General features: G+C 36.8%; 10 protein-coding genes across 17 annotated transcripts; 7 read left to right on the top strand and 3 right to left on the bottom strand.

Annotated features, from left to right (window-relative positions):
- The first annotated feature begins 5,581 nt into the window (after positions 1 to 5,581).
- On the top strand, positions 5,582 to 9,693 carry LOC130641612 (ATP-dependent DNA helicase PIF5-like). Its single transcript, XM_057448486.1, has 4 exons — positions 5,582 to 8,477; positions 8,592 to 8,697; positions 8,925 to 9,009; positions 9,086 to 9,693. Exon 1 carries the CDS (start codon positions 5,965 to 5,967, stop codon positions 7,501 to 7,503), a length of 1,539 nt encoding a protein of 512 aa, XP_057304469.1. The 5' UTR covers positions 5,582 to 5,964; the 3' UTR covers positions 7,504 to 8,477; positions 8,592 to 8,697; positions 8,925 to 9,009; positions 9,086 to 9,693.
- A 1,767-nt stretch (positions 9,694 to 11,460) lies between these two features.
- LOC130641613 (uncharacterized) lies at positions 11,461 to 13,737 on the top strand. Its single transcript, XM_057448488.1, has 2 exons — positions 11,461 to 11,680; positions 11,857 to 13,737. Exon 2 carries the CDS (start codon positions 11,898 to 11,900, stop codon positions 12,450 to 12,452), a length of 555 nt encoding a protein of 184 aa, XP_057304471.1. The 5' UTR covers positions 11,461 to 11,680; positions 11,857 to 11,897; the 3' UTR covers positions 12,453 to 13,737.
- Positions 13,738 to 60,287: 46,550 nt separating this feature from the next.
- On the bottom strand, positions 60,288 to 63,879 carry LOC130641610 (uncharacterized). Its single transcript, XM_057448484.1, has 2 exons — positions 63,051 to 63,879; positions 60,288 to 62,979 (listed from the first exon to the last, which is right to left on the bottom strand). The coding sequence occupies exons 1-2, from the start codon at positions 63,320 to 63,322 to the stop codon at positions 61,839 to 61,841; spliced, it is 1,413 nt and encodes a 470-aa protein (XP_057304467.1). The 5' UTR covers positions 63,323 to 63,879; the 3' UTR covers positions 60,288 to 61,838.
- LOC130641611 (uncharacterized) lies at positions 60,424 to 61,067 on the top strand. The gene is made up of 2 exons (XM_057448485.1): positions 60,424 to 60,556; positions 60,700 to 61,067. The coding sequence occupies exons 1-2, from the start codon at positions 60,517 to 60,519 to the stop codon at positions 61,065 to 61,067; spliced, it is 408 nt and encodes a 135-aa protein (XP_057304468.1). The 5' UTR covers positions 60,424 to 60,516.
- A 22-nt stretch (positions 63,880 to 63,901) lies between the features above and the next one.
- On the top strand, positions 63,902 to 174,202 carry LOC130641608 (liprin-beta-1-like). Of its 8 annotated transcripts, none has more exons than XM_057448478.1 (19): positions 63,902 to 64,503; positions 89,707 to 89,928; positions 109,409 to 109,498; positions 113,624 to 113,693; positions 117,671 to 117,715; positions 125,869 to 125,978; positions 127,591 to 127,666; positions 128,948 to 129,085; positions 129,319 to 129,356; positions 149,985 to 150,028; positions 150,348 to 150,555; positions 153,722 to 153,868; positions 154,072 to 154,145; positions 154,221 to 154,266; positions 154,437 to 154,562; positions 156,172 to 156,360; positions 156,468 to 156,677; positions 156,928 to 156,981; positions 173,702 to 174,202. In XM_057448478.1, the coding sequence occupies exons 1-19, from the start codon at positions 64,189 to 64,191 to the stop codon at positions 173,726 to 173,728; spliced, it is 2,229 nt and encodes a 742-aa protein (XP_057304461.1). In that variant the 5' UTR covers positions 63,902 to 64,188; the 3' UTR covers positions 173,729 to 174,202. The 8 variants fall into 8 exon arrangements, with proteins under 8 accessions (XP_057304461.1, XP_057304459.1, XP_057304460.1 ...); XM_057448476.1 differs by having other exon boundaries at positions 113,624 to 113,732; XM_057448477.1 differs by lacking the exon at positions 173,702 to 174,202 and adding an exon at positions 157,991 to 173,101 and having other exon boundaries at positions 113,624 to 113,732.
- Positions 174,203 to 192,392: 18,190 nt separating this feature from the next.
- Positions 192,393 to 193,025, top strand: LOC130642285 (uncharacterized). The gene has a single exon (XM_057449375.1). The coding sequence runs from the start codon at positions 192,393 to 192,395 to the stop codon at positions 193,023 to 193,025; it is 633 nt and encodes a 210-aa protein (XP_057305358.1).
- Positions 193,026 to 212,113: 19,088 nt separating this feature from the next.
- Positions 212,114 to 215,896, bottom strand: LOC130642284 (uncharacterized). Its single transcript, XM_057449373.1, has 4 exons — positions 214,540 to 215,896; positions 213,691 to 213,810; positions 212,723 to 213,180; positions 212,114 to 212,131 (listed from the first exon to the last, which is right to left on the bottom strand). Exons 1-4 carry the CDS (start codon positions 215,894 to 215,896, stop codon positions 212,114 to 212,116), a joined length of 1,953 nt encoding a protein of 650 aa, XP_057305356.1.
- A 3,156-nt stretch (positions 215,897 to 219,052) lies between these two features.
- LOC130641606 (uncharacterized) lies at positions 219,053 to 223,266 on the bottom strand. Its single transcript, XM_057448473.1, has 3 exons — positions 222,910 to 223,266; positions 222,619 to 222,728; positions 219,053 to 222,545 (listed from the first exon to the last, which is right to left on the bottom strand). Exons 1-3 carry the CDS (start codon positions 222,928 to 222,930, stop codon positions 221,942 to 221,944), a joined length of 735 nt encoding a protein of 244 aa, XP_057304456.1. The 5' UTR covers positions 222,931 to 223,266; the 3' UTR covers positions 219,053 to 221,941.
- A 1,397-nt stretch (positions 223,267 to 224,663) lies between these two features.
- Positions 224,664 to 229,160, top strand: LOC130641607 (translocon-associated protein subunit gamma-like). Its single transcript, XM_057448475.1, has 3 exons — positions 224,664 to 224,899; positions 228,111 to 228,274; positions 228,824 to 229,160. The coding sequence occupies exons 1-3, from the start codon at positions 224,773 to 224,775 to the stop codon at positions 229,085 to 229,087; spliced, it is 555 nt and encodes a 184-aa protein (XP_057304458.1). The 5' UTR covers positions 224,664 to 224,772; the 3' UTR covers positions 229,088 to 229,160.
- Positions 229,161 to 256,035: 26,875 nt separating this feature from the next.
- LOC130642283 (uncharacterized) lies at positions 256,036 to 256,820 on the top strand. Its single transcript, XM_057449372.1, has 3 exons — positions 256,036 to 256,117; positions 256,233 to 256,673; positions 256,723 to 256,820. The coding sequence occupies exons 1-3, from the start codon at positions 256,036 to 256,038 to the stop codon at positions 256,818 to 256,820; spliced, it is 621 nt and encodes a 206-aa protein (XP_057305355.1).
- Positions 256,821 to 283,127: the final 26,307 nt, after the last annotated feature.

Here is a 283,127-nt window from a genome sequence, read left to right as displayed (position 1 = left end):
TACCGAATACTACAAGGTATTACAGTGTATTACTGAATACTACAAGGTATTACAGTGTATTACTGAATACTACAAAGTATTACAGTATACTACCGAATATTACAAGGTATTACAGTGTACTACAAGGTATTACAGTGTATAACCGAATACTACAAGGTATTACAGTGTATTACTGAATACTACAAGGTATTACAGTGTATTACCGAATACTACAAGGTATTACAGTGTATTACTGAATACTACAAGGTATTACAGTGTGTTACCGAATACTACAAGGTATTACAGTATATTACCGAATACTACAAAGTATTACAGTGTATTACTATATACTACAAGGTATTACAGTGTATTACTGTATACTACACAATATTACAGTATATTACTAAGTACTACAGTGTATTACTGAATACTACAAGGTATTACAGTGTATTACCGAATACTACAAGGTATTACAGTGTATTACTGAATACTACAAAGTATTACAGTGTATTACTGAATACTACAAGGTATTACAGTGTATTACTGAATACTACAAGGTATTACAGTGTATTACCGAATACTACAAGGTATTACAGTGTATTACTGAATACTACAAGGCATTACAGTATATTACCGAATACTACAAGGTATTACAGTGTATTACTGAATACTACAAGGTATTACAGTGTGTTACTAAATACTACAAGGCATTACAGTATATTAACGAATACTACAAGGTATTACAGTATATTACCGAATACTACAAAGTATTACAGTATATTACTGAATACTACAAGGCATTACAGTATATTACCGAATACTACAAGGTATTACAGTGTATTACCGAATACTACAAGGCATTACAGTATATTACCGAATACTACAAGGTATTACAGTATATTACCGAATACTACAAAGTATTACAGTATATTACTGAATACTACAAGGCATTACAGTATATTACCGAATACTACAAGGTATTACAGTGTATTACTGAATACTACAAGGTATTACAGTGTATTACCGAATACTACAAGGTATTACAGTGTATTACTGAATACTACAAGGTATTACAGTATATTACCGAATACTACAAAGTATTACAGTATATTACTGAATACTACAAGGTATTACAGTGTATTTCTGAATATACTACAAAGTAATACAGTGTAAAATACGGGATATTACTATGTACTACACTGTATTACTGTATATTACAAAGATATTATGCTAGGCACTAGTATGTATACTAGGCAGTATTATGTGTTAACAACATTACGACGTTGATAAATTGCTTAACGTTGTGTGTCGGATGTCGTTGGAAGAATACGACAATGTCGGATACGACATATTCACAGACTAAATGGATCCTTCCATGAAGTGCTTCCCAGCATGACAACTGTAATAGGAACTTCTTATTTGAAATTTACTTGAGAATTTTTGATCATTCATTGTATTTTTATTTGAAATATTTTTTTGTTTTGTTTCCTGATAGTAGATTGTTACTGCAATTTGTTGATATGTGCATCAAAATTGCTATTGCTTTGCTGTGGAGATGTGGAAACTAATCCAGGACATACTTTTTTCATCAAGTCTGTTATTGGTTCATTTAATTGGTGAATTGGTAATTGGTTTGGTGAAACTGCTGGTGTACAGTGTATGTGCAATTCCCTATCAGCTATTTGTTGGTCAACCATAAAAAAAATTTCAATTTGGAAGGGATTTGACTTGGACAGCATTTTAGAATATGGAAATACTAATTTCAAAAAGTTAGGGTTGAATCGGCCAATAGAGTTCCAAGAGTTACCTTCAGTATTAGAGATTGCAAGTGTCAATGTTGATATCACCTACCTTGCCAGATTTTCAGTGTTGTTAAGTGATGATGATTCTTTTGAAGCTCATGATAATGCCTCCATGCACAATCGGTAATGGATTAATTTTCAGTACATGTGGTTATAGCTCAGCGATTATATGGGATAAAAATTTCATTTATCTATTTGATCCTCATAGTAGAGATCAAGAAGGCCAATGCTGCCAAAACGGTTTTTCAGTTCTTTTGAAGTTTAAAAGTTTTTGTCAGGTACATAAGTTTATAAGTGACTTTTATAGAGATAATTCCAATGATTTCAGAAATACCCAATGTGATATCCAGTATGTGCAAATCTTGATTAACGGAAATGTGGTGAAAGAGGTAAAGATTTTTCTCGAAAGGTTTCGTGGAAATCTACGAAAGCGTAAATGTATTGAGCTCTCTGAAAGTGCTTTTGATAGAACATCCCCAAGTTATGCATCTATGTTGAAGAAAAAGCGAGTTAAATATCAAAATAAAATAGGCACCCAAGAGCATGATGCCATGTTGAAACAGCAACGAGATAAATATCAAAGCGAAATGGGCACCCAAGAGCACAAAGCCAAATTGAAACAGAAGCGAGATTCACAACGAGATAAATATCAAAGCAAAATAGGTAGTCCTGAACATCTGAAAAAGTTAAAGCGAAATTGTGATTTCTATCAAATACAAAAATCTCAGGAAATGCGCACGTTGAAAAGAATTGAAAATTTTAAAAAGGCTATAAAAGAAGGACCAGTATTTAAATGTATTGTATGCAATCGTTGTCTTTATAGAAAATCTGTAGTTGTCTTTTATAATGATAATTACAAAATTGACACAACTGACCTTGTATGTTATGTTTCAAGCAGTGATGGGAGTGCTTATATTTGTTTGACTTGCCATAAGAAGTTGCTGAAATCTGAAATTCCTGCACAGGCTGTTTGTAACAAGTTAGACATGTTTGATTCTCCTGATGAATTAGAAACACTTAATAGGTTGGAAAAGACCATTATTGCTAGACGAATATTGTTCAAAAAGATAACAATTATGCCGAAAGGTCAATCTCCCAAGCTAAAAGGAACTATTTGCAATGTCCCTATTAATTGTCAAACTATTGTTAGTACACTTCCACATGAAGCTGACAGTAACGGTATAGTTATGATTAAATTGAAGCGTAAACTTTCATTTTGTGGACATGTATATTTTGAAGCTGTCAACCCACAGTCTGTGAAATTGGCTTTGCTTTACTTGAAACAGAACAACCCATTGTATTCTGATATAACCATTGATGAAAGCTTGATTCCGTCTTCACTGGTAGATTTACGTGACCCTGTAGAAACAGAATGTACTTCAGAAAGCAATGATCATGAACTTGAAGAAGTTGAAAATCCACTAAATGCTCATAGGTTTAATGCAAATGAAAGTATGATGTTGTCAAATGTACCACAAGCTGAGGATATTAGCATAGCAAAAGGAGAAGGTGAAATACCATTTTCAATGATGAATGATCAATTTTGTGAGGAATTAGCTCATCCTTATCTTTTCCCAACTGGTAAGTTTGGCTACAAAGTGGAACGTGATATCAAGCTTAGTCCAACAAAGTATTTTAATCAGTGGCTGTTGAATTATAAACAAAAATTTGCCTCAAACTCTGATTACATTTTTTATGTGTTGTCCACTCTGCAACAACTCAATATGAGTAGTCAAATCAATATTGCTGTGAAAAAGGTTAAGACAGATTCTCTCACAGCTGGTATGTTGTCCAAAAATTTCTCTGAAACAGTGCAGTCTTGTATTGCTGAAGATAAAGGTTTTCAATTTATGAGTCCTATCAAAGGTACCCCAGCATATTGGAAGCGATTTCTCTCGGAAGTTCTAGCAATGGTTAAGCAACTCGGTCTCCCAACATTTTTTATGACATTGAGCTGTGCCGATTTAAGATGGAATGAATTGATTTCTATCATAGCAAAATTGAATAGTGAGAATCTGACTGATGAGGAAATAATCAACCTAACATACTTTGAAATAAGGGGAGAGCAATTGCTCTAGCTCACGCAAAGGCTCGCCCAATTCTGAGAAATGAGAAACTAGCTGAGCCATTAATTGCTCCCCCAATTTTAAAAAAAGTTTTCCTGCTGAGCAACATTAATTCATCTCACATAGAAATCAATGTTATCTTTCTTATTATTTACAGTAAAAAAGAACTAAAATACATAAAAAAGATAACACAACATAAAGAAAACAGACTTTGTGATAAAATATGGGTTTATAATCTTATTTTATTTATTCTAATTGCTCGCCCAGTTTAAATTATTGTACCCTTGGGGGAGCGATTTATAGCTCTGGTGTTATTTTCTTATTGATAGGCCTGAAAGATGAATCCTGTTCTACTTGCCAGGCATTTTCAGTATCGTGTTGAGCTTTTTTTTTAAGGAAATTGTAGTTGATGGACCTCTTGGTAAGGTTAAATACTGTGCAATTCGTGTAGAGTTTCAGATTCGTGGAAGTCCTCATATTCATTCCTTTTTTGTGGGTGTTGAATGCTCCTGTTTTGACCGAAAACAATATTGATAAATACATACAATTCGTAGATGCAATTATTAAAGCATATGTACCAGATCGTGAACATGAACGTGAATTATTTGACTTAGTAACAACTTATCAGGTGCACTCTCATTCTAAATCTTGTTGAAAGTATACAAATGAAACATGTCGGTATCATTTTGGTCGTTTTTTTTCCGAAAGGACTATTGTTGCTTTGCCACTGTCAAAAGATATAGATCCAGATGAACGTAGTGAAATTTTGAAGAATAAGGAAGTCATATTAAATAAGGTTAAAGACTATATTGACACAAAGTTGAATCCAAAAAAGAAAAATATTTTGAATCCCAATCAAGAGAATTTCGAGATTACTCCAACAATATCAGAAATATTAGATGAACTTGATATTCCAGAAAGTGAATATTATAATGCTTTGAGTATTTTTAATGATAACGACTTTCAACTTTATTTGAAGAGGCCGCCTGATTTGTGTTTCATAAATAATTACTTTGATGAAGGTCTTCTAGCATGGGAAGCAAATATTGATATTCAACCTGTCTTCAACCACTACAAGGCTGTGACATATATGTGTGCATATTTCTCAAAATGTGAAGATGAGACTTCTCAGGCCATGAAACAAGCAGTGAAAGAAGCTTTCAATTCAAATAAATCCTATACTGAGCAAATGAAATTGATTGCAAAGGTTTTCACTACAAAAAGGGAATGTTCTGTTCAAGAAGCTGTATATTTAATAATGCCAGAACTTTGGCTCAGGAAAACATTTCCAAAAGTTGTATTTGCCAACACCAACCTCCCAGAAAAGCGCTATAGAATGTGTCGCAGTAAACATGAAATTGATGAACTTCCTGAAGATAGTACTGACATATTTAAAAGAAATATGCTAGATCGGTATGTCGATAGACCCAACCCAACATTTGCAAAAGGAAAATATGCCATTCTTGTTCAAATTTTGCTACGCACAATTTCTTGCAAATTATTACCTTGCTGGAAGGTTTGATGATGAAAATGATAGCCAGCCAACTGTATTACGTGATGACAACATAGAAAGGAACCATATAACAAATTGGTTCCCTGCAATATTGCCATTAATATCATCCAATGAAAAATTGAAGTGTCGTAAAGTTAAACAACTGTTACGATTATATACACCAAATAAACATAAATACCCTGAGTTATATGCACATCATTTGCTATGTTATACTATCCATTTCGAAATGAATGTGACTTGAAATCTGCTTCTGGTAGTTATGTTGAAAAACTCAACGAACCTGGTGTATTATCAATCATAAATGAACATAAGCAAACATTTGAGCCATTTAGTGATCTAATTGACACTGCCTTATCAAACTTGCGTACAGACTTGCTTACAAATCAAGATGCTTTTACTGCTCATGAAAATGATGAAGTTCAAGATGAAATGATTGAAACAATAGATGAGATTGTGGATGATGAAAATGTTGTTGCAGATGCAGTACTTTTTGACAGTGAAATCAATGTTTCAACAAATAGTTCAGAATTCCTGAGCGATGCAGAATTGAATCCCATGATTTCATCCTTGAATTACAAACAAAGACAATTGTTCGATTTAGTATATGACTGGGCTTGCAGGTATAAAAAAAATCTTATCGGCAATAAGAAAAGTAGAAGTTACACCATTGTATATTTTTTTGACTGGCGCTGGTGGCTGCGGAAAGTCACATCTAATTAAAACCATATATCAAGCAATGTCCAAGGTACTTTCATATAAATCTAAGAACCTGAACAAACCCAAAGTTTTTCTTGTGGCTCCTACTGGTGTTGCTGCAATTAATATCAATGGTACTACTATTCATACAGCTTTTGGAATACCTGTTGGTCATTTTGGAAAGAATTTGCCACGTTTAAATGACAAAAGGAGGAGTACTTTACGGAACAAACTTAGTGAGCTGAAGGCCATTATTGTTGATGAAATTTCTATGGTATCAAACTTGCAGTTATTTTATATTCATCTACGTTTAATTGAAATATTTGCATGTCGTGATGAGATTCCATTTGCCGGCATTACAGTGATAGCATGTGGTGATTTATATCAACTGCCACCTGTTCAACAACGACCTGTGTATGCTGATTATAAAAGTGACTGGCTCAACTTGGTGCATCTATGGAAGCTTTTCGAATTTGCTGAGCTTACAGAGGTAATGAGACAAAAAGGTGATAATGTATTAATAGATTTATTAAATAATGTGAGAATTGGCAAACTTGATAAAAAAGACGAGGAATTATTGAAGAATAGAGTAGTTTCTCCAAATGATTCTGATTATCCTGCAAATGCACTCCATATCTTTGCAGAAAATGCTCCTGCCAAAGTACACAACAATATTATGCTAGAGTCTGTTGATGCATTCTGTTTTACTATACAATCCATTGATCAACTTCCAAAAAATGTTGCGAAAGGCATTATTGAAAAAGCATTGAATCGCAATCAAAGTGAAACCGGGGGTCTTGCTACTGAATTAAAAATCAAAGTTGGTGCAAGAGTAATGCTTACAGTCAATATTGATATTGCTGACAGACTGATCAATGGCCAAATAGGTACTGTCAAGCATGTAAAAGCAGACAATGCAAACAAAGTTTCGAAGATATACGTGTTATTTGATGACCCCAAGGCAGGCAAGGAGGCCATATTTAAAAGCAATTGTTCAAATAGATGGGTACCAATCGAGAGAGCAGAAGCAAATATCAAACTGAAAACCAGCAAAGATACATCACCTGTAATCAAACGTACTCAGTTCCCACTAATGCTATCCTGGGCATGCACTGTACACAAAGTTAAAGGTTTAACACTGGATAAAGTTGTTATTAGCTTTGATTTGGAGAAGCAGCGTTCATTTAATAATGGCCAGATGTATGTTGCACTTAGCAGAGTTACATCTTTGAATGGTATGTGTTTGACAGGAAAATTTTCTAGGTCTGCTATCAAATGCAATTCTCGTGCTACGTTAGAGTATGATAGACTACGAAATGAGTGTGTTTTTCAGCAGATTCAAAAATTTTCTGCCCCATCACATGATGTATTGACTATAGCACTGTTGAACACAAGATCGTTTTCTCGGCATGCTGTTGACATATCTTTCGATGCTTACATTGTATGATATAATATGCCTAACAGAAACACAATTAAATCCTGGCCAAGATACTGAAAGTATCGATAATTATTTGGTGAATTTCAGTCCACTTCATAATTGTAACACTGACAAGTTTCAAAGCATTTCACTTTTTTTCAGAAGAAGCATACATGTACAAAATCATCAGTTTGGTCAAGGTGTTACAATGTTTTCGTTTACTAAGACATCATTTTCAGCTGAGACTTTTAATGCATTGGTTATCTATCGAAAATGTAATGATGCCTTAGAACGTTTTTATGATGCCCTATCTCGCGCAGTTCAAAATACCAGTGTACATTTCATTCTTGGAGATTTCAATATCAATGCACAGGCTCAACCACAAAGATTATCAGATGTTATGTATGATTTCACTCAAATTTTTACCGAACCTACCCATTTAGCTGGAGCCACTCTTGATCATGTTTATATAAAGAACAGTGTTGTGTTATCATATGATGTGAAATGTTTTGTAAAATGTGTACACTTTTTTGATCATGATGCTGTCAGCTTTAGTATAGCAAAGAAGCTTTAAAGCCTGGTTGCCCACCACATAAACATTGTTGCCTTTATCTCAGTTTCATCTCAGCAGAAGTAAAACTTAGCCCATCCATCGTCCAACTAAAATCGAATATATTTTCATCGTTAGGCAATGATGATATGTTTTATATTTTTTCAATTTTTCCAGGTTTAATGTTTGTATATATTCATTGTATATTTTTCTTTGTACATGCTATAGCTTTGTAATTTTATTTATGACTATATCTGTATAGTACGTGACTTTGTACTGAGAAAAAGTAAATGAATCGATTTTTCAGTCAGTCTGCAATAAGAATGTAAAATTTTTTATAGGCACTAGGAATATATGTTGGTATTGTTAAAGGCTGTGGAATGTCAAAGAGACTAATCGAGAAATGCATCGACTCTGTTGTTTAGAAGTGTTAATTAAGGGTGATGAATATCTGGTGAGTGGTATTCTTTTCACTTTATACACACGTCAAAACGTCAATAATCGGGTGAAAGCGCGGAAAGTAAAGTACATACTGTTATAACTCTTCTATCTCATCTCATTTTTTCAGAAATGAACATTATCACGCAAAAAATAGTGACATCAAGAAATCAAACTAAGTCCACGAACCAGAACTTCATACGAAACTCTTCAATTCAATTGGGAATGAACAGACAGTAAGTTTAATTTCGTGTTTCATTTTTCGGAACTCCTTACTTTTAAAAAATGTATCACTTTCAAGGATATAAGAAATCTAAAAATTGGGCTCTTGAGACGCAAACACGCAAGATAAACGATGTCTATTTTTGATTCATATGCGGTTGTTCTATAAGTAGGCTATCACACTCGAAATTTATGGAAGTACTGCAATGTGATTCGTTCCACGATTTGTCTCTCTTTATAGCTTTTTGGAGCATCAATGTAGCTGACAAAATGCATTACTACGTATTGATTTGGAACGAATACGAAATTCAAAAAGAACATTGTTGGTAAGAAATTTTTGCAGATATCGTTTATAACTTTGTTATGGTTTCTGAATAACGTGCAAACTTCAATCGTTTTTAGATGGAGCAATCGCCTAGAAGTACGAATTTCGATACATTTCGATACAACTGATAGCTCGTAATGTTCATTCGCAACGTATAGAAGTGCGAATTTCGATACAACTGATAGCTCGTAATGTTCATTCGCAACGTATAGAAGTGAGAATTTCGATACAACTGATAGCTCGTAATGTTCATTCGCAACGTAAACAAGTGCGAATTTCGATAAAACTAATAACTCGTAATGTTCCTTCACAACGTATAGAAGTGGCATTTCGATACAACTGATAGCTCGTAATGTTCATTCGCAACGTATAGAGTTGCGAACTTCGATACAACTGATAGCTCGTAATGTTCATTCGCAACGTATATAAGTGCGAATTTCTGTACAACTGATAGCTCGTAATGTTCGTTCGCAACGCATAGAAGAAGTACGAACTTCGATACGATTGATAGGTCGTAATACTATTTCATCCCTAATCTCAGCTCGAAAAAAACACAACAACTTCTTTCACGAAATGTTCAGTAGAAGATAAAGATGATGCTTCCGGAATTAAAAAATCGACCCGTGGAGACCATTGACTTTGTTTTACATTTGTGAATATATAGTATACATACACTTCATTTGAACTGGGTCGTTTTGAGTAACTGATTGCCCCTTGCAAATTGCTTTGCCAATTGCGAGAGAACCTAAACGATTTTATATTAACAAGTGTGAATAATTACAGGAAAAACCTAAGAATATGAAAGTCTTTTGCCCGCAAACGTGGGAATAAACTTTCGCAGGTGACGTCTTTTGATAATTTCGCGGGAATAAATTTTCGCGTGTAACGCATTTCAAAGAATTTTCTCGGCAGAAAAATGGCAAATGTTTTACATTTCTCACTACTTAGTGCGTTATTTGCAACGTAAACAAAACAGCTCTGACACCGGTCTAAGAAGGCGCAGATCACCCTAGTCAGTTCAACCACGGATCAACTCTAATATAAGGTGCGTCATTCTCCTAACTAGACATGTTTGAAAGTTCCTGTACCCCTCACTTGTCTTTCTACATATACATTGCTTCTACATAGTATCGAGAAAAAAAGAGTTTAGAAAACAAGTTTTCGTACAATTTCCTGATCAGCAAAAAACAGTTTTTTTAGTTATTACAGTTTCCTCATTTTCTATACCCTTCATCAATCTAATTAGCATAAAATTTAGAAAACCTACTGTGAGATAAATTTCTTTCTGACGAGGAATTTTCCATTTACAGGCAAAAAACACAGTTTCTATTCCCTGGGTCGTTTGTTTTTATCACGTGAGCTCCTCCTTGTGTTCGTAGTCAATTTGTATTCAAGGAGGTATATTCAACACTATATTTGTTTTGATAGTGAAAAGTAGTATAAAGTTGAATTGTGGCTGTTCGCACGAATTCCACTAGGCGAATATTTCGCCTAGTGGAATTCCACCTTTAGCAAGTAGTTCCGAATTTTTCCAGCTGCCACGTTTCATTCTTTATTTTGCCGAAATGCATCCTGGTTGAAAGGTTCTTGAATTTGATTGGTTGGTGTTTTTCTAATTGTGTTGGGTTTTTTAAAAGCTTCACGCACGCACATGTTCTACAGAAGTGAAGTGCGAAAATGGCTCAAAGAAAAGGTAGTCTTTTTTATCAGTCAGTTGCCGATATGATTTTTGATTTGATTTTTTAAGGTTAATTCCTTCTGCTTGGATTTAATAAATTTTAAATTTCATTTTTAGGTCAAGGTAGTTCAATAAACAATGGTGGGGGGAATCTTATAAAAAAGGTGAGATATTTTTGCTTTTGGTCACTGCTTTTTCGAAGGATACATCACTTTTCCCTGCTATGGCTATAACGTTTTAACCTCGAATGTTCAGTATTTTATTGTCTTTTTCCCTTTTCTCTCTCAATGTCCCAAAAGGTACAATATTGATTGGTATAAAGTTCTTGTTTCACAAGAAATTTTGACAGAAATTTTTTCTACAAAAAATAAACACGAGAAGATTTCTCATTTTGATACAGTTCTATTCATACAAGTTCACTTATATATTTTATTAAATTTTATCTACATGAATAATGGTGAATGAATAGAAGTTTCTCTTTTTTACAAATAAGAAAAACCTTGTCACTGTTTTCTCTTTTTTCAAGGAACATTTTGCAAAGTTCTAGCCAGCTACCACTTTTAGTAAAATTTCATTTTAAATTTCAAATTAGATGAGAGCTTGACAGCTTACGTTCATGCGGTGTCACCAATTAAGAAAAGCAGAAATGGCAAAGTCAAGTACTTTAATCTAAAGTTGCAGACAGTCTCCAGCACGTATGATTCAGTGGTGTACAATAAAGATGTAAAGTCGACGTTAGATGAAGCTCAACAATCGGTTGGTCGGTGATTTTCGATTAAGTTGCAGAATTTCAAAAGGAAAGCAAATTTCAAAAATAATGCTGCAACCGACATTCAAATAAGCAGAGGAACGAAAATTCAAGTTCTTGAAAAAGCATCTTTTCCTCACTGCAAGCTTTCGAAATCTATTTCACCAAAACTTAAAATTAAAGACATCAAGTTGAATTCGTATGATCGGCAAGAAGTTACTGTCATAGGATACATTGACAAAAAAGGTAAATTAAATTTACATGCGAGTAAGCTGTGCCTCATTTTGCCTGCTCGACAACTGAACAAGTGAAGACCACACCCACACAAAGTTGCATGAAAATTGTATCAATTAAGAACACAACCTCTTCTCCTTCTCCCCCACTTGAAAATCCATTTTCAGCGTATTATTATTGGTATATAGATTGCTACGAAACAAACTTCAGAGAAGGATCTTTACGGAAGATGGAAGTGTACTTATTCGACGAATCCGATGTAATTCTATTGACCTTATGGAATGACTTCATAGATAGTGTCAAAACTGGACCATACAAAATTTCCAATGCAATCGTTCGTGTATTACATGATGATGACAAGGTGCTCGCTACGGGTCCGGAAACAATATTCGAAGTAACAACAAAAAAATTCATTTTGAAACCTGCGCCAAAGTTATATCGCCAAGCAAAGTTTCCTCTTGCTGATGTTGCGATTGTCAACCGACAACTCAAATGTCACAAGTGTGGTAAGGACGTTAATCACCTTACTCCCGACTGCGAATTTGTAAAGTGCGTATGCGGTGTTATTTCACGTTCTTCGCAACTGAAGGTGAACCGCATAGCTAAGGTCACTACCCAGGATAATAAGGAGGAAATTACAATATTCCAACCACAGCTCTTCGAGTATGCGCTAAAGTACAAGCTTGCTGGAAATAACGAGGAAGCTTTGACAATTGCTCTTTTAAAAGATTCCGAGACATCCTTCATAATTGACAGACATGATATCTGTATTTGTTTTTTGTAAACTTTTCCATATGTTGACAGGGTGTTGAAAAAAACTACCCAAGAACGAACACATTTTCAATTTTTGTTATTTTTATAGTTACTTTGGTATATTATTTGTAACCTACTGTTCTGCCCAATCTTAGGACGCTGCCCAATCTTTAGACATAAAATTGCCCAGTCTTAAGACTGGCCGGCCAGTTTAAAGACTGGGCAGGGTGTCACAAGATTGGGCAAAAGACCATGTTAGGCCCATACTTGGCGCTTTTTAGATTTTAAAGAAGGGATGTATGTTCTGCCCAGATTGCGAAAACGGCCTGTTCACAACCGGGACAGCCGGATTATGTATGCATGGTCCGAATATGTTTTTTCCCCCTGGTTATCAGCGTTCATAACCCGCTTGATTATGAACGCTAATATAAATGGCTGGGATTTTCTTCAAACTTTGTAAATTAAACATTCTCTGGAAGATAGCACACCCCTAAAAACTAGACATGGTGAAAGAAAAAAGTGTGGACGTAATTCTTAGTATAAACTACTCTTGTAAATACATTTCAACTATATACTTTAAAGTAACTAAATTTCACGGAACCTAAATTATTCTTTTTGCAGAAATTATTTTGGCGAATCCCAAAATTTCGTTTCATTTAAGAACAACAACAACTTTGCCACCAGGGCTATTTGCTTGTCAGAAGTGATGACGAATGATATAAAGCAGTCAGCCCCGATTGTATTTGTTTTATAAGTCTCGAATAATATTTAACTGTCATACATAAGCCGGCCTTTCCCGATTATGTTCGTTCTATAATAAGTGAGAAATAATATTAGACTGTCGTATATAAACTGGCCCGGCCTGATTATGTTGCCCTGATTATGTATTTTCTGCCCTGTTCTTAACCGGGGCAAGCTGCAAGTCCCAACGAACATTCTCAGGCACATTAAAACATATTTTGGGTACTGTTGAATTGACCTGGCCAAATTTTGGACACAGTAGAGTGAAAATCATAGCTAGCTAGGTAGCTGGTAGAGCACGTGTTATACATTTAGCATTTATATACAGCTTGTAGTAGTGGCTAAATTTTAAAAATAAAATGTTTATATTTATGAAGAATCAGAAAAATTGTATTCAACCATATTATTAGTTAGCTAGCTGTTAATTTCATCGGATGAGATGTTTAACTAGCTAGCGAGCTGTAGCCAGCTAGCTAATATCATAGTCTATAGAAGAAAAACCTTATTAGACTATGCTAATATGGTTGAGTAGTTTTAATTTTTTATACATAAAATACATGGTATATATAAATTGTCAGCCTTTTGATTTTCCAAGAAAAGTTTCAATTTAAAGTTCCTATTAAGAGGTAAATTCTAAAATTTATTGTTCTGTTTGTCTTCCACAATTGTTCTAAGATTGGGCATGTACGTCCATAAATTGGGCAGTCCAGTCTTAAGACTGGTCACCCATTTGTCACTGTCAGAGGATTGGCCTGGCCAGTCTTAAGACGGGGTGCGTTCCAAGATTGGGCAGAACACTACCATTGTATGTTCTATTAAAAAATAGTGCGTAGCGACTTCATAGAACAGTGTCAAATCTGGTCATACCAAATTTCAAATTTTGATCGTTCGTGTATTTGTATTTCTCTTTTATTAACTTTATATTATTTGCAAGCTACCATTTTACTTCAGTATATTATTTCCAAGCTACCATTTTATGTTTAAACAAGAAGCCCTGGGGGCTCTAAGAATTTCCGCTCGCTACCAAAATATTTATGAAAACCAGCTAATTCGTTGTGTTATTGTGCTAAACATTTGAGGAGGTTTGGTGCATGAACCTCTGAAGATAAAGCACACAAGTGACATTATATCTTACAACAAACGCAAACAAAACGAAACGTGTCATAATAAACTCACATTTTAAAATAAATTGCTAACAAAAAATACAGCCTAACATTCATGGTAAGTCTTGCGATTGAAACGTTTATGGTCTTAAACGGCATTTAGTTGACAAAAAATCAAAATTTTGCTGTGACCATCATTTTCAGCATACTTTTTTTATTAACTGTGCAAATTTTTGTCGAAAATAAAGCAGTTTTAATTTTTGGTTAAATTTTGGCCTAAAATGACATTTAGGTGACAAAAATCAAACTTTTGCACCATCATCATTTTCAGCATACTTTATTTGTTAACTGTGCCAGATTTAGCCGAAAATAAAACGGTTTTAATTTTTGGATCAATTTTGGCCTAAAATGGCATTTAGGTGACAAAAATCAAAATTTCGATGTCACCATTATGTTCACCATACTTTTTTTGTTAACTTTGCCAATTTTTGTTGAAAATGAAGTAGTTTTAATTTTTGGACCAATTTTGTCCTAAAATGACATTTAAGGTGGCAAAAAATCAAAATTATTATGTCACCATTATGTTCAGCATACTTTTTTGTTAACTGTGCCAAATTTTGTTGAAAACAAATACTAATTTTGTCCTTAAACATCATTTAGATGAGTTCCCAGTAGTTGGGGAGCTTGGGTGCGAAGTTTACATCTGTGACGGAGGAACATGTAATCCCAGGGTCGATTTTTTCTCAAAAAATGCTCCAAAAGAAAAAAACGACGGTTTTAAAGAATTTCCTACGCCTTCGGGCGCGGAAATTCAAAAATAGTATGCAGGTCATGCACAAAAAAAAATCTTGTTGATTATTTTTTTCTGAAAATTTTGTCACGGTAAGGGGCTGTTTATATGAGCCCGTTTGGCGGGTTGGCTCGCTTACCGAGATCTCACTCTTTCCCTATTTTCCTTATACTTTATTTCATTTGTTTATGTTCAACCAGGCTGGCTCGGTAGGCGGGATCTCATTTCTCACAACCGAACCTCCTCCCCCCCTGTAAGCGAGATGAACTTTTTCTCATATAAACACTTCATTCAGCTCACTTGCTGGGCCAGAAATTTCATGCCTACGTAATCAATTTCTTCTGTTATTAATATTTCAGTTATAGTTTCTGTATTGTTTAATATTTTTATTGTTCTAAGATTATCAGAGCCCGCTTACCGAGACAGGTTTTTTCACCACAATTTAAAAACCAGCCCGGCAAGTGAGTCAGCTTATTTACCGAGCCATCCCGCCTCCATATAAACAGACCCTTAAGAGAACATTTGGTAATAAGAGTCGAATTTACTACATTGAAAACAACCTTGAACCCAGGGTAATTTTTTCCTGAAAATTGCTTCATAAGTGTGAATCAGAGGCTTAACACATTGGTACTCAAATATTTCGTTGATTTCAAATCAGCTGAGCACAAGGACGAAAATAGGTAGCTTTTAGACTTTTAGATTCACCCTCTGATTTGTTTACCAGACTAGTTTGCGGAAATATTTTTTAAATCGGTTGTTTTGTAAGCTGCGCTGGTTGAGCCAAACTCAAACAAATTTTTGAGCACAATGTTGAATTCTAGTTTTAAGCCCGTGGATTCAATCCTCTTTGTCACTATATTTGGGAGTTTGAAACATTGAGTGTCTTGTGGTTGTACAACAGTAGATTTTAAGTTGATTATTCGGCATTTTTTTGTTTGTTTGTTTTTTCATGTATTTTTTATTACATAGTTCACTCAACCTCGATCCCAGGACGTGTTGACAAAAAAAGCCTACTTCCTTCAGGTAAGAAGTCATGAGAACGAGATTGGTAGTTCTCTGACAAACGATAATAAACCTTCAGATAAGTGGGCGGGGATCACGACAGAAAATGTCCAAATTGGGAAAAAATTTTAAAGTTATCAATGAACAAATTTTTTTTTGATCTGAAGGTCCATATCTCCCACTACTGCTTTCTTTTTCATGTTATTTGTGATCAGTTCATATGGCCGGGAAAAACAAATACCCCTATGAATAGAATATTGTTCAAGTGGAGTATGCTTTGTGGAAACCAGTATATATCGCGAGGGTGGAAAATTGAAACATTCTGATTGGTTACAGTGTGTAAAAATTATGGGTACTGGGGACAAAGTTGAATGATATCTCTATATCGAACGACCAACGTCATCATCCACCTTGCATTATAACTTTCGAAGTGAGCGCACATTTTTTCACACACTCCACCTAAATATTTTCACACCCTAATACAGAACGACAGCTGTTGTTTTTGAACATCTGAGCTTGAAGCATGTTGCAAACAACAATACAAAAGATTTACAAAAAATTGATGCTAACCACAACCAATGTTGAGAAATCCGAACGCTAGAAGACAAAACATTTTTCTGCCGTCATTTACTGACCACATTCACCGATTGACTGCTTCTATTATATTGCAGTTTTTCTACCCGATTCTCGATTCTCAACAACTTGAGAATTCTGTACAGAAAATTTAACAAGACATAATAGACCCAGAGGAACGCAGTAAAGTCCGGGTCTATCAGTAGGCTATGTTCGAAATGGAGTCAAACAAAAGCAATGCATGCTATTCAGTTTATATCACATAGCCTAAAACTGCTATATGTGATTTGTGTGAGTGTTCAAACCGCTCCGGTTTCTTGTTGCTTTTCACTCACACCTTGTGTGGGTGAGAACGCAACGAAAGGAACAACAAATGTCAATAACGCGCTATATTAACCAAAAGTTTTTGTTTATGCATTGTTTTTTTGCGTATAGCAGCGTTTTTTTGTTGTTTTCTTATTATCGTGTAGCTTTATATAGTGTACCCAAAATAATGAAACCAGTAGAATTTATTCTATTCGAATTTCGAGAAATCTCGCATCAAATGAGGGTGTTCATTGTCTTGAAATGATTGTTTTGATTTACTGTATGTTGACAATGTTATAATGTTCGAAATTGACTCGTGTTGTGTGCTCTCCAGCCATATCTCAGTTATCGAAAAATAGTCACAACTTTTAATATGATTCAATTTATTTTCATCTCTTTCTCTAAGTTTGTGCCTTAATATTTTATACCAAATTTTATTATTGTATATTTTATATTTTAATAAATACATTTAAATTATTTACCATCATAGTGTTGTGTGAGTGTTCAAACCGCTTCAGTTCTTGTTGTTTTTACATGAGACATTAGAAATTCGATTGACAATATTTTATGTTAAAACTTGGACACCATGTGTATGTGTACAAATTAAAACAACATTTTACGACGTTTCGAGTGTCATACACCCATTTTCAAGTAAAATAAAAATTATACAACAGGTCTATATAAACAAGAACGTTGCCATAGATACAAGATATAAACATAATCAATACAATATTTAAGTATAAAGTATGTGTACAATACGAATGTGTGATCAAACCGGACGGTTTTCTTGTTATTATTAGAATATGAAAATGTGAACACAAAACTAGAAAAGGTTTGAAATTAACAAAACTCTAAAATTCGAGCAGAAAAGTTAAATTTTGTATACATGTAGCTGTGAACCTAAAGGCCGTTTCACATTACAGCAATATATAGAAAAATATTGACAGCAATATATTTATGAATAATGATATCAATTGAAAATTATTGAATTCATTATATTGGAAAATATTTCGAATTATTGCAAATTGTCTCTTTAAATGTCTCTTTAAATGTCCATTTAAATTTTGTTGTAATTCAAAATGTCTGAGGAACAGAGAAAAGCGGTTGCTGCGATTATTATTGCTACAACTTTACTTCCGACAAACTTTTCCAAACCTAAGGTTACGCGTAGAATTTGGGTGAAGGAGTGGATGAAAAGACGAAAATCGATCGGTGTTTACGATAACTTAGTGCAAGAACTACGTTTGTATGACGATGAGAGTTTCCGCAAATACCTGCGAATGAGCCCAGACATATATGAGGTGAATATAATTTTTAACTTGATATTCATGTGAAATAATTCTGAGTTTGATCTAAAACAATCCTTTTGTTTAGCTTTTACTTGAGAAAGTCAGAAGTAAATTAACGAAGAAGACAACGCATTTACGGAAACCTTTGGAGCCGGAGTTGAAGCTGACAATAACTTTGCGCTTTCTCGCTACTGGGGAGAATTTTACTAGCTTACATCATCACTATTCTGTTGGTATTTCAACCTTTTCTTCCTCGCTTCTGAGGTTTCGCAGAAGTTTCATCTTCTGGATTTTGAAATACGGGGCTGAGTGAAGGTTGAAGTTGCTGTGGCACGCTCTGACCGAATATTTGTGTGTTTTGGCTCAAGATTGACGAGGTTGGTTTTGGTGAGCTCTGAGTGAAGACATGTGCGGCATGTTGCTGTTGCGTCGTAGCTTGAGGAAATAGTATTTGATCATTCGTAGCAAAATCGTGTGGCTGACTTTCAAAATAATAAATGTTATTTTGCTCCATCTTTTATCTTCGATCGTATGTTTCATTTACTGTTTATTTCAGACAGACAAATTTCGAATACTTTGCTGATTCGATTTTTCTATTGTTCGGAGAACAATTGAGTCTTCTCACAACAAAAGAATTTCCCTTGCAATATTTTTTAATTCAAACCGTGTTTGAATTAAAAAGTCTTGACAAGTATTGAAAGCGATTGCGTAATGTTTTTTCGAACGTGTCTCAAAAGTTGGTTTCACATTATGTCAATTAATTGAGGCAATATTTTTCAATAGTTATCAATAATTTCCAATATATTGGATTCAATATATTTCTGTAATGTGAAACGGCCTTAAAAAGACTTTTTACATGCTTTTAAAATGGCTAATACACCTTTCCCCAATTTCATAAATTATAATAATTATGACGTCATCCAAAATTTTATAATGGTTCTGTGCTCTTTAAATAAGGATATTCAGATAGAATATCAGATTATCATGACAAAACTGAAGTTTTTAGAGCAATATAATATTCTGGTTAGATTTTATTTGGATTTGAAAAAAATAATTATTTTGAAAACGAGGCTATTCTTGGAAAGCTCGGCTATATGAAGGGTTTGAAAGTAACTTTCAGCTCGCAGTTGTTGCACTTAACAAACAGACAAATTTACGAAATTAGGTAATTTGTTCTACCTTTTGCTAAGTAACATAGAGATAAAAATCATTTTTAAGATCGACCTCTTTAATTGAGTTTGGCATAATTAGGAAATTCGGGAAAGATCTATTACCCAGTCTTATATTTGTATAAGTAGTAGGTTGACTTAGCTCTTTTTTTTTTCAAAATTACCTTTTATTTTTAACTTACTTTTCTGCGATTTTAATTTTTCTTTCTTTTATTTTGTTTCTAAAACAAAAAGATTTTTTTAAAACAAAGGCGGCCGTTGTTATTGTAACAATAGCAGTTCCGCTTTCAGACGTACTGTCTTTTTTTTTGTTCCGTGTAGTATAAACATGTATAAACATAAACGGAAAGAGGAGTTATGACAAGAACACACTTAAAAAAATAATCTACTTATAGAAACGCGGGACTGTATACGTAGATACTAAGAATAGGAACATCCAGTAATCCTGATGAGGCAGCAGCGACGTCCTCAAAGTGTTGATTTTAATACACAACACTTTATGACCTTAGTCAACAAAATATGGTAAATAAAAGGGCACCTAGTTTCCAGGGCTTATGCGCTTACTAACTACCTAAAGTTGCTTTTACGAGACCTAAAAATACATTTTGCATAAAATTAAAATTTCTTGTCCAGGTGTCCAGATTAATAATTAATATTTTGCCGTGAGCAGACGTATGTCGAAGTGGAGAATAATTTTGTTAAATTAAGTAATTTATTTGTCATCTGCATTGTTTTTGGTATTAATACTTTATAATAGTACTGCTGTTATGCCTTGGTATTGTTTTGTTATTGGTTTTGGTATTGTTTTGCAGTAATCTGTTACTACATAAAACTCGTGAAATTTGTTTGGTTTTTATAATACACACACGTCGTTTTTACAAGAGTCCTGATAGAAACCGGTCGCAGAAAAATGTTCCTGTTTAAAAATAATTTTTTGTTATCGACAGTGTTATTGTTATTTATTATAACGACATACGATCATCAAGGGATCGGTAAAATTGAAATAAATAAAGCGTCGACAACAGAAGTCAAAGGTAAAATAAAAAGATCTAAGAGCCGTGTATTGTATTATCATAATACAAGTGCAACCTTTAACATCATTTTCAAGGCTGGCGATATTGAAAAAAATCCAGGGCCTGGCTTACACCTTCAAGCCAACTTAACAGACCTGTAGTTACTGCACCTAGAAATCGTAACGTACCATCGAAATGTACAGTATGCGAGAAAGGAGTTGGTACAAGTAGAAAGCGATTACTTTGTACCCATTGTATTTTAATATATATATTTTATTAAAAATAAAATGTAAAAGCTTTTCGGCTTACGCCATCATCAGTACATAAAATTTGTACCCATTGTTATAGATATACTGATGCCACTTGTTTGAACCTTTCAAAATCAGAACAAACTGTAAAAACGGTTGAAAATTGGACATTGAGTGATTGCACCATTACACTTTTACCCTTTCACAACTCAAGACATCTCGATACATCAACATCTGACGAAGTTGTCAAACCTACTCCTATAAAAAGCAAAAATGTAGAAAAAATTTAAGAAAACTCCTAATACACTTCAATCGCCCATCTTAACGCTCAGTCACTCATGTCTACTTTCAACGCATTCTCTATCATGGTAAATGAATATAAATTTGATATTGTAGCTGTAATCGAAACTTGTCTTAGAGACGACACGCTCCAACAAAATTATGTTAAATTACCAGGTTACAACACTGTATTTAAAACCCGCATAGGGAAGAAAGTTGGAGGAGGAGGGTTTTATCTCAAAGAAACTCTAAGTTTCAAAGTCAGAAACGATTTCAACAAGGATCATGACTCACTTGAATTATTATTCGTAGAAGTACGGGGAAAAAATAAGAACTCCCCTGTTTCTATCTGTGTGGCCTATTAACTCAGCTCCAACGAAAAGGAAAAACTAGAATGGTTAAAAAAATTTGATAGCAGAGGTATATACAAAGTGGCAAAGTGTCTTTATTCTGACAGGCGACTTTAACATCGATTCGCTCGCAGAAAGTAGAAAATCTACCAAACGGTAACGGGACATATTACAAACATTCTCCTTACACTAACACGTGTCAATACCAGCAAGAAAACAAAAATCAACAATTGATCACATCAGCAGCAATACCAACAAAATTATCCATCGTGACGTAATTAACACTGACGAGATTTCCGACCACGATACTCCGTCCGTTTTTATAAACATCAAAAAAGAACGATTTAAAAGCACGCTCCGACGAAAAGAATGAAGTTTACACATCCTCCAGCACCATGGATGAAGGATCCAGAGATCACCGTTGCGAAAAACAAACTAAAAATTCTACGAACCACATCACGTAAGCTGAACCACTCTAATGAAAGCTCGCGCAAAGTGCATCAAACTGCAAGAAATTCATACAATAAAACAATCCAATCAAAAAAAAGCAACCTTTTTACGAAAAGCCCTTAGTTCAAAAAATTGTAAGGAAGTATGGAAAACGGTTCAACAAATTCTTAACCCTCAAAAAAAAACGCATAAAACATGATCCTGAAAATCTAAACCGTTACTTTGTTGAATTAGCATCGAAGCTTACGAACAAAGATGACACTGCCTTTGACCAGACACAATTAACATCCACGCTACCAGAAAAGAACAATAACAACGCTTTCACAATAAGACATGCCACGCTTAATGAAGTTAAAAAAATTATATCAGAATTAAGAAATGATTGTTCAAGTGGTTTTGGCAATGTGCCAGACAAGTTTATTAAGCCGGTTGTCGAAGAAATAACATCAGCAATTCTACACATAATAAATTCATCAATCGAAAAAGAGTATGTTCTGTCCCTAAGATAGACCATCCGGTAAATGAGAAAGATTTTAGACTCTTTAAAAATAAAAATTAAAATCTTTATGAGCTACCTCACTAAGCAGTATGTACAAGTTGATGATCGAAAATCGCCAAGTCTCCCAGTACACTTTGGAGTTCCCCAAGGAAGTATCATGGGACCTGTTTTGTTCAACATCTATGTGTCAAATCTACCATCATGTATTCAAGCTGGCTCAATCCAATATGCAGATGATACCACCTTATATAAATCGACTCCAATTTCAGGTTCTAAGGCTGCAACGCAATCACATTATGCTCATGGTCAGAACATAACGGACTTATACTTAATAATGACAAACTAAAAAGTATCGTCTTCATGTCCCGCGTCGATATCAATATGATACGGTACTATGTGTAGCCGAAAAAAGCGATCCCCACGAACATGGAAAAAAGGGTATGCATAGGCATTATAGGATCCGATGCCAACGTAGACAACTCGGTGCAAGAATAAGCACCTTAAGGGTGCTGTATCCCGAGATGACCGTGAAAAAACCTGAATGTGATGATCTCAATGCTGTACATGCTTGGTGTCGATTCAGAGATGATTCTTGGTACCGATAATTGTTACCTCATCCATTTCACATTGTCCGACGATGATACGCGGGAGCTATTCGAAGGTATGTTTGACATCGATATGTCGTAGGCGGACGCTTTTTAATACTACCCGTGGGTAGTATTAAAAATTATGGGTCCAATGGGGCATCTCCCATGGGCCCTATCACCACTCTTTAACATGATCTGGAGGCACTTCGATATCATCGGGAATAAGCATCTACTCTTCCGAGACGAAGCTTCTTTCAGGACCATCTTTCAAATAATATAGCATGCGATAACAATGCGATCCAGCCTATACATTTTCTTACTCCACCAAGCATCGGTTGCGCTTCTCTTTTGATCACCATGCTCTTCGCCGGGCTGTAGAAGATGCAAGTATAGCCCATCCTCGGGTAGAGGCTTTTCCCCGGGATATTCCTCGCTTTTTGCGAGTGGTACATCATCCAGTTTTATCGCTTTATTGGGTTTCATATCAATCATAGAAGTCTTGATATTATTTAAATTTTTCACAATAGTGTACAGATGATTCATCCATGTACTGCCAACCTCCTCAGAAACCAACTCCTGTGCATCTTGTGGCTTAAATAGTCTCTCTGCAAGGATCTTGTTGTACGATTCGACGAAAGCCGTGAATGTATGGTGATACTTCGTGGTAGCCCTCTTGATCTCAACACTCTTACCTTCCAGGAGCTTCGTTACATCTGATTTGAACTCAGAGCCATTATCGCACTGAAAGGTTTTTTGGGTAGTGTAAGGGCGCCGCTTTATAGATATCTTTGATCATGTCGGCGACTTCGCTAGCCTTCTTGGTACGCAGGGGTCTTGCTACCTTATATCTTGAGGCTACATCGATGCCTGTTAATATGTATTTGTAGGTGCTTCCATATAGCTTGTCATGCGGCATGTACAACAGATCAAATTGATGCATCTCATTCGGTGTTGTGATGGTGAAGTGTGGATAATCGATACGTTTTGGACCTCGAATGTGTCGTAGCCATAAGAGTTGCCTGGATAGCCAATGTATTACTAGCTTTTTCGATAGGCCACTCTCCTTCGTAAGGAGTTTGACGACTTTGCGGAAGGTCCACAAATGTTCCGGGGTATAGTAAATTTGGCTTAATTTTTCGGCCTCCTCCTCTGTAACGATATGTGATGATTTTTCTGACATGTCTTTTAATATATGTCAGAAAGCGCATGTTGTTACAAAAATTTGTAAGCTACGAAGCCTTGCAGGGACAATGAGCCAGCAACGAACATGAGTTCCCCATCTTGTTGGGTTTTTGAATGGGTGTAAAAATCCTTCAATTGCGGAGCCTTTTTGTCTGAGACGATATAAAATTGATACATAGAACCATCAAGCTCCTTAAGACTCTTTCCTGCTTTTATTTGTTTCTCCCGCTGGGTACTAAACCAGTCGAGTGTTTTTCTGTCTATCCCTAATCCATTGGGCCTGGGCTGTATTGAGCTTTTCAACGGCCTCATCGTAACGCCTGCGCTCCGCCTCAACATGCGCCGAGAGCTTGCTGAATAGATAATTAGTCCCGCTGAATGCAAGGGCATTTATAGCCGCACCAGCCACTATCACTGCTATAGTAGCCATTTTACTAATACTCCACCTTATCCAATATACCATCCAAAATATTAAGCTGGACGTCCTGTAAGAGGTACACAAAACATTTAAAATCGCCTACTCCATCGGCTTCTTTGGTGATATGTAGGATGATCCCATTACTTACCCGCTGTAGTGGTCCACCACTACCATGCAGCACGTAATCAGGGGAGCTCCGAAAGTCTACAAACAGGGCATACCTTTCATTAAAAAACAGCCCGATACTCACGTTCGAGTTCCAGTGCCTGCCAAAGATATTAACGATTTTTTCGAGATGGTCCTTGGGTAACATTGCGTGAGAGTAAAGTTCATTAGGTTCCCCCTCGACAGTGACGCTATTCTTCTCGATTTTAAGGTTGTAAAACGTTTCGTTAACACCAGCATAAGCTTTCACTTTTCCCGGGTCTAAAAACAGTAGCAGGACACCTTTGAAGGACTTGGAGGGACTATCGATTTGGAGGTTGTAACTGATATGGGCTTTCTTCATAGTAAGTACCTTCATTCTAAGCACCCTTTCATAGGGCAGGGTAAGTCTCGAATATCGGGACATCATCGCATTTGCCAAGCCGTCATTGGTAATCTTATCAAATTCTAGTCTGATATTACTAATTTTATACGCAGAGTCAGTCGGCTTGGCTCCAGCGCTCCCCACGGCTGCCGTCCCTGCATCCTTGATGACGTCGCTATAGGGCGCGAAGTTTATAATGAATTGCAATCTGTCGTACAGGCCTGCTGGATATAGAGGTAGGTCCCTCGTCAGCTCAAACATCTTTCCGATGGGTATACAGAAGGTGTTACCATAGGCTTTAACGATGGCCTTTTTTTCATCTGTTCCCACATGACCAATTGCCTTGACTTGTATGGCCCTGATGCTCCCATCATTAGGGTTAATACCCTCAAGAATGTTATTATTGCACTCAAACTTGGACAGCCAGAGATCCCTATACAATGCCAGGATATTATAATCGGAGATATTTTGAACCTCCTTATTGTTTAGAGTAATGCGTAGGTTCCTCACCAGACTTTTCCTTATATTGCTGACGATGGTTCTTGTTGTATTGGTTCCAGTCAGCGTCAGATCAAATAGGAGCCTAAGGCTACCCAGGATAATGACATCATTTTGAGGCATGTTGGGTATGTCAACGTACAGATCTTCTTTCTGACAATGGTTGAGGGGGTATGAGAAATTTGGACCCGTTGCCGGCGCACCTTCATACCTAATAGCTGCTTGCTCTCTGCATAGGGGTCCATCAGTATACCGTATGCGTTCATGGTTATTTATTATATAGGATGAAAATATTGTAAATAAATGGATAATCCGGTATTCACGCCAGAGGAGGATATTGGTAAGCATGATGATAAAGGCGACAAGGAGGATACCCAGCAATCAAGGCAATTACCCGGAACATCGGGGACTTCAACGCCGGGACAGCAGCAGGGAGGTGCGCGTAGACGATTGGGGTTGGGCCTGGAGGCGCAAAGGACCGAGCTATTTCATTCGAAAATTGATAGCCTGTACACGAATCTTAGGGATGGGCTGGGTATGACGCCCAATGCAATCCATTACGACAGGTTCCGAATTGGGGAGGGTGGTGAACATATATTAAAGAGGGTTTTGACAGGGAAGAGATCACTACCGGAAGTAGTGACGTGACAGGATGATAATTTTCCAACTATGAAACAGCTCCAGAGTAGGCTGGGTAGTGCGCGCATGAAGGCAATAGGTTTTGATAAATATCAGACACCCAACAAAGGTAGTAGGACAGAGGCCCAGAATCGTATCAGTGATGTTAATGTCCTTATAAATTGGGATGAGGATGATGGGGGGGGACCCCTTTGATAAGGCCTGACGTGATGGAGATGGAGACAATTGATAGTATTCAAAAATTTGCTCAAGACGTTGAAGGCTATATAGATACCTCATTTGCAGGCATTGACAATGATGCCCCCAAGGTTGATATGAAATCATTAAAAGTCGAAATTGAGACCGTTCAGAAGAATATCAAGGAGGTTACGGATGAACTTATAAAATATGATCGCGATATTAGGACGAAGGAGGGTAAATTGAAAGAAATCAAGAAGAAGGCCGGGAGATATTGATCAATTGAGGAAGGATAAAAATGTTGCACTCGGTAAGCATGGTCTAATTTCCTCCGAAGTTTTTAAGCATCCGGGGAATATTAAGTCTGAGTTGATGAAAATCGCCAGGGATGACATGCCTTTGCTTGAAAAACTTAAAACACTCTTCCGTGAGCAGGGGATAACCATAGCCAGCATCGTCTCTGCTGTAGGTCTAATAATTTCCACCATTATCCTTGCCGTTACAGGAGGAGAGGGTGCGGCAGCAGGTGCTGCAGGGGGGGACCGCAGGGGGTGGTGAAAAAGGGTTTGTGCAAAAGCAACTTGAGAGGCTTTGGAGTTTCCTGAAATGCCTAGCAGGTAAAGCAGGTGCCGCATTGCCGGGTATTATAGGTACAGCGGTCTCTTTCCTTCTAAGAGTAGCGTCAACCATCGTTACATACGCGGGAAAACATTTGTATATGACCATTGCGGGGGCCGCCGAGCTTGTCGTGTTATACATTAAATAGCCCTATTTTCGTAACCCTATATAGGCAAGGATTATACCTACCCCTATGGTGATTATTGAGACCTTGGTATCCTTGTGTTGATTTTGTGGGAGTTGTTCGGGTATGGGAGACGATGTTGTGGGGCCAGGAGGTATGGATGGTATAGCCTGTATGGCATGATCAGGTATATGGGGTGTGGTGTGCTTTGGAGGTATAGGATGCGTGTCATGCTTTGAGGTATGTATAGGTGTTTTAGCAGTATGCTTGAGGGGTGTGGCAGACGCATGCCGCACAATAGGCCTGTTATTAAGGGAAAGCCTTATACCAATCATCGCACTGGCGAGTGCTATGAGGATGTTGTTATTATATCCTAGAATTTTACCCATACGCAGGTTCATGTTGGAGGGTAACATGTACACATGGTGCATTACAGCAAAATTTACGGGCGTTCGGGCATATTGCAGTGGAACTCCGTAATGTCATGGCTTACATTCTCCTGACCTTGAACCATGGGTTCAAATTTCTCTACCAGAATTTGCCTTACTGTATAATTGTCTGCATTGGACCAGATGAGAGATGCTTTGGTACCCGCCAAATATTCCAATAGTCCAACGCTTGCCCTTTCCAATTCACATTAACAGGGTCATCAAGGTAGGTTGTTGGGACCTTTATGGCGTATTTGGTAAAATCCGGGAATACCACGGAAATATGGGAGTCTTTGCTCACGTATAGGTCCTGATGCTCCAAATTTATAACACCAAGTGGCCATTCACCCCTGTTACTTTTATACTTTGCAGAGTGATTGTATTGGTAGATGTTCACTTCTTAAAAGAAAAGGAGATGAAACAACTCTATATCACCGACATAAACCTACCATATTTGAAGACTACCTGGGACAGGACACCCGTATTGATCTAAAATCGATAAGCATTCGACCTGGATGGTTGAACCTATATAGCAACAACGATATCACTATACGGAAAGTGGGGCCTGACCAGAGGGTTACCCGTATTGAGATTATGAATGGTTTGTATAGGATCGAGGATATCGCAACAATTGTCAACAGCCAGGCAGAAGATAAGATCAAACTGTTTGTATTGAAAAATGCATATTGTAGACTCCGTGTCAGTGACGGGTATACGGTGGTGATCGGTAGGCAATTGCAGGAGCTTTTGGGATTAACCTATGATCCCGCAAAAAAAAATATTATACAAAAGGTGACTACGACACCATATATAGAACCGATATATATCAAAAATTAAGACTTATTTGTCCACAATTGGATGAAGACGACTGCCTATTAGATGGCAAAAGATCTAAGGTTCTGGCCCTACTTCCCACTAAAGAATTGAACACTTGGGGAGACATGCTGACCTGGACCTTTGATACCCCTGTATACTTCCCCTAAAAGGGTCTACTGACCGTCTTGAGTTTATGCTGACAGATGTCTACCATCATGAGAAAAACGTCACGTTTTTTGACATCACAATACATTTGTTGATAGAATAAATTGCTGATATAAGTAAACTATATCCGAGCTTACCGAGTGCACCTGCACAAAGCTCTGATCAGGATGAGGGACAGGTTTTTAGACTGAAAAAAATTGAGGAGATTGAACAATATTTTCGAGATGAAATAAAAGAGCGGAATAGACTTGGGAAGAAGTTCAAAATGCATAATGGATGGGTGCGCCTTTGTGACCATGGACTACTTGGCGTAACTGTGATTACGTCAGGGCTTGGCATTGGGGCTATGGTGTCGGGCCTGGGTGTCCCATTGGCCTGTGCAATGGGAGGACTCGCGATTGCTGCTGGAATAGGGCAAACCGGTCTTCGGAACGCCTCCAAACGGTTGCATGTAAAATCCAAAAAACATGAGGGGATAAGGCTGCTTGCTGAGGCGAAGCTCAATTCCATCGTTGACCCAATCAGTAATGCTACGGAGAATGGGATTATTAACGACTATGAGTATAGTCTGATCTCCCGTGAAAAGGAAAGGTATATGCTTTTGAAGGAGCAAATGCGGCAACGGTTTAATTGAATTGTAAATAGCATCAACGAACAGGAAAGAGCCCAATTGGTTGCCAAGGGTAGGGAAGAAGGGAGATAGGACGTTTTAAAAAAACTTCAATCTGTGCAGTATGTAAGCGGTACTTAGAGTGCCCACCTGAGTATAGACCTTAATTTTAGGGAAATAGAGGGTATAACAACTGTCGTCGGCGAATACACCCGGTCGGGTACACTAGGAGGAGGGAAGAACAGGCATGATGTATTTGTTATGCCCGAGAAAGCCTAATATTTTATAGGTCTAATGGACCTATAAAATATATGTTTTTTCTAATCCTCACTTAGCAACCGTTCCTTTTTAAAGTCCTTGTACTGACATTCCGTAATATGAACCTGTGGATAGTGGTTTTTATCTAGTACATATACCGATAAAATACCTAGGATGGCACTGACCTGGCAGGGCTCATCGTAGGGTAGTGGCATACCCTGGAACTTGGTAGTAATTGTGTCCTTGTAATATTGAGCATTTACATAACGATCCTTTTTTTACAGGCTCTGTCGTCAATTTTTTAAAGATTAACTCTTCGATCTTTTGCCATACCTGGCGGCACTTCTCAACCCAATCGGGGTATTCCTCAAAATCGAGGCTCATTGTTGGTACTGCATTGGCGTTATACCCTGTCACTCCATGTGCGGACCAGACTTTCACCCTCAGGGCAATCACGAGATCTTGTATATGATACTCTACCATATATTGTTTGTCCTTACCTCCATTAGCAGGCCTGGCTTCTGATACAGTCTGGTATTCTACATTGATATCATCGATTTTTGTAAACGTGGTAGCAAAATTGTAGAATAGTTTTGGATTGACAAGCTCGTTCTCAAATTTGAGCATTCTGTTTATTGTATATTTTGAATGACTGCAGAGAATTGCATGTCATTGTACATGCACAGCGGCCACCATTATATGTGATATATTCGTGATAGCAGTACCAGCATAACATTTTACCACCTACCGCGAACCTCCGACCACAGGTACATTTGTCATATACATCGAGTACCCTTTCACAGTGTTTTCATTGTTCATTCATTTATTAAGATATCAAGCTAATTAGTAAGAAGTCTTTACACTATACATTGAACAGGCTGTAATGTTCTGTACTCATCCATACACCAGTAGAAACGATATTTTGGACAAGTATTCTCTCGCGAAAGGACATATTATCAGTCCTAAAGCATGCCAATCAAGAAAAGACTTTAAAAATTAAGCAAACACTTGTTTTGGATACACATCCAAACCGCATTTTGGACAAATACACTCTCGCGAAAAATACGTTAAAATTTTTAAGGCAGACCAATCTGACGACAGACGTTATAGTATACACTGAACAAGAAGTAGTGCTTTACCCATTGATTCATCTATAGAAACAATCTCTTGGACAATTACAATCTCAATGGCATGTTTGATGTCGTAAAGCAGACCAATCAAAGAAAATGGTTGCAACCTCAACGGTTATTTTTTTAGTATAGGATCATTGAGGTTGGATACATATCTATACACCAATAAAAAAATATGTTCCCGCAAAATAACATGTATCATGCTATTGTGGAGATTATAACACAGGTCAGTCTAAAAGCAGACGTTATAATAGATGCTAAACAGCAGTTACTATTCTATACCTATCCTTACAACACCCAAAACAATATTATAGACAAATACCATCTCGTAAAATGACATATTAAAAGTCTCAAAGCATGCCGATCTTAGGGAAGTCGTCAAACAATACATTGAACAGACAGCAGTGTGCTATACCCATTCATACTTCATTAGACATTGTGGTAGAATGAACCGGACATCATCTCTCAAGATTGCTTTCCCGCTCATTCTCAAGCAGAAAGAATAAGGAAATGCTCAGAACTTTTTTGAAGAGGAAACAAACCTTTTGACACAAATTTTTTTTATCCCTGACAAATATCTTTATTTTGGTAAGGGTGTGACATCTTTTTGTTCGATTGGGTAGCTATGTCCATGCGCATTATATCTTTAGAGAAAGTAAATTTTAATATTGTTTTCTTTGTTATGTTATTTATAAAAAGAAAGAAAACAGCAGATCATACAAGCGTTTTTACTTACATCAAGCCAACGCAACGGAAGCCAACGCACGTAAAAGGGCTACACCTTGGACTAGCTCTGTTATTTTTCTCTTTTAACTGCGGCATGTTGGTATGCTGAAGCCCCAGCCCTCTAGTGGCGCCGCCCCTGAAACTAGCGAGCTGAGCGCAAGCAATACCCATTTGAGATTTAAGTATGCGTAAAAAATAGCCAACGCAGCTTCCATCTTTGGTCGAAGATTTTAAAGCAAAAAAGATCTGTCAGTTTAATATTTTTCTTTTTATTTATCACCTCTAAAACGCATTATAAACATCTTTGATTTCCTAAAGAAATTTGTAGAGAAGCGCGCGCAAGTTGATTGTGCGTTAAAAGCAAAAAAAAGCACGAAATTGTATCAATGTAACTTGCCGGCTAAATTGAGTTAAAAGTTATCTTATGTATCAGTATATTCCATCAAAATTAGCCACACGTTTTCACAATTCGTTGAAAATAATGCTTCTTAAAAGATTTTATCACTATGAAATATATTCTCGGGGTAAGCAAATAATAACTTGCTTTGAAACAAAACTTTCAAGTCAAGTTTTCAAAAACATTAACAACAGATATCGCCCTCGCCTGTGTAACGAGGACTTGATCAAGTTGCTTTATTAGTTGTATTATGCTCTTGTTTAGCCGTCAAGTAAAATCAAGAATGACATACCTTATCAGAGAAATTACCAAAGGAACAAAATTAACGACTACGAAATTAACACGAAAGAAATTAAAACAATGAAAACATATATTATTTCTTCTGAACTATTTTTTATGGTGTTTACATATTTTAAATTTTAGTTCACACCATAATTATTGAATTTCCGCGCCCGAAGGCGTAGGAAATTCTTTAAAACCGTCGTTTTTTTCTTTTGGAGCATTTTTTGAGAAAAAATCGACCATGGGATTACACTTCCTCCGTCACAGATGTGAACTTCGTACCCAAGCTCCCTAACTACTGGGAACTCATCTAAATGACGTTTCAGGACAAAATTAGTTTTTGTTTTCGACAAAATTTGGCACAGTTAACAAAAAAAGTATGCTGAACATAATGGTGACATAATAATTTTGATTTTTTGCCACCTTAAATGTCATTTTAGGACAAAATTGGTCCAAAAATTAAAACTATTTCGTTTCCAACAAAAATTGGCAAAGTTAACAAAAAAAGTATGCTGAACATAATGGTGACATCGAAATTTTGATTTTTGTCACCTAAATGCCATTTTAGGCCAAAATTGATCCAAAAATTAAAACCACTTCATTTTTGGCTAAATCTGGCAGAGTTAACAAATAAAGTATGCTGAATATGATGGTGACATCAAAATTTTGGTTTTTTGCCATCTTAAATGTCATTTTAGGCCAAAGTTGGTCCAAAAATTAAAACCACTTCATTTTCGGCTAAATCTGGCACAGTTAACAAATAACGTATGCTGAAAATGATGATGGTACAAAAGTTTGATTTTTTGTCACCTAAATGTCATTTTAGGCTAAAATTTAACAAAAAAATAAAACTGCTTTATTTTCGACAAAAATTAGCACAGTTAATAAAAAAAGTATGCTGAAAATGATGGTCACAGCAAAATTTTTTGTCAACTAAATGCCATTTAAGACCATAAACGTTTCAATCGCAAGACTTTCAACCATGAATTATAGGCTGTATTTTTTGTTAGCAATTTATTTTAACACGTTTCGTTTTGTTTGCGTTTGTTGTAAGATATAATGTCACTTGTGTGCTTTATCTTCAGAGGTTCATGCACCAAACCTCCTCGAATGTTTGGCACAGTAACACAACGAATTAGCAGGTTTTCATCAAATATTTTGGTAGCGGGCGGAAATTCTTAGAGCCCCCAGGGCTTCTTGTTTCAAAGTTAAGTTTGGTTTTCACAATTGAGATAACTCAGTTCCGTAACTACAATTTTAATATTGGATGGCCTTTTACAAAATATGATAAACACTAGAAATTTTAGGGGTGCTGGCACTTTTTAAAAGATTTACATCATATTTCGACTTTTTATAATGTGCTGCCAGCCCCCTTAAAACATTCAGCGATTTTTATAATAATGATGATGCCGTTCCAACCTTTGAGATGATTGATCTGAGAGGTAAATCGGCAACGTCGTCTGTTTTAAGCTTGTGTACTTTGGCGGTACCATACAGGTTGCCAGGGGCTGAGCCAGTGGGATATACGCTCGCGGTGGAGAGCGGTCATACACAAGTGACAAAGGATTCCTTTTAAAACCATTACCCCGTGGAAGAATCCATGGGGTCGCCCGTCCTTTATATATCGCATTTCGTGTTTTCGGAACAGGACGCGTCTTTAGTGGCAGACAGACAGACGACGACTATTATTAAAGAGAAGAAGGACAACAGAAGCATTCCTTCACTTCTTACAGAATTTAAATGCTTGTAACCGGATTTTTAACATGTCCACAACAGATTGTGCGTTTTTAACAGCTTTTGTAATTAAGATGCATCGAACCCGTTGATGAAATTTCTGCTTCGTTGCTTAAATGGTGGTAAAGTTGAACGATCCAGGAAGCGTGCACTGGTTTTAAATCTAACAACTTTGAGGAAATCTTTACATCCGCAGGATCAATGCCTTGTTTCAACTGAATTACCACTTGATTTGAAAACTTTTCATTGTACAAACTTTGTAGTATTTGTTTCCACCTGTATATTAGCTGATTGAAGTTTTAATAAGAAATAACAAAAATCCAAAATAGACAAAATTTTCGTCGAACAAAATTTTTTTGCGGTTTAAAATGACGAAAATTTCAGGTGTCCGGCGAAAAATTTTGTCAGACGAAAATTTTATCCGACAAAGTTTTCGTCCGATAAGGTAAAAACACAAAAAACAGCCCGTCATTATCCCGTCCAGCTAAAAAATTGCTCAGTAATTTTATTTTTCGGAATAAATCTTCATAACAGCAATAAAAGGTGTAGCTACCTACCTGCTTTTGGCATAAGAATTATTAATTAACGATTTTGTTGTAGCTGGCTAAACTATATTGAACATGCTTTTAGACTTAATACGCTTTTCAAGAACACAGAATACACTCTGTCAAAAGGCTAGGTTAAGCCACAAGTAACTGTGTTACCCGGCGTTGAACACCCGGATAAGTGATTAATAAGAACCATCAATTGCGCCACACATTCAGATAAAGCGCTTTAGTACAGTTATATAGTATGTAGTAAATCAAATGAAGTGCACACAACTTTATGGTGTGTCCAGTGTAATATATTTTTCAACAAATAACTTTCTACAACTTAAAGCTAAAATAAAAACACAGATTACAATTTGTTGTTACCCCGTCATAGCAAAAACGGCTGGCCAACCTTTTTTATTTTTCGGATAATGTTCCCGGTGAGTGTTTAAAAAAGTTTAAACTGACCATTTAGTACAGGTAAATAATGTGACACATCCATACAGATGTAATACCAAAGTACCATGTCGCACATGAGCATTATTATTATTATTATTATTATTATTATTATTATTATTATTATTATTATTATTATTATTATTATTATTATTATTATTATTATTATTATTATTATTATTATTATTATTATTATTATTATTATTATTATTATTATTATTATTATTATTATTATTATTATTATTATTATTATTATTATTATTATTATTATTATTATTATTCCGAATATTTATACAGGATATAGCCACTTCAGTGTTTGAAACACTGTTATCAATGTGGGTCCTGGTTCGGAATGTATACATTAAGTATACACCGGCATTACCTACCCAATTTTCCTCACATGGCATGGGTTGACCCGTAGCTGTAGTAAAGACACTTGCTAAACATGCCCGCGCTGTGGACCGAACCACGGACCTTGTGATTGCGAAGCAATAGGCGTAGCACTATTTTTCAAAAAACTTTATCGCAACTTTGGTTAAAAAAAATCCCGGAAACCCCTGTTGTTATCATGTTCAGTTAAAAAAAAATACTCAGCAATTTTATTTTGCACCATAAGTTTTTATAACAGTAATAAAATGGTAGCTGCCTAACTTCATTCAGCATGAGAATTAAGAATTGTGTTGCAGCCAAACTGCATTTGGCCACTTTCACTTTTTGGCCAGAAGTAGCTAAGGAGCTAGCTAGATAAACACAACTTTAACATAAAAATAAATAATACTGGCTAGGATATAAAGCTGTTATACTAAACTGAATAGTGATAACTAAGGCTAGCTAGCTAGGTGGATGTAGAATGCTCCTTAAAAATCTTCGTTCCTAGCCAAAAATCAAAAAATTGTTGCGTTTGAGATTTGTACTTAGCTAAAACACGTGAGAATATGTTTATCTTAACATGTAAAAATATGTAAAAAACAAAAATAAAAACATTTTAGAAGACAAAAACAGAATAACCATCAATGCCACAGCTTTTAAAATGGCCGTAGCTCAGATTGCTTTATCTTTCCTTCGTTGGTAAAAATCAGGTTCTGCGGGGTTTTCCCAAAATTTTCTGAAAAAAGCCGCGCACAACCATTTTGAATACACAAAATACGGCTATTATTAAGGAGAACATGGACAACAGAAGCGATAACCATTAAAATACGTAAGCCAACACTAAATACACAAGAGGAATCAGTGTCATTGAGGCTTTTTAACTAACTATGCATAGATTTCCATAGATTGTAATGGCAATATAATGTGTGTTACAGGTATGTTATATGTGTTTGAGAATGTATTTACAGTCTCTGTGGATAAGGACGTAAAAAAATTGTTGGAAAAAAACTTCATAAAAGACTGTAATGTTTGCATGATCCTTCTCTAAAGTGACTCTGTTCATTTAGGTGCAGTGATGTGTTGTATGAAGAAAAAAGTGCCAGCTTGTATAAGAATCGTGTTTTACAGTGTAAATTTAGCTGAATATTTATACAAGATACAAGGCTTTAAAAAAGTGCGTGGATTAAGTTTTTTTAAAAAATTTAAAATATTTAGATAAACCTTACACTAAATGTACATGATACTGCATACATAATTTGTGTAATATTTATTATTATTGGTTTTTGTTATTAGTGTTTTGATTGACAAAGCAACAACCTGCAGCTTTTAATAATTAAATATGTGGTCTTGATTACTTTTGGATATCCCATGATAAGGAAAATACTTTTGTGACGGTTTTTTCATGTGGTAGTTTAAATTAAAAAGAATGTTTATCATTCATTTATTTTTTATGTTAAAAAATAATTATTTGAGAAAACTTTTTGGAAAATCTTTGTAAAACATTCACATAACTATTTAAGTAATTTTGTTAAGATAAATGCTGTAATGCCAAAAAGGAAATACTGGGTTAGGCAGCCAATGGTAGGTTTTTATTAACTTTGATGTGAGATTTGAAATTTAATTTGAGGTTTGATTTGAAAAAAAAATAATATGAAAGTAATGTTTGTAGTGGGTTGCACGCACTATTACTTTCAGGTAAAAAATCTAAAAATCAACGTGACAGAAAGTAATAAATTGGCTATAACAATTTCATTGCTATGTTGTGCTTTTTTTTGTTTATAGAGAACAGACAAAAAATATTGCCGACAGAAACGATGGTGAAAACGTGAACAAAGAATCCTTACAACAAGTGAAGGTTAGTCCGAACATATTAACTGTTTTCATGTTAGAGAAATGCTCGAATGTTCGTCATTATCAATCTCAAGAAACCCTTTCGTATTAACGAATAAGATTTGTTCTATTTTTATTTATCTTATCTTTAGTGAAGAAACTCAAAGTCGCGATGACCTAGATTCACATCAAGCATGACGAATTCATGGTGGTTCTGTCAAATTTAAAATATGAAATTATTGATAGATAGACAATTTGTCAACCAGGCCATAGTTTTTGCAATCTTAAAGTTAAAGTCCAATAGACAAGAATTAATAATTAGGGCCTACAAAATGTTTTCCTATTCGATTTCCTTTTGGATAATTAATATTTTGTGTGGTAGTGTACAACGTTATATATATGTAATATTTTTTTGCATATTGGAAAAAGCTTCCAAAAGGGAACAAATCCATAGTTCAGCTTGTTTTGATTAACCACACAAAAAGCTTAGGGATAAATTTCCCGTATTTAAAAGCAATCCATACACATTGTTTCAGTAAAATCGAAAAAAACACGTTTGGGGAGATAATTTACCCGCATTAAGAAGCAATCCATACAAGCAATCCATGAAATTCAGTTCCTTTAGTAAATTCGGTCTTTAAAAAAAATATTTAGGGAGATAACTTACCCGTATTAAGAAGCAATCCATACATATAAAATTCAGTTGTTTTAGTAAATTCGATTTTTGAAAACAAAATTGGGGACACAATTTACCCGTATTAAGAAGCAATCCATACACATTAAATTCGGTTTTTTTAGGAAATTCGATCTTTGAAAAAAAAACATTTAGGAGACAATTTACCCGTATTAGAAAGCAAACCATACATATAAGATTAGCCTGATTAAACAACTTTGACCTTTTGCAAAGAAAACGTAAGAAAGAAATTAATCCATGCAGATGCGATTAGCTCAATTTTGTAAATTAAGCATTTACAAAACTAAGGAGAAAATTAGCCCGATTTTAGACAAAAAGCAATCTATACACATAAAAGCAGCTTACAATTGTAAACTAGGCGATTGCAAAACAGAGAGAGAATTCCCAGATCAAGAAGGCATCCATGCACACGAAGTTAGACCGCTTGAAACACGTTTTAGATCGATTTCTCTAATTGAACAAGTAATCTATGACACACCAGATTACCTTAAATTTGTAAGTTGGGCATTTTCAAAAAACAGTACTCTAAGGGTTAAAAAGAGATTTTCCACTCGTTTGCCTTGTTTCGTTGAATTTAGGGTCTGAAAACAAATTTTTAGAAGAAAAAATTCCGAATCGAATATAAGATCATGATATCATTCGTAATGCGCACTCTGTTTGTCTTGTTTCGTTGAATTTAGAGACTGAAAACAAATTTTTAGAAGAAAAAGATCTGAATCGAATACTAGACCATATTATCATTCGTAATGGGCACTTTGTTTAGACCAAAAATTTTTCGTTGATGTTTTTAACTTAAAATATAAGTTAGTTTATTTAGATTTTGACCTGAGCTGTGGCATACGGAAATTTAATACATACAGTTTATATTTTTACTCAATGGTGTTAGAATTTACGAAAAAATAATTTTTTGAGGAAACTAAATTTATTCACTTCGAATTCAACTGAGGAAGGCGAGTAGAAACAAAGACAGAAGTTCGTAGAGAGGCGTATATTTTAAATTCTATGTAAAATTGCCAAATACTTGCCGTTGATTTAATCAGTTTTCGTTCCCCAGACACGCAATTCTGTGTCGTTTTCTGAAACTACATTCTTTCGATTTGTTCCATTGGTGAATGAAAAATTGCAGATAGAACACGAAATATGTTTGGCTCATCAATCTAACTGAACTTTTTATCTGATGGATGAAGCTATTCACAAATCGACGTAACCACGCTCGCGAAACCAAGAATGGAATTTAAGTAAAATACAATGGTACACTTATGAGTGTACCCGTGAAAAACATGAAAAAGCGCGTGTGTTGGTAGAATCCTGATTTTCTGTTCTTGACGTATTCGCTTAAAATGCACGCATGATCATAGAACATATCTAATAAGGCCTCTTATAGATGTATGTAAAAAGAAGCAGATGCTTCTTTTCGGCCTTCACCACTAGGTATGACGTGAAATCCACATCAGTGGCCATGTATTGGGTAGAACCAAAAGAACACAAATTTCATGTCTTGCTTGCTCACTTGTAGAAATGACTTTTGACAAATTTTAATAGGGACATCGTCGTATTTGCTTGAGTTGCTGGAGTCGGCAGAAAATTTCCTAATTTGACGAATTTGTTTCCCATAATTTAAAGAATAAAAAACAAAGTCCAAACTCAGCTGGATTGTAAGAACCTTCAAATGGAGATAACTGCTCTGGTTGTATTTTAAAGGAATGAATTGTTTTCACAAAAGATGTGGGGTACAAAGGTAAATTAATCACATCGTTGCGTGGAAGACAACTTATAGAGTGTTCTGAAGACTTAATAATTACATCTGTAACCTTTTGATAGAATTGTTGCTGGTAACAAAATTCCAGTACAGACGAGCGAGTCCCCCTACCTACTTGACATGCAAATTCAAAATCTATAATAATATTTACTGCACGGAATGGTATAAGAGTATCAACACAAGAATCGTTGGACAACTGTTTAAAAAGGGACGCTATTGCCTTTTTTCATTTATGTTGGTATTATCAGATATCATGCGGCAGTAAAGATCGACGGACATCGATGGCAAATGTGTGCGTAATTGTTCCTAATGGAAACATAATGCATCGTCACCTATTCGATTTTTTTCTGAGATCTCCCCTAAAACATTTTTTCGTACGTGCAATAAGCTACGATTAGGACGATATAATTCCCTATTATTGTCACTTTTTGATGTTATAAAGCAACTGCCAAGCCTTCTAAAAGGAATAGGAATAACTTCGTCTGCTTGCGGGATTTCTATTGGTTCTACAAATGCATTCTTGAACCCCATTCCATTCTACCTACCGTCACAGGAAAGCACGTTAGGCTTCCCATCACATTCTACGCATGTTTTCCGGAAATCAATATCCATGTGAGACACCCAACCCAACCACTATGCTATGAATAATGCAACCGACATGAATTTTTCATTTAGAACACGACGACGATATCGAGCTTCAATTTTTATAACACCGCCGAAAGTAATTTTTTCGTTATTCACGGACTCTGTAAGCTCCCAACCTATTTCATAACCAGCGCAAATTTTAGAGGATCAACAATACAAACAACATATTTACCTTAACATGTAAAAATATATAAAAAACAAAAAGCTTTCAGAAGACAAAAACAGACTTATCAACGTCAACGTTACACAACTTTAAAAACGGCCGTAATAACTCTGCTTTACACATCCCTTTGTCGTGGCCGCAAAATCTCGGATTGGTTTTTCAAACAAATGAGGCGTTGCAATTGACTGATACACGCGGGAGAATAAAAATATATCGGTAAATATATATCGCATTTAATATTTTGTGCAGATGTAAGAATTTCGTGTTTCCTTAACAGGACGCGCTTTTCGCGGACAAACAGGCAAAATACCGCTATCATTAAAAAGACTAGTCGATAAAACCCGTGGAAAATTCAACTTAGGCAGAGGAAAGGTCATCACTGTTAAGTCCATATACATATAAAAAATTTTTTTAGAATTTTTGTCACCCGCGTAGCATGTGAAGAGCTTGAAACTTAGATCAAAATAATGTACATGAACATGTACATTTTAGGAGAAAAGTAAAGGGGATATATTATACCTTTAAATATTTTGACGTCAGCAAGGCCCCGTGAAACACTATTTCTTTTTCAGTAATTTGCTTACACGTTGCCTCTACTGTATAATGTTCGAAATGCCTATTGGTTTTTCGGTCAGTTGATCATAAAGTTGATCTTGTTAACTCACCATATGATTTTTTAACAAGAGCTCTAACAAATATATCACCTGCAACATGTGTTTTTACTGAAACAATTTTCCTGCTTGTCAACATAGGATTAGCTTAATGTTGCTGACTTAAACTACCTTTTTTTTCTATAAAAGTAGTCTTTAAATATAGATGCCGTGACTATTGGATACAACTCCTCTTTGGGACACAAGGGAGCTGAAATGGGAGGGATAAGATTGGGATCTAATGTTGTACCAAAACTAAAATTTCTTTCTCGTTTAACTCTCAATTTTTCCGCCAGTGATGGGTATAATTTGAATTGTGCACTTGTATTGTACTTTCTGTGGACAGGCGACGTTCCATAAGCCATTCTATTCTATACATACTTTGTTTTCCATTATTACAAAAACGATTTGTAAACAGCAAATAACTATAATATAATGACTTGAAATTGTGTACCAACGCTAGCTAAGTGTTTACCCTTTGCGAGAATTCTAAATCTTTTTCCCTAAAAGCCACTTCGCTCGGGCCCAGACCTGCGCGATATGAAACTCTGTAATGTAATTACTTTGATGTTTGCAGTTTCACGCGGAGGCTTATATTCAAGATGGCGATCGGATTTGCATGGAATTAGCTTAGTTGCTCTTGTTTGTTTTACCTTAGTACTCTCTAATCCGGTTTCTTAAATACTAATTCTATACCCAAGTATTTTGAGATAAGTTGTGGGAAGCAAGCCTTAAATGATTTACAGAGATCGATGTTAATTTTTTTTTAATTGTATAAACTTTTTTTTAATTTTGCAGCAATGATATATTAATTGTTGTTTTAGGTGAATGAATAATATGATTCCAGACAGATATAAAAGTAACCTTTTTTTTTTTTTACAATTTAATCACATCCCTGTTTTAAATAGAATAAGAAATCTTACACATCGCCTTATGGAAAAATCATTTAGGCAGAAGAAAAATAGAGAAGATTTGACATTTGAATATTTGATGACGTCAGCAGTGACGCTTTCATATAAATAAAAATTATTTTTATAAATTTGTTAATTCGCCGCATTTTGTGTAGAGTTTAAAATTCTGATGAAAATATTGTATAGGGTTATATGACTTTAACGAATGGTTAAGGTGATAACCCTTTAAAATTTTGCTTCAAACACTGATCAAGATCATGCATATGATCAGTTTTGACAAACGGTTGAAGATACATTGGTGTGGCAGGGTATTTCTTCATAATCGTTTAAAGGAAACGAAATTATTCAGAATAATGTCATACAGTGAATGATATCATGTACGATGTGTGTCATTAGAGGGCATTTCTCAAGAATATGGATTTTATTGGTGCACCCAACCTCACTGCTTGTATAGTTTAAAGTGAAAAGTCTTACCTTTGGTCTGCTTTAGGACTATTGATATGTCATTTCGCAGGAGAGTATTTAGCCCAATCATTATTTCTATTGGTGTATGGATGTGTATCCACCTTTAACCCTATTCGGTCCGGGGGGGGGCGGATTCCGCCCCCCCTGACGGTTTTTTTTTAATAACTCCTGATCGCTTTGTTATATGGCTATGATACTTACTGAGTTTTAACATTTATCTATTAGACACCTGCATGTAAATTTTTTAGGTCCCATACCTTTCAGAGGCTTTGATATTGGCCATTACTCGAAACCACCCCTAAAAATCTCTATGAAATCCTTATAATGGAGAAAATATAATAACTCCTGTTAGGATTATCCTTAGAACTTGAAACTTGCAACACAACTTTTTTTCATTAAGAAGAATCATTTTGAATAATTTGAACACGTGACTAATCCGATTTCCCGATTTTGTCGGATTTTACCCGAAAATCGAAAAAAAACGGATTTACGGGCAATTTTTGGCAATTTTTTATCCGATCCATGTAAAAACCGGAAGATATGTTAAATAACTTTTATTTAGCTTTTAGAAACTTCAAACAGAATGTAAAAATTCGCTCTAGAACAAAAGTAATTATATTTTAAGCAGATAGTGGCATTTTTAAAAATTTTTAAGCTTTTGATGACGTCACAGAAAATGTGCTGACGCAAGCAATTTTTTTTGGCGCCATTTTGTTCCTTTTATGACGTACTATAAGTGTGCCAAGTTTGATTCAATTTAAACAATCCTATAAAAAGTTATTGAGGGGGGGCGGAATCCGCCCCCCCCCGGTCATAGTATGTTCGAAAAACCCCGGACAGAATAGGGTTAATGCTTGTTCAATTACATTAAAGAGACGTTCTATTGATTTGTTTGGTTTAGAACTTTTGATGTGTTATTTCACAGGAAAGTATTTAGCCATATTATTTCTATTGGTGTAGGGATGTGTACCCAACCTCAATAGTTGTTTATTTTACAGTGTAAGTCACAGTGTTTATTTTAGACCGTGCAGAAATGTAAATTTGAGAATTCCAAAAATTAGTTTTTTGGTGTTACAGGCTCAGTTTTTAAAATTTCTAATACACCTTTTTCAAAATGAAAAATCGTTCTGCAAAATGCACCACAAAAAATACCGGGAAACAAATTTCGAGTTCGAAACTTTAAATTGCTATATGTAAACAAACAAAAGTGAATGTTTAAAATGTCAAAAAAAGTAATTTACTTGAGCTTGAGATCAAATCATTGGACGATTTTAAATTATACAGTACGAATGCACTTAAACAGTACTTGGCTATTAGAAAGAAGTTTTTAAATGGTTCATTCGATACTTTGGTAGCAAGGTATGCGGTACTTACAAGCTAGCTAGCTATATTCTCGTTTCTTTTCTTGTGCTAGCTTTTTATGATTACACTTTTCATTTCTCTTCTTTCAGGGCATTTTCTGCTTATGAGGAAGGTGTTCCTGTTGATTCTGAAGTGGAACATCGGGAACGTTTGTTACTGAAAGAGTATACAGAAAAGTTTCAGTCTCTCTCTCTTTGGAAGATCCCTTGACAATAAAACTGGGTTGGAAGGAGAAAATGAAGGATTAGCTTATTGGCCAAAGTTATATTTCATGGACATATCTAGGTATTTCCTAAATGTCATTTCACGAGATAATTTGTGGCAAAGGTTAGAGTGTGAATACAAAGAAGAAAGGGCTTACAGATATTATTCCAATGGGTTTGTTGGTGAGATATTTATCAACATGCTGCAACCAGAGTGCAAAGATTGTATCATTAAAACGAAGTGTCTACCATCGCAAAGAGTTAATTCAAAACAGTATGAAGTTTGGTGTATCATTGAAAAAGACCACTTGATGTTTAAAAAAAATAGGGAATATGTACTCCAAATTTTCAAGAGCTTCCTTGGATTAGATATTCCAATATTGCGATAATTGCAATTTTATTTACTGCAGGTTTGTATTCAAGGTGTTCTTTTTAATGGATTATTCCATTGAAATATGACGTTTTATTTTAAACAAAAAAGCCTCTACGAAGACACCATTTAAACTGCGAAACAACCCTCGGAAGCTGTAATTATTTGTAGAATAATCACGAACTTGAAATGGATTACTGAGAAGATAATTTAAAGAGCAAGCATGGATTAGATATTCTGCACGGTGTTTTTCAAATTACACCCAGAATAGGAGACAGATTTTTTGTAACATGATCAGTTCCTTTTACAAAATAAGTCAAACTAAATACAACATGTTTATGCAACTTTATAATAGGAACAAAATAAACTAAAGCAGTTTAAGGAGCATTGTGAAAAGACTAATTCCATTAACAATAATTCCCCCATTTTGTTATATTGACAACTTCTGTCCTGAGATTTCAGTTTTTATTTTGCTATATGAAGATGCCTCAGTATGTCATTTTTGCCAAATTACGTCTTTGAGACACTTTGAAAACGCCACCGAGACGCGAATTCCATAACTAAGAGCGTTCAAGGATTGAAAGGATTCCAATAAAAAATTAGCAACCTCAGTTGTAATCTTACAATGGTATCTAATTTGAGTAGATGTTTTCTGATCGATGGTTTAAAAAATATTTCTCCTCTTTAAGAGAAGAATACTTTGTTCTAGAAGGCTCCTTTAATTGATGCTACTCCGCTTCAGTGTTATAGTTGGAAGTCCGATAAAAGTTGATGGATAGTGATTTTTCCTTCCATATGCTATAAAATTTAGGAGGTTGTCAGGAGTCGATGGGCATAGAACACTACCGCCCGTTCAATAAAAAACGTCTCTTTGTTTAGCCTGCAATAGGGCCGTTAATATGTCTTTTTGCAAAAGTCTAGTTGAGCCTTATTGTCCTTATAACCTCCTGCCAAGTCTTTCTCGGTCTGCCTCTGGGCTTCGCCCCAGGAACTATCAAGTCTCTAGACTTTCTTACCCAATTATCCTCCTCCATTCTTTCCAAGTGCCCCAGCCAATTCAATCTTCTTATCTGGATAACATCTTTAATTCTACGGAGACTTAGCCTGCTTCTTAGCTCATCTGAACTCTTTCTGTCTCTCAGACTGGCGTTACACATCCACCTAATCATTCTCATATGATTCCTTTCTAAACGGTAAAGATCTTCCTGCTTCACTGCCCATGTCTCACTACCGTACAACATAACACTTCTTACACAGGCCTCATATAACCTACCTTTTACCTCAATTGACAGGACTCCGCTAGTCAACAAAGGAAGTAACTCTCTGAACTTTTTCCAAGCAGAACCTATCCTGCAAGTAACACTTCTTCCAACACCCCCTTCACTGCCCAACATATCACCTAAGTAACAGAAGTTCTCAACTATCTCTAACGAGCCACTGTTGTACATCATTAAAGCTGGAAATACTTCATTCTCTATAATCTCACCTTTGCAACGCTTGCATACAAACTGAATGTCAGCTCTTAACCTTCCACTAATACTACTACTGCACTTCTTATGTACCCAATGCTTGCAAGTCTGACAAAAAATTGAGTTACTACCAACCCCTTTCCTGCAAACTCCAGAAGGCCACTTTCCAACTACAAGGTCACACTTGTAATCAATGCTACTAATCATGACTTTAGACTTTGCTGTGTTTACCTTTAGCCCTTTTTCTTCTAGTCCTTTCTTCCACTTCTCAATCTTTTCAACTAATTCTTCCATCGACTCTGCTATGAGAACCAAATCATCTGCATACAATAACTCCCATGGACAACCTGTTCTGATCTCCATCGACAGCGCTTCTAAGACTAGAATAAACAACAAAGGACTAAGTACAGAACCCTGATGTACACCAACATTTACACTAAATTCATCACTAAGTGAATCGTTAATCCTGACACGACTTCTAGCATTGCTGTACATAGACTGTACCATCGTAACTAGCCACTCATCCACACCTAATTTTCTCATAGCCCGCCAAATAACTTTACGTGGCACTCTATCAAAAGCTTTCTCTAAATCTACAAAGGCAAAAGAGAGATTCTTTCTCTTTTCTAAATACTTTTCCTGAAGCTGTCTGAGTAAAAATATTGCATCTGTAGTGCCACGCCCTGGAACAAAACCAAATTGCATCTTATCTATATCAATTCTTTCTCTAAGTAACTTATCAATCACTCTTTCAATAACTTTCATTACTTGATCAACCAACTTCAAACCTCTATAGTTACCCCTTTCTATTGCATCACCCTTGCCCTTGAAACAATTCACTATTACACTCGACTGCCACTCACTCGGAATAGCACCATCCTTTATAATCTGGTTAGCAAGACTTGTAATAAGCTTAACTCCAATATAACCAGATGCTTTTACCATCTCTGCAACAATACCTGATACTCCTGCAGCCTTGCCAATCTTCAATTTCCTAATAGCCTCCACTACACATTCTGTTTTAATCTGCAAAGCTGGCCCTTCTACGACATCATCATCAGACAAATTATCCTCGTCCCAATCAAACTCAGTGTTAAGCAACCTCTGATAATGATTCTTCCAAGCTACCCTTTTCTACTCCTCTGTGCTAGCCAAAACACCTTCATCATTACGTATACACTTCTCACCTACAATATCTTGATTAGTCTTCTTCATTTGCTTTGCTATCTTGAATACCTCATTGCGCTGTTCTTCCCTTCTTAACACATCTGCAAATCTGTTTCTCTCTGCTTCTGATGTTGCCTTATACACTGCTGTACGAGCGCGACGCTTAGCTTCTAAGTAAATATTTTTACTACCACCTGACTTCCACTCTTTCCAAAGTTTCCTCTTTTCCTTTATACACTGGTCAACCTCATTATTCCACCACCAGGTCTGTCTATGTCTAGCTGGTCCTTTCGTCCACCCACAGGTATCATCAGAAGCTTCTAGAAGACAATTCTTCAAAGTAGTCCAAGTACTTTCAACATTGTCACTATTAAAAGCTAAGCCAAATCTACTATTCTCCAGAAAATCTCTGGACTGGACGGAAAGCGATCAAACTGAAAACTCTGGCCTCTCAAAAAAGAGAGTTATACATTGGTTATCTCGACAGCTCTTGTGGCTTAGGCATATCAAAGGCCCCAAGCGCATTAATTATCCCCATTTCACTATTACTAAACCCAATGAGATGCATCAATTTCACTTACTCTATATGCCCCATGATAAAGTGTATGGAAACACGTACAAATACATACTCACAGGTATTGATGTGGCGTCGGGGTATAAGGTAGCGAGATCCCTACGTACCAAGAAAGCCAGTGAAGTAGCGGAGATGCTCAAGGATATATACAAAGCCGGACCTCTACGATATCCGAGCATATTCCAATGTGATAATGGCTCTGAATTCAAATCAGAAGTTACGAAGCTGTTAGAAGCCAAAAGTGTCGAGATAAAGCGGGCAACTACCAAATATCACCACACGTTCACGGCTTTTGTTGAAAGCTACAACAAGGTGCTTGCGGAGAGATTGTTCAAGCCTCAAGATGCACAAGAGCTACTCACTGACGAACAGAGTACCACATGGGTGAAATACCTATATAATATTGTAAAAATTATGAATAATACCAAGACTACCATGATCGATATGAAACCAAGCAAGGCTATTAAACTCGATGAAGTCCCACTCGCGAAAAGCGAGGAGTATCCCGATGAAAAGCCTCTACCTGATGATTGCTTATATCTGTATCTGCTGCAACCAGGCGAGGAGCATAGAGATCAAAAAAGGCGCGCGACTGACGCCTTTTGGAGCAAAAAGACGTACAGACTCGACCGTATCGTAACTGGTACGAGGCTGCTATACTATCTTGATGGAGGGCCTGATCGGAGTTTCGTATCAGAGGAATTGATGCTAGTACCCGAGGATATTGGAATACCCCCTAATCATGTAAAAGAATGGTAATATTTCTCGATTTTTTTGTGTGTTCATAACACACAAAACATATACATATTATGACATATCGATATCATACAACCCTTCGAATAACTCGCGCGTGGCGTCATCTGGTAAACTAAAATAATTTCGCCATGAATTCTCTATCCCAAGATTATCATCACTAAACCTATTCCATGTATGTACGGCATTGGGATCGTCACATATTGGATGTCTCTCGATCATATCAGGATACATCTTCCGTAGGGTGCGGAGTTGATCATTTAATGCTCTACGTTGGCAACGAATTATATAGTGGGGATGTTGGCCTTTTTTCCCACATTCATTAGGGTTATTTTTGTCTATCACGCAAAATACATTATCATAGGGATAACCTGGAGGCACATATCTATCACGAAGCCCCGCATTTTCCAATGTTCGGAGATCGAGCTGATGTTCTCTCTCAAGAAGATCCTCCTGAAGGTTTGCGATAGTTACGTCCCTATCCTTTAGGTCATCGCTGAGTATTGCAAGGGCAATATCTCTCTCTTCGATGGCTTGACGGTGTAGTTGCTCACGGTTTTTCAGAAACATTGTATTACAGCAGTATTTTCTGAACCTTCTCGCTTTGGGCTGCTGACTTCCAAACACCAACTCGTACATACCCTCTTCATTTATGTAGAGATCATATTTTTGTGAATCCAATGGCCATTTCACCGGTTCCACGGGCCACGGGGGAACCACTCAGTTGCCACTTGTGAGCGTGATTTTCCCGACTACAGTGGTTGCGGATGGTATCGTAGGTGTCCTTCCTATATTCTAATGCCTGGACTACTTCCTTCGCCCTAATCCAAGGGCGGCCGTTGATAGTTACGGTATGTAGCTGGATATTATTAAATTCAACAAGACAAGACATTTTATTTGATTTACATTACCCCAATCAGGATGAGAGATGTCATTAGGACAGTTGACATGAATATGAAAAAATATTTGGTATTCCTTTCCCTTTCCAGTGCATGCCTTAGATCCTCCTGAAGGACCTCTATGCTCCACTCTAAATGTGGGATCCTATCCATTTCTTCATGGCAAGCAGCAAGCTGATTTTCTAATATTCTGATGTATGCCATTTATTCAAGAATTTTCCAATTCCTTGGCTGCTCGAGTCGAATATACATACTTGGATTTTTTCAACTGGTTTTTGATGGGCTCCCCATCCTCGATAAGGTTGCTCTCGTTATCGATCTGTATGAGGTCCGATCTCTCATAGGGATACCATGTAAATAGCATTTTTTCTGCCTCCTCAGGTTCTTGGGGATCGCCGTATAACTTTGTGTTAGCAACCACAACGAGTGTTTCCTGTGCCTCCCGCTAATAGCCAATTCCAATAGTGGTTGTCGTCCCTTATCCAGCGATTCATCGGCGATCATATCGTTGACGATGAACAGAGTGTCCTCCCCTGCCAGCAGAGACGACAGTTTCTCGATCCATTCAAATAACTGATCTTGTGGCTCTATCATGAAAACAAAGCCATCCTTCCAAAGCGATGGTCTATCGAGATATGTCCTTTTGAATCGAATTGTTGGACAAAGGATAATGATATTTTGAAAATTGTAGCTATACTCGTTCTCCAGAAGGTCGAGAACACGCTGGGTCTTCCCGCAGCCCGTCGGTCCGGTGAAAATTGTAGTGCATGGATCTATAACAACATTCATGTTTGTTATTAACAAGTATGAACCTGTGGGCGCCTATTCTGTGATAAAGCGGTTACCCTTTTGATTTTTATTATGGCATCATTGATCGTTTATATCAGCCTTGTTTAATGGCATAGTCATCGAATAGGATCGCTCCTGTCATATATCCTGCCAATTTAACACCGTCCTCTAGATCCATTTTCGCACCTGGTCGAGAAACACCCAATGCTTTTTTAGCAAGCAGCGCTAGTAGGATAGTATATGACACTAGTCTCACGGACTCCCATAAAGAATCTACAACCTCTTTCTGATATTCTTTGCTGCTCATGCTTTAATATATTATTTGTAGGTCCCTTAGTTAAAGTTTAATTATGTCAAGGATTAATGAAGAAAATATATTGGAACAGTCGGAAATACCCATTGTCTTAGAAAAAGACTCAAGAAGAAGTGAAGAGAAGTCAGAAAGTGACGAAGCATTTATAGACAGAATGTATGACGAAACGAAGGTTAAAGCGCAGCGCTATGATAAATGAGAAAGCAAATTTACTTTTACGGATCGCTTTGTTTTGGAAGAGCTGTTTATTACGTATCGTGAAAGAATAAAATTTCTCGAGGAGGAACTTAGATACAAAAACAACCTAATAAATCGCATTCTAAGTCTTTCAAGAGAAATCACTGTTTAGTGACGAGCATGTTTTGCCTTCACAGGTTGAAAACGCTAATTTTATCAAAAAAATTCCATTGTATGAAATGTAATCCCAGAGGAATCATCAAAACCACTTGGACATAATAATGTAAATGATTTTATTGCTAAAGGTTTACATAAACCTATTATTGATTCTGAGTTACAAAAAATAAAAGAGCCACTTGGTAAATCTAAACATGAAAAAGAAACACTTTTTGATCAATCACACGAAATTGCCAGTAATAAAGATATATCGAACAGCGTTAATGTCAATAACAAAAGAGTAATATCTATTGTTGGTGATTCTATATTGAAGGATCTTAAAGGTCACGACTTAACGACGTCTGAAAATGAAGTTCTCGTAAAATCGTTTTCTGGTGCAACAGTTTCATGTATGCATCACTACATCAAACCGACCATGGCTTATAAACCTGACGTACTTGTCTTGCACTGTGGAACAAATAACTTTAAGAAATCCAAGGATCCAAATAAGATAGCTGACGATATAATTGGTTTAGCATTAGCGGCTGCTAGCATGGATGATCAAACGTCTGTCGTAGTTTCTTCGATAGTACCCAGGGGAGATAAGTATAAAAATATGGTATTCAAAGTAAACGAGATTGTATCAAAAAAGTGCGCGGAAAGAAATATTGGTTATATTCCTCATTCCAACTTTGATGAATCACACCTAAATCGCAGTAAACTGCATCTTAATAGAAAAGGTACATTTGTTCTCCAAGAAAATTTTAAATCATTTTTGACCTGTTGACTCTATAGCCATTCTACTAGTCAAACGATTGATGGACTTGATAATAATAATGATCTGCAAAAAGTTCGTATGTTGTATAAAAATAATATTCTAATCTCGTATCTGAATATCAATTCTATTAGGAATAAGTTGATATCGTTACAATGTATTGTTCTAGACCATGTTGATATTCTATGTGTTGCAGAAACTAAATTAGGCTCGTCATTCCCAGAGGCTCAATTTGCGGCCTCTTCATTTAAACAACCTTATAGGTTGGATGTTACAGATAAAAGTGGAGGTCTAATGGTTTATATAAGGCAGGATATTCCTTCGCGGCAATTAAAATGTCCTGTTCTGTCTAAAGATATTCAATGTATTCCTTTTGAATTGCGACTAAGGAACAGAACATTTCTTGTTATTTCTATATATCGTAACCCAAAACAAGGTCTCAATTATTTTCTTGATGAGATTATTAACGTAGTGGATTATTTTTCAACATTTTACGAAAGTTTTGTAATTCTAGGAGATTTTAACGAAGTTTTTACACACAATGATATGTCGAAATTTATGGAACATTTAAATTTATCTAGTTTAATAAAAACACCTACGTGTTTTAAATCGGATGATGGAAGATGCATTGATCTCATTCTCACAAATAAAAATAGATGCTTTCAAAAGAGCGGCTCTTTTGAAACTGGAATCAGTGATCATCATCATCTGATTTTCACATTTTTTAAATCGTCTCTTATAAAATGTTCACCTAAATATATAAGATATAGAACTTTCAGAAATTTTCATCGCACAAATTTTGAGTATGACCTCTCATCTGAGTTATTAGCGATTGATCAATCTAATTTTAATGCTTTTCACAACGTCTTCACAGACGTTCTAAATAGACATGCACCGGCAAAAATTCGAGTAGTAAGAGGTAATCAAAAGCCTCACATCACTAGAAATATAAGGAAGGCCATCATGAAACGCTCTTACTACAAAAATAAAGCTAATAAATCAAGTGACTCTAAATATATAAAGCTTTATAAAAAACAAAGAAACATTATTGTAAATATGAACAGAGCAGCAAAGAGATCATATTTTCATTCCCACGAGACCAATTCCAAAGACTTTTGGAGCTTTTGTAAACCTTTTTTTTCGAACAAATCTCGCGGTAGTGAAAACATTTCTTTGTTAGATGATGTTAAAAATGAATTCATCTCTGATGAAGGTGAAGTAGCGACAATGTTTAATAAATATTTCATAGATTTAATAAGGAAACTTGATTTAAAACCCTGGAAATCCAAAGTGGCCTCTTCAGTATCTCTAAATGAACTTAATTCTATCCTTCTCCATTATGCTGATCACCCTAGTGTTTTAAAGATCCGTTCAAAAACGAAGAGAAACTTCTCCTTTTTACCTGTTAATCCTGAGGAAGTTCATAAAGTGATACTGAGCCTAAATGCAAAAAAGGCAGTCAGTGGCCCAATTCCAACGAGAATAATTCAGATAGTTGCAGACAAAATTTGCTTGCCACTTACAAGCTGCATAAATTCTTGCATCACTGACGGTATATTTCCATCAGTACTGAAACTATCTGAAGTTATTCCCGTTTTCAAAAAGGGTGACAACTCTCGGAAAGAAAATTACCGACCAATTAGTATTTTAAATAGTTTTTCTAAAATTTTGGAGCGGCTTCTATTTAATCAGATTTCTAGCTATTTTCAACCAATATTTTCATCATTATTATGTGGTTTTAGAAGTAAATATAGCACCCAAAATGCTCTATTTCGCCTAATTGGTAAATGGCATCAGTGCTTAGATAAGTCTGGGGTGGTGGGAACTGTCTTAATGGACTTGTCAAAAGCATTTGATTCCATAGATCATGGCCTTTTAATCTCAAAATTGGCAAAATTTCAAAGTTCAAATTTTCAAAGAACCAAAATCTGCAGTTCTTTTAGTGAGTGGCTCTCAATTGTTTTCGGCGTTCCACAAGGTTCTATTCTCGGTCCACTTCTGTTTAATATATTTATAAATGACTTATTATTATTTATTAAAAAAACTGATATTTGCAACTTTGCTGATGATAATACAATCTACACTTGTGGATCTCAATTAAATGAAGTCATTGCTGACCTTCAGCATGACTTAAATAACGTTTTAGCCTGGTTTGAAAACAACCAATTGGTTGCTAATCCAGCAAAGTTTTAGGTTGTCCACACAGTGATACTTTATCGCTAAGAATAAAACAATAATTTCCTAGTCGCATCGGAATCTGTAAAATTATTAGGCATTACTATTGATAGATGTCTCACTTTTAATGAGAACATCTCTAATCTATGTAAAAAAGGAAAGAGCAATGTCAGATGTCTTTACAGAATAAGACGATTTATTAGTTTTGAACAATCAAAGTTATTGCTTAATTCTTATATTTTATCAGTATTTACCTATTGTCCCATTATATGGATGTATTGCAGTGCTGTGCAGTATAAATTAATCATTTCAACACACAAACGTGCATTGAGAGCTGTAACAAAAGACTATCATTCCAGTTATCAGGACTTGTTGGTAAATTGTATCTGTGTGCAAATTCACGAACTGAATTTACGTATAATCTGCATAGAGATTTATAAAACATTAACAGACGAAAATCCGTCATTTATGCAGTCTTTTTACGCTACAAGACGTATCAGTTACAAATTGCGCAGCAAAAATAGTCTACTTTTACCATCCACAAGTTCAACACGCTTTGGTACTAGATTTTTTTTGTTTCGAAGTTGTTTGTTATGGAACTCTTTGCCTGACAGAGTGAAGAGTTCTCTCTCCATCAAGAGTTTTAAAAAGAAACTTATCTCACTTAATCTTTCAGATCTCTGCACATGTAGGCTGCATAAGTCGGCTATTCTCGTCTCTTATTTTTAATGTTTGGTACATCTTTGTGTTTATTTATTTTTTACTTTAGTTGGTGTAAATTAGTATTTACCATTTACTATGCAAAACCAATTTTAAATAAATGAAATAATAATAAATAAATAGGGCTCATCGCATATGAAAAATATCAATATCTGCCTTAGGCTTCTGCCTCACGCTTGGTTGCTGAACCACTGGTGCATGTGTTTCGGCAATCTGCTGGGTAACCGCGGTTTTACGAGTAAAATATATGACACCTCCGATACAGGCGATTATTGCGATAAGGCCTCCAGCGCCATATATATATATATCCACTTCCCATGGAGTTGGAGGTACCTGTAGTAGGTTCTTGACCATCCTGCGAAGTACTTTTTCCCACGTTCTTCATCAACTCAGCCTTGTTCTTCCTATTCCACTCGGCCAACTTCTTGCCAGCAGCAACACGACCTTCATTCTTCTTATTAGTGATTACTTGATTAGGTTCTTCACTCATTTGTTATAGGTAATAACACCTTTAACAAATCACTTTCTTTTTACATTAAGAACAAGGGATAGCCCCTGTTCCTCAAGGATCCCCATAGTCTCTTTTATCCCCGTGATTAAAGCCTCGGGAGTATTTAAATCTCTCTCAAAATATGTCATGAACTCCCTAATTGTCATTGGTTCTTTCTTGGGTGGAGCTTTCCCAAGCCTCCTCTCCCTCATCAGTGCAGCTAGTCTGTAACCTTGCGCAACCCTTCCCGGGTGTTGTTTTTTTTACTTCAACAATTTTTTCAACGGTCTCGGTTTGTTGTTTTTGCTGGTTTATAATAATACTACACGCGCTACTCATCTTTTTGTTGCTCTCCATTAACCTTCTCATAAACACCTTGGACATTGAGACCCGCCGCAACACATACAAATCTGATATAGGACAATAGCTGACTGTTGTTCCAACCATTATCCACGTACTGACATAGCGTATCTCGTATTTACCATCATCGTCACCATTAAAGCGGATCGCTATTTTATAATCGGAAGAATCAAATGATATAATCTCCGGATTAGAATTTTGCACCTTGGTGCGTAATATTATTTGACCCAGCTTGGGAATAACATGCCTCAATGTAAAATACACGCTTGCTATACACTCACCATCGCTGGAGTCAATTGTAACGTCTCCAATATCCACATTTGAAATGCTCAATCCAATATACCCAGCATAGGGCAAGACGTGTCTATATACATTTGCCTTAGCCTGGTATCTCTCTCTTCTCTTCAATGGACTGTGAGAGCTTCGTATGATTAAGGGTATGAACAGCCACCAACAGCGGCGCTAAAAATTTACCAAACGCGGAATAGACGAGGATTCCCAAATCAGCCATGCTCTCCCTGATAATTGGATCGTTTTCTAAATCATGCCGTAGGGCCTCGGGACTATCGAGATGTACAAGGTTGCCGATGGCTTTGGTATACATACTTATCGCATGGGTACTAAGAGCCAAGGCAGTCTTCTCACCTTTTTCCTGTAGTTTGCGTTCAGTAAAATCATTATAAAATTTATCAATGACCTCAAGTGAAGCTTTGGCGTCCAGGAACGCCTCTGTACATTTTTTAGGCAGTAAGTGTGCTTTACCTTGACGTATCGCATCCTTCAAAGCCTGGCGCTTGCATATAGGTTTTTGATCAACGGCCTCTGGTGTATCTTCAAATATTTCTGCTAATGAAGACATTTCTTTTATTATACGATGGTATCGATAGAGGAAGGCAAGTATCAATGTGTATGGAAGTAGAATCGCGATCAGTAGTAATAACTCCATTTATTCAAATCATGTGTAAAGGTGGTGTCTCACAACACCCTTAGATAAAGCGCGCTAAATTACTCTGATATGGATCGATGGCCTTTCGATTGATTTTCATAATCCTAGTTAGAATAAGTTGATGCATATATGCACGGAAATCACATTCTTTACAAAAACCCTGCTGTTTTTTATGGAGGCATTTATTGCGCTCCTGTGATGCCCTGTCCATATCCAGGCATTTATTGCACCTTTTCGTCCATTGCCCATTACGCTGCATTCTAAAATTATTCAAAAATAAAGGTTTTTTACATTTTGCACAGGGCTTTGCATTCATATTTTTGTTGTTGTATATACTATCAGTATATACAATTGGGACAATAGTCATCATTTATAAATCTAAAGGTTTTGTATGTATACGATCCTCTAGCACTACCCTCTTATCGTAAAACGCTGATAGACCCAGCTTGTTTTGCTGATATGTGACCATGCCCTTATTATAAATCCGGAAACCCACATTTTTTGCAGTATCCAGCTTTCCATTTAATGCTCCCATATATCTCGACCATGTTATCTCATTCTGTCTTTTGCACATTCCTTTACACGAGAATTTCGTGCCATTTTTAACTTCGACGAAATAGCACTTGGCTGTCAGCGCTATCATTCTGGATCCGATGAATTCTTCTTTGAACAACCCTCCGGTGCGACTCGAATGCTTGTCGGTAACGAGCCAGTTTTTAACATCCTTATCATACTGCTTGAGTAGCTCCGAGCGAACAACATCACGTACATTATCTCCAGTGATTGTAAAATACGCGGAGTCCGTATCCATGTAAATATACTCGTAATTTTGTCGATCTACGTATTTGTCTAAAAAATCATAATAGAATTCAAGGACACGCAATTTAGCTAGCTGATACACAAGGATTCCACATTGATACGCCTTATTTATGGAAACACCTTGTTTAAGCCGCCTTACTTCGTATGCCTCTCCAATCTCTTCCAAATCCTCCAAATATGGGCTTCTCATTGCAGCATCTACTACATTCTCATCTCGCGTAAATGTAGTATTCGCATGCCTTGCCAGGTCCTTGATCATCTTCCTGTAGAAGGAGTTCCCTTTCAATTTTGCAGTATCGCCCACGATGCGCTTATTAGGGTCTTTATCAGCTTGGCGCCGCGCATCCGCGATTTCTTCCGGGAACCACGCAATAGGTTTACCCCTTGAGTACTTGAGTAGCTGTAAGCAGGCCGTGACTACTAACCCACGCTCCAGATACCACTTGAGCAAGTCTGTACACAGCAGGGTCTTCTCGGCTCTCATCACTCCCAGCATCTTCCTAGTATCCGAAATACGTTTTCGCTTAGTCTTATTCAAATACTCGTACATATGCTGAGGGATTTGATTGTCAGGGATATCACGGACCACAAATAACGGGGACATTTCACTGAATTTGTCGTACAACTCGGTAGGGACTTCAATATCAACCTGGCAAAAACCAAAGAGTGATCCATCTAGAATTCTCTGCATTAGAACATCTAGTTCTCCAGCAGGATCTGCCATTTTTATCAGCTTCTCCTTACCACAAGGGAAATCTTGGAGTAGTGTGCTCGGGTAGAGCATGTTTGCATCATACCCGAGTATAGTCTTGCACTTGTTTGGCTCAGTATAAATATGTGAGCGAATACCCATCACATCACTCTCATGATATCGGTAGAATACGATCGCTGGGCCACCTACCATTCCCGTTTGCATTATTTGTACATAGTGTACAAGATTTTTGAACCTGTTTACAATCCTCGCATCGGGCCTTGGTACAAAGGGCCTCACATTTATGTTTACACGGATCACCCGGTGCATAAAGCTGTATATCAGGGTTCACCCGCAAGGATTTGTTCAGTACATACCGCATAGACACACCCGGAATGCTCACGGCATCTTTCAAAATGTCAATTTCATCCTCGTAGTACGTGTTGCGGGTCTTGTCTACAGCCTCGATAAATGGTATTACATCCGCCATGTTATACTCGGCTAACCAATCAAGCATCGTGACGCATCCCCTTTTAAAAAACTCATCCCTAAAAGTTTGGTAACCCTCTTGTGAGAGGGTGTTTTTACCACTGAGAGTGCTATGAAAGGCATCATGATTGACTGGGCCCACATGATTCAACTTTTCGTAGCAGGACAACCACTCGTACGGAAACACTAATTTTTTGAGATCACAATCCAATGAGATGCACCATCTTTCATAACTCAAGCCTGCCTCCAGAAAATTTTTTATATCGATGAATTTAAAGCTCGAAGTGGTGAGAAACATGTAATCATTATCCTTTTTCGTCATTTTTATATTATCATCATTCGCAATTCGTTCGACAAAATACGGCTTTATCATGTTGATATCGTACTTGCCACTATTGAAACCTATCACCGTCACTTGATTTACCTATTCGTGCCAAGCATTTTGGGTTTGTTCTGGGAGCATATCGAAATCATCCGGCTTGGAATATATACGTTCGAATTCTTGGGCAATACGGATCTGTCTCTACTCCAATTGCTCAACGAATTTCCGCACCAAAACCTTTGGGTCTTCATTCATAATGAATGTAGGATGTCCTTGGAGACTATCGTGGATTGCTACGCTTACCGGAATGTGGTTAGAAATACATGTTAAATCAGGCGTGGGCTGCTGGTTCAATGGTGCTAAGAGAGCCTCAAAATCAAAAACGATGAAATGGGGATATGGTCGAAATTCTTTCTTGAATAACCTCTTAACCTTTGGAGGGTTTTTACACTCCCATGTACTAACCAGGTTGCAGCCCTTCATTTCACATTCATTCATAAAAGACTCGATTTCACCCATACTTGATATTGACTTTGAGCTCTTTGTCTTGTGGTAATTGGCCACATCGCCACCGCCTCGATAAATCTCACAGCTGAAACTGTATATCACCTTCACTACGTGTGGTGTGATTTTTCGCATGATGGCCTCCGTCAATGGTTGGTTAAGGTTATTATTAAATCGCCATGTTTTTATGTGGTTTCTTCTTCAAACATTTCCGCGTCATCGTTAAGAATATTCTGAATATCCTCGATTACCTCTGGGTTCGTGGCCTGCTTCGATTCTTTCCCGAACATGTGTTTAAGGTCCTCAATTCTTTGGTATTCATCTTCAATGGTGACTCGTTGAACCTCATTGTGGAGAGTTAGTGCTCCTGAAAATTGATCCCTGACCCTGTTATAATAGTAACTAACGGTATCCCGAACGCTCCTTAGTTGCTTAGCGAGAGTTTCACGAGTTGGCGCTACTGGTGCTGATACTGTATCATATAGTTTACTGATTGCATTTTTGAACCAACTCATTGCTTTATTATATACAGATTTTCTTTTCAACCAGAAAATTTTGTTTGGTCAAGGATTGAATAATTGGGGAATTTCCCTTACTCATATTATGTATGATTTAGTGTATGACGTCATATGTTGTTTATATCATTTAATATTATTATGTGTTTGGTTATTGGCATTTATATTCTGTATTATTATGATGTCACGTATGCGTTGATGACGTCGTATGATTTCGTTTTTTACTTGTTTTTTGGGATGAGGTTGTGGTGGAAATGGTGAAAGCAGGTTTTTGTGATTAAAAAGTGTAGGAGGAATAAAACTGCTTATATTCACTCCCTACTACTACTCAGATTTCCCTGATTCAATTTGCGCATGATGACGTCACAGTCTGTCATACTCCGTTGAAGGTTTTGCGCATGCGCGGATGTTTGTCGGATGATGTCAGGTTATTTCGGATTTAGCGGATTTTCCGAATTTAGTTGGCGCCTGCGCAGATGGGGGTCAGTTGGAGAGATATTTTAGAGAAGTCAGGTGTCCAAGGAGTGTTTTTTAGTGATATATTTATACTGTTAACAGTTTGATTGAGGTGTGCCAGAACGAATAAATTGTAATTTTTATTTGGGTAAATTTCCTAAACCTGGGTCCCCGAATCCGTTTTGGAATAGACGGGTGATGTCATCAAAAAACCTTCAAACCCTAATATCTCTGCAACCGTTTGTCAAAAGTTCATGATCCTATGCATTTTCTTGATCAGCGTTTCAAGATCTATACGATGAAGGCAACATGTATACAAATTTCTAATTTTTTTAGATTTTGAGGGGTCATTGCTGACGTCAGGAAACAATAATAATAACAATAAATATTTTTTTGTCCTTACCAATATATAAAATAGTTTTGAACAAGCTACGAAATAGATGATTTACTTACTTACTTTGTCAGCTTTGATTCAAAAGGACTGGCCTGTGTGTCCAAAAAAGGTGGAGCAGCTAGCTAGGTATAGTAAAGCAAAATATCATTCTTTCTGTGATCTATTTATTAATATCAAAATACTTGAGTCATCTATTTTATAATCAGAAAGATAAAACGGTTGACTGAGGATGATCCAACATTACATTAACAATTAAGTCCATGCTCTGAAAAAAGACTCATAGACGTATTTCAATGTTTACGTTTTACGGCACTTTTGCGCATGCGCAAACTTGCGAAAAAATTGACAGACAAAACATTGAGGGCGCCCAGTGTCATTTGTTAGAGATCATTGAAGAGAAGAGACGTTTTTGTACTGTTTGGATATATTTATTTTTTAAATACTTTAAAAAACTGTTATTTTCATAACAATGCCTGATAGTTGTTGCGTACCTAATTGTACAAATCGTCGGAAGACGATTTTACAAAATTCCTAACAAGAAGCATCCTGTGTTGAGGGAGAGATGGCTGACTGCAATTGGCCGAATTGAATGGTCAGAAGAGTTAATGAAGAATGCCAAAGTGTGTCATTTACATTTTTTGTCTGGTAAGTGACTTTGTTCACTCATTTTTAAAAGTTATTTTGTAAAGTAGTGTGAGCCACATTGTGTTTTGTGTCCCCTCACCCACATGAACTTTTTCTCTGGAATTTTTAAAATTTTATAGATTTTTTATTGTTTGCTTTTTTAGGAAAAAAGTCCAAAGATTCTTCTCATCCAGACTGGGTACCCTCAGTATTCGAACGTTGTGGAAAACGAGTGAGTGAGAAAAGAAAGCTTGAAAAGCAACATAGACATTCTCGACTCACAAAACGAAGGAAATTAACATCTGAACTAGTAGCTGAAAGTGAATCTGACAATGATTTTAAACTCCCAGAAGATCAAGGTCCTTCCATGTCAGAATTATGTCAGAAAGTACAAGAACTTGAGGAGAAAGTTAAATGCTTAGAAAAGGATTTAAAAAATGAGGTGGATGAAAAACAGAACATTTCAAACAAATACACTGGATTGAATAGCGAATATGCAAATAGATTAAATGAAATTCATGGACTTAGATAGATAGATAAAACACTTTCATTGAATAAATTTTGTTATAAGTCATTGAAACAATCTCCTGAAATGTTTTATTTTTATACTGGCTTAAACAAAGGAAGATTTAATTGGGTGGTCAATATTGTAAAACATAAAATTAAGCCAGCAACAAAATTGTTGACACAAAAAGATCATGTCCTTATAGTCCTCATGAAATTAAAACTTGGACTTCTTAATAGGGACATTGCATATAGATTTAAAGTTCGACCACCTGTGATTTCTCGTATTTATCGACAGTTGTTACCACTACTAGCAAAGTCATTATTGTTTACACTGATATGGCCTGAAAAACAAGCTTTAAGAAAAAATTTGCCAAAATGTTTTAGATGTTATAAAAGCTGTTGCTGTATAATTGACTGCACAGAAATTTTTATTCAGCGACCATTAAACTTGAATGCCAGGGCACAGACTTGGTCCAATTACAAAAATACCAATACAATAAAATATTTGATAGCTTGTTCTCCATCCGGTTCTGTCAGTTTTTTATCTTAAGGATGGGGTGGAAGAGTATCAGATAAAGAAATAACGATCAAAAGTGGCTTTCTAGACTTAGTAGAGTATGGTGTTATGGTTTTGGCAGATAGAGGTTTTCTTATTGAACAAGAATTAGCCACAAGGGGAGCACTTTTGAAGATACCTGAATTTACTAGGGGAAAAGACTAAATGTCTGCTGCAGATGTTGATCGATCGAGGCAAATTGCAAATGTTTGAATACATATTGAGAGAGTGATTGGACGATTAAGAAAATTCTAAAAGCTTCAGTAATAGTGATTGGCAAAACTTATCATTTCTTTCAACTCTTAGCAAAAATGTATCCTCTGCACGTTTGCCTTGTGAAAAAACGAAAAAGTCACAATATTTTGTATCAGTTACAAGCATTTGATGTTGCACTTGGAAGTAGTAGGCGTGATTTTGTTTAAATTCTCCAGTTGAATTAATTGGACAGAGCTTATTCTGTCTCCAATTTTTAAGGCTTTTTTTGAATTTATAAGGACATTTGATTTCTACCAAGCCTAAACTGTGGCAGTCACATTGAACTATGCCATCAGGGCTGGCACCAAGATATGGAAAATCTGTATTAATGTGTAAACCAGTTGTTTTGACTTGAAAGTTAGTGTGTATTTGCTCCAATTTCTTTGTATAAACATCCCGAGCTCTTGTTTCCATTCTCTTTCCGTATCTTGTAGCAACAACATCGACTTGATCCTTGTATTGCATGACTGTGTCCACTAATGTTTTTGTCCGTTCTAAATCACATGTGAAGGCAGATTTTGAAACTGATGCTGTTATACGCCCAGCCCTGTGCAACATCCATTTGTTACTGATACTTTGAAGTGCTGTTACTTTTTTCAAATTATCATATTGATTTTGAAAACACGACTTTGTATATTTTTCATAGTTTTTAACTGCAATATTTTTTACCTCTGCATCAGTTTTATTAATTGCTGTTGGCTCATAAATAAATGTAAGAGGTTCAGGAAGACTGTTTTGTTCATTTTTGTTTGCACTATCTGTGTCACTGTTTAGGTTTTGATCATCGTCAAGCCATAAACTGATGCTTTTAAAGATAACTGCATCTGGAGCAATCTGCCTTAATTCATCAAGATGTTCTTGATCCTTTCCAGTAATAAATTTTATTGGATCGGGTGATACAAAACCTTTTATTGTGTCTCCAAAAGGATCATCAACTTTTGGAAGTGTCTCTGTCTTTTTTGGTCTTCTAAAGTCAATTTTACTTAAGGGTGCAGGATGAGCTCTTTTTCTTGCCTTTTTCCAAGAGCATAAAACACTAGTACATGCTGTTTTGTTAAGCTCTAATGTAGCACATGCCACTAATTTAAATAATAATGCAGCAACATGACTGCAAGCCGAACCAAGTCTAAAAAAATATTGCCATTATTTATAATATTCGTTTGATCACTATAATAAAAATACGATAAATAAACTTACCCTGCAACACAAGTACAATTTGCCGAATGTATCCAACCGGTTTTATGCATTATAATCCAAGTGTCATATAATTTTTGCGTTTTCCCCTGCCTTTGACTTGGTAACACAGACGATTTTATATAACAGAAATCTACTTCTTTTAAGTGGTGACAATACACTTCTTGTACGTGCCCTGATAGAAAAGTTGTAAGCTTCCAAGGATTTGTGTGCTTTAAGCGACTCGTGTGTGAACTTGCTAGGAGTGTGAACCAAATACACATACAGATCAACATAAGTTATATCTGGAAGTAGTAAAACGTCATCGCTCCAATCGCTAGTCTGCAGCCAGTAAGGATCTGCAAGCATAGTCCCATCTGCGAGTGTAAGTTTTCCTGTATAGTGGGATTTATCTGCATTTGAAAGATTTTGAAAATAGTCAGCATTTTTCGACATGTTGAAATATAAATAAACGCACGTGCCTTCTAAATGTTTGTTTTTATCAGGAAAGAGGAAGTGCTTCACACAATGGGTACATTTTTGGCTACGTTTATATGTTGGTTTATTTAAACTGTTATGTCTTATCGGAAACGTACGTAGTCTGTGGCTCGGCTTAACTTTGTTGTATATAGTCACCCAAAGCTTAAAAAATATGATTGACAGCTGTTCTCGCTTTCATGAACATGATATTCAAATACTAACAGAAGGGATGTATAATAAACGAGTAAATACCCCACGGGCAAGGACTTTTTTGTTGAGCAAGCAGACATTATAGGATGGCAACAGGGGCTTCGATCGATAAGCGAAACGACTTTCCTTTTTCAGTTTTTTGAGTAATTATAGTAATATTTTATGCTATTTTCGCATGTTGTTTACCATTTCTGCTGCCATCTTTTGCCTGTCGAAATGCGCAGAAGTCTGGGAGCCACTCATATCGCGTCATAGTGAAATACGTCTATACTCTTACTATCAAGCTACCATTATGGACTCTTCTATCTACCATTATGAATTATTTAATTCCGTACAAATAACCAAACAAATGTAACTCTAAAAACCATCAGCAGAAACCCAAGGGGGTGCCGAATAATTCAGGGGTGCCGAATATTTCACTACAAATGTGGATTTAACCTTTTTTCCACTTTTACCAGGAACACTATCAAAAATGTCGGCAGTTGGAAGTGATGCTGCTTTTATGTTAGAAAGGGCTCTGGAGGAAATGGATGATATTTTCAAAGATAATGGGGAACCTACAACTTTCGTTCAAAGTACCCCAGAAACTAAAAAGAGGAAAGGCAAAACTTTATTAGAAGTTAAAAAGTTACTTGATGACATCGAGTTTACTTTGTCTAGCCAAGTTTTAGATGTACAAGAAGAAGAGTTAAATATAGAGGAGAAAAGGTTATTAACAGAGCACTTTAAATCACTTAGTTTTTTATCCTCCTTATTTCAAGAATGTACTAAACCATACAATGCAAACGTAAGTATTTTATATATTAGCTATATATATATATATTTCATACACATGTTCTTGTCCCGGCATTTTGATGTCAGTTTATATTTTTTTCTTTTGTTTAATAATTTGTTTGAAGTTTCTTTAAGTATAATTAATATCAAGAGTGTCTTGGCTGAGCCTAGCTGGACTGATAGCCTTGACACAAGTCTTCAGCTGTCTGAGGTTAAAATAATTAACTCCTATAGCTATATACGGAGGTGTGGCACCCGAGGGCCAAAATATGCTGATATCAGCAGCAAATATCTGAAAATCATAAGGCAGAACCACATTTTTTTTCAAAATTGCCCAGAGTTTCTCGACGTTGTCTGTCATTTTGGCTAGCACTGAAACTTGTGACTGAGACGTGGTTGGAAGCTCAGGGATTGTGGCTTGAAACTAAAGACATGCAAAGAAATGCCATGAGTAGTGCAAGGGAAAGAAGAGGAATTCTTAAGTAATTTTTTTCATTGGATTTATAAGAATTTGAGGTACCCCACAATGAGAAGTAAAGAACAGAACCCTTTCTGATGTCTGATGATGAGGGATTGTCACATCTGGATAATATTTATTTTGTGATTTTAAGCTACCTAGCCAGTACTATGCCAGCACTCCAGGGCACATTTGTTATTAAATAATTAAGTGATAAAGTACAAGAGCTAAATATATTACTTTAATGTAGCTAATTGCACGAAAGATTTTTCAAGACATTCTGTCATTTTAAATAAAAATAGCTAGGTAGTTATTTGGACCTCCCATAACAGTGAACATTCAAGACTTGAGTATATAGCTAGTTAGGTATGCAAGACATTGCATGTTGGTAAACATGTTTCCAGGACAAACTGAAACCTATATTTCATAAATAAATTTCTGCATATATAAATAATTTTGTAGATTTTCAGTTTTCTTTTATGAAATAACAAAATTTGGGAAAGTATAGCCAGAAGTAATATTCGCTTGAAGTGGGAAGATCTAAAGTCTTCAGGTTAATGGAGCGCTTATAGCATTAAGGGTATAATATCTTTTTCATAAACCAACATTCACAGGACTTATGATAAAGATAAAGCCTATTGTTACTTCTGCAAAGCAAATACAGTTGTTTAGCATTTTTCATTTTGCATAAAAAGTTCCTGTGGATATTCAAAAATTAATTGTGAGCTGCACCAGACTGGGCGTTTAGTGCAAAGTAAACGTATTACCAAGGTGACCAAATAAGATGGTCAAAATGTGCAACTGCTGTATGTGGACGCAACGGACCAATACATTTTCAACTTGAACTTTCCGTTCATGAGTTAATACGTGAGGTAATTGCCAAGCGCTCTCCTCCTACTTTTTACCCTACATATCTAAAAATTTAATATAGATAACTTCAGGGGAGAAGCGCTGTCAAGGAGAAAGAAATGGCTACCGCAAAGACAGGAAGAGACAAGTTTCTGATGTTTAGCTAGCTGTTTGCATTTGGATTAATTCTAGTTGGAAATTTCATTTATGGTGGCTTTTTCAGATTATTATAAACCAGGCCATTTCTTGAATAAAACTATGCCAGAGCTACAAAAAGCACCCGTTAAAAAAATTACGAGTGCTATGGTGTGTGAAAAATCGCACTCGTAAGCAAAATTTACAAGTGCGATGTGAAAATCTGCAAGTGTGATTGTGTAACTTTTCTTTTGTTTACCACAACGTTATATGTTATTTAAAGCTGTATAGAAATGAGGTTTAAGTCTTGCAAGAAATATATGATTAAAAGAAATACAAAAGGAAAATTTTAAGTTGTGCACTCTCATTGTGTATGAATAAAACAATTCTTTTTTAATATTTATTTTTGAAGGGCATAAAGATGAATATTCACGTCATACTCTTCTTGTGTACGAACAATTATATTTGTGGGCCACCAAGAAGGTGTTTTCTTCAGCCACCTGGTGGTGAAAATATAAAAATACATTTCAATTATTGCACAACATATTTTTTTCTGCTATTCAAAAAAATGTTGTGAAATTGCTTTAACTTTTTATTGCTTGCTAATGTTATGAGATCTCTCTGAAACACAATGCTGGAGATCATTTTTCTTTTGTGTTGAATGTAATACTAATCTATTTATATCTTTGCAATCACATTGAGCACATTGAAATGATTTGCTTTTGGTAATAGAGCAATATAGCAGATATCATTTTTAGGTTTAATTAACATGTATTTCACAACCTAGTGCCCAGGACTTAATTATTAATTCCTGTTGAAAATATTGATAAATGTTAAAATAAATAGATAAATAGTATAGATGATAATTTTCTTTTTTTATGTTCGCTACCTTCAAGCAACAGGTGGCCACAGAGAATATCAAAGATAAATATAAAATACAATTAATTAGACACACGCAACTATCTCCTTTTTATTGCCGCCATTCATTTTATCATGCACACTGTGATTGCTGAGATATAAATAGATAACAAAATTCTATAAACATTAGAAAAGATTGTTCCTTACATCGCTGTTACAGACAACCTGTGATAAATATTATGTTGTTTATTTTTATGCTAAAAAAATACATAAAAAAAACAAATTTTTACTTTAGGTTTGATAGCCCTTTTCATCATTCTATAATATTTTAGAAAAATTTACGAGTGCGATAAAAAGCACTTGTAAATTTTTTTACCAGTGTGCGGTCGAGTGCGCGTGCGATCGCACTCGTCTCAAGGAATGGCCTGATAAACATAGTATTGTTCATTATAAAAAGTAGAGCTAGTAGCTATCTATGATTAATGATGGGGGTAGCTTTTTACTTTTAGGGTAGCTACCCACCCTAGCTACAAGATATATATTTTATGTCAATGTTGTGTCTCTTGAACCTGTGTTAAGGTATATACAACAACTTAAATGTTAGGTGCCTGATCATGTAGCTAGCTATAACCTAGCATTTGTTTTGCAGAACTTTAAAGTGAATATCATCAAACTGGCTGTGCTCAGTTTTAATAAACAATATTCAACTCAAGTGTAACTAATTCTTAAACAATAATGCCTCCCTTTCTTCATATTGTCTGGCACACTAAAGCTCTAAAGGCATGGGCAGAGAAGTCTAGCTATGTATTTTGAACCAAACACAAAAAGTATTTTAAATATACCGTCGCCAATGTATGGTGCCAATGTGCATAAACTTCGAACCCAAGTACAAATATGAATACTCTGTAAACAAACCATTTCAGATCTGCATTTTAGTAAGATTTGTTGTAGAATCAACCAAACTATCATGTCATATACAGGGATGTTCTTTTGCAGATTGTAAAATGGTTCGTTTATGCATTTGCCAGTAGCATAGCCCGGGCTTTATGCATCTTTTCAAGTTTTTTGAATTTCGATCATTATTGCATTGAACATTCTTTAAATATTACCACATCTGACGTGCGAGTTGCACTATACGACTAGTTTATCGAAATTGGCCTAACAAACATTTACAAATCAAAAATACAGTTTTTTGCTATTTCCTGACACCTAAACCAAAGTCACTGCTCAAAAACTACCAATGATTACCCACACAATAAATAAACACAATAAAGTCAGCTCTCTTTCTATAAATATCAAAGGTCAGCTCTCTTTCTATAAATATCAAAGGTCAGCTCTCTTTCTATAAATATCAAAGGCTTTTCTGCAAAGTATATAACTCCTGCAACTCACTGTTATCAAAAACTTTAACCTTCAAAAACTGATAAACATCATCTATATAACTTAAGTAAATTTTAACTCAGAATAAATCTTAGACATTGATGCACAATCGCAAAGGCTGCACTTTGTTTCATTTAGTCTAAACTTCATACCACATTTTAAACAAGAATTTTCATTGGTCTCAAGAATGTACTTTGTTGATCTTTTTCTGTATTTTTTTGCATTATAACCATTTTCTCTCAAATAAATTAGTTCAATGTACTCATGCCTAAAGATTCTTGGCCAACGACATTGGTATGTGGTGTTTTTGCTGTACTTTTGAATTTTTTGATGCTTTTGTTCTCGACCTTCCATGGTGTTTACTCCAAGGCCGAGAGAATACAATTCATATGTTTTGGCTGCATAAAATGGCACACAGTTGCACAAGGTCCATAAACTTGGACTAATGGAAGTTTCATACAAGCATGAAGTTTTGAAAAGCTTACGACATGCTTCCTTTAGCTCCTCGACACAATCTTTATCAAATGTCTCAATCCTAATAGACAGAGATACTGCTTTTCTTAGGTACACAGATTCCAAATGTATGCGTAATAATTTTAACCTAAGTTTGTCGTTTGTTATGTTTCGTAAAACAAGTAATACAATTTAGGAAAATGTCCTAAATACAAAAGACTTTCCTTTCCTCAAAATCTGAAGGTGAATTCTTTATCATCATGTTTTGAACTCTCATTGAACCACATCCGAATCTTTTTCGATAAAAGGTTACAGTTCATGTTGGAGCGGATAAACGCAACAAATTTAAAAAACAGGCTTTCCTCTGGGATATCTTTAAAGGCTTTATACTTTCCTAACTTTGATTCTGCTACAGAGATTTTGAATATTTTCATGAAGACAGCTTTGACAACATTGTTCTTAATATGAAGTGGTTCTGGTTTAGCACAATCTACGTACTTACCAAGGAGAGGTATCTCTTCTTGTTTACTATTCAAAGTTTTTGCAATGTATCCAGTAATGTGTTTTCTTGTTGTACTTTTTGCTAATGACTTTGCAGCTAATTCGGTTTTCTTTAGATTAACAGCTTTTGCATCACTCAACCGCTTGGAATAACTAAAAGGTTTCCAGTGATTATCAGTATGATTCCCATATGTATACTTGAAATTTGTCGCGTTTTCTTGATTGACATTGCCAAAAGAACAAAAATAATATGCTGCATTACTTAGCTCGCCACATAGAAAAGCAAGCATTTTCATATCATTTAGTAGCAACACAAAATTCAACTTTATGTATTTGGTCTTTAACAGGCAGTTCAAATACTTTGCTCTCGAGAAATTGCAAATCAGTCAACAGTTTTGAAATAAATTTACGAACAATCAAGAAGGTTTCATCGACATCAGCTCGAAATATCATAAAGGACTCTGAGCTACTTGCAATTTTTTTTCCTACATTTACAAAAGAAACGAGAAACGACATACCACATATTGGTGTTGCATCTCCTCCTAGGGCGGATGCAAAAACAAATGACTCAGGGTCCTTTTTTGGTAATGCAGCAAATGACAGTAGCTTATCAGACCTTTGACAATTCACAAATAAATAGAATTTTGCAAGTCTCAAAGTGTATTCATCACATGATCGATAACACCCCTGCCCAACATCCTCGATGTCAAGTTCTTCTGTCAGTGATGGACTGATATCATGCAGTGTACCAATATCAATATTATTGATTGTTGTTGCTAAAAGACCATATGCAATGTAGATTTCCTATTTGCCTTCTGAACTGATTGATATTTGACTTTTCCCTCACATTGTGCGAATAGAAAACATTTAAGGAGCGCCGGATGTTTTCCTGAGAAGAAGAATATTCCTTGGACCATTCCCCAACTGACTTTTTTAATTTTTGACTTTCCACTAAGTACTATGTCTATTACTTTTTTTGTTGGAAATTTTCGAGTCATGGTCTCATAAATTCCAAACAAAATAAAATCATCAGTATCATTCTTCGCCCCATGAATTGCTGCACAAGCCGCAATTGTTTCTTTTGATCGGGTAACTTTGGCTCGTTTTGGGATTGAGGATGATGATGGATTCAATAAACGTTTTTGGGAAGTTTTTTCAGTAAGACTAATTGTAAACTGTCTATTTTGAGATACTTGTTGGCTTTTTACCTGTGGTTTTACCTCTAGTCTTTTCTTCTGAAGCTTCAATTGTTTCTCATTAATTTTCTTTTTAATCTCAATAAGTTCAATCTCAGCACATTTAAGTTTTTTCTGTGATTCCTCGCGTGCTGTTTTAGTTTCTAATAAGTTCAAGTCCAGCTTACTTAGAATCTTTCTATCACTATGCAGTTTTGAAACTAACTTGTTTCTTTTTTGTTTTGCCTTTGTGCTATTCTTGGGTGGCATCATAAACAAAAGATAATAAATAATAACGACAATCAAAAGCTACATTCAATCCCGTATCAGTTCAAAACTTTAAAATGGAGATCAATGTTCAATGTATGCTTCTTACAATTAAACTTCATTACCACCGGTCATTCATTGCTAGCCACAATTTCCCCTTTAGATCCTTTAGTTCAAATCTCGAACTTTCCACTAGTCACTTTATTCAGGTGAAATTTTAATGCACCAAAATGGCTAAATCTGATTTTGACTGAATGTGTTTTCCCAGACTTATCTTTTACAGTCGAAAACTCAACGCCATACTGAATTTTGTAGTCTCTCACAGCACGAAATGAATGAATATTTTCAACCACTGATATTTGCCACAGGTTTCGGTATTTTTGCTTTGTCGTTATTCGTCTGTTGATTGTCTTCAATGTATCACCAAAATGCCATTCTAGCAGTTCGGCTACAAATATTTCCTTTTTTTTAGCGATTCATACGAGTCGAAATCCATTTTGATCAACTGGCATTATTTTTATGTACTTGTTATATACATATCAATTCTAAAAATATAAAAAAATAAATCATATATAGCTTACAAACAAATACCCCCAAAAACAGTTATCCGTAAGAACATATGAGCCTGAAATCCATTTCAAAAAAAGAATAATGTGCCTCAGGGCCATCCATAAGGTACGTGCGCTCAAAATATGCAAAATTCAGAAATTTTTAAAGCGTTGAAGTCGGAGAAAGCTCACCGTTTCCCTCGTTTGTTTACATTTCTTTACTGCCATTTCTGCGTGCGCATGTAAAAATGATTACGTCATTGATTCTATGCGCACGCACTATAGTTTATCAGAACTGTGAGAGGTGTAATTCAACGACGTCATTATATCCACATCATAATTCTTCTTAACACCCCTCTTAAAATATGGATGCTTCTAATCTGGGACAGCGAAAAGTCACTTTGAGTGAGTGGCAAACTTTAAAAATACCTTGGAAAAGACGTAGCTAGTTAGCTAGCTAGCTTTATACCTACATTATTTATTTTTTCCAAGCATACGTACACTTTGTCAATGACCCCACACCCTGTACGCACTTGTACGTTTTTGGCGAAAAAGGAGAAATTACGAATTTTGGAGCCCAAGATAATCCACCAAAAAAATAATTTTGGTCTTAATCTTATATTAAGATGTCTAAAACAATCACTGTTCAGAGGTTAAAAAGTTTTTTCTCCATTTCCATCCTATAAAGACCTTCCTATACCCATTTTGTTGACTGCACTTCAAATATAACAAAATAGGTAAGGTCAAATAAATGCAGCTAGGACATAAACCATGAACAACCAACACACATGTGACCACTCGTTGGAATGCTAAGGCTTCGCTGTTTCTAATCATCTTGAATCTAAAGAAAGCTAACGTCTAAAATGCTGACCAGGAGCCCCTCAAAATTGTTAAAATTGGACGTTTGGAGCTAGCCGACAGCTACAGAAAATAGGGTCATTTGCTGACCGCGCATCTCAGCTGCATAATTGCACATTTCTTGCACGGCTTATTCCCGCCGTGTACAGATGCAGGTGGACAAAAAAATAACTTTCTAACCACTTTGTATTTATACGGCATAGAATTTAGAGTATGTATTTAGCACTGTGCTTTAGAAGCACATTCCCACTTTCTCTGAGCTGGATAAAGTATTTGGTCCTAAACACATTTTATCTGTTTGAATTATTTTTAATCCTGAGAATCACTTAGAATGTTTTCTGTACACATGGGTTGTCAAAATTGATATGCTGTCAAAAAAAGTTTATCGGCGTCTCCAAAAATGGCCAAAATTAAGAACTCAGAACTATGATAGTAGTAAAAAAATTTTTGGGTTCATTTCATCAAACTGGTATAAAACATGTAATACTAAGTTTCAAGTCATTATTTAAATTTTTACTGAAGTAATAGGACTTTTACTTAGTATAGTTTTAGCATAGTTTTTCATACCGCTGACACCAAAATGACTGCAGGGATTAATCAGTTTGAAATTATTTTATAATATTTTAATAACATACTTTTTCTCTTGATGTGTTTTTATTTTCCTGCAAAAGTTGTTGCATAGCTTATGTATTAACATTAGGATAAGAACTAAAAAGTTACTGCTTTTAAACCATAAAAATACCTAATGAATGACAAAATCGCAAAAGTTTATCTTCAAATTTTTAAGTTTTGTTAATGTAAAAGTAATCCACATGAAAAAAGTTTCTGATGCCTTTTATGAAGAAATCTTCCATATTAGCCATATGGGGTAACTTGATGAACAATGCATTTTCTTGCAGGTGTTCTCAAATATGTGTAGTATAATCTTAAAAAATGTGATGTAATTTTCCTATTTAAGTTTTGACTTTTAACCCAGCTAAAAAGCTCAGCCTTGTCCTTTCATGCTAAGTCTAACTAGCTATAGCGAAAAAGTTTAATATTCAAACTTGACCTATATTACTGAGTATTAAGTAATAAATGCTAGTTTAATCCTAAATGTAACTATAGTAGCTAAACTACCTGTAAGAACAACATCGAGGGTGTTCTCTTTTGTAAACAAACCCATTCGTATTTTTGTAATAAGTACCAAGTTTTATATGTTCATTTCTTGCGCTTATGAGTGTAACCAAAGTGCCCTGTACGTAAGTCCTAAAAATTTATGTCATTGGCTCACTTTTTACGAATGACACCACGTAAAGAAGGAAACCATGCTTTGCTATTTCCCATAACCTATACCGAGATTTGGTTGTGATATATATCAGAATTAATTGTCTTTAAGTTATTTCACATGCATTTATATGTTTGAATATATTCTGAGGACGCGCAGACTTTGTCGTTGACTGTTTTTATCCCGCCCGCTTACATGTAACAGATGGATGGATATTTTTGAACATTTGACATATTTTGTTAATTTATTTAGATACAAGTAGAAATTTAAATTCTGTTGTGTTCACTTATAAAAAGGACAGCAGATAAACATACATCACACAAACTTCATTATTGGACTTTCCAACCAGCTCTGTTATATCTATTAAATACATAATAGGAGCAACTTTGCTGCATTCTATTTATGCCTATTTTGTTTTGTCTTAACAAGCTAGTAAGCTTCTTCATCGCAGGACGAAAGAACCCAACGGAACTAAATTCAATAGGTTAAAGTACGACGCTGAAGTTCTTATCAATCACTGTATGCATTTGTACTTTCTGCTTTTATATTTATGTGACTACACCAAATTGGTCTCGAAACAAATCGTCAACTTGATAATATGATAGGTGTTCTCCTTCGCTAAGACAATGTCTAGTCTAACAGATCAGTCTTTTTCAGGAATATTTGAGTAGGTGCGCGATGATTCGCACGTGTAAATCAAGTAATGCGTGCGATGTAAAACGCACATGCAAAGAATGTTACGCATGCGTTACAGGCTCCGAGGTTATTTTTGTTGCCCATTCATTTTGCGGTAGAAAAGTGGGGGACGTTTTAAATCGTGAACCCCAAACATGATGATCGAGTAGACACTGGTATAGCGACTCTCTCAATCTTAACTTCCTTTTCTACACCTCCGAAATAGTATGCATGACTATACTGTCATTTTTATAAATTATTATTAAAAAAATATCATTATCCATGTGGCTTAAATAAAACTTTAAAATTCATTCGGAATTCAGAAGGTTCAGCTACACCTAACAAAATCTTTACAGAAAAAAAATTATACCGCATGTGGGTTTCGTTATTACAGGCATAAAGAAAAAATCCATTAAATTTGGACCTGCTATGGTTTCCAATTGTTTTGTCAAAAAAGGAAATTATCTACAATTAAATCCATGATAAAATGTCTATTCCGCCTGTAAGTGCAGTTTTGCAGACTTGCTTCATCCGTGCTCTGTGGGCGTTCACCTCCGCATTAGTTAAGAACCGCATGGCTGCATTTCTTGGTAAGACCTGGTTACCAACGGCGAAGGGGCCAGGCAAAAGAGATTTATCCTACGTAGTTCTCTTAACTAAGTCAGGAGTCGGTGAATCAGCTAGGATGGTCAGGTTGGCTATGAATAGGCTTGCTCGTGGATTAAAAGGACCAGGACTATTCAATAATTTCTGAGATGTAAAAGTGTCCGATCAATACGGACGAGTCTCCAAAAATTATTTTGAGGGCTGCCATCTTACGCTACAAAATGGATTTTATAGGTTGATTTTGAGAACTCAATATTTATTTTTTAGGTGTGCGATCGCCTTAGATATTTTTTTTTCAATTGCTGCTTTTCGTTCTTAAACTTTTAAAATGTGATCTAACAAAGCTTTTTATCGCCGTTCTTTGTTCTTAAATTTTTAAAATGCTATCTAAACAAGCATTTCTATTACCGCTTTTCGTTCTTAAACTTTTAAAATGCGATCTGAAAAAACTTTTCTATCGCCGTTTTTCATTCTTAAATTGTTAAAATGCAATCTAAAAAAGAAAGATTATCCCAAGCTGTATATCCTAGATTGTTATGCATAAGTTAAAAAAATATAACACAAAGGAAGTATAATTATATTTAAACATCCGCGATCATTGTTGAATACACTCTTATTTTTAAAATAGTTCTATTATAAGAAAATGTTAATGACCTCGATAGCTTCGAGAATGATATTGAGACAGGTGCATCGCGAAGCCCTCTCGATACAATTTGAAAGTAAAAAATGTCTATCGTGGATTGAGAATACCTTTGCGATACGCGAAGCGCGATGTTAAACTGTATGGTCGGTGAAGTTATTGTCACATTAGATACTTATATATAAAATTTTTCATTATACTTGTGTAAACTTTGCTCATGACAGAATTGGCAGAAGTTCTGTGGGTTAGTATCCTTGCCTTTCTTATAAGCCAGTACAGTTACCCTGTTTTTCCAGGTTGCAGGTAATATTTTTTTTTCCAGCAGTGCACGATTATCTTGGTCAACATAGTTCTAACGATTGGACCCCTCTTCAAAATTTTATGCTTATGTGGTTGTTTGGGCAAGGAGACGCACTGGACTTCATATGTTGTTCAAAATAAAACCTCTCCAATTTCTGTCTTGTGTATGTGTAATCTTCAGAAGTGGAGGTGATCTCTATCGGCGAAAGTAAAAACTTGGACCGAGCGGGATTTGAACCAGCGACCATGGGGTTAGCGCCCCACTGCTCTGCCAACTGAGCTATCGATCCGATAGTGAGACGAGTTTGCAATTGCCTTTTCTCTCTGTGTGTATGTATATGTATATATTATTCAGAAGTGGAGGTGATCTCTATCGACAAAAGTGTAAACTTGGACCGAGCAGGATTTGAACCAGCTACATTTAATAAATGATTGGTGACGTTTGGTATAAAACTATTTAATCACTCTCCTCTTTTATAATTTTTCAGTATTACGTTTTTACTCTCCTTCTTACTTGTTTTAGCAATTGTATAGCACTTATAGCATTTTATTGAGTCTAATGTTACTTCATTTTAAAACATTTTAACAGATTTTTAACAAATCTTGTATGGATATCATTTTCTGGTGAAGTCTGTTGTAGGCGAACAAAAATTTAAGATTTATTTTATTAAAATAAACATTTTTACTCGTTGCCTCTGCAGTTGTTCAAAATATATATCGGCTAACAAAGCTTCATCAGTTGTAAAAGTTTTATTCCTGTGGGTATAAATAGCTTTGAGGAGTAGCATTTGTTTGTTGTGTTATGTTGTGTTATTATTTATTTTTATCAAGTGTAGTGACATTTTCTTCAACTTTCATTTTTTTTATCTTTATTCTTTTCCACTGTTATTTTATTGCTAACGATAGGACAGACAAACTACTCTTTTCTTTATATTTGCAGAATGCTTTGGTCCCTTTAATTAGGCTCTCAAAGAACTTGTGCACTCTAACGTTTTCTTCCGCTTATCTTTTATAGTGTAACTGTTGTAGCGGCATCTTCTTAAACAAATGTTGCACTATTAGCCTCCTCACATATATGCACTTTTACACTATAACAGGAAGTTGTTTGAGAATGGTCCGTGGGTGATTAGACTCCACATTAACATACGTCTTACTATTTGGTTTGTGGTATAGAAAATATTTTCTGGAATTCAAATCAAGTGAAACCTCCAGGAAGTTAGTTAGTATAGATTGTTATTGATAAAAAAGCTAAATCCGTGCTGTATCAACGCATTATTTAGAAGCAATCAACAAAAAGGTATTAAAAGCAACCAATGGCGTAACACATCTTCTGTCATTGACTGGTTTATTAATATTGAAAATAGGCTGAAATGTTGACTTATCAAGTTTGCTATAGCCAAATTTTACCCGTCTATATCAGAAAAGCTGTTAAACAAAGCAATTCAATTTGCACAATCAGTAACGAAATGGAATTATCGAAACTGATATGGAGACTGAAAGATATGTTCAAACCATATCAACTGCCATGGAATATCGCTGCAAGAGCATTTCCATACAAATGCGGAACACTGAGATGTGATCTTGTCCTGTTCCGCCTGTCAGAGAAAACCCTTATAATTAGATCTGAACACAAGAGACTCTTGAATAAACGAACTGAGCTTTTATCAAAATGCTGACATAGAAACAAGTTTATAATGGAAAATATTAAAAAGTTAACATATTTCTATTTCCTGCGGTAAAAAACTAGATGTTTTTAACAATTTTCTAAAGTTTTGTTTTAATTGTAACCTGATGATTGTACAAGATACATGAAACTTAAAGCTCATAACTTGGGATCTGCGTGTCGGTTTGCAATCAAATTTTGTGAGTAAAAATACAGGGCTTATACAAGCTTACCGACAAAATTTGATTGCTAACCAAGTTGCAGATCCCGAGTTATTGAGTTGTCAGCAAAAAAATAAGTGGTCTGGGACGAGCAAGCGAGTGTCATTTTGGCAAAAAAATTTATGCTGATCAATTAACCTTTATAATATCTATGCATTGATAAAGTTTGAATGCACACCCCTTAACAGGTCTAGAATTACTGATGATAGAAAATGTCCAAATTTGCTATTACTGAAATATGACATCATAATTCATGCAGCATAATTAAATCTGAAATTCTTTAAATGTGAATATCTTGAGAACGAAAAGAGCTTTTTAAAAAATTTAAAAAGACTTGTTAGCTAACTTTTTAAGCTCTATAATATAAGTCCAACATCAATTTTATACCTCGGGTTCCCTTTAAAGTTGTTAAGAAGTAATATTCCTTCATCATCATCATCATCATCATTCTCGGCTTAACGTCCGTTTTCCATGCTAGCATGGGTTGGACGGGGTATATTAATGACCCTCTTCCAATCTGATCTAGACTGTGTTAGATCTAAACTCAACTTCCTCTCTATCAAGTCTGTCCTTATAACCTCCTGCCAAGTCTTTCTCGGTCTACCTCTGGGCTTTGCCCCAGGAACTATCAAGTCTCTACACTTTCTTACCCAATTATCCTCCTCCATTCTTTCCAAGTGCCCCAGCCAATTCAATCTTCTTATCTGGACAACATCTTTAATTCTACAGAGACTTAGCCTGCTTCTTAGCTCATCTGAACTCTTTCTGTCTCTCAGACTGGCATTACACATCCACCTAACCATTCTCATATCATTCCTTTCTAAACGGTCAAGATCTTCCTGCTTCACTGCCCATGTCTCACTACCGTACAACATAACACTTCTTACACAGGCCTCATACAACCTACCTTTTACCTCAATTGACAGGACTCTGCTAGTCAATAAAGGAAGTAACTCTCTAAACTTTTTCCAAGCAGAACCTATCCTGCAAGTAACACTTCTTCCAACACCCCCTTCACTGCCCAACATATCACCTAAGTAACAGAAGTTCTTAACTATCTCTAACGAGCCACTGTTGTACATCATTAAAGCTGGAAATACTTCATTCTCTATAATCTCACCTTTGCAACGCTTGCATACAAACTGTATGCCAGCCCTTAACCTTCCACTAATACTACTGCACTTCTTATGTACCCAATGCTTGCAAGTCTGACAAAAAATTGAGTTACTACCAACCCCTTTCCTGCAAACTCCACAAGGCCACTTTCCAACTACAAGGTCACACTTGGCTGCAATGCTACTTATCATGACTTTAGACTTTGCTGTGTTTACCTTCAGCCCTTTCTCTTCTAGTCCTTTCTTCCACTTCTCAAACTTTTCAACTAATTCTTCCATCGACTCTGCTATGAGAACCAAATCATCTGCATACAATAACTCCCATGGGCAACCTGTTCTGAACTCCATCGACAGCGCTTCTAAGACTAGAATAAACAACAAAGGACTAAGTACAGAACCCTGATGTACACCAACATTTACACTAAATTCATCACTAAGTCAATCGTTAATCCTGACACGACTTCTAGCATTGCTGTACATAGACTGAACCATCGTAACTAGCCACTCATCCACACCTAATTTTCTCATAGCCCACCAAATAACTTTACGTGGCACTCTATCAAAAGCTTTCTCTAAATCTACAAAGGCAAAATAGAGATTCTTTCTCTTTCCTAAATACTTTTCCTGAAGCTGTCTGAGTAAAAATATTGCATCTGTAGTGCCACGCCCTGGAACAAAACCAAATTGCATCTTATCTATATCAATTCTTTCTCTAAGTAACTTATCAATCACTCTTTCAATAACTTTCATTACTTGATCAACCAACTTCAAACCTCTATAGTTACCCCTTTCTAATGCATCACCCTTGCCCTTGAAACAATTCACTATTACACTCGACTGCCACTCACTCGGAATAGCACCATCCTTTATAATCTGGTTAGCAAGACTTGTAATAAGCTCAACTCCAATATATCCAGATGCTTTTACCATCTCTGCTACAATACCTGATACTCCTGCAGCCTTGCCAATCTTCATTTTCCTAATAGCCTCCACTACCCATTCTGTCTTGATCTGCATGGCTGGCCCTTCTACGACATCATCATCAGACAAATTATCCTCGTCCCAATCAAACTCAGTGTTAAGCAACCTCTGATAATGATTCTTCCAAGCTACCCTTCTCTCCTCCTCTGTGCTAGCTAAAATACTCTCATCATTACGTACACACTTCTCACCTACAATATCTTGATTAGTCTTCTTCATTTGCTTTGCTATCTTGAATACCTCATTGCGCTGGTCTTCCCTTCTTAACACATCTGCAAATCTGTTTCTCTCTGCTTCTGATTTTGCCTTATACACTGCTGTACGAGCCCGACGCTTAGCTTCTAAGTAAATATTTTTACTACCACCTGACTTCCACTCTTTCCAAAGTTTCCTCTTTTCCTTTATACACTGGTCAACCTCATTATTCCACCACCAGGTCTGTCTATGTCTAGCTGGTCCTTTCGTCCACCCACAGGTATCATCAGAAGCTTCTAGAAGACAATTCTTCAAAGTAGTCCAAGTACTTTCAACATTGTCACTATCACATTGACTATTGTAGGCTAACTGCTGAACTTTTGCACTAAATTGTCTTGCTACAATCTCTTCCTTCAGCTTCCAGACTTTTCGACGGGGCCTGTACTTTCCCTTGGCTTCTCTGACACTCTTCAAGATAATATCACAAACCAGCAACCTATGCTGGGAAACACACTCTTCCCCCGATATAACTTTCACGTCCTTCACCACTTTCTTGTCTGACTTTCTAACCAAAAAGTAATCTATCTGTGTCTTACAACCACCTGACTCATATGTTATCAGCCTACTCTGTCTCTTACTGAATGATGTGTTGCAAACCACCATGTCCGTTGCCATTCCAAACTCAAGCAATCTCTCCCCTTCCTTATTTCTGCTTCCAAATCCATAGCCTCCATGCACACCTCTATAACCTTCAGATGACTTCCCAACATGACCATTAAAGTCGCCGCCCACCATGACAAGTTCAGTGTCTCCAACCTTTGATGTGACTGCTATTAACTCATCATAAAACTTATCTTTATCTTCCTCACTGAGTCCACACTGTGGAGCATAAACTGACAGAAAAGTGATAATCCTATTACCTATCAAAAACTTTATCACTATAATACGACTATTAACACGCATAACATCTATTACTTTTTCTACCCACTTCTCTGCAACGAATATGCCAACTCCTCCATATCCATCACTATTACCAATCCAAAAAAGCTTATACCTTGCCCTCCTACCTTCCACAAATCTCACTGAAGCTCCTCTCCACCTAACTTCCTGAACACAACACATATCAACAGATCTACGTTCTAACATTTCAACTACTTCACCTGCTCTACCTCTCAGAGTACCAACATTTACACTAGCCATCCTCAACCTAGTGTTATCTACCTTGTTTAACAAATATATTAATGGCCTCTCACAAGAAAGTGTCTGGCGTTAGACTAGTGGGTTATAAGTCCCAAATTTTGGAGTAAATATATATAGTTAGTTTCTCTGACGAATCGGAAAATTTAGGATAAATCCTAATTCGAAAATAGGTGCTTAATAATGGCTACTGAAAACGCTGGATTACACCCTGACATTACAGTATATACTGTAAAAAGGTTTCTTAATCATCATGAATCGCGTATCATGCATAACACAATCGATACGCTATATCTATCACGTTAAGCCCACCATGTGTCCCTGATGGCCAGTCCCAATGTATCGTAATGTGTTGAATGTGAGTAAACATCTTTTTGTAGCATTTTGTAGCATAAAGAATGACATGTGCTTTTTAGCAGCTGTGGAATTTGTGGAGAGAAATTTTTTTTTTTTTAATTTGGTCTGATGACTTACTTTCATAAACCAGAATTCTCTATTTCTTGCTTATTCATTGTGTCAATAAAAATATATGTGAACATGCTAATTCTTTTGATTTGTGTTTCTTTAAGTTTATTTTCAGAACATTAAAAAATGGTTCGTATTATAGAGATTGTTTTATAATCTCTGTATATGATATGCATAGTTATCTTCAGGAAGTAAAGATCTCTTGGCTTAACTGCATAGTTATTTTAAAAAAGTAAAGATTTTTTGGCGTAAAAATAAACAACATAGATTTATTACGAATCATCTGTAACAACGATGTTTAGAATGATGTACCATTGTTAAAAAAAAGTAGGAACATAAAAAAGTGAAGAAAAAAAGGATTGTGTTTTCAACATTTAATTGCAGATACCATTCTTTTTAAATATTTTAGCACCACTTAATGAATGAAATCCTGGGTACTATGCTGTGAAATACATGCCAATAATACCTGTCACACTGCTCTATTATCAGAAGCAAGTCGTTTTAAAATACTCAATGTGATTGCAAAGATATAAATAGATTAGAATAACACTTAGACTTAGACAAAAGAAAGATATATTCTCCAGGATTGTGTTCTCAAAAAAAGAATTTAACAATGGATTTGGATTATTGTACAGGGCACTTTGATTACACTCACATGCACAAGGAATGTACACATAAATTTGGTACTTGAACAGAAATACCACTGGAAATGTTTACAAAAGAAACAACCTCCACGTTGTTTGGTGTTGTTGTATAGGTAGCTTAGCTACCCTATAACTACATTTATGATTAAAGTAGCATTTGTTAGTTAAAACTAAGTAAAAAGGGACAAATTGGAAAATTAAATTTTTTCACCATAGCTAGCTAGTCTAAGTATGAAAGGACAAGGCTGAGATTTTAGCTAGGTCGAAAGCAAAACTTATTAAGAGGAAATTACATTACAGTTTTTGGCCTTATATTATTGAATTATTATTATTGAAATTATTTACCCAGGATGACCTTCAGTTCCTATTGGTACTGCTATCAACGAGAGTCCTGCGAAGTGGGTCCTAGTGCATTTAAAGCTCCCGAAAGCCGTGCAAGCCCAGCAATCGTTTAACAAGACAACCGCCTAAGATATCAATCCTATTCTCATGCTGAACGCTAAGTAGTAAGAATAGATTCGCACTTTTACAGTCTCCGGCATGACTCAGCTGGGGGTTTAAATCTAAGACTTCCCGAACTGGAAGCGAATGCTCCATCACAAGGCTACCAATTTGTGTCAATAAGGAACACTTGTGGGAAATTTCATTGTTTATCAAGTTACTCCATATGGGTAATTTGGAAGATTTCTTTATAAAAGAACATCAGTAAAATCTTTATTAGTTTTATTTTAGCATTATTAAAAATTAAAAAAATTCCAGGTAAACTTCAGAGATTAATTGAAATAATGATTTGAAACTTGATATTATATATTTTTAGACCAGTTTGATGAAATGAAGCCAAATAATTTTTTCAGAACTATCATAGTTCCTGAGTTCCTGAATTTAACCATTCAGAGACGCTGAAACTGTTCTTAACCTGTACAGAAAACATTAAAAGTGATTTTCAGGATTAAAATAGACAGAGAGATAAAATGTGTCCTAGGTTCAGAACCAAATACTTTATCCAGCGCAGAGAAAGTGGGAATGTGCTTCTAAAGCACAGTGCCAAATATTCAATCTAAATTTTAAGCCGTATATATAAATGCAAAGTTCTGAGAAAGTAATTTTGTGTCCACCTTAATCTGCAACACGGTTTACTTGCACTAATCGATCAACCTGGTGCAACTCAATTAATTTTTGAATATTCACAGGAACTTATTCTACAAAATAAAGAAATGCTAAACAACTGTATTTTCTTTGCAGAAGTGCGAAGTTCAGTTGTGTCGCTTTTACTGATAGCCAATATGAGGAACAATGTTAAGGAACAATGTTGGTAACCCTGGTAAATTTTTAAAAAATGTGGTTCTGCCTTATGAATTTCAGATTTTTGCTGCTAATATCAACAAATTTCAACCCTTGAGTGCCACCCCAGCGCTTAAATGACGGCGGATCAACGGTCACTGACCGCAGAATTTTGTTAATTGACCGTCAGGATCACGTTACGAGCGGTCAGACTGACCGGCGATCGATTCCTTGCTTCGCAAAAAAATATTTATCTACTATTCAGAATAGATAATAATCTAAATATCTCGCTTCACATTTATTTACTATTGATTCATACACATTTTTTCATATAGACAATGGAGCAGCATTTTCAATCACGCACCAAAAACACTTTAGTCACTTCAATAATGCGCACCTGGAATGTCTGTAATGTTTGTATAAAGTAATTATTTACTATACTAAAAATCAAAGAAAAAAATGAGTTAAAGTTCGGAATTTGAATGAAAAACATGCGCATTTAAAAATGAATTATTTTTAGAAATTTAATACGTTACATTGCGTAATAACACCTGTTGTTCTTTTCGAATGTTTCTGGCTTTTTATGTTTCGAGATGAATTCATTGGGTTGTATATTGCAGAAGTCGCCAGTGGCATGCTTCGAAAATGCTTGTCACGGGCACAGCTTAACATGAAGCAAAACTGTACAGAAGAGTCTTCGCAGAACATCTCTTCTCACAAAGCCAAGGGCAGGGCTGACTTATTGCCTGCTGTGTCGTGTGGGAGACAGAACTTCTGGACTTCTTTTTAATATGATATACATTTTTTTTTCGATTATTATTACTAAACATATTTGATTTCTCTTTCCCCTTTTAAAAAGATTTTTTTAAACTTTATTCAACATGTTTTTTTTTTGGTATTACATTACGAGAATATTCGTCCGAAAGCTGTATTAAGGTACAGGACACCTAACCTCTCCCATGTTCTGGTTATATTTAACTTGCAGGGGTGCGCACTGACTTGTGGCATGGTTCCAAATGGTCTTCCGTCTTTTGTTCGAGTCTCAGTGTAATGCACCAGCCAAGCATAAGAGTGTCAGCATGAAGGAAAGGGGCCGACTTTAATGTTCTCTATACCTTACGTTCTTCATAAAAACACCGACCGTTTTTGATCGTGGCATTCATTGACATTTCACAACAAAATAACGCCAGCAATTTTTTTGCCGACGCAACTGTGGTATCTTCGTGTTTTACGTCGGCAGTGCCGAATGCAACACTAACATGTGCAACTAATTATCGTTCATTATGTATTCACTTGACGAAGTACACCAACGTGAAGGTAGGTCAATGGGACTTGTATTTCATCAGGGAGGCATAAGAATAATCTAAAACATCAAAGTGGAATAAATATCCAATTTCGTGATTAAAACTGTTTCGCAAGGAATATATTTTTGACCACCGAAAAATTCAATTTAACCAGCCATTTTGGATCTCCGACGGTCAGTATGACCAGCAGTGATCAAATATTTATTTTAAGAGCTGCACCCTCTACATAGATAGAAAAAATTTGTCCTTATATAGATTATATATGCTTGGAATTTGAAACTTGTGTACAACATAACTTTATATATTCATAAAGAGGAATTATTTTAGAAAGTTTTGACACGTTATTCCGATTTATTAGATTTTTCATGTGGAAATAAAAATGCGAATAAATTGGGTTTTTTGGCTATTTTTAGCATTTTATCATGAGAAGTTTTCTTTCTCTTCTTCGCTGTTTGAGGACAATGGATTTTCGTTCATCCCAATTTTACCTAAGGATACTGGTGAGAAATTTTTGGTTGCCCCCATTTGGTCGTTAGGGTAACAATATTAAAATGATTTTTTTCAAAAAAAATCGATGAAAATCATTTACAATTCGTTTTAATTCATATCAAAATCACTTTATTGCATTGAAAATTGTTTTCAAATCATTTCACATTGTTTTTTAAAAAAATTAAAAAAATTAAAACAATTCGTTTCAACACTTTATTAAATAAGTTTCAATTCAAATCAATAAGAGGCATGGGACAAGTAAACGAGTGTCATTTAGCAATAATGAATTCACCTTTAGATTATCTATGCATTGATAAAGTTTAAATACACATCCCTTAACAGATCTAAAATTACTGATGACAGAAAATGTCAAAATTTGCTATTGCCTAAATATGACATCATAATTTATGCAGCATAATTAAAACCGAAATTCTTTAAATGTGAATATCTTGAGAATGAAAAGAGCTTTTTAAAAAATTCAAAAAGACTTCTTAACTAACTTTTTTAGCTCTATATTATATTTAAGTTATAATATAAAGTTATAATTATAATTTTATACCTCAGGTTTCCTTGAACCAGCCCTTAAAATTTGGGTCGGCCGTAATTGTCGACGTAAAATACGAAAATAATGTAGTTGCGTTGGGAATAACAATTGTGGTATTGTTTGAGCTGCTCCCACTCATTGCGATCGAAGAATAATTACACTCAATTTTTATTAAGTTGGCCATAATCACTCAAGCTACAGAAATACTGTGGTGAAATTCGATCCGTAATAATAATCGAAAAATTGTATACCCTATTAAAAAGAAGTCCAGAAGTTCTCTTTCTCACACGACACAGCAGACAATAAGTCAGCCCTGTCCTCGGTTTTGTGGGGAGAGATGTTCTGCGAAGACTCTAACAATTAAGTCTCCTGTCCAGTTTTGATTTATGTTGAACTGTGCCTGTGACAAGCATTTTTGAAGCATGTCACCAGCGACTTCTGGGATATACAACTTAATGATGTCCTGACCTAATAAGTTCATCTCGAAAAATAAAAAGCCAGTTGGCAGTGAACTATTAACTAAACAAAGTTCACCGTCGGGAAGGTATGTCAATGGGACTTGTACTCCACTTCCATTTGTCATTGTCTTAGGAGATCAATACATCGAATTAATGAGAGGTCTAGCCCCAATAAAAGGTGAATGACAAGATTTTGCCAGCTGAAAAATTTCATCACAAAAAAATATTGCCGACACAATGCCAGTGCAAATCAGTTGAAATGTATCTCACTTCACCAGTTTTGTTGCCGACGTAAAAAAATTCTAATTTTAAGTGCTGTTGAACACATGTTTATCACACATTGGCAATTTCTAAAGAAATTTAAATATAAAAACTATCAAATTATGTAAATATCTGCATTCTTCGTCACAAAAATAACAAAAGAAGATCGTAGAAGGCAAAAAGATTGCTCTAGATCATTTAATAATAGAAACGGGATCGTAGAAAGTGAAAAGATACCTGTAGATTGTTTAAAAACCATCAAATTGGGATTGTCGAAGGCGAAAATATCGCTGTATATCGTTTAGATCAAAACAATAAATACGTAATTTTGCTAGTGCTTTCAAAGAACTAAATGTTGAAGTGAAAAAGGAAGGATTACAAATAGTTTAAATTCATCACATTTTTAATTGTTTTTTACTTGCTTTGGGAAAGCAATTTGTTTCAGAGTTTATTTCATAATTCATTTCAAATATAGTTTTTAGATTCGTTTTAAAATAGATTTTGAATCGTTTCCCATTCGCTTCCACTTTGTATCATTTTTGAACCATATCGTTTCAATTCGTCTAAAATGGCTTATAAAATACTGATAGAAAAAAAGAAAACTGATTTTCACAACTTCTTGTTGACCTTCCGTTTTACTACTAGTATCCGTCCTTATATGGCAAACTTGTCTCTAGCGTGCATTATTTTTCCAACAGCTTTTAAAGGATATCAAGATTTAGCTTCGGACTGGCTTGGGAGAAGTATTATCTGTATCAAACTATTAGTGCTGGTCATATTTGGTAAAATATGGCAGCATGTGAAAAGTGTAAAAAATGAGAAAAAAAATTAAAAAAATACTGTTACAAGAAAGTTGTTGAAATATATATGTGCAACATTGATACTTTTGCTAACAAAAAATCAGTCACACTAATTAGAGCTTAGGGTATCTATGCTGTAACGTCAAGATCATTACCCCCATATTTTGTTGCCTGCAAAGATATAATTTTTATTTGGCTGTCAGAAAGTTCAAACAGAATGTTCAAATTTATTTTAGAACTATAAGTTATTAGATTTTAGGCAGATAATTTCGGACAAATTTTAGCTTCTAATGTTGTAGCAGAAAAAGTGCTGACACCAACAAAAAGTTTATGTTACCATTTTGTTTCTTTTATGCACTTTAACTGTGCCATATACGATTTTTTAGAAAACCTGTCGAAAGATATTGTTTAGTTTAAAAAAACCTCCAACCGGTGTACCAAGTTTATCATCAGTTATAAATACACTTAATACATGTTTTTTTTAAAAGAATAATTAAAAGGAATGGTTCACTAAAAAATTCAACTCATTAAAAATGTGATATTTTAAAAGAGCATATCAGATTTGTCATGTGTTTATATTTTTTTTATGAAATTCTTATTATTCATCAAGTTCCTGTCCTTTAAAAATGTTATTTAAAAAGCTCATTAAATATTCTGACGTATGCAGAGAACCCTCTAGCAAAAGAATGCTATACAAATAGAGAGGAGTTTCGTAGTAAAAGTTGATTCGTAGTAGTTTTGGTTGTGTATCTGTGCAAGTATCAAAGTTCTTTCTAAAATGTGATGCTCTCTAGGAAAATCGACCACTTCTCTTTTCGTATTAAAAAATACAAGATACGAAATTTTCGTATTAAAAAATATGGATTTCGTATTTTAAGATACGGGTATTTTTAGAAATACAAAATACGAATTTTGCGTACTTTTGAAAATACGAAATACGTTTTTTTTAAAAAATACACGTATTATTAAATACGAATTCTGTATTTTTTGAAAATAGGAAATACGGTTTTTTAAAAAATACACATAAAATACAAATTCCGTATTTTTAAAAATAGGAAATACGGAATTCTATTGTTTTAAAAATACGAATTAAAAATAGAAGAGGTCGATTTTCCTAGAGAGCATCACAAATATTTTTTTTTCTTAAATTTTAAAGACTAAAATTTCTATAAGTAGAGGCAAAACTAGACTGAATTTGCTTTCTTATTAAAGGGCTCAAATATTAAGAACAGCAATGGTTCAGGTCAGATTTTACTGGTTCTTATGAAAATAGTATGTAATGTGTTTGATTGCTGGTTTTTTTTGCTCTATTTTCAAATTAATCTTTTTTTTTTCTTGTCCGGCAGTATTTGTGAATCCTTGTTAAATAAATGTGTAAGGTTATTACGAACATCTTTTTAAAAAAGAACCAACTTTCTAATAGTAAGGTTATTATCTTTTAAATGTAACAACATCCAAGTAAGGTGATTTCTTTTTGCATTAACCAACACCCTATTAAGCAACAAATCTGCAAGAGTTTACTAAAAAATTAGGAAACAACAAAGCTGAACATTTGGACGAAATTTAGATCAAATTTAATAAAAAGTGTGCTAAAATGTCCAAAAATGTCTTAACATTTAATTTATAATTTGGGTAGCAATCCTGCATTATATCTACATCTATATCATCATCAATCATGCTATGGTGAATTAAGTTGATGGATGGTGTGGTGGAGATCATATCTTCTATTATTTCAAAAGGATGTTTGTACAGAAATAAATTTTTAACATAGAATATTTTAAGAAATAATATTATACTTTTAATATGTACTAAAAACTGAGAAATTCCATTCCAAAGTCGCCCCAATATATGAAAAAGTGTTAAAGGAATGTGGACATGATGTTAAACTTACATGTAAAACATTTAAAAAAGAAATTTTAAACTCTGGAGAAAATAACAAACGAAAACATAATAAAATATGGTTCAACTCCCCTTACAATATAAACGAGTCTACAAAGATTGGAAAATTGTTCTTTCTCCTCAATCTCCTCAAAGACAAACACTTTCCAAAACAACATAAACTCCACAAAATATTTAATCGAAACAAAAATTTGAGGCCACCTGCCTATAAAAGTGGATTTTTTCTATAGGTCCTGCAACTAGTTAAAAAAAACATTCATGTAATAAAAATGGTACGTGACACATTATTTTTGTCCCACTCGTTCTAGCATGGACAAACAACTTAAAGGATGAAGATGTTAGAAATGTTTTTGAAAAGAAACGGTTTAACATTATTTGTAAACAAACAATAGAACAAATTTAAAACATTTTTTTTTTTGAGAAACTTTTCCAATTTGTTTACATATTATTTCACTGGAAAAAGTAAACAATAGAGACAGAAATTGTGTGCTTGTACTTAAATATGATGTGTGCTTGTACTTAAATATTTTCCTAGAAATCTGACTTGCCTCATCTGTACAAACTGATAGTTTCACATCAACCTTTATAAATGTTTCATTAATCCATTAATAATTTGTTGATTATAGATTAACTTACGGTTTTTGCATCTCATGCTAGCATGGGAAACAGAGGTTAAGCCAAAATGATGATGATTATGCATATAACTAAAAGGATAACATTTACTTTACAGAATATCATGTTTCACTCAACTGGTCCTGAAGAAAAACTGCATAAACTGGAACAAGAACGCATTGAATCGCACAAGCAAGTGGGTAAATTGCATGAACAATTAATGCATACAGAAGCAGATTTGGAAAAGACAAAGAAAACATTAACAGAGTATGCAAGAAAAAATGAAGAACTTTTAATACGAATTACAGAATATAGAATTGCGGACCAAAAAATGTTAGAGGTACACATTTCTTTGTTTGTTGTTTCAATATATTTAGAACATTTATTAAATTTTGGTGACTTGGAGTACCCTTTGATATTTCTGCTAAAAGGTTTGAAAAGTAGTTCCATGCAATAATTAAAGTTTGATATGCCATTTCCTATATTTCACTATATTTCCTATATAGTGTATAAAATCAATATAGAAAGTGTTGCAGAGTGTGGGACTGAGTTCCCTAGGTTTGCAACCGAAAAATTAGTGATGTCCCTTTCGGTTGAATCGTATAATAAATCCTATAAAAAAACAAAGTCCCACGTGGCCCATGGTAATCGATCTTCGCCTTGATGAAACATTTCCTGGGGTTTCTGCGTTATCAGTACCACAGCACGTTCTGGACGCAATATTTCATGGGCCAGTGACATTTTGTTTTAGAACCTGATGTATCAGAAACTGCTAAAAAAGGTTAAACAGAACAAGAATGGTGTCTGTCATCAGTGTACAGTTCGGGTCAAGTTAGTCGGGTCAAGTCGCAGTTTTTTGTCAGCTAGCTATAGGTGTGAGTAAGGCTAAGAAGGGGCTTATTACATATAAAAAATAGTGATATAGTAGCTAAACATACCCTTTCTTTGTTTTCTTGAAAATGCCCTTCTGTTTATTATGACCAACAAGCCAATATAGCTATCACGCAATTTTCGTTTCAAGCGCTATGTATCTGAGGAAATATCATGTGATATTAGTAAAGTGACCTATGAATCACTTGGCTAAAGCTGTATGCCGACTTTATCTTCACCGGAAACGGCATATGTCTCGACCAGCCAGATTTTCATGGAACATTTTAAAGAAATGACCACAAAAAAGTTGGGTAAGTGGGTATATACGACGAAGTTTTCAAAATTTGATGTACTAGGGGAAAACGCAGAAAATCGTCACGCTTTAATATATTTATGAGAAGGAAAATAGCTCCGCTTTGCAAGAAGTTTCATATGACTTAAAATAATTTTATGCCATTATGTCAACTTATAAAAAGTTTGAAAAAAATGCAACAAATATTTACTGTTTATGTTATACATGTCAAAGATTATAAAGCTTTCTTGTGAAGTTTAAACATCACTTTATTTTGTTACAAAACTTACTAAAAGTATCTTGAAATGCTTAAAATAGCTATTTTTAATATTAAACATTATTACCTTATGAAAACACATAAAATTCCTTAGGAAGACAAAAATTACATCTTAAAAATATGGCATACCATTACATCATAATAGGCATTTTCTGCACTGTTAGAAAAAATTGTGTATGGCATAGCACTTACTTAAACACTGTGACATAACGAAAAAACACAATTTTGGCTTCATATAAGAGGTATTGTCAAACAATTTGAACAGCATAACTTTACAGGTTGCCATGCCTCCTCAAAACTCATTTTGAATTTTAAGTCTTCTCGCAACTCAAATCTCCTCTGAAAGTGATTTTTTTTTACTTTTTCCGTAAATATCCTAAATTTTAATCAAGTAATAGTTCAGTTTGTCGCATGTTTTAATTTCTAAAGTGCAAAAAATGGTATATTATTATAGCTATGATTTGTTCTTCACTCAGGGCATTCATTCTGTTTGAAATCTACTTAAATATTTACTTAATTAAAGAAGAGTCCTCTTAATCTCCTTAATTTTTGTATGAAACTACTGTAATCTCAAGAAAGATTAAGAATTTTTATCAAAACTCCTTAAATCTCATCAATTTGAGTAAAAGAGTGGCAACCTTGTATTATGGCATATTTATAAAAAACAATCCTAAGTCACAAAACACATCACATTTGCTCCAGCATTATGTTTAAAATAATACAATAAAAAACATGTTTATTTCTATTGCTTTTTTAAGTTGTTTTCATATACTTTACAAATTTTTCACTTTCATCATTCATTCACAGGTTTTAAATGTTTCAACTTTGAATAAATGTTGGACACTATTTTTTGCACAACCCAACAAATTGATTATATACTTGTTATCTGACAAATGATGCTAATTATGAACATAATATTGTACCTTTTTTCCATTATAATTGTGTAGTGTAGTTTTTGTTTTGTTAATAATTTGTTAATAATTAAAAGCTGTGTATTAGTTGGGTAGGCAATCTAACTGTTGTAAATTACTTACAGAAATTTCTGTATTACACGAAATTAGCATAACATAGGTTTTTATATGTACATTTCACCCGGATATAATAAAAAACTGGTTGGGCAGATGTTCCCAATTTACATGTAAATTGTTCTGCATCAGTATTCCTTGTGTGATCAAACTCATGCAAATTAATTTGTTTTAGTTATCAAAAAATTGAAGATAATGTACATCTTTTTCTATTGTTTTACAGCACAGCTGTAACCTGTAAACTTACAGGAGATTTTGCACAAGAGAAAGTCCACTTTTCAATAACCTAACCATAATTGAAGGTGTATAATCACCTTGTTGACAAATTTTGAGTCCCTATTTTATTGTAAAAATTGATACATAAGAAAACGTTATCCTGAAACTTTTATTGGAAAAGAAAATTAGAACGTGTTAAAATGTTTTACTGAAGTAGCAAACTCCTCCTGCCTACAGAACCACCATTTAATTCTTTGCATGATTCACATGTTCATACCACATGGTTGCTGAATACATACCGCAAACATATTCGGTAAGGAAGATCATTTGTAGCTGTATTTCTACCATAATACCTGATATAAATAAATCAACAAAGTTCCAAATATGATAAATCATTTAAAACTTACTCAAATGAGGCTTCTTTGCAACTCCCAGTTATCTCTTGATTTTGTTTTAAAAGAGCTCCACCTTGCTGTTGGCTTCCCTTTTTGATGGTGTTTCTTTGTTCAAATAGTTACTCTCTTTATTATGGAGAAAGTGTTTTGTGTACATTTTAAAATACCTATTTTTTCAGAATTTTCCCTTTATCTTTAACTATTACTTTCTTATTCTTCCTCGTAAAAATATTGGTAAAAACTGTGCAATAACTCTGTCCCACTTCATAGCTAGGAATGACTGATCAAGGAAATTGTTAAATATGGAGGCAGAAAAGAACAAAACAAGAAATTCAATAATTTAAAGCACCATTATTTCTAGTTCTCGTAACTTTTAGGGCGTCAAATTTTCAGTTTTCAACAAAACAATCACATAACGTATTAAAAAACGTCTATGATTTTAAAACTAACCAAGTCCGTCCTTCCGAAGCAACAGGAACAAGATGGGTACCCCACATGGATACCCAACAACATGCACAGTGCTGATAAGTTCGATTTTTATCTGCAGCATTTTGAAAATGTTGCAGACGCCAACAAGCAGACAGATCGTGCAACTTTGGAAGGTCGGAAACTAGTTAATGCCAGTGTTATTCTGAAATTTTGTTTATTTATAGACATTATTTATTCAACTAAATTACCAGTGTCTACACTCAATACCATAACTCTAGCATTTTGGTTATGGTTGATCATATCGCTGATATGAAACTCGCAATTATTTGTTGCTACGTAAGTTTGAAAATCGCCTGATTTCGTTTTTGAACTTCCAAGATTGAAAAAAGTTGTTGGTAAATATTGTGCTAGAAGAAAATGGTGATGTTTTATACCAAGGTATTAAGCTCACACAGTTTACATTTGCAAAGCAAGCTATAAAAAAAGGCTCAACATAAGTGCGAGTGATGTTGGAATGCTTTATTCTCATTTTGGTGCTATAACAGAAGATGTTGATAATCTTGGGGTTGACCCAGGTGCTGTTAAAGGCAATAAAATTTTACATAGTGTGTGTTCCATAAGATAGCAGGAAATGGGTTTTTCCAGATGAGATGGTGCTCAGTGTGTTCAATGTGATTTTCGACTTTTTTCGACCTTCGATGTAATTTTTCGTATTTATCACAAGTATTAACGTGTTAAAGAGGCTCTCCCAACTATCACCAAATATGTAGTTGAACAGGAATTTACATCAGTAATGTTTGAGATAAAGAATTTTAATAATCAAACATTGGCACCACTACAGCTGTGGAAAGTAATATTCTGTAACCATGAGAAAAGGGCTGGAGTCACATTCACATTGTTGAGCTATGCTTGTGTGGTGCTTATTAGAACTTAGTGATGGTGTCACTTTAAAAAACACCCAGTCCAGTCTGTGAACGGTTGGCGCTAGGAAGGTCATCCAGCTGTAAAACAATGCCCAAACTCTTTATTAATGGCCATAAGAATAGTTGATCTGACAAACTGCGTAAACGGGGCTGGAACTCTAAGGAGTGAAGGTGTCGCGCACGGTAGGACAGATGTCAGGTGTGAGCATCGTCAGACTATTACCCAGCTATCACATCACAAGGTAGATAACACTTGGTTGAGGATGGCTAGTGTAAATGTTGGTACTCTGAGAGGTAGAGCAGGTGAAGTAGTTAAAATGTTTGAACGTAGATCTGTTGATATGTGTTGTGTTCAGGAAGTCAGGTGGAGAGGAGCTTCAGTGAGATTTGTGGAAGGTAGGAGGTATAAGCTTTTTTGGATTGGTAATAGTGATGGATATGGAGGAGTTGGCATATTCGTTGCAGAGAAGTGGGTAGAAAAAGTAATAGATGTTATGCGTGTTAATAGTCGTATTACAGTGATAAAGTTTTTGATAGGTAATAGGATTGTCACTTTTCTGTCAGTTTATGCTCCACAGTGTGGACTCAGTGAGGAAGGTAAAGATAAGTTTTATGATGAGTTAATAGCAGTCACATCAAAGTTTAGAGACACTGAACTTGTCATGGTGGGCGGGGACTTTAATGGTCATGTTGGGAAGTCATCTGAAAGTTATAGAGGTGTGCACGGAGGCTATGGATTTGGGAGCAGAAATAGGGAAAGGGAGAGATTGCTTGAGTTTGGAATGGCAGCGGACATGGTGGTTTGCAACACATCATTTAGTAAGAGACAGAGTAGGCTGATAACATATGAGTCAGGTGGTTGTAAGACACAGATAGATTACTTCCTGGTTATAAAGTCAGACAAGAAAGTGGTGAAGGACGTGAAAGTTATATTGGGGGAGGAGTGTGTTTCCCAGCATAGGTTGCTGGTTTGTGATATGATCTTGAAGAGTGTTAAAGAAGCCAAGGGAAAGTACAGGCCCCGTCGAAAAGTCTGGAAGCTGAAGGAAGAGATTGTAACAAGACAATTTAGTGAAAAAGTTCAGCAGTTAGCCCACAATGGTCAATGTGATAGTGACAATGTTGAAAGTACTTGGACTACTTTGAAGAATTGTCTTCTAGAAGCTTATTACAAGTCTTGCTAACCAGATTATAAAGGATGGTGCTATTCCGAGTGAGTGGCAGTCGAGTGTAATAGTGAATTGTTTCAAGGGCAAGGGTGATGCATTAGAAAGAGGTTTGAAGTTAATTGATCAAGTAATGAAAGTTATTGAAAGAGTGATTGATAAGTTACTTAGAGAAAGAATTGATATAGATAAGATGCAATTTGGTTTTGTTCCAGGGCGTGGCACAACAGATGTAATATTTTTACTCAGACAGCTTCAGGAAAAGTATTTAGGAAAGAGAAAGAATCTCTATTTTGCTTTTGTAGATTTAGAGAAAGCTTTTGATAGAGTGCCACGTAAAGTTATTTGGTGGGCTACAGGCCATTTCGTAAGTTTTTAGGCAGGCGTGCGGTAGATCACACGCCTCATACATTCTGCGCGTGCGATGCGCGTGCTATCAAAAAAAAAATTTACAAAAACATTTCCTTTACCCCTGTACACCGCACAGGGGCTGCTGTTTAGCGCAAGGAACAAACAAAGTGCAAGTTCCAACAATGTACGGCAAGGAATTTCAACCCATATACGAAGAAGTCGTAAGCAGACTTGTTAAATAAACTTTGTTATTACTTGTGGGGCAAACAGATATTTAAATTAAATTAAATTAAATTACGGAAAGTCGAACGGCCGCTAATAATAATATTTAATAAACCTTATGTTCGATGAATGAGAAAAATTATTATCTAAAAGAATATTTCGTTATTAAAGAAGTTTTTTTTTCTTATTAGTTATATTATCTTTTAGTTATTTCAACTTAAATAATGCTGAATTTCTTTTAAATTCTCTAAAAGGCAGCCTTACAAAGATTAAAATATTGTTGCATTTTTTTATAAAATCAATTGAAATATTAGAAAAAATAAAAATAAATCAAAACAACCTTTTACTGTTAAAATCTCTCACCTGGTATTTTGTTCCACATTTGTACCGTTTATAATGCTAACGCAGCTGTCTTCGCATTTCCTTTTAATCGAGAAGTAATTTCCGTTTTATACCTCGCACAAATTCCATCTTTTTCCTCTGTCTTCCAACCAAGAATATCTGATTTACCCCAACTTTCAAAAGTTTTTAATTCAACTTTATTTCCTTTCGTTCTTTTTTCAGACATTTTTAAAAAAAATTTATAGCGCTGATATAATCTCCACATTAACCCAAACTGAACAAACAAAATAAAATATTGACGATCCCATCATTAACTCAAAATTTGAAAGGAAAAAGAAACAAATTCTTCAAAAGATAGTGGCCGCACGCTAGGTCGTTAGTGACCTATATCTGTTCTGCATAATACCCCTTGGTCGGCAAAAAGAAAGAATGAAAGCAAATGGTAGCAATTAAATTCACATTAACATTTGGTAAAGACTGCCCACGTGCGATCTATTGTGAGTTCAGTAAAAGAATGATCGTTTATTTTTAGAGTTCAGTAAAAAAATGATCGTTTATTTTTAAGGTTTATTTAATAAATTTTCTGTTATAAATACAATAATTTTTAATTACAGCAACGTTTTGCGCGTGCAATGAATTGCACGCCTAAACAAATCTGCGCGTGTGTGGGGGCGTGCGCGTGCGATCGCACGCCTCTCACGAAATGGCCTGCGGGCTATGAGAAAATTAGGTGTGGATGAGTGGCTAGTTACGATGGTACAGTCTATGTACAGCAATGTTAGAAGTCGTGTCAGGATTAACGATTCACTTAGTGATGAATTTAGTGTAAATGTTGGTGTACATCAGGGTTCTGTACTTAGTCCTTTGTTGTTTGTTCTAGTCTTAGAAGCGCTGCCGATGGAGTTCAGAACAGGTTGTCCATGGCAGTTATTGTATGCAGATGATTTGGTTCTCATAGCAGAGTCGATGGAAGAATTAGTTGAAAAGTTTAAGAAGTGGAAGAAAGGACTAGAAGAGAAAGGGCTAAAGGTAAACACAGCAAAGTCTAAAGTCATGATTAGTAGCATTGCAGCCAAGTGTGACCTTGTAATTGGAAAGTGGCCCTGTGGAGTTTGCAGGAAAGGGGTTGGTAGTAACTCAATTTTTTGTCAGACTTGCAAGCATTGGGTACATAAGAAGTGCAGTAGTATTAGTGGAAGGTTAAGAGCTGACATTCAGTTTGTATACAAGCGTTGCAAAGGTGAGATTATAGAGAATGAAGTATTTCCAGCTTTAATGATGTACAACAGTGGCTCGTTAGAGATAGTTGAGAACTTCTGTTACTTAGGTGATATGTTGGGCAGTGAAGGGGGTGTTGGAAGAAGTGTTACTTGCAGGATAGGTTCTGCTTGGAAAAAGTTCAGAGAGTTACTTCCTTTGTTGACTAGCGGAGTCCTGTCAATTGAGGTAAAAGGTAGGTTATATGAGGCCTGTGTAAGAAGTGTTATGTTGTACGGTAGTGAGACATGGGCAGTGAAGCAGGAAGATCTTGACCGTTTAGAAAGGAATGATATGAGAATGGTTAGGTGGATGTGTAACGCCAGTCTGAGAGACAGAAAGAGTTTAGATGAGCTAAACCAATTCCAGCATGGAAAACGGACGTTAAGCCGAGAATGATGAGGATGATGATGATTATTCTAACGCAACAGTCAAGTAATTTTTCAGGCAAATGAGAGTTGTAAGGAATGACTGCAGAAATCGTTTGAACAAAAGCAACCTTTAAAGTCTTAGCTACCGTAAAATGGAAGTAATAACTCTTCAATAGTTCCATGGTACTTACTGTTCATTAAGTATCATGGTTTTATCATGGTTTTAACAGTAAGTATCATGGAAAAAGGAGGCTCAACCGAGGGAAATGTAAAACTTATTGCAAAAAAAAAATTCTAAACAAAAACACCAAAAGTTGGATTTGAATTTACCTCATAATTACCTCATATTCTCACTGTTGATTCTATTAAGAGCAGCAGCGATGATGATAATAGCAACATCAGCGATAATGACAATAAATAAGAGAAAAACATATTATTTTTGGATTGTATAATTTCTTTTTCTGATGTCATTCAGAAATGTCTATGTCAGATCATTAAGAGAATTAAGTTTTGCTCAACGATATATTTATAACTTAACAAAGGCTGGAAACTAAATCTTCAGATTGTAATTTATTGGGTCATTGGAAAAAAAATAGAAGGTGTGGAATGAACAAAGTAGGGTCATTTTGGCAAAACAAATCAATTCACCTTTATAATATCTATGCATTGATGAAGTTTGAAATCTGTGAAAGTGCAGAATTATTGTTCGGGTTGGAACTTCACTGCCCTTCACTGAGAAAAACATTATATTACTCTTGCAAAATATGTTTGTCATTATCCATACATCAATAAAATTGATCATGATATACTTTATCAATAATATATGAACCTATTTACACCAATGTTTTGGAAGCCATTATAATCATGAAAATGTTACACTTCGAACACATGCAATAACTTCAGTTCGATACATCGCAGTTTAAAACAAATTTGTGTGGAAATATTATCGTAAATATAAAAGTAACATTTTTTTTATCAACTTAATAAAGACTTTTCTTGCGAGGTTTCACTTTGTTTAATCTGTGGAGAGATTTTTGCTGCAAAACTATGGTTTTTAAAAGGTTTTAAACACATGTTACATAGTTTGCGATTATCAACCGTTCGGTTTTTAAGTTTATTTGACATTTTAACAGCATTAAAATATGCTTTATAGCGCTGAGGTTTAATACTGTAAAAAATCTTGCTTCTTTAAACTGATTGGCTCTTCAATAGCAACATTATAACGCATTAGTAAGGGTGTTATGTGTTAAATAACAATAATGACTTACTTTGATTGTCTCACTTGATTATTCTGTAGTATCACAAACACCACCAGCAGGAACACAACAACACAACTTGAACCGTAGCACAACAACACAACTGGATATCAACACAACTGCACAACCACTTGAGCCCCACCAAGGACATTCACTATTGTTTATAGTCTATATTATGGAGACAACATATTATAACGGTTAATGGTTATAATGCGTTATAATGTTTCTTCACAGCGACCATGGATCCATGAAGCGTTATACAGGCGTGATAACGCCCCTACAACGGAAAGCTGCTTCTAACCGTTATAACTCATTAAAACAATTCTTCACAGTGATCGCCAATCATTGAAGCATTTGGCAGGCGTTTTAACGCCCTATACTTAAAAGCTTTTTCCGTTGATTTTTCTATTCTAAATATTAATAATATATTTTTTTTTCTTTAAGCTTTGTTGTTTCACTTGATCAAATCAATTAGCATGCAGATTGTAAATTTAGAATAAATTTTAGTTTTTGTTTGTTAGTTATTTAGTTGAAAGGATAGTTTCAGTATGACTATTCGGTCTGTTCGCTTTCTCGAACGGTAATGTTATAACGCTGACAGTTAACGCTGACAGTTATAACGCTTGTCATTAGTAATACGCTTTGAATATTAAGGCTCATTGGTGACTCAAAAATGGTGGAAAACTACACTCTTGCAGATGAGTATGCGGTTGGTTAATGCGACGACAATTTATTGTAAGAATATCTCTTTATAGATCCAAACATTTTTGGGTTTTAGCTGTTAGATACATGTTATAAAAAACAGAAAATCTGATCTAAGACTGTCCTTTTTACGCCTGACTTGTTCTTAGTTTGTTTTACTTTGTTTTACACCTTTTTGTTTTTAAGAATTAATTTACGCAAGGCTCGGATTATGCCGATAATATAATAATAGCAGCTGCAGACTCATTGTAAAGCGCGTTGTATTATTTCAGGGATGGGAATCAATATCACTTTTTCCCAAAACTCCTGCGGTTGTCAGCTTCCAAATAATTTTCCAAAAGTGAATTCTTGGACATCGCTAGTTATTGCATTTAACTGAGCAAGCTTGAGCTAGATTTGGTGGTAATGGAAGCGTTGCAACTTTAAGAGCTTTCCCCAGTGAACGAATGAAAGCCTAAACTAGATTTAGAAGGAAAGATGGTTTGCAGAAACACATTTTGCCATTTGTATGCCATAGGCAATCCTGCTAAAAGGCCATCAAATCGAATCAACCACGTTATAACGCAATCAGTATTCTGCATAATTCTGTATAAACAAAAAAAATTAATTCTTTTTCTTGTTTCAAAATTTTAAAGCATGAGGATGTTCAAAGCTAACGCTTGTAAATTTAAGACCAAAGTTGTAGAAATTGGGTGGAGTTGACAGATCAATACAAACAAAAATTGGAACAAAAGCATCAAGGCCAATCACAATTGTTTACACTATAATAAGAATAAGTGTTAGTCAGTGAACACTACAATAGATTGGTCAACATCTCCGTTGCTCCCTCTATTGTCCCTGTAAGTTAACATGCTGCAATGTAATTTATCGTTTGTTTAAGCCAGGCTTGTTGTGTGACTGTAACGCTTTTGAGGCTCGCAATATTCTTGAAGGAGTGGCATGTGGTACTGGTGCCGGTTGTGGGGATGATAGTTGTGGGGGATCAGTTTTGACATCAGGTAGTTGTGGTTGAGGAGGTGACAGAGGATTAGATAAGGCAGGAATGTAATTGCATAAGAATTATCTATATTTGGAAGGTGATTCTCCCTGAGTGATCCATGCATATTCGGTATTGGCGGTGATCCAAGACTTCTGTGATAGTGCCGGTTTTGGTCCACCTGTTTCCACCAAGTATTTTGTCCTGTACGACGACTTTTGAATCAACGGTCAGGGTGGGTAGCTGACGTGTGTGATTATTGAAACGTTCAATGATGATGTGGTTGCGTTTGGCAAAAGCTGCTTCTCTATCTTGCGGAGACGACCCATTCTTTGTGAAGTTGGTAGTGGGCTGGGTGTGCAGGGATGCTATCTCTCAGTTGACGGTAAAATAAGATTTGGGCTGGACTCAGGTTAATGTAAAGTAATGGAGTGTTTCTGTACTGAAGAATGGCGCAAGCAGCACGATCGTTGTCTAAGGATCCATTAGGGGATAGGTTGTTGTGGATGATTCCTTTGGCTGCCTTTACTCCAAGTTTGGCTCGGCCATTAGGTTGTGGGTATGATACAGAGGAGATACTGTTTTTGACTCCCCATGCCTGTAGAAATTCTCGGAATTTATTGGCTGTGAGCTGGGGCCCACCATCAGGGCTGATTTCCTCGGCTGCTCCATACGATGTATATAAATCTCTACATATGCTGATCAGTGTGTTGTTTGTTGCATCTTCCATGGAGAAGGAGTAAACACAAAGCCAACCACAAAATCACTTGACTACAGATAAGTACGTGTGAGCATCAAGTTCATACATCTGGCACATGTTGAAGGCAGTCTGCACAAGTTTGTCTACAGTTCCTAATTTGTGTGTCCATGCCAGGCCAGTACACAGTCTGATTGACTCGGAATTTCATACCACTGACTCCTTGATTGGCTGCATGAAGGTGTTCCAGGATTTGCTTCCTTAGGGCTTTAGGTATTATGATGCGATGGTCCATCATGATGACATCATTTGCTACAGTCAAAGGATGGCAAACCTCCCAGAATAATCGAATGTACGGTGGTTCAATTGGTTTTGGCGTTCGGGAAAACCTTGTTGGGTTATCTGAATCAGCTCTTTATATTCTTGATCAGCTCGGGCAGCCTCTTTTACGTTCTCCATGGTGACTGAACCAGCGAGATTGTGGATGGCGAAGATACATGGGACTTAAGGGGTTTCGTCAAGTGTGTTGAGCGTTTCAATGTAGGTATCCAGAGGACCCTTTCGAATACATGCAATTAATGGTGAAATTTCAATATCTCTTGGATCGTTGGTAGGGTATTTCGAAAATACATCAGGACCACGGTGCCACTTGCCTGGGCAATGTACAATTCGGTACCTCCAACGCAAAGTGAATTCTTTCAAGTCTTGGAGTTGAGGGTTTGCAACGTACGTGCACACTGGAGATTCAGTGGTTCAATGGTAGTGTTTTTGCAGGAGGAGGAACCCAATGCCTTCCTTGCTCCAATCTGTCTGCAAGCAAGTTTTCTTGGACATGTCGAAGGTGCGGATTCCTTCCTTGACTAGTAATGTTATTTTGCCTTTTGGACTCATGGAAAATATTTGTCAGGTTCTCGTCCCAGTAGAATTTTCGATTTGGTTTTATGAATTCTCGAAATGGTTCCATGATGGGACTCAGGGAATATGCCGGGGCCACCTGGTTTACCAACCTAAACCAAGACCTTGCGCCTGTGGTGTCTGTTGGGATTGGGAAGTCTTTGATGGCACTAAGAATTCTAGCAGAAGGTGCTGGACCAGATGGCGTAATGGAGAATCCTGTGAATTCGACAGTCTCGCGACAGAACTTGAACTTAGATGTATTTACAACGATTCCATTCTTTGCACAAAGGGTTAAGTAATCCCAAGTATGAAGGAAAGCACTTTCGATTGATGTCTCATATAAAAGGGTATCGTCTACTATTTTTAATTTGCGGGGTACTAACAATCCTTGTGGCATTCAGCAACAATGGTATCTTCCACATTCAGTGATGAAGGTGGTAATGGGTTGACTCTCTTTATCAAGTTCAAATGGATGGTATTCATTTACAGCATAAATTACTGTTTTGTAGGAGTTTGTGAATTTGTGATACAAGGGTGAACGGTGACGGGGTTTGATGAATTTCCCGAAGACACTGCGAGTTAAGCTTTTAAAGTAAATAGTACGTCTAGGAGTACCATCCTTCTTGGTGACAATCACCATTGGACTGCACCAGGTGACAGATGTGCCAATCAGTACTTCCGTAATTATGCCTCGTCTCATATCTCGGTCGAGACTAGATTTTACCTCAGCTTTCCAATAATGTGGGACAGGAATTGGAGAATGATGGGCATATAGTACTGCATCTGACTTAAAGTGGATTTTAGCTGGTGGTGAGTTCATGGCTGGAAATAGTGCAGAGTTGTTAAAGGCGCTTGACACAAACTGGTTACAGAGATAAGCTTCCAGCTTAGGAATATTTTTGGCAATCAGAGGGTATGGGAGCTTGGTAGGTTGTGATGAAAGTGATGATTGAAGTGATGGTGACATGTTAGTAGCTGGCTAAGATCGCATTCGGATTCCTTCTGGTGATTCAATATTTCCCTCAGTGATAAGAGAAGAAGGCTCTGACAACAGCTATGGCTGTAGGTTTCATGGGATGTGGGAAGAATGGTGGTAGGGTCTTTGTTGCGAGACAGCCTTGTTTGCTGAAGTAGATTCGATCTACCTTGTCACAGAAGTAGAGTGGTTGCGTTGTATGGTTACCTTCTACCTCAAAATTGGCTTTAATCTATCCTTGACAAACTAAAATGGAGCCACCAACGGCAACAACACGTTATGACACTGGTGGAGTTGGACAGGAATAGCTTAAGTTGATGAAGATGTGTAGTCCCAGCTAGGCATAAGTTTGCACCACTATCAGGAAAAATGTTCATGGTGGTAGCAGGACCTTGACGATTATGGCTGATGATAGGGGTGATTTTTGCTGGAATTTCTCGCACAGTGCTGGGTGAACTAGTGAATAGATCACTAGTTGGGTGATAATAGACATGTGCGATAAGGAGGCTGTTGGCAGATGCTGTTTGACGGCATACAGTGGCAAAATGGTTGGGTTTGTTGCAGAAGTTGCAGGTCTTTCCCCAAGCTGGACATTCAGTGGCATGATTGTTGGATCCACGTGTTCCGTGAGATAACCTTCCTCAACCCAAACAGGTGACCAATCTGCCAATTAAATGTACATAAAATTTTGTCTGAACAGCATCAAAAATTTTGAAGATGACTTCAAAATTGCAGCAAAACATATCATTTTTTCGTTCGTTCTCCTACAGTATGTAGGTGTTTTCCTAAACATTTAGATTTGCCAATATCATCCCACCATAGTTATTTAATTTTCTACTTTCACCAATATAAGATTGGTTTTGCTTAAACAAATTATAATTAGATATACGGCTATCTAATAGTCATTTTAATATTTCAAGGGTTGTGGTGTTCAAATAATTATTGTTTGTTAATTTGAAGTATCCCACATTAACATTATACGTGAAAGCCTATTTGTGCTTATAAAACAACAACGTATCCGTAGATGTATTGACAGTTTAAGGGATACAGATTGTGTTTTAATTGTCATTTGCTTTACATTACTTGCGTGTTTTTCTGCTCTCCTCTTTTTGTTATGTTCTTAAAGAACGAATCACTAAGAAGGTACAATAAGCAAACAATATTACGCATGCAGCCTGTACCTTTAAGTGATTATCCATTGCATAACTTTAAATAACCATTAAAAGTAATAATCTCATCATAAGATTTAAGAGCAATATTAGAATTAGTTTGAAGCCAAATAACTTCGAAACAGGTGAAAATAATGTTCCTATTTTAATCAGTGTTTTAATCTCTGCACTGCAAATTATATTGTATGTCAATGTTTTTGTTGAAGGACATGATCCCATGCATTATTTTAATCAGAATTTCAAGCCCTTCACAATACATTCAAGAGTTAACAAGTTTCTAAAAAAACTTTTTTATTTTCTTTTATTCTTTTTCCTAAGTGGATCTTTTCACAGGCCTTAACAACTAGTTTAATGATAAAAACTTAAAAAGGTAAACAGTGTTTAACTACTAAACTAATTAATTAAATTATAATTAAACTAATTAATACTGTTTACAGTAGTAAACAGTATGCAAATTTTTGTTGTTTTTAAGAGTTATAACTTGTAATATTCTGTTCTATTTTTCTTAATCCCTATTGGAATAAAAAATTGGTTTTATGTTATTAAATACATTGTTTATAACATGTAGATGAAGATAGCTTTTAATACTACAGTTCATTTATAAGTTTGGTTATAATTATACCACAATTATAGTTAAATGTTTCCTTGTCAAGTGGAATATAATTAGTAACTAAGAAAAAAAATATTTCACAGTAAATGTATAATATTTTTGATATTGGGAAATGTCCAATGTGTCTTGATGTCCCAATTTTTAAATGCTACATCGGTTTATTGTCCAAAGTAAAAAAACATATTGTCGGTGGTGTTTAAAGTCAATTGCATATATAATTAGCCAATTAAAAAGTTTGTTTTAATATTTTCACTGCATGGACAAGAGTAAGGAGTAGTATTATGGAACTTCTAATCATTAAAAAGATATGAAAATGATTTTTTAACTTTTACACTTGTGTCATTGATATGATGTGACAATATAGATTGTTCTCTTAATTAAAGGAAATGTTAATTTGATAACAAATAGAAGGAAATTGAATTTGGTGGGAAAGTGGCTTTTAAATGTTTGTTTATGTGCAAGAGAAAAGATTAAATTTTAATATCTTAAATAGTTGTTTTGAAACATGATCATAACAAGAAAACAAAAAATAGTAAGTTTTGATTTTATGTTTTTTATACTTTTCATACTTCATAACATAAAATACAATAAAACAATTCTTTCATGACAAATCCGTATTAAAATTTTTTGTCAAGCTTTCAGTGGTAACAATCCACCATAATCACCTCTATATGTAAAAACACCTACAAGGAAATCGTTTAATATAGCAAACTTTTCATAAAATTATACACAAATGCAATAAAATACATTTGTTGTGTTAGAACAATTCTAAAGGCATAGATTAAACACTTTTTTTTAAAGTGGTTTTAGTTTTATTTAATAGTGGTTTTTATGGCTAGCAAGAAGCCACGCGCTACCAAAATATTTGGTAAAAACCTGCTAATTCGTTGTGTTATTGTGCCAAACATTCGAAGGGGTTTGGTGCATAAACCTCTGAAGATAACGCACACCAGTGACATTATATCTTACAACAAACGCAAACAAAACGAAACGTGTCATAATAAACTCACATTTTAAAAGAAATTGCTAACAAAAAATACAGCCTATCATTCATGGTTGAAAGTCTTGCGATTGAAACGTTTATGGCCTTAAACGGCATTAGTTGACAAAAAATCAAAATTTTGATGTGACTGTTATTTTCAGCATACTTTTTTTATTAACTGTGTCAATTTTTGTTGAAAATGAAGCAGTTTTAATTTTTGGATAAATTTTGGCCTGAAATGACATTTAGGTGACAAAAAATCAAACTTTTGTTCTATCATCATTTTAAGCATACTTTATTTGTTAACTGTGCCAGATTTAGCCGAAAATGAAGTGGTTTTAATTTTTGGACCAATTTTGGCCTAAAATGGCATTGAGGTGACAAAATCAAAATTTTGATGTCACCATTATGTTCAGCATACTTTTTTTCTTAACTTTGGCAATTTTTGTTGAAAATGAAGTTGTTTTAATTTTTGGACCAATTTTGGCCTAAAATGACATTTAGGTAACAAGAAACCAAAATTTTGATGTCACCATCATGTTCACCATACTTTTTTTGTTAATTGTGCCAAAATTTGTCGAAAATAAAGTAGTAACAAGAAATCCAAATTTTGATGTCACCATCATGTTCAGCATACTTTATTTGTTTACTGTGCCAAATTTTGTTAAAAATAAAGTAATTTTAATTTTTGGACTAATTTTGGCCTAAAATGACAATTAGGTAAGAAGAAATCAAAATCTTGATTTCGCCATCATGTTCAGCATACTTAATTTGTTAACTGTGCCAAATTTTGTTAAAAATAAAGTAGTTCTAATTTTTGGACCAATTTTGGCCTAAAATGACATTTAGGTGGCAAAAATCAAAATTATTATGTCACCAATATATTCAGCATACTTTTTTTGTTAACTATGCCAAATTTTGTCGAAAACAAATACCAATTTTGGCCTGAAACGTCAATACGAGACTTCCCACTAGTTAAGGAGCTTGGGTACGAAGTTTACATCTGTGACGGAGGAACGTGAAATCCCAGGGTCGATTTTTTCTCGAAAAATGCTTCAAAAGAAAAAAACGACGGTTTTAAAGAATTTCCTGCGCCTTCGGGCGCGGAAATACTATTAAGAATTTAATTAACTAATTAACATTGGAGTTACAAGCTAAAACAACAAAATTGAAGGCATTAGCAATACAGCATTTGTTCCAGAATGGCTGTAGTAGTCTAGCACTTGTTTTAAAAATGATATTCAATTTGCACTGACGAAATTTACTGCAAAAAAGATTTTGTGACTTAGTTCTACACAGACCCAGGTGCCAATGCTTTAAACTCTCGCAAAAGAGGCACACATTGAAAGTAGCATTTATAAATATAAATGTTCATAAGAGATATTTGATTGAGTTTTTTATTGAGATGTTGTATTGGTTCTTCTGTGATTCTCTTTTGATGGTTTGAAGTGTTTTAATTACTATTATATATATTTTTGAATTGTTTCTTTTTGTTTGCTATCCCTTATGCTCTTTGTAAATAATGTTAAATAGTTTTTAATAGGAATTCCTGGACAACAGTGTTTTTGTTTGACTGAGGAACTACTCTGTAAAAATATTGGTTAATAAAATAAAAAAAATAAATAAACAATTTTTTTATGTCTGTGATAACTTTTTTTCAAAATACCAGAGAAAGATTGAATAAGTCTTTGCAGCTCTTACAGTGATTTAAACCAAATCTTTTTCCATTAGCGATTATGTATGTTTGTAGGATTTAAAAGCATTATTTTGTAAGCTTTTTCATGTTGATATACATATGCATATGTATATACTTCTGGGTACAGTATTATACATTATACAATTTTTAGAACAGTAGTAGAACAGTAATATTACATATTATACAATTCATAGAACAGTAGTAGAACAACAGTAGTAGAACACAGCACCGGATACAATATTCAGTAGTGGAGGTGATATCTATAGCCGAAGGTGAAAACTTGAGTAGTTATAGGGGTTCTAGCACAGTTCTAGTACTAAAACCTTGCTAGAACGCCCCATACCTATGACTACTTGTACACCCTTTGGCTTCGCCTTATGAAACCACATGAAAAACTGTGGTCATGCCCCATCATATGTTGCGGGGTGAATAATCCTCAAACATGGAAAGGAATGGGGAATCCATATTTAGGGTTTACTATACCACACTCACATACTGTCAGATAGCTATATTTTATCATTTGGGAGGGTCTACGAGTGTATGTTTATAGTGTTGCCAATGCCTGGGAATTGTATATTTTTTAAGTCTGAGTAAATACGTTGGATTATTTTGATGTATCTACAATATATGGAATAGAAAAAGTTAACATGTAAATTTTTTAGTGGTCGCGTTTTGTGACCCCAAGATTTGATGTCATTTAGTGTCCCCAATATAAGGAATAGATAAAGTTAACATATTTTGTAATGTCCATATGCATAACTGGTTATACCATCATCATGGATATATCTTTTGTCATCAAAACAACTGAGTGATATTTTGTTAATCTCATAACTTCCCAATATATGTTTTTCGCTTCTAATGGTTCTCATTTTATGTATCATCTGTTTATTTTCGAATAATGTTTTCCTATAATCTTCATGTTTTATTGTATTCTTAATCGCTGTTTTTCCTGATTTACCGTTATCTTTAATATAGCTGTACATTTTAGATTTCAATCCCACTAATACCCATATAGATTGTTGGCATCCAAATACATCATACACTTCAATTTTTCATCTTGATTATAATCATCAGTGTACTTATTATTTGATTTAGCATATCTGTTTGAAATATATGATACGCCACCTCTTAGACCCTTCTCAATAAACAGAAACATGTCAACATCTGTCATCAATTCTAATTCCAGATTAGTCATTTTCAACAGGACGTCCCATGATAATCCTGGTGATGTGTAATAATGCGCTGGGTCTAATTTATAATATTCTAAACATGTACTTCTAAAGTTTTCAAAAACATCGGCTAATAATAGCACATTGGATTTTAGGTATAAATCATGGTATTCACCCATTGTTTTCAATTCAAATTTCTTGCATACACTTTTACCACGTTTGTAATCATTATCTGTGATATTTTCATCTAATAATAAACTGTAAACTGTAATTTGTTTTCATTGAATTTCTCAAATGAATCCATATAATCGTAGGGATATACACCTTTTTTAGTCATCAGCTTAAATTTCTTTTTATTATCGAATTCCTCTTTTGTATATTTAAATGATGTTTTAGGTAGATTATCAACCAATGTTTCCAAACTAGAGCTCATAAATTGGAAACTATCAATGAATTTAAGATGTTTACCCAACATGAATGCCATATATTTTTCCATATTATTTGGTATAACATTAATATTCATTTCTTTCATGTCTCCATATTTGGTTTTATAGGAGTGTCTTTTCACAATTTCACCAATTTGCTGCATTATGAAATGGCTATCATATCCTCTCAAATTATGGAATGTAACTGGAACTTTATTGGTAAATCTATAATTTAAATTACAATCAGTATGTGCTGATCCTCTATATTTTCCTGTTACATGGCAATGGTCACGTACAAAATTATTTTCCACATAATCTGTATCAATACATTCCTTATTACAGATGTGACATTTTTTGGCTTTTTTGTGGTCCACCTTATCCTGCTTAGTCATAATCATATCCTGTTTAAAAGGTTTGTTCTTAATTCTTGTGCAATATCTAACTTCCCTCAACATCTCTTCCATAAATTTGTAAGTAGCATTTTCACCTCTATATATTTTTATTGGTTTGCCATATTTGTTGTCATATCTACACACAACCTTATAACCATAACCACAATCAACATGCCTTTGGTAGGCTTCAGTAAATGATTTTTTATTATTTGGTTCACACATTTGGATTTTCTCTGTGATGGCTTCAAAATCTGCATATATTACAAATGGTACATCTAGTTGTTTATGGAAGTTTTGGAGTTGTAAAATTTTATCATTCTCACTTGGCATATTTATGGCTTGTTTACCGTTTATAGTAATACAATTTTCCATATCATTTTCTAATATTCTTTCACTAGAAAAACATAAGCAGTATAGACAGAAATGTTTCCTTTCCTATGTTTCGTTTTGTTGTACATAAAACTATTGAAATCACTTATTAGGACATAATGACTTTCATCATCTTTTGTTATTAATAGTAAATTCATACAGTCTTTAAATTTTTCTTTGGATATATATAGTGGGAATGGTTGTTCATCCTCGTACCCAAATACATTTACTTGGATATTATTCTGTTTTTCTATTTTATTGTACTGTTTTATGTCAACTGGAAATTTAATACCCTCATAGTTCAGTTTATCAACAAATTTTCGGTCCGATTTTTTTATTCTTTGTGGATTTTTATCCTGGTTATTCAATTGTCTAATATGGCACCACATGAAACATTTCTCATCTATATTCTGCATATTTATTAATTTTTTGGACCCATACCTTAATTCCGTTGGTAATTCTATATAACTTGATACTTTTAATGGATTATAATATGTTTATTAACCGAATCAACAACCCATCCAGATCCTTCTGATATCCACTAGTTAATTTTATTTATAATTTCTTGTGATGATAGGTTGATGGCATACTGGATATCACTTTCATTTGTAACAGTTTGTGGCCTAGATTGGAAATATGCTGATTTGTAAACCATATTTTCTGAATCCATTTGTTTTTCAAACGTTACTTTTAATGTTTCCTTATATTTATATCCTTTTAATTTATATAATTCACTTTTACCAACTTTTGATATATCATTTCTGGTATATTCTAATTGCATCATGGGATCACCAATACTTTTAATTCTAACTTCAAACGATTTGGTTGCATCCTTGAATGCACTATTAATTTTAATTATTGGTCGGGGTTTGGGCTTGGGTGCAGAGGTTGGTTTCCTGGGGGCTGGGACGGGTCTAAGTTTTTTTTATTTATTTTTAATATCCTTGTCATCTATTGGAGTGGACTCAAAAGTTAGAATTGGGTTTGGTCTGGGTGCTGGGACAGGTCTTTGTGCTGGGTTGGGTCTAAGTTTTTTATATGCTGGACCATTTATTTTGATCCATCTATTAGTCTTTGGGCTTCTGATGTAGCCAGGCCTAACATCAATGGTATTATTACCATGTATTATATTAATTAGCTCAGTCTTGCTTAATTTTTTGAGATCACTCTCACTCATCATTATATTATAAGGTTTGGTTCTTTAAGTGTTTTTTTTAAATTCCCCATTTATAAATGATAGTATAGTATATCCATATAACTTGTTATAGTAACAAATATTCTTTTGATGTTGATTTTAAACATTCCATTATAATAAAGTGATATCTCTTTAAGTGTTTTACATCATTTTTAAATAACTGAAATATGATACTTTATTTACTTAAGTATTTTATGAATGTGTTTCAGATGACTGTCTAATGTTTCTCGTGATTTAAATGTTCTATAACAATATTCACATTTGATTCTCACTTCATAGAAATATTTAATGATCTCTGTTATAATTTCATCATAATCATTGCTTACCAGTATCTTGTATCCATTTAATTTATATTTCTGCAACATAACTCTCTGATTATCAGTTAATTGGCCATTTCCCTTTGGTGTTTTAAACTCAATTACAAATCCTGGATATATAATGTGGAAATTTTGTATTACCATATCTGGTGCACCCGTTTGATATCCCATATTGTATTCATTTACATATATCATATGTCTTTTTAGGGTAGGTGTTTTCTGATGGCTAGAATTTAGCCCCGTTTTCAAATTGCCCCAAAATTTGAGGTCATTTAGAGTGGTTTTATCTTCTGGATCCACATGATTTCTAATAGCCTGACTTGTATCCCTATATTCCGATATATTTGCAATTGTTTTGGCCTTGAACCAAACAGTTTCATTAACCTTGATAACATCTAATTTCACATCCTCATCTCTTGTCGTGTCTGTTTGTAACAGGCAAAGTGGATATGCTTATTTTCCTTTGATGTAGCCGAAAAAGTTATGTCTCAAATGTTAAAATTTCTGACGTTATGGCGCAACGTCAATAACACTACTTTAACGTCAATATCTTATACTAAATTAATGAAACCATTATAGTGCACCTAAAACTTTGATGCCAAATAACTTGGAAAGGAGGTGGTGACGTCAATGATTTTTCACCACGTGGGTAACTAGGGACCACTTGGGACCAATTTGGGTAAGTTTCCCGAATCCGTTTCAGAATGGACGGGTTGATAACATCATGAAAAAACCTTTAACCCTAATATCCCTGCAACCATTTATCAAAAGTACATGATCCTATACATTTTCTTGATCAGCGTTTCAAGATCTATGCAATGAAGGCAACATGTAAAAATATTTGTAAAAAAAAATTTTAGGTTTTGACTGGCCATTGCTGACGTCAGCAAAATTTTTAAACCCTTATATCTCATTAACCGCTCATAAAAAGCACATGATCATATACATTTTCTTGATCAGCACTTTAACCTCTACACAATAGAGGCAACGTGAAAACAAGCTTCTGAATTATTTTTTTTGTGGATGGGTTGCTGACGTCATTAAAAGTCAAATAACTCTTCTTTTTCATTTTTATCCTGCCTCAGTGGATTTTTCCACGGGCCTTATTGACTAGTAAATAAATATATATGTAGAATAGTAGTATTTGTATCATATTATAAAAAACTCAACAAAGACTAAAACAAACTCAGAAAATGGTTGCTAAATTGCGAATGCCCAAATACGCTCAAATATATATCAAATATATATATTTGTATTTGTATTTCAGGCATTTGTGCAGGCTATAATGACATGATAACATGTATATATTGACTGCTTATCCACTAAGGGTTTATGGTTGTTACAGGCTTTAAGCTTTGCCGTATACCCACTCTCTTGATAAAAAGAAATGTTTTTTTTCACTCATGACAGGTGAGATTAGTTGCTGTTCAATTAAAACATTTGTTTTTACCTAACAGTCAAATGTCAAATTTCAGCAATGAGTGACTGGTGGATATTTTAACAGTTCAAACTAATATATTAAGGCTGTGACGACACGTTCAAGTGATTAATTTATCATTCAGCAAACAAAACTTTTTTTGTGGAAAAAGTGTAACAACATTTTCCCCCACAAACACACAGACTTGTATTAGTGCATTATTTTGGAGTGATTGGTAATTGATTTTGCATATGGTATTTATATAATAAATAGTGTTCGTTTTTTTCATTGAAATTCTATGTTGTCCTCTATCTGTATGTTCTTGGGCTTTGATGTGGTTATACTTATATTTTTTAAATAAATACCCATTTCCTTGTAAGGTAAAAAGTTAGTCTAGTTTTTATAATTCTGTTAAATATGTAAACGTTTCGGTAAGAAAAAACATACTTGTGGGTCAATTAGGCATGTGAAAGTCCTGTATAATACTTTTCCTTCAAGTTTTGTATAAAAACATTTTCCCCTTACACTAATACTTCACTGTGGGTTTTTCAAGACATATTCTTCCTTTTGCTGTAGTTTTTAACTAACTCAAATCATTATCCCAACTGGTGTGTTGCTATTTCGTTTTTGCATTGGTTTTCTTTCATTTTGTAGATAAATCACAATCAGCTGTTATTGCCAGATGAAGAAGATGACGAGATGGACAAATTAAAGACACACATTGGTACGCTTATAGATAAGGAAGAAAAAAGAAACTCTGAAGGTTATTCAGAATAATATTTGTCTTCTTCGAATAAGCTAGATTCCTTCGTATTTTTTTTCCAACAATACTCTTTTTAGCACTTTAATATAAAAATAAACAAATTATTTTATAACAGACGTGACTAGGACTGTTTAAAAATGCAGTAATCCCATGAGACGCATGCTTAGCATTTTAACATAACTCCTTTGCTCGTGATATTAACTCCAGAAAATATGATATAGAATGATGATAATAATATTTCCATTTAAAAAGCCTATAACGAGAGAAAAAAATTGTATACATAAATTCACCCTTTTTGCTTGTTTTGAAGTATATGGTTGTGTAGCTTTTCTTCAGCTTTAAAAACTTTGCTTTATTTTTTTGATACAACACGTTTGAAAAATATTTAATACTTTATTTTAAAATACTTAAAATAATACCAAAGGGGTGAAGGGTCTCTTTAAGAGACAAGAGAGGTGTTGAACGTCCTCCACCATACCTTAGTTTAAAGGGGCGATTGTGGAAGTCCCATGAAATGCCACATAGTGATGATGTCACTTTAAGAAAAGTTGATCAGACAAACTGCGTAAATGGGGCATTTACTCTAAGGAGTGAAGGTGTCGCGCATGGTAGGACAGATGTCAGGTGTGAGCATCGTCAGACGGTTACCCAGCTATCACATCACAAGGTAGATAACACTAGGTTGAGGATGGCTAGTGTAAATGTTGGTGAAGTAGTTGAAATGTTAGAACGTAGATCTGTTGATATGTGTTGTGTTCAGGAAGTCAGGTGGAGAGGAGCTTCATTGAGATTTGTGGAAGGTAGGAGGGCAAGGTATAAGCTTTTTGGATTGGTAATAGTGATGGATATGGAGGAGTTGGCATATTCGTTGCAGAGAGGTGGGTAGAAAAAGTAATAGATGTTATGCATGTTAATAGTCGTATTATAGTGATAAAGTTTTTGATAGGTAATAGGATTGTCACTTTTCTGTCAGTTTATGCTCCACAGTGTGGACTCAGTGAGGAAGGTAAAGATAAGTTTTATGATAAGTTAATAGCAGTCACATCAAAGTTTAGAGACACTGAACTTGTCATGGTGGGCGGGGACTTTAATGGTCATGTTGGGAAGTCATCTGAAAGTTATAGAGGTGTGCACGGAGGCTATGGATTTGGGAGCAGAAATAAGGAAGGGGAGAGATTGCTTGAGTTTGGAATGGCAGCGGACATGGTGGTTTGCAACACATCATTTAGTAAGAGACAGAGTAGGCTGATAACATATGAGTCAGGTGGTTGTAAGACACAGATAGATTACTTCCTGGTTTGAAAGTCAGACAAGAAAGTGGTGAAGGACGTGAAAGTTATATTGGGGGAAGAGTGTGTTTCCCAGCATAGGTTGCTGGTTTGTGATATTATCTTGAAGAGTGTTAAAGAAGCCAAGGGAAAGTACAGGCCCCGTCGAAAAGTCTGGAAGCTGAAGGAAGGGATTGTAACAAGACAATTTAGTGCAAAAGTTCAGCAGTTAGCCCACAATGGTCAATGTGATAGTGACAATGTTGAAAGTACTTGGACTACTTTAAAGAATTGTCTTCTAGAAGCTTCTGATGATACCTGTGGGTGTACGAAAGGACCAGCTAGACATAGACAGACCTGGTGGTGGAATAATGAGGTTGACCAGTGTATAAAGGAAAAGAGGAAACTTTGGAAAGAGTGGAAGTCAGGTGGTAGTAAAAATATTTACTTAGAAGCTAAGCGTTGTGCTCGTACAGTAGTGTATAAGGCAAAATAAGAAGCGGAGAGAAACAGATTTGCGGATGTGTTAAGAAGGGAAGACCAGCGCAATGAGGTATTCAAGATAGCAAAGCAAATGAAGAAGACTAATCAAGATGTTGTAGGTGAGAAGTGTGTACGTAATGATGAGAGTATTTTAGCTAGCACAGAGGAGGAGAGAAGGGTAGCTTAGAAGAATCATTATCAGAGGTTGCTTAACACTGAGTTTGATTGGGACGAGGATAATTTTTCTGATGATGATGTTGTAGAAGGGCCAGCTATGCAGATCAAGACAGAATGGGTAGTGGAGGCTATTAGGAAATTGAAGATTGGCAAGGCTGCAGGAGTATCAGGTATTGTTGCAGAGATGGTGAAAGCATCTGGATATATTGGGGTTAAGCTTATTACAAGTCTTGCTAACCAGATTATAAAGGATGGTGCTATTCCGAGTTAGTGGCAGTCGAGTGTGATAATGAATTGTTTCAAGGGCAAGGGTGATGCATTAGAAAGGGGTAACTATGGAGGTTTGAAGTTGGTTGATCAAGTAATGAAAGTTATTGAAAGAGTGATTGATAAGTTACTTAGAGAAAGAATTGATATAGATAGGATGCAATTTGGTTTTGTTCCAGGGCGTGGAAGAATTAGTTGAAAAGTTTGAGAAGTGGAAAAAAGGACTAGAAGAGAAAGGGATAAAGGTAAACACAGCAAAGTCTAAAGTCATGATTAGTAGCATTGCAGCCAAGTGTGACCTTGTAGTTGGAAAGTGGCCTTGTGGAGTTTGCAGGAAAGGGGTTGGTAGTAACTCAATTTTTTGTCAGACTTGCAAGCATTGGGTACATAAGAAATGCAGTAGTATTGGTGGAAGGTTAAGAGCTGACATTCAGTTTGTATGCAAGCGTTGCAAAGGTGAGATTATAGAGAATGAAGTATTTCCAGCTTTAATGATGTACAACAGTGGCTCGTTAGAGATAGTTGAGAACTTCTGTTACTTAGGTGATATGTTGGGTAGTGAAGGGGGTGTTGGAAGAAGTGTTACTTGCAGGATAGGTTCTTTTTGGAAAAAGTTCAGAGAGTTACTTCCTTTGTTGACTAGCAGAGTCTTGTCAATTGAGTTAAAAGGTAGGTTGTATGAGGCCTGTGTAAGAAGTGTTATGTTGTACGGTGGTGAGACATGGGCAGTGAAGCAGGAAGATCTTGACCGTTTAGAAAGGAATGATATGAGAATGGTTAGGTGGATGTGTAACGCCAGTCTGAGAGACAGAAAGAGTTCAGATGAGCTAAAGTATCCGTAGAATTAAAGATATCCAATATCCAGATCAGAAGATTGAATTGGCTGGGCACTTGGAAAGAATGAAGGGGGATAATTGTGTAAGAAAGTGTAGAGACTTGATAGTTCCTGCGGCAAAGCTCAGAGGCAGGCTAAGAAAGACGTGGCAGGAGTTTATAAGGACAGACTTGATACAGAGGAAGTTGAGTTTAGATCTAACACAGTCTAGATCAGATTGGAAGATCTACCTTGCAAAAAGCATGTCAAAAGAATGTTAGGGAGATTTGCTGTATCCCTAATCAGGCTTCTTATTTTAGAAATTTGTGCTTACATGATAAATCACGTACGTCATTTGCCTACGTTACACGATTGCGTAGAGTACCTAATTTGCTGCAGGTACGCGACTTTCAAAATGGCATTTATTTGTTTATCAACCTAACGGCCTTTTTACCTAAATATTAGTTTTTAGAGTTTATGCCTCTCATTTTGCTGAAGAAAGCACTAAGATGTGTATGTTTAATCATATATTGTATTTATTTTGACTGCCTCTTTGTAATCAATATTATTGGCATGTGTAGTTTATATAATTGAAGAATTGGTTTTCTTCATCACTATTATCGTTATCCCTATAACTATCATCACAACATATGGATGTAGCAAGTTAGAGGGCCCACCACACATCGATAAAACAACAAGGTTGTTTTTAAAATGGGACTATTTTTGAGTAGAAAGTAACGCAGGTACGCCATTCTTCCCGTATCTTGCATCATTCAGGTACGCTATAGGGCACAGGATTGCGGTTGCATACCTCAAAATGGGAAGCCTGCTTAATAGGAACATGGCTGAAATTTTATACGGAATTTTAAATTGTGATTTTTATGTTTATTCCCTTTTTGTCTAAAATCAATTTTGACATTATCTCATAGGAGCTGATGGTTTGACTGGTCTCAAATCAAGATTAAGAGAAAAAGGTTTGTGTTTGCACATATTGTTTTGCATTAGACAATTATGGTGCCTCCAAAGATTACAAAATTAGAAAGATTACAAATAAAATTTAATTTCCAATGTCCGAGCTTTAACACATAAGAATTTATTCCTTTCGGTTTACTTTAGTTATAGTTATGCACTACCTAAGGTGCCGTTTACAGAAGACCCCAAGTGAAACTTGTCAATTCTATGCTGCAGTGAAAAACATGACTATTTACACAATGTTTTGATTTGGATAGAATTTCCCTTCGGGGGTTGTATGTACATAAGGTGGTGTTTTTGTAGAGCACTCTCCACATTGCTCTTCACCACTACTAACTCATAACTTGTAAAATATAAAGGTAAATAGTGACAACAAAAGTCGTATGAACCAAACAAATTATTTTAAGAGATAAGCTAAAGCGCAAATGCAGGGAATTCCATGAGACGCGTGCGATCGCACACGCACGCGCCCACACACGCGCAACAGCTATTCAGGCGTGCGAATCGCACGCGCTAATTACGCTCTTTACTCGTGTTAAATAAAAAAAATTAACGAAGGAATTATAAAAGTTGATTTTCTACAGCGTAGTTAATGTCGCCGCTTCAGGCTATGCTTTAAACATTTAACTATTAAAAATTGTATTCCAAAAATTAATCGTTATACATAGACAGCTTCAACTGTATCATTAAAAACAGTTTATAACCACTTGTGGTTAAATTAAATTTTTTTTAAAAAGTTAATTAAATACCGTGTTTTTTTCCCCGTGTTTAAATTAAATTTGTTTTTTTCTGCCTGTGTGAAATTAAATGTGTGTTGAACATTTTATTTTAAAATTAAATTTAATTTAAAATAAAACCTCAATAAAGAAAAAAATGACTCCCATTTTTACCATTGTTCTAGATAATAGATAACCTACGGAGAAAATATAACCCTTGGAACAAGGTTGGGAATAAATAGCACTACAAACAAAATGGCAGACCATTGCAATAAGTGCAACGTGTAGCACGTGTCAGCGTCTCTTCGTCCACTGTTTAAATTTAATTATATATAAATGACTTCCTACAACGAACCAAGGTGTTTTGTTAATATATTTAGCACTTTTACACCACTTAAAGAACACTCATGGGACTGATAAGAGTGAAATAAACCAGAAAAAAAATAGGAAAAACGCACGAGCAAATTTTCTAAAATAGATTTACGCGTGCGATGTGTAGCACGCGTGTTGTTTTCTTCGTGGAATTCCCTGAAATTTTAGCTAGCCATTTATGCAGCTACAAAATGCAGGAAAACAATGTTGAAACACTGAAAAAATAATTCTGTCACGCTAACGTTGAAATCTGCCAACATCGTTTAAGTTGCATGAATAGGATCTGATAACACGCATCATGTTGACTTTATTCCTTTCTTTTTTCTTCATTCTAGGAAGAGTACCAGCAACCACTGTTTTACACTGCGGCTGCTTGTGTACTTTAGAACATGCACAGTAATATCATACGAGATTTTCAGGACAAATTAAAATTATATTGTTAGAGAAGTGTAACTCTTATGTAAAAGCAGCCTAACTGTAGAAATGCTATGCCAGAAAACCTTTTGTGTTAGCAACTTAGCCTTTAAAGTCTTACACACGACATGACTTTTGTGTGTTTACATCACTTTCAGAGTAGAATTTTCTGCATGTTAGAAATATTAGAGTGGTATTTTCCGCGTGTGGTAAATATTACATGACTTATAGCTTACATAACCTGAAAATCAAAATCAAAAAAATATATATAATCGTATCTATATAACAATACGCCAGTTCCGTCTGTCTGTCTGTGACTTTTGCAAAGTGGATTATTATCTTCACTACTTTCTTTGATAAAGTCTCTAAAACATCGCCCATAAAACGGTTCTGTAATTTATCAAACTTTACTTTGAAATAGTATTGACGTCAAAGGAAAGTTAATTAAGATTAGTGAACCCACTACAATGCACTTAGAACTTTGAGGCCAAATAACTTGGAAACGAGTTGGTGACGTCAATGATTTTTCACCGCTTGGGTAACTAGGGACCACCTGGGACCAATTTGGGTAATTTTCCCAAACCTAGGTCCCTAAATCATTTTCGGACTGGACGGGTTGATGACGTCATCAAAAAACCTTCAAACTCTAATATCTCTGCAACCGTTTGTCAAAAGTACATAATCCTATACATTTTCTTGATCACTGTTTCAAGATCTATACGATTAAGGCAATGGGTATACAAATTTAAAAGAATATTTTTTTTGTGCTTTGACTGGTCTTTGCTAACGTCAGCAAAAATTTAAAACCCTTATATCTCCTTAGACGTTCGTCGAAAACATATGATACTATACGATTTCTTGATCAGCGTTTTAAGGTCTACACAATAGAGGCACGTGAAAACAAGTTCTAAATTTTTTTTTGTGGATGGGTTGCTGATGTCATCAAAACTCCAATGATGCTTCATTTTTATCCTGCCTCAGTGAATTTTTCCACAGGCTTTATCAAATAGTAATTAATATGACACATACGTTTTATTTACAGTTTTAGGGATGTTAAAAATCAAGTCTAACGTGTGGATATACGAGAGTTTATTATTGGAAAAAGTCCTGTGAAGATAATAGAACAAATAAAAAATTGTAATAAATGGTCCCATGCCTTTCACATGCTATACTATCAAGAGTATATATAAAAAAAGATTTTTTATCATTATTGATTATGTACCAGGAGTTGTGTTATTTTGTAATATTGGGTAGATTTTTTGACCATAAACGTGGCATTTGTCGTCGATTTAACAGATAATTCCTAAAGCCTTTTGTTACAGCCTATTCCTAAATATACACAGAAATTATATAGCACCCTTAATCCTAAATAGAAAGGTCGATTTTTCTTGTTTTATCAAGTATTATATCTTTGAAGTATTTTAGGACTGCAGATATAGATTTAAATTGGAGGAGAACACATATCTTCATTTTTATCACAACTATGTGAACCTAATATAAACACATAAAGCGAAAATTGCTAAAGCATAGCCTATGCTGCATTTGTACGTTTCTTACAACACCAATACCAAACATAAGTGAAATGCTGCGGCCTTTGGAGAATGTCATTAGAAAGAGATTCATCACTGCAATACTAAATAACTATGTCTGCAATGATTTATACTACGTTTACACTGATGCTACTTTTCCGTTTTCAACCAAGAATTCTGTTTTCGTACAAAAATTAGAGATCGAAGATTACTGACTTATAGATTTGCGTTTTTGTATTTTCATGCGTTTACATTGGAAGTGCAAAATCATACTCAAACTATAATGAGTATAATATAATTCATAAAAATGTTTCGTTGTATGATGAGAAACCTTTTCTCAAGAAAGAACAGAAGTGAAAACATGCCTCCGCAAAAGAAAAAAAGAAAAACTTGTGAAGAAAAAAAAACCTCTGAAAACCTTGTTTCGACAGACGATGAGGTTTAACTACTTCTTGAAACTGTGTTAGACTTTAAAAACAAAAAAAATGTATGATGAAATTGATTGGGAGAGTATCAAGGATAAGTATGACATCATCAAGAACATTTTTGTTTCCTCTATTCCAGAGGAAGAAAAAAGAGGAGTTTCCTCATGAGAAAAGCGAATTTACAGGACAGAGTGAGCACAAAATAAAAGGAATCCGTTTGAAATACCACAAAGCCCTCAACGAAGGCAGAAAAGGTGGTGGAGGACGCGTGGATGCAACATTTTTCGTTATATGTTCTCAAATATGGTCAGGCCCTCCAGCTGCTGAGTCAATGGAGTCAGGGGTAGAAATCGTTGTTTCAAATCAAAGCGAGGAATCAATAGTTGGAGAAAGCTCATCTTTAATTAATCATAAGATAGTTATGATGGACCCAGGATTTTTGACTGATGAAGAAAGCAATGCTGATAAAAGTGAACCAACATCATCAACACCAGCAGTGGGCGAGGTTGCAAGATGAAGATTTCGAAAATTGCATGAAAGACATGCAAAATAACAAAGTGTTCACAATAATAATGTCTAATTCTATCCAAATGATGACCAGTATGATGCTTATGAATCAGCAAAATATACACAACCCTGGATTTCATACAACCACCCATATGAATCAGTTTTCACCACCCCAGACACCAAACATTGTACACCCATTCTTCACTAATGAGCTAACAACAAGCGCCAGTAGCATGAGTCAGCAACAGGAAGTAGACAAACTGAAAACTTTTACTGATTTGTAATACAGTTTAAAAATTATATTAAAACTCATAAAAACATTTCATCCATTTATACATTCCCTTAAATGAAGTTTGGAGAGTCAAAAATTATACCAAAATTTTGATTTATTATTTTTTATCAACGTTGGTCCATGTTTTACAAGTTTAACATAAAGATAAACAAAACAACAACGTCTATATAATTCACTCAAAAAATAAAGTATATTTATGCCTAATCTGCATTGCGTAAAGATCATTTACAGAGTTTTTGTATGAAACATTTGAAGGTGGTTGAAATTGTCTTTCAAAATTTACAGTGGCCTCTAAATTTTAATCAGAAACTGCTTCACGCCTAACTTTTCAAAAGTTGTTGATGATAAAAGTCGAGAGTATAACATTGAGCAAGTCTGAAATATTAGTATCCATAGCTCTTCTCAAACATCCAAAACGTCCTTTTAAGCGTCCAAATGCTTTTTCGATTACTATACGGGCACTAGACAAATTACACCCGAAGTATTTTTCTCTTAGGATACTCCTTCATTAAAAACAGTAATAATGGGTAAGCCGGACCCCCAATAAACACACTGGAACAGGATCCTCTCCAGGTACAATAACTTTGCCACAAGGGGGATATCACCTTTTCTAAGCTTTTTATTTAACGGTAAATTCAAAAAGATTCTTGAATCATGATCACTACCTGGCCACTTGACAACTACATCCATAAAACAATAATTGTAATCGCAAGTAGCCTGTATGTTAATTGATGAATATCCCTTACAGTTTATGTAATCAGTGTAGTGCTCTCTGGGCTCTTTAATCTCGACATGAGTGCTGTCTATTGCCCTTAAACATGAAATCCATGAGCATCAAAAAACTTTTGGGCAAGGTCTTCTATGTTTTCTACACTCTCTGGAAGCTTTATTATTTTCAAGTTGTTAAACAATGGTTTTTAAAACGTTTCGAACAAGAATCAAAAATAGATATTCCAAAAACGTTTGCAGTCTTTCTATAACTTCCTTCATCACTGATGTAATATAAAAAAGCAGCAACTTGTGTTTCCACTGAAATTGGTTGTCTCATTTGAGTAGACTCTTTTAACAAGAAGGGTTAAAGCATGTTACAAGTTCTGTGAAGCTAGTTTGTGACATTCCTATGTTTTCTTTCCAATCAGAAACTGGAACAGAACCATTCATGAAGTTTTCCCACCAAGCTGATGTTCGCCCTGTTTCTACCCAGTATCTTCGTGGTTGCCTTTTTTTAACCATTGACTCGACTCATTTATTCTCCATCAAAGACAACAATCATTTATTAGTTTTTATTTGTAGTTGTCTGTTCCTCAGACACAGTAGCAGACGCACAAGCAGAAACAAAAATGTTAGAAAAAATATTGTAATAACTTTCTAAACAAATCCATGCTCTTCCTAAGATTTTTTTACTCATTAGTAATCATTTTTAGCTTATAAACACTATTCATACATAATATGGTTTCCTAAAAATCCTATTTTCATGTGTTTACACAATGTAAAAATATTTGAAAACGAAAAATTGAAAGAAAACAGAAAAAACTTTTTCAGATTAGATGGCGTTTTCAAATTTATCCATTTTCATCAAAATTGTACCTCAAAACAGATAAATTTTTGAAAAAAGTGTGTAAACTAAAATCCGGAAAAGTTTCTATTTTTAGTAACATGATTCATGAAAACGGATAAATTAGCATCAGTGTAAACGTAAAATTAGAGAAACTATTGTTTTCTCTTCCGGGAAAATATGGTGGATTAGCAAGCCTATCAATAGGAAAATAATACCTGAGCAATAAATCGCTCCCCCAAGGTTACAATAACTTAGACTGGGCGAGCAATCTGAATAAATAGAATAAGTTTATAAACGCACAAAATCTTTTTTATCTATCTTATTTTACCTTTATTTTATATATTTTGGGGTTTTTTTTGCTGCAAATAATAAGAAAGAAAGCATTGATTTTCATGTGGGATGAATTGATATTGTGCAGCCAGACAAACGTTTTGTGGAATTGGGGGAGCAAATAATGGCTCAGCTAGTTTCTAATTTCCCAGCAATGACTCCCCCTTATTGATAGGTCTGGGTTGGCAATATTTCACCCAACAAAGCGGTGTGATATCGAGTACTGCAACCTTCGAAGCCGGACTAAGAATATAGTTAAGAAAGTGAAACAACGGTTTCTATGATAACTCAATCGATGAGAAAATAAAAAGAACATAAAGGGAATGAAAATTAAGAAAAAGAAAACTTGTGACGAAACATTGTCAAAAATCAGAGAAAATCTAAGTCGAATGAGGATCAGAGCACCTGAAGCGTGTCTGGAAACTGATGCTTTAAGTTAGTTGTCAGCATTGACAATAAAAGGAAATTGTTTCTTGGACAAGCAGTCTTTTGGGATAGCTTATACATAAGATATTATATCCCACTGAAACTATTACCATCCAAATATTATGTGTTGTCTCCTTCACGCTTTATTCTGTCCAAAAGGTGATTTAATCGCATTACGTCACAATGAGATTCATGACTTCACTGACGTACCACTGCAGGAATGTTGTACAGATATCAGGCAGAACCCGTATTACAAGAACTCAAGGGTGAACAGTTTCCTGGGTTCTCTATTACATCTGATAAAACTCTCGTAGACTTAGCTGCTACAGGATTCTGTATTGGCTTACTTTGACGTCAAGGTTTTTAATTCAACACCTAAAGTGTATCTTAATAGGAGTTTCACTGCAACTTACAAGACCAACGAGCTGACAAAGAACCGAAATTAAAATCAAAGAATAAATCTTTTGACCAAGGATTGTTTACTCGTTTGATATTCTCATGTTTTGGAGGTATATCTCGTGAGTACAGCACTTTTTACAGTGAACTGTCAAATTTAATTGCATAAAAGAGAAGAGAGTCAATGAATGTAACCAAAAAGTGGTTAAGAAACGCCTCAGCTTCAATTTATTAGGTTGTCAGCTACTTTGTCTGCGTGGGTCATGGCTAATAAATTAGAAACTGTGCCAGTTGAAAATGACAGACTTTCAGATTAATGCAAGAGAGAGCAGAATAATGTAATTTTGTAAAGTCTACTCTTCTATGTACCTGTTATCTTCCCACGTTTTAGTGTCTCTCTCTCATGCCTATGTGTCTTTTATTGAAAATAGGTTCTTTAGTAATAAATATTGTTATAGTTTGGGTACATAAAGGGATTTACACAATTTATCACCCTCAGTTAATATCTGGTCTAGATCTTCAGTCCTCCTATTTTAACCCTTTTGAACAAAAGACTGACACACTGCAAACAAATAAAACTTGAGTAGGCACTTTGGGGGGTTTTAAAGGACTTTCTTAGGGTATGTGTTGTTGCAAGATTTAGAGACACGAGACCTAGTGAAATCCAACAAGGCATCAAACACTCTTCCACAATAAATAGTTTAAAACTAACCAGTTAGCAAGCTAAATGATATAAAAAGAAATCTGAAGATAAAACAAATTGTATGTCAGCAACTTTGTGCTTGCATTATGCTACAAAATGTGTATTGATGCTTGAAGTAGCTAGGCCTGCATTAAAAATTGGTTTTTATTCTTTTACATGTGAACATTTAAAAACAAATTGTGAAACAATTGGCTTCTTTTGTTTTTGCTTCTTTTTGTGAAAAAATTTATTGCATGGAAGAAAAGGTATTTGCTTGAAACTTTAGCCACTGCACAAATACATATACCATTTGATGCAGAAGCATGTTAAAATTTATTTTTAATTACACTGAAAAAAACCCTAAAAAATAATTACACCAATACACTCTCCTGTAAACGGACTTGGGGAAGATTTGATTTTCTTTAAAAACCCTCTAGCAGCCTTTGAAGTAAAAACATAAATTCATTATTATTTCAGATTGTCATTCAATACTACTGTTTTCTTTTAGCTTCTGAATGTAATCGATTGAAGTTACAACTAGAAGACATGAAACAAATCATAGAAACAAAAGACAATTCAATAGTTAAAATGCAAGAACAAATACAACGGTTATTTGAGGTATTTATCAATTATTGTTTTTACTTAGCAATATGGATTGTTTCAGTGACTTTTGACTTTTTTCTTCATTGTGTTAACTAGGCCACTAAATAAATCCACGGCTTTGCCCGCCCTTTATTAATTGCATTTTTTGTCTCTTGCTACTGCGGTTATCGTTTTGCATGACAGATTATATGGGTATTGTATACTTCCTAATTAAATAAAACAGTAACTTCCAGAATGGTTAAAAAGTTAATGGGTCTTATCAAGGCCAAATTGACAAGATATGAGTAATGCATTTATGTTATTCACGTGTGTTCACAATGACACAATCTGGACCAATAATCTGATTAACAAAATGCAGTGAACTACTTTAAAATTTATTGTGCTCCATTGCATTAACTTTTCTACAGCACATACAATCGATTTCACTTGCTTTTATGGTTTCAGTTGATAATTCCAGATGGGCCTTATACTGGTAAACCATATTCCGAAATGGCTACAAAATGGTTGTTGGCTTTTAGACTTTAGTTACTTACGAAATTTAAGCCAATGGTGGAGAAAAAGTTTTTTACCCTTAAAGAGAAAAGGCAGCATCTTAAATTGACTTTAAAAAGTGGCAGGAAAAAATTTCCTTTGTCAACTTGGTATCTGTAATTTAATTGATATAAAACACTAACACTCTTGAATCAATCCTACTGGAAGAAAGAATTTCAAACCTATTTGACCTAGCGAACTAACTTTATTCTTTATCATAAAAGAATATGGTACATGAAGCTACTCAAGAAAAAAATGACTCTGAAATCTTTTCAATCTAGTAAACATAGCGTTTCAGCGCAGAAGTACAGTCTATCGTCTTCACTTTGTTTCCTCATCAGAACAAACTTTTGTTTCAACTGACGTTTATATCTTAGTTAGTTTTACCGCCAAAAAGTGATTTTGATTTATTTCAAGAAGACATCAATTTAAAATACTGCATTGGTAATTATTTATAAGCAGGTTGTTAGATGTCTAAGTGTTTATATTTTCTTGCACCTTAATCTTTTTGGGTGATCTGTTTATTGTACGCCATTCTTTAGAACTAGTGTATAAGCCTGTGGAAAAATACACATAGACAGAAAAATATTTAAATTTTGACGTCTTGCTAACAAAATCAAAGTTTGAATGTTTTTCTGATCCAAAATTTGGTTCCATTTTGGTCCCACATGGTACTTTGTTACCTTCACAGTTAAGAATGTTAATCATCAAGTTATTTAAATAAATAATTTGATGATTAACATTTGAGGCATGCTTTTTTGGGGGACATCAATGGAAAATAAACACAGTCTCTAGATTATTATAAGAGATAGGTTTGAGGATTAAAAGTAATATCAATGACATGAAGCTTATTAAACTAGCTGTAACTAGTCGTTAAACTAACGGTAGCTAGTCGATAAACTAGTTGTTATTAGTCGATAAACTAGTTGTTATTAGTCGATAAACTAGTTGTTATTAGTCGATAAACTAGTTGTTATTAGTCGATAAACTAGTTGTTATTAGTCGTTAAACTAGTAAAAATGCCAGTAATCTCCTAGAAAAAATTTTAATTTTTGTTTCGTCTATGCTGATATGTGTTTGTTACCTTCTTTTGTAGGAAAATGAAATTCTTCGATCACAGTTAGCTAATGTAACCTCTTTACATTCTAATGGCCCACTTTTACACTCACCTGGTAAGAATGCACCCTGAACACATTTAATTTTATGTTAATGTTTGCTTATTAACTATATGCCTAAAATGAAATAGATGCTAATTGCTTGTATATTTGTCATCAACTGTCTGTATATTTTTCACTCCTTACCAAATCCAAACTCATATTGAGCAGTATTTTGTTTAAATGTCGTATTGGTCAAAACATTTAAATTTGTTTGGGCGTGTTGGATAAATAAAAATTTCACATTAAAAAAACTTTGCAAAAGGAGATAGACTTGGGAAAAGCAGATACATTGGCAGGTATTGTTTGTAGTAAAGTATTGTAGAATGAACAGCCAAAGTGTATTGAACTGAAAGTGAAACACAAAATTGCGTTCTGTTTCCCAATTAGTCCTTAAAAATTGCCAACCTGCAAAATCTAAATACCTTCAATAGCGCTTTGATGTTGATTTTTTTTGCCTAACAACTAATGCTTTATCAAGCCATAGACTTAATTTTGTTAAAACACACCTTGTATAGGACATTCTAGTGTTAAAAAAAATTGTGTATTACACAAAACACAAAAGTAGATATAACCTCGTTTTCAAAAAGCGTTCACTTCACGCAATTACGTAATATTAATTTCCGTTTATCGAAAAACTCTTTTACTTATGGCATCTCCAGACAAGGAGTTGTAAAATGTCCTAATAACAGTGAATCTGAACATGTACAGTACCTTTTACTAAACTGCACCAACTGCACCCTGTCTGGTAAAATGGTCAAAGCTAGAGAAAAAAAATTGATCAAGTCATGAAAAAATATTTTGTAATTGTGTGTAGTTCTATTTTCAAAAACTTGAAATACGTATTTCTAAAAATAGGAAACATTTCATATTATTCCAAATATGCGTTTGAAAAATACGAAATTCGTTATTCGTATTTTTAAAGCATCACATATTTGATTAAACACTATTAAACGCCATATAAAAAATGGGTAGTTTATCCATAGTCTGCATACACATTCATCAGACCATATATTCTTCCCCCAGAGTATCACACCATTAAGTATGATTTTTTTTGACGATTTATATTGACGAATCAACAAATAGATGGACTGCTTATTTTTGCCCTTTTTTATTTTACCAATTTGTTCAAAAAGAGAATTTCTCACGCTCAGAAAAAAACATTTAAAGTGGTTTAAGGTAAATATTTGCTGAATGAATCACGTTGAACATGCAGGAATGAGTATTTGAATATTCTGTACTAAGCAATACTAATAAGCAAGGGTGTAGTATATTAACCGTATCCTGCTACTATCTTAGATATAGTTTCAAATTGTTCACTATCTCGTGGAGGTCCGGAATCTGTTCACTCATCAACCTCAGCTAGTAAATCAGAATTAAAGTCAAAAGATTTGTTTCAAATAAAAAGTTTAAAAAGTGCAAGTGAGCCAAACTTAAGTAAGTTGTCATTTTTTTAACTTTGTCTAAGAAGAATATTTACCTCGAGTTTGCCTGTGTATTTTGCCCATATTTCACAGGAGCTTGTAGGTGGGGTTGTGAAATTTATTAATGACAGACTAACAGCATACGCTCTAGAAAAAGTAGCACTTTTTGAAAATTGTTATTAGTGGTTTGTTATTAAGGGTCTATTTTTCCCTTTTTATCCATGTCATGTCAATTTTTTTGTTTAGTTGAAAATCGATTGACTATTGGTTTAATTTCTACACCTGTAAGTTATTTCTTTGTTTTCTTCACTTTTGTAATTTCTATTGTTATGTATCGTATCTTAGCGTGATTAGAACAACATTTTACAACTGTCGAGCAGTTACTGCACACATCTAAACTAACTTGAGTATGTTTTGGTAAAGAGGTGTTTCCTAGCATTTAACTGAATTCAAATTAAGCTTGGATTTTAATTTTTTTCTAGAGCAAAAGGTTTTGCAGGGAAAATAGGAATAATTAAAGGTGGTTACATAATTTTTTCCACCTCTAACTAATGGATCAAAACATTTTGTGGCATAATTATGTAGTTGTAGTTAAGCCTGTAGAAAAATCAACTTGAATTTTAATGACGATACACAGATTGTATTGAGCTTAAACAGCGAATCAAGAAAATGTATAGGATCTTGTACTTTTGACGAATGGCTTGATCAAAAAAGTTAACATTTACAGAAAGAAAGAAAATGTTGATGCCAGCAATGATCAGTCTATATCGAAAAACAAAATTTGAAAATTTTGTTAAGTAAAGCTTAAAACGCTAATTAAGAAAATGTATAGGACCATGTGCTGTTGAAGAACATATACAAGCATGTCAAGGTTTGAAGGACATTTACAAGCATGTCAAGGTTTGAAGTTTTTTTTATTGATGTCATCATGCCATATTTTGAAACAATTTGGCTGACCCAGAGTTCAGGACTTCGATCAATTTCGGCACTAAGTGTGTCCTACTTGACCTCACTATCTATATAATAACACGCCAGTTCTGTCTGTCTGTCTGTCTGTCTGTCTGTGACTTTTGCAAAGTGGATAAAATTTCTTTGATAATATATATAAAACATCGTCTATAAATTTGTTCTGTAAATTGCCAAACTTTGACGTTAAAGCAATATTGACGTCAAAGGAAAGTATATTAAGATTAGTGAAGCCATTGCATTGCACTTTTAAATTTAAGGCTAAATAACTTGGAAACGGGTGGAAATAACTGACGTCATCTCCTGCGTAGGTAACTAGGGACCACGTGGGACCAATTTGGATAACTTTCCCAAACCTGGGTCCCCGAATTCGTTTCGGAATGGACGGGTTGATGACGTCACCAAAAAACCTTTAAACCCTAATATCTCTGCAACCGTTTGTCAAAAATACGCAATCCTATACATTTTCTTGATCAGCGTTTGAAGACCTATACAATAAAGGCAGCAGGTATACAAATTTCTAAAAAAAAATTTTGTGTTCTGACAGCTGTCTGCTGACGCCAGCAAAATTTAAATGACGGTTGTTTTTCTCTGACATCCTGCCTAAGTGGATTTTTCAACGGGCTTTATCGACTAGTCTCTATAATAATACGCCAGTTCTGTCTGTCTGTCACTTTTGCAAAGTGGATAAAATTTCTTTGATAAAGTCTATAAACATCACCTATAAATTTGTTTTGTAAATTAACAAACTTTGACGTCAAACGAAAGCATATTAAGATTAGTGAAGCCATTGCATTGCACTTTTAAATTAAAGGCAAAATAACTTGGAAACGGGTGGAAATAATTCACGTCATCTCCTGCGTGGGTAACTAGGGACTACCTAGGACCAATGTGGGCAAGTTTCCCAAACCTGGGTCCCCAAATCTGTTTCAAAATGCACGGGTTAATGACGTCATGAAAAAACCTTCACACCCTGATATCTCTCTAACCCTTTGTCAAAAGTACATAATCCTATACATTTTCTTGATCAGCGTTTTAAGATCTATGCGATAAAGGCAACAGGTATACATATTTCTAAAAAAAAGTTTATAGGTTTTGACGGGCCATTGCTGACGTCAGCAAAATTTTTAAACCCTCATTATTCGCTCATCAAAAGCACATGATCATATACTTTTTCTTGGTCAGCGCTTTAAGCTCTATACAATAGAGGCAACGTGAAAACAAGTTTTCAATTTATTTATTTTGTATCTGTACTGCTGATGTCAACAAAAAATCTAAAACAATCTAAATTGTTAAACAATCAAAATCTAAACTGTTCTTTTGCCTAAGTGGATTTTTCCACGGGCTTCATCGACTAGTCTATATAATAATACGCCAGTTCCATGTGTCTGTAACAGGAAAGTGGATGTCTTCATTTTCCTTTGATGTTGCCGAAAAGGCATAATTTTATGACATTACAGCGCGACGTCAATGATACTACTTTAACGTCAATATCTTATATTAAATTAATGAAGCCATTACAATGCACCTAAAACTTTAAGGTCAAATAACTTGGAAACGAGGTGGTGACGTCAATTATTTTTCATCGCGTGGGTAACTAGGCCCACCTGGGACTAATTTGGGTAAGTTTCCCAAACCTGGGTCCCCGAATCTGTTTCGGAATGGACGGGTTGATGTCTAAAAACCTTTAAACCATATTATCTCTGCAACCGTTTATCAAAAGTACATGATCCTATACATTTTCTTGATCAGCGTTTCAAGATCTCTACAATGTAGGCAACAGGTATACAAATTTCTGAGAAAATTTTTTGGGTTTTGACGAGCCATTGCTGACGTCAGCAAAATGTTTAATCCCTGGTATCTCCTTAGGCGTTCATCGAGAACATATGATCCTGTACATTATTTTAACCAGCGTTTCAACCTCTACACATTACAGACAAAGAAACAACAAATTTCGCGTTTTTTTTTCTGCACTGCTCTGCTGACGTCAGCAAAACATCTAAAACAATATTTTTTTATTGACCTTTTGCCTAAGTGGATGTCTCCACGGGCTTTATCGACTAGTTTTATAATAACAATTTACGAACCAATCAGATTTTGAAATACAATTTCAAATGAAAACAAAGTTGATGAGAAAGAAAATTTGTGTGCAATATTTAAGGTAAACATTGAATATTTTAATATTAAGTATAATATTGAGTATAATAATAAAGAAAATTGCTAAAATGTCCTGAAATGGAGTAACGTAACTGACTGGTGGTACCAAACTAGAAATAAATGTCTCATTTGTTATGTACAGTTTTATTTTTTTCGCTAGTGTGAACTGCATTCTCTCATTTGCAAAGAATAGATTTTTTCTATTCTCCTTATTCGAACGACTACAAGGAATGACTGTGAACCCACCTTAACACGCAAAAGCATAAGCATAGGTAGCATATACACTTTTTTTTAAAAAAAGAATGCCGTAGACCAAAGCGATAATTCCTGGTTCTTACAAAAAAGTGTAATAGGTTTGAGAATAAAAAAATACCTTGCGGTTTCAATTCTGTTTTAGTACCTATAGAGAAATTTTCGGCTCGATTAAATAGTATTAGTTAATGAAATTTTCTTAACAATTGAATAAAAATTTACTTTGATGGTTGGTTTAACGTTTAAAAACTGGTAACGTTGTTGTCGTTTTGAGAAAACGTTTAAATTATTAAACGAGAAGGGAGGTTTAAAAAAAGAAGAATATTCATCTAAGCGATTTTCATAAAAATTCTGTTTGACTTTCTATGAAAAAACTTTGCAAAAACCAGGGGCGGATCCAGACTTTTTCAAGACTTAGTCAAGACTGAGTCTTGAATTTAGCAGCTGGGGGCTAAATTTTAAGCTTTGCGGGTACAAAAATCGCCGAAAAATTGTCTTCCGATTTATCTAGTTATTAATAAAATTGACCAAAAGAAACGCTAAGCTATAACAAAATCTGCTAAGAACATCTTTTATAAGAATCAAATCTCCGTCTTACACGTCTTATTTTAGATAGATAAAAGCACTAAAATTAACAGGGATTAACTATAATAAAGTGAGACAATTGTGAATATATTTCATTATTTATAAACTCCTGCTGTTTCTGCCAATATCAGGCTTCATCAGCATGACTAGGTGAATCAAATGATCACACCAGCCATGGACTGCAAAATAAAACACAATAATAACAAAAACAATAAGAATTTGGAAAGATCAGGATAATGAAGATGAAATATACGTACATGTGATATGATACAAACACACCTCAACCCATGTATTTATTCAGATATATTTGTTTATTCATAGGGCTAAACTCAAGTTTCGTTTGAACTTTAAAAGAAGAATTAAGAAGGGCTTTTTACTGCTTTTTGCATGCTGAAATAGGAAAATGCAACTTTCAGTTAAGAAAGTTGCAACCTGGAAAAAGGGGAACGTAATGATTTGGCTTGAAGTCTACACCAGACTTAACAATATCTTCATAACAAAATAAAATTTTTAACTGATCTTCATCAGGTAAAATAGATGGGTGTGGCAATATACACTGTGTAAAGAAAGTTGTAACAAACTGTAACAAACCGAATTGTGGGTAAAATGTGTTAATTTTTCTCTTTATTACTGTTGACAAGGCAAGTATTGATAGAAAAGGAAACCATGTCTTCGGGGTACAGTTGTTGATTGCTTCTGCTTTAACTGCCTCCTCAGGAGAAAGAGTCATATCACAAACAATATGGGAAAGGGAAAATCTGAATAAAATTTTCTCAGATATAAAAATATTTGACTTTTGGTTTTTAAAAGCAAATTGAAAACAAGGATGATTGGAATAAAAGGAAGGATGCAAGAAAAGTTCTATGGATGTCAAGATTCTCAAAACATCAACAAGAGAATTATCACCTATGCCTATACCAACGATGCTGAGCTGTATAGACAGTCTCCTGATGGATTGGATCTAAAAATAATATATTTTACCATGACCTTTTACTCAACAAACTTTGTTTCTTAATAGTCATTCGAAGAGTTGTTTATTTTCATCACCAACCTTACTTATCCAGATGTCAAGTTCTTGCTTCTAATAACAACACAAATATTAATTGAGAAAGAATTCCTCCGCAATGCTGAAAATTCTGTTCAAAGCTCATATTACAAAAACAATACACCTTTATGATAATTCAATTGTACATGCGTTCCTATGGCTCTCCATCGTTTTACAATATCGGAAAAAAGTTTTCTCCAGTTTTTTAACTTCCGTCGTATCAATTTCTTTCAAATTTTCAGGAAACGTTAATAATAATAAGATACAACTTATGTGTACTTTTCATTAAAAACAAAACGTGGCAAGAAAAGTTATCACGAAAAAACGTGTTTTCTCCTTAATAAACTCTTATAAAAGTGTAATGTTTACCTCCTCTGATTGCAAAATAAGCTGCGATGGAGTGTTATTTTTTCCGAATTATCGTAAAGGTGTATTAGCCCTAGCTATTAGCTAATTAAATCTTTTTGTATTTGGTTTTAATAGTCTTTTGTATAAAGCTCTCCCCAACTAGCTTTTTGTAGCAGATATACTGAAAACCTTTAAATAAATGCAAGGTGTGTTGGAGAGTAAAAAACATACTTCTCACCTTAAAGCAATAATTCCTTTATCTTCACACCTCGCCTCTCAGATGGATGGTATATATCTGGACCTGAATTCCAATGAAGACTTTTACCAACCAAGGGATAAATATCCCCAGACAACAAAAATGCTCGAGAATAAACACGTTCTAAAAGTTCTTTTTGCATTTTACGAACAGATTCAAAATTATCACACTTTAAATCAGTAAGCACCCGCGCCAACATATCTGCTGCAGCCATAATCAATAATAGTACGGAAAGAATCCAAGCCAAAAGGCGTGAGTCTTTGACTAATCCTGAGGGATGGGAGTTAAAACTATAGCGTAACAGGTTATCAGTAACCACGCAGTACGGAACCTAAATTTCCTTCTCCGGCTGCGGGCCACATATTGTTGGACTACGCATAGAGTGTGAAAATTACGTCACGATTTTGACGTCACAGGCCCCTTAGGTGAGATGGGGAGGGTTGCGGGCCATAGCTATTTGATTTTTGACTGACTGAGTGACTGATTAGTCAAAATGAATCAGTCAAAATCTGTAAGCTATAATTTGCAACCCTCTCAGTCTATATGGTAGCGACGTCACAACTTTGACGTCAACATCGCTATAGGCGAATTGGAGAGGGCTGTGAACCATGGCTTTTCGTCGTAAAAAAATTACAATTTTTAACGCCCTCCGTTTGCAACGCCTGGATCGTCGACATCTTCGCTTGGCTAACATTTTTCGTCAAATTTACACTTAGTCACGCGACTTATCTGACTAACCCTGGATCCGCACCTGAAAACTGCGTTTTATGTTAAAGCTCTCAAATAATATCAGCAAATGAAAAATTCCTTTTTACTGCAGTATTTAATTTACGTTCTAAAGAAAATTGATAGTATTGTTATAAAGAAATATAAAACATAACATACTGGAGTGTAGTTTACTGTATTTGACCATTTTCGTTAATGCTCAATAATACACCTTTCCCAAAACTTGCGCAATCTTTTTTCAACATAGAAACGAGGCTGGGTGTTGTAGAATGTAAACAAACCTTTTCGCAAGTGTAGAAAGTAATTTAATTCACTCATGTTTCTCTTTCTAAAATTCTACTCACCTTCAACTAAAACTAAAATGATTTTCTATTGTTCCAAATGTTCAAGAACAGGTACACTAATATTTTTAATAACTTTTTTCATGTCCCTTCATAAAAAAAAGAAGACAGCAGTCGATAAAAAAATGAAAAGATGAGTGAAGAGAATTATTTTTTCGAAAATTATTTCCTTTAAAAAATTAATTTAGTGGGCTATGGAAAATGTTGTGTGTACCCGAATGTAAAAGCGCTAAAAAGACCCCTTAAAGCAAAACACTGGCGTTTTGTTCTTCCAGATTTCCAACAAGGAACTGGATAAAACAAATTAGATAAAAGCTCTACAAAATCACAGGAGAAAAGGAGCTTAAGACTCTTTTGACCCTTGAAAAAAATGGCTTCTTGTTTGTGAATTCCATTTTAATGCACATGACATAAAGATTTCCTCTGGCATTGGTCGTAAAACTGTCTTTCCTGAACAATATCCATGTTTTTTTAAACGAAATACAAACACTGCATGGGTCAGTTAACTGAATTTGGACAGTTGCTTGTTATGTAACTTTATGCCCCTTTGATTCAACCCTCCAAAGTTCTTTGAAAGTATTGTCTAAATAATATATGAAATAAAAGTAACAAGAAAACCAGTAGGTCCAATCTTATAAATCAACCAAAATATGGTCATGAAATCTGTAGATGCAAGAAAAAGAACATGTGCAGAAATATGAGATAGACTCTATGTTATATTAGAAATAAATAAGCAGCAAAAACTTCTGTTCATTCCATGCATTCTTGCATTGGGCGTTATGGCCTAAATTTTAAAGATTTTTGTGGTGAAAAAGTACATATTGTAAAATAATCAAATAGCTTATAAAACGACAGAAGTTAATTTCTAAATTTATAAAAGGTCACACCATTTCAACATCACTGTATAAGAACTACTCAAGCAATATTTTAATGGATTTACAGGTATATACCATTTGCGTAAATTAGCACAAGAAGAAAATATAAACAACAGATCACCAGATTGAAGAAGTCCAGTTAAAAAAAGTTAAAAAGTCAAGTTCAGTGTTATAATAAAAAAATAATCTATAAATAAGAAATTTACACTACACGGTTCTGCTTTGACAAAAATTTTCCCAGTCGGATTGTCATGTGGTACAATTTTCGGTTGAGAGAAAATACACAGAAAAGAAGCTTTGATTAAACAAGAACTACAAGTATCTGAATTAAAGTAAAGCTAAACTAGCAAAAAATTCACCTAAAACTACACAATATGACAGGTTTGAATTTAGAAACAAAGGTGAAAAATTCAACCCCTATTTACGAAGAGGGACTGGATGAACGGTGTGTTTTCCCTCAAATCATATTGGCTACCCTGAAAAATCTGTAATTGGATTAAAAGTATCACGCAACATTTCCCGCCTCGGACAATGCCTGAGCAAGCGCAAAATGTAAACCAAAACTTGTTTATAGCTCTATACAATTCAAAAAATAGCTATATATTCACATGTATTACTCCAAAATTTAGCTAAATAAATCAGCAGGATTCTATGGTGTTATTTCAACTGCGCATCATATTTCCAAATGTATCAAGAGACAATCAATACACGTCGCAACATTTTTCTTCTTGTATATAAACGAACGGTCTGCCGAAGGATTAACTAATGTTTTTTTGTAAAAACCCAGTGAATGCACATTACACATAGATATCAAAGGGATGCCGAAACAATAGCAATTTGAACAGAATTTTAATGCGCATGAGATGAGTTCAATCTCCGTCTCTATTTCTACCTCTATGATTAAAACAAGGTTTTGTAAACATTCTTAATACAGGGAATGAAATACACTTCATTCAGCATATAACACTTGACTAGAAGCTATAAAGCATCTAGCTAGCTAAGCAAGCTCTTAGGAAAGAATATTTGAGTCTGCAAAAATAATTTTATAATGTTTGCCATGCAATGACAGCAACAAGAATGTCGATGGAGGATCTGGGACATTATTGTAATGTTACCCACAAACACCTATTTGATATGCAGTAAGGAAACTGCTAACTAAGCAGATCATCTAATTTATGTGTAAGCCGAAGCAATATTTAGGCTATATATAACATTTTTTTAAGATCCCAGTTCATTCCCTTTTGATACGCAAGCACTAAATCTATCATTTTACCTTTCTAAATATAAGGCTAAGCTCTGTGTAGTAGCTATGTACACAAGTTAGAAAAGGCATGGAAGAGGTTGGTTCTTTTTCACTTATTTAAGCAATTTCCTGTAGGTGTGCTCTACGTATGCTTTAAAAATAGTGGAAAACAAATGATGTAATTTGCCAAAATAGGATTCCATGATTTGGAATTTGATAGAATAATTAGGCATTCGTCATCCAAATTAGACTAGATTATTCTGCTAATTAGGAGCAGTATGCAGCTAGCCTATTATAGCTAGCTAGCTACAGTAGACCTAAGTAGGCTAGTGGTATAGTTGACAAACACTAGCTAGCTAGCTACTAGTAAAAAAAATACAAAAACATTTCACTCGTTTAACAAAATATATGTCAACAATATTTATTTGCTAACTAGAGCTCTATGGAAAAAATATAAATAGAGCATATTTTCACCTCACCTCACCTGTCTTTTCGAAGTTTCTTAAGTTTTTTGTCGATTTTCGAACAAAACCTGACCAATTAGCTAGCCAATGCAAATAAAAAAGTTTTGGATAGTTAGTTCAAGGAAAGAAAGAATATGCCAAGAACTTGACGTATAAACGCATAAGAGCTGTCTCTGCATAAAAGATTCACCAATGTGTTCATTTTGTTTCCGGAGACGAAGAAAGGCTAAACAAAACACATTCCTGCGGATTGTGTGAACAAACGCATACACAAATATAATATGGTTTTTTGTCATCCCCTGTATTGTTTTCTAGTTTTGTGACTTTCAAATTGAAATTAAAGTTCAAATAATAAAAATGAAAACAACATCGAAAACCACTACTACACTAAGAATAAAAACATATGTATATATAAAATATTAGGAAGACAACTCCTCTTCTTCTCTAGTAGGCATACTGTCCATAATTTTTGGTAATAAATGACGTTTGTAAAAATCATTTAGTTTTAGCACATGACGTATAAAATAATGTTTATCAAATCAACACATAGCAATGATTAAACATCGAAATGTGTAAACAACAAAATCACAATAAGTTACACCAGCTCATCCCATTGCCATTGAAATCTGGGTGAAATAGCCACTAGGATGTTCTCTCTTTAAAACTATTTTACCACTTTCACGATGTACATAACAGGATGGATCTACAAAAAGTTCATCTGCAGAGGAAAGCATTGAATTTGTACTCAAGGGCTTTACAGCTTTCTTCTGTTACTGAAATCGAGGTTATGTATTTGTGCTCGTTCTCACTAAGCCACCAATCATTGGACACAATATAGCTCTCTCTATCAATGATTCTTAAGGGTAAAGACATGAAACCCTTTTTAGAAAATAAAAAATTATCTATTTTCACTATATCTGTAACAATATCGTACTTAAATCCAACTGATTTAAATAATATGATAATGGTGACAAAGCATTGAATACTCCAAATGGACTGTTAACTTTTCTATTATTTCCCAATGGAGACACATGAAGCAAAACCAATATTTCTATCTATTGCTTTAAGACTTAGTGAAGTTTGCACGAGTTTTTCTCTGGCCCTCTTTTTGAATTCTGGCCCTCTTTTCGAATTCTTTTTGGGCTAAACAATACAGGAAATATCTTTTTTATTAACATTCTTCTTTACAGTTGTTAACATGACAAGAGATTTAATACTAGCTTTACCAGGAACACCTCATTGTTTTAAGCAACTGGTACACGAAATATTTTCAGGTACAGCTTTAAGTTTGCTAAGTGAGTAGTCAGCTATCTCAAACAATAATGCCATAACATGGTTACAATAACCACTTTTACCAGCCGGGCACAAACACTTAGATATCTTTGATGGTGACAAGAAACATTTCTTGCAGCGATACAGAACGGACAGAAGTAAAACTAGAACTTGAATCAATATTTTCATTGATATGCAAGGAACTTTTAAAATCCATTTCTTTAATAATTGGTATTGGTTTATCCAAATCTACCAGTAATAACTTGTAATTCTTTGACCATAGTGATTTTGCTACTGCTATATTTCTTTTTATCTACAACACTGCCTTGTTTTCACGTCAAATAAAACATTACATCATAAGTTTCGAGAAAGTTGTATATATATCCTCAGTCTTTTATAAATACTGTATATTGGAGAAGTCGAACATCAAAATAATGCTTTATTCTTAAAGGGGACTTTCACAAAGCAAATTGGACGGCATGTACAGTTTTGTTTACATTTCAATTCACTTCACCGAAAAGTAGAAACAGTTCCTACTTTTTTAGCGGCAAAATATTTCGCCATAAACATTTAATCAATCAGAACGCAATATTCAATGTTTATTCTTAGAAAAACTCAAAAAGAACTCAAAATAGCTGTCTGGTTTTTAAAACCCCCAAAAGTGCTTACATTCAGTATTTTAAATTCGCCACATGTTTTTTTTTTCACGTGAAAATCAAAAACTTATTTTGCAGCTAATTTGCCGCCAAATTCGCCCTTCACAATTCCTTTCTTGAAAATCCCCCTTTATGGAAATCACTCATGAGTGGCAATGCAAACATTGGAACAATTGGCGATATTATTTTTGACATCCATCATCTTGGACATAAATTAGTGTTAATTCCCTGAAAAAGAATATATCATTTTGTATAGTTTTTTTATTTAAAATAATCAACAGTGACGTGTGGAAGTAACAATTCTGGGGAAGTACTTTTATGTGACAATTATCTATGAATTACACAAATTGACATTCTTTAAATCAATAAGCTCCTTTTAAAAAATGCAGAAAACCATGTCATGTTATAAAATGTTTGGCCTGTCTAACGCAACACATAATATGCATCTTTACATTACTTTGAAGTTCAATGGAATACAATAACTCAAGATAGTGAAACATTTGTTTAATGAACTTTGGACATGAAAATTAAATATCCACACACATTAGTTGCACTGTCAGCACTATTGTTCTCTGACACGTCCATATACACGTATGTGACGTTTAATACACCATCACTATCGTTTTCTGACACGCCCTATATTTTTGAAAATTGTGTTATATAATGACTACTCGCGTTTTGCATAACATAAGGTCAGGCCAGCATCAGAGGTATACCTGGCAAGTATAAAGATATACTTCCGATTTTTTAATTGCACAATGTGTCACACTATACAACATGGTGGATAATAAATACAACTTCTAGTAATTTGCAGATATGAAAGATTTGAGGATGATTTTCAAATTGCACAAAAGTTAAATTTACATATATTTATAAATGCTTTGAATAATCAGGTAAGAACTTGTCAGTAAATAACATTTCTGATTAAAAAATCCTTGTTTGGCTAAAGAAACAACAACGACCTGAATACCTGCAAATACTCTTGCTCTATAAAAAGCAACATACAACTGACCATGTGTAAAGGTTTAATCTGCGCTTTACTAATCGTCATAGCATAAGACAGCCTGAATGGAAGGCATACCTGGATCAGAAGGTCATGTTGCGACCTTGGAATAAGTACACTGTCTCCAATAGCATTACTAGTAAGAACTTTCGCATTAACACAGTTGTCATAAAGATGTCTTGTAATTAGGGGAACGCCATTACATAAATTTTTATTTATATTTATGTTTTTTAATAACGTAACAATGGCATCAAATTATAATTTAGGAAAATGAGGAGGCATACCTGACAGTGTATTATTATTTAAAAATTGTACTAGGTATTGGTTCCATTTTCACAAGGCAAAAACACCAACGCCATCATTGATAATAAGTGAATCATCATTTGTAACTGTTAGTATTACAGATGATGCCATTTTTTCTGGGGGAAAATTTTGAAACAATACATTAGTTTTATTGTAACGATCAATTGGATGGTACCTCCATTGGACATTGGAATAGTGGTTGTTCTTGATCAGGTACAACACTTTTCTCAAGTTGCAGAGAACCGTGCCTCATTTTTTGATCTCCTGGCCTTGTTCTTATGTTGCGAGTTAATCTAAATTCTGTAACAAGTGCCAAAGTGGAGAAATTTTGAAGCACGTCAACAATTGGTTTCAGTTGGTTTTCCTTTTCTTGCAACAGGCAAAAGCTGTGAAGAATCACCACCTTTACCTCTAAATGGAAGTTCGCTATTGCAAATGTCTTTAAAAAGACGATTAATGCATGGAAAGCAAGATTCATCAAGTGAAAAGAGATTGTTTTGCTTGTAGCTTGCTGCATTAGCACAACTTGTGCTACATGAACTGTTTTTTAAAATAGAAACTAGCAAGTGAAACAGTTATGTATCGCGGTACCGTTTTTCAAAAGAGTTGCTGCTGTACCCAAAAGTTTAAAAATAGTAATTGTAAATAAAGGTTCACCAGCACCTTCTAAATAAAACAAACCGTTATTTTGGGCTGTATTGTTAGCAACATTTTCGACATCTTCTACAACTGCATCAGCCAGTGCTGTCTGTTCGTCAGTAAATTGAGCCCTCTGTTGAAAAGCTCTTTTAGCCTCCATATCTACATTAGTGTTTTCAGCTGGAGGCATTTCACCAAATAAGGAAGATTAAAATCAGAAATTCAATAATTTAGTAAACATAATTCTAACACACAGCACCCTCGTATCTTGTCTACAAAGTATAAGGATCAGAAGGTTCACAGTTGGTAAGTATTACTGCAAAAAGTTGTCTTAATTGTCAAGGCATCTGAAAGTTGACAGCTTCCTGCAAGGTATTGTTTTATTCAGTATAATATTGCAGAGTCCACGGAATACACATGTTTCACGAAATGTTTCAGAAAACATTGCCATTCACAGTTCATAAATCTTCGAAAAATGTTGCACGATGCATATGTGATAACATATGTGAATAAAAAAACTTGCCTGTGCGAGGGTGTCCAAACTTTCCTGTCACTATGGAAAACGAAATAAAGAGGAATATCTGGATAAAGATATTGGCGAGCATTGTAAATCTCTCATTTAGCACAAACCAAGCTGTTAATTTTGTAGCTTGATTTACAGCTCTGATTTACAGATTCTTGAGTCAGGCCTTGCTGAGAATAAAACATCATGGTTACCTGGCAAGTGCTCTAGTAATGGGATATGGGATCGCTGATGCATTTTTGAAAAGACGCCATACTGATTTTAACGCACTTACAAACTGAGCGTTTAAAACGTCTGTACCTCATCGTCATCAATACGTTAATTGGTCTTAATTTTAGTACAAATCGTGACTTATAGAGGTATTTAACAGATTTAACAGACACATTGTTTGAGAGCCATGCATTCTAGACAACAACCCAGCCATTACCTAGATCAACACTATTGGCATTATGTATTCCATTATTACCACGTCTATGCAATGGATATCCATCAACTTTAGTAACGCTAGACTATAAAAGTGTCTTTGGAAAATCCCTTGTGCAAACACTATCCTCCATACATTTAGAATTAGGATTCAGATAGCCACATGGTCCATGAATCATGCACGGTTGTACAATTTGAAAAAGCTCGGATTGTTCCTGTTGATTAGGAATTTCAGCTAAAATAATTATGCTTAATTATGCCTTATCTGCATCCCTAAGTTTATCATTCTGGTCCAAATGAAGTAACAAATGACCATGAGGTAAACTCTTCTTTTAAAATTTTGTAAAATACACATGTGCTATAGTCTTACCTAGAATTCCCCTTGCAGTAACATTTTTTTGGAGTTTATTTTCAATTTAAAAACTTGTGAAACTTAGTCATGTCTATCATGTACTGATCTGCAAACAATTTAGCCGAGGGGCTAAAACTTAAAGGTAGGACAACAATACGACCTGGTTGAAGATCTTGCTCTTCAGCTCTTATATTTAAGTTGGCTGCTCTTATATTTAAGTGGTCAGCTAAACCTTCATAACTGTTAACACGCAGGTTTGTTTAATTTGCACAAATATATTCAAGTTTTTACCCTTAACCTTGACATACGAATCAACACAAAATTTTTAAAATAAAATTCTTTACCATGATGAGTCGGATTAAACCTTTCCCGAGGGGCTACACGGTAAGTATATTACTAAAACATTTGGTATTATTTCGAGTTCATAAACGTGGGGTATCCCATTTTACCAACCTGAATCACCTGTTGAAAAATAGGGGATAAAGCATTCGCTCTAAATTTGCAGATAACGTAGAAAAAAGACTAACAATGTTTATTATATCCTGAACAGTATCACGTATTCCATACAGCCGTTGTTAAAAACAGGAGTTTGGTTCCTCAGGACGGTGACTCTTAACACGATGCCATATTTGACTGCAAATCAAAGGCATGGTGGTCCACGGCAGGGGAAGTTGAAGATTTGCTCCAAACGAAGCGAAGGAAACTGCACTATTATACTTGCGTATATTGGCTTGAAGGTGCCTCGCTTCAACAGTATAATTATTTTTTAGCAACTGCCTGAACTGATCAGGGTAAGGAGACAAATTATCTAGTGCAGCTTAGCCATTATGGCAACATTTGACACACACTTCATTTTCAAACTGTACAGCTGGACAATGTCAATACCACCTAAATAATATCGACGTGTGTTACTTCCGAAACGTTACCTGAATTTTCAAACAGAGTGGGATTCGAATTTCCATCTTTTTCCAAATTATTTGGTCTGAAAATGATAGGTGCGTTATAATGCTTCATTTATGTAACAAAGATGGAGACAAGTATAGTCGTGTTCTACGCTTTACTTTTATTCTTTTTATTATTTAGTGGAAATATTAAAACTGTTAAATGTAAAAGAAAGAACGAATTAATAGAATTGGTAATGAGAAAAGGATAGAATGTATTGCACCAAAATATTCGTGCTTTGTTAGTAAATTTTAGTGGTTACAGACACCTTTTTTGTCGCATTCAAACATAGATGTGTTTACCTTATCAGAAAATCATATTTCAACTGCCGAAGATGTCAATCAGTTGTAATATCCTAGGTTATAATTTTAAAAAAAGACATCGTAATACTGGTACAGGAGGAGGTGTAGCGGTTTATAAAAATGAAAGGGTAGAGTATGTTAGGGCGATGAATTTGGCGATTAAAAAAATCGAAATCGTTGTTATAGTCTTTAAAAATTCGCATAACGTTTTTATAGCTAGCTAGAGTAATTATGATGAGTTAATACTCATAAGAGATATGAATGTAACTACCTAAATTAATAATAAAGAAGTTAAAGCTATTATTTAACAGAATGGTTTAACACAAATCATTAAAAAACCAACGTGTGTAATGCAGGATACAAAATTTTTAATCTACATTATAACAACGAACAACCCCGGGTTAATCGCTGAACACAACGTCATACCGACTAATGTCAGTGATTTAGTTGATTGCTTACGAAAATGAAGCAACAAAAAGTATGCGCAAAACCAGGAATTATGGCTGATAAAATGAATCGTGACTTTATACAAGGGAATTGGATGCCTGTACTATCTTTTTCAAACGATGCTATTAACACTTTCAATGGCATTGTAAAAGATATTGACAAACACGCACCAATTATTTGAAAAAGAGTGAAAGGTTGCCCATGCGCTTGGCTTACAGAAAACTGGAAATCAATAATGAACCAGCGTGATCAGCTTTAACGATAAGCTAGGAAAAGACACAGTAATTAAGTAATTTGTGATGCTCTCCTGGAAAATTGACCATTTCTCTTTCCGTATTTAAAAATACGAAATAAAGAAATTTTGTACTAAAAAATACGGATTTCGTATTTTAAAATACGCGTATTTAAAAAAATACGAATACAAATTTTCGTATTTTTAAAAATACAAAATTCTGTTTTTAAAAATACGAAATTCTATTTTTAAATATAGAACATACAAAATTATAATTTTAAAAATAGAATTTCATATTTTTAGAAATGTTACGTGTATCAAGTGAGTGGTTGAATAAATTGAATAGAACAATTACTCAATTTTACAAGTTTGTTTTTAATAGGTTTTTAATCTGCTCGATGATTTCACAGGGACGTTTTCTCATCATTTTAGAATGAAATACGGCAACTTTGATGCTTTGCAGGAACGTTTTTTCGTCATTTTAGAATGAAATACGGCAACTTTAGAGCTTCGCAGGGACGTTTTCTCGTCCTTTTAGAAAGAAAGAAGGCAACTCTGAGACTTCGCAGGGACGTTTTCTCGTCATTTTAGAATGAAATAGGGCAACTTTAAAGCTTCGTAGGGACGTTTTTTCGTCATTTTAAAGTGAAATACAACAATTTTGAAGCTTCGCAAGGACGTTTTTTGTCGTTTTAGAAAGAAATAAGGCAACTCTGAGACTTCGCAGGGACGTTTTCTCGTCATTTTAGAGTGAAATACGGCAACTTTGGAGCTTCGCAGGGACGTTTTCATGTCCTTTTAGAAAGAAATAAGGCAACTCTGAGACTTCGCAGGGACGTTTTCTCGTCATTTTAGAATGGAATAGGGCAACTTTCAATTCGTATCAAAAATGAGACAAACCCTAACCAAACATTACTTTTTTAAATACAAATTTCGTATTTTTAAAAATAAGAAATGCGTATTTAAAAGCATGCATATTTTTTGAAAATACGAAATACGGTTTTTAAAAAAATACGCATATTTTAAATACGCAATTCGAATTTTTGAAAATACGAAATACTGGATTCTGTTGTTTTAAAATACGAATTAAAAATAAAAGCGGTCGATTTTCCTAGACAGCATCAAAGTTATATACTAAATAAATTGGTTAAAGAGCTAAACGTTCCACACATCTTGCAACAACATTACTTGTTGATGAAATTAAACTGGTTGCCGAGAACGCAGAGTTAGTTGAAGCACTGTTTGTTGAGTCAGCTGTATGTTATAATTTGCCTTCATGTTTTGTCTGCAATGTTTGTTCTCTAATTTATATAAATATTGTGTTGTCAAGTGTAGTTACCCAAGTGTATTTAGTGTAAAAATTTAATCACCTGTTCGTGCCTTTGTGTTAATTGAATGTCAATTTGTGCAAATGTTATAAAATTTAATTGTAAAGTCAACTCTTTAGGGAATTTATATTTATTTATTTAAAAGCAAATTTTTCAGTTCACTTGTTCACTGAGGTGATCACATCTTTTTCAATGTTAATAAAGTAATAAAATCAATGTCAAGAAAGATTTAAATATTCTTATCAAGTTTATTTTTGAAAGTTCTCACACTTGGCAAGCTGGTAAGCATTATTTAATTGCTATGGTTCTGAAGCAACAACACGAAAGCAAACAACAACAATGACAGATAATGTTAGAAGTATATTTCTCTTGTTTCATGTCATAACTACACTTGAGTTTGGGGAAAGGGGGGGGATGTCAGGTTTGGTATCAGGGGGGCCCAAACCAGATGCGTGTGTTTCCATCCTTACCCTTAGTAAGACGTATCTCGTGGAAACGTCTGCGTATCTCGTGGAAACGCTAACTCAGCAACTCGCTTGGAAATTGCCTATATCTGAGCGACTCACTTGGAAATCGCCTACACCTCAGCAACTCGCTTGGAAATTGCCTACATCTGAGCGACTCACTTGGAAATCGCCTACACCTCAGCAACTCGCTTGGAAATTGCCTACCTCTCCGCGACTCACTTGGAAATCGCCTACACCTCAGCAACTGGCTTGGAAATTGCCTACTACCTGCTATGGCGTATCTCGTGGAAACGCACCTCATTTGTTAGGGAAACAAACGCATCTTCATCCCATTTGGCTGACGAGGAAGCCCGACATCCCCACCAGCGCGGGTCAACAGTGCTTCTACCTCTGGACAAAAAACTTGGCAATCGCAAGTAGCCAAATTTGGATCACCAAGAAAACCTTGAGGCAAGAGCACTGGTGTAAGCGAGCGCGCGTCTTTGATGCCAATTGATCCCTCCATCTTGCGTTGTAGATCGTTGCGTGTTGTAGTTCGTAGTATCGTTGCGTGTTATAGTTCGTTGTAGAAGACCCTCTGGGGCTACATCAATTGGTATCGTATGCACTCGTCATGTGTCGGATGATGGTCCGGTTATCGAGTTAACATAAGGGTTGTGGTTGATTGTAGAATTAGTTAATATGGTGACAGTTGTGGACATTGATGCCAGTACATGAAGTGATTGATGTACATAAAAGAAAAAGAAAAAGTATATAATAACAGGGTGGGTGGGTGGGCAAACCAAACTATTAGCAAAATGTGATGATGGAAACTAGTTGACTTTAGCTGCTCCCAATTTATAGGTAGGCAAGGCAATCTTAGGGGCCTGGATCTACAACAGTATTGGTTAGTTACCTTGAGGGCCCCTAGTGTTTATGCCTTGTGACCACCCTTTTCACTAGTCTACCATTCTAGATTTGAAATAACATTGAGTTTCTAAAGTATATCCTTCAATGATGCTCGTAGCCATCTTTGTTGACACTTGAATACTGAATGCAATCAAAGCCAAGCCTCTCAACAAGGTATAAGTACTTACTTCAGGAACCGCAATTAACATGTGGTGAACTGTTGGTCCACCACCATATAGTTTATAAATATTTGTTATATTTCACTTATTCATTTTTGAATTTCACTACATACATTTTTGTATATATTGTAGTTTGAACACATCGTTGCAAGCATCTATTCATTTTTGAATTTCACTACATACATTTTTGTATATATTGTAGTTTGAACACATCGTTGCAAGCATCAAGAGTGTGAGCAAAACTTGTCTTTTTTTGGTTAACCTTACACTGTTCCTGGATTCAAGTAGAGTGTTGTCAGTCACGATAAGACAAGTTTGTTGTGGCTAGCTATCTGGATCAAAATGATACAAGTTGAGAACTGAGGATTTACAGGATCGTAAAATGCATTTGACATTTTTTTAAAGTTGAAGATCCTTGTTAAACATGTGTTGTGCATAAATAAGTTAATATATCTAGCTAGCTATGCATATTTTCAAGGATGATGTCACTAAAGATATCAAAGTGTAAAACACTGTGTAATGTGACAGCTAGCTAGTTTGGTTTTTTGCAATCAGATTTTGTGATGAGATAATTTCTAAAATAATTTTGCGCAAAATGCTGTCTCAGTGGTCGTGACTGATAGCGAAATAATTTTTCCTGCTAAATTATCAATATTTTATTTGTCAATTAGCTATGTGTAACAAATCTTAATTGTTTAACATATAAAGGGACCCTATCACGAAAATAAAAACTAAGTATCTATATACCTTTACAATATTTTCGTGGCTGTATGGGGTAAAATACTTCATGTACTACCAGTTAACATCAAAAAAGAGATCTTTGACTTAAGATAACTAAGAATGTTTTGCATACTGCAGTAGTAACAGCATTTTAAAACCTTTGTATTAACCTTCATGTTTTAAGTTTCTTTCCCACAACATGCTACCAGCTTCGAACGATAAAGTTTGTTGTGATGAGATTGCCCCAAATTTGATAAATGTACAGACGGTAAACATTCAACAACAAATCGAACGGGCGATGTGGATGACTTCATCTTTAATTATGAATTTTTACTTTTTTTATCTTTACTCACAAATTTGTTTAGTTCTGTAATATGAAATAATAAAATAGTTCCTCACATGTTATTTAACATTTTTGCTATTTTGATATTCAACTTTTTTGTGTGCATTAGCCTATGGACATGACAATAAGGAGAAAGATATTCAATTGCTATTCCATTGATATTCCATCAAAACTTTTTTTCTTGTCATCTTGTTACATGTAAAGAAATGGTAAGAAACAGACTTAACCAGTCTGTCTGGTTTATGCAGCAAGCCAAGCCAATCGGTCTGGTCTTTAAATCAACGCTAGAAATTAACTTTTATTCAGCGGCCGTGCCGCGGAGCAGTTCACCTCTCCTTTAAACATTTAACCTAAATTTAGTGCAAATAAACTAACCTGGGCTAATAACATTAAAACAACAAAATCTTAATAATTTAATGATTTCGTAGAGGCGTATTGATGAAATTAAATTCCCACAAAATATATAAGGTTGATAGATTCAGAAAAATTTATTTTGCGAAACCTAAATTTATTGATCGCAAAAAACCTTAAAGTAAATCTAATCTCCCTCATTAGAGTAATGGACAAGATGTAAGGTGTGCTCCCAGCTTGATTATATTGTTTTTGAGGGGCAATATTATTTTTTTCATTTGCAGAGCTCAGTTAATGGCGATGATGCATTATACAGACCATTCAAAAGGTAGTACACAACGCAAATTTATTTATTACAATCTTTCATTGCTAATTTTTATTTGCCTATCGCCCACATCCAAAGAACAGCTTTCGGTTCCTTTTTCTATTAAACATCAAGTATAAGGTTATCAAGTATAAGGTTAAATTGGGAAAGTTTGATGTCGGTATTTTAGTTCTTGCTCTAAATTGTTAGGAAATTTGGGTCTTTTTGATTTTGTTACAGAATGCCTTTTTGGATACTTGGAACAGTTTTAAAAATAAGTCTTCTTTTTAACATGTTGGTCTAACAAAAACAGAAATCGACCACAGTTGTGTTTACATTATAGAATGATAAGCGAGTCTCCGTTTGTAACTTGGACGAGTGATCAAGTGCAAGATTGGCTCCGTGATGAAGGCCTTGAGGAGTATGTTAACGCATGTGCAAAATGTGTACGTAGAGGTGAAGAGTTACTGAAGTTCACATACGCAGAATATGAAAGAGATCTTGGTATAACCGATCCATTAATTAAGAAGAAACTTAACTTGGCTTTAAAGGTTTGTTTATCGCTGGTACTACCTGGTTTGTGCTAGTTTTTGTGTGTAATAATATTTACTAGTTATTTACTTAAACAATTAGTACACGAAAATTGGTTCGTGATAAGATTTGCGCGATTGATTTTCCTATTTGAGTTAATAAATTTGAGCTATTTTTATATAAATTTGATGAGTTGGTTTTCCCTTATATTTTTCTTCCTCAATTTTGTAAAATTCTAAATTTTTTAAAATTCAAAACTCTGAAATTTTTACCATAAACGTACTTTCACAATGGCAAACTATTACAAAAACATCAAAACATGCAAACCATTAACTTGTACTCCTTATATGAAGTTGTTTAGTCTCCCATTTTCGAAAATAATTTAGTACAATATACGAACTTTCAAACAGTAAACTTCTAGTCCAGTCATTATAGCTAATTAGCCTAAAATAAATGTAAATCAGCTTGGATTTGGCAAGGATTATCATGTAAAAACGCCAGAAAAATTCTTTGTGAACATCTCTTGGGGAAAATGAGTTACAAGCATTTTTTCCTGACCAGAGTAACTGAACTTTTAAAGCCGCTTTAAAAACTGCTTTTACCACTGGATGAAGCTAAAAAAAAGATAATGCGTTACTGAGATATTAAAGGCTACAAGGCCTAAATGCTGATGTCAGCATTTCCGATATAACATTTATATGAGAGACGGAGATCAAAAGCTTTTTTAAAAGTAGTATGGTTTTATTTCTTCTTTTTGATTTGCCGTTGCGTAATCACCCTTTTCAAAAAAATTAACATATACATTTTTTTTATTTATTTCAAAGTTCAGACGGAGTTATGCCTTTCCTGAAAAATTTGAGGATATAAAACTTACTAGAAATGGAAATAATGGTCCTTTAATATCTTAAATATATTGTGTTTTTTTTTCTAGCCGCCATATTTAACGGTCTTGTTGATCTCTTATTCCCGTCTAGTAAGCGGGCTGTCGCAAAATGTTTATGTGAAACTGTAGGTAAACAAACAGCCCTAACTTTAAATGAGCACTGAGATGGAGTTTAATAATATCGCCATTATGGTAGGCTCCGTTCACGCCGTATTTTTGACTTGTTTGTCTTTGTAAAACATAGCATCAAAAAATGGAAAGAAATTTATCCCAGGAGTTTCTATTGGAAAGACACAAAAGAAAAAAATAATTTTCTCTTTATTCTATTCGCCATTGTTTTTGGAGACCACAGACAAAACGAAACAGAAAGAAGAAATCACAACATTGTCTTGTGGTTAATAATTATGATAATTAATGTTTATCGCGCTCTGTCTTTTTTTATTTATTAACATAATCGGGATTATTGCATATTATAAGCAAAAATACCCAACGGAGGAGAATGCACATTGTAATAGTTAAAGATAGTTGAAGCATTATGGAGATAATTAAATTTAGAGCATAAAAGGGGAAATTCTAAAAATTTAGGTATTCTAATTGTGTAGATCTGATAATGCCTCCTACTGTTTGAACAAAGATAAATAATCAAAAAGTAAGATAGCTAGGGAGGCAAAACTATCTTAAGAAACAACAACAAGAAGAGGTCGTTGTTGCAAAGAAGTCTGATTTCAGTAAGTTAAAACGTTTAAGTAATAAAGAATAACACAGAAACTTCGATTGATTTATCTGATTTATCATGTTCGGAACTTTGTTGATACATTTATAAAAGCATTACGATGGAAACACAGCTACAGATGCTCTCCCTCATTCATTATTTTTTCTCTAATGGCATGAATCCAGCAACCATGTGATCAATTTTGCCGTGCATTTATTATCGCATAATTCGTGCAATGAAATGTAATGGCGGTTCTGTAGACGAGGAGAAATTGGGGTGAGTTTGCTATTTCTATGAAACATTTGAACATGTTCTGGTTGTCAGTTTTCAATAAAATTTTCAGGATAATGTTTTCTCATCTATGTCTTTCAACTTTTACAATAAAATACAGGGAGCGAATTAACTGTAAATAAATTGATAGCGATAGCAATTCCAGCACGTCGCCGTCGATTTCGCGATTTTATTTTGGTAAAACGATCTATTTCTGCTGCTTTCGCCATAAGTTTAATGGTGTAATCGCTGCCTCAAAATTGATTCTACGCTCTCTTTTTCATTCAAATAGCTGAACAAACACGCTTCTTCCCGTCATCGCCAAATTGCTACCATATTTAAATTTGTTTTTAATTGTAACGCCCGTAGCTGAATTGAGAAAACATACTCGCTCTGAAGAAAGAAAAATATAAAAGACAGCATGTAAGATATCCCGTGAGAATTAAAACAATATGGTGGACTGACCGTGTGTGTTGCAATTTTTGAATTTTCTTTTACATTCATAGACTGAGGTAAAAATATGAAAAACTTATAATTTTAAGATCGCGATTTTTTACTTAAGAGCATTTTGAGATTGCTAGTCAATAAAAACAGATCGCGAATCGCTTAATTCGATCGTTGAAATAGGTACCTCAAAAAAAGTTGCCTACAGGGTGATTACGCGCCTTTAAGGATCCTGTAAGGTCTTTAGTAAAGAGAATTATTTCCTGATGGTAATTATTTCCTAATGATGAAGCAAAATCTGTATAATTATCTTAAAAAATTATCTATGCGTTAAAAATTGGAAAAGTACTTCTCTCAAAAAAATCCACCATGAGTAATCGGCATAAAATGTTTTAAAGAGAAATCTGAATTATTTCAATAGAAAAAAAACATACAAACACTGGGCTTCAAGGTAAATTGTGTTTTTCTCTGGGTTGAATTTACAAATATATCAAACAAATATATCAAGTTTCTTTCCCAAAAAGCTCTGGCAAACAGAGTTAGACCATTGTGTTCCTGACACCCGGGGCAAAATATGGTACCACATTTTTTTTTTTTTTTTTTGTTCTGAAGTTTTGCCCCAAGAACTTAAAAATGAGTTGTTAAGAAAAAAATATATATGTCTTTCGACATAAAAATCCAATAATGTGTTTTTTAAAAGTGATTATTTTAGGCAACACTGCTGAAAAAGAGGACAATTAATAAAGATTTTTTTAAAAAATATAAAGCATCAGAGTATTTGCGTAATATTTGACTGTAAAATAAGGCACAATTTTAAGACAATCTTTTTTAACCATTTTTTTGCTAAAGACATCTTTAATTTGGTACGACGTTTTAGGCAGTGACGTCAAACGGCCCTGATTATGCAGGTCGCTTAGATCATCACTGGGTAGCCAGATGGTTAGAAGACCTAGGATTACCACAGTACAAGATGAACTTCTTGCTGCACAAAATAGACGGTCGCGTACTTATAAATATGAATGTGGTAAGCATGGTTGAATTTTTTAATCTGAACATGGTTTGGGGGGCGAAAAAAAAGTTTACCTTGCCACTTTTTTTTATAATATTGAATTGATGTTTACGCTAACATGTAAGGACAGTAAAATCATATCTCGATATAGTGAATTCAATTCCTTTATTTCATCATTCATCTTAAAAGATTTACCAATTTTTTTATATTAATTTTAGGATGATATTTTGCAGTTAAAAGTTTACAGTTTACTTCATCATACCAGCTTGAAAAGAGCTATTCAATTTTTAAGGTATGTAGTAACTTGATTGTCTGACAAATCTTAAAGCAAAGTTAATGGTTGATGTTTGCTTCTTTTTTTTTACAGACATCAAAAATTTCATCCACAGTTTTTACGAGAAATAGCAAACCAGGTGAGTTTATAGTTGTTATTGTTGTTTTAGTTGTCGTAGTCGTAGTCGTTGTTGTTGTTGTTGTTATTTTTGTTGTTGTTGTGGTTGTCGTCATCGTCGTGATTTTTTATTATAGTTAAACTTCAGTTGTAGTTGTATCCAGCCTAAAAGATTGAAATGTTTTTGTTTAGTCTGAAGAACGTTGCGACCACGTCATGTTGTGGACTTGTCAGAGGATTGTTCATTGGTTGCGTTCAGTTGATTTAGCTGAATACGCTCCCAATCTGAGAGGGAGTGGAGTTCATGGCGCTTTAATGGTAGGTATTGTTTTATTTCTAAGAAGTGACAGGTTAATATCATGATGAAATGTATCATGATGAGTTTTAGTTCAATCAGTGATTGATCATCTTCTCTTTGGATTTATCATCAGAATAGGATTGATACTTTAACTGATTATCATTACTAAAAACTAAGGAGATTAACATGGGTAAATAATCATAGCTAAGTAAGAGTTGTCTATTGGTTTATATTTTTATTTAAGCGTTTAAATATAGCTAGCTAGGTAACTTATTATACTGGAACTCACTAAATGTTTCAGCTACGGCTGGGTAATGACGAACTGAGTATATATGTGATTTGAGTATGTGTTTTGTGAACAAAGCCTTAAGGTTTTTCACTTACAAAATTTTTACAGAGTTTCATTGTAATAAGGTAAAATATCTGCAACTTGTTTTTACTTTTTACTTACCTAGTATTAATTTTTGAACAAGGAGTTCCTCTAAATGTGTGGCAAACATGGCATAATTTTTCAAATAATATAATAAACTGGTGTTTAATAAATTTTTGTAATCATTTGCAATTTTTCATTTCTCTTGTCAATGTGAAAAACATAATTTTCATAGTACATCATCGTCAATAGCCATATGGCCAATATATCAAAAGCTGATGTAGCATCGACCATATTATGAAACTCAAAATTTAACATCTCTATATTAATAATACCCGTATTTTCTCTGTCTTTTCCGCGATTTTATAGTTATTGACAAATAGTAAATGTGATATATTTCTATCCACTTTATTTCAACCGACGAGTTTACATAGGATTTTAAGGACGAGCGAAACCGTGGATATTTTCACTGGCTAACTACTAGTGGATATTATTAATACCTATATTCTATTATTCTCTGCGTGAATCTATAGCAGTGCTCCAGGTACATGCAATAAATGAATCCTCTACACATGCAATAAAAAAATCCTCTACATTCAGTGCAAAATTTCCTTTAAAATTCTCTAAATATCTCTTTTTCTTGGAAAAAGATTTTGTGGCCAACCTGAAAACATTTCATTGTGCGCACAGCTTTTCATTAAATTATTTTGATAAAAAATCATGCTTCCTTAAGGCTTTGTTCACTGTTTTTTTATGTGGTCAAAATCTGCTGTTTTTTTTCATTCGACTTTGGAATGTGTGAATGCTGGACCATGGGAAGTATAGCTATTGCAAAAACATTTTTAACACCAATTCACAGATCTAAAAGGACTTTATAACTTCAAGTCAAAAATTCTCTTTGTACTCGTTATTTCATTTTGGATTTCTATGAAATAGACCCAGGGAATGCTTAATCATGACTGTGTATATGACGACTAAGGTTTAACTTTTTGCTGCTTAACTCGAAAAAACATTTCGTATAAAATGCCGTGACCAACCAAAGGGGTGCGAATACAGTTGTCCTTTAAGGCTACATCTGGCTTACGACGCCCAATCCAACTTCTTTGCATTAAATTCAACATCTGCGTTATGTTTCGATCAATTAAATACTGCAACCAATCAAAACAAAATAATCAATGTTCAATTTACACCGCTGCAAGATAAATACGGTAAAATCATAAAGCTAACTTTATTTTGATCAAATTAATGACTTATTTTAGGTGTTAGAGCCTCGTTTTAATGCTGAAACGTTAGCTAACTTACTGTCTATTCCGGCCAACAAAACACTTCTTCGTCGCCATGTTAACACGCAATTTTCGACGTTACTCGGTGATGCTTGTCAGCGACAGAAAGAGATGACGGCGAAAACGTCGGATTTTGTACCGCTAAACGGTTCTGAAAAGCATAAGGTATAATTAAAAATTCTGAGTACAGTATTGGTCAAATTATTTCATGGTTGCTTCGTGTTAAAAAATGATAATACGCCTTATCGTGAGTGTAAAATGATATGTTTTAGTTGCGAAAAAAGGGTTTGTCATTTGGCACATTGAGACGAAGAAAATCCGAGACAGATTTAGAGTCGTTAATATGTCCGATGGAACTTGATGTGTCTAACATATACTCCCCGCCGCCTGCTTTGGATCCGGAAATAATTTTTGACTTATCTGAATCGACGTCGTTATCCCCTTCATTTACAAACGATTGTGGGAGTGAATCAACAAACGATGTAAGTCACGTGGTACCCTGAGAATTCAGCTGTGATAAAACAACCAAAACTCTACTTTTCGAATCATTATAAGATGAAAAAAAAACAGATCTACGTAAAGTATTTTACTATTATTGACGCTCAGTTTAAAAAAAAATTGAATTCAGTCTGGTGGTATGTTTTATTTTCGACACTTCCATTTTTGTTGTACATGCAATTTAGCAATGAAATATTTTATATTTTATTCATTTTACGTTCTTTTTTTATTAAGACAAGTGCTGCACCACGCATAGCAGAACTATCTCAAGAAATTGATCAAATGACGGTATGTTGCTAACTAGTCAATCGTATTTATCAGTTAATGTTGTTGTATGTAAGTAAAATCTAAACGCTTATCTTATTTAATTGGTTACACATAATAGCGAAGTGACCTATAAGTTAGGGTCGGTGCGTCACAGCTTTTCTTTGAATCCCCTGATTAGTTTTTATTTTAATTTTTTTTTTTTTTACGCAAAGTAACTCATCAATTAATGCTAGAAAATGACATTTTTGGATTTAAAAAAAAAATTATGTCGCCATTTTGTGCAAAACCCTAAAAATTTGAACCAAAAATAAGGATGTTTAAAATTTTTCTTGAAATTACATTTTACCATTAAATTATTCTATAAATGGACTAAAATGTAAAAACAGACCATTTTTCTACAAATTCCATTTTTCCCCCACATGCGGCAAAACTCTGGTTTTCTTAAAGTGTATTTGTTTCTTTTTTATGGATAAACTACCTAGGGGAAGAAAAGTTTGGGCAAGAAAAGATTGCAAAATTAAAGATTGCGAATTCGTGGTCGAAAAAATCGTAAATTGCGGGACTAAAGATTGCAAATCTAATATTTTCATTGTTTTGTCATATAACAAACAATGACAATAATTCGTCTTTTTCTTAGAAATCTAAAAAAACAATTTTGCGAATTTTATTTTTTTTCCTTGAAATTGCAGAAGAAAAGATTGCGAATTGCTACTCCTGGCTAAAAAATGTGAAAGAAAATCTTTAATTCTGCAATCTTTTCTTCCGCAATATTTCTTGCGTACGGTGGCCCACAATTGCCACGGCAAAAGAAAAAAACAACATAAAAAGAAAAGGCCACGGCAAATAACGGTGAAACCTACGGTAAAAATGAAAAGTCACGGTAAATGTCACGGCAAAAGAAAAAGCTACGGTAAAGGCAACGGTAGAAGAAATAATCACGATAAATGCCACGTTAAAAGACAAAGCGACCACGAAAAGAAAAAGCCAGGGTAAAACATTAATGTACATGTTTTCGCTGGTTTATATACAGGTGTTCGAGCAACATGGCTGAAACACAGACAACAAGGACTTGTTTAATGTGGAGGAGCATTTTGATGAAGAGACGCTTATTAAATACTACTATAACAAAGGTCTAAAACTGTACCTTGAGTTACTGAACTTTCTGAAAAAGCATCATGGAATTGTGATGAGCTATAGATCTCTTTTACAACGTTTAAAGTGTTATAAATCACAGAAGACAAAAAAATGTGAACCTTCATTTAGTGCAAGTAAGAATAAAATAAATAATTAATGCAGGTTATCGGACTATTTGGTATACTTTACAGCTTATGGGGATGGGAGTACCCAGGTTAATTGTGCAACGCATTTTAAAAGATCCGGATCCTGTTGGTCCATCAAATCGAAGAGGACATAGGCTTTGAAAAAGAATGTATGTGAACCCCGGGCCTAATATTTCTGGCACATTGACGGCTACGATAAACTTAAGCCTTGAGGTTTCCCAATTTACGGGGCCATAGATGGATTCAGCTGCAAAATAATTTGGCTAAAATCAGCTCGTTCCAACAATGCGCAGGGCAATATTGCTTGCTATTACTTACAAGCAGTTATTTTAATAGATGGTTGTCCAATCGAGCTCATTACTGACCTAGGTACAGAAAACAGTTTAGTTGCACTAATTCATGCTTAATTCAGAGATGAGCCAGCACGCATCGATATGTGTCCTCCCCACGAAACTATCTTGGTGGTGAAATTTCTTTAAGGATCACGAAGCGTCTGGAAGAATAGACACAGCGTCGCATATAAAAATGGAAGCATTGTGGTTTTCTTTCTCAGAAGTTCTACAAAAAGATTTAGACCACATCAAAGATTTTGGGAACACTCTTAGGATCAGAAAATCGCGACATCAAACTGCTTCTTGGCGTCAGGATTCGCTGTATTGCCTAAAGAACACAGTAGCAGGGATTACAAGCATGAAGTTAGACAAGACGTTCTAGAAGATGTTTCACGGCATGTTGTGGTGAACGATTATTCCAAATGCATTGGAATTTTATGATAAATTAGAATCTTTATGCGAGGACTATTACGATATTAATTTTGGTGGATTACAACTTTATGAAATCCCTGGTTTTTAGAGTTTACATGACAAAGGGGTACTTAAAGAAGAAAACCTATAATTTTTGTCTTTTAAACATAGCAAAAGCTCAAACTTTCATAAGATGTGTTACGGTTAGTAAATAAGGCGGAATTGCGAACTGGATATATTTTCCGCCTAAAACAAAATTACAAAATTGCTATACAAAAAACCCACAGAAGACAACAGTTACACACAAGGAAAAGAACACGTAAACAAAAATAAATAAACCAACGCCTAAGTCTATCGGCAACAGACAATATAACAAATTAAACAAATATATCTTACTAGCAATATTTTTATCGTAATTGGCAGACAGTAACAACTATAAAATTCTTGAATCTTTCCAACTCTTTCTGTCCTCTTTTACAACACAGAAACAGAGAAAATTCTTAACCTCGATCTCTCCGTAGGCTTCCTTTAGCACACTGGCCATACAAAAAAAAGTAACTTAAACACAGCAAAAATTACTAAAACGCCCCTAGAGGCTCAACGGACCATATAAAAAATGTTTGCATAATTAGCATAATAAATGTGATAATCTCGAGACACGTACAACTGGCTCCTCCAAGAATGTATCATTCTTGAACATCTGGCTCCTCGTCGGGTACTCGAACTTCCTCAGCCTCGACCAACGCCACTAATTTGTGTATTGGACGCTTGAAGCACCTTCCATTAACGAATACGATTACCTTTCGTACTATTAAGTAATTCTTGCCATTGGCCATTCCCAACGACTTGATTCATCTTTTAATAGGACAATATCTTCAACATGGAAGTTACGTTTTTTCTTGATCCACTTTTGTCGTGGTTGTAAAGAGCATAAAAACTCCTTTCTCCAACGATCCCAAAACTCGTTGGCAATATGTTGTACCCTTCTCCATTGTCTTCTACTGTAAACATCAGCGTTGGAAAAGGATTCTGGCGGCAGCATGATAACTTTAGTTTTCTGTGTTAACAACATTGAGGGAGATATCGGTTGAAGACTGTTAACGTCGCTGACAGTTTCGATTGTTAGTGATTCATCGTTTAGGGATTAGCCGTGTGTCTTCAACAATGAAGACAGAATCGCTTGAGCAGATCTGATTTGTCTCTCCCAAACACCCATATGCATGGATGTCTGAGGATTGAATTTCCACTTCGTCCAGTCCGTTCCAAGTGTAGAGAGAAATTGCTTGATCCGGTTAAGATCCATTTCCCGAAAACCCTTTTCCAATTCCGTCTTTGTTCCTACGAAATTCATCCCATTATCTAATCTGATCGTTCTAACATTTCCTCGACAACAAATAAATCTTCTTAGCGCAAGTATGAATGTGTCTGTCTCCAATGAAGATGTCACTTCTATGTGTATCGCGCGACTATTTAAGCACGTGAACATAGCTCCGTAACTCTTTAAATTTTTCTCTTGTCTTTCACCGTGAACGGTCCAAACATGTCCACTCCATAGTACGGAAAAGGGGGTGCATCACGCAATCTATCATTTGGGAGATCTCCCATGAGCTGTTGTTGAAGTCTACCTCTTAACTTGTGACATGTCACACATTTGCTGATGATAGACTGCACGGCGGAATTGGCATTAACAACCCAAAAATCTCGACTTCTTAACTAATTTAACGTCAACCCTCTTCCACTATGGACTAATGTGATATGAACCCATTAAATGACAAGGTTCGATATCTTTTCACCTTTTGGCAATATTATGGGGTGAACGATTTCAACATCGAACGCAGATCTTTTTATTCTTCCTCCAACACGAATGATGCCGTCGGGATCGATGAAAGAATTGAAACTGCAGAGGGAACTATTTAATTTTACTTCCCCATCGTTCTTCATATTCCTCAACGACTCAATTTCTTCCAAGAAAACCTTTCTTTGCAATAACTTTATTATTTCCATTCCAGCTTTCTTGATTGACTGCACATCTAACATTGAATACCTTGTTTCTTTGCCATTAATGTTATTCACAGAAGCGACATGATTCTTTCTGTCAACCTTTTCTTTGATTTTAGCAATGTATTTAAGCACGTATGCAACGATTCGTTTCATCTTTACCCAGGACGAGACTCGATTTTCTAACACGTCTAAAGTATTTGTCGTTTTCTTTATTCTGCAACGTTGACTGCGTATTCATATTTTAGCGTCGCCTTCACACACCGTGAAGTTCAGATTATCAGCTTTCCATGACGAATAGGGTGACCACAAAAATTCCGGTCCTTGAAACCATTTAATGTCATAGCTCTTAATTCCCCTTGATGCATAATCGGCTGGGAGCTTCTTAGATGGTATGTGACACCATTGATCAACTGATGTGTGGTCTCTAATCGACTGAATATCGATTTGCAACAAAGGTTTTAAATCGTTTATCCTCGTTGGTGATATAGCCCAATACCACATTACTATCCGTCCAAATTATTTCACTGTTGATGACGTAGTCGATTTTTCGATTTATCATTTGCGACATATTTACTGATAAAACGGCGGCGGTTAGCTTTAAACGAGGTATTGTCACATATTTGAGAGGGGCTACTTTGGATTTTCCAATAATGAAACTACAATGAATCCTTCCATTTTTGTAGACCATACTCGCTAGCGTCAGAAAAATGATGAATGCTGCAGTCGACTATTTTTTCGAAATAGTTGGCTTGAAACATCGTGGAACTTCAATTTGTTTAAGGTTGTTTAGTTGAGTTGTCCAAATTTTCCAATGTTCGCCTACTTCGTGGGAAACAACCTCGTCCCAGTCCAATTTATGTTGGCAAGTAATTTGGATGACGCGCTTTCCTTCCAAAATGAATGGTGCTGCGAAACCTAAAGGATCATATATAGAGCATAAAACAGATAACATTGTTCAGTAAAATTCGGAATCCGAATTTGTCCTTTATAAAATTCCAACGAATACCCAAGGCCCTTTCTTCTCGATTACCTTCTTGCACCAAATGGAGATTTGCCACACTTTTTCTGTTGGGGGTTAGAAACGAACTTTGTAAGGTTGAAGCCACCAGCTCTACATATTGCGATCACCCGAAGCAACAGATCGGATTTACCATTTGGCATGGATTTTAACAGGTCGTCGACATAAAAATTTCTCTTTAGCACAGTTTCAGCGTCTTTACCAAATGTAATGGAGTTATCCACAGCAGTTCTTTTTAACACGTAGTTACTGCAGCCTGGTGAGGAAGCGGCACCAAATACGTGTACACACATTTCATGATCAATAACTTCCTTGTTTAAGCCGTTGTCATGCCACTACAGATATCGTAGCATGCTTCATAGGAATCTGCCACACGGACTTGGTAGAACATCTTTTTTATATCGGCTGTAAAAGCTACAGTTTCTTCCCGAAATCTCAACAACACACCGATCAGCTGATTCGTTAAGTCTGGACCACTATTAAGGTTTTAAACTGCAATCTAAAACAACTCGTACCTTATTCGGTTTGTTAACGTTTTATACTCCGTGATGAGGTATATACCAGATCTTTTCTTCCGCTGCAGTTATACCTGAGATTTTGGCGTATTTCTTTTTGATGAATTCGTCCATAAAGATTTTGTAATAATGGAAATGTTTCTCATCTTTTTTAAATCGTTTCTTCAATTGCTCCTGTCTGCAATTTTGCGATTATTTGGAAGAACAATATTTGTTTCTTTCAACGGTAGGGGTAATTTGTTGTGACCGTTCTCCTTGACAGCTTTTGAGTCCATCTTTTTCAAGATCTTTCTTTCCTTGATTGAAATTTCATCTTGTATGGCTGCGACTGGTTATGTGTGGTGTTCCAAAGAAGGCTCAGAAAAATCTATGTTGTACATCAACTGCAGCATCTCTGGGATTCCCACATCTTTCACTTTTGATGAGCTCACAAAACAATGCTTGGCATTGTCAAATACAGTGTTGTGGTGTTGTAAGATGATCTCATTGCAATGTATCTCCGTTGATAACTTTGTTTGGAGTGATTCCACTACGCACCATCCTAAGACTGTCTTAAATGCATATGGCCCATTTTGTTGGCTTGGTATGACTTTTTTTTTAGTTCAAGTGCTTTAGGACAATCAGCTTCAAATAAAAGTCGAACTTCTCCCTTATCTGTTTTGCTCCATTCATTTTCGCTTGTATAAAGGTATTGCCACGCTTGCAGTTTTCTGGGTGTGACGACCTCTTCTGAATTTACAGGCAGTTCTTTCTAAGAGTATAATCTCGACAAAGTAATCCAGGTTTCCTTAAAATTAGGCGAAGATGACGCCTGGATGTTCTTGGTGATCCTCGAATGCAATGTTTGTTCACCATTGAGGGTCTTCACGGTAATTTTCGTAGTTGGTCCTGTGATTTCAAGTTTTTGCAGCAAACTATCTTTTATGAAGGTTCCCTGGCTACAGCTGTGTAACATTGCGAATGTCGATATTTCCTTTGATGAATCATGGTGTCTTATCTTTACCGGAACGATACAAATGGTGACGTTGTCCGTAACTCCGGTTGCTAGGTTTTGCAATGGTATATCTGACTCTGTCTGTGTAGCTGACTCCGTTTTTCTCTTACTGCGATATCCATGTAGTCCTGTGGGATGGCGTTTGTCACATATTTTGCAAACTTTACGATTGGTGCAGTTCCTGGCGTTATGCGACGAAGTCATACGGTCGTAACACCCATAGCATAAGTTTTTCTCTGAAACCAATTTGTTTCTTTCTTCCAACGATTTTGAAAGAAACGCAGGACAATCATCAAGGTCGTGTTTACCCTTGCAGTCAGGACACAAATTGACATTGGAATCCTTCATCACAGCTCCTGTTGCATAATTTTGAAGTTTTCTTTTCCTTTTATCCCAATTTTTTTCTATCGATTGCCTAGAGAATTAGTGGTGGTCAACTTGTCATCCCGTGTGCACAGACTTGTTAGAAGCAAACTTTCGATTAAAATGGATTCATTAGGTGGCGAATATGCAAAAAAAAACCATGATGGCATTTTTGGACACGCCCCGAAGTGAAAATTGTTGATGTCAGCAGTTTTACAACCAATAAAATAAAAAAATCAACTTTTTTTAAAAATTTTGATTCTAATCAATAGATAATTTCAATCGGAACAAAAAATGTATAAGAACTATATGTTCAAAATGTACGGTTCTCAAGTTATAGTTTTCAGTTATGTAAAATACAGACCGGAAATTCGCAGACCAGTATCTTAAATCTGCAATAACTCGATGACAGGTGATTAAAGCTTCAAACTTGGTACCTTGGTAGATCTTCTCAATTGCTCCCCTTATGGGAAATCAGAGTTTCATGGCACTGGGCATATTGTGTTTCAAACATTAGATCTAACTATGCAAAAGGCAAATTTAAAGATAACGTCAAAGCATGAAGTTTACTAAGCAAATTTTACCATGGGAGATGTTGCATAAAAACCCTGCTCTGCCAAATGAAAGCTTTCCTAGCTTTGATGGAATGGTATCATGCGACGAATTATAATTATACAGGTACAAGAATGGAATAGAGCATATTGTCAGATATTCAGGAGTGATAATAAATGGTATTCTTCCAATGTGGACAGCCTACAACTCCTTACTTAATAAAAGTGGTGTTGTCACAAGTTGTCAAGGTTTGCCATTCTTACCAAAAGATTGGTCAACTATGTATTCTGCGCTAAAGATGGTTCAGGGTATTACCGTTAAAGTCACTGAGAATCATTACTTTTGACTTACAATGCATGCAACTGAGGAACAACACTAAAATTAAAAGTAACTTTGTGTTTCGACCAGGAGAATTGCAATGTTGAAGGTCTTAGGGAAATACATTGATGGCGGCGGACTGGATAAGTTATTCACAGAAGCAGGATTATATGGTAGCACTACCATGGGACTTATTTAAAAGGAAAGCATATGAAAATATGCGTGGAAGCACATATGACACGTATATATTTCATTGGTTGGTACAAAAAACATTAAGACGATATTTCTGTAGATGTTAATGAAATACAACAACACTCACTTATCAGGTTTTCCTACTCACACTTCTCAAAATACTGAGAGATAAAAAATATCAGTGATCAAGTATTTCAGAACATGGAAGATTCGAAAATCTTACAGAGAAAAGTTACAGAGCTTTGGTGACTCCCTTACTCACCAAGATAAATTTCTGAGAAATTATATGAACATGTGTGAATGCCTTCTTCTTTTCATACGCTCATCAAGACAGAGACATTGGAATTTTCATCTTTTTTCCTTAAACACATTTGTAAAATACTTCTTTGCACACGATCAAATTCATTTAGCTACATTGACACCACTATACCTGGCTAACATGTTAAATTGTAAATTAAAAGGTATTTGATATTTGATCGCTGCATGCAGGAATCATTATAAGCTTATACACAGAGCAAACGTACATCTGGACACTAGATTCGCTACCAAATTGGAGAAATGACTAACATTGCAAATATTCCATTAAAACCATTGTTTTCTCATATTAATACCAAGCAAGACCTAACAGTCTATCTTCCCAACTATCTTAAGTGGATAAATTTTGGCGAATGGCACAAAGAAATGAATTTTTATGTCTCGAAATGTTTTATAAAAAATAAAAATAAACGTATATATAAACACAAGATTTGATATAGAGTTAAAAATTTCTATTCTTCGTCATCGCTTGTTGTGATTATAAAAAAAAGTTCGTTTTTGGGTGAAGAAAACATTCTTTTCTTAATTAACATTTTTTTTCAATTTGACGGGGATTTAATTTTGGAACGGTAAGTTATGTTCAATTAGGCGAGTATTTAATATGGCGAATAGTCAGTTATCAAAATTTTGGCGGGTATTTAATTTGGCGAATTTTGTCCAAATTCGCCAAATTTAATCCTGCCAAAATTTATTCACTTAAGGTATACTGTTACAGCTCTAGAAATAATAAAACAGGGATATGCTGTTACCTATAGCACTATCAATAAAACGAATATTAACCATCTCTCTGTGGAGATGATGCAACATGATCATGAAGAAGCTGATACGCTGTTGGCACATATCAAGATCTGACCCATTCACAGAGTGTATTGTATATTCTCCAGACACTGACGTTTTTCTGTTGTTGATTTATCACTTTCAATCTCTACCTCAGTGCTTGGTATTTCTTACTAGTGAAGGTAAAACATTTCGTCACATCTCTGTTGGAAACTGCTTTGAAGCTCTTGGTGCAGATAAAGGAAACGCACTGCTAGGATTCCACACCCTCACTGAATGCGACCAATCTAGAAGGTTTAGTGGAAAATCAAAATCGTTTTGATGGAAATAGTTTCTAGATGCTGATGATGATTATATTGAATGCACTGTCGGACCTAGGTGCTTGGGATTGTTATATCATACAGTGGTGAAAAGCGACCAGAAAGTATTGTGACGATTCCTCAGCTTCGATCGTACCTGTTTTCGAAATTGCAACTTGAAGCTGATATATAATGCTGGTACGTCCCCAGGTTTTATGGGCGCCCAGTTCTTGATTTCTCTCCGATAGGCAGACACCATTCTGTAAGGATCTCCGTACCTCTGCCGTAGAAGCATTTTTGCATTTTGGTATCCTGTGGAGGTCGACTGATGAATGCAATGTTGGATGAGTTCCTTTGCTTCGCTCTTCGTGTACTTAATAAGACGGGTTAGCCTTTCTCTGTTGTCTGAAACGTTGTTTTCTACTACTTTGGACAAAGCTATGAAGAAGTAGTGATAATTTAACGGATCTCCCTGAAAGCATTCGATGTCGACATCCGGAACAGACTGTTGCTTTAGTAGTTTGCATAGCATCAAACCAACATCAGATCTCGAGTCTTCTTTTCCATTGAAGATTTTAGTGCTACATAATGGTTTGAAGGTTCCTTGGAGAATGGTCCGGATGTCTTCCTGAAAGTGACATTTTTTGGTCATGTCCTGTCCATTTTTTTTTGTCCTCTCTATCCTTTACGGATGAATCGTAATATTTAGCACTTTCGGTTTGTCGAATGGCCTTTTCGTAAGAATGTCGTGTTGGTAAATTAGAACGATAATTTGAAGTCTCGTAATATAGAGAATAAAATGGATCTGGCTATTCGTGGTGCAACGGATCGTTTCTTAATGATTTTTCGCTGTGGTGATCTCCTGGTACCGTTGCTGACAATGCATCTTCGTTTTCGTATACTTGGATCCTCGCCTGTGCTTTTGCCATTTCCTCTTCCCACATAAGTCTCAACCTTTTGCTCCATAATCTGTCGATACTGCCTGAATGATGCTTGTGCGGTCAACTCAGCAATTTTGACCTTTTTATCTATGACAAATTAATGATGTATTTTATGCGTTCGATCGATATTGTTCGGTCCGTTTAATCCAATTTTTTACTTTATGTTTGAATAATAGGACCCTTTCTTCTAAGTTTTCAAAGTGTTCTTGTTCCTGTTCAAAAGTATCTGGTTGCAATTTGGCTGATAGTAGCTCCCAATAAGACGAATGAACTGCTTCAAACAACGCGAAGGATTCTTCTAGCTGTCTCAATTGTTCGATGACAGTGATACGGTTATAAATTAACGGTAACATGCTATCTATGGACGCTATCAGTTTGTTAATTCTCTTTTTAGCTCTTTTCTTCTGTTCCCAGAGGATTTGTGATTGATAATTTAATGCCTTTTCGGTAAGTTTCTTGTGTCTCTTCTTTAGAAGATTTTCTTGCTCCTTACATTCAACATCACGCAGGCGTACTCCGGAGATATCGTTTTCTTTTCTGTTTTTCTTTCCGCTATCTCCAGTCCATGAATTATTTACTGGTACTGCTTCCCGTGAGGCTTGTCCATTTACTGACATTTTTCTCAGCAGTTCGGTAACAATATCTAAATCCACTGTCGATAGTTAAACATACGACAACGATCAATAAACAGACGACAACGGTCGTTAAACAACAGACACAACGTTTCTCAATAAACGGACGACAAATGGTCGGTAAACAATAGACGACAAACGGTCGATAAATAGACGACAATGGTCGATAAACAACAGACGGCAACGTTCTCAATACACAGATGACGAACGGTCGGTTATCAACAGACGAGAAACGGTCGATGAATATTGCTACTACGGCCGGTAAATAAGGCGGGATTGCGAACTGGATATATTTTTCGCTTAAAACAAAATTGCTATACAAAAAATCCACAGAGGACAACAGTTACACACAAGGAAAAGAACACGTAAACAAAAATAAATAAACCAACGCCTAAGTCTATCGGCAACAGACAATATAACAAATAAAACAAATACATCTTACTAGCAATATTTTTATCGTAATTGGCCAGCAGTAAAATTCTTGAATCTTTCCAACTCTTTCTGTCCTTTTTTACAACACGAAGAGAAAATTCTTAACCTCGATCTCTCCGTAGACTTCCTTTAGCACACTGGCTATACACAAAAGTAACTCAAACACAAACTAAAAATTACTAAAACGCCCCTAGGGGCTCAACGGACCATATAAAAAATGTTTGCATAATTAGCATAAATGTGATAATGTCGAGACCCCTACAAGATGTATATATATACAAAAAAGGTTAATGCAACAAAATATAAACTACCAAACGTAATTTTAACAAACAAATGAATGTGTAATGTAAATATATCTAATTTGTGTAAAAATTAGTGTAACCCAAAAGTTTATTTATAAACTGCAAGTTTAAAATTTTTCTCAAAGTCAGCAAATGTTCCCATGTGCTTTACAGGTAGTGTGATTTCCCTAGGCCAAGAATGTACTACAGGGAAACACACTGTGTGGGTTGGATTAACCTTGTAGCAATCATGGTTAAAACGAACAGTGACCTCTAAGTGTTTACCACCTAAGGGCTTGTGACTTTGCCCTATCATCCATTTTAGGATCCCAGCGGGTGATAAATCTGCAAACAATTCTTTTTTCTCACCATCCGTATCATCACTATCATAAGTCATTTGCTCACTGGGACCTGTATTTTGTTCATCCTCTAACATGTTCAAGAAATCTTGAAAATTATCGAAAACATGTTCCTCCACCACTCTTGTGGAGCATGCCTTTGATGAGAGTTGAGGTTTTAGTATAGAAAATACATAGTTTGAATCAACTGAGTTGTTACGTTCTTCCAGTGTAAATAAAGTTTTTAATAGATCGCGGATTGACCATAAATATTCACTTATCCTTAAAGTATTTAAGCCCTCTAAGAATTGATTGAGGTAGGTAATTCTCCTTGTAGTTATTCCAATGATTACAGTGGAAATAATACTCTCAATGTTTTCTCTCTTTACTAACCCTGTATCCATTCTCAATGATCACATCAGTTTCTGATTGACAATATTCTTTTGAATAGCTCTGCTTCGGCAGGAATACAATGCTTTTCAAATGACAAATCGTTCAGATTAATGTTTTTACTTTCCAACGATAAATCGAACATTTTAGGATGTAACAGTAGGGGTGGAGGTCCTCCTTGAACAATTGATACAGCACAAGTTTAGCCACACGTACGAAAACTCTCGTTTTGAATCTCAAGCATCAAGTCACGTGGAACTCTATTTTTGAATATGCTTCCTCGCATTCAATCCAAAACATTTGTTACGACTCACGGCTAAAGCTTTGGGGAGACGATGCTATATTTTCATTCGCATGCAATGCGATTTTGTTGCATTGCATGCGAATGAAAAAATCGCATCATAGAGCCGGGTAAAATGATGGGATTTTTTTCGTGCAAGTCGACTAAATTCGTCAAAAAATTGTTGCACGAAATCAAATCGATTTAATTTCTTGCTACATTTTTTTGAATGTTTCAGACAACATGCAGCAAAGTTTCAGGTTGTTGCTTCGTCTCCCATGGTTTGCAACATTTTTTTTGCTGCATGATGATAATCTACCAAACAGAATACGGTATTTTCTCGCATTATTTTCTGGATAATGCTGAGTAATCTTAACGGAAAGTTCATAGTACAAGAATTGTTGTTGTTGTGTGGAAGAAAAGTTGAAAAATGAACGAGCAAGAAAAACGATAACTTATAAACTTTTATCGAGAAAATCCATTACTGTGGAAAAATTACGATCCAGATCACAACAATAAACAAAAAAGATCAGCAGTACGTGCATGTGCAGAGAGATCAAAAAGGAGAATGGAAATGACCCACCTAAGAAAAAATAGAGATTTTATGAAGAGATGATATTTTTGAAGGAGAAAATTTCTACGCCGAAAAAAAAGCTCAATTTTGAAGCAGCTGATATTGAGACATTAATTAATTACTATCAGTTAAATCCTCCTTTGTGGAATCATAATCTTGTAGAATACAGGGATCGTGTTCTACGAGATGCCGTTTTTAATAAATGTGTAGAAGAATTAGATGACAGATACAGCAAGGATGAAATCAAACAACAATGGAACAACTTGGTAACAACCTAAAAAAGAGAGTATATAAGGCAAGAAGCATCAAAGTCTAGTGGATCTGGAACAAGGGATGTGCATGTTTTCAATTAGGAGTATTTCAATAACATGACCTTTATCGAAGCAACATGTAACGTGAACGAGTCGTTTAACACAATTGGTGATTCTATTGGAACTCCTTCATCAAAGCAAAAAAAGGAATCAAAATCAGACAGAATCAGTGCAGAACAAAATGCAAAACTGGAAGTGTGGAAGGCTCTTGCAACTTCATTATCCCAGCTGCCTGTACTGCACGTGAAGCAGAAAACCGATCAACACAACGCGAGCCTGATCTTCGTGATAGAGCGCAGTTATTTGGCCGAACTGTAGTTGATAGCCTGATGCAGTGGTACAGTAACGATTGGTATATGTTGAAGAACAGAATGATGGATATCTTCTCCGATTATCAACATCAGAGAAGAAACAATACTGGATTTACTTTTCCTATGTATTCTCAAATCACCCCAATCCCACCTATTCAACCACCTCAACATCAAAACTACTCAAGTATGTTGCAGTTCAGCCAGCTTCCATATTAATCGTTTCACGGAAGTAACCATTCAAATGAATCATACACAAGTTGAAAATCTCTCGAAAACGAACATATAAAGAATGTATATCTCTTGTTGTACATATAACTTACATGTGTTATTACTATTTGTTTCACTTATATATCTACTTTTGCACATTTCCATTGCCAGGGAACACAGCCTTCCTGCGTAAAGTATTCTGTGAATTCTTTGTTATCTCATTGGCCTGATTGCTTGCATGATTACCACGACTTGTAGCCAAAGGCATCCACGTATCTTTAATTTCATCCGATCTCCAAGCACTTTCTATCATTGTACCATTTTCAACATCCTCACGATCGGCGAGTCCGTTAGGAATATGCTCTTTTCCAGCATCTGTGTTATGCCTCAACCAGTTGTAAAGGCTATGGTAGCAACTGTTATCTTCCTAACTTTATCTGGCTCTATTAAGAATGGACGACGAAAGACACGCCAGCGATTTTCAAGTATTCCAAAAGCGCTTTCAGAAATTCTTCGAAATTCTTGACAAGCGATCCCATCTATAGCACCAATTCTGTTCGAAAAATTCTAACGTAATAAGAATTTTTTCGAAATATCCGACCAGGCATCTTCAGTGTTTGGTGTTGTCAAATATTCAATACTCAGTTCTTCAATTATTGCCATACATACGTCAAGAACAATATTTGATATGGTTCTTTTGCCTATTCGGAATTGAAATTCTAATGAACGAAACGATTCTCCACTAGCAAGATAACGCAATGTAAGACAGCACATTTCTTCCGGTTTTATGCACTCACACATATTTGTATCCAGTTTATTTATATGTTTGTAGACCTTCTGTAACAACAATTCAAATTGCGTTCTATCCAACCTAGATAGTTCTTGAAGGCTATATTATCTAGCTTTAAGTTAGTGATTAAAGTATGAAACGCACCATATCGTTGTCTTTTTACGATCCATGGTCGAGTCCATATTCTATTTCTTCTTTTTTCTTCCTCATCTTTCTCGTCAAGTAACAACGCTATGATAGCTGCTCTTTGCACAGCCATATTGAGTTTGTGAGTGAAGAAAGTGATAACTTTGTTGCATATAAATTGTTGCACAGGTGGCGAGACGAGAGCGACTTTTTAACCTTGCAACAATGCAACAAAATCGTATTGCATGCGAATGAAAAATCGCATCGTCTCCCCAAAGCTGAAAGCTCATTCATCAATACCATTTTCACCAGCATATTGAACAACTAATGCATTATTTACATTGCCTTTATTACTTTCACGCTTCTAAAGAGAATAGCATCTTTCAAAGCTAGAACCTCGTGTAACAACTGTTTTCCTTTTACGACATGTGTTTCCAACTCTGACAGCAAAGAAGGCAGTGAAAAGACTAAATCTTGAGGCTCTAGACTTGGAAATTCGTTTAAATATTTTTCTTGTAGTTTCTTTGCATACAGTTCATCTGCCAACACATTCTCTGATTTATTATTTTTTGATGAATTTAACATAGCTAAGACATACAATTAATTGTAAATAAATGACATAGTATTTGAAAGCTAAAAAGACAATTGCATATTTTTTAATAACAGACTTCTCTAATACATCTAATTTCTGGGGTTTTAGACACAAATATGACCAGTACACTGATGGTATAGCTAGCTAGAGCTTGTGTGAGCAAGTGTGAGTTGGGTAGTTGCATTTTTTTGATATTACATTAAATCTCCACACTTAGAAATTTCTACATTAAAAACTAGTTGGATGTAGTACATACCTGATGACTGTAGAGTTTGTGTTTTAACTGTAAGATCAGCAACATCTTGCCCCTAGTGGATTTGTATATTTAAAAATTTAAACATAATCGTTTATATATACACGTATACAGACGTAACCTAGCAAGCTTTTAGTCATAATAAATGCTTACTTTGACAACAGGATACACACAACTTTGCAGCAACATGCACTTGTGCTCCACATTAATCACAAAACAATATCTTGCCGTCAACCATCGTTTTACGCATTCCCGCACGCGACATTTGCCGTCCCTTTTTCATGATTTTCTTTTTCTTATTAAATATTTTTCTTATTTATTAATTTAATTTGATTATAATTTAAATGAATATAATTCAATCAATTTTATTTAAATTCGATATATTTCTTTTACTTTTGCCGTGGCTTTTCTTTTGCCGTGATATTTACTGTAACATTTGCCGTGGCTTTTTCTTTTCATGTTATTTTTTCTTTAGCCGTGGCAGTTGTGGGCCACCGTACTTGCGCAATGATTTCTTCCCATGGTATAACCTGAGAACAGATGATTATTTACAAATTTCAGTTGATTTTATGTTTGAGAAAATTACGGTGCTTGTGCCACAGGGCTTAACTACCCCAAATTAACCGTAAAAAAACTTCCATGTTTGCCTAAAAGTTTTAATTTTTAATTGTTTATGCTATGTTTGATATTTGTCTGTGGCTATTGAGATGTAAACTTGTTCAAATATTAACGTCTTGTTGACCGTTTTTGATGAGCAGGAATAATTATTCAATTAAACATCTTTTGCTACTTAGGTATACTCTTTATTTTTACAAATAAAGTTTTGAAGAGACATTGACGTCTATCAATTTTTGCAACTTTAGCAAAAATTAGTGCACGCAAAATACGCTTAAGTACATTAGCATTTTTTCTTTAGTCGATGCTTGGTAGCGAACGAAATTGACCACATTGGTAACTTTGATTGACATGGGTTTCGTTGCTCAATAGAATTGGGTACTACGAATTATGGCCGAGTGCTCAAGTGACTGCGTGGTTGGGTTATCGAGATAAAACGCGCGCTGATTAGCGAGAGTTGCTATGGAAGGAAAGTGATGATTCATCATCTGCTAGTGCCATTATTTGGTAAAGAAATGTGACCTACCATACGCCACGGTGGGAATCATGCGTTGATTATCCCCATGGTTGGCACAGTTCATGCCATGTTGCAGAATGTTTAATACGCCCGTGCCGACTCGTGGTAAATGGCCGTGTGGGTACAAATGGGTGATATGGTTACATATGTGATATTAATGGCGTGACAATTAGGACCAGTTTATGAGACGCTGATATATTTTTATTGACGTCCAGAAATTAAAATTATGTGAAAAACTGACTTTTGATTCACGTTTTGAAGTGTGAAGAATAAATAAGAAAATGATTACTTCTTTTTTAAGAAAAACTATCCATTAAGATTTACAGTTTATTGGCGCTTCGAAATCGTTTTTTCCTTTTGTATGTTTCTTTTTGTTAAAAGTCCTATCACATTGTAAATACAACAAATTTTCATACTATTAATAACTAGAATAATATCTATCCTTATATAAATATATTAACAATTTCTCTTCCTCGTGCCAAAAGAACAAAATACTCCATACTGATAAACCTAAGAATACGCGTTTGTTTATTTTTCTTAGATCAATTTGTATACAACACATTTTCATACTATTGTTAACCGTCTGGATTTTTCAAGCGGGCAATACGGGTTTTAGGCATTCTGATTCGCTTAGGGCTCTTGACAACGGGCCGATATTTTGCGGTATTGCCCGTCGTCAAGAAAAATGGTAGCTTAAAATGTTAATAAGCACGAAAAAAAATATTTAAGAAGCATTGGAAATGATTATACATCTAACTCCTATAATACATTTATCAATAAAAACATTTTCATAGGATAGAAACAAAACAATGTCAAGTTTAACAGTTAAAATAACCAGATTCAGCAACATTTCGTCTGGATGCTTCTTCGACATGGCTAGTTAACTAGCTACATTGTCCATAAAAAAAACGATGATCTGATATCCAGTTTTATCAAAAATACTAAATACAGGGCGACGGAATCATAAAAAATACATCTCCTCTCATATTTAGATTCGTTCCTTCAGCATTGTGATTACCGAGTCAATATAAAACTCGTTGAAGCCCATGTTATTCTTGGCTAGCTAGCTAGTTAAAAATAATTACTAGCTGCGCATTCAAATATACACATTATTCTGTACGTGTCGAACATCGTAATGTTTTGTTTACAAAGTTTTATTCTATAGGGACTTTCGAATTCTAAATATAATGTTTGTTTTTAGACATTACTGTTTCGAATTTTGACCTCGAGTGTTAACAAAAGTAGTGCTAGTGAATTATATTATTACTAGTATTTAGTCTAAAGGGAATAACAAAAAATAATTACCCATGATTTTTGTGTAATTAAGTCATTACGTAAGGGTTTTTATAAGAACAATAAATAAATTAACCGTGACTTTTTTAAAAGAAAAATTTTAAATCAGTTTGAAAAATCACACAAAAGACAGAATAAAAATAAAAGTTTAGCAAAAGAAACATGTTACCGCGGCTGCTTCTTTAGAAAAAACAACACATCCACTTTGCCTGTTACAGACACACGGAACTGGCGTATTATTATATAGACTAGTCGATAAGGCCCGTGGAGAAATCCACTTAGTCAGAAGGACAATGGAAAATAGGTTGTTTTAAATGTTTTGATGACGACAGCAACCCATTCACAAAAAAAAATTAGAACCTTCTAACCACGTTGCCTCTATTGTGTAGAGCTTAAAACGCTGATCAAGAAAATGTATATGATCATGTACTCTTGATGAACGGTTAATAAGATATAAGGCTTGGAAAAGTGTGCTGACGTCAGCAAAGTCCCTAATAAAAGTACTAAAAATATATTTTAGGAAATTTGTATACCCGTTGTCTTCATCGTATAGATCTTGAAACGCTGATCAAGAAAATGTATAGGATCATGTACTTTTGACAAACGGTTGCAGAGATATTGGGGTTTGAAGGTTTTTTAATGACGTCATCAACCCGTTTATACCGAAACGTATCCAGGGACCCAGGTTTGGGAAACTTACCCAAATTTGTCCCAGGTGGTCCCTAGTTACCTACGGGGTGAAAAATCATTGACGTCACCACCTCGTTTCCAAGTTATTTGGCCTCAAAGTTTTAGGTGCACTGTAATGGCTTCATTTATTTAGTATAGGATATTGATGTTAAAATAGTAATATTGACGTCGCGCCGTAACGTCAGAAAATTTAACATTTAAGACATAATTTTTTCGGCTACATCGAAGGAAAATAAAGAAATCCACTTTGCCTGTTACAGACACACAGGCACACTTAGCGTATTATTATATAGACTAGCTGTTTCCCGTGAAAGAATCCACTGTATTCCATTTAATTTATGTAGCAGATATATGTCCATCAAAAAACAAACAATACAGCAGTGCGCATCTTACATCTGCATTATTATATAAATGACCAAAAAAATTAAAGATTTTCAACCACTGCAGTATATATGTGACATTTAAAATCTAAATCTACTAAAATTACTTGCTCTGACCATCTGACAAATGCGAAAATTATTCGGAAAAAAGTTTTTAAAAGCATTTCAACATACATCTCACCCATAAAATTTAAACCACTCAAAACGCCACATATATACAAAAAAGCTGATCAATGTCAAACACAAATCTCTCTCATTGTATATGTTAAAATCAGTTAGTTTATTGCAAACCCTGCCAAAGGTTGACACAAAATGCGAAAAATAAACAATAAATTTTGCCTAAGTAGAAATTTTTATCTAAGGTGTTACAAAGGGATTGCAAGGTTAAATTATATTGCAATAAAACGTTTTTTGATATAATGCATATGGTCCTTCCTCACCAAACTTTAGACAAAATGCCAACAAAAAACGGTGTTTAAATCTAAAATTAAAAAAGTCCTTTTAGCAATTTGCATGCTGTTTTACCATCAATAAAGCAAACAAAATTTCAAATCTCACATAGTATTCTGTCACAAATTTTCATAAAATATATATATAAAGTCATAATGAGTCATGTTAAACAACAGCAATCAATCTGTATATAAGTTCATTTTATGTCAATTTTTGCACCAATTTTGCAACACAAAATACAAATTCTAAATAATACTAAAATCTCTTATTTTGGTCCTTCGCATACCGACGGTCTCCCACAAAAGTTTAATCAAAATGTAAAAAATGAGAGGTAACGACAAAATCAAAGTTTGCAAAATTCAATTTTTTCGGTACATATATCTACTGCATATGCCCTCTAAAACAATATTTTAAGCTAAAATGCCTAAGAAAGACAGTTTGCAACAAAAATCAGTTATTTCGATAATATTGCATACACTCTTTCCTCACAAAAGCTGCACAAACTGTAAAAAAAAGAATGGTTGTAGGGAGTGCTTCTGATTCAACAAAAAAAGTTTTTTTGACATATTGCATCTAGCCCTTACCCATTAAATCTTACACAAAATTTCCAAAACTATATACGATTTAGAACACATCAAATTTAAATCGAGAAGGATCAGTCATTTCGATATATTGCACGGAGTCCACCCCAGTAAGAATTTATACAAAATATAGAAAAACAAAGCTTGCAAGGTGTAAAATTGAATTCTTCTTCTGTGTATATATATATAGTCCTTTCTCGCAAAATTAACATAAAATGTCAAAAAGGTTCAGATATAACATCTAACACAACAAAAATCAGTTCTATCAGTATATGTCATGCCATTGTCTTTCACCAAATGTTCCCCTTAAAGTTTCACAGACACAGCCTGTAAATTAAAAACAACTAAGATCAGGTATTTTGGTCTATTTCATACCATTCTGTTCCAAATAACTTATAAAATGTAAAAATTGAGTGGTAAAACAGAAATTTGCAAAATTCCATTTTTTTATATGCATGTATATTATATGCCTTCTACAGCAATAAGTTAATTCAAAATGTCAAAAAGAAGAAAAAAATAGCTTACAAAGAGTATAAAATTGAAATCAACAAAGTAGCTCTTTTGGTGTATTAAATATAAGCCATACGCACAAAAGTTTACACTAAATGTAAGAAAATGGTTGTGTTTAGTAATTCTAAATTAAGAAAAATCAGTTCTTTTAGCATGCTGATTAAGGTTTTTGCCCACAAATTCTTACATGAAAATGTCAAAACCACAATTTGAAACAAATTAAATTTACATTTTAAAAATAAGTAATTTCTGAACTTTATTTTCAGAATATTTGGAGGAAAAGAACTTCGCAAACCAAAAAAAAACAGGAAAATGTTTAAAATCTTCAGGGTTAATAACGTTTGATGGGTTTTGTGGGAATATATATACTGGAAATCTTTAGTTTAAAGCTAGCATTAGCTAGCTACAGCAGCTAATAGCTAGTCACTTAAATATAAACTGGAGACTTAGCTAGGTATAAAGAACATGGCTACATATATATATATATATATATATATTTCTAGCTAGCTAGCTAGTTGTTGGTGGTGGTTGGCTTTTTATGATGCTAGCTATAAAACATGTCTGGCAACAATAATATAATCAAAACTGAAAATAAAACATGAAAAAACCTTACAGAACATTGCTATGATTAATTTATAAAACCATGCTCTTCTTCAAATGTTTTTTTAAAGATTTATTTTGAATGAAAGAGTAGAGAATACTCAAAAAGAACAGCCATCTTTTTCGTAAACACAACTTCCGTTTTATGCTGGGAACTTCATTTAACAGTCCGTATGCTTTGTAAATATCTAATTTTTTTTTTTTTTTCAACCCTAAATGTACTGTAAATTACAATCTAAAAATTGTTACTTCAATACAAAAGCGTTTAACAAACATAATAAACAAAATAAATTAGATATAGATTTAACAGTTCATTAATTTGGTACAACCGAACTACTTGATACAACTTGACAACTCACTCAAAACAATATCATCCCCCATTTCGATTCTTTTATAAATCCCTCTCGAACCTCTCAAACAAAGCAAACAAGCATGAATTAAAGCAAAACAAATCTTAGTTCTGACCCAAGATGATGCAACAGAAATATTTATTTTACGTTTTTCGGCGATCATTTCTGAGAGACGCTTGTAAAAAGTCGCACACTCTCTTCCCATTCCTCCGTAAAGAGAAAATACCAGTGGCGTGAATGTCCCGTTATCAACTTTGTTGATGCGAGTGTTGTATTGCCTTTTCTTCTCCGCCTCATTCTTTGCATAGCATTGTTGGAGAGTATGCTGAAGGTGTCTCGAAGCGTTGGGATCAAAAACCCTTACGTCGAAAAATGCTTGTTGACCCTTCGTCCAAAATCCCCGAGCACGTACATCCGTTCTTACATCATCCCCCTTTTTCACAGATTCTAAATCAAAGGTTTCGCCAGTCAACCCAATTAGCGAAGGCTCAATTGCCACATCCTTACAAACCTCACCTAACATGGATGCCGTTATATCACGTATGTTGTTGTGTCGAAGCGTGACAAACCCACCTTTCTTACAACTCAAACAATGTTGAATGTCAAATGTCGACCCACAAACACAATGCGTCGGTAATCCTTCAACAGGCCAGTTATAACGGAGCTTTATTCCATCCCAAAACTGCTGCTTGTTGAGATCAAATCCGTGTTCAGCATATGGCAATACTGTCAACCAGTTGGAGCAACCTTTCTCACTGCATATGTCGTTTAATCGTAATTGTTTTTCGTCTAAGTTTTTTTTAACATCTGTTAATCTGTCCTCATGACGTTTGTTGCGAGAGTCCTTGATTTGATTCTTCAAATGACGTTTTTCAATCTCGCAGATAGATTTGTCCACTTGCTCGTAAATGGCTTTGGAAAGTGAAGCAGTGATGGAACGAGAGTTGTCATACTCAAAGTCGCTTTCATTCACGAAATTAGTGATTCCCAAGCCACCCAGACGAATCGGTAAGGATAGGAGATCCCTTTCAGCGTTTGAGCAGCAATGTCCTCCGGTAATTGCTGGAAGAAATTCTTTACGTATGATATCTTCGATTGGTTGTAAATTTTTCGAAATATTTGGTATAGTTCTCATCAAATACGTAAATTTCGATTTGATACCAGCGTTGAAGGCAGTAAATGCAGACTGTGGTTCCATAACAGCAATCTGTGAAAGTAGCTGGAGTTGATTCGAAAGATCTTGAATTTTACTATTCACATATTGGTTTTTGTAATTGATATCTCCAATGACAGCTCCAAGGTGTCTTTGACCCGATGACGTTATTTTCACATGCATCTCTTTAAAAATTTCGTTTGCGCTTTCTATATATCTTGCTTTGACAATCAAATAAGACTTGTCAGCCTTCGGAAAGTAACCAAATTTCGGCCCAATCGAAGTCAATTTTTCCCAATAGCTCTTTATCTCTGACAATTTACGAGCTACAGTGAAATCATCCGCAAATGCAACATGTTTTGCCGTATTGTTACCACTAGTGTTCATAAATTCAAGAAGAATTCTAAGAAGAGGCGAAACTCCAATTGCGTATGCCGCCATAGAGGTCGGATCACCTTGAGTAGTCCCTTCCTTTGATGACAGTTCTTTACCCCCAATAACAAACAAACGTGCCGGAACATTGTAACAATTTTCCATGAAAGTAGAAATAAGAGGACAAAGGACTGCAATATTATGTAGCATCGCCTTCCGATTGATAGAATTAAATGCATTCTCAGCATCGATCAGTAGCACCGCTTCTGTTTCTTCATTCTCGTAAATATCATGCATAGCATGAATTGCCGCCTCTGCACCCGCGTCCTGTCCAGCACAGACTTGTAAAGACCCAGTTGATTCCATGATGTCCTTTTTAGCTACACGCATAACTACCTTCCCAGCAATTCGTCTCAAAACCTCTCCTACCCCAATGGGCCTCAAACCAGGATTCTTATTCAAAGGGATCATACGGCATGCCACAAAAGCTTCCAAACAATCACCACCACCCTCTGAGTCAGTTATCTTCTCCGTGCACAATTTCTTTATCATATCAACAATAGCCTTCCGCAAATCTGAGTTCGTAGTACCAAACGAAGAAGAGCATAATATTCTCCTCCATCCATCGCCGTCTAGACCCGATGGTCCAGATCCTCCTTTCGTGTGAGCAGCAACATCCAATACAAGGTCTTCGTCAATGACGTCATAGGCAATGGGGTGTATTCTCTGTGACGGAAAATTGAGTAAGATTTCATCATCCCCACATACCTCTTGTGCATTCGGGTGCTTCTGTTCTAACAGCATCAAGGTCTCGTCATTTAACGGAAGAATTCCATTCTGCATACTATTAGATAATAATCGCATTGTAAATATCTAATACCGTTTCATATGTAGCGATACCTATATATATATGCTAACATAGAGTTTTTTGGCATAAGGGTATATATATTTATATCGTTATTAGCAGCGGGTTATATATTTACAGCTTATGTGCGATTTCTATGAAGTACATCCCTAATCTTTTTAGTTAAATTTTAGCGTACAACCACGTCATAAGAAAGTGACCCGTGATTTCCGTGTCGTGGACTCACAGTTTTACTCGCGCAAGGGAATTAATATATAAGATAAGAACACTATACTAAAATTCTTATTTTTTATTTTTATCTAACTTAGTAGACGGTTCACAAATAAATAATAACCGATTACCCCGTGCTGTACCGAATATATCGCCCTCAGTCATTGCACCGACCTCGCAAGCTCGGTCGGCACTTATACCTCGGGCGATATTTTGCGGTACAGCCCGGGGTAGTCGGTTATTCTTGTATTATTAATAACTAGAATTATCTATCTTTATAAAGTACACATCTGCTAATTCGAATGCCGTCCACCATTTAGAACAAAAATTTAGGTCCCTTGCTTCTATTTACTGCTGCTTAATTCGATGTTTATTATATATTTCGATCCCTTGCGTGTCCGAATTAACGGACGTGTACTGTATAAATACATTTCTACAAATACTCCACACTGATAAACCTAAGAATACGCGTTGATGGAAATACGAGCACTAAGAGGTTTTTATCTTCTTACCTTCCAGCCACATCATAATTTCCAAATGTATTAAATTAATTTTTCTGAATCACAGGATGTCCTCTCTGTCAGAAATTTAATCTTTAAACTGTTTCGGCAAGAAATTCTACGGCGGATACCCACTGGAACGGCTGGTTTATTTCCGTTGCGGAGGAATGCTGATTCAGTTCTTCGTTTGGGCGCAAAATTACCTTCGTCCTTTTTGATACGAGAGAAAACGCTAAGTCAAGAAGCCCTGCGGCTTAAAGATTTCCGCCATTAGCAATAATCTGAACTTTGAAGAGGACTGAGTAATATGAGAAATAAAATCACTGAATATTCTAAAATTTTAAGTTTAAATTTTTGATTATTATTGTAACTGTAAATCTTAACTAACTTGACTTACATAAACTTTTTCTCTCTATAAGAACAATTTTAAAAGAAAAATAATTAAACCTGAAAATTGATGAATAATAAAAACAAAATAAGAACAACGGCAAGGCTGCAAATTTATCTATTTTCTCTTTTTCTCTGAAAAACAGCTTCGAAAATATCTTTAAAGGTGACAGCAATTTTTTTTTTTTTTTACATAATCAGTTACGAAAGGTTATTTTCAGACTACATATTTTTATTCTTTATTTTACACTTGTCACGATTTTATAGCTATAATACATTATTTTTCACCAAAAATATTCAGCCTCCATGTTTTCCTTGCCGCCGTGGCCATAGAACACAGTCTACTACGTGCACAGGCTTCTAAAGGTTGTAATATGGCATTTTGGAGCCTAATAAGGGCCTTACATGCAAATCAAGTGGTTCGACAAGCCCCGACAGGTGGCCAATGGTCTAATCCTCCCAGTCTTAATGGACTACGACGCCTGAAGTCCTTTTGTTGGGCGCCACGGCTATAAAACACCTTCAACTACGTGCACGGGCCTCTAAATGTTGTAATATGGTCTTTGCAGCCTAACAAAAGCCTTACAGATAAATCACGTGGTTTGACGAGCGCAGACGGCTGGCTATCGGTCTAGTCGATCGAGAATCAATGTACTATGACGTCTCAAGTCATTTTCCCTGGCGCGATGGCCATACAACTCCGTCAACTACGTGCACAGACTTCTAAAGGTTGCAATATAACCTTTGCAGCTTAATAAGCGCCTTTCACGAAAATCACGTGGTTCGATGAGCTCAGACAGGTGGCCATCGGTCCAGTCCTTCGGGTCTCAATGTACTACTACGTCTGAAGTTGTTTTCCTTTACGCCATTCCCATAAAACACCGTTAACTACATGCGCCATCTTCTAAATGTTGTAATATGGCCTATTGCAGCCTAATAAGGGTCTTACACATAAATCGCGTGGTTCCACGACCCCAGACATTTTGCCATCGCTCTAACCCTACTAATCCAAATTCACTATGACGCCTGAAGTGGTTTTCCTTGTCTCCACGGGAATAAAACACCTTCAACTACCTGTACGGACCTCCAAATGTTGTTACACACCCTTTGACAGATTAATAAGGGCCTTACACGTAAATCAAGTGGTTCGACGAGCCCAGACGGCTGGCTATCGGCCTGGTCCATCGAGTATCAATGTACTACAACGTCTGAAGTCGTTTTCCCTTGCGTCATGGCCATAGACCACTGACAACTACGTGCACAGACTTCTAAATGTTGTAATATGGCCTTTTGCATATTAACAAGGGCCTTACGAGACCAGAAAAGTGGCCTTCGGTTTAATCCTTTCAGTCTCAATGTACTACGACGTTTCAAGTCGTTTTGTTTTTTGCGCCATAGCCATAGAACACTATCAACTACGTACGCAGTCATCTAAAGATTGTAATATGGCCTTTTGCAGCCTAATAAGGACTTTACACGTAAGTCATGTCGTTCGACGAGCTCAGACAGGTGGCCATAAGTCTAGTCCAGCCACTCTGAATGTACTAGGATGTCTGAAGTTGTTTTCCTTTGCGCCATGGCCATAGAGCACCGTGAACTACGTGCACATGCCTGCAAATGTTGTAATATGGGTTTTTGCAGCCCAATAAGGGCCTTACACGTAAATCACGTGGTTCCACGGCCCCACAAATTTGGCGACTTCAACTACATGCGCAGACTTCCAAAGTTTGTAATATGGCCTTTTGCAGCCTTATAAGTGCCTTTCATGTATATCCCAGGGCCCAGACACCTGGCCATTGGTATAGTCCTTCGAGTCTCATTGTACTAGGACGCTTAATGGCATGTTTCCTGTCGCCACGGCAATAAAACACCTTCAACTACGTACACAGTCTTTTAAAGGTTGTAATATGGCCCTTTGCAGACACCTGTCTGGGCTCGTGGAACCTCGTGATTTACGTGTAAGGCTCTCATTATGTTTCTAAAGACATATTTCAAACTTTAGAAGTCTGTGCACGTGGTTGACAGCATTCTATGGCCATGGCGTCAAGAAAAACGACTTCAGGCAACGTAGTCCGTTCGAATTGGAAGGAATAGACCCCTTGCCTGGGCTCGTAAAACCGTGACAGTGACAACCGTTGACAGTGTTCTATAGCACTGGAGCCAAGGAAAACGACTTCGGTAGACGTAGTGCTTCGGGAATGGAAAAAAAGGACCGAATGCCATCCGTCTGGGCTCGTGGAACCCCTTGATTTACGTGTAAAGCCCTCATTAAGCTGCTAAATCCGTATTATTCTTTATCTGCTAAATCCGTATTATTCTTTATCCGTATTATTCTTTAGAAGCATGTGCACGTCGTTGATGTTGTTCTATGGCCATGCCACCAAGGAAAACAATTTCAGCCGACGTAGTCTATTAGAACTCGAAGAACTGGACTAATTGGTGTCTGTCTGGGGTCGTGGAACTATGTGATTTACGTGTAAGACCCTTATTAGGCTGCTAAAGGCCATAGTACAACATTTGAAAGCCTGTGCACGTAGTCGACAGTGTTCTATGGCCATGGTGCCAACGAAAACGATTTCCGTTGACGTAATCCGTTGGGATTGGAAGGAGTAGACCGATGGCCACCTGTATGGGCCCGTGGAAGCACGTGATTTACTTGTGAGGCTCTTACTATTTTTCTAAAAACACATTACTACCTTTAGAAGTCTGTGCAAGTAGTTGACAGTGTTCTATGGCCATGGCGCCAAGGAAAACAACTTTAGGCAACGTTGTCCATTGGAATTAGAAGGACTAGACCGAGCGCCACCTGTCTGGGCTCGTGGAAGCACGTCATTTACGTGTAAGACCGTTATTAGGCTGCTAAAGGCCACATTACAGCATTCAAAAATCTGAGCAGGTAGTGGACGGTGTTCTATAGCCATGGCGATAAGGAAAAGTGTTTCAGACGTCGTAGTCCATTAGGATTAGAAGAACTAGACCAATGCCCCCCTGTCTGGGCTCATGGATCCACGTGATTTACACATAAGGCCCTTATTAGACTTCTAAATGCCTTATTGCAATCTTTAGAAGCCTGTGCACGCAGTGGACAATGTTCTATGGCCTTGCAGCCAAAGAAAACGACTTCAGCCGACGTAGTCAAATTGGGATTGGAAGGACTAGACTGATGGCCGAATTTCTAGGCTTGTGGAACCACGTGATTTACTTGCAAGGGCCTTAGTAGGCCGCAAAAGACCGTATTACAACGCTTGGAAGCCTGTGCACGTAGTTCATGGTGTTCTATGGCCATGGCCTCAAGGAAAAGGCCTTCAGGTGGCGTAGTCCGTTGGGATTGGAATGACTAGACCGGTGGCCACTTGCCTGGACTCCTGGAATAACGTGATTTACTTGTAAGGCCCTTATTAGGCTGCTACAAGCGATATTACAACATTTAGAAGCCTGTGCACCTAGTTGACAGTGTTCTAAGGGTATGGCGCCTAGGAAAACGGCTTCACACGTCGCAGTACATTTAAATTGGAAGGATTAGACCGATGGCCACCGGTCTGTGCTCGTGCAACCACGTGATTTACGTGCAAGGCCCTTATTAGGCTGCAAAAATCCAAAATTACACGCTTTAGAGGCCTGTGCATGTGGTTGATGTGGTTCTATGGCCATGGCGCCACGGAAATAGACATCAGGTAATGTAGTCCCTTGGGATTGGAAGCACTAGACCAATGGCCACCTGTCTTGGCTGGGGGAACCACATGATTTACGGGTAAGGCCCTTATTAGGCCTCTAAAGGCCATATTATAAACTTTAGAATCCTGTGGACGTAGCTCGCGGTGTTCTATGACTATAACGCCAAGGAAAACGGCTTCAGACGTCATAGCACATTAAGACTGGAAGAATTAGACCGATGGCCACCTGTTTGGGCTTGTCGAACCACGTGATTTATTTAATGGACTACGCCGTCTAATCTCGTTTTCCTTGGCGTCATGGCCATAGAAAACCGTCATTTACGTGCACAGGCTTCTAAATGTTGTAATATGGCTTTTAACAGTGCAATATGGTACTTACACGTAAATCACGTGGTTTGACGAACCCGGAGAGGTTGCCTACGGTATAGTCTTTCCAGTGTCAATGTACTGAAACGTCTGAAGTTGTTTTCCTTGCCACCATGGCCATAGAAAAGCGTCAACAACATGCACAGGCTTCTAAAAGTTGTAGTATGGTCTTTAGCAGCCCAATAAGGCCCTTACACGTAAATCACGTAGTTCGACGAGCCCGAACAGGTAGCCATCGGTCTTGCCTGGCCAGTCTCGATGTACTACGACTTAGGAAGTCGTTTTTCTTGGCGTTATGGCAATAGAACACCGTCAACTACGTGCAGAGGCTTCTAAATGTTGTAATAGGGCTTTTAAAAGCACAATAACGCGGTTCAAGGAGCCCAGACAGAGGGCCATCGGTCTAGTCCGTCCAATCTCAATGGACAACGTCGCCTGAAGCCATCTTCCTTGGCGACATGGCCATGGAACACCGTCAACCCAGTGCACAGTCTTCTAAAGGTTCTAATATGGCCTTTAGCAGCCTAGTAAAGGCCTTACCCGTAAGTCATGTGATTCCACGAGGCCAAACATGTGGCCATCTCTCTACTCCACTCAGTCTCAATGTACTACGACGTTTGAAGTCGTTTTCTTCGGCGTCATGACCATAGAACACCATCAACTTCGTCCACAGGCTTTTAAAGATTGTAATATGGCCTTTAGAAGCCTATTAACACGGTTTAGCGAGCTCAGACAGAGGGCCAACGGTGGGGAAATCCCTGCAAGCAGTTTAGGCAGAAGTGCATTGCATTCCTATTATTTGAAATCTCTTTGCCCAGGAGCTTCGATAAACTTTTAACAGCTGCATAGTGAGTCTTTTCATCATCTGTGATAAGCAATAGGGTCACCACCTTGGTACGTCCGTTGTGCACCGATCGACGTAGGATGTTGATCTTTTTTCCCGTTATGTATAGTACGTTTACCGCAATCCACTTGTTGTTCTCCTTAAACTTATATATGCTTTTGATGCTTGTCGGAAACTCTATACCCCCCCCCCCCCCCCAATTGTATAGGCCTTCGTAGGGTTTCAGCTTGCCAATTCTTTGTGAGTCTTTTTCAATCTCCTCATGATGCAGGGATGCTATAACAGCCCATTTGAAGCAATCCTCATCTTCATTTTTTGGATTAATAATTGCCTTTTTCGAAGCTATCCATTTAGGTAGTTTGATGTACGATGAGCCTCTTGTTAGTTTCAATTTATGGAATTCTACATCAAGGTGTAGTATTCTACCAATTGAGAAGCCACTTTTTGGGAATGCAGGGTTTTCCACACCTGTTTTGATCTGCGCGAACATTCTATCCAGCATGTCATCTACGTCGTTACCCTGGAATACCGAAGTCATATTACTATGGAAGGCCTTATTCGCCTCCTCATAGTCTTTGGTCCCCTCTATTGGCTTCCTCCAATGGATCCATAGCGACAGCTGGATCTTTGCCGACCCCATATCTTCTACCTGCTCCTCAACCAAGGTTTTCACGTTGGGTCGCACCATCCGGATATACCCGTCGACGTCTGCACCTCCTATACCGGGAATGCGGAAACATCGGAAGGTCCTATGGTGAGCATGCTTATGTTCCTGGGGGGTAAAATCTTGTCCTGGCTGTTCATGTACATAGTCCTCATTGGACTCCTGTTCAACTTCATCATGCAGCGTAGGTCTTGTATTGGTTGCCCTGCGATAGAGCTCCATAACCCCGCCTTTAAATTTTGCATAATTACTTATGACCCCTTCTTTTATAGGCTTTGGGATGGCATCAACTAGCCAGTTGTACCATTCCTGCATCTTATCCCTTACAACGGAACGGTTTTTCGACAGCTTCTGTTTCTCGAAGACGTCCATCTCGGATGGAGGCAATACCCAGTTATGCCATTCCCTGATTTTACCCCCTATAGCTGGACGGGTCTGGGCCATCTCCTGTCTCTCGAAGACGTCCACATCCTCTAATGTTATAGGTCTGACCTGTTTCTGTGATACATTCTCCTCTAATAAGCTAATTAATTCAGCTTTACGTAATCTATAATACCCTGTTAATCCAATACTTTTTGCAATATCACGTAATTGTTTGACAGTTTTTGATTCCATTCTCTCTTTATTATATAGAATTTTTTGTTTGTCGGAGGATTTCATTCTGCTCGACGTCCATGCGTGGAATTATTGATGAATATCATGGAATTTCCCCTTTAACTCATTTGTTGTATGATAGGGACTTTACCCTGTTGGGCATGGCTGGGCATGGTATGGTAGGGACTTTCCCCGCTAAGTCTTGGATGATCAGGGATTTGTTGTGACGTCATTACGGTGAATATTAGGTACTTGATATCGTCAAATATGGTCAAAGGTTGAGGAGTTGATATCCGAGCAATTAACGACGGATCCTTTCAAAAAGGATCGTTATGTGAATGCTAAGCTCCAATATTACAAGAATACAATTACCACTAAATTTTATGGCATGCCTGTACCCTTTGATGAGCCTTGATGACCCCGTTAGTGTGAATTGGAAAGGTCAGGCGCTTGACTACTGGAATACTCAGGTGAACTTCGCAACGCACTGCGCAACGACAGCCCTAGGCATCTGTGCCAAGAACATGACTGGCTCAGTACCACTCATCAACTCCATAATCAAATTCCACGTGTACTATTACATGCGACGTGTCCTAGCAAGAATGAAGGTACCCATGCCGTGCGACGACGGCTTCTCACAGTACAAAAACCCATATTCGAGCTCCAGGTATGCCGCGAATACGGTGCAGATCCGGGTGCGGTATAAAAATTCAAAGCTGTTATGTCCTCATTGACAAATGGTAGATGGTGGCCGCAGGTTGATGGGGATTAGGCCAAGTTTATTATGCCAACAAGTCAGGGCTTAACATCTGAAGGGTTGATCAAGCTGAGTGAGAGTATCCGGGCTTACGTCGTCCTATTGCTGGGGTCCCAGGCTAGTGCCAAGGCATCTCTCATCGGATCGAATGCCGACAACTACACAGCACGTCAAATTATAGTACAGAAATTTAAGGCCATGGTAGAACGTCAAGAGAATTTAAGCCATGACATTACGGAATTCCAAAAGGTGTTGCAAAATGCTCGGACCCCGGTGAATTTCGCTGTCATGCATCACGTGTATATGCTGCCCTTCGATATGAATCTGCGTATAGGCAAAATTGTAGGGTATAACAACAACATTTTAATTGCCCTCGCAAGTGCGATGATTGGTATCCAGCTTGACCTAAATAACAAGCCGGCCAGGATATTGTAATCCGATATATACATACCTTACCCCCAAAGCATGCCACGCCACCCATGCATGCTATACCTCCAAAGCATACCACACCACCCAAGCATATAACACCTATTACATCTCCTATACAGTCATACCACTTCCCGGACCTACAGCAACATCGTCTCCCATACCCGAACAACCCCCACCAAACCAATACGAGGATACCAAGGCCTCATTAATCACCATGGGGTAAGGTATAATCTTGGCATATATATGGCTGAGAAAAAAATAAGGCTTATTTTATGTATAGCACGACAAGCGCGGTAGCTCCCGCAATGGGCATATACAGATGTTTAGCTGCATATGTAACGATGGTTGAAGCTACTCTCAAAAGGAAGGAGACCACTGTACCTATAATACCCGGCAATGCGGCACCTGCTTTGCCTGCTAGATATTTGAGAAAATTTCCAAGCCTTTCCAGTTGTTTCTCTACAAAGCCTTTTTCCCCACCCTCTGCGGCACCTGCAGCACCTGCTGCTGCACCTCCCCCTCCTGTAACTGAGAGTACAATAGTGCTTATCAACGGCCCAATAGCAGAGACTATACTAGCTATGGTTATTCCCTGTTCCCTGAAGAGTATACGAAGCTTCTCAAGCAGAGTTGGGTTATCTCCAGCGATTTTTAATAGCGTGTCCTTAATATGCCTCAGTTGGGGGTATATGTCAGTGGATAGTATACCATGTGCTTCCCCTATAGCCTTCTTTTTATCATCCAAATCCTTAATGTCTTTCCTTGCCTTTTCTATCACCTTCTCAAGGAGAGCCTTCTGTCCTTCGTCTGCCCCGACCTTCTGCTTCTCAAGTTCTTTCACCCTGCCCTCTGCCTTGTTAATCTCGCTGTCGTATAGGATCATCTTATTTTTCAGGCTTTTCAAGTTACCCCTTAAGGTCTGAAGCTCGAGGTCAAGTCCGCTTCTTTCACTTGGTGTAATGCCACCTTCATCACGTCCAACAAACGAAGTGTCTTGTATAAGGCTTTCCGTGGCATCTACAAATTCATCCATCTCCTCCAATGATTCCATTTCAATATGTTCGGCCTCCTCCTCTATTTTATTATACCTTTTCAGAAGGTTCTGGGCCCTAAATTTACCACCTTTATTGGGTGTAACATAGTCGACAAACCCCAGGGCTTGCAGGTGATTACTACCCAGGGGCGTTTGTATCTGACCAACGGTTCTTAGGCTACCATCTTGATTCATAACCACTATTTCCTTGCATTTTTTCTCACCCTTCACTATTTCCCTTACAATAAGTTGATTACCCTTGTCTTCCCTGAACATATCATAATACCTCGCATTAGTCTGTAACCCCAATTTTTCCATAAGATGATCGTAAAGCCCATGGATCTTTGATTTTAGTAACTTTTGCCTCTGCTCCGAAAGATCCCCATGCTGGTGTTCCGTTGAAGACCCCGATGTTCCGGGGAGTTTTGGCGTTCCGGGGAGTTTTGTAGTATCATCGGGTTTATCTAGATGGCCCCCATCCTCCTCATCATCATCAATATCAATGTCAGGTACAAATACTGGATTGGTTGGCATTCTTTATTTAAGGATTTCCTATATAAAATAAACATGAGTGCATTCGGAACGACTCTAGACCCCTATGCAGAGATGAAGCAACTCTTTGGCATAAAGGGCTGAAAACAAAGGGTTCAGATAAGTCACATACCTTCAACCATCAACCAGAACAAGGACCTGCGTGTGGATATACCTAATATGACGGGGACAAACACGACACGTACGATCGTGTCAAACATTGGTAAAAGCCTAGTAAAGAACCTACGTATCACTTTAAACGGCAACGAAATTCAAAACATATCGGATTACAATATCCTGGCCGTATATAGGGACCTCTGGCTGCCAAAATTTGATAGGGACAACAACCTTGTTTTAGAGGGAATTAATCCTAACGATGGGACCATCAGGGCCCTGCAGGTCAAGGGAACCGGTCATGTGGGAACGGATGAGGAGAAAGCCGTGGCGGCATATGGCAACACTTTCTGGATACCACTAGGCAAGATATTTGAACTGACGAGGGACCTACCCTTTTATGCAGCGGACCTGTGCGACAGGCTACAATTCGTAATACATATTGCGGAACATGCTGACGTCATCAAGGATGGAGGTACGGGGTCAGGGGCAACGGCGAAAGCAGCCGATGCCGCGTACGGGATAAACAACATTCGGCTGGAATTTGACAAGCTCAGTCACGAAGGTCTCGCGAGCGCTGTGATGTCGAGGTATGCGAGATTGGCCCTGCCGTATGAAAGAATACTCCGTAGCAAGGTGCTTACTATAAAAAAAGCCGACACAAGTTATAACTTCCAAATTGACACCCCCTCAAAATCGTTTAAGGGTGTCTTGCTACTCTTCATAGACCCCGGAAAGGTGAAGGCTTAGGCTGGCGTTAACGAAACGTTTTATAACCCCGGGAAAGTTAGCGTCACTGTCCAGGGAGAGCCCAACAATTTGTACTCTCACGCGATGTTACCCAAGGATCATCTTGAACAGATTGTGAACCTCTTTGGTAGTCACGACTCGAACGTGACCATCGGGCAATTTTTCAATGAAAGGTATGCCCTCTTCATCGACTTTCGGGCGTCTACCGATCACCACCTCCATGGTAGCGAAAGGTCCCTATAACGTCTGTTCGATGGTATCACGCTGCAAATCACAAGGAAAGCAGACGGAACCGGAGATTTCATGGCCTACGTGTATTTGCTTCAAGACGGCCAGCTGAATGTCTTGGACGGTAGGTTTCATAGCGTGGATTACTAAATGACCACAACTCGTGTTTGTCCCCAAGGGCAAAAAAGAGTTAATATAGATGGACCCAAGATATGCCCGAAATGTAAACTTTCTATATCTTTGGACAATTTTAGGATCAAGGTAAACGGTCAACTAACAAAAATGTGTATTAAATGCCTGAACATAGCCAAGGCGTCACGGAAACGTACAAAGTGCTCCCATGAAAGGGTGAGGGCATACTGTAAGGAGTGCAAGGGAAGTGAGACTTGCCGTCATGAAAGACAGAGGGGACAATACGGGGACTGCGGAGGAAGTCAGATTTGCCCCCATCAAGGGGTGGGATCCAGGTGTAAAGAGTGCGGGGGTAATGGTATTTGGAAACATGGTAGGCGAAGAACAGAATGCAAAGAGTGTGGCGGCGGAAGCGTCTACCACCACCAAAGGATAAGATCAATATGCAAAGACTGTGGGGGTGGAAGCATATCTTATCATCAAAGGCAGAGATCCCGATGCAAAGAGTGTGGGGGTGGAAGCGTCTGCCACCATCAAAGGATAAGATCATTATGCAAAGACTGCGGAGGTAGAAGCATCTGCGGGCATGAAAAACAAAGGCGATATTGTGCCATTTGCGACCCTTCAGGGCATCTGGCTGGTGCTGTATGAAACCAAACCCGCTACGCCTTGAAGAAAAACAAGGAGCTCAGCTCCCGGGAGCATCTTGGGTGTGATATGGATACGCTGAGGGCCCATATTGAGATTCAGTTTTCTGAGGGGATGACATGGGATAACCATGGAGACTGGCAAATAGATCACAAGGTACCGCTCCGGTATCGAGAAAATTGGGATGCCCCATCGCTTGCAGAGGTAGCGAAAAGGCTACACTATACCAACACCCAACCTATGTGGGCAAGAGAAAATATATCCAAGAGCAACCGTTTCGTCTCAGAATAAAATGGCTACTCTTATGATCATGGCGGGGGGGGGGGGGGGGAGGGGCGCTAATCAAGGCCCTGGACTTCTCCCGAACGAATTTTCTATTTAGCAAACTCTCAGGGCACGGCGAGGCAGAGCGCAGGCGTCATGACAGTGCTATAGAAAGGCTTAACGAGGCCCAGGCGGAATGGATACGGAAGAGGCAAAAGAAACTTGACTGGTTCAACGAGGAAAAAGAGAGGCAAATAAAAGCAGGAAAAAGTTTGAGGGAGCTTGATGATTCTATGTATCAATTTTATATTGCCTCCGATAGAAAGGCTCCGCAATTGAAGGATTTCTACACACCCTCAAAAACCCCAAAAGAGGGTGAGTTAACATTCGTTGTTGGCTCCCTGTCCCTGCTAGGGTTCATTGCCTATAAATATTTGTAAGAACGCGTTTTTTTAACATGTATAATAGAGACATGTCAAAAACGCACGTTGTTACCGAAGAAGATGCGGAAGAGCTGAGCAATATCTACTATACCACGGAACATCTGTGGGTCGGACAAAGGGCTATCAAGCTCCTTACGAAGGAGAGCAGTCTCTCCAAAAAGAAGGTAATTCATTGGCTAAGTAGGCAGCTGCTTTGGCTGAGACACATCAAGAGCCCAAAACGTATTGATTATCCGCATTTTACCATTACAACACCCAACGAGATGCATCAGTTCGATCTGTTATATATGCCCCATGATCGGTTGTATGGCAATACATACAAGTATATTCTGACGGGCATTGACGTGGCCTCACGTTATAAGGTAGCTTGGCCCCTAAGAACGAAGAGAGCGGACATGATCAAGGACATCTACAAGGCAGGACCCTTACGCTACCCCAAACCTTCCAATGTGACAATGGTTCCGAGTTTAAATCGGATGTAATGAAACTGCTAGAGGGCAAAGGTGTTTAAACTAAGAGAGCTACCACCAAGTACCACCATACATTCACAGCTTTCGTGGAAAGCTACAATAGGGTCCTTGCGGAAAGGCTATTCAAGCCACAAGATGCCAAGGAGTTGGTCTCTAGGGAGCCTAATACCATTTGGGTCAAGCACCTGTATACCATCGTCAAAAGCCTTAACAATACCAAGACCACCATGATAAACATGAAACCTAACAAGGCGATCAAGCTCGAAGATGTCCCACTTGCAAAAGGTCAGCAATATACCGAAGAGAACCCCCTACCTGCGAATGGATTGTACTTGTATCTGCTACAGCTAGGAGAGGAGCATGGGGACTCTAAAAGACGCGCCACCGACGCCTTTTACAGCAAACATACTTACAGGTTGGGTCGTATTGTGACGGGTAGTCGTCTTTTATACTACCTAAAGGATGGTCCCGAAAGAAACTCCGTTTCGGAAGAACTTATGCTTATTCCGGAGGATGTTCAGGTATCACCGGAACATGTGAAGGAGTGGTAAATAGTATTTTCAGAAGTACGTCCAGGGGTTCATCCTCAAACTCTTTACCCGGATCCCTTATATACAGCAAGGGTGGCTCGGTATAGAATGGGTATCCATATATCCATAAACGATGCCCTTGATGACATCAGGCTCAATATCCAAATCAATATCAATCTATCGTCTATCTGGTATAGGAAATTTGAGGAAATTTATTTTGGTAATTGTTTCTATATCAGCCAAATTCGACAACTTCAACGCCTTATCCTTGATAATCTCGTAACAGAGTGCCCCATACTTATTCTCCTTAACAGAGACGATATAGAAGAGCCCTAGGCGTTCAATATCATCCTCGAGATCATCACCGATCTCGCTTCTTCCTAATGTTGCCCATGCTTTTTCGCCTGATACTACCCTGTGTAAAAGATTTTTGTCGGTGGGGTATTCAAAACCTTCATAGTATGCTCCGTCTCGATACCTAAAATTTTCTAGGCAGGTAGGGCAATAACCAGTTACTGATCCTGCCTTTATACAGCAATGCAGCACAGGTACCCGATTATCATAACCCCTTACTTGCTTTTTTTGTACATAGGCTTCCATCTTTTTGATATTTCACTACCTTTAACATACAGCCGAAAGGGTCGAAAAGGTTTTTTCACTACCTTTGCGGGTGGTGAAAAAATTAGCGTCTGCCTAATCCTCCAGTGCCAGAACACCCAAATCGTACAGGTTATCCCGCGTAAGATCGATAATCCTGAAATGGTTTCTGCAACGTTCCACATGTCCCTCCTCTTCGAACCGATTAAAGGCTTGTATACCGTTGGGGTTGTCGATGACGACAATCTCCTCCGCGCCTGGGTAATTGTCACTGAACCACAATCTCTTACTGCTAATATTGCGCCTCTGAACACGCGTGCAGTAATAGGGAAGATGATGGTATTCGTCGTCATCCTGTGCGCTGTGCTTACGGTGGATGATGATGACGTTATCAATGCCCGGGTCTCGAGAATTGGGTACATGTCTTTCCCTAAGCCTTGCATTTTCCCGGGCCTGTGCCTCGAGCTCATCCCACAGTACCATGAGTTGTTCATCCCTGGAGTCAAAATCGTTCTCGAGAATGGCAATGTTAGCATCCCTGTCTTCGAGGGCTTGGCGCTGCTCCTTGAGTTCACCCTGTAATTTTTCCACGCCCTTGCCAATCACCCATTTTGTCAATGCTACAGCCTTAGGTTTTCTTGATCTGAAGGTTTTTTCGCGGGCCCCGTCCAACGTGACAAATACATCATACTTTTTAACTCCTTCCGAGGTATCTAAGCAACTGTAGTTGGCGACTACAGTTGTTATAGCCTCTATTTCTCCTCTCGATATTGTCATATGACGATCAAGTCCCTACTGCCTAGCATTCGGAATACACAGGAATCTCTCTAGGTCTGAACGTTTGAAGAGAGGTTGATTTTGTTTATCAAATAATGTCTCAATGGCTGCCGCGGGTATTGCATTGAATAAGGCGAGTTGTGAAGACATTTTCTATATACTGATGCTTGGCCGGAGGTTTTCATATTTTTAGGGAGAGCAGTATACGACGTGAGTAGCCATAAGCTATGCCTCTTATGTCTTCCACTGACTGCAAGCTCAAGCAGGGGCTGCCTTATTTTATCGAGGCTCTCGTCGGCAATAATGTCATTAACCACAAACAACGTATCCTCGCCCGCGAGTAGGGACGACAATTTCTGAATCCATTCAAAAAGTTGGTCCCCGGGGTCTATCAGGAATACATAGGGGTCTTTCCAAAGTGAGACACTTTCGACACTTTTGGGGTTTGTTTTTACCCCTGCTAAACATATACCAGGCACCTACTCCTACAGCAATCACGGCTATCGTTCCGACTCCATAGATGTGAACCGATTGTATAGAACTGGTCTCAGAAGAGGATTTGACTGCAGGCTCTACAGTAACCTCTTGTTGCTTCATTTCTTCCTTCCTCTTCTTCATCAGGGCCGCCAACTTGTGCCCCTGCGCAACCCTTGCAGGATGCTTTGGCGGGTTTGTAATGACTCTCTGTTCTTGTTTTTGTTCCCCTTCACTTATTTGTTATAACAAATTTCAATGTAGGTCCTCAGGGCTCTTTTTCCTTCTCCTCCGCCCCATCCTCTTTTTTGGTACTGATATGTCTTGCCGTATGCCCTACAATGAGAATAGGTGCCAGAAACTTCCCGAATGTACAGTAGACCAGTATGTCCGCGAAGGAGTCTTTAATAATAGGGTCGTTGTTAATATCATTTTTTAAAGCCTCAACACTATCCAAATTTACAAAATTGTTAATCAGGTTGGCATAAAGGGAGACGGCATGGGTAGCCAGCGCCCTTGACGTCTTCTCCCCTTTCTCTTGAAGCTCACGTTGTACGTACTCGGCATGTACCTTTTCTACCACCTCATCGGGGGCCTTTTCAATAAACCCTTCTGTACATTTCCTGGGTAGGAAATGTCCTCTGCCTTTACGCAGGGCTTCTTTCAAAGCTTGACATTGATCCGCGGGCTTTTCGATATTTTCAAAAGATTCCGCAAAGTCCGTGTCGAATACCTGTGCGATATCAGACATCTTATTTATTATACGTCTATATCGAAGGAAGCAAAATGCGTTCAGGGCATACGGTGGAATACACGTAATTCACATGGTTCAACGTGGTCACACAGGTGGCTATCAGTCTAGTTCTTCCAATCCCAATGGACTACGTAGCCTGAAGTCGTTTTCTTTGGCACCATGGCCATAGAACACCGTCAACTACTTGCGCAGGCTTCTAAAGGTTGTAATATGGCCATTAGCATGCTATAAAGGACCTTACACGTAAATCACGCGGTTCCACGATCCCGGAAAGGTGGCCATTGATCAAGTCCTTTTAGTCTCAATGTACTACGACGTCTAAAAAACCGACTTAAGGCGACGCCGTCCATTGCGATTGGAACGACTAGAGCCACCTGTCGGGGCTCGTGGAAGCTCGTGATATACGTGTAAAGCCCTTATTCGGCTGCAAAAAGCCATATTACACTCTTGAGAAGTCTGTGCACGTGACGATTTCTGTGGCCATGACGCCAAGGAAACCACTTCAGACATCGTAATACCTTTAAACTGAAAGGATTAAACCGATGGTCACCTTTCCGGGCTCGAGGAAGCACGTCATTTACGTGTAAGGCCCTTAATAGGCCGCAAAAGGCCATATTACAAATTTTTAGTTGACCGTAGTTGACCGTATTCTATGGCCATGACGCAAAGGGAAACAACGTCACACGACGTATTTCATTAGGAGTGGGGGGACTAGACCGATGGCCACCTATCTGATCTCGTGGAACCACGTGATTTACGTGTAAGGCCCTTATTAGAATACAGAGGGCTGTTTTACAAAACTTGGAAGCCTCTACAGGTAGTTTAGGGTTGTATATGATAGTGTTGCCAGGGAAAACAACTTAAGGCGACGTAGGCCATTGGGATTGGATGAAGTAGACCGATGGTCACTTGTCCGGGCTCATGGAACCCCGTGATTTTCGTGGAAGGCCCTTATTAGGCTGCTAAAAGCCATATTACACCATTTACAAGCCTGTGCGCGTGACGATTTTTATGGCCATGACGCCAAGGAAACGACTTCAGACATCGTAATAGATTGAGACTGAAAGGAATTGAGAGATGGTCACCTGTATGGGCTCGTGAAACCACGCGAGTTACGTGTAGGGCCCTCATTAGGCTGCTAAAGGCCATATTTCAAAATTTAGAAGCCTGTGCGCGTATTTGACGGTGTTCTATGGAAATGGCGCCAAGAAAAACAATTTCAGGCGACATATTCCAATGAGATTAGAAGGACTAAACCGATGGCCACCTGTCTGGGTGGTGGAAGAAAGTGATTTACGTGTAAGGTCCTTAATAGACCGCAAAAGGCCATATTACAACCCTTAGAAGCGTGTGCATGTAGTTGGCGGTGTTCTATCACCATGGCTCCGAGAAAAACGACTTCAGACGTCGTAGTACATTGAGACTTGAAAGACTAGACCGATGGCCACCAGTTTGTGCTAGTCCAATTACGTGATTTACGTGTAAGGCCCTTTTTAGGCTGCAAAAAGGCACATTACAACCTTTAGAAGCCTGTGCGCGTAGTTGACGGTGTTCTATGGCCATTGCGGATTCGAAAACGACTTGAGGAGTCGTAGTCCATTGAGTGTGGAAGGACTACACCGATCCTCACATGTCTACGCTCGTGGAAGGACGTGATTTACGTGTAAGGCCGTTTTTAACCTGCAAAAACCATGTTACAACGTTTAGAAGCCTATGCACGTAGTTGACGGTGTTTTATGGCATTGGCGCCAAGGGAGAAGACTTATGGCGACGTACTCCATTGGGATTGGAAAGACTATGCCGATTGTCAGCTGTCCGGGCTCGAGGAAGCACGTGATTTACGTGTAAGGCCCTTAATGGTCCACAAAATGCGATATTACAACCTTTAGAAGCCTCTGCACGTAGTTGACGGTGTTTTATGGCCATAACGTCATGAAAAACGACTACAGCCGTCGTAGTCCATTGAGATTAGAAGAAATAAACCGATGGCCACCTGCCTGGCCTCGTGGAATCACGTGATTTACGTGTAAGACCCTTATGCTATCTAATCTTATGCTATCTAAAATTCTTGAGAAAGCTATTCATAACGAACTCATGAACTAACTTGAAAAAGAGAAATTACTGAATAACTGTCAATTTGGTTTTCGAAATAAACGCTCCACGAAGCTCGCTTGTACTTTATTTTGCAACAGCATTCGTCGCGAAATAGATGGCGGTAAGTTAGTTGGAGCAGTTTATATAGATTTATCTAAAACCATTGATCGGACACTCATTATTATTAAACAAGCTACGCACGTACGGAATTAAAAACAAGGAGCTAGCATGGTTTACCGACTACTTATTTAATCGAAGTCAGTTAGTAGACATTAACAATATTCAATCTAGCTACGAGCCAATTTACTGCGGTGTTCCACAAGGTTCCATTTTAGGACCACTGCTTTTTATATTTTCTTATGATGATTTTGTAGACCATATCTCAAATTCTGAAGCTATAATGTACGCAGATGACACCGTCATATACGTTGCTCATAAAGATGTTACTAGAATTGAACAACTTCTCAATCAAGACCTTGAGAGACTATCAGTATATTTCCGTGAAAATGAGTTAATTATAAATCTAAAAAAAGGGAAAACAGAAGTCATGTTGTTCGGAACGGCTAAACGCTTGAAAGCACATGGCAATGCTCTACAAGTTGTATATCAAGAAAATCCGATAAATTTCGTTTCTCAGTATAAGTATCTGGGAACAGTAATCGACAGCAAGTTAATGCTTAATGACAACTTCGACCGATCATATAAAAGTACCAGCAGCCGTTTACGCCTACTACAAAGATTACGACCGTACCTTACCACTGAAGCCGCACACAGTGTTTTCTCGATGATGATTGTACCTTTATCACTTATAGTAGTGCATTGAGAATACCTTTCACAAATACACAGCTCAACAAATTAAAATCGCTTGAGAACCGTGCTAGATCGATTGTCCGGAGTGATAATATGCCATCCATCACAGGACTCGTCAACCGTAATATTTGTGTACTCATTACAAAGTGTCTACTAAATAAACTAACATCTGAACATTGTGACAATTATTTTGTCAGCCAACAACATGACAATAACACACGAAATAACGGCTGCATTGTCAGGTTACCTCGGGTCAAACTAGAAATCGCCCGGCAGAGTTTCTATTTTGCAGGGGGTAAACTGTATAATTCACTGCCACTTGAAATTCAAAAAATCGATAATATGTCTCTTTTTATAAAGGCGCTCAGATGGTACTTCTCTTAATAGACGATACCAGCTATTGGGCGATGTGCACTCTCAGCGGCTATCTTAGTCACAGTGCCGTCCAGTCTGCTTCAAGTTTGGCTAAGTGGGATTATTGTTTTGAACTATGCCTATGTCTTATTTAGCTCTCACACGAAGTCACTTCACACCTTGCCTACATACTGTTGCATTTCTAGTTGATCAATTTTTTGTTTGTTTTTATCGTTTTTACTGTTTTTACTGCTTTTTTCCATTTTTATTCTCAGACAGGACGGACATCGATAGCAGTTTTTTTGTATTTATGTATATATTTGCAAATTACTGAAGTCCTCATCCTGTATAAATACTTTTAAATAAATAAATAAATAATAAATTAAATAAATATTAGTCTGCAAAAAGCCATATTACAACCCTTGTTCTATGGCCATGGCTCCAAGAAAAAGGACTGAAGGCGACGCAGTGCATTGGGATTAGAGGGACTACACTGATGGTCAATTGTCTTGGCTCCTGAAACATTGCGATATACGTCTACGGCCCTTACGCAGCAAAAGGCTATAATACAACCTTTAGGAGCCTGTACAGATAGTTTAGGCTGTTCTATGGCGATAGCGTCAAGGAAAAAAACTTTAGACGTCGCAGCACATTGAGACTGGAAGGACTAGACTGACGGTCACCTGTCCCAGCTCGTGGAAGCAAGTGGTTTACCTGTAAGGCCCTTAATAGGCCGCAAAAATCAATATTACAACACTTAGACGCGTGTACATGTAGTTGGCGGTGTTATATGGCCATGGCGCCAAGACAAACGACTTCAGATGTCGCAGTACATTGAGACTGGAAAGATTAGACCAATGGCTACTCGTCTCGGCTCGCCGAACAACGTGATTTACGTTTAAGGGCATTTTTTAGGTCGCAAAAGGCCATATCAGAACCTTTAGAAGCCTGCGGTGTTCTATGGCCATGGCGTTAAAAAACGTGGTGGCTCAAGCCCATACAGCTACGACAAATGAAGTTGTTTTCCTTGGCGCCACGGCTATAAAACACCTTTAACTACGTGCACAGACTTCCAAAGGTTGTAATATGGCCTTTTGCAGCCTTATAAGGGCCTTAAACGTAAATCACGTGGTTCGACGAGCCCAGACAGGTGGCCATCGGTCTAGTCCTTTCAGTCCTAATGTACTACTACGTCGGAAGTCGCTTTCTTTGGTGCCATGGTGATAGAACACAGTCAGCTATGTGCACATGCCCCTAAAGGTTGTAAATGAGAGATATCTATTTCAATGTTCTGAGATAAAGTGTTAACAGTGTTAACCCTCAAATTCAAATCGTTAAAATCATAGAATCACCACCTCTACCGTAGTCCTTTGATATCCTTTACAATCTTTCCGCGCATACGCAAAAAAAAATTGTAAAATCTGACGGTATCCGACATAATCCGCGCATGCGCAAAACTTCAACAGGATCCGACAGAATGTGATGTCAGATGACGTCATCGCAAAGCGCATGCGTAAGTGGAGTAAAAATAATTTAAAAATGTTTTCATAAAAATTTTTTGTATAAGTAAATGAATGTATCGGAATTGTCCAAAGAAATAAAAAATCCAAGTCAAAAATCTATAATAAAGATTAACACAAAAACCGTTTAAGAATTACGTGCAATTGCAAAGAGCCGCGGCTTGACTCGTTACTCTAGGCTACTCAAGGCCGATTTATCTCCTCATTGGAAACACCACAGAGACCTCCAAGATCAACAAGATCGAGAAAAGTGGTCAAGCCTGTGACAATAGTGCCTACACCTGAAGCTATGGATCTCTTCGAGAAGCAAGAGATGTCGAAGAATCGATCAGAAGTGAAAGGTAAAATGCAAGGATGGTACGTTTGGTTAATCAACGCTGTACCGAAGCCTATAAAAGAGCGTGTAAATGACGCTTACAAGAGCTTCAAGAGTAAAATTATGGACGTGTACAACAAAGCAAAAAGCGTCGTAGCAAAACCTACGCTTCATGATGAAGTTGAAGAAGAGGCTGAGGAAGACTATCTCGACGGTATCCATGATCTGTTTGAAGAGGGTAAAGAAGCCAATCCTGACCTCACGCCTCGAGAGCATAAACATGCACTACACAAAACTTTTCGAAGTTTTCGAATACCTGGTGTTAAAAAAGCTGACGTTGATAGTTATATAGCACTAGGCCACATGTGGAACAATTGATTGTTGAACAGGTGAAAGATATGGGATCTGCAAAAGTGCAGCTTTCTCTGTGGATCATGTGGAAAAAAAAGATAATGCTTGCGTTTCGACCTGATGCTGAAGATTTCGATGGAGCTGAAGATGTACACAATATGTATGCAGGAATTGATCCCTACGCAAGGGCCGAAAAGCCATTTAACAGCACACTCATGCAGGTGTTTCAAGGTAGTGATGTACCTGAGCTGCTGGATAATAAATTTGCTCAAATCAGGGTTCATGTGGGAAATCCAGGGCTACCCAATAGTGGTTTTACAATCGATCGAATCATGCATTTTGATATTGATTTCCATAAACTGCAGCTTACACGAGTTTCCTCATTTATAGAACTGCCTAAATGGATTTTCTATAAAAAGGCTATCATCAACCCTAAAAATGAAGATGAAGAGTGCTTTAAATGGAGTGTTATTGCGGCACTAAATCATGAAGAGATCGGTGCTCATCCAGAACGCCTCAGTAAATTACAACATTTTGCTGATCAATACAACTGGGAAGCTTAGAATTTCCGGTATCCATCAAAAAACATTAAAATTTAAAAAAAACAACCCCAATCTTGCGTTTTATATCTCTCAGGAAAAAGCAGCAACAATATTTTGCAGTACGTGAAAAGCAGGTAAGCCTGTTGCTCATCACAGGTAATGAAAAGATGCACAATACCTGCATCAAAAGTCTCTCAAAACAGAAAGAATTCTAAGGACTGCAAAGCGATGCATTTCTGCCTAAATTGCCTGCAGGTCTTTAATTGTGTAGAATCCAGGGACAAACACTATAAATATTGTATACATCACGAGGCAGTTAAAAATACGATGCCAAAGGAAAGTGAAAAATGGTTGAAATATCAGGATGGTCAGATGCAATTTAAGGTACCGTTTGCAATTTGTGCAGATTTTGAAAGTCTACTCATTCCGGTAGAAGACCGTAGAGAAAGTAAGACCAGGAAGATAAGAAAGCATGTGCCATCAGGCTGGTGCACGTATAGCACATTTACTTATGGAGATGTACCAGATCCACTAACGGTTTATCGTGGAAAAGATTGCGTAGAGAAATTTGTAGAGCACTTGGAAAATGAGACTGTATAACACGTTTCCACAGCATCCGATGACTGAGCTCACAGAGGTACAGGAGAAAGAGCACAACGAGGCAACAGAATGTCATATATGTATGAAGCCGTTCCTACATCAGCCGACGGAGCTCATAGAAAATGACGATAACGAGGCAACAAAATGTGATAACGATAACGAGGCAACAGTATGTCACATCCGTATGGAGCCGGAGGATGATGATGATAACGAGGCATTTTGCATTAAGCAATCCAACTACCTCAAAAATAACCGCAAGGAATTCATCGAGGGGCGGCTCACAACAATTGTAATTTGAAATATAGAATTCCTGATCACATCCCAATCATCTTCCATAACCTGAGCGGTTACGACGCGCATTTGTTCATTAAGGAGCTTGGGAAAAAATTCAAAATGCAAGATAAAGGATGTATTGCGGAAAACAAGGAAAAATATATAAGCTTCAGCGTCAAAGTCCCCGTACCTCTCGCTGGAATTAGTAATTCAGATGGAAACCAGGTGATAAAAAAAATCACCCTACAATTTATCGATAGTTTTAGATTTATGGCATCAGGCCTGAATAAACTATCGAGTAATCTTATTGGAACAAACGCTAGTGGTATGAAATGTAAAAATTGTGCACAAGAATGTTTAGAATTTCTGAGTATATCAGATGATTATATTGCAAGATTTTTATGTCAAAATTGTAATTTAGAGACTTTAAAGCAATTGAGTAAAGAAGAATTAAAGTAAAACGTACCCTCAATGGGACGATTCTTCGATAAGGATGATATGTTTCGATTAATGCTTCGGAAAGGGGTGTACCCTTATGAATATATGGATGGCTGGGAACGATTTGAAGAGTCAGAGTTACCATGGAAGCATAATAAACTTAATATGAACGACATTCCTGACATCGATTATAAATACACTAAAAAAGTATAGAATTGTATCACACCAGAGCGTGATAAGGTTACGCTAGGTGATTATCATAATTTATTCCTCACCACCGGCGTGCTACTTCTAGCAGATATCTTTGAAAATTTAGGAGTATGTGCCTTCTAAATTATAAGCTCGACCGTGCACACTTTTACAGTGCACCGGGACTGGCTTGGAAGGCCTCATTAAAATGCACTGGGATAGAATTAGAGCTCCTCACAGATCCTGACATGCATATAATGTTTGAAAAAGGTATTCGAGGTGACATTGTGCAAGCTGTTCATCGCTATGCCAAGACCAACAACAAATACATGGGCGATCAATATAATAAAGACGAAGAATCGTCGCATTTACAATACCTTGATGCCAACATTCTTTACGGTTGGGCCATGCGCGAGGATTTACCAACCAATTATTTTAAATGGGTAAGTAACGTAATTAATTTTACACCCAAAAGGATCGCAAAACTGGTAGAGAAAAATAAGCACGGATACTTATTAGTAGTAGATGTGGATTATCCAAGGGCGCTACATAAAAACATAACGAGCTGCCATTTTTACCAGCGCGGAGAACGATTGCAAAGGTAAAAAAATTTGTACCAAACCTTAAAAACAAGCGTAAATATGTAGTGCATATTAGAGCACTCAACGAAGCTATAAAGCATGGCCTAATTTTAAAAAAGTGCACCGAGACATCCAGTTCGCACAGAGTCTGTGGCTTAGGCCTTGATATAAATACAAAACTGAGGACTGCTGCCAAAAACTATTTTAAAAAGGACTTTTTTAAACTGATGAATCTATGTGTGTTTGGAAAAACGATGGAAAATATCCGCAACCATCCTGATATGAAACTTGTGACAAGCGAAAAAGCATATCAAAAATATGTGAGGAAGCCCAATTTTAAAGATGGTCATCCATTTAGCAAAAATTTAATGGGTGTTGAAATGGGTAAAACAGAGATCAAAATGACTAAGCCAGTATTACTTGGGCAGGCAATATTAGATTTGAGCAAACTTATCATGTATGAATTTTATTACGACTACATGCAACCAAAATATGGGATTAAACTACAACTCTGCTACATGGATACGGATAGTTTAGTGTTTCACATAAAAACCAAAGATTTTTATAAGGATATCGCAGGCGACGTTGAGAAACGGTTCGTAAAAGGCGGGTACAGCAGCAAGTACTTCGTCAAGTTCTAATTTGGGAGCTACAGCTGTAACAGTTGGTATTGTGATAGTAGGCGTTGGTATTTGGTACAATTTTTTTAATAAGCAAAACTAGCAGCAGAATCAGCCTAAAATATCATCGGAGCAGCCACCTCCTGTTGAAGTCGCAGCTAGCGCAGTCTACGCAGATCGCCTTGAGGCTCCGCGGGAGCACCGCGCCAGCAAAAAAGTTAATAATTTTAAAATGCGTTGAACCATATAATAAATGACTTCCAACATATCACCACAAGAAATAGAAATAATTGATATGCTATACGGAACCGTAGTAGACATAGGCTTCACACTGGGTTATGCATTTGCAGGTAAGGAATTTTTAGGAATAGGTCAACCCTCTGCCAAAATGGATACGAATGATGTATTGAAAATAACTGGATACTTCGCAGCAGGACGCGCAAGTCGAGAAATAGCCGTCAAGAAAGGATGGATTTCGACCAGTATTGTTCCCAAATAATAAAGAATAAACAAACATGGCAACTATAGGCGTTCTTGTAGCAGGGACAGCGATAAATGCACTTGCATTTTCCGAGTCCAACGTTCTATTTACCAAACATGACAGAAGAAGAGAGACATGGTGAAGCAAAAAAGCAAAGCGCGTAGCTCATATTGTCACAGAAGAAGAGCAAGCAAAACTGAGCAAATCTACTACAACCCAGAACATCTTTGGGTTGGTAAAAAAGCTATCACATTGCTCGCTGAAGAGAGTGAACTATCCAAAAAGAAAGTCAAGCATTGGCTGGCTCGGCAACTACTTTTTCTTCGACATATTTGAGGCCCCCAAAAAATTGATTATCCCCATTTTACATTTACAAAGCCGAATGAAATGCATCAGTTCGATCTGTTATATATGCCTCATGACAAGGTTTATGGAAACACGTACAAATATATCCTGACGGGGATCGATGTAGCCTCAAGATATAAGGTAGCGAGACCTCTACGGACAAAAAAAGCAGCTGAGGCTGCAGAGAGAATCCAGGATATATATAAAGCAGGACCTCTACGCTATCCTACAATTTTTCAATGTGATAATGGTTCAGAATTTAAATCAGACGTCGCAAAACTTTCAGAAGGTAAAGGGGTGGAGATTAAACGAGCTACAACCAAGTATCATCATACATTTACAGCTTTTGTCGAGTCGTACAACAAGATCCTTGCGGAGAGACTTTTCAAGCCCGAAGACGCCCAAGAGTTAGTTAGTGATGACCAAAGTAGTATATGGGTGAAAAACCTGTACACTACAGTGAAGAATCTCAACAATACCAAGAATGCAATGATTGGTATGAAACCGTCAAAAGCCATCAAGTTGGAAGACGTACCACTTGTGAAAAATCAAGAGTATCCTGATGAAAAACCTTTGCGTGAAGATGGGTTTTATTTATATTTGTTGCAACCTAGAGAAGAACTTGGAAATGCAAGGAGACGTGCAACCGACGCAATTTGGAGTAAGAAAACATATAGATGAGATCACATTGTGGCAGAACTAAACAGCCGTGTGTTGTATTATTTGAAAGACGGACCTGAGCGTAGTTTTGTTGGAGAAGAATTAATGTGGGTACCAGAGAATATTAAAATACATCCGGACTATGTGAAAGAATGGTGACCTGCGGAATGGTATCTGTCGTCTTGTGTGTCTAGCGTGTTTGATCAACTGTTTGTGACTTTCAAAAAGTCACAAAATTTGCAACGCGCGGAGCATCGCTGCTTACACTATATCGATATTGAACATCCCTTTGAACAGCTCTTGCGTATCTTCGTCAGGCAATGTGAAGTGGTTGCGGTGAAAGTTGTCGGTAACAAGAGCATCTTCCTTGAAACGACACCATGCATGAGAGTCGCAGATTGAAAAGACTGCGCTAGCATATTGGCATATTTTTTAAATAAATGTACTGCTGTACTAGCGCGGTCTGCGACTCTTTTGTGGACCAAAACAATCTATAAAAAATCGCCTATAGGTTCTGCACGAGCAACAATCAATTTAGAATTTTATAGGTTCTGGGTGCTCCAATCTTACGTATAAGCACGCATGTTTTGATTTTTTCAGTTGGGCCTTGATCTCTTCCCAATTACTGATCATATTGGTTTCTTCATCAATGAGCTTCATACCAGACCTTTCGTGCGAATACCACAGGAAGAGCTGCTTTTTTTGTCTTCGAAAATTTTTCGGTAAAGCGGTATACGATTGTGTTAACAACCATAGGCTATGTTTCCTGTGCCTACCTGAAATCGCTAATTCAAGCAAAGGCTGCCGTTTTTTATCGAGATTCTCGTCCGCTATACAGTCATCGATATTGAACAGGTAAGTGATGTTCCATTGTGTGGTTGGACAGAGGATAATAATATTGTGAAAAAAAATTATATTCATCTTCTAGAAGGTCTAGAAAACGTTGTGTTTTCCCACAAAACGTTGGTCCTGTAAAGATTGAAGTATGAGCCTCTTTCACTATGTCTAGGGTCATTTATTTAAAACTACCTGCGCCTTTATAGTCTAGTAAGCCTATCAACCACACTAGAATACGTTTATTCTGTAATATATCGATGACCCTTCGTCTGATTATCCGCAATCCACATAGGCTTCAGGTTGATGTAATGCAGTCTTGCAATTTGTTCTTCCTCGCTTGGGTATACTCCATTCTCCCTATATTTTAGTGGCACCTTGTGATGGAACTGCCACTTCCCTCGGTTTCCCCAGTTCATACCGCCTTTAAATTGGGCCTGTATATATGTAACAATATCACATCTCAGATATTCTTTGGAGGCTATCTCTGTATCCTGCCGTAGGGTATAACGAATCCTGTCTAGAATTAGCCTATGTAGATAGCCTGGGTGATCGCAGTTATAGCAAAGTTGTCTTTGTTTTTTGTGCGGGTGTTTGGTACGCTCTCTTGACGCTTTCAGAACATCAAGGCATTTGATGCACATCTTTGCCAGTTGTCAATTTTCTAACGATAAAGAGTGTTTACATTTTGTCAGTTATTTCTAGTTTATTAGTTTTTAGTAACGTCAGTTATTTTTTGAAAAATATGTTACAGTCGCAACACTACAATGGTGTATGCGCTTCACTTAATTTAGGACATACTGTATACATGTACTAAAGCGCTCCATCTCATCGTGTGGCACAGTTTATGACTCTTATTAAGCGCTCCCACAGAATCTTCAACGCCGGGTCACACCTTCACTTGTGGCTTACCCCGGCGTCGACGCCGGTTTTACCGGCTAGTCTCTTATAATAATACGGAGCTTCTGTCTGTGCCTTTTGCAAAGTGGATAAAATATAAAATACATATACATACATAAAACGCTTCTGTAATTTATCAAACTTTAACGGTAAACAATATTAACGTCAAAGGAAAGTATATTAACCCTATTCGGTCCGGGGTTTTTCGAACACACTATGACCGGGGGGGGGGGGGGGGGGGGGGGTGGGGGGGGCAGATTCCGCCCCCCATCAATAACTTTTCATAGGTTTGTTCAAATTGAATCAAACTTGGCACACTTGTAGTACGTCATAAAAGGAACAAAATGGCGGCAATAAATTTTTGCTTGCGTCAGCACATTTTCTGTGACGTCATCAGAAGCTTGAAAATTGTTAAAAATGCCACTATCTGCTTAAAATATAATTACTTTTGTTCTAGAGCGAATTTTTACATTCTGTTTGAAGTTTCTAAAAGCTAAATAAAATGTTTTTAACATATCTTCCGGTTTTTACATGGATCGAATAAAAAATTGCCAAAAATTGACCGAAAATCCGTTTTTTCCCGATTTTCGGGTAAAATCCGACAAAATCGGGAAATCGGATTAGTCACGTGTCAAAATTATTCAAAATGATTCTTCTTGACAAAACAAAGTTGTGTTGCAAGTTTCAAGTTCTAAGGATAATCCTAACAGGAGTTATTATATTTTCCCCATTATAAGGATTTCATAGAGATTTTAGGGGTAGTTTCGAGTAATGGCCAATATCAAAGCCTCTGAATGGTATGGGACCTAAAAATTTAGCATGCAGGTGTCTAATAGATAAATGTTGAAACTCAGTAAGTATCATAGCCATATAAGAAAGCAATCAGGAGTTATTAAAAAAAAACCGTCAGGGAGGCGGAATCCGCCCCCCCCCCCCCCGGACCGAATATAGGGTTAACATAAGTGAAGCCATTACAGTGCACTTAAAACTTTGAGGCCAAATAACTTGGAAACGAAGTGGTGACGTCAATAATTTTTCACCGCGTGGGTAACTAGGGACCACCTGGAACCAATTTGGGTAAGTTTTCCAAACCTGGGTCCCAAAATCTGTTTCGGGATGGACGGGTTAATGACGTCATCAAAAAATCTTCAAACCCTAATATCTCTGCAACCGTTTCTCAAAAGTACATGATCCTATATATTTTCTTGATCATTGTTTCAAGATCTATACGACGAAGGCAACAGGTATGCAAATTTCTAAAAAAAATTTTTGGGGTTTTGACAGGCCATTGCTGCCGTCAGGAAACATTTTAAACCTTTATATCTCATTAATTGCTTATTTAAACCACATGATCATATACGTTGTCTTGATCAGCAGTTTACGCTCTACACAATAGAGGCAACGTGAAAACAAATTTCCATGAAAAAATATTTTGTTGTTGACAGATCATTGCTGACGTCATCAAAATTTAAATAATGGTTCTTTTTTACTGTTAATCTGTCTAAGTGGATTTTTCCACGGGTTTTATCGACTAGTCTATATAATAATACGCCAGTTCCGTGTCTCTGTGACAGGCAAAGTGGATGTGTTCATTTTCCTTTAATCTTACCGAAATTTTCTTTGAAGTAACCGAAAAATGCATGTCTAACATGTTAAATTTTCTGACGTTACGGCGCGACGTCAATAACAGTACTTTTAACATATTAAATTAATGAAGCCATTACAGTGCACTTAAAACTTTGAGGCTAAATAACTTGGAAACGAGGTGGTGACGTCAATGATTTTTCACCGCGTGGGTAACTAGGGACCACCTGGGACCAATTTGGCTAAGTTTCCCAAACCTAGGTCCCCAAATCCGTTCCGGAATGGACGGATTGATGACGTCATCAAAAAACCTTCAAACTCTAATATCTCTGCAACCGTTTGTCAAAAGTACATGATCCTATACATTTTCTTGATCAGCGTTTCAAGATCTATACGAGGAAGGCAACAGGTATATAAATTTCTAAATAAAAATTTTTAGGTTTTGACGGGCCATTGCTGACTTCTGCAAAATTTTTAAACCCTTATATCTCATTAACCGCTCATCAAAAGCACATGATCATATACATTTTCTTGATCAGCGCTTTAAGCTCCACACGATAGAGGCAACGTGAAAACGACCTTCCGAATTATTTTCTGGGGGATAGGTTGCAGACGTCATCAAAATTCAAATAAGGCTTCTTTTTTATTTTTATACTGCCTCAGTGGATTTTTTCACGGGCCTTATCGACTAGTCTATATAATAATACGCTAAGTGTGTCCGTCTGTCTGTGACAGGCAAAGTTGATATCGTCATTTTCCTTTGATGTTGCCGAAATTTCCTTTAAAGTCACCGAAAAAATTATGTCCATTTTGCTGGCGGGTTTACTTTGTTTACATCACGTGATCAAAATGGAGCAACTTGATTTGCTGAAATAAATTTAACGGCTTTCTTTACAAAAATGGTGCCCCTTGACACCGAAAACAACAACAACAAAAGAACGGTCCCTCTGTCTTAAAAAAAGTAATTCAGAGAAAGAAGAGTCCAAGAAGTGAAGTAAGAAGTGGTAGTTAGAGCTAGAAGTAAAGTAGTAAAGTTAGAATTAGAAAATAAAAGCTGGAGTTTGAAGTGGATTTAAAATCAATAATAGTAAGAACTTTGATGTATTCAGACGTTTAGTTTTTATGTCACTGGAACAAGCAGACTCGCATTTTCCAAGAAAAGCCTCAAATTCTTGAAGTTTTATATTTTACCGCTTTTTTTAAAAAAAACCTAGCCACCATATTTGTTTATGTTTTTGTTGCATAATTAATGTATCCCCTGGTGCGTAACTAATGTGTTTGTCCTAAAATTCAAAATGCTGCATAAAGCTGTTAGTAAAAGTAAAGTAAGTAAGTAAGTAAGTAAGTAAAATACATTTATTTGTTAAGTTAGATTACAAAAAATAAACTTTTAAAAAAAAAAATAAATTGTCTAGAGTATAAATAATGCAATAATCTAACCTAACAGGAGAGCTAGTCAAATAGATAAATCTAATCAAGAACTAGCCCCCCTGCCAACAAAAAAAAATAAGATAGACATATATATATATACGTAGTAGAAATAAATTAGACAAAACAAACAAAAAAAAAAAAAAACACAAGAAAAACAAACAAAAAATCAATAAATGAAATAAGATAAACAAAAATTAAACAAAATTAAATAAAAAAAATATAGCTATATATATACAAAAAATGAATAAATAATTAAACTTAAATTTAAATTTAAGTGTAGCAAATAAATTATTAGTTTATATATATTCCTTATAAGTATTTACTTAACAATTGATTTGTAATTATTTTTTTGCACTGGTTTTTGGATAGTGATGACAGCTTTTTATCACTGTGTTGGTTATTAATTGTATTCCAGCAACGGATTGATTGATATTTTATACTATAAATTCCATACCAAGTGGTACTAACATTTGGAAGTATTAGGTTATTGTTTGATGCATTTCTAGTATTATGGGTATGAGTATTTGTAACCAGAGTGAAAATGCCTTGCAGAGGTTTAGGCAAATTTTTATGATAATGATCATACGCAAATAAAAAGTCTTTCAGCTTAATTGTGTCAGGAAAAGTAAGTATTTTGGATTTATTAAATAATAGAGAAGTAGGGCTGTTTGCAGGTTTGAAGTTCATAATTTTAATTGCTTTATTTTGAAGGGAGATAATTCTATTCAGGTAGGTGCTTTTGTTATGTCCCCATATTTGACATCCATAAGTTAGATGTGATGAGAAGATAGCATGATATATATTAGTTAAAATATTATAGGAAACATAGTGTCTTATTTTAGATAATATCCCAATGGATCTGGATAGTTTTACTTTAAGATTATCTATGTGTATATGCCATTTTAAATGTTTGTCCAGAGTGATCCCTAAATATTTAATAGATTCAGAAGGTAAAATTTTATGGCCATTGATTTTTATTTTGATATCATAGTCAATAGATTTGTTTGGATGGGTAAAGAGGATGATTTCTGTTTTACTAGCATTTAGGGATATTTTGTTGGCCCGGAGCCAGTTGCAAAGGAATCTTAGATCAAGGTTTAATTGCTTCCTTATTGATTTTAAATTATCACTAATTGTCAGTAAGTTAGTATCATCTGCAAAATGGTGGACTGTTGAGTATTTAATTGCATTGTTTAGATCATTAATATAAATTAGAAATAGTAAAGGTCCAAGTACAGACCCTTGGGGTACTCCTATTGTTATATTTTGGACATTTGAATCAAAACCATTTATTGAAACATATTGTTTTCTGTTACTAAGGTATGATCTGAACCAGGAGTTAGATAGTCCTCTAATTCCATAATTTTCAAGTTTTTTTAAAAGGATAGTATGATCAACAGTGTCAAATGCTTTTTGCAGGTCGATGAATGTTCCACATGCAAAGTTGTTGAAATCTAAAGTTTCTCTTATTTTCTCTGTAATACTGAAGAGTGCATTATTAGTGGAATGATTTTGTCGAAAACCAAATTGTAGATCATAAATACAATTGTGATAGTCTAAAAAATTGTATAATCTGGAGTGCATGAGTTTTTCAAAAATTTTATTAATATTAGAGAGGAGTGATATTGGGCGGTAATTGTTACATTCTAGACTAGATCCTTTATTTTTATATATAGGTATAATTTTTGCAATTTTTAAGTTATCTGGATAGATGCCAGTCGAAAATGATAGATTTATTATCTCGCATAGGGGTGTTGATACATTGAATTTAATAAGTTTAAAAATATTGCTGGGTATACTAAAAGGTCCGTTTGTTTTATTTTCATTTAAAGAAGATATCAGTGGTATTATTTCATTTTCAGTAGTAGGATTGATAAAAAAAGAATTGTGATTCGCGTCATTAAGGTAATTATGGAATGGTTTATTAGAAGGTGAAATTTTATTTTGAAGTTTTACTCCTACTGTGGAAAAATAGTTATTAAAGCAGTTAGCAATATCAACAGGATTATTGTTAATTTTATTGTTAATTTTTAGGCTAGTAGGAACAGTGGTTTTCATTTTGGATATGCTAATAATGGTTTTGATTCCGTCCCAAGTTTTTCTAATGTTATTCGAGTTTTCAAAAAAATATTTTTGATAATGTTGTTTTTTACTTTTTCTGATCAAATCAACAATTAAATTTCTGTATTGTTTATAATTATTGTGTAACATATTTTTATAATTATCATTCTTTCTGTAATTTATGAATTTTTTCAGTAATTTATCTCTTATAGTGATAGATTTACATATTCCTTTTGTAATCCATGGTTTAGATTGTTGCTTGTATTGTTTTTTTGACATCTTCTTTAAAGGTATATGCTTATCTAATAATTGGTTTATTGCATGATTAAATTTATCAAATGAATAATTAGGATCATTTTTACTCAGAGAAATTTCATTATCCCAATTAATTTTAGTTAGGTCAAGTAGAAATGCTTCTTCGTTGAATTTTGAATAGTTTCTTTTATAAATATTTTGTTTTTTAGAATTGGATTTTATGTTCAAATTTGGAACCAATAAAAATTGAGGTAAATGATCAGATATGGATGAAGTTAGGTTTCCTGAGACACAATCGGAAAATTCAAGACAGTTCGAAAATATGTTATCAATTAGCGTTTTAGATCTTGGTGTTATTCTTGTTGGTAGTGTAATATGTGGTATACAGAGATTTGAAAACAAATTATTAATGAAATCTGAACTTTGGTCGTCTTTACTGATGTTGAGTAAATTTATATTAAAATCACCGGATATAAAAACACTTTTGTCTTCATTCATAGTTTTGTTAATTATTGGTTGAAAATAGTTAGAGTTAAAATCATCAATTGACATTCCCGGATGTTTGTACACACAGCCTACAATTGTATTTTTTTTACGAGGACTAATTATTTCAATAAATATAGATTCTAATTCTTTAGATTTGTATATATTCAGATCATCTCGAATCTTACAATTAAAGTGATTGCGTACATATAATAATGTCCCTCCTGCACTGGATTCAGTGGGAGTGTGGAATAGTTGATAGCCTTCTAGATTAATATCGTAGTTTGGATTCAAATTTTTCATAATTTTTGTTTCAGTAATAGCTAAAATGCTAAAATCAAAATTTAAGATATTTAATAAGGTCTCAAGATCGTGTTTATGTCTAGATAAAGAAGCTATATTCAGATGGAAAATAGAGAAGAAATTTTCAGATTTAAATTTTGACGAACAGAAGTCATTGATATCATAATATTGACAATTAATGGTTGGATTATCATCATCATTAGCTTTATTCATGTTGGATGACAAATTGTTAAATTCTTTTAGAAGAGCCTCGATATTTTCTGAAGGTGTTATATTAAGTTGAGAAGATGTGTTACATTTAAAATTTATGTTTTTTGAATTGAGAAAAAATTGATCATTATTTAGATTTTGAAAAGGTAGTGTTTTAGCTGTGCAATCAATACAAAACCATGGTGTTGTGGACTGTTTTAGTAAATTATAACTGGTATTATCTAAGTTGTTACATTTTATATGAATCCAGTGGTTACAAATATCGCATTGAATTGCTCGGTGGTTATTATTAACATTTTTTTTGCAGATGTTACAGGGAAAATTGGTCATAGGTTGTTAATTTGTATAAAAGTAAATAAGTGCTACAGGAAAATAAATAAATAAATATTAATAATCAAAAAAAAAGAAAAAAAAAATAAATAAATAAATATATATATATATATATATATATATATATATTTATTCTCACGAGAATTAAACTGGTGGTTGAGTGGACACAAAACACACACAGGGGAGTAAATAAGTTGGATGAAAAGTAGTTTTAGCTTTCAGATTATTAGCTAAAATAATAAATTGGATAATTCTAGAAGTATATACTATATAAATAGATGCAAAGAAAGGGAGAAAAACAAAATCAACAAAAATGCAGTCTGAAAGTTTACTCAGCACAAGGTTTGTCATTATGGGAATTTAACAACTTCGCATGTTGTCCTCCAATTCATCCATCTGTTCGTAGTTTTGGGTTTCAATTTCCTTGATATGTTTTTTGAGTCGTTTGTTTTCATTGAGAAGGCGATTGATGACATTATTTTTCAGCTCTTCTATGCTGTCTCGTATGGACTTGAGATCGTCCAACTGCTCAATTTCTTTATTATTGAATAACAAGTTTACCAGAGATTCTTTATTCATTTTGTTTATATCAGTTTTACTTTTACCAACAAAGTCTCTAAGTTGGATGTGAGACATACTCCCCTTTTCGTGCCTGCGGCTACAGCTTCATTTGGAGCGCGGTTGAAACGTGACCGCACTCAACGGCCCTTAACGGCAACTGAACTGTTAGCTAACTTACAAACCTAAAACTTTGGTTTGTTGAACTTACTGCTTATTGTAATGTTATTATTTTTACATTACTATTGTTTCTCTTTATGTGTGTTTTACTAAGCATAAATAGCTAGCTTTAGTTTTAGCTAAGTGTTCCCAGTTTAGATATATTTAACTGGGGGTCTTAGCTACTGTTAGCTAGCTAATTTAGCCTCTCCAAGTCCTGCTCTCCCATCCCATGGCTAGCTCTAACCTATGAATTATGTTGTTATTCCTTTTTTTTTAATATGTATAGCTAGCTAACTTAGTTTATGTATGTATGTATCAGCTGTCTTCGCTTCTATCATCTACTGTAAGATTTTCTTCAGTATAAGTAGTTGCTTCAGCTGCAATATATATGTGTCTTGAAAGGGACTTCCATGTACTTCGATCTTCAGCGATTACCCTTAAGACCTTTAGGTCATGTTTCGAAATCAATTGCGAGACGCCAAATTTTATTGCAAAACTGTTATCAGATTCCACTGCTCTTCTTATATCATTGTTTAAACTGATTGGTAACGTAATTCGTTGACGACCTTTGAATTTTGATACTTGCGATTGTTCAAAATAGTGATTCATAGCCAGTTGAGCGGGTGTGTCTTTCTGTAATCTGAGAACATGCCCAAATAACCTCCATCGAGCTTGGATTATATCCAATGTAATAGGTCTTGTTTTTGATATTTCGTACAACTTCTTGTTCCTTATTGTTACTGGGTATTTGATGTTTAATACTTGACGAAGTTGTCGACGATGGAAGGAATTCATGTTCTTTTCTTCATTTTTGTTCAAACCCCATGTGCCACAGTTGTATAATAATATGGATTTGACTACAGTTTGATAGATTCTGATTTTTAGCTGAGTACTGATTTTATCTTTCTTAATCCACACATCACTTATTTTCTGTAGGGCAGCTGTTGACAATGCTTTTCTGTTAGCTATATCTTCATGGATACCTAGCTTTGACCCCAATTTCTTGACATGTCTCCACGGTTCATTTGTTTCGTTGTTTACTTTTTTCTTTCTTTCTAGTAATGTGTGTTCTGTTTTTGTTTCGTTTACCAACAAATTATCCTTAGCTAAAGTTTCTTTTATGATGTTATTGAATTTCTTCTTTTTGTTGATGTCATCTGTGATGTGGTCGTAATCATCAGCGTATATCACTTCAGTCACTGGGAGTAATGATTCGTTTCTCTTCGAGTATGAATGTTCGTCAAGGATATGGTCTTTTTCCAGAATTTTTCTAACTTTACGTAAGGAGCTTTCGAAATATATGTTAAACAAACAACCACTTATTCCGTCACCTTGAGGACTTCCGATGTTACTGGGAAAAGGTGTCGTATCTACATCTTTCATTCTGATTTCAAGATTTGTGTTAGCAAGTAAAAATCGAATTAATCTCAATTCATCTTCGTTTATTACATTACCAAGGATGTTTAACAACTCGTCTCTTTTGATGGTGTCAAATGCGGAACTCATGTCGATACCTGTAATATAAATCTTCTCCTGGTATTTTTCAATTCTTGCAACTAACCAGCGATGAGTCCATACAGCATCTGACGTGCTTCGATTTTGTCGGAAAGCACTTTGGCTTAATGAAAGGTAGTCGTCAATTTTTGGTTTGATGCGTTGAAGAGCTACGTTGGAAATAATCTTTCGAATGATTGAAAGTAGAGTTACAGGACGTAGATTTTTAACAGGGCCTTTAGGTTTTTTAGGCTTACACAGTGGGATGAGGATACCTTTTCCAACATCGATGTCTTCATTTTTGTTGAAACAGTCATTCACTATATCAGCTATTTCATTGTGACAAATCGTGGGAGCATATTTAATAAGTTCAGCTGAGATGTTATCGAAACCTGATGCTCTGTTGTTGTTAAGTAGATTTGTAAACTTAGTTTACCTATCTTAAACTTTCAAAATCTTTCAAAGACTTAAACTTTGGACAGGATAGTAGGATGTATTTTTCTAGCTAGGAGTATAATTATTTTCACATTTCCTGTAAACTTTACAAGGGGACCTAAGCAATTTTTTTCAGAATTTAAAGCGTGTGTGTTAAGTTATTTTTTATTGTTTTGTTTCTGACATCCTGTTAAACTTTTGTCAGCCTACATGTAAAATTCCATGTTATTTTTACAGGGGGTTGTAGACATTTGATTGGCAATTTTATGTGGGGTTATGACTTTATTTTATTTTATGAGAGGATGGTATGGTTGTTTGTGTTTTTGTTTATGTTGCAAACTGCTGCTTTTGTGGGAAAAAGACCACATGCAATATACTGAAAGAACAAATTCACGTTTTTGTTAACGTTTTTGTTAAGAATTTTAAAATTGTAATAATAACTGTGTTTGGTGATAATGAAAACTTTTTTGTTTTTAATATTATATGAAATGCCTGATTTTTCTATGATTTGATGTGTTTCATAACCTTTTTGTGGAAGATTTATGGGCAATGGCAATATAGGACATGCTAAAAATGGACTGATTTTTGTTGATTTGGATGTGCTTCTCAAAAACAAATCTGTTTTACATTTTGTGTAAACTTTTGTGAGGACAGACCGTATATACACTCTGTTTTCCAAAAATAATATCTTTGTTGATTCAAATTTACTCCTTATTTATTTTTGACATTCACGTTTAAAATTTTTGGTAAAGGTCACTACAGATTAATTGTCTTGGTTACTCAGTAAAAACACACTTATTAATCGAGAATATTGTATTATGGCACATTTTGGTATACAACATCATCCGCATGGAACGCAATTTGTAAATTTGGGGAATGGATTGGGATGCCGGGTAAGAAAATAAATAAGTGAGGCAGGGCAGATAACGCATGCTGCTAGTAATCATAACAAGGTAATCACACCAAAATGCTTGCCCAAGGCAAAGAGGGTAATTTCCTAAGAGTATGCACGTTTTGGTTGCCCCTCACAAGTTTATGTCCTCATGGATCATAATATTGTGAACGGTTTCCAAGGCATGACCCAGATCTCTTCATGCATGAATTACATACTCACATCCTCTATTCACGTGGTACATTTCACAACTAATAATACATTTACTTGTCACTTGTAATTAATGATTAATTATTTAGTTTATTAATTATATACTTATTTAATAATTTATTCTCATGCATGAAGGATATTGTTTCTCTTCCACTTCAATCATGAAGGTACACTGCACTTCACTATAAACCGATAATCACATATGGTGTCTTCTGCACCCAATAAACATGTGTTATCAATAATCATGAGCTAAAGGTGGAATGCACAAGCTGGTCCAGTATTGGCCCAGCGTGTGTTACCACATAATAATAATAATATCAGGATTCATAAAAGGGTGTGCCTCACCGTAATGATAATAAGTGATAATAATATCAAGTAATAATAAGATACACAAGCCTCACACACGCATCTGTCCAAATGTTATATGGCTGACGTAGGAAGCCCGACATCCCCATCAGTAAAAGCGCAAGTGGAAATCTGAGGAGCTTTAATCTTCAACAACCTCAGTTCTTTATGGCTAAAATTGGACTGACCCATGTGTCATGTATTTATTGACTTGTATTATTAAGCGAGGCAAAACAGATGCATGTTGACCTGGGGCAACTGAGACAATGCTCTAAGCAGATATAATCCAACATGGCTACCTATTAACTGAATCAGAAGTGCCTTATTCTTAACCTTATTTGAGGTACAGTACTAGGTCAGAGCCAGAGTGGTATCTATCATTATACAGGACAGCTAGAAGGTATACTGAAGTCACCACAATTAACATGAGCTAAATATTCATTTAGCTCCATTCATCGTACTCAGGAAAAAATTTTTGTATTCTTAACCTGTTCATTTTTACAATTTGTGTATATTTTTTGGGAACAGGGTAGTATGTAATCGAAGAAATGATTTTCCAGATATAAATTTTATGTTTTTTGACACTTTGATTGAATTATTAAAGGTTTTTCACAAAGTAGAGATGTGTTATTTTTGACTTTATTATTTGTTGCTATTGTACTTGATTCTATACAATATTTTGGTTATTGTTTCAAGCTCTATACATAATGATCTTTGTTGATTCAAGTTTATTCTTTGCTCATTGATTTTTTGACATTTAGGTTTAAAATTGCTGGTAAAGGGCAGTACAGAACCAAAAGTGAAAAATTTTGTGTTCTTAACTGGCTGATTTTTACATTTTGTGTAAATTTTTGTGGTAGAGGATGGTATATAACCGAAATGACTGGTTTTTCTAGATTTAAATTTGATGTTTTCCAAACTATGGCTTTTTCGTATTTTTGTATAAGCTTCTAAGGGAAAGACAATATATAAAATGTGTAAAAAGTTTATTTTTGTTGATTTGTGCTAACTCTTGCAGGCCTCCTTTTTGACATTTTTTTTTTTCATAGGACTTTGGCCTAGGTGGATTTTTCCACCGGCCTTATCGTCTTATCTATATAATAATACGCCAGTTCCGTGTCTCTGTGACAGGCAAAGTGGATGTGCTTATTTTCCTTTGATGTTGCCGAAAAATGCATGTCTAATATGTTAAATTTTCTGACGTTACGGCGCGACCTCAATAACACTACTTTAACGTCAATATCCTATATCCTATCCTAAAACTTTGAGGCCAAATAACTTGGAAACGAGGTGGTGACGTCAATGATTTTTCACCGCATAGGTAACTAGGGAGCACCTAGAACCAATTTAGGTAATTTTTCAGAACCTGATTCCCCAATCTGTTTCGGAATGGACGGGTTGATGACGTCATCAAAAAACCTCTAAACCCCAATAGATGGCTTCCGTGTGTTTTGATTTTGCGAACTAATTGCGCATGCGCAAAGTGCTGGCAGTCAAAACAAACTCTCTCCACCGCGCTTTACGTACTGAATTTATTATTTTTAGCAACACAAACAGAAAACAAAGTATCTGCACGAGAAAAGATGCTAAAATCGGAGCTGTGTAAACATAAATTTAGAGAAAATAAACTGAAAGTTCAACTGCAACAAACGCAAGCAAAATTGAAAGCTGTGAAGCGTAAATTGTTAGACTATGATAATATCAAAGAAAAAAGGTTAAACTTCTTGACAGGAATTCGAAAACCTGCATTATTTCAATGGTTACTAGAAATTGTATCTCGAACAGCCAAGAAAGTTTTAATTACTTTCTCAGCCGAAAATCACCTTTTACTTGTATTAATGAAATTGAAACTTGGTAATATGAACAAAGAACTTGCTATTCATTTCAATATAAGTGAAGGTCAAGTGTCCACAATTTATAGAACTTGGCTTCCTGAAATTTCAGATATTTTAAAAAAATTTAATTGTTTGGCCAGAAAGGGAAGCTCTGAGAGCAAATCTCCCTAGCTGCTTTAAAAGTTTTAAAAATTGTGTTACACTAGCCAATGTTTCGTAATTTTCCTGACAATATGCTTTTTTAAATTCATTATAACGTTCCATAAGAGTTAAATCTTGCAAATTTACAGCTTCGTAATCGAAAATGCTTGTTATGGGTTCTGGTAATAAATTTTCTTCATTTTCATCTGCTGTAGCAGTATCCCTGTCAGACACATTATTGTTACTAACATTCGTTAAACTAGTAAAAAATGCAGCTTCTGGAGCAATCTCTCGTAGCTTAGCCAAATCTGCACTTTTAAGTTTAAAAGAATATGACCAATTTTTTTTTGCAGAATAATGCAGAACAGGATTTTCCTTTGGTTCATTTTCTTCAGGTAGTTGATCTTTGCGTGGCCTTTTGAAGTTAATGTTTTGTAATAATGTTGGCACAGCATTTTTTCGACATCTGTTCCAAGCACACAGTTCACTTGTAACTGCCACCTTATTTCCTCCAATTCTTATACAAGCTTCCAATTTAAAAAGGAGTGCAGCAACATGACTGCATGCTGATCCCAAGCTAAAAGAAGATTTAACATAATATATTACAACTTCTTCAAAATTGTATGACATGCAGCTAATGTTTTACATACCCATCCATGCATGTGCACTTTCCAGTTAGTACATGTCCCTTGACTTTATGTAGGCATACCCAAACATCATACAGTTTTGTCTTCTGACCTTGCCTTTGGCTCGGAAGTACCTAAAAACAAATATCTACCTACTTAGCATCTATCAGTAAAAAAATGTTATTATAGAGCAAACAAATTTCATAGCAACATTTAAATGTTTGACAAAATTTTAGTTATCTTTGACTTTAGGAAGCAAAACTCTGAATTCTCTGTGACATTATGTATGAAAACGTCTTGCACATGTCCACATACAAAAAAGTTGTATGCTTCCATAGATTTAAATGCCTTGAACGTGGGTATATTCGCTTGGAGTATTGATCAGGTACATATACAAGTCGCCCCATTGAATATTTGGTAAAAGCTTCATGTCATCTTTCCAAGACGAGTCAACCAACGCATATGGGTCTGGTAGTATTGTACCATTTTTAAGTGTTAACTTTCCTTTATACTTCTGCTTATCGATGTTTTCTAAAGCAGAAAAATATTTAGATGCTTGTCATGTATCGGAATTTGAAGTCATTTCGTTTTTAGTAGCTGTCGTGTGGTTTGATGTTTATAGTTCGTTATCTCAACTTGTAAAGAGTTTCACTGGCAGGCGCTCAATGTTTTGACTGCCAGCAATTTGCGCATGCGCAATTAGTTCGCAAAATCAAAACACACGGAAGCCATCTATATCTCTGCAACCAGTTGTCAAAAGGCAATGATCCTATACATTTTCTTGATCATCGTTTCAAGGTCTGTCCATAACAGGCAAAGTGGATGTGTTCATTTTCCGTTGATGTTGCCGAAAAATGCATGTCTAATATGTTAAGTTTTCCGACGTTACGGCGCGACGTCAATAACACTACTTTAACGTCAATATCCTATATTAAATTAATGAAGCCATTACAGTGCATCTAAAACTTTGAGGCTAAATTGCTTGGAAACGAGGTGGGTGACGTCAATGATTTTCACCGCGTGGGTAACTAGGGATCACTTAGGACCAATTTGGGTAAGTTTCCCAAACCTGGGTCACCAAATCCGTTTCGGAATGGACGGGTTTATGACGTCATCAAAAAATAGTACATAATCCTATACATTTTCTTGATCAGCGTTTCAAGATCTATACGATGAAGGCAACAGGTATACAAATTTCTAAAAAAAGTAATTTCGGTTTGGACGGGGCCATTGTTGACGTCAGCAAAATTTTTAAGCCCTGATATGTCATTAACCGCTGATTAAAAATCACATCATCATATACATTTTCTTGATCAGCGCTTTACGTTCTCCATAATAGAGGAAACGTGAAATCAAAACCCTAAATTTATTTTAGTGGATGGGTTGCTGACGTCATCAAAATTTTTATCCTGCCTCAGTGGACTTTTCCACGGGCCTTATCGACTAGTGCAATATAATAACTTTATATTGAAGAAGAACTACTTTGTTCATTACTAACATACTGCCAAGCAGTGAGCGGGATTCGATCCGCGGTCTCCAGATCTGGGAGCCGCAGACGAAACCACTACACACTACGTGCGGCAATATGTTAGCGATGAACTCAGATAGTTTATCCGGATGGTGTGTATACATGTAGGTGAATATTTATCATAGCACATTTCATTCTCAACAGAGAATGCTTCACCCCGATCAGACCTCTGATCATGACGATTGAGTATAATGCGTGTAAGTCATATTGAAGAAGAACTACTTTGTTCATCACTAACATACTGCCAAGCAGTGAGCGGGATTCGAATCCCGCTCACCTATATATAATAACTTTAGTTCGTTACGCCACAAAGTTTAGATTTGAAAAAGACACAGTCATAAGACGTGTTGAAATATTATCACAAATAAATTAGTTATGGACGAACCTCCACAAAAATGACATTTAAAGATTATATTAAAAAGAAGATTTTCACGCCTGTTGAAGTATGAGCCGCCCCTAATGGGGCGGTAATTATTAAAAAAGAGATTGGAATTTTAAACGAAAAGTATCTGCGGTGAAGTTCCAAGTCCCAGACGCCCACTTTTTCTTGCTGTCGTGGCAGTCACCTCTGAATAATCAAAAAAGTCGCTCGCGAACGAAATAAAGTTGTACCACGCTTTGGGAAGATTGGTACAAAACACTTTCTCAAAATGCCTGGCAAAGGAAAGTTGACACAAGAGGAAGAAGTGCTTCTTCAAGATTTTAGTCGTACTGTTTCAAAAAAATCACAGGCGCTCTTTTATGGAAATGCTTTAATGGTTGCTGTTTTGCCTCTATGTGAGTAACAAGTATTTTTTGGCTACTATGACGGTCAGGGAAAAGTTTTAAGTATATGCTGTTACAATAAAATTAGTATGCTACATTTAAATTAAACGTCTAATGAAGCTTGAATAAGCGAATCACAGCGTAGCTATGCTGTGTTATATTTGACTGCTATACAGCTTTTATTCCCTGGTCGCATCATGTTTTGTTTTTTAATAGAAGGAGTAACTTAAAATTTAGCTTTGTTGATATAACTATGATTATTTAAAGGAAGGGTTTTTAAAATAGCAGGTTTTTAGCCAAGGTATCTATAGCTTAATTTGCCCGCAAACAGCGATATTAAAATGTACACAATCAAAATAGGCAGTGGAAAGATTGAATAAATAAATGTTAATATCAGCATATTTAAGGTAGGGAGTGTCTGCAAAAAGAGCGTGTTCCCTTTACGAATTTTTTTATTATTTTAAAATAGATGAATTTACAAAGTTCCTTATATGCATGTGCATCTTAACAGGCAAGAAAAGAAGGACTACATAGCCAAACTTTAATCTTTATGCTAAGTTATAAATTTAAGGTTGAAAATAAATTGGAATTGTTTTTTCTCAACTATTATCTTCTCTCTTTAAGAGCAGACATTACCAATTTTACCGTCAGTGTTTTTTTACACTTAATATTAATATTTTCAATCGTTGCGGTCTGTTGTTTATATTTTTTGCCTGTGCACATGTGTAGGTATGTCCATTGTTCTCAATGCAAAATCAAAACATTACGTCACACCACAACTTATCTATACTTGCTTCTCAGCACTAAATAAAGATACAAATTTTGGCTGTGTATGTGTATGCATTTTGAAATATCTCGGCTAACAGTTTAAATGAGCGATTCGCCACATATAAGTAGGATATGATTGACGCCTAATTAGGACGTGTAGTTTATTTATACTGTGACAGCATATTTAAAAGATTTTCCTGACTGGAAATAAGTATGTAAGTAATAACTTATTTATCAACAGACTAACAGTACATAGTGATAGAAAAATTTAACAAAGATATTATTAGTAAATAAGTTTCATTCATGATTTAATAAGAAATATTGTTCTGCATAATATTTGATAATGTGACCACCTAAAGGACAGGACATCACAATAGGACAAGGTACAAAGACAGGACTTGGGCAAATACAACACACAAGTATAGGAGTCAAATTTAGTCATAAGAACCTCACCAAGCGAGCAGGTTAAAAATCAAAACACAAAGCAAAAATAAAAAAAGAAGGCAGATACAAATTAAATTTAAATAATTTTAGTAGCTGCATAAGAAATGCTTAAAGAGAAACTCCAGTGAAAAAAATGTTATTTTGATAATACAATACATCAATATATCAAAATATACCTTTTACATCCTCATTTACCGTGTCTAAAAGTATTTTTAATTTCAAATAATTTTCAAGGTTGCGTAAAGCCGAGAGGACTAGGTCCGAATAAATGAGCATATGTCACATCGTGCAGGAAGTCTGTGAGCTTGGCAGCTCACCTTTTGTTTACTTACTGTTTGCATTGTTCGTTTTTATCGAAAAATTCTCTTCATGAAATAGCCTTTATAAAGCTACAGTACAAAACAAAATGTAAACTTCCTCGTTCAACAACACCTTTCCTACAAGCCGAAAGCCCTTTTATCTTTTGTTTATCTTAATTACTTTAATGATCTTTGCGAGAGCTATGTTGCGAGTGATTTAACAAAAGCTTCGGGATAATGCAATGCTGTAACTATCTTCTCCTAACTGCGAGTTTTATTGTTAAAACTTATTGAAAATAAAATCCCCTTATGTATTAATGCGAAGTAATGAATTTGTAACTACGCAAAAGATTAAAATTAATTGCGCAAAAATTATTGGTTTTTAAAAAAGTTTGTGCATGTTTTTTTTTATATCTTTTAAACTCAGTCTGTTTTAAAAAATATTTAAACAAAACATGCAAAAGAAATCGCACACAAAACTATTGTTGTTTAAAAAGTTTCATGCACTTGTTTTTTGTTTAAAAGACTTTTCAAAAAAATAAACATTTTATTGCAATCTTTTTTTCTCAACAAAACTTTAGGAATAACTTTAGCAGCATAACTTTAAAATACAAGTCTTTGTTCATGCAAGTAATTTAGTAATTCATGCAAGCAAAATAGGTAAAGCTGGCTTTCCATTTCTGCCATCGCTAGGTTATAGCGGTCAGTTCACCAGTTAGGTCGACGTAAGCTGGAGCTGGGAGCTGGAGTCCAGTAGCCATGTTTGTTGACAAGCACACAATCAGGACACAAACCTAGGAGCAGGCTACTAAACACCCTTGCTTTGGACAATAAACAGAAAACCTAGGGGAGAAGCATCTGCACAAGGGTTAGCATTTGTAGACGGATTAGTGCACAAACATATCAATAAACGTGTGGTGAATTCGTGAAGTTTTAAGTGTTTTTCCAGTGTCTCTTGTAGAAGTGAAGTTTTAAGTGATTTTCAAGTGTCTCTTGTAGACTTTAAACGTACGCCTTTGCACAAAATAAAGAAGCCAGATGAAAGATCAATACTCGAAGACTCATCGCCAATGTAATATGTGTAATGTATTTCATATGAAGATAAGACCTGATATAAGTGACATAATTCAGGCTCACTAGGGATCACATAGCGGCATCTTTATTGCTTATTTGAACAAGCAAAAGCCCCATGGTTCCAAGGTATAGCCAATATAGTAATATAAATGGTAGGCGAGCTGTAGCACGATACTGCACAACTTTTTCTTACCGCAGACAATGTTTTAATAGCCCCTAATCTGAAAGCTAAACTTAGTAGCCTAAGCTTTTCCGAGTTGTCATCTTCCTTAAAGACATGATGCGATTCATAATTTTAAAGCTTTTAATAAGTGTGAAATAAGTTGATTTTCCACTGCTTTTTTTTTTTAAAAAAAAAATGATCAGTTTAAAATTCTATAAGAAATTTCAAAAAAAAAAAGAATGATTAATTTATTACATAAACTTTCAATCTCTAAAAATATTTAAAAAAAACCGTATCACCACATTTTTTTAAGTGAAAAATTGATTATTTAGACCTCAGCTACTCCATTTAACTAAGAGAAGTGTTAATGCTTTATTGGTACCCCATCATTGAATCATCATTTCTGGAAGTGATTAAAGATCACCCACATTTGCTTATGAAATAAAAAGTACCTGTATCAGTTATTTAATTTCAGGGTTATTTTGGAAAGTGCATCTTATGGATCCTATGACGTATGCCGTGCTTTTTGTTGTTGGAACACTTGCATCATCTTACCTAGTTGCATTTGCTTACAAGAACACAAAGTTTACTCTAAAGCATAAAATTGCACAGAAAAGAGAATCAGTCATAGCTCAAGAGGTAAATGTTTGTAAATACCTCTATGTAAATCCCTATTGGGCTTTTATAAGATGTAGAACAATGCATTTTATTGTCACCGAATTACTGTGCTAGATGGGCCTTAAAGTTTAATTTCTAATTCCCCAATATTCATTACTGTATACGGATTAACTAAAATTAAATGGGTTTTGTGATATTCTATTCTGGTCAAAGCCTTTCTAATTTCATGAAATAATTCGTAATCATATGAAATGAAGGAATTGTGGGTTTGGTCCACCCTCCAAAATTTGAAAATTCAGTAGAAGTTATGCCTAATTTTTTAACTAAGTTGAGTTTAACGTTTGTCTTGGTACCTCTCCGTGATATTATATTCTCATTCCATTAAAGTAATAAAACTGATATTATTCTATGTAAAACACACGTGCATTTAATGTGTTTTTGTGCAAGCATTTCCTCTCCTCATGCTGTCTCAAAAAAAGAGAAAAATTTGTTCGCTAAAATTTCGGATCTTTTTTTGTGGTTATGAAGAAGGTTGTGTTTCTCAAAATTCTTTTAAATAATTCTTTTTAGGTAAATGCTGAATTAGATTCTAAGACAGAAACTAAGAAGTTATCTCGAAAAGAGAAAGATGATCGAATTTTATGGAAGAAAAATAACGTTGCAGACACGGAAGCTACAACGTTCGCCATCTTCTATAGCAACGCTTTGTACTTATTCATCATTATTATGGCTTCGTTTTATTTTCTGAGGTCAGCAACGCCTGCTGTAAATTTCACCTTGTCAACAGGAATGGCGGCTGGCCTTGTTGCTCTTTTTTCAACTGGAAGTCAGTAGTATGACTGAAACATGCTTTAGATATATCTTTGTATTTCTTACTCAATATTTCATTTATGTGAAATTACATTAACATGGTTTGTTTCTTCTGTCTATGTACAAGTTGGTGAAGGAAAACTGTTACTCGCTCGCTCTTAAGGCGAAAGTCCACTTCAAGCTTTTAGCACGTCGGTTTAAGGCGCACACATTAAAGTATTCAATATTGCGTAATATTCAAACGCGCTTTTACACGCGTTGATCGTTTTAAAGGCGAAAGTCCAATTCGGTCGCATAGCACGACGTACCCGACGCACGGCGCTTATGGCGTGTGTGCGCGCTTCAGTGCACAAAGTCCATGAAGTATTAAATGTGTGCGAAAAAAGACTAAATGTCAACGCGGACGTAAAGGATTCTGGGCACGACGGATTTTTCGCGAGAGAAAACAAAAAGGAGATTATCACGCATTCAAAATGTTTAGAATGCTCCCAAGCAAGTTCGAAGAACTACTTGCCTTGGTTGGGCCGAAATTAAAACGTGATAGCACTCGTCGTGAAGCTATAAAACCAGAGGAACGTCTTTGTGTGACTTTGAAATACCTTGCTTCTGGAGATTCTTTCGTATCAATTGGTAGCAGTTATCGCAGGAGAAGTGTTACTGTTGGTCGTATTGTTAAGGACACTTGTAAGGTTCTATCAGACGCATTAAAAGACGTAAGGCTCTATCAGACGCATTAAAATCTTGAAAGAGTCCTCAAACATCCAAGGAATGGAAAAAAATTGTGTACAGATTATGATAATAAATGGAATTTTCCTAATTGTTTGGGAGCCATCGATAGAAAACACATCGCAATTCAGTGTCCTCCTAGAGGTGGCTCTTAGTATTTCTATTATAAAAAAATTCACAGTATCGTACTAATGGCCATCGTGAACGCCAATTATGAATTCACCATGGTTGATGTAGGAGATTATGGACGCATGAGTGACGGTGGCGTATTTGGCACGTGTAATCTAGGTGTTGCCATCAATGAGAACGTTTTAAATTCACCAGAACCACGCAATTTAACAAGAGATTCCACGAAATACCCTTACATATTTTTAGGGGATGATGCATTTTCTCTTAAAACATTTTTATTGCAACCCTACCCCAGAGGAACTATACTAGAAAAGGAGAAGTTTTTCCCTTTCAAGGGGTAGAAGGATTGTCGAGAGTGCTTTGGGTATTGCAGCATCGAGATTTCGAATATTACGCAGATCCATTGTAGCAGAAGTTGAAACTACAGAAGAACTCACTAAAGCAATTTTAGTTTTGCATAATTTCCTAATGTTCAACCGTATATTCACAAATATTAATACTTATTGCCCAAACGATTTTGTTGACAGAGAATGTCAAGGACATATTGTTCTTGGAGAATGGAATAATGAAGATACAGGTAGCGCATTGGTCGATTTTCAAAGAACTAGTTGCAACAACTATTCAAAGGATACATACAGAGATTATTTTAACTCAGAGGCAGGTTCAGTTCCTTGGCAGTTGGATGTAATCAGAAACACAAGTGACTACTTTGATAAAAGAAATGATTCAAGTGATTCATGATTCAATGGTATATTTATAATATTAGTATATTTAGTATGCAAATCTAAATCTGAAAACATGTATAAAACAAAATACATCACAAAGTACCTTGAGTGGATTAATTTTTACAAAGACATATTTACGCAAATCACAGCAGGTTTTGGAATTTGTAAAAACTATCTTAAGGCAAAAAAAATAAATCAAATTCGTTCCACAAGAACTTCCTTCTATTCCTCTCAAAAATTAATCCACACAAGGTATGAGTTACATTAAATACTTTCACTCATCATCAGAAAACTCATAGTCAGTGAGAATCCTCATTATGTCCATTCTGGCTAATCTGTTGTTTTTTTGGTTATGCTCTTCAAAGTAGGATAAAGACTCTTCAAAAACAGCATGTCTGAGTCATCTTCTCTCTTAACTTCTTGCTCTTCAGCAGAGAAGCTTAAAAAAGATTTTGCCAGTAACATATCTACCTTATCTCGTGTGTTGTTCTCTCTCTCGTTGGACTTCCCGCATTTTCTTTTGCTAGGAATTACTTGTTGTGAAGTTTTATCTGCAACGTCAAAATCTCGTGGTGGTGAGTTAAAATCTGCACTAGTGCAATTTTGGTGGAACATATTCTTGTCTCAATTCAGTATATCTTGGCACAAGAAACATCACTTGGTTAGCATTACGTCTTAAGTTTGCCACATATTGCATATTTCTTACCACTTCCCTGTTTTCTCTAGCTTCATAAGCTTCAGTGTCAAATTGTGATTCTTCTTGTTTATCGCATGTGTTTTGTTCCGCCATGTTGTTTGGAGGAAGAATGGTTTTCAAGCAATTTGATTGGTTGAAATGCTTAAGTTACGTCATAATTTTCGAGCGGACATTCAAAATATCAAAATCGTTTTGATATCCAAAGCAAGCGAACGACACAAAGCGCTCATGAAATGTTGCGCAATAATGTCCGCTTTGAGCCGTGCGTCGAATACGTCGTGCTATGCGACCGAAGTGAACTTTCGCCTCAAACGTAAAATCATTTTGCATTTTTAAGAGCGCTGTAAGCGCTGCAGTTATAATGACGTAATTTCATGATTTCGACCAATGAATTTGCTTGAATCGCCGCCATTTTGAATTTCAATGTTGCTAGTCAATTTTTAAGTCTATTTTTATGAGCATTTTGGAGCTGGCTGTCTTCTCTTTAAATCTTATTTGAGCAAATGAGCTAAATTATCTGTCACATTTCTAAGAAACTTTTTGTTGGCTAAAAACCATTTCATTGTGACGTGTGTTGATATAATCTCCAAACCTCTCGCGCAAATCGACAGGCAAAATAGTGCAGGCGGTAAGCTGTGTACCAGCCCATTTCTGTGCGCTAGGGCGGTTGGGCAGTACCCGCATTTGCTCGAGTTTGTTCCCGACCATATCAAAACACACGAAATGTGTACCAAAGCGTTTGAATGTCTACCTTGGGGGCTCGGTGATGTCCCAGACCGCTTCATGACCCAGGAAATGTGTACCAAGGCTGTTTGACGGATTCTCTCGCAACAGAGATATGTCCCGGACCATTTCAGATCTCGGGACGTGTACCCCGGGGGGATTCATATACTCGGCTTGAATAAATGATGAAAAATCTTTTTGAATGAGTATAAATAAATGTGTTATACTAATTCAAAACCAGGTGATATGATTTTAATCGCCGGTATTAGTTTTACCCTACACCTCTTGGCTTTTGGTTTGATACAAGAATTAGAGAAGGAGAAGGAGAATGAACAAAGATTTCAAGACCTAGAGGATCATCTTTATGATTGTAAATAAATGAAAGAACACTGCGATGACTGCGAAAAGATGCTCGACAATTATGACAGATGCTCCTCCGGACAGAGATTCTTCATAACAGGTAAGCTGCTTTGTTGGTACTGCTACCAGGAGTACATCACAATGGTGGAGGCTGTCCCTGTACTAAACCCTAGTTGGGATTTTCTCTCCACAAATAAAAAGGATATTCAAATTCGGTGACGAGACTGTTAAATCAAGGGAATTTTACGCCAAAGCGAAACCATTAAGTATCGAAGAAGTAAACATTGAAAATATCATGCTAAGCGACCCTACTCCAGCAAACAAGGGCAAAGATGAACGCTTCGTGATTGCCTATAAAATTAGCGACAAACTAGCTCCTTTACTGATCAAGACACCCAAAAAGATCCATTCATATGGTGCCTCGCGTTACTCGGAGGCTAGCGCACTTACCATGTCATTTGATCTCACCAACTACCACCAATGGTTGGAAAAATATGAGGAAATACTGACCAAGGTGGAGTCCCTCGAGGGTCATTGCTTCACTACTACTCCCTTGAAAAAAAGGCGATATCTCAATACCAAGCTGAAGGAGTGGGAGGGTAAAATCAAGACCAATTTCCACAATAAAAAGGTATCGGAGGACAGCTGCAAGTGCAGGGCTATCATCAAGCCCGCCGGCATTTATAAGCAAGGCGAAAACTATTATCTCCAGACATACCTCGAAAAGTGCAAGTATAAGGATGTCGAGTTTTATGGTACCTCATACCTTAGCGACTCTGACAACGACGAGGAGGAGGAAAGCTTCGTCGTACTGGACTAGATGTGAGAGGTTTTGGTGTGTTGATCTAACACATCAAAACAAACATGAACGTTCCAACTAAAAAAAGCTAAAGCACTAAAGATCCGTAACTACTCAACTATGAATAGGGGTCCTCTTCTCAAAGCGATCCGTAAGGTCAAGTGCAAGTCCGTTTCGACACAGACAGACGGTCCCTATTGCGAGCCTCGTTGTACTATCGCTTGGGAGAAAAATCTCGAAGAATACTCAAGACAGCTCGCTGAAAGGCAGCGACGTGTCGTATATGATTGTGGCTTCATCATCGACTATGATGCTGGAGAAGTTCTCGAGATCGTCTAGTATGTTAAACAACACACTAGATTACGAAAACGCGGGCGGTTCCTCTAAGTAGCGCTGGCATACTGTGCAGATTGAAGTTTTTTGAGTAGTTCATCCTTCGCCTCCTGTCTGATCTGTGCCACAAGCTGCTGGCGTACTTATTCGTTGATGAAATTAACAGTCCTTTTCGTTCGTAGTCGGATCCGCTCCTTGAGCACCATGTAACGTTGTTTTTCCTGGATTATCCATGTAAACTCATCGTCTGAAATTATACGATCTTGGATCGCTCTGGAGATCTTATCGTAGACGGTGTCTAGCTGTGATTCAGCCAGGAGCTTGATGCACTCATGCTTGTACACTTTTGCGCCTATGCGCTTGGAAGCATTCTTCAAACCTACTTGCCCCATCCCTACGGCGAGAGCCGCTGCTTCAATACCAATTGCTATAGGGGCTCCGAATCCGGTTGCAAGCGTGGCAATACCTGCTGCAGAGGTGATTACAATAACAGCGATCATGCCGTGATCAGCATAGCGAAGCCCTATCCCCCAAAGCTTGAATTTTTTGTAGTTTTTTTCTCTCTCTTTGATCTCTTCTCGGAAGAACGCTTCGATCTCTTCGATCTTTTTTAACCGGTAGACCTGGCTTTCATGGATAGTATCCTCCTGCCTGTCTTCCGCAGGTGCAGAAGGTAAAGGCGGGTAAAGCTTAGCAATGTCTGTCATTTTATTCTATAAGCAAGTGCATCGCTATTCCCCACGAAAGGGTTCTTATCGTCTTGATACTCGTTGATGAGCATGAACTCGAACTTGTCTGTTGAACCTTTATGGGGAAGGTACACAGGAGTGTCGAAACTTCATGTCACCATATTCCCCCAAGCGTTTAGCTCTTTGATAGGAAGCAGGGCTAGTATATTGAATTTCTCACCTTTTAAAAGAGAATAATCCGGATCCAGCTGGGGGCATACGAGTCTCAGCCGCTGGTGAACGTCAGTTTTGTAGATGCTGTCGTAGTCACCCGCGGTAAATATTACAATATTATCAAAGGCCCGTGCCATAATGTCCTGCAGTGGTTGATCGATTATCACACTGTACCTCTTGTTAACTCTAAGCCTACAGACTCCGTTCCTGAGTACGAAGAGCATGATCCTCCCTCCCGCTTGACTGTTGACTATGCCTGCGAGATCCTCGATTCTATACAAACCCGGCGCAATCGAGATGAAGACTTCCAAATCACCGACTTCCATCGACTTAGACCCCACCTTATGAATGTTGATTTCGCTCTTAGTGAAGAGGTTCACCCACCTAGGGCGGATACTGATCGACTTCAATGCAATCCTCGTGTCCTCCCCTAGATGAGGGTCGAATATCGTATGCTTTCCGACATTTGTAACATACAGTTGCTTCATGTTTCTTTAGGAAAAGATGAGCATTTACTCGTATAATCCAAAGGCAAAGTATACCCTTACACATGGGAAATATCTCGAGAGACTCAAGGGTGATGATCTCTCAATACAAGACATCGTGATTGATGCGAAGGGGTCCTCATTCAAGGTGAAATTCCCCAACATCTTTGTCGACTACGAATTCCACTCTGGTGCGGTGTTGAATACCTGGCAAAGCCACCCTTTCAGCCTCTGGTCCACTCAGCTCAATTTTGCTACCTACTGCGCAACTTCAGCTTGCGGTATCTCTATACAGCATCTAACCAGCTCTTTACCTCTTGTTCGCTCCGTTTACCGTTTCCACGTGTACTTCCAGATTCGTAAAATCCTTCAAGATCTCAACATTTCTCTACCGGGTTCCGATAGATTCCGCCGCCTAACAACCCCTTCAATAAGCAGAAGTTCGGACAACTGGCTCGTGAATTTGGGGTAAGCGACAGCGAGAGCGAGTGGAGGAATGAGATGGTCTTCAGTAGCTGGCAAGCTATTCGCAAAGACTACCTTGGAAGCGGCTCAAGTTATTTCGATGAAGATTCATGGAGTCGCTGGATTCTCGCAAGGTCTCACGCGTATAGGTATAGTACGGTTATCCCAAAGCGTAAGATTTTACGCTTACCTCATACTTCAGAGCCAAGCTAACGCGAGGTCCAACATCATCGGCAATCAAGGTAGCGCTATCGATGCTCAACGCTTGTACTTGACGACTTTTGAGGATCTGATCCTCCGACCTAGTGACACGGGTTAGGAAATAAGGCGATTCCAAAATGTGCTCAAGTACACGCGTTCAAAGGTCCACTTCTCGGTTGCTCATGGAGTATACATGATTCCTAGCGATATGAACCTTCATATAGGGAATGTCGTGAGTTTCACGAACATAATCCTCATCAGCAAGGAGTACTTCTCGATTGGTGTTAACCCGCATATTAACGCTGGAAAGTGCTTTGCCGCGAATTCGACGACTCTCGCCGCTACTCTGAAAAAGAACGAGATCACGCTACCAATGATCCCTGGTAACGCTGCACCTGCTTTTCCTGCTAGGTACTTCAGGAACTTTGCGAGTCTTTCTCACCTCCACCATCTCCAGTAACGAGCACGATGGTTGATATGAGCAAGCCAGCTTTTCCAGCAGTGATGTGTCATATCCTGCGGTTTTCATGAGTGTATTTTTAATCGCTTTGAGCTGGGGTTGATTCCAGGGAGACCATGTTCTTCTATTGCCGCATTTCGATCATCCTTTAGCTTTTTACGATCTTTCTTGGCCTTATCGATGTCCTCATCCCAGATAATTTGCTGCTCCTCTGAAACGTCGGGCCCAACCTTCTTCACCTCAAGCTTCTTGATCTTGTCATCTGCTTTGTCAATTTCGCCATCGTAGTAGATCATCTTACTTTTCACGTTATTCAAGTCGTCCCTGAGCGTTTTAACATAGAAGTGAAGCCCTCTTTTCTCACGATCCATGAAGGGTTTTTGAGCCCCTGCTTTACTGCCCTTGTTTGGGGTTGTGGTATAGTCGATGAAACCTATGGCTCCCATGCCCCCTTTACGTAAATCTTTCGCTATTGCTGTAGCGGTTCTAAATTCACCCTCCTCCCCTTTCGTATTTTTTGTAAGCCTTATGTCCCCGTCTATGCCTTTGTAGATGAGCTGATTATCCCGTAGCTCAAACCTGTCGTAATGCGCCGCGTTAGGTTGCTGCTTTAGCCCCTCACTTAGGTGTTTGTAAAGCGAGTCGACTTTTGTTTTCATCACCTGCCACCTCTGATACTCTAGGCTTCATCACCTGTAACTGCGCTACTAGCCCCTGGCTGCTCCTCTGTCGTGAAGCTGGGGAGATTGTCAGGCCTACTAAACTCCTCAGGGTTGTCTTGAATATCTTTCTCTCGAATAAAGCCTTCGTTATCGTATCCTGGATTTTCATCCATTTATTCAACCCGCAATTGCCTACTAATAAATGTACGGAGGTATGTTAGGTCCACACAAGGAGATCAAGACTATGCTGGCAATGAAAGGCAAGAAGCAGCGTGTAAAAATATCACATAACCCTAGCACGATTAACCTGAACGAAGACTTAAATGTGGATGTTCCAAATATGGGACAGAATGATGTAATTTACCCGGGCTCTCTCAAACTCCTCTTCGACCTGGAGCTTACTGGCACCAACACGAAACGTACCATCGTCAGCAACATCGGCAAGGTGCAGGTGCAGAACCTTCGCATCAGCTTGAACGGCCACGACGTGCAGAACATCAGCGATTTTAATGTGCTCGCAGTGTATCTGGACTTGTGGCTCCCCAAGCTTGACCGAGAGAACAATTTGATTCGTGAAGACATAAATCCCAACGATGGCACTATCAGCGCTCTACAAGTAAAAGTCAGCGACCATGTAGGCACTGATGAAGAAAAAGCGATCGTGGCGGCGTACGGCAACACTTTCGCTATCCCCATCGGCAAATTTTTCGAGTTGACGAGGGATCTACCATTCTATCAAGCAGGCTTACACGATAGGCTGCAGTTCGTACTGCACTTCGCACCATATGACCAAGTGATCAAAGACTCTGGTACGGCTAATGCCGGATCTACCGCAGCTAAACCAGCTGATGCTGGTTACAAGATCACCAACATTTGCTTGGCATTTGATAAAGTAACAAATGAAGGGCTTAGCAATGCTATGATGTCCAGATACTCGAGACTCGCGCTACCGTACGAGCGGGTACACCGCAGCAAGGTGGTGACCATGAAAAAGGCTGAAACATCCTACAACTTGCAAATCGATACTCCTGCCAAGTCTCTGAAAGGTGTGTTCTTGTTATTCGTAGACCTTGGAAAACTGAAGGCTTATGCTGGTGCCAACGTAGTGTTCTACAACCCCAAGATCGAGAAAATCTCGATCACGGTGGAAGGTGAGCCGAATGAACTGTATAGCCACGCCATGCTACCGAAGGACCATCTCGAACAAATCTTTGAACTCTTTGGTAGCCAAGACTCGGAAGTGACCATTGGGCAGTTTTTTGTGGAAAGATATTCTCTGTTCATCGACTTCCGTGCGACACCCGATCACAGCCTCCATGGTAGTGGTAGACCCTTGCAAAGGGTTAGTGAAGGTATAACGCTGCACATGAGCATTAAAGCCAATGGGAGCGGGATATCCGCTGCTACGTCTATCTATTGCAAGATGCGCAGCTGAACATCCTAGATGGCAGATGGCATAGCACGGCATACTAAATAAAGGTGCCCACCTTGGCAGTAATGACAGGAGGGGCATTGATTAACGCGCTCGCGTTTAGCGGTTCAAATTAACTATTCAGCAAGCTCTCGGGGTATGGTGAAGAGGAACAGAAGAGACACGATAAAGCTATTGAACAATTACAAGCTGCTCAAGCAGAGTGGGTAAGGGATCGGCAAGCGAAGATCGACTGGAACAACCAACAGTGGGAGCTTAAGCGCCAAGCTGTGGAGATTCTCAAAGGGCTTGACGAAGGCATGAGAGAGTACTATATCGCGACGATCGAAAAGGCCCCATCGTTTGGCAGATTTCTACGTACCCTCGAAGCAACAACAGGACGGTGAATTGACGTTCATCGTATGGTCCCTGGCCCTCCTTGGTTTCGCAGCGTCCAAGTATATGTAGACATAACGGAAGCTTTTCGACATGTAAAATAAACATGTCGAAAGTAAAGTATATCCTTACGGCTGAAGAAGTTGAAAAGCTAAACCAAATCTACTACACCCCGGAACATCTCTGGACTGCTCGAAAAGCCATTAAACTACTCGCTGAACACTCTGGCGTTTCTAAAAAGAGAGTTACTGATTGGTTGACTCGTCAACTCCTGTGGCTTAGACATATCAAAAACCCGAAGCGCATCAACTACCCACATTTCACAATCACAAAGCCCAACGAAATGCACCAGTTCGACTTGCTCTATATGCCTTACAATAAAGTCTATGGAAACACCTATAAATACATCCTCACGGGCATTGACGTGGCTTCGAGGTACAAAGTAGCGAGACCTTTGAGGACCAAGAAAGCCAGCGAAGTCGCAGACATGATCAAGAATATCTAAAAAGCTGGACCTTTAGGATAGCCGAGGGTTTTCCAGTGTGACAATGGTTCGGAATTCAAATCAGACGTGAGCAATCTCCTGGAAGGTAAGGGTGTTGAAATTAAAAGGGCTACCACGAAATATCACCACAATTTCACGGCGTTCGTGGAGTCCTATAACAAGGTGCTCGCGGAAAGGCTTTTCAAACCTCAAGATGCGCAAGAGTTGGTCTCTGATGAACAAAGTACCACTTGGGTCAAACACTTCTATACTATCGTGGAAAGTTTGAACAACACCAAAACCGCGATGATCGGGATGAAGCCAAGCAAGGCCATCAAGCTAGACGAAGTCCCGCTTATGAAAAGCAAAGGCCATTCTGAGGAAAAGCCCCTACCCGATGATGGTCTATACTTGTACCTCCTGCAACCTGAAGAGGAGCATGGCGATCAAAAAAGACGCGCGACTGACGCCTGGTGGAGTAGGAAAACGTATAGACTCGATCGTATCGTGACTGGTACCTGTCTCCTGTACTATTTGGCTGATGGGCCTGATCGAAGCTTTGTGTCAGAACAGTTAATGCTAGTGCCAGAGGATGTTGAAGTACCTCCGGAGCATGTTAAAGAGCGATAAATTTGTTGTTTTTGTGGTACGTTAATACCTACCCGAGCAACATCCATTTAATCATCATCGGAGTCTTCATCATCGCTGGAGTCAATCGGATGAAGGCGCATACTCATAAGGATGCAGGGTGTAGAATGGATAGCCATAGACGATTCCATTGATAACATTGGGCTCGCTATCAAGGTCGTTGATGTCAACCAATGCTCTGTCCTCGATTTGAATGTTGAGTATGTCGCCTATTTTCTTTAGGTCTGCTAGATCCAAGAGCTTTATTTCGGGGTCTTTGATAATCTCATAGCATATCCGTCCCCACTTGTTCACTTCGGCGGAAACAATATGCAAACCCAGGTCTTCAATATCAACCTCGAGCACTTCGTCTTCTTCCTCACAGGAAATTGTAGTCCACGGCTTTTCACCCAAAACTACTCTCTCTCTAGAAGGTCGCCATTATCTGGATATTCAAAACCTTCATAGTATGACCAACCCCTAAATCTAAAATTTTCCAAACACTGTGAGAAATACCCAGTAGTTGATTCTGCCTTGATGCAGCATCTCAACACAGGTACCCGAATGTCGTAAATGTTTCTAAATTGTTGGCTCTGTACGTAGGCTTCCATTTTTGTTTGACATTTAACTACCTTTTAACATACAGCTAAAGTGGTCAAGCAGCATTATCAGGCGTGTTTTTTGTGGCTCATAAGAGCTACAAAAAAGTGTGCATGCCCTAGTCCTCTGGTACTGGAGCACCTAGATCGCATAACTCGTCTTGAATAAGATCGATAAGCCGGAAGTGGCATATGTATCGCTTCACATGCCCTTCCTCTTTAAATCTATTAAAGCCATGCATACCATTAGCATTATCGATAACTACGATCGCCTCCGACTTAGGGTATTGATCCTTGAACCATTTTCTTTCTAGCACATTTTTGTACGCGAGCGCCGTAGTATGGGAGATGGTGGTACTTATCGTCTTCAGGTCTCGCATGCTTGTAGTAAATCATAATAACGTTGTCCTTCCCAGGATCTTGAGCATGTGGCACATACCTTTCACGGAGTCTCGCATTTTCTTGGCATTCTGTCGCAAGCTGGCGATCCCTGTCCCCAAGATCGCCATTCAACACCACAAGTTGTCTCTCCCTATACTCGAGATCGCCATTCAACACCACAAGCCGTCTCTTTCTATCCTCGAGGTCATCATTAAGCAGGGCAGGACCATATCTCTTTTTTCGATGGCTTGACGATGTAGACTCTCACGGATTTTGGGGAACATTGTATTACAGCAGTATTCCTGAACCTTCTTGCCTTGGGCTGCTGGCTTCCAAACACCAGCTTGCACATGCCCTCCTCATTGATGTAGAGGTCGTATTTTTGCGAGTCGGATGGCCATTTCACCGCCCGCTGCGGGCGAACCAGTCAATTGCCACTTGTGAGCGTAATTTTCCTGACTACAGTGGTTGCGGGTTGTATAAGATGTGTCTTTTTTGCACTCCAGCGCGCCTTGTACTACTTCTTTAGCACGAGTCCAAGGGCGCCCGTTGATGGTTGCTGTATGTAACCTGGTATTGTTAAATTCAACCGCTACAAGACAAGACATTTTATCTTACAGTTTTGGATCCGGGGATCGTGTTGCGAGGACGGTGCACAATCTCCAGAGCACCATCCAGAGAGATGAAGACATCATGCGGATTTCGACCTTCCTTTACCCCGGTATGGCATGCCGGGTCCTGACAATCTAGCTCAAGGCTCCACGTGTGTATGCCGGATCAGATGTACCCGCCGGATACACCTGATGTGCCGCGCCACTCCAAAATTTTCCAGGTCCTAGGATGCTTGAGTTTCACATATAAGCACGCATGCTTGGAATTTTTGAGTTGAGCTTTGATCGACTCCCAGTCGTTGATCATGTTCGTCTCTTCGTTAATCAAATTCATGTCGCTGCGTTTGGCTATCATATCGTCAACGATAAAGAGAGTGTCCTCCCCCGCTAGTGTCGACAACAGCTTCTGTATCCACTCGAACAGCTGATCTTCAGGATTGATTAGGAACACATAGTCATCCTTCCACAGCGAGGATCTCTCCAAGTAAGTCTTGTTCCAGCGGAGAGTAGGACAGAGTATGATGATATTGTGAAAGTGACCCTTGTATTCGTTCTCGAGCAAGTCCAGTACACGCTGAGTTTTCCCGCAGCTGGTAGGCCCTGTGAAGATGGCTGTATGAGGTTCTTTTACGATATCAAGAGCCATTTATTCCACAAAGCTGTGTATCGTAAGAGGTACACGGCTTTTTTTTCACTAGGCTTATTCTATTCTGAGACGAACCGGTTACCCTTGATTATATTATCGCTTGCTCACATAGGTTGAGTATTGGTGTAGTGGATCCGTCTCGCTATTTCATCAAGCATTGGAGCAAACCCATTTTTCTTATATTGCAGCGGGATTTTATGATCAATATGCCACTCTCCATAATTATCCCATGTCATACCTTTCGTGAACTGGGCTTCAATATGAGTCCGCAATGTGGATATATCACACCCGAGGTACTCCTGGGAACTAAGTTCTTTACCCCTCTGTAGGGTATGGCTGACCCGGCTGCGTACATTATGAGCGAGATGTCCAGCAGGGGAACATATAGGGCAAATCAATCTCCGTTTTTCATGCTTGCAGATACTTCCACCATCCACCATGATAAGATCACAATACAGTCCTTGCATTGTGATCTTATCCTACCATGTTCGATGCATATGCCTCCACCTCCACAGTCCTTGCAGATGGATCTTATCCTGCCATGTTAGATGCATATTTGATTACCTCTTACATTGGTATCTTATTCTACCATGTTCGATACACCTACTGCGTTCTCTTGACGCCTTTATTACATCGAGGCATTTGATGCAAAATTTCGTCAATTGACCATTACGTTTGTCGATTCTAACATTGTTTAGTGTAAAAGAGTGATTACATTTTGAACATTTCTTGGTCCCTTCCATTTTTGTGTATACCACCCGATATACACAAACTTTTCGCTGGACAGCTTACTTTTTCGGGACTATACTCGCGGGAATCCATCCCTTTGATACGGCCATCTCACGACTTCCCCGTCCCGCTGAAAAATAAGCGATCATCCTCATCACATCGCTGGTATCCAACTTAGTACTGGGGCTACTAATCCCAATGAACCTCTTGCCAACCATGGCATATGCAAATGTAAACCCAAGGTCCACGACTGTCTCATACAGAACGTCAATTATCTCTTTTTGCAGAGGTGTAACGTTAGAACTCATATTTATCATTAGGGTTTATCGCATGTGAAAAAAGTCAATTTGGGCTTGGGGTTTCGAAGGCTGACGCTGCTCTGGTGCACGTGGGATCTCTGCAGGCTGCTGAGCCGCTGCGGGCTGCTTACGTGTAATGTAGTAGACTCCAGCAACAGCCACGCAGGCGAGTATGACAACGATGGCTCCACCAAGGTATACACCACCTGACTGTATAGAAGTACCTCAAGAAGAGGTTTTGACTGTAGATTCTACAGCACCCTCTTGTTGCTTCAGGTTGCTTCTTCATCAGTGCCGCCAACTTGTGACCTTGCGCGACTCTCCCTGGAGAGTGGCGCAAGGTCACAAAGACTGGCTTTGTTATGACTCTTTCTTCTTGTGGTTGTTGTTCGCTCATTTCTCATAACTCGTGGGAGTTACAAAATCACACACTCCGCGTTAAGAAAACCATCTTCCCTCGTACTCCAGTGAATTCTTATAATGTATCGTCTCTAAAACACAGACGTGAGGTGGGAAGCGAGCCGCCGCAGGCGTTATGATTACGGTATCATGTACACCCAAATCAGCAGATGTACTGCACCAATGCGAATAACGCAGGGGGGGGGGGGTAACTTGCATAGATCTAGTTCAATGCTCTTCACGATTGTCCATGCGTATCTTTGATAGACTGTTTCCCATTGTTTTCTTGCTCCTCATCAACCTTCTCTTCAACTACCTTGGACATGGAGAGTTAGCAGTGGTTTACAGTATGAGCAGCGACTAAAAGAGGTGTCAATAGCTTACCAAAAGCTGAATAGACTAGTATACTCAAGTCAGCCACACTGTCCCTGTTGATAGGGCCATCTTCCAGGTCTTGACGTAGCTTATCGGGACTATCGAGGGGCACCACGTTGCTGACAGCTTTAATATACATGGTGATGACATAAGTTGACAAGGCCTTGGCTGTTTTCTCTCCCTTCTCCTGGAGCTCACGTTGGATGAACTCGGCATGTATCTTGTCGATCACCTCGGGTGAGGCCTTGTCGAGGAAGGCTTCTGTGCATTTTTTTGGTAGGAGGTGCTGTTTACCCTTACGTGCATCTTTCAAAGCTTGACGTTTGTCGATAGGTTTTTCGCGGTGTTCAAAGGCTTCTGCTGGTGTGTCGACTACATCAAATATATCAGCGAGATTAGACATATTTATTAATAGCCTTCTATATCTCAGATAACAGAGCATGAGAGCCACATACGGTAAGAGTATAGCAATCAGTAACAACGCTTCTAGCATTTATTTGCTCTGCCTAGCCGCTTGTACGATCCGTTTGTCGTCTGCCCTATTGAGTGCCAGCCTGTTCACTTCCTGCGTGAAGATTTGATGCCCCCTATTTTGGATGCAGACCCAGGTTTTGTATGTACCAACACCATCCTCCAGGCAGCGCTGGTAGTCTTCAAAGGTGATGGATTTTTTGGTTACGCACTTCTTTACACCTTTCGATTGGCGATCGCCGCCCTCTTTTGTGATACTCTTGTAAGCATACAGCTTGGCTCTCAAGGTGATGAACTCTGTCATGATTTTACCCTTAAGTTCATCCTTCATCAAGCCCACGACCTTTTTGTTTTTGCCAATGGGGAGAGGTCTGCCATCATCATTGCCATAGACACTTGTATCGAAACGTGTCTCTACATCGTCGGCAATGTCGCGATAAGAGTGCTCTGTTCTGATGTGGTACACGAAAGAGTCCGTGTCATTATAGCAGATCCGCAACTTGCTACCGTATTTGGGCTGCATATAGTCGTAGTGAAACTCGTACATAACGATTATCGAGTTGTCTAAAATTGCTTGACCAATATACACCGGCTTGTTTATCTTTACCTCAGCCTTGCCCATCTCCACGCCCATGAGGTAGCTGCTGAAGTAGTTCCCATCCTTGAGGTTCGGCTTCATGACAAGCTTCGTGTAGGCAGCTTCATTCCTGACTAGCTGGATGTTATGGTGATTCCTCAGGTTCTCCATAGTTTTACCGAACACAGAGAGGTTCATGAGCTTGTAGAAGTCCTTCTCGAAATTATTTTTGGCGGCTGTTCTCAACCGCGTGTTGTGATCGATGTAGTCTCTCAGTCAAGGCTTCTGGTTAAACTGGATGACTCTGTATACTTTCTTGAGCTCGAGCCCATGCTTTAGGACTTGATGAAGGGTTCTGATGTGCACCACGTACATCCGCTTGTGTTCCAAATTTGGTATCAATTTCTCGACCCTGTGAACCACCTTGCGGGTAGAAAGGGTAACTCGTTGTGCTTGTCGTGTAGGCTCTCCGGATAGTTGACATCAACTTCCAAGATATATCGGTGCTTGTCAGCGACGAGCTTTTCGATGCGCTTCAAGGTAAAGGTCTCAACGTTCGACAGCCACTTGAATCCGTGCGTGGGGAGGTCTTGACGCATGGCCCAGCCGTACAAATTGTTGGCATCTAGATACTGCAAGTATGACAACTCAACTTCCGGACCGTATTGATCCCCCATATACTTGTTGTTGGCTTTGGCATACCTGTGCATAGCTTGAGTTATGCCTCCACGAATACCTTTTTCAAACATCAGGAGCATGTCGGGATCCGTAAGGAGCTCCAGCTTTATCTCGGTATACTTCAACGCTGCTTTCCATGCCAAGCCTGGTGCACTGTAGAAGTGGGCAGGGTCGAGCTTGTAGTTCTCTAAGCACACGCTTCGAAAGCTCTGGAAGATATCAGTCAATAGCAAGACGTCTGCGACGAGGTATATATCGTGATAGTCACCCATGTTAACCTCAGCACCCTTTGGAGTGATGACATTCCATACTTTTTGAGCATGCTCATAATCTTCATCGCTGATCCCTTTCATGTTCAGCTTGCTATAGAAGGCTTCCTTGGGAGGTAGCTCAGTCTCTTTGAATCGTCGCCAGCCATTCATGTACTCGTAGGGGTAGACGCCCTTTCTGCGCATGAGCTTAAATGTGTCATCCTCAGCGAAATACCAACGGAGATTTTTGCACTGTTCATCGTCGAGGTTGCTTGCCAATTTTTCCAGGCTTGATGTCATGAAGCGACAGCTGTCAATGAACCTGATCTCGATCTTGTTATACATTTCACCATCACCATACCCCATACCTCCAATGGGTAACTTGATTTTTACGTTGAAGGAGATATACTTTTCAGTGTTTTCAGCGATGCAGCCAATATCCTAGGTGTCATACTTCTCCCCTAGTTCTCGGATGAACAAGTGGGCGTCGTACCCCGAAAGATTGTGGAAGATCACGGGCACGTGGCTTGGTATCTTGTACTTCAAATTGCAGAGATTGTGTGCAGCGCCTCTATATACCCCTGTGTAGTGGCAGTGGTCCCTGACTTTGCGGTTGTCATCATCAAAGGGTTTTATGCAGATATGACATGTCTTTGCCGCTTCGCGCTCTCTTTGTAACACCTCCGTTGGAAGCAACATGTCTTGCTGAGGGAAAGTAGCGTAGAGAGGCTTTACCTCATCCTGCAGGTGTTGGACGAACCTCTTCACGCAGTCCTTACCACGGTATCTAAACAAGGGATATGATTATATCGCCGCAGGCGAAAGTACTATAGGTGCACCAGCCACATGGTACGTGCTTGTTCACCTTCTTCGTCTTAGTCTCCCTCTTATCTTCAGTCATAGGAACGAGCAGGGATTCGAAGTCTGCATAGATGGCGAATGGTACTTTAAACTGCTGCTGACCATCCTTGTAGTAGAGCCACTTTTCCTTTCCGCTTGACATCGTGATCTTGACCGCTTCGTTGTCCCTGCAGTAACCATAGTGCTTATCACGCGATTCGATTGTTGGAAAGGCTTGTAGGCAGTTCAGGCAGAAGTGCATTTTCGCCGTATTCTTCGATGTCTCGCTACCCAATAGCCGTGAAAGATTTTTGACGGCTATTAGTGGGTCTTCTTTTCATCCGTGAGGAGTAACAGATTAACCTGTTTCACACGTCCATTGTGTGTAGATCGACGCAGGATATTGATCGTCTTCCCAGTCACGTACAAGACGTTCACCGCAATGTCAGGGTTGTTCTTCTCAAATTTGGATATGTCCTTGATGCTTGTGAGAAACTCGATGCCCTGCCAGTTGTATTGTTCCATGTAGGGTCTTAGCTTGGTCACGCGTTCTGAATGATCACCGATATCCTCATGCTGCAGAGCAGCGATAATGCTCCACCTGAAACACTCCTCATCCTTGTTCGCGGGGTTAATGGTGGCCTTTTTGGTGGCTATCCACTTGGGTGCTTTGATATATGTGGAACCCCTCGTCAGCCTGAGCTTTTGGAAGTCTACGTCGAGATGTATGAATCGACCGATGCTAAAGCAACGCTGGGTTCTCCACATGCGTCCTGACTTGGGCAAGCATCGTATCTAACACCTCTTCCAAGTCGGTACCCTGGACGACCGGTGTCATGTTGCTATGGAAGACCTTATCCACTTCGAAAAACTCGTTGGTACCCTCCACTGGCTTCTTCCAGAGAATCCAGAGGGAACACTGCACCTTAGCAGACCCCATGTCTTTAACCTGGTTCTCGATCAGGGTTTTCACGTGTGATCGCACCATGCCTAAGTTCCCATCGACATCCGTCCCGTCTATGCCAGAGATGCGGAAGCTTTTGGAGGTTTTCCATGGTGAGCATACTTATGTTCCTGGGGCTTGAAGTCTTGTTGCGCCTCTTGTTCAGCGGGTTCGATGCTTTCTCGAGCCTCTTCTTCAACTTCACCCATCAGGGTCTTCCTTGCCCCATCATAAAGAGCAAGGATGCGATTTTTTGCTGATAGATATATACTTTGCACCGGCTTTCTAATGCCCTCCGGTACATAGCTAACAAACCAGTCAGACCACTATTGCAGTTTACTCTTTACCACTGGACGAGTCCTCGCCATATCTTGGTGTTCGAACACATTCATGTCGTCAATTGCGGGAAGTCTAGGCGCAATCTTACTCTTAATAGGACGGGTTTTTGCCATATCTTGGCGCTCGAATATATCCAAAGCATCAGGTTGACCTTACGCAGCTTGGAATAGCCCGTAAGTCCACGGGTTTTCGCGATAGTGTGTAACTGTTTCACAGTGTGTGTATTCATCTTTATTGTATATAGATCTCAACTAAAAAATTCTGGGACATTTGGGTTTTGATTGTGCATGCTCGAAATTTTATTGATGTCAGCATTATCCCCGGTAGTCGCTATTGCGCATGCTCGAGAATGTTGGTATTCCTGGAATTGTCGGATTTATAGAACTCGGGAAATTCGGGATTGTTGTTGTTGTTTACGTTGTCATCGTCGTCCGTCGACTGTCCCAGAACATACATTTTCCTATCTCTCTTCTAAGGTCAATGTACCATAAGGTTATATTATATTTTAGGCCAGCGATTGATTACGCTCCAGCGGAATATTTTTACATATCGTGACCAAGTACAAATAGCATTTCTGGAAAGAATACCCTACACGTATATAATCAACCTCGTCCCTAGGTTTTTTTCCTTTTTGACATCAAGGCGGGCGGTGAAAATACCCCTGGTACAGGCCGGTGAGTTCTGTAATGTGATTGGCTCACACCCGACATAGATAATTTATATGCAACAATTTATTATAAAGATGCCGGATTTTGTTACAAAAACATTGAAAGATTAGGAGAAATGTTCAAAAAGATTGACTAAAAAAGGGTGAGCTTTTATGAAGATGAAGGATGTTATTTTGGCAGATTTCCATTGTTGACATTTTGAATGAAAACAGGGTTCTTCTTAAAGCTTTGTAAAAACATGAATTTGGCAATTTATAGCTGGATGAGAAAATAATGTAGATAGCTAGCTAATTTTGCTAACATAGACAGGCATAATAAGCCATTACTAAATAAAAAAAACACATTATTTTTTATTCATTTTTCTAATTAAAAAAACAAGCGTTTTTCCAAATGTATAGTTTTAGTCAGACCAGTTAAATTCGTCTGTGACTGCTTAATAAGTTTAAAATTTTGTTGGTCTGTCATGCATAGCTAGCAAGCAGAAACGTCGCACTTGTACAAAATTTAGCCACACCAGTCATTAGAAAAGTGTCACATTTGGAAACAAAAATTGTGTCTGAAAACACCACAAAAAGGATTAACAGTTGAAAACTTACAAACTAAAAAAAAATTATTCCATAAATAATTACATAATGCCTAAGGGGTGGGGGTATGGTCATATTTGTTACACACACACTGTTACGAAAATTTAGTTTTTATGTATGTCAGATATTTTTAGTTATTTTAGTGTACAATCTGTATACATCTTGAATTTTTTTCTTGCCTCTTAAGTTACACAAAAGTACCAAAAATGTCGTCTTGAGTGAAAAAATGACTAATTTGGAACCTATGTAATTATTGAATGGCTATATGCTATACAATATATAACACATTTAAGTGATAGTAGATTAATCTTTCTCTTGGGTCAAGCATTAAATTGCTAAGGCCTTTCTAAATACAAGTTTCTTAGTTAATTGTTTTTGGCACCTAGCAGCTTTATTTTACCAACACAGTTTGGGAAATGTGAACCAGACCTTTTCCCTTCGGATCACATTATATTGCTGCTTAAACGCAGTATATATTGCTTCTAGAAAACCATTGTTCAACTGGGTAAGTTGATGGCTGAGGGAAGGGAAGGGATCATATCGATATAATAGCTATAATGACTAAAGGTTGCTAAGCATTATGTTAATTTTAACCCAAATTTAAACCTAATATTTGCAACTGGGTTGCGTATACATAGCTAGCTACAATCGTTGTCAAAAGTGTTGAGATACTTTTTGAAATTCGAATTATTTCCACACTTTCACCCCCGCACCCCCTGACACAATGTTGTACTCAGGTTTTTTGAAGACAGAAGTTTGCTGCCTTGACTCTCCAACATTGTGTAAAGGGGGGAGGGGATAAAAAGAGTCGTAATTCTGTATTTATTGCCTTTTCTTCCACTAGTAGTTCTAGGGAGGGTTTATAACCACATTTTTCCAAAAACCACGGTCAAAAAAACATACACAAAAACGTTTGTGACGTCACACCTTTTGGTCACGCCCTATTACACAAATTGCCGCTAACCATCAGCAAAAATCCCTATCATTCAACGCATGCGCAGTAACGCTCAGCATATTGACCACCCTTCAATGTTGAATTGTGTACGCAGAGAGAAGATGAGTTGGTTCAAAAAATGTATCGAATAAAACACAGGACATATATGCTCAGATATATCCCTGATCAATTCAAGACGCGATGTATGTGCAACGAAGCTGTTGAGGAGGATCCCTGCGAGCTAAGGCATGTCCCCGACAAGTTCAAGACGCAAACATGTGCAACAAGGCCGCCGGGGAGGATCCCATGATGTTCATGTATATACCGAATCGGTTCAAAACGCAAGACATGTGCAACAAAGCTGTTGAAAAAGATCCCTATCTGTTCGAATATGTGACATACCATCCGAGGGTCGCTGATGAGGCGCCTCACCTATTAGCGTACGTGCCGGATCAATTCAAGACGCAGGACATGCGTAACAACATGTGCCCAATATGTAGGTGAAGAAACCAAGGTTATAGGATAAAAAAAACTACTATTATAATAAATGTGCATAAATCGTCAATTAAAAGTAGAGGCTATGGAAAACTTAGCAGCTATAATCTTTATAGTTGGCATTGGTCTCTCCCTCCCACTTATGGCTTAGCATTAGTACAAGAATCAGAGAAGGACAAGGAGAATGAGCGGAGGATTCAAGACCTAGAGGATGATGTTTATAACTGTATAATATATCACCTATAACGGGGGTAGTTGTGTATGTAAAACGAGAAGCAATCCTCTGACGGTGTTGAAAATTGAATAAACAAGATGCTACAATTTGAGAATGAGCTTGTCAACCCTAAAATTTTCTACTCATTTTCTGCTACCTTTACGGACATCAATGATATCAACGTTGACTATCTAACAGTGTCAGACCCCATTCCTGCCAATGGAGGTAAGGATCAACGGTACATTATAGGCTACCATACACGAGACCTGGTGGTTGCTTTGAGGAAAAAAACACATAAAATCTGGTCCCCGCATGGGGTCAGCCGGTACAATGCCAGTGTTGTACCAGCGATGAGTCTTGATTTCGAAGAGTACCTTGATTGGATCGAAAAGTATCGGAAAATCTGGTCCAAGATCAAAGAGCTGATCTCTCAGAAATTGACGACGGAGCCTGTTAAAAAGGACCGTTACATCAACGCGAAACTAAAATACTACAAGGATGCAATCACAACTAAATTCCACGGTATGCCAGTACCCTATGATGAGCCATTTCAAGTCAGTACCATCTTGGCTATTTCATCTGTGTATGTGCAAGGTAAAAACTACTACCCTCAGGTACATGTTGTGGAATGTCGATATAAGGACTTCAAAAAAGAATGGTTGCTGAGTGAGGATTAAAAAAATCATACATTTTATAGGCTCTACAAGACCTATAAAATATATAAAATTAAGGTTTGCAAACATGCATTTTAAACTTCTTGGCAAGCCTGTCCCGCTCCTTGATTTCACTTCGTAGATACTGTTCAATCTCCCCAATCTTGTCAAGTCTATATTTTTGGCTTTCCTCAGGCATGTCAACGCTTTGTGCAGGTGCACTTGAAAAATTCGGGCAAAGCTTGGTTATATCGCTCATTTTTTCTATCAATAGATGCATCGTTAATCCAGTAAACGAAACGTTTTTCTCATGATGATATTCGTCTGTTGACATGAATTCGAGACGATCTGTCGAGCCCTTCAAAGGCATGTAAATTGGGGTATCAAAACTCCAGGTCAACATATCCCCCCAAGCGTTTAGCTCCTTGGTGGGAAGCAAGGCCAGAATTTTCATCATCCAGGAGGCAGTCGTCTTCATCCGACTGGGGACAAGCAAGGCGCAGTCGAATATAGCCGTCAGTCCTGTAGTATGCATCATAATCACCCATCATATAGTACTTTTTCGCGGGATCGTAGGGTAGACCCAGGAGCTCTTGCAGCTGTCTATAAATCACCACCGTGTACCCGTCCCCGACACGGAGCCTGCAGAGTCCATTTTTCAGGACAAAGAGCTTAATCTTATCCTCTGCCTGACTGTTCACAATATCCGCCAAATCCTCGATCCTGTACAGACCGCTCATAATCTCAATCCTAATCTCCCTCTGATCACGCCCTATTTTAAGGATGACGATTTCATTGTCACTATAAAGGTTCAGCCACACGGGTCGAATACTTATCGATTTCAAGGCAATTCTCGTATCCTATCCTAAGTAGTCTTCAAATATCGTAGGTTTGTCAATATCAGTGATGTAGAGTTGCTTCATTTGTTTTTTAAAACAAAGATGAACATGTATTCGTACAACCCCAAGGCAAGGTACAAGTCCAACAGGGGAGAATGGCCACTTGGTATTACAAACCTTGAGCATTAGGATCTGTACGTGTCTACAGAATCACATATTTCCGTGGTATTCCCTGAGTTTAGCAACTATGCCATAAAAATCCCCACAAATTTGCTGAATGACCCTGTCAGAGTGGCTTGGACAGGACAGGCCTTGAACTATTGGAATATCCAAGTGAATTTCGCAACCCACTGCGCAACTACGTTATTAGGCATCTCTGCTAAACACATGACGGGTTCCGTACCGCTTGTCAACTCTATTTTTAAATTTCACGTCTATTACCACATGCGCCGCATCCTTATCAGGATGAGGGTACCCATGCCATATGACGATGGGTTTGCCCAGTACAAAAACCCCTACTCAACCTCTGGCTACGCCAAAGTCTGTCACGAATACGGTGCAGACCCTAATGATTTGTACAAATTCAAGGCTGTCTTGTCGTCACTCACCAACGGTTCATGGTGGCCTCAGGTTGATGGTGATTGGGCCAAATTCATCATACCAACAAGTCAGGGTCTGACGTCGGTAGGTCTAACCAAATTGAGTGAAAGTATCCGGATTTACGTGGTCTTGTTGCTTGGGTCGCAAGCGGGGGCCAAAGCATCCCTACTCGGGTCCGGTGCGGATAACTACACAGCAAGGCAAATTCTGTTGCAAAAATTTGAAGCCATGGTACAACGTCAGGAGAATGTAGGGCATGACGTCACAAAACTTCAGAAGGTGCTGCAATATGCTCGAACTCCGGTGAATTTTGCCAAGCGTGTACATGTTGCCCTCTGATATGAACTTGCGTATGGGTAAAATTGAGGGCTACAACAATAACATTTTGATCGCACCTGCCAATGTAAGTGTTGGAGTCCAAGTTGACGTGAATAACAAGCCTATTGTGAAGTCTACAGAGAGGTCTATCAAACCATCTCCTAGGCATAGTACACCTACTATATCCACTATACAGACCATGCACCCTAGGCATATTACATCTCCCGAACATGCTATACCTACCAAACATGCCACACCCCCTATACTTCCTATACAGGCTATACCACCTGCACCTCCTAAGCCTACTACACCCCCTTGGTATACTAAACCTCCTAGGCAGACTCCTGAACAACCCCTACAGGGGGAACAGCATGAGGATACCAAATCAGTGTTGATCACGGCAGGAGTAGGAGTCATCATTGCGTATATCTGGCTTAAGTAAGGGTCTACTGTTTTTCATCAAACATATTAGACTTATTTTCTCTTTCCAACGTATACCATGACAAACCCAACGGCAGCCCCAATTGCCATGTACAGGTGTTTAGCTGCGCATTCGACAATTGTTGCCGCTACTCTGAGAAAGAACGAGACTACGGTACCAATAATCCCAGGCAATGCAGCACCTGCCTTACCTGCTAGGTATTTTAAGAATTTTCCCAATCGTTCCAGCTGCTTTTCTACAAACCCTTTTCCTGCACCTGTTGCAGCACTTCCTCCTGCACCTGTTGCGGCACCTCTCCTGTAACTGCGAGTACAATGGTGCTTATCAGTAGACCAACAGCGGAAATTATGCTGGCTATAGTAAGACCTTGTTCTTTGAACAAAATCTTAAGCTTTTCAAGCAGGGATGTGTCATCTTCGGCGATTTTCATCAGCGTGTCCTTAATGACTTTCAACTGACTGTAAATTTGACGGTTGAGTAGCCTATGTGCCTCTTGCGCGGCTTTTTCTTGATCGTTCAAATTTTCAATTTTTTCCTCAAGCTTTGCTATTTCCCTCTCAAGATTAGCCCTTTGTCCTTCGTCTGCCCCGGCCTTCTGTGCCTCTAATTGTTTTACCCTGGCCCTTGCCTTGTCGATCTCACTATCATATGAAACCATCTTCCTTTTCAATAGTTTAACATTGCCTTTTATAGTCTGGCTGCTTGGTTAAGACCTTTATTTCACTTTCAGTGAGAACTTCATCAGTGCCACCAAATGAAGTTTCTTGTATAATTCTCTCCGTGGCATCTACGAATTCGTCGATATCATCTAACGATTCCATCGAAATGATATTATCAGCCTTGGTCTTCTTCACGATGTCATCAATCTCTTGCCCAAGCACGTGGGCCGCTGTCTTACCTTTGTTGGGTGTAGTATAGTCGGCAAAACCTAGGGCTTGAAGACGATTACTACCTAACAACGTTTGTATCTGGCCAACGGTTTTAAGGTACCATCAAGATTCGTAAGCACTATTTCTTTGAAAGTTTTTTTCCCTTTCACTAGTTCTTTAACAGTAAGTTGATTTCCTTTAGGTAGCCCCAACTTCTCCCCAAGATGATCGTAAAGGTCTTTGACCTTTGATTTTAGTATTTTCTGCCTCTGCTTTGAAAGTTTGTCTCCCTGCTGTTGTTCTCCTGACGTTGAAGGCCCTGGCGTTGCTAGAGGTTTTGGCGTTGATGGCGTAGTATCCCCAGGTTTATCATCTGGACGGCCCTACTCCACCTCCCCAATATCAATATCAGGCACAAATACTGGGTTAGTTGGCATTTTTTTAAAAACAAAACTTCCCATATTAAATAAATGAGTGCATTCGGAAGTACATTGGACCCCTACGCAGAAACAAAGCAGCTTTTTGGTATCAAGGGCAGGCGCCAACGGGTTCATATCAGTAATATACCCTCCACGATTAATCAGAATGAGGACTTTTACGTGCATATCCCTAACATGCGACAGGACGAGGTTATTTTTCCAGGGTCCATCAAACTTTTATTTGACCTGGAAGTAATGGCTACCAATACAAAACGCACCATCGTCTCGAATATCAGCAAAAGCCTGGTGCGAGACCTACGTATCACTTTGAATGGCAACGAGGTTCAAAATATATCTGATTTTAACACCTTGGAAGTCTACCGGGACTTGTGGCTACCCAAATTTGACAGGGACAATAACCTGGTTTTGGAGGGGATCAACCCCAACGACGGTACCATCCGGGCCTTGCAAGTCAAGGCTACTGGCCATGTCGGAACGGATGAAGAAAACGCCATTGTTGCAGCCTATGGCAACACCTTCTGTATACCACTAGGCAAGATTTTTGAACTCACCTACCCTTTTATCCAGCGGGTTTATATGACCGCCTCCAGTTCGTCCTTCATTTCGCGCCGCATGATAACGTTATCAAAGATGGGGGCACGGCATCCTCGGGTAGCACGGCAGCCGTGGCGGCGGATGCTGCGTACAAGATCACCAACATCAAGCTAGAATTCGACAAAGTGAGCCATGAAGGCCTAGCAAGTGCCATGATGTCAAGGTATGCAAGATTAACACTACCCTATGAACGGATACTCCGTAGCAAGGTGGTGACCATGAAAAAGGCTGATACCAGCTACAACCTTCAAATTGATACCCCTGCCAAGTCCTTGAAGGATGTGTTGCTACTCTTCGTAGACCCTTCGAAAGTGAAGGCTTATTCCGGTATCAACGAGGTGTTCTACAATCCCCAAATCACCAAGATTACCGTTACCGTGGAAGGCGAACCCGACGAGTTGTACTCGCACGCCATGCTTCCAAAGGATCATCTCGAATAGATCGTGAACCTCCTTGGTAGTCACGATTCTAATGTGACCATTGGCCAATTTTTTAATGAACGGTACGCCCTATTCATAGATTTTAGAGCCTCCCCAGACCATACCCTCCATGGATCTGGAAGACCCCTACAACGCTTTTCAGACGGCATTACCCTCCATATGACAAAGAAAGCCGACGGAGCTGGGGACATCCGCTGCTATGTGTACCTGCTTCAAGATGCTCAGCTAAACATCTTAGATGGTAGGTTTCACAGCGTTGAGTATTAGTGACCACAATTTGTATTTGTTCTGGAGGCAAATACGAGTCAATATGGAAAACAAGAGCTGCTCAAATTGTAAAAAATTGTTAACCCTAGATGCATTTAGGGTGTTGAAAAGTGGAAAGACGACAAAAAGTTGTCGAGTTTTCTTGGATAAAAAGAAACAGCGGCGTGTCAAACACAAATGCCCCCATGGTAGGCGGAGGGGCCAGTGCAAGGAGTGCAAGGGCAGTCAGATTTGCCACCATGAAAAGGTGAGGGCCTATTGTAAGGAGTGTAAGGGCAGTCAGATTTGCGAGCATGAGGGACGGAGGGCTTGCTGCAAGGACTGTAAGGGCAGTCAGATTTGGGAGCATGAAAGGGTGAGGTCTCAATGTAAAGAATGCAAGGGTAGTCAAATCTGCCACCATGAAAAAAGGAGATCCCAGTGCAAAGAGTGTAAAGGCAGTCAGATTTGCCCTCATGAGAAATTGAAGTATCGCTGCAAAGAATGCAAGGGCAGTCAGATTTGCAAGCATGAAAAAAGGAGGTCTCAATGTAAGGACTGTAAGGGGAGCAAACACTCTGAATAAATACGGTTTTACAGCGTTGAGTATTAGTGACATAATTCGTATTTATCGTAAGGGCAAATTCGAGTCAATATGGAAGGAACCAAGAGCTGCCCGAATTGTAAAAAAGTGTTAACCCTAGATGCATTTAGGGTGTTGAAAAATAGAAAAAGGGCAACAAATTGTATATGTTGCCTGAATAAAAAGAGGGCGTCACGGGAGCGTACAAAGTGTCCCCATGGAAGGGTGAAGTCTCAATCTAAGGAATGTAAGGGCAGTCAGATTTGCAAGCATGAAAAGGTGAGGAAGCAACCGACCGTTCATGGGGGTACCAGGCCAACAACTGCTTTTTCTGCCTCCTGAGGTTCTTGGGGAGAGCTGTATAAGACTGCGTTAAGAGCCACAAGCTGTGCTTTCTATGTCTACCTGAAATAGCTAATTCAAGCAGGGACTGTCGCCGCTTGTCAAGGCTCTCGTCGGCTATACAGTCGTCCACGACAAACAAAGTCTCATCACCTACTAGCAACGAGGACAATTTTTGGATCCAATCAAACAATTGATCTTTGGGGTCTATAAGGAACACGTAATCGTCGCGCCAAAGCGAGGCCCTCTCAAGGCATGTCTTATTCCATTGCAGGGAAGGGCATAGTATCACTATGTTGTGATAGTGGTGTCTGTATTCATTTTCAAGAAGTCCCAAAGCACGTTGTGTTTTTCTGCAGCTTGTTGGGCCTGTAAAAGTGGCCGTATGAAGCTCTTTAATAACGTCTATCATCATTTTATTGATAACACCATTTCTTATTATGTATTTTAGGGTATATCAACAGACAATTGGTACAGATCCAAACTCCTCCATGGTTACTAACAAGAGACCCCCGGCAGGCAGGGCAAAACTTGGTATTTCGTGTATGGTATTCTATTGGCTGGGGGTCAAACGATAGCTTACTATCCAGGTAGCGCAGAGCCCTACGATACCTCTTGAAAAGCCGTGCCTTTTCCTGGCTGGCGGGGCAAGGTGCGAGGTTAAAAAAACACATCTTAATTAGTGTTTTTAACAGCTCGGCGTACCGAGGCACAATATCGTGGTAAAATAGGGTATAGAGACGCAAGTAATTTTCATCCTGTTGAATCTGTTTAATTGTTTTGTCAATTCTGACGGGATCGATCATTATTTCACGACTGTTCCGAGACTCGCCCTTGAGTGTTGGTGTAATATCTTGGCAACCTCAGCAAGCGTCGGAGACTTGCCGGTTTCTTCATATTTATATGGTACCTTATGATGAATATGAAGAAACTCGTAGTCTTCCCAGGTCATTCCTTCCATTAATTGTGCCTCAATATGGCCCCCCAGTGTTGCTATTAGCTCCTTGTTTTCACGTAGATGCTGGTTGCTGGGGCGATTAACATTAGCGAGATGACTTCTATTACAATCCTTACACTGATATCGTTGCCTTTTATGATAGCAAATCCCACCTCCCTTACAGTATTTACAATGGTATCTCACCCTTTGATGCACGCACCTTGTGTGATCGCTTGACGCCTTGGCGGCATCAAGGCATTTGATACACTGATTTAATGTTTGACCATTACGCTTGATCCTAAAATGGTCCAAGGGGAGATAGTGTTCACATTCTTTCCCTCCTCCATGTTGATTTCTATTTGTCTCTACGACAAATAGAAATATTACTAGACGCTCATTTAGGTTTTGGCACGATACTCGCGGGAATCCAGCCCTTTATCACAGCCACTTCGCGACTTGCTCTCCCTGCAGCAAAGTAGGCCACCATCTTGAGGACATCGTTTGTATCCATCTTGGTAGATGGTCTTGTTATACCCAGGAACTTTTTACCTGCTAGGGCATAGGCAAATGTGAACCCAAGATCTACATATTAAATACAGCTGTACCTTGAAACATTTTTGGCGGAAAAAAGTTTGCTAAAATGGTTTCTCATAAGCAAATGAATGGTTTTTAAAGTGCAATTGTTAAGCAGGCGAACCAGCAAACAAACCTTATGAGAGCAGACTGTGATGATAAAGTGCTATGGTAAAGTGTATACAGTTTACCGCACAGTTTACCGTACAAATTAGCTGGTGTACAACCTACAATGCAGAATATACAATTAAAAAAAGGTGCTTTGACATGCTTTCTAATACAGGGAATGGAACCAATACAAAATAACTTCTTAAACTGCTCCGTATGGGAAAATGTCAACAGTTTACCATTTTAACTGCTTGTGAAAAGTAATAGTCAGTTCGGGAGATGACACTAAAAGGGAAACGGTTTCCCATGTTTTATAGGGAAATTCCCATGTCATATAGGGAAATGGTTTCCTATATAGGAAACTGTTTCCTAAACTAATTTTTTTTATTTTAATTTGGGTTTTTCTTTTGGGAAACTGTTACCCATTCTCAGAACCATTTTACGGAATTGCGGAAATAGGCTACGATAAATTTTTTTTCCTTCGGTGAAAATTTGCGGGAAAATATTCCCTTTCTATTGGTTAAAAATTTGTAGTGCGCTTTTTAACCAGCTCGTGCGTAGATTCCTTTTTATTTTGGTGGTTTCCCTAATGAGAAAACATTGCCGTATTTCTGGGAAACCGTTTCCCAGATGGGTAGTGGTTTCCCTTTTTGACTCAACTCCTGAACTGATAGTTATATTCTCTATTAATAAAAAAACCGGTAAACTGTGCGGATTTTTAACATAAAAAGGCATTACCGTGCTAATTTTAATTTTAAAATGTTGCTAACTATCTGTTAAAATAATATAAAGTAATAATATAAAGTATGTTGTATATAATATAATATAAATAATATATATAAAATAATATAAATAATATAAAGTAAAAAAAATAATAAAAATATAAAGAGACTTGGGGGTAAGAAGGAGCAGGAAGAGAAGGAGGAGGATGAATTCCTGAAGGAAATGAAAGGCACATAAGAATTTGGAATAAGGATATTGTAGAAGCTAAGAAAGAACTAGAACAGCTAATGAATCAAAAAGAAAAAACACAAGCGGCTACGCCAACTTATCATCCAAAAATAGCAGCCAACTCAATGCTTTTAAAGACACACTAATGAAAATTGCTGGGGAAGACACACCGCTCGCTGAAAAACTTAAGATTTTATTCAAGGAACAAGGAATTACTATAGCGAGTATTATTTCCGTTGTTGGTTTTCTTGATATCTACCAATGTGCTGGCAGTAACATGAGGTGGAGGAGGAGCTGGTGCTGCGGCGGCAGAAAGTGCCGGGGGTAGTAAAAATTTTGTACAAAAGCAGTTGGAAAGATTGAGAAAATTTTTAAAGGATCTGGCAGAAAAAGCCGGCGCTGCATTACCTGGTATCATTGGTACAGTAGAATCCTTCTTTTTCAGAGTTGCCGCAAAAGTTGTAGAGTTTGCGGTCAAGCATTTGTATGTGGCGATTGCTGCCGCTGTATATATTATTCTATTTTTTTGATGAAACACACTAGACTTTCTTTATTTCTTTAACCAAATGTACAGTAAAATAACGCCTACTCCGGTCGTAATCGCAATGCGGCCTTGGTGTCATCGTGTTGCTCCGCCCTGTGCTTTTCATGCTTAGGGAGTGTTGCCGTCACAGTCTGCAACTCTACTTTGTGCCCATTCTGCGACTTCAACGGCTCCGTGTGCTCCTGCTTAGCCGCTAGATGCTTCGCTGATTCTTCTAGCGGGGTGCGCTTTGGCTTTGCCTTCACAATAGGCTTCTTCATCTTGTTGAGATCGACTTGAACCCCAACGTTTACATTTGCGGGCGCGATCAAGACATTGTTATTATACCCTTGAATTTTGCCAATATGAAGATTCATGTATGATGTTAACATTTACACGCTAGACACCATAACAGCAAAATTGACCGGAGTTCTGGCATATTGGAGCACTTTTTGGAATTGTGTTATATCTTGTCCTACATTCTCTCCTCGCAGCAACATACTTTCAAATTTTTGTAGTAGAGTTTGTCTCGCTGTATAGTTGTCTGCACCGGAACTTAGTAAGGATGATTTTGCTTCAGACAGTGAGCCAAGTATCAAGACCACATATACCCAAATACTTTCACTCAATTTTGTCAAAACCCTCTGCTGTAAGGCCCTGGCTTGTCGGCATGATAAACTTGGTGTAATCCCCATCAACTTGGGGCAACCATTCACCGTTTGTTAGTGAAGAACCTATTGCTTTAAATTTATACAGACCATGGGGATGTGCACCGTATTCGCGACTGCGCGAATCCAGATGTTGAATAAGGATTCTTGTACTGACTAAACCCATCATTAAAGGGCATGGGAACTTTCATTCTTCCTAATATACGGCGCATGTGGTAGTATACATGAAATTTAAATATCGAATTGACGATTGGTACGGAGCCTGTCATATGTTTAGCAGATATGCCTAGTGCTGTCGTTGCGCAATGAGCCGCAAAATTAACCTGAATGTTCCAGTAATCCAATGCTTGCCCATCCCAGCCAATTGAACGGGATCATTAAGATAGGTCGTTGGAATTTTTATGGGATACTTACTAAACTCGGGCAATAGTACAGGAATATATGATTCTGTTGATATGTACAGTTCCTGATATTCCAAATTCGTGATACCCAGAGGCCATTCTCCCCTGTTTGATTTATACTTTGCGTTTGGATTGTATGAATAAATATTCATCGTTTCTTCTAAAACAAAGCATGAAACAATTTTAAATCACTGATATCAGAAACCCTACAATTTTTAATGATTACCTGGGTCAGGACACAAGGATCGCTTTAAAATCCATTAGTATTCGAGGCGGCTGCCTTAATCTTTGGAATGATAGAGTTTTTAATATCTGGATAGAGATATCGGGACTTCATACCGATACCCGGATCTTTATCGTGAAAGGGCTGTACAAAATCAAGGATCTGGCAGCTTTTATCAACAAACAGGCTAATGGAAAGGTCATGATAATTGTATTGAATAATGAATGTGAGTAATGGCTTTAAAGTTAGTATTGATGAAGAACTTTAAAAATTAATTGGTTTAGCTGATGTACCCGAAGGTGTAAACTACTATACGGCGGGGGATTATGATGTACACTATATGACCGACATTTGTCAGAGATTAAGTCTTATATGCCTTCAGTTAGATGAGGATGATTGCTTGCCTAATGGAAAAAATCAAAAATACTCGCGATATTACCCACTAAAGAGTTAAACGCTTGGGGAGATATGCTCACCTGGAATTTTGACACACCAGTCTTCTTTCCATTAAAAGGCTCAACGGATAGGCTCGAGTTCCTGCTGACCGATCAATATCACTCTAAAAAAAAAATGTTGCCTTTACGGGAATCCTAATGCAGTTGCTCATAGAATAAATAAAAGAGTATGGATGATAATATGAAATTATATCCCACATTATCACCAATCGCACCGGAGTATAGTGGAAGTCAGCACCAGAGGTTAAAAAGGATTGAGGAAATCGAACAACTTGGCACTTTGCACTTGGGTTCGCTATTGTGACCATGGACTATTAAGTGTCAATGTCATTACTACAGGTATTGGAATTGGTGCATTAGCAACAGGATTTGGGGCTCCTCTATGCATTGCCATGGGAGGCATTGCAATAGCTATGGGAATCGGACAGGCTGGCTTGAGTAATGCATCAAGGAGATTAAGCGCAAAATCACAAAAACCTGAAAGTATTAGACTGCTTGCTGAATCAAAGCTGAATTCTGTCATTGATCTAATTTTGAAAGCAATCAACGACGACGTTATCGGCGACTATTAATTTAGTCTAATCATGCAAGAAAAACAGCGATATATAGTCCTAAAGAAGCAAATACGCCAACGAGTTAGGCATATCGTTAATAATATAAATGAGCAGGAGCGTGCCCAGTTACTTGCAAAGGGTAGACAGGAGGGTAAGGATGATTTTTAAAAAAAAATTAATCTGTACAGTATGCCGGCGGTACTTAGATTCCCCGCCTGCTTATTAGATATAGTCCGGTATAAGTTTTATAGGAAGTATATTCCTAAAAAAACTACATGCTGCGTGTACATTCGACCTCGCAACCGATCACATCACTAGTATCAGCATCGATACGTAGATTCCCATCATGTACTATACGTCGCGATTTTTTAGCGAGATCTTACAAATATTTTCAAGATTTTTTTCATATGCAATTTCAACATAAGGTTTGCAATAAGGACCGTCTGTTTGCGTTGAAATATCCTTTGCGGATTGCCTTAGCAAGATCGTCCTTATTTAGTGTCAATAATTATTTAGTGTAGAATAACGAGGAATTGACAATAATTTAGCTTCTTTTTGAAGTGCGTTTATTTATTTTCATATAGTTTCTTATCAACTATATTTTTTGGTCAAGCATTTACAAAAACCACCGTTATACAACATATATTCATGATAACAATGCCAACATAAAATTTTACCTTGCACCATAAGTTTTCTTTGTATCTATCATATACAACAAGCACATATTCACAATCATCGCACTGTTCTTTCAGTGTTTTATTTTATGTCTATTCTAAATCAGTAACCCGATCCTCCAAATCTTTATTTGATCTATCATTTTTATTCTCCTTCGACGATTCTTGCACTAGGACCATAGCCATAAGTCGAGAGAGATACCAACGCCGGCCATAAATATCATGACTACTGCATTCTCAAACATTTCGAATTTTGATTTACAGTTGATACACATTAATTATAGGTTTTTTTGAATTATGGCTCCAATAATTTGGAAATCACTTGCTTTTCGTCCTCCAGCATGCACCAATCCCAATATCGAGCTGGATGCCATGTTATCGGAAGCAGCTCTTTCTTAATTTGGCGATAGACATCAAACAATTCAGGTTCAAACACGGCCTTCCTACGCATATCCCGAGCAACAAACCAGTATGTTCTGGATCTATTCAAGACACAGGAACTGTGTAATAAAACAGTAGAGGAGGATCCCTATGCGCTCGAGTATGTTCCGGATCGATATAAAACGCAGAAAATGTGCAATTGAGCAGTCCGGGATCCTCTTCAATGGCTCTCGTCCACATGTCTTGGCTCATGAGATATTCTGGAACGCATGCGATATTAGAGGGATCCTCTTCAACGGCTCTGGTGCACATCTTGTGGGTCTTTAATTGATCTGGAACATAATCGTGTGTATTGGGATCCTCCTCAACTGCTTTATTACACATGTTCTGAGTCATGAGATGCTCCGGAACATAGTCGAGCATATAGGACTCTCCATCAACGGCCCGGTTACTCATTTCCTGAACATAGTTGAGCACCTCAGGATCCTCCTCAACGGCTCTCGTGCATATGTCCTGAGTCATGAGATGCTCCGGAATATGCTTGATCAACCAAGGATCCTCTGCAACTGCCCAATTGCACATTTTCTGCGTTTTGAATCGATCCGGAACATACTCGAGCGCATAGGGATCCTCCTCTACTGTTTTATTACACAGTTCCTGTGTCTTGAATCGATCCAAAACATACTCGATTAATTGTGCAAGGATATTTCTAAACCAACTACTCATGTTTATCGTTTTTGTTTATTCTGGAGTAGGATCCTCGAGCAAGAGGTCATAGTTTGAATTAGAAGATTTCCCCTACTTCATTTGCGCATGATGACGTCACATTCTGTCGGATACTGTTCAAGGTTTTGCGCATGCGCGGATGTTTGTCGGATGACGTTATGTTTTGCAATTTATTTTGCGCATGCGCAGATGGGGAGTCAGGTGGATGTAGGGGAAGCGGGGGATTTTACGCTTTAACCCTAAAACCATACACTTTAACCCCGGATCTCCATAGAGCCGAGGATTTTCCGCTTTAACCCCGAAATCATGTTCTTGGATATCGGAAGGAGTGCTGGGATAGCTAAAGGAGTGCTGGGATAGTGGGATATGAACACTGTTAACAGTGTGTCCCAAAACATAGAAATATATATCTCTGTTGCTAAATTAAAAATTTGAGGAAAGAAATTTTGGTGTAATGTAAGTCCTTCTAACCGGGGAACTTTTTATGGCAAAAACTTCTTCCTTTGAGGATCGTTGTTTTGTCAACTTGTGACATGTACTTTTTTTATTTAGGTGCTTAAAGGTGCAGTTGTTCCATTTTATCTGGTCTGCATATTTATACTCTGTCGAATATTTTGCATGCTTTAAGTCTGTTTGTCTAATAGTTTAATAGTTACCTTGTAGTGATTCATAATGGCTCCTATCAACTTTCTTTTTTAATTTTTATCAATTTGATATATCTTTTCAGCTATGACGTTATTTTGTCTAGCTGGTCTGCAAACATATGTATGTCCGAAATTTCATACATTTGTATGAAGTCTCTTAATGTTACGATTACAGTTTATTTATATTGTTTTATTTTATATTGATTTTATGTCATTTTTGAGCTACAGCATCATTTTTACAACCTGGTCTGCAAATTACACTGTTGCCAAATATTTTGCACTCTTCAGGAGTGTTTGTATAAGTTTTGAATAGTTACTACGTTGTGGTGTTTTATTATGTTCCTGTGAACCTTTTTTGCATTTTCATCAATTTTAAAGATTTTTTCACCTATGGCGTCATTTTTTCCATCTGGTCTGCAAATTTACCTTCTTGTCCAAAATTTCGTACATTTGTATAAACACTCTCAGTTTTAAGATTGTTGTTTATAAAATTGTTTAGTGGTTGTTGTATACTTTCTTGCGTTTATAGAGCGATTTGTAGTAACATTTCAGCTATGACGTCATCATTACGTTATTTCTAAAAATAACCCATTAAATATTGATACATTTCTTCTTTTATCAATGTACTAATTACTGTGAAAACTTTAAGTTCTTACCATGCCTCAATCTTGAGCAAATGATTTTTATAGATACAAATTGTGAAGAAATTCTCATACATGATCCCCCGTCTTTGTGCCGTGTTTTGTTGCAAAATTGGCAGAAAAACGCAACAAAAAAGGGCTATACTATAAGGGCACAATCCCTCGTTGAAACAGTATAGAAATGTAGGAAACGTTGCATGCGGCTAGAAAGTCGAACAGCGCATAGAAAAATTTGACCTAAACAGCCTACTCTAGTGTTGCTTTGGACGAATAAAGAAGTTTGGTTTACTATGGAGTAAGAAATAATCAAATTTCGTGTATCAAATAAATTTTTGATTTCCGTCGCCGCTATGCAGGGCGGAATCTTTAAAACCGCCTGATGGGAGATAGATAGATAGAGAGAGACAGCACAAAGCCCGGACGCTGTTAAGTTTTTGTCCAAGCTAAAGGCTTGGAAAATTCCATTTTTACGAAAGCCAATGAAGATGCTTTATTTTAATCTCCGTCAATTAAATGACCAATCTGAACAGAGAGCGTACTCTTCGTGTGGCCAGAACATTCCGTGTGCGGCCATGACTAAAAGTGCTTACATTTTGTTGGTCGCCCCTTGCTGGTCTCTTTGGTTTGGTCGTAGTAGCCTTATTGATGGGGAGCTAAGCACTATTTTTTAAATTCGTGTATTTTATCAGGTAAGAATTATTATATATATAGCTAAGTGAGGAAGGTGTGCTGGCTAGCTGGCTATCTCAATTTTTGGTGCTGACTTGGATCTCCTTTTGATTGGTGCTGACATACCCTTTCATGAAGTTACTTACTTGCTAGCTAGCTATGGAGCTAGCTACACAAAATAGTGCTTTGATTAGAGTGCCTTTTTTCTTAAAGAGCAAGCAACAAAAAACCTTTATCCTGTCTTGCGTAGTTCTTCCATGACTGGACACTCAACTCCTGTTCTTATGGGAAAGGGGGGGGGGGGGGCTAAAAATAACTTCCAAATGTCACTTTGTGGGACTACTTCTATCAGATAAAAAGATATATTCGCACAGGATTTTTTTTATTATATTTTGCAGAAAAGTTGTCAAAACGTGACAAAAGTTTATTGTTGCTTGCACTGAGCAGGGTATCATCTGCGCATGCGCAAATAAATTCGGAAAATCTGACGGCATCCTACAAAATCTGCGCATGCCTAAAAATTCAAGATATCCGACAGAATCTGACGTCATTGCAATGAACATACGCAAGTGGAGTAAAAAATAATTCAAAAAGTATTGATAACATTTTTTCGTATAAATAAATGACTGTCTCAGAATTATGTAATGATAGACTGAAGGAGTCTATTAAAAAAAATCCATATATGTTTGTGTGTGTGCCGGATGATTACAAAACCCAAGAGATATGTAACAAAGCATTTGAGGAGGGGTGCTACAGGGGCGTAGCCAGAAAAAAAATAACCTTAGTCGAACCATTGACCTGCAGGGTCAACATCGCACCGCAGGTGCGATAATAACCAACTGGGGGTTTGGGGGGCGTTGTGAGCCCCCCAACGGGTCCAGGGCGAACCCCTGGAAGCCAACGGCTTTTTACGCCCTTTAAGCACTGAAACGCCATAAAACCGACTCTCTGACATACGCGATTGACGTTAAGTATTGCTCGAATTGATCGAAAAAGGGGAATAAATGACAACATATAATACATTAAAATCTTTATCATCAAGGGTGTAATCAAATCAGCAATAAGACAACACTACACCATCATAATGTTTTTTTATAGATTGAAAGTTATTAAAGCAATAATTAAAATTTTTATTTTTCTTTCTTCATATTTAGCACCAAAATAGAGTTTTCTGCAGATTGGAGGTCATTAAAAAATAACCAAATCAAAATCTTCTTTCTTCATAAATATAATAAAAAATTCAAAAATATAATGAAATGGAACCATGGACAAAATGCCTTCATACAAATTATTGAAAACTGTCGTGTTAATAATACGTTCCACACATCGTGTTACAAACATTAAAATTATGGGCATAGTTGGGATTATTAGTTAAGTAAGGAATATTCTTGCGTAAAAATTTTAACCTACTTTTGGAAAATTTGTAAAAATATGTTACATTCGATTCGATTCATCATGTTTCAGAAATGATGTACAAAGCATGATTAAAAAGACAACTAAATTTAAGCAATGAGAAAAACAAGGATATGTAGAAAGCTAATCTGTTTTGCTTTAAAATGTTAGCATGACAACTATTAATTTTAACAGATACATTACCAGCATCATCATGACATTGACATTATCAATTCTGTATATATATCAAGAGAAAGTTCATAAGGTTTTTAAAATGACCTTTGAAAAAGACAAACCTGAGAGCCTTCACAACATAGAATAAATCTTAAGACGTCCTCTCGCAAGTTACAATGGGAAGAATAATCGTGATCACTGATGTGTGGAGCGTGTCGTAGTGAGTGCCTACATTATATTTCCCAATACCGTTAATAAAACCTGAAGGGAATGAATCTACCAAGGTTCTGCAGATAAAACGTGTTTAGGTTTAATAGGTTTCGATTTAGAAATCCCTTTGACGAAAAAGATTTTAAGTTAAGGGTTTGCTTTTTACAAATGGAAGAAGTCTTGTCATTAGTGCTAGAAGTGCCACATTGATTAACTAACGTTTGGGCTAATCCAAAAGGAACAACTTCGAGATGATACACACGTTTCCTCTTTCTTTTCTTTTGCTTTGTTATCATAACGTATGACAACCTAGCTTAAAATATTGAGTAGAACGCTTTAACGTAGCTTTACTCAAACTTAAAGAAACTGAAGGGATTAGGTTTAAATTGCCAAGAATGTTTGTCATTATCGCAAAATAAAATAGATATATACTGGTTGTAATCGATCGCTTTGTCGTGTCTTTTGCGCTCTTCTTCGCCGTGCCCACTGAGTTTGCTGAAGAGATAGTTACTCCCCGAGAATGCTAGAGCGTTAATTAACGCTCATCCTGCCATTACTGCTAAGGTAGCCATGTTTATCTTAGTATTCTACACTGTGAAATCTGCCATCCAGAATGTTCAACTGAGCGTCATGGAGCAAGTACACGTAGCACTTGATATCCCCAGTTCCATCCACCTTCTTGGTCATATGCAAGGTGATCCGATCGCTAAGTCTTTGCCAAGGTCTGCCAGAACCATGCAAGCTGTGATCTGGACTACTGCGGAAGTCGATGAACAGCGCATAGCGCTCAGTCATGAACTGCCCGATGGTCACCTCCGAGTCGTGGCTGCCAAAGAGTTCAACAATTTGTTCGAGATGATCTTTTGGGAGCATGGCGTGGCTATACAGTTCATTCGGCTTACCTTCTACCGTGATTGCGATTTTCTCGATCTTGAGGTTGTAGAAGACCTCGTTGGCACCGGCGTAAGCCTTGACTTTTCCCGGATCTACGAATAGTAGTAAGACGCTCTTCAAGCTCTTGGCAGGAGTGTCGATCTGGAGGTTGTAGGAGGTGTCGGCCTTCTTCATCGGTATAACCTTGCTGCGGAATACAAGCTCATAAGGTAGGAAGGTCAGGAAAAGATCACTACCGGAAGTAGTACTCACGTTGCAAGATGGTAATTTTCCAAATATAAAACAGCTCTAGAGTAGGCTAGGTAGTGCACGCATGAAAGCGATAGGGTTTGGTGACTATCAGACACCAAACAAGGGTAATAAAGCACAGGCCCAAAACCATGCGCTGGAGGTTGAGGTTCTTGTTAAGAAGGGTGAGGAGACTTCGGGTAAAGAGGATGGTGAAATGATTGAAGTGAAAACAACTGATAGCATTCAGAATTTTGCTCGTGACATAGAGGGTTATGCAGATACTTCGTTCGCGGGCATCGACGATGAGATCGAGACCCCGGATATGAGAAAGTTAAAGCTCGACATTGAAAACCTGCAGAAGACTATTAAGGAGGTGAAGGATAAACTTGTATAATATGATAGGGAGATAAATACGAAAGAGGGTAAGTTGAAAGAACTTAAAAAGCAGAAGCCCGGGGTACGAAGGCTTCAGGATATTGATGATCTTGAGAAGGAATTGAAGAAATAAAAGGAAGATAAGAAGGATGAACTGGGTAGGCACGGTCTTTCCTCCGAGGTTTTTAAGCAACTGAGGTCCATTAAGTCCGAGCTGATGAAGATTGCCGGGACGATAAAACCCTGCTTAAAAGGCTTAAAACCCTTTTCCGGGAGCAGGGCCTAACTATAGCGAGCATCGTTTCTGCTGTTGGATTGCTGGTCTCTACCATCGTCCTGGCAGTTACTGGAAGTGGAGGTGCTGCCGGAGGAGCTGCAGCAGGAGGAAGTGCGGGTGGTAAGGGTTTTTTACGCAAGCAGCTGGAGCGACTTGGAAAATTCTTGAAGTATATTGCCGCTAAGGCAGGTGTAGCGCTACCGGAGATGATTGGCAGCGTGGTCTCGTTCTTTTTCAGGGTAGCTGCCAAGGTTGTGGAATTTGCGGCAAAGCACTTGTATATGGCCCTGGCTGCCGCCGTGAGTATTGTTAGCACGTATGTAAGTAACAGGAGGAGTAAGAATCGATAAAAATCTAGTATGTTTTTTAAAATAATAGAACTAAGCCATATATATGCGAGGATTAGCCCTATTCCCAACGTGATAACGGTGGCCTTGGTATCATCATGCTGCCTGTGGGCTTCCTTGGTATCAGGATGAGGCGTGGTTTTCTTCGACTCGATATGTTGCCTCCGAGGTGTAGTGAAGGATGCCTTGACAGTATGGCCCATATTCAGATCTAGCTCCATACCGACACCTATGTTAGAGGGCGCGATTAAAACGTTGTTGTTATACCCCACAATCTTTCCAATGCGGAGGTCCATTTTGGAGGGGAGCCTGTAGACGCTGGACATGAAGGCGAAATTTACTGGCGTCCGTGCATACTGTAACACCTTTTGAAACTCGGTGATGTCTTGACCTACGTTTTCCTCACATTGAACCATGACCTCGAATTTCTGCAGGAGAATCTGTCTAGCCGTGAATCGTTATCGGCGTTAGAGCCTAGGATTGAGGCCTTGGCACTCGCTTGGGATCCTAGTAGCAAGATCACGTAAACGCGAATACTTTCGCTAAGCTTCATCAGGCCCTCCGATGTCAGACCCTGGCTAGTGGGGATGATAAACTTGGCCCAATCACCATCAGCCTGCGGCCACCATCTACCATTTGTCAACGATGACACCGGGGCTTTTAACTTGTACAAAGCGTTGGGATCCGCACCGTATTCACGACATATTTGCGCACACCCCGAGTTGGAGTAGGAGTTCTCGTACTGTGAAAAGCCTCCTTCGTAGGGCATGGGTACCCTCATTCTCGCGAGAATACGTCTCATGTGGTAGTACACGTGGAATTTGAAAATTGCATTGACAAGGGGTACGGAGCCATTCATGTGCTTGCAGAGATCCCCAACGCCGTTGTCGCGCAATGACAAGCAAAATTCACCTGGATGTTCCAATAGTCCAAGGCTTGACCCTCCCAATTTACACTCACAGGATCGTTCAACAGGTTAGTGGGAACTTTGGTGGGGTACTTGGTGAGCTGCGGGAATGCCGCGGAAATGTGCTGAGTCGTAGACACGTAGAGGTCCTGATGCTCCAGGTTATTTACACCGGGAGGCCACTCACCTCTGTTGGACTTGTACCTTGCTTTAGGATTATACGAGTAAATATTCATGTTTCTTTAAAGAAACATGAAGCAACTGTATGTTACAGAAATAGAAAGATATACGCAAGATATACACACGCAAGATATACATACGCATCATGAATCAAAACGATCCTTTAAATTTGTTTCCGTTGCACGACAATAAGAACGGTAAGTTGAAAAAAGAAAATTGTTTTTACTAACTGATGAGAATACCTAAACAAAGGTATGGCCCACTATCACGAGGAGTTATTGATTAGTTCGTGCTAGGACAGGGCCGAAAACTCCAATGACGGTAGAAATCAACTGATGATCTCATTATTCAGTTAGTTTTTTAAGAACGAAACACAAATTGACAATATCAACACTTATATATTGGTAGATAACCAGAGCAAACTACAACAACATGTTCGCTCGAACAAACTTAAACTAAACCAATTTGATTGTTCAATGTACGATGGGGAAAGCGAGAGGGAATAACACACTGATTTTCACACACGGGGCCGAAAACTCCAATGACGGTAGAAATCAACTGATGATCTCATTATTCAGTTAGTTATTTAAAAAGAACGAAACACAAATTGCCAATATCAACACTTATATATTGGTATATAACCAGAGCAAACTACAACAACATGTTCGCTCGAACAAACTTAAACTAGAGCAATTTGATTGTTCAATGTACGATGGGGAAAGCGAGAGGGAATAACACACTGATTTTCACACATTGCTTTCAGACAACTCGCTTGTCTTCTGTTGTGTGAAACCCTCGTTTCTCCTTTCGTGTATACACAGTGTAAACGCAGTGGCTAGGAAAGAGAAAAATACGCTTTCTGTAAAAGAGCACACGCCTTTGCGAAAACGTTTTTGTAAAACCAGCAACTCGCAATTAACCACCAGCTTTAATTAACAAAGTCAAACGTCAATACTGATTGTGATATACAAACAACGTCGACTTTGCGCATAATCACGCCTTGCAAACTGGTCAACAGTTCTTTATGAATCAGTACTGGCACTACTTTTAAAATCTCTCGATAAAACACCATCTTAGCACAATTGTGCTAATTGACACCTTCGTGCCAGTGCTATTTACAAATTTGCGTTGAAAAATAATAAATGCTCAACTGCATAACATGGACTGTAGTAAATCTAACTAACTTAAATTTTTGCTTCATGGTTTCGGAACAAAAGCACACCAAATCACCAGGCATCGTAGGGAAAACAAAAAGACTGTTTGTCAGTGGTAGAAAACAACAGCGAAAAAACACACCAAAATCCCTCGATGCAATAATGGACTTCGAATTGGAGGATATGGATATAACGGACTTCCCGTCTCAAAATGAAGTACTATAGACGCCTCCTCTAAACACACCATCTACATCAACTAAAACAACAACCTCAACAACAATGGCAACCAAAAAAATAGAACCTGTAAAGCTGCCAATAATAAATAATATTGGACCTGGCGACAACCATGGCAATTCGACAACAAAACCTAAAGGCGGAGATGAGATCGAACGTTTCATTTCTACCGTCATTGGAGTTTTCGGCCACGTCCTAGCACGAGAAAAGTACATCAAATCCACAAACAAACAATTGGATCATTTGCGACAAATTCAGCTGCTAAAGGCACACGTCACCAATAAAACAATGCCATCTGGGCTCAAAGTGAATATATGGTCTACCGTGAACTTGCCGGAAGAGCTTGAAGACAAAGGGAATACCACTATACATTCCTGCAGTGAAACACTCCTGCAAATACTGTTGGAACACCACCAACAGGAAATCAACATTTATCAAAACGAGCGTGACAAACTCAAACAGGAACTCCCAGAGGGAGAATTAACTACCCTGAATAAAACTTCAATTCAGGAACACAATCAAAACGTGGCAACTCGAGAAAATAGAAAACGCTCCCATGACCATTTTAAAACAAATAACGAACACATACATCGCAAACAACCACGTTTTCGACAACAACAAACACCTCGATTTCATCAACAACAGCAACAACGATTACAACAACAACAACGTTCTCAACAAACACCAAGATTCCAACAACCACAACAACATGAACAGTACCCTTCAAAAAACTTGTCAAACTGGAATCGAGAAAAATACCGATAATTAAGTGCCCGTCAAACACAACGGGTCACATTTCATGTATAAAGTATAGCACCGAACACTTTGAGATCCAGATTCCTTCTTCAAAGAAAAAAAACTCTGTTATACAACAATTTTATAAGAAAATAAAACATAAACAAACAAATAACTTGTTGTCAATCTCTCAAATATTACTTTAACCAACCATGACCACTCCATTCTACATAAAGGGCTCAAATTTGTTCCAACACCTACATATGTTAACTCCCGCGAACACCTTAAGTTAGCGCTCAATAAATTACGAAACCGCATGTACACAAAATATTATTTTTATCAGAACCCACGACCTGAAGCAGGTCTTTACCGTCGGTCTGACTGGATGACACCTAAACCTAAAAACACAACACTCCTAAAATTTATCAATTCCATCCGTGCTGATATTGAAACGTTCATTGACGATTCCCCCCTCCTGAAAGATAAATACAACTGCGCTCCCGAAGAATACAAAAGTCTAAAAAACCTTTCAAAAAACAAAGACATAGTAATTAAAAAAGCCGATAAAGGTGGCTCAATCGTCATCACGAACAAATATGATTACGTTGACAAAGTACGCAAGCACCTTGACAACAAAACGTACTATTCAAAAATCTTGACTGATCATTACATCGCTTAATACCAACATACCACACAAAGAAGGTGTGGACGCGTGTATACACTTCATGAAAATCTTTCAGCATCACCTACCAAACTTTACACCAAACGAACAAGTTACACGCGTACTGTTCTCCTTTATTTTGGAAAACAACTATTTTCAGTTCCTTGACGAAATTTTTCTACAACTAATAGGAACTGCTATGGGAACGAAGGTTGCACCACCATATGCATCTCTTTTTCTCGGCTTGTTCGAAGAAACACACATATTTAAAAGGTTTCCAGGCCTTCTTACGATTTACCTCCGCTTCTTAGATGACATTTTTTTTATATGGGAGCATGGAGAAAACAAACTCAAGGAGTTCTTTACGTACCTCAATTCAGTACACCCAACAATAAAGTTTACGTATAAATTTTCCATCGAGGAAATAGATTTTCTGGATACCACTGTCTATCTCGATTCAGAAACGGGAGACCTCAAAACAAAGCTATACATCAAACCTACTGACACACGAACGTTATTGCACTACAACTCCTACCATCCATATTACACAAAACAGAGTATTGTTTACTCACAAGCCCTGCGCTATCGTATGATAACGAAAGATAATATAAGAAAGATAAAATTAATAACAAAAAGAAACGGAGCAATATCGACGGAATAAGCAGCAGCGTCCATAACAATGACGTTTTGCCCTTTATCATCCCTTATCATAGAGCGTTTATTCCTGTAAAAAATATTTTCAAGAAACATTGGTCAATCATTATAAATGACAGAGAACTGCATAAAGTTTTTCCAAACAAACCATTTATTGCATTCACAAGACACAAAAACATCCAGGACCACCTTGTCCGGACGAAATTGGGGACTGGTGACTAAATCTCTGGCGGCTGAATCATGCTTGTAATTAGAATATGAGTTTTTTAGAAGTACGAAGGAAATACCATCATTGATATAAACTGTGATTTTTTATAAGCGTAACTTTCTTTGTATAACAGCAACTCTCTCCCCCCATTACCCACTCTGTTATAACAGGGAAACTGGATATGCGCCGTTATAAAACACAACATCACAATACCTTCAATGAAAAGATACTGGGAACTAACTTGTTCCGTCACTTTATGAAGAAGTGTAACGAACAAAGGTACCGTTTATTCTAAAAAACACAAAATACAACAACATCGTGACATGAGCACAATATACCAACTCTCTCAAAAAGAAGAGAAATCCATATCACCATAGCCACCCATTGTACTCATGATATGAAAAAAATATTTACAATTCGTCGAATCGAACAGCATTTAATAACAATCTGTTACCACGGTCATCCAACAACATAGAGACACGTAATTATGTGCCTAAATCAACTTCTAAACGACACTTGACACCTAAACAGTTTTTCAAACCAACTAAAATTCATATTACCATAGCAACAATATGCACCTACATTGTGCCTCAAAATATCAAACAAATTTATACTGTAAAACGGCCTGTTTACACAAATCTTCAACAAAACGTAACGCATGGACACCTTTAGCAGTGTCCAACTCTGAAATTAGCCGCACTAAAATCCTAAATTGTGTTTTACTTATAAAAGAGACCTGAGTACAAAATTTTAACCGGTCTCTTAAATTGATTTTAACCCATATCGCTATGGCAACAAATAAAACTCACATTGCGCATTTTTGAAAAACACGAACAACAGTCGACAACGGCCCTTTTAAACGGCCCTTTAACTATATATGCAACATAGTCGCACCAAAAATAATATGATATAGATAGTATTCTGAAAGTCGATAATAATATGATAAGCATACTATTTTACGGCCTTGCAAGCACTGTGTAAAGCTCTGCTCCTAATATTTGCGTAGCTGATAAATAAAAGATGGCGGGCTGTACTTTTTCTTGTGTTTTTCTGCACTTTTCTTTAATTGTAGTGCTTCTTTGTATAATCTATCTAATGGGATATTACAGTAGTAACGTAGCTAAATAACAGACGGCTGGCTGTTTAAAGCATTGAAACCAACTAAATAGATTTTGTCAGGCGGCTTTGTTGTCTGGTAAAATGAAAGGCACCCTCCACCAAGCTAGCTAGGCAGCTTTTTGTGTTTCTTGCTAAAATGATGCAGCTGCAACCTCAGCATGCCATGCTGTTGTGCTATTCATTATCATCATTAGATTTATTTAGCCAGCTACAGTTTTTAAACCTCTGAGTCCTGTGATATCAGTTTAGCTAGCTAGCTATAGTCCAGTTTTAGTCTTTCATACTGGCAACTGTTGCTGTTGCTTAGTGGTTTTAACTGAAATAATTGACAGAATATATCCCTTGATATTTGTGAGGCTAGCCATGTAAAATATGCACATCTATCTAATCTAACTACTACTCATATTATTTTGCTACACACAAATGTTGTTTAGATGTTTAGGGGGAAGGAGTGAAGGCTTAATACGTTGACTTAGGCAAAATGACACAATTATATATAATAACAAGGACTTATACATAATAGAAACAAGAAAATTTATATGCTTTATAAGAGTAAGGCATTAGTTTTAGGGCTGTGGGTCTTGTTGTTATTATTTTAGTCAAACGAGTATATGTAAACAGAAACAGCTCGGTGAAGAGCAATTCGGACAGCTTCAATTACAATATTTTGTGATTGATTGCCTTGAAATAAGGAACTTTGGTGTTAGTATTGAGAATTTTGATGCTTGCGTGTTTATTGTCACCATGTAATTTCTGTTGCAAAATTGTCACTGCATGATGTATATACTACAATAAAGTTGTTGATTCCTATTGATGAATATACAAATATATATATTTATATATATTATATTGAAAAAGGGATTGATTAATCTGCATCGTCAGCATGAGTGTTCGCTAAGAACACGTTCACTACCTAGCACTGCGCATAGCTCTGTCCCTAGGGGCATTGAGCACTCTGTTGACATGTAGTGCCTGTGGCCTAGTCGGTGTAATGGGTTTCAATACCATTAATTACAAATCGAAAGGTTCATGGGTCAAATCCCACACTAGCCCAGCTGATAAGCCATGATACGGCGAAACAAGCTTGTCCTGGGATGTGTATATATATATATAATATATATGTAATTTTATTCTCCTTTTAGTGAAAGTCTATGGTACTTAGATTTTTTAAGCTCACAGTATAATGTATGAGTTGCTTATGGTATGAGTGATATTGGTAAGATATTTTACCCTAAACAAAATAACATTATATTATACTGTATATATTTTCTCATTATTAATAAGAGCTGCTTGAACAAAACCTGCCCAAATTTTTCTTGGAACAATAATGATCCCTGAAGACTAGTTTGTTCCCTATGCAAGGTATAAAAGGAACACAAATTCTAAAACAAATTTGAGTATTATGTTAAAAATTGATATTTTTTTTATCTTTAGATTGTGCACTCAAAAAATTGCTTTCACGCCCTGTGAAACCAAAACAAAAAAAAAACGGTTTTTTTTTACCTATTTTACACTTAGGTCGATTTTTTGTGACAAATATAGCTACTTAGGTCGATCAAACACTTAGGTCGATTTTTTTTGATCGACCTAAGTTTTGACTTGTCAGTAGCGGTATTTGTTCTCTACACTGTACCTCCCAAAGAACTCAGATTTGAGTCTCAGTCATCCTTTTTCTTTTGATATTGCATTCTTTTCCTCTGGGCCAGTAGTTTCAGAAATACACAGCCCTAAAGTTTTTAGTATGTATATCTATCAATTTTTCCCAAAGTCAAATAAAGCCACATAAGTCGATTTTTGGGAAATGTGGAATATCTCAGCGGAACCATATATATATCATGTAGATCTCTTTACGGCAGGAAAGCACACATTTAGATACACTGTTCCATAATTCACTCTGTATCTAAATGGCAGTACTAACATTTTTAATTTGAATATTTTATTTTTACATGCATTTCAAATTTAGTTGCGACTTAAGTGGCTATATGCTATATTCTACATGTCGTTTGGTGGTAAAAATATAAGGTTGTTTCATTTATTAAGTGACTTCTATGCTGCAAGTAGACTGTTTATTCCATTCTTTGGTATATTTTGGATACAATTTTATCATATAGTTTAACTTTTAAATAGTGGACATTAGAAACAGAAGACATCTCTTAATTCTATTTTCACCGGTGGAATTAAGGTGTTGCTAAGGAAATTCTAAGGTGCTACAAAAAAATACAGACTAGATTTGGAGTGAAAAGCAAACGTCACTATATTGTTTTTTTACCTGGATCAGCTTCAAATGCTGTATTGTAAATATGTACTCAATTTGATGACATTTTTTAATCCCGATGACGTCGTTAAAATTATTTTTGGTTTGAAACATAATTATCTTCTTTAAAACAATTACTTGTTCCAACTTACTTCATGTACAAGAAGTTAAGTATTACTCGAAATGCATATAATATGGCACAATGTAAGTCTACGCTTACACGGCTTTATTTATTGTTAAAGAAGCAAAAAGCGCAAAAGTGCTTCTATTTTTTCCCGCATAAAGTATATAGCCCTATAGAATCCGATGCTACGATACGTAAATTGTCGTCAATCGGCCAACTTCATTTATAATCAAAAAATAAATTTTATGACACCAATAATTTTCTTTCTAAAACTCTTTTGTATATTTATAACTCAGTTTACTTACTTATTTTTGTTTTTATTTAGCATGGAACAAGCATGAAATATAATAAATCGGCATGTATCAACTTGTGGCTGGTGACTCTCTCAATTGCCTAATTATACCGAGTACATGTCTTACACTCTTTACTTCGGGAAAATATCTGTACCAAATATCTCCTGCAAAGAAAACGACTCTCCAAGGCGGACAAAAAAAATTGTCCCGAAAGTGTGCCATTTAGACAGGTTTTACTATCAAGAAATGTTATAAAAGTGTACATGCTGGATAATAGTGTGTAAGAAACAGACCACCTCAATGGCCAGGGTACAGGAAATTATACACACTTTACATGTACGCAAACTGATAGATTTTGTGTGACAAATTTAATTTTCTTTTAGTTTTTACCTTAAGCTTCTGCCAAATATATACATACCAGTAAAATCAAAAGTTTGTTTTGGTGAGGAAAAAAATTCTAAAAATAATACGTAGGTAACCTAGCTTAAGGGTGTGCAAGATTTTTTGTCGAATTAATAGCAGACTTGTTACGCATCGGTAAAGGTAAAGTATTATTGGAGTTCAGTTACAGTTCAGAGCATCGCTGTGAAGCAATGTGATTGTACGATTATTTGCGAAATTTAAAGCACGTTTTTTAATTTAAGATATTGAACAGTGGCAGAGTCTCCAAAGTGTCGTTTTAAGGTCTTTAAACCATGCCACTCGCACTCATCAATAAAATAGTCTTTTTTCTGCTTCATCATCCAGATAATGTGTAATATCATTCTGGACCATGTTCCCCATAAACGTTGATTTAAAGAGTCTACGGTTTTGATATAACAATAGAAAAACGGTTTTAAAATGGTTTGATTGACAAACATAAATGCAGAGAAATTTTATTCTGTCATTCTCTTATCTCTAATATTTTCCACAGAGGAACTTTATCTTGCTAAAATTTCTAACGGTTGTAACATTTTTAATCTAAAGACATGCTTTTACACAGAACTTTCTCCGTTATCATTTTTTCACGTAGTTTCACAGCCTTAGCATTATCTTTTACTTCTGTCAATCTACTTTTTTACCCCTTTCAGACCTTTCTTTTCTCCTTTTAAAACTTCAGTTCTTAACATGTTTCTCTGTTCTGCCGTTTTAATATTTAGTTGTTAGTTATATATACTGTGTCGTATTCTGTTTAACCCTTTATGACACGAATGACAAGTCAATACGAGAAATTGACCTGCGCCGTCTTCCTCTATCTGAGACGGCTTTCAAGCGGCACAGCCCGTTGTCCATGGTGGTTATGATTTTCAGGCAGATTCGGATTTAAGTCTATATATTTAATCGATCTGGTTCAAATGTAAATGTAAACGGCGCGAAATAAAAAAAAAAAAGAAAATATGAAATTAACAACAAATTTTGACACATTACATTACATTCTTTTAAAAAAATTTATAAAACCTTTATGGATTTTGTTGTTAAAAACTTAGATGAAATGACGACAATACAGTCAAATAGTGCAGAAGTAGTAGAGCATTAAGATAAGCCACTTTAACCCTGTTCGTACTAGGTTTTATTTGGCACAGTTATAGTATGACATTAAAGAAACAAAATGGAAGCAATAATTTTTTGCGCTTACGATAGCACTTTCACTATGGCGTCATCAAAGGCTTTAAATGTCTCCAAAATACCACTAACTGCTTAAAATTCTATTACTTTCTAGAACGAATTTTAATATTCTGTTTGAAGTTTCTGGCAGCCAAATAAAAATAACTTAACATTCGGGTTTTTGCATATTTCGAATGATAATATGCTAAAAATCGCCCAAAAATCAATTGTCGCACATCCATATAGGTTTAATACCATTCCAAAAAAAAATTAGCGCAACTTCTGTTAAATAGAAACACAGGTAACAGCTTGTCGTTAACAGTGGGCTGAGTGATTAGTACAGGTATACTGTGTCGCACATACGTTTCGGCATACTACCTATTTCCAAAAAACTATCCTAACTTCGGTTCAAATAAACAGACAGTAAACAACCTGTTGTTATCCTACGCAACTGAAACAATCACTTAGCAATTTTACATTGTGGAAAGGTTTTTGTAACATTTAAACATAAAATATAAAAATAAAAACACAGTTTATAACCTGTTTTTACCCTCTTAAAACAAAAAGAATCCTGCATCATTTTAAGTTCCCGTGAAAGATCAAAAATTAATCGTGACTTTATTGCAACTTCGGTTTAAAATGCCCTTTCGCCAGTTGCAATCAGGGCGATATTGCGTTTAAGGATGGACGATACCACTTGTTGCGAAAAACTAGCTGTAAATGCGGTAAATGGAAGATACACCGAGCAACCTTAGTGCAAATAGACAACGTAATTTTTATCCGCTTAAGGCAGTTTCATTTAATAGTGAAGATGCAATAGTTTAAGGGGAAGATTACTTTACCAGCGACTATTATCTGACAACGCTGTATGTTAAAAACACATGAAACGCACATGGACATATAAATAATACCCACGAATTTCAACAGACGCAATGATATTGATTGGTTGCTGTAAGCTTCTGGCAATGGTAACTTGTATAACCATGTCTACTGATCATGTCAATTTTAAGCACATAGGTCGACTGGAGATTTTAGCCCCTTAGGTCGATCACATTTTTGCAGCATAGGTCGATCAAGAGGAAACAATCACTATAAAATATTTCGAAAAAAGGGAATTTTAAAATACGGTTGACCTAAGTGTTAAAAATTGGCAGATCAAAGATAAAAATGTCTCTTGTAATTGTTGATTATTTCCAAGGAAAACAAGTCCGATCCTTTTATGTCCAGGATAAAGGTCAATGTATCGTATGTTTGGAGAGCCGTAGGATATAAGCGAGGGGCTGGGGTACAAGCAATAAAGCGACTCGTTCCTGAGAAGTATATAATGCGGTTAGGTGAAATCTAAGTATACCCAACCAAACACAGTTCTGCTGACGAAACCTGGCGTTTATACCTTCCTCTTGAGGTGTGGTCAACCTGAAGCAGAACCTTTTATGGAGTGGGTCGTAGAAAAGGTGTTGCCTAAAGAAATGCGAAAACTTACTGAGATTGCTCTGGCAATCCTTGGAAATGATCTTAATGAAAGAAATAGACAGGTTGCTATTCTTGAGCAGGACAATTTGGGGCTACGGCAAAGACACGTACCGCACCGAGTTCTTATTGATACAGTTCTATGTGTAGTCGATAAAAACGATCCTCACGAACAGGGAAAGACTGGCAGATATAACTACTATATGATCCGATGCCAGCGTAAACAGCTCACGAAGAGACTAAACCTCCTAAGAGCGAGGTACCCTGATATGATAGTAATGGAACCAAAATGCGACGATCCTAATGCTGTGCTAGCGCAGTCTACGACTCTCATGCCTGGTGCAGATTCAAAGAAGATGTTCTTGGTGCCGACAACTTTCGCCTGAACCACTTTACACTGTCTGATGACGATACGCGGGAACTTTGTGACTCTTTGCGAGTCATAAAAAATGACATCGATCCACCAAGGGGTGTAGCCGCCCGCTACGTCACTTATGTAAGAAATCTACCATTCTTTCACATAGTCTGAAGGTATTGCTACATCTTCTGGAACTAGCATCAATTCTTCTGAGATGAAACTACGTTCGGGTCCGTCTTTCAAATAATACAACACACGACTGTCTGGTTCTGCCACAATACGATCTAGTCTATACGTTTTCTTACTCCAAAAGGCGTCGGTCGCACGTCTTTTTTGATCTCCATGTTCTTCACCAGGTTGCAACAAATATAAATACAACCCATCTTCAAGCAAAGGTTTTTCATTAGGATACTCTTGGTTTTCTGCAAGTGGCACTTAGTCCAGCTTGATGGCTTTTGACGGTTTCATTCCAATCATCACGGTCTTGGTATTGTTGGTCCAATCATCACGGTCTTGGTATTATTGATTCTTCACTGTAGTGTACAGGTTTTTCACCCATATGCTACTTTGGTCATTAATAACTAACTGTTGGGCGTCTTGGGGTTTGAAAAGTCTCTATGCAAGGATCTTGTTATAGGATTTTACACAGGCTGTAAAGGTTTGATATTACTTGGTTGTAGCTCGTTTAATCTCCATCCCCTTTACCTTCCAAAAGTTTCGTGACATCTGACTTCAATTCTGACCCATTATCGCACTGAAAAATTGTAGGATAGTGCGGAGGACCTTTTTTGTAAATATCCTGAATTCTCTCTGCAACCTCACTAGCTATTTTCGTCCGTAGAGGTCTCGCTACCTTATATCTTAAGGCTGCATCGATCTCTGTAAGGATATATTTGTACGTGTTCCCATAAACCTTGTCATGAGGCATATTTAACAGATCAAACTGATGTATTTCGTTCGGTTTTGTAATTGTAAAATAGGGATAATCAATCCTTTTTGGGCCCTGAATATGTCGAAGAAATAGTAATTGCCTAAATAACCAATGCTTGACTTTCTTTTGGATAGTCCACTCTCTGCAGCCAGTAATTTGATGGCTTTCCTTCCATAAAGTGCACGC

This window comes from Hydractinia symbiolongicarpus, chromosome 4 (genome assembly GCF_029227915.1).
Source record: "Hydractinia symbiolongicarpus strain clone_291-10 chromosome 4, HSymV2.1, whole genome shotgun sequence".
Classification (NCBI taxonomy): domain Eukaryota; kingdom Metazoa; phylum Cnidaria; class Hydrozoa; order Anthoathecata; family Hydractiniidae; genus Hydractinia; species Hydractinia symbiolongicarpus.
Note: the sequence above shows the minus strand (reverse complement) of the source record. Positions and strands in the feature narration are given on the sequence as shown.

What these genes read in the sequence shown, in the direction of transcription:
- LOC130641610 (XM_057448484.1), bottom strand. Translation starts at nt 63,322, where the DNA reads ATGTTGATCTGTATGTGTATTTGGTTCACACTCCTAGCAAGTTCACAC. An exon ending in AATTGTACTTGTGTTGCAGG is followed by an intron (nt 62,980 to 63,050) that starts GTAAGTTTATTT and finishes ATATTTTTTTAG; the next exon opens with ACTTGGTTCGGCTTGCAGTC.
- LOC130642283 (XM_057449372.1), top strand. Translation starts at nt 256,036, where the DNA reads ATGACAAAGAAAGCCGACGGAGCTGGGGACATCCGCTGCTATGTGTAC. An exon ending in TCAGCTAAACATCTTAGATG is followed by an intron (nt 256,118 to 256,232) that starts GTAGGTTTCACA and finishes TGTTAACCCTAG; the next exon opens with ATGCATTTAGGGTGTTGAAA. An exon ending in TGAAAAAAGGAGGTCTCAAT is followed by an intron (nt 256,674 to 256,722) that starts GTAAGGACTGTA and finishes ACGGTTTTACAG; the next exon opens with CGTTGAGTATTAGTGACATA.
- LOC130642284 (XM_057449373.1), bottom strand. Translation starts at nt 215,896, where the DNA reads ATGACCAATTTTCCCTGTAACATCTGCAAAAAAAATGTTAATAATAAC. An exon ending in ATGGATTACAAAAGGAATAT is followed by an intron (nt 213,811 to 214,539) that starts GTAAATCTATCA and finishes ACAATTTTTTAG; the next exon opens with ACTATCACAATTGTATTTAT. An exon ending in AGATTTCAACAACTTTGCAT is followed by an intron (nt 213,181 to 213,690) that starts GTGGAACATTCA and finishes TTAAATATTTAG; the next exon opens with GGATCACTCTGGACAAACAT.
- LOC130641612 (XM_057448486.1), top strand. Translation starts at nt 5,965, where the DNA reads ATGACTGGGCTTGCAGGTATAAAAAAAATCTTATCGGCAATAAGAAAA.
- LOC130641606 (XM_057448473.1), bottom strand. Translation starts at nt 222,930, where the DNA reads ATGGAAGCATACAACTTTTTT. An exon ending in TGGAAGCATACAACTTTTTT is followed by an intron (nt 222,729 to 222,909) that starts GTATGTGGACAT and finishes ATTTGTTTTTAG; the next exon opens with GTACTTCCGAGCCAAAGGCA. An exon ending in AAGTGCACATGCATGGATGG is followed by an intron (nt 222,546 to 222,618) that starts GTATGTAAAACA and finishes ATCTTCTTTTAG; the next exon opens with CTTGGGATCAGCATGCAGTC.
- LOC130641608 (XM_057448476.1), top strand. Translation starts at nt 64,189, where the DNA reads ATGTCGGCAGTTGGAAGTGATGCTGCTTTTATGTTAGAAAGGGCTCTG. An exon ending in AGAAAAAAGAAACTCTGAAG is followed by an intron (nt 113,733 to 117,670) that starts GTTATTCAGAAT and finishes ATTATCTCATAG; the next exon opens with GAGCTGATGGTTTGACTGGT. An exon ending in AGAGCTATTCAATTTTTAAG is followed by an intron (nt 154,146 to 154,220) that starts GTATGTAGTAAC and finishes TTTTTTTTACAG; the next exon opens with ACATCAAAAATTTCATCCAC.
- LOC130641607 (XM_057448475.1), top strand. Translation starts at nt 224,773, where the DNA reads ATGCCTGGCAAAGGAAAGTTGACACAAGAGGAAGAAGTGCTTCTTCAA. An exon ending in GGTTGCTGTTTTGCCTCTAT is followed by an intron (nt 224,900 to 228,110) that starts GTGAGTAACAAG and finishes ATTTAATTTCAG; the next exon opens with GGTTATTTTGGAAAGTGCAT. An exon ending in AATCAGTCATAGCTCAAGAG is followed by an intron (nt 228,275 to 228,823) that starts GTAAATGTTTGT and finishes AATTCTTTTTAG; the next exon opens with GTAAATGCTGAATTAGATTC.
- LOC130641611 (XM_057448485.1), top strand. Translation starts at nt 60,517, where the DNA reads ATGAAGAATGCCAAAGTGTGTCATTTACATTTTTTGTCTG. An exon ending in TCATTTACATTTTTTGTCTG is followed by an intron (nt 60,557 to 60,699) that starts GTAAGTGACTTT and finishes TTGCTTTTTTAG; the next exon opens with GAAAAAAGTCCAAAGATTCT.
- LOC130641613 (XM_057448488.1), top strand. Translation starts at nt 11,898, where the DNA reads ATGGAAGTGTACTTATTCGACGAATCCGATGTAATTCTATTGACCTTA.
- LOC130642285 (XM_057449375.1), top strand. Translation starts at nt 192,393, where the DNA reads ATGACCACAACTCGTGTTTGTCCCCAAGGGCAAAAAAGAGTTAATATA.